This window comes from Armigeres subalbatus, chromosome 3 (genome assembly GCF_024139115.2).
Source record: "Armigeres subalbatus isolate Guangzhou_Male chromosome 3, GZ_Asu_2, whole genome shotgun sequence".
NCBI classification, from domain to species: Eukaryota; Metazoa; Arthropoda; class Insecta; order Diptera; family Culicidae; genus Armigeres; species Armigeres subalbatus.
The window spans coordinates 244,240,568-244,489,094 of NC_085141.1; the positions used below are offsets into that span (position 1 = coordinate 244,240,568).

General features: G+C 39.8%; 5 protein-coding genes and 1 long non-coding RNA gene across 9 annotated transcripts; 3 read left to right on the forward strand and 3 right to left on the reverse strand.

Annotated features, from left to right (window-relative positions):
• Positions 1-10,963: 10,963 nt before the first annotated feature.
• LOC134227582 (probable enoyl-CoA hydratase, mitochondrial) lies at positions 10,964-16,501 on the forward strand. Its single transcript, XM_062709170.1, has 2 exons — positions 10,964-11,232; positions 15,533-16,501. The coding sequence occupies exons 1-2, from the start codon at positions 11,145-11,147 to the stop codon at positions 16,321-16,323; spliced, it is 879 nt and encodes a 292-aa protein (XP_062565154.1). The 5' UTR covers positions 10,964-11,144; the 3' UTR covers positions 16,324-16,501.
• Positions 12,965-14,321, forward strand: LOC134227581 (uncharacterized). Its single transcript, XR_009983702.1, has 3 exons — positions 12,965-13,104; positions 13,179-13,682; positions 13,834-14,321. It is a non-coding gene; the product is annotated as an uncharacterized LOC134227581 (long non-coding RNA).
• An 18,769-nt stretch (positions 16,502-35,270) lies between the features above and the next one.
• Positions 35,271-48,042, forward strand: LOC134221997 (death-associated protein 1). 3 transcript variants are annotated; one of them, XM_062701156.1, is made up of 4 exons: positions 35,271-35,425; positions 35,528-35,597; positions 35,886-35,974; positions 47,406-48,042. In XM_062701156.1, the coding sequence occupies exons 2-4, from the start codon at positions 35,552-35,554 to the stop codon at positions 47,568-47,570; spliced, it is 300 nt and encodes a 99-aa protein (XP_062557140.1). In that variant the 5' UTR covers positions 35,271-35,425; positions 35,528-35,551; the 3' UTR covers positions 47,571-48,042. The 3 variants fall into 3 exon arrangements, with proteins under 3 accessions (XP_062557140.1, XP_062557139.1, XP_062557142.1); XM_062701155.1 differs by having other exon boundaries at positions 35,280-35,473; XM_062701158.1 differs by having other exon boundaries at positions 35,280-35,597.
• A 1,628-nt stretch (positions 48,043-49,670) lies between these two features.
• On the reverse strand, positions 49,671-51,336 carry LOC134227585 (probable phenylalanine--tRNA ligase, mitochondrial). The gene is made up of 3 exons (XM_062709173.1): positions 50,797-51,336; positions 49,972-50,712; positions 49,671-49,912 (listed from the first exon to the last, which is right to left on the reverse strand). The coding sequence occupies exons 1-3, from the start codon at positions 51,220-51,222 to the stop codon at positions 49,745-49,747; spliced, it is 1,335 nt and encodes a 444-aa protein (XP_062565157.1). The 5' UTR covers positions 51,223-51,336; the 3' UTR covers positions 49,671-49,744.
• Positions 51,337-88,775: 37,439 nt separating this feature from the next.
• On the reverse strand, positions 88,776-207,565 carry LOC134222336 (guanine nucleotide-binding protein G(s) subunit alpha). Of its 2 annotated transcripts, none has more exons than XM_062701496.1 (11): positions 207,328-207,565; positions 112,715-113,435; positions 111,938-112,099; positions 111,763-111,859; positions 99,448-99,568; positions 99,237-99,365; positions 98,982-99,161; positions 98,794-98,918; positions 98,658-98,731; positions 98,451-98,597; positions 88,776-92,710 (listed from the first exon to the last, which is right to left on the reverse strand). In XM_062701496.1, exons 2-10 carry the CDS (start codon positions 112,829-112,831, stop codon positions 98,451-98,453), a joined length of 1,152 nt encoding a protein of 383 aa, XP_062557480.1. In that variant the 5' UTR covers positions 112,832-113,435; positions 207,328-207,565; the 3' UTR covers positions 88,776-92,710. The 2 variants fall into 2 exon arrangements, with proteins under 2 accessions (XP_062557480.1, XP_062557481.1); XM_062701497.1 differs by lacking the exon at positions 207,328-207,565 and adding an exon at positions 206,975-207,128.
• A 19,262-nt stretch (positions 207,566-226,827) lies between these two features.
• On the reverse strand, positions 226,828-243,414 carry LOC134222071 (malonate--CoA ligase ACSF3, mitochondrial). The gene is made up of 3 exons (XM_062701224.1): positions 242,558-243,414; positions 228,751-228,843; positions 226,828-228,681 (listed from the first exon to the last, which is right to left on the reverse strand). The coding sequence occupies exons 1-3, from the start codon at positions 242,931-242,933 to the stop codon at positions 227,183-227,185; spliced, it is 1,968 nt and encodes a 655-aa protein (XP_062557208.1). The 5' UTR covers positions 242,934-243,414; the 3' UTR covers positions 226,828-227,182.
• Between the last annotated feature and the right edge of the window lie 5,113 nt (positions 243,415-248,527).

Sequence of the window (248,527 nt, forward strand, 5' to 3'; positions counted from 1 at the left end):
CTACAGCGTCGATACACCTTCATTTTCATTTCATTTATTTAGTTAACATCTAAACAGATAACACTGAATCAACAATTTGACGCCACAATGCACGGTTCGAGGCCGCATCTCTCCATCCTCGGATACGCCCCACGCTCGCCAAGTCGTTCTGCACCTGGTCTGCCCATCTCGCTCGCTGCGCTCCACGCCGTCTCGTACCTGTCGGATCGGAAGCGAACACCAGCTTTGCAGGGTTGCTGTCCGGCATTCTTGCAACATGTCATGCCCATCGTACCCTTCCGGCTTTAGCTACCTTCTGGATACTGGGTTCGCCGTAGAGTTGGGCGAGCTCATGGTTCATTCTTCGCCGCCACACACCGTCTTCTTGCACACCGCCAAAGATGGTCCTAAGCACCCGTCTCTCGAATACTCCGAGTGCTTGCAAGTCCTCCTCGAGCATTGTCCATGTTTCATGTCCGTAGAGGACTACCGGTCTTATTAACGTCTTGTACATGACACATTTGGTGCGGTGGCGAATCTTTTTCGACCGCAGTTTCTTCTGAAGCCCGTAGTAGGCCCGACTTCCACAGATGATGCGCCTTCGTATTTCACGACTAATGTTGTTGTCACCCGTTAGCAAGGATCCGAGGTAGACGAATTCCTCGACCACCTCGAAGGTATCCCCGTCTATCGTAACACTGCTCCCCAGGCGGGCCCTGTCGCGCTCGGTTCCGCCCACAAGCATGTACTTTGTTTTTGACGCATTCACCACCAGTCCAACTTTTGTTGCTTCACGTTTCAGGCGGGTGTACAGTTCTGCCACCTTTGCAAATGTTCGGCCGACAATGTCCATGTCATCCGCGAAGAAATAAATTGACTGGATCTGTTGAAAATCGTACCTCGGCGTACACCCGGCTCTCCGCATGACACCTTCTAGCACAATGTTGAACAACAGGCACGAAAGTCCATCACCGTGTCTTAGTCCCCGGCGCGATTCGAATGAACTGGAGTGTTCGCCCGAAATCTTCACACAGTTTTGCATACCATCCACCGTTGCTTTGATCAGTCTGGTAAGCTTCCCAGGGAAGCTGTTCTCGTCCATAATTTTCCATAGCTCTACGCGGTTTCGGTTTCGGTTTCCCAGATTCTGACTATCAGTTTGTGCAGGCAAGTGGCCAGCTTTTCCGGGCCCATCTTGATGAGCTCAGCTCCGATACCATCCTTACCAGCTGCTTTATTGGTCTTTAGCTGTTGAATGGCATCCTTAACTTCCCTCAAGGTGGGGGCTGGTTGGCTTCCATCGTCCGCTGAACTGACGTAGTCATCTCCTCCGCTGCCTTGACTTTCACTGCCTGTTCTCTCAGCGCCATTCAGATGTTCCTCGTAGTGCTGCTTCCACCTTTCGATCACCACACGTTCGTCCGTCAAGATGCTCCCATCCTTATCCCGGCACATTTCGGCTCGCGGCACGAAGCCTTTGCGGGATGCGTTGAGCTTCTGATAGAACTTGCGTGTATCTTGAGAACGGCACAGCTGTTCCATCTCCTCGCACTCCGCTTCTTCCAGGCGGCGTTTCTTCTCCTGAAAAGGCGGGTCTGCTGTCTCCGCTTCCGTCTATAACGTTCCACGTTCTGCCGGGTACCTTGCTGCAGCACGACCGCCCGCGCTGCGTCCTTCTCCTCCAGAATCTGTCTGCACTCTTCGTCGAACCAATCGTTCCGTCGACTTCGACCCATATACCCGACGTTGTTCTCCGCTGCGTCGTTAATGGCTGCTTTAACTGTACTCCAGCAGTCCTCAAGAGGGGCCCCATCGAGCTCACCCTCTTCCGGCAACGCTGCCTCGAGATGCTGCGCGTATGCAGTGGCGACATCAGGTTGCTTCAGTCGCTCTAGGTCGTACCGCGGCGGTCGTCGGTACCGAACATTGTTGATGACGGATAGTTTTGGGCGCAGTTTAACCATCATTAGATAGTGGTCAGAGTCGATGTTAGCGCCACGATACGTCCTAACGTCGATAATGTCGGAGAAGTGCCGTCCATCAATCAGAACGTGGTCGATTTGTGATTCTGTCTGCAGTGGTGATCTCCAGGTGTACCGATACGGGAGGCTGTGTTGGAAGTAGGTGCTACGAATTGCCATATTCGTGGAGGCGGCGAAATCAATTAGTCGTAGGCCGTTTTCGTTCGTCAGCCGGTGAGCGTTGAACTTTCCAATAGTCGGTCTAAACTCCTCCTCTTGGCCAACCTGTGCGTTCAAATCTCCTATGATGATTTTGACGTCGTGGCTTGGGCAGCTGTCGTACTCACGTCCCAGCTGCGCGTAGAATGCGTCCTTGTCATCATCAGTGCTTCCGGAGTGTGGGCTATGGACGTTGATTATGCTGAAGTTGAAGAACCGGCCTTTGATCCTCAACCTGCACATTCTTTCATTGATCGGCTACCACCCGATCACGCGCCTTTGCATATCACCCATCACTATGAAAGCTGTTCCCAGCTCGTGTGTGTTGCCGCAGCTCTGGTAGATGGTATGATTATCTCTAAACGTTCGCACCATTGATCCCTTCCCACAAACCTCCTGCAGCGCTACGATGCCGAATCCACGGTCCTTGAGCACATCGGCGAGTATGCGTGTGCTCCCGATGAAGTTGAGAGATTTGCAATTCCACGAACCGAGTTTCCAATCGCTAGTCCCTTTTCGTCGCAGTGGTCTTCGCTGATGGTTCCGGTCCGTACTCTCTTGTTGATTGTTCGTTGCTTATGTTTTTTTAAAGGCTGGCTTGCAGGGCCTGACACCAAATCCCCTAAATTTCCGGAGGACCATTCCTCCTTATTTCCGGTGGACCATGGTGCACAGTTTCACTTAGAGTCCCTCGCTGGCACTCGGACGATGATCAGCCGCCCCTAACATGGAGAACAGACGCTGTTGTGAGCCGATCCTGACATGGAGAACAGACGCTCAATAAGATTTGCACCTCCGGAGAGGAGCAAACCCCCCCTTCCCTGTCAGCATGCGACCATAGTTTCCAAGCGGGGTTGGTTACCCGATCTTCCCTAAGGTTGCTCGTATCCCGGCCAGCAACGCGGGGAGGTAGGGATAGGAGTTGCTGGGTAAGAGGCTAAGGACCGCGAGATGGGGTCTATTTTATTCCTTCAGGTACGCGAAGTACCAATGGTACGCTTTACCCAGCATTTGCCGTGTCGATACACCTATGCCTGGCGTATTGTAGAGCTCCATAATCGTCGGTCTTGGGCGATGTTCGTCCAGCTTCCCCGAACGTTCAGGGTCCCCAGGTCCGATTCTACCGCGTGCAGCCAGCGTGTTAGTGGCCTTCCATGAAGTCGCCGGCCCCTATCTGGTTCTCCGTTGAATATTGTTTGCGCTATTCTTTCTTCCAACATTCGCACTGAGTGACCAGCCCACTGAAGTGTGCCGTATTTTATACGATTCACAATATTTTCTTCTTTGTATTCTTGATACGGCTCATGATTCATGCGTCTGCGCCACACACCATTTTTCCTCCGAGTATTGTACGCAGCACTTTTTGCTCGAAGACCCCGAAAGCTCTCAGCTCCGACTCTTTTAATGTCCATGCTTCATGTCCATAAAGGGCCACTGATAGAATCAGAGTTTTGTATAGAGCAAATTTCGTTTCCGTCTGCATGTTGCGGGACCTAAGCTGGTTACGTAATCCGTAAAAGGCTCTATTCACAGCAGCATGGTTAAGCCTATCCTCGCCGTCTCCCTCTTTAGTGTGACAAAAGCCTCCACTACTGCTCTGCGATCGATACCAATAAGGTCGATGTCGTCCGCAAAGTCCAGGAGCATATGCGACCGTGTGATGATAGTGCCGTTCCTCTGAACGCCAGATCTCCTAATAGTGCCTTCGAGTGCAATGTTGAACAATAAATTCTAAAGTGCATCACCCTGCTTCATTCCGTATAAGGTCACAAACGAGGTTGACACTTCGTCTGCAATCCGAATACTTGATTTCGAGTCATCCAGCGTTGCACGTATCAGTATAATCAGTTTCGCCGGAAAACCATGTTCGGACATTATCTGCCACAGATCATTTCTCTTCACTGAATGGTACGCTGCTTTGAAATCAATGAACAGATGGTGAGTCTGCAAGTTGTACTCCCGGAATTTATTAAGGATCATCCGCAGGTTAAACATCTGATCCGTCGTTGATCGGCACTTATGAAAACCTGCCAGGTATTCGCCGAAGAATGACTTCTAGAGCGGTCTCAGTCTGTTAAACAGGATACGCGACAGGATTTTGTACGCCGAGTTCAGAAACGTGATCCCTCAGTAATTGGCTCACTCTAATCTCTGCCCTTTCTTATAGATTGGGCATATGAGGCCATCCTACCAGCCGGCAGGCAGTTCTTCATTCTCCCATATTTTCTGGATAATGTGGTGGATTTATTGATGCAGCTGCTCACTTCCGTGTTTGAGAAGCTCGACCGGGGTCTCGTCCTTCGCAGCAGCTTTACTGTTTTTCAGCTCGTTTAGATCCTTCCTAACCTCGTCCAGCGTTGGTGGTTCCACAGCTTGACCGTCGCCGACTATCTCCATCCTGCTCCTTAATACACCTTCATTCTCACCGTTCGCAAATATTCGAAGTGCTCCTTCCACCTGACTGCCACCATAGTCTTGTCTGTCAGCAATTCAGTCTTATGCCGCGCGCCATTGACAGTTGCGTAAAACCTCCGCATATCGTTTCTATCCATGTTCTCCTGCGCTTCAGCTATCACACTCTCTTCGTGTTGCCTTTTTTCTGCGGTGGATTCGTTTCTCTTCGGCCCTTGCTACACTGTACCGCTCTCTGTTGGAACGGGTACGAGCCACTAGCATTCGACTCCTAGCAACATTTTTCTCGTCCGTCACTCGCTGGCACTCCTCATCAAACCAACCATTTCGTTGGCGTCGCTGTGCAGTGCCTAACACTTCATGCGCTGTTGTAGTCACAGCTTCGTGGATATTTTCCCACAATCTGTTGAGGTCGGCAGATCCGGTGGCATATCCTATCCGCTCGTCCAGTTTCTGGTAGTACTGTTCAGGAACTCCTTAAACCAGTGGCGTAGCCAGAAATTTGGTCTGGGGGAAGGGGGGTGGTGTTCCTGAACATTTTTTTTTCGAAAAAAAAATTTCTTCTATAAATTTTGTCTCTGGCTTGTCCCCGTGGCTACGCCACTGCCTTAAACTGACAAGCGTTGGATATTGAAACGCATCGTTCTGTTTTTCGTGCATTGTTAGCGGATATTCTTACGTGCGAAGTAGGTACTGCTTATTGCCATCCCTCTAGCAGCAGCAAAGGTTACAAGTCGCAGACCATTATCGTTGGTAGCGGAATGAAGGCTTTTCGCACCAATGACAGGACGAAAGAAACTTTCTCTTCCGATCTGCGCATTTGCATCCCCGATGACAATCTTTACATCGTGTGTTGGGCACTCTCCGTAGGCCTTAGCAAGGCTCTCATAGAACTCATCCTTCACGTCATCAGGCTTATCGTTCATTGGGGCATAGATGCTGATCAGGCTATAGTTGAAGAATTTGCCCTTCATTCTCAACACGCAAATGCGGTCGCTTATTGGCTTCCACCAGATAACACGCTTCATCTGCTTCTCGGTCACCATGAAGCCAATTCCTCGTTCTGCTCTGTCACCGCCGCTATAGTAGATGTGGTACTTGAATGAAGTGTTCGCTATGGGATCCACCGCCCGGAATTCACGTTCTCCAGTTCTGGGCCACCGTATTTCCTGGATTGCTGCCACACTCACGCCGACCTTCTGCAGCTCACGAGCCAGGAGCCCAACACGTGCGGGTTCATTCAAAGTTCTCACGTTCCAAGATCCGACTTTCCAATCGTTGTCCTTTATTCGTTGCCGGGTCTGTTGCCGTTGAATCAATCCGTTTGCTCTACTTTTGCCTTTCTTGGTAACTGTAGAATCTTCGGTAGGCTACCTTACCAGGGTTGCGCTACCTACATCGCGTTGAAGGGGCTGCATTCTCGATGCTGACACGATAAAACATGGTGTGCACAGTTTAGTTTAGAGTCCCTCGCTGGCACTCGGACGATGATCAGCCGCCCCTAACATGGAGAACAGACGCTCGATCAGATTTGCACCTCCGGAGAGGAGTAAATCTCTCCTTCCCTGTCAGCATACGACCGTGACCTTGGCTATGGAGAAAACTAAAATTCAAATCAATATCTCAGCCGTTTGTAATCCGATTTCCACTTCTAAACGAAAGCTATAGTATTGACATTGAACTCATAAAAAAAGATGCAATCGGGTTACAGAAAAGATATTTTAGTTACCAGATAAAGATTGTCGCTGTCGTCGCTGTCCGGAACATCTTTTGCTGGCGAGAATAGGGGAGCTAAATGTCAAAGAAGGAAAATCCATACGATTTGACAGCTTGGTACCCAACATGTTTCGGACAGCAGAACAAAGGGAACCGAAGCGACAATCTTTATCTAGTAACTAAAATATCTTTTGGTTACGGAGATATCAATGGATTACGAGCATGCTAAACTTTAACAAATTGTTCCATCATAGTATCATCTTCCTTCCTATTGGCATTACATCCCCACACTGGGACAGAGCCGCCTCGCAGCTTAGTGTTCATTGAGCACTTCCACAGTTATTAACTACGAGGTTTCTAAGCCAGGTTACCATTTTTGCATTCGTATATCATGAGGCTAGCACGATGATACTTTTATGCCCAGGGAAGTCGAGACAATTTCCAATCAGAAAATTGCCTAGACCGGCACCGGGAATCGAACCCAGCCACCCTCATCATGATCTTGCTTTGTAGTCGCGCGTCTTACCGCACGGCTGAGGAGGGTCCTATCATAGTATCATACTGCCCCTATTCGCATAAGCGTTCCATGTCAGTTTTATTCAACTTGAGAAATATGCCGTTGAATTTTTCAAACTTGTTTTACATGGAGAAATTGAAAAAAAATCTAATAAATCGATAAAACCAGCAATCTTTCTGAAAATTTGGCATAATATTCGTTATCTGTATTCATTGTTATGGAACTATTAAATGGACCATAATTATATTTATTTTATGTGCAAAAGTGTATTAAAGTCTGGGATGTGACTGTTATGCGAATAAATAGCAAGATGGGACAACACAAGTGGGTTTTGATTTTCAAATTTCTAGAACAAAGCCTATTATTTTATCAGTTTTTCTTAAAGATTAGGTCATTTTAAGCTTATATCTGGCAGAAAATCAAAATCGTCAAAAATCGACATGGGACTCTTATGCGAATCGCGGCAGCATAGTTGTATCATAATTCATAGTAATTTATTTCTGATCAAGGCTCTCTTGATGGCAAGTCATATCAAAAGACTTTGTGATTATATTTTTATTGGAAATTGACAATTTTCCAGAAATATCCCTTTTTAAGGCTACCTTAAACCTCGCGAAATTTTGACGTAGAATACGTCCTTCGGGAAAACATAGGGTGGTCGTTCTGCAGAATCAAATTTGAGACCGTCACTGAAAAGTGGTCAGGAAGTATGGGCTAATAACTCAGCCATCTTCCAACCGATTTTGATGATTTTTGTATCAATCGATCGACAAACTCTGTAAGATTTTGCTCAACTATTAAAAACAATTGAATAAATTGCGGTCGATACAACCTTCTACTTTTTTCGCCGGATTTAGGTCCCCGTGCATTTTAAATGCTGCCGGAATTTTGATTTGCCCAAATGCCCAAATCCCGAAAACAGCGCCTACCGCCATGAGGGGTGACAATATGGGCCTGTGGGTGAAAACCTATAACTAATTATTCTTGGCATTTTAAAGAAATGCTCACATGAACGAGCAAGACTCAGTCAACAAGGGTTTGCCCGGTTTGCCCACATGCATGAAGCGGTGCACTTTACTCTGTTCATCACAAAACAGTGTCGTGTAGTTGTAATGAAACTCTTGTTTGATATTACATAAAGAATTTCTTTAAATTGTCACCCTTTTACCATGTTTGTTTATAGACATTTCATGATTCGCAATTTCCGCAATCTGAAACATACTATTTATTTAAATAAAAAATAAAAGTTGAACCGGTTTTGGCTTGAATTACCGTTTTGACTCGAATTGCCGGACGCTTCGAAAGCCGGACACTTAAATTGTTATTTGATTGTATTTACCATCCCAACAAGTATTTCTTGGGTTATCAGTGCAGGGAACGATTCTTAGACTTGAAACCATTTTAACAAATGTAAGTAATCCGTGATCAGTGGTAAAAACTTGAAAATTAGAGGTAAAAGTTGAAAGCATGTCATAATCAACGGTGGATTTCATTTTTCTTAGAATGCAGCCTAAGACTCAACATTAAGAAAACTAAGCTCATATTTTCTATATTCTATCATTTGCAAGGGGTATTAGTAATTTATTAACATAGTATGATAGCACTTTTCGTCATGAATTAGAGAAATTGCTTGGGAATTCATAGCTTTATAATTTTTATTACGTTTTCTGTATGTCCGGACTTCGAGGCAAGTTTTAACAATTGCTTCGATTTCCGGACATGCTGAAATGATGTTAAATAACTGTTTATCAGTTCAATTAATTGAAATCAAATGATTCGTAATGAGCAAGCATAGTTACAATTTTCTTAGATTTGAGTTGCTACACCCCAAAAGGAACATTGCTTGCTCTCAGCTTATTGATGTATACTTATACACATATTGTTAATGGTATCACTTTATTAATTGCACACAAGTAGCAAAACTTGCTTTCAGTTTCTAGTGAAAGGTTGTCTTCAAACGTATTTTTTCAACCATTCACATTTTTTGTAGAAAAAAAAACAAGTTCGTAAAACTAGCTTTTTAACAGAACTGTAAAAAACACACGTTGTGAACGACACCCGTCAAATAAAAAAAACTCAACATTTCTCGGACACGCCAGGATTTATCAATCCGCATGAATTCATTATTTCAATCGCTCCATCCAATCCTTGGTTTATAATAGCAAACTGAAACGGATTTCAAAGGCACATAAATACTACTAATGTCTATATTTCGAAGTATATCTTAACAATGATAAGATAATGCATAATTTTAATTCTCCGATGCTCATCCCATCAAAAAATAAAAGGTCTTTGATTTATTTCTTATTTTTGCGATTAGTTCTTCCAGTTCTTCCTATCATATTTATTTCTGGTATTATTGATTAGAAAAGAATTTTGGTCATCTAATGATTCTCATGATCTATTGCAGCTTATCCACGTTGAATTTGAGAGGTAGTTTTGAAAATATGTCATTACTCACAGATACGTCAAATGTCAAAAAAGCGTTCAACCTTGAGAAATGAAAGGGGGGCCCCCCGGTAGATTGTATAAAATTACACCCGATTCTTTTTTTACACGGGGGATGCGTTCCGTGTAAAAAAAAAGTTTTCAGTTCAAAATTTGAAAATCCGTGTAAAAAAAGTTTAATGATTTCTCGACAAATCATGCAAAATGGAGCAACTTTGCAAAAATGGATTTTTTTTTTACACGGCCGTGTATAAAAAATCCGTGTAAAAACAGAATCGGGTGTATTAAATTCCCAATGTTGTTTATTGCAGTTAAATGCTCCCGTTTGATTTCAAATGCTGTTTTTTGGTAGTCCTGGTCTATCTGGGAGTAGAAACTTCGGATGGTACACACAACCGGGGGATGCCACATTTCCATACAAATGTGTATAGAAACCTTACCTTACGGATTTATATTAACCGAGAAATATGGATGTTATATCCTAGTTGTCTTTGAACGGATTAAATTGGCTATTTGAGAATCAATATAGGTCAAACTCGAAGTGTCCGGAAATTCGAAGCAAAATTGTCCGGTATTTGAAGCATCCTTTATACTGTGTCCGGATTTCGAGGCAAGCGATGTTCAATGTTTTCGATTATATTAGCTGTTTCGTGCATACAAAATGTCATTTTCAGTACACTACAGCAAATTTGAAAAGTTAATCTTGACAGGATGTGCTATCATTAAGTTCAAGTACTTAAATCCGTTTAAAATATTGAACTGAAAATTCAGCAGTGCTTAGGTGTCCGGACTTCGAGTCAAAACGGTACACCGTTTTAGTAGCTATTTCAGTCAGATTTCTTCTTATCATCCTCTGCCTCTAACTGCCTCTACCACAAACCGAATGATTGTAGGCGAGCCTCTGCTCTTGCTCACCGTATGTGAATTTATTACCAGCCAGCAACAGCCACCTCCCGGCTGATGTTCGCAGTTTAGAAGATTGTATATGTATGTATATTACTAAATATGCCGGTACCGTGGACACGATTAACCTAGGGCGGATGCGTCAGTAGTTCCATGAACTGTTTTTAATTATTTATTAGTTTGTTATTATTACTTACATTTACTAAAGACCAAATTTTTACATCCTACATATGTATATACCCATGTAGCAAAAGATTGATAATAACCTTGGGCAACTTTTCAAAAACTCTATTAGGATGCAAACATTTGACAATGCACGAAAGACGAAATGAATAGTACTTTGTACGATGTAAGAAAGCCGGTAAAACCTTGTAAAAATGGTACCTAATTTTGACGCAGATGAATCGGCAACAAGTGAACGAGATATTGAAAACGTAGAATATTCTGGAGATTGCCGTTAAATGAGGTAGAATCAAAGATTATTGCCTTGATTATTGCGTCATATTCGGAACAACATGATGTTAACAGCAGCCATGTTAGACATCGCATCGTTTATTTACCTATAACAATGTGTTTTACTGCACCAATGTATTAAAAAAAACACATTAAACTGCCACACATAAATAACAGTTTTATGAAGCGAATGCATTTGTTTAAATTTTAAATCTCGTAATATAAAATAAACAAATTAATTTTCTATTCTAGCACTTTCCAACATAGCATTTATTTATGATGATCAGCTATTCTTTCATTCACCCTACAAGCACCAAGTGTATACTGAAAACACGCATTGAGGCAAAAAACCGTCTCGCGGAAAGAATAATATTAAAAATTTGGAGCTGTGTGTACCCTGAGCCGACATAAAGCTGTCTGCGTTGGCTGATTGGTGGTGCCGGTGCGGTGTCGTTTCCATTTTCAAGTTCAGTTGTACGATTGTCGTGGAGTGTGTTGTTTGAATAAGTCCAAGGAGTTGTACCGGGATCAACATAATGGCCAACATTGGAAAGATTTTTGCCTCTCGCGCCTGCATTTTGGCCAAAGCAGCCAATGCCAACAATGCTCGCTTCTACTGCAGCGGTAAGTCTGATATTCATAACTTAAATCTACCTAATTTGATTTTTCCGAATATGACATGGCAGTATGATGTAAGATGGGCATTCATACGCAATTAGGTTTGAGACTACTGCGCCTGCTCTGAATCCATTTGATAAGAATTTTCATGAAATGGTCAGTTTAGTAAATATGCAACAATATGTGATTATTGACTCTACTTCAATAAAATCATCAATTGATTACATAATCGACAACTGAATATGTTGACCACTACCGTGTGGGATCGAAATCCGTACAGCTGCGAAATTCGTCATAATGATTTATGTTTAAATTTTAAAATATTGAGTGTATTTTTTCAATCAATTATCTAATCACATTCACACGTTTTTGAAATTATTATATACTTTTAAAATGAAAAGTCTTTGAGATTAAAATAGAAATACCAAAACCAAAAATCATTTCGCGAATGAAAGATTTTTTTTTTGCTTATGCTATTGTATTTAATAAGCTAAAAATGTCCACTACCAATTCTACTACTAATAAAAACAAGGGGTTAAAACAAATAAAAGTGTTTTATAAAACTGGCTGAAGGACGCAATTTAGATATCTTCTTCTCTTTTTCCTTATATATAGTGTTATGAAATTGGTTCAACTATCAGGTTTCAACTATGTTCGTACTAGGGGAAACTGGGGTAATATGCACCCCCGGGGCAAAACGACCCTTTGGCATTTTTAAGTACATTTTCGGCAGTTTTTCGAGAGTATTTACCACAGCGCATGTAGTTCGGATCTCGAACTACTAATCCAGTAGTAAACATTCTTGAAAATATTCCTGGAACACTGCTAAAAATACCAAAAGGTCGTTTTGCCCCGGGGGTGCATATTACCCCAGTTTACCCTAATAGCTTTTCTTTTCTCGCTAATTTGAATCACATGTTATTCAGTACGTAGTACGAACATAGTATTACGTATTTAGTTCCTGCAAGTCATAATTTAATTTCGATAGCAGATTTCAGTTCAGTAGGAGCACGTTCCATTTGTATTTCAAACGAACTTTGCATTTCTTTTATTTCGTGAAATTGTCATACTACCTACCCAAAAACAAACCTGTATAAAATAGAACAAAATTCCAAATGTGTTAATTTGATTAGAATTGTGTGGCTGACAGCACTATTAAAATGCTCAGATGTAAGGATTTTCGATGCTTCACGGTATGCCGTTCAGATGTGTTGAATCTCATATTTATTGTTGTGTCGCATCGCCCACAGCAGAAGAATGCGACGTATTGGCGAACAAACGTTGCATGAAGAAGAAGAAGCATAAAGATGATATTCGAAAAATATTGCACGGGGAAGTATACGAAGAAAAATTAAAAATTCTAGAAGCAATTTAATTAAAAACGGTTAGCAGTGCGGGGTCGGAAATTTCTTATAATGTGTATGAAGCGCAATATCAGTAAATAAAATTTTTAATCGAAATGATGTTATTATACAATTTAAGAAATTTCCGACCCCGTACTGCTAACCGTTTTTAATTAAATTGCTTCTAGAATTTTTAAAAAGAGTTTCAAAATTTTCTACACTCAGAAATAGATCAAAACATAGTTCGTATTGAAATAATTAATTTTTAACATTCTTGGAACTTATTTTAGCATAGTTTAAAAAGTTATACTAGCTTCGGTTAATTTTTAAACTATGCTAGAATTGAGTAGAAATATTTTCCAGTGTATTATTTCCAAAGAAAGTTTTTGTCATTCCGCATATTGAACACTGGACGCAGAGCACGCTGAAAGTTTAGAGGCTACTAATTTCTTAGTTGTTTTTGAATAATCTAAAATAAGTAACAAAATTCTATATATTTCGGAGATTTTCTTTTTATTTACCATTGTTTATGTGGGTAAGATTTGAAAGATATGTGCACATAATTCAATAACATAAATTTCTAAAAACTGTCCTAACCTGAAAATCTAGTTGCTGCTGGTTGGTGGTGCCGTCGTCCGATTGCTGTCCTGCTGCTTCCCGCTTGTTGATGTCCTGGTGCTTCCCACTGATTGCTGTCCTGCTGCTTTCCACTGGTTGCTGTCCTGCTGCTTCCCGGTGATTGCCCTACTGTGCCAGCCTGTTGCCACTTCCTGATATCTGTCCTGCAGTTGCCGTCTGTTGACCTGCTGCTTCTCGCCTGTTGCCCGTCTGTTATCCTGCTGTTCCCGATTGCTGTCCTGCTACGCCCGTGCTGCTTCCCGTCAGACTGTGCTGCTGCCGTCTGCTGCTACTCAACCTAGTAAAAACTCGAGGCGAAAATGATGGCACTTCCGTGTGCGCCGTGCTTCTGCTACTTTTTTATGGGTTTCGATTGCGGGCTTTTGCTATCGGATTCGTCGGACCGAGGTTTGCGGTTCTTTGTTTGCTGGAGCGGATGAGTCGTTCTGGGAGTTTGGTATTAATATCATGATTGGTCAGCTTAGAGCGTTGAGGGTAAGCTTTTAGTTAGGAATTGAATCAATTTCTTTGTTTTAATTATTTTGGATTAGATTAAATAGTATAAAAGTTATGTATTTATTATCAACAATGTGATATATATCTGCCTTTTTGTTTTTGTTGGTAAATTATTTTCAATGATTTGCAGATCGGCGGAGTGGAAGCGGCCCAATTGTTTTAATTATTTATTTCTAGACGACTAGATGACCGTTCCCCATAACTTGTGGTGTGATACCCGGCGAACCAAGATAGTATGTTAGGCAGACGGTAATATCAACGCAAATAGGCTGCGGTCAGAGGGTGCGTTGATATTACCAGATTATCAGAGTTTAAGTCCTTTTATATGGCTGGAACAGGAGTATAAGTTACAAAAGAGAGTTCTCATCAAATTTGTATAAACTTAGAAAAATCGACTAAAGGAACTTTCTTTGTAACTTATCTTCTTATTCCTACAGTTTTGACAGCTCAAAAACAACCAAACAATTATAAAACATTTTCGCATTAGAATCAATAAACCTATGCATACATAATCTGAAGCTATACTATGTCTCAAATAACTCAAAGTTATACTAAGACAGTATTGCTTGCACTTAAACGAAGACGGGGTCAACCAGGCGAATAGCCAGTTAGAATGACTTTTAATCTATTTAGTATAGATTTTTTCCAGAGTGTACGTATGCTTCCCCGTGCAATTTTTTTTCGAATATCATCTTTTCTGCTTCTTCTTCTTCATGCAACATTAGACTGCCAATATTCCAGACGTTGGAAGCTTGGACGTGTGGGATATCTGTGTTGATATCTTGTTCATAAATGTTATGTAATAGGGGAAGGTCCATTAATTACGGCACGCCAGAAATTGTCACCTACTATCTCCCTCCACCCTTCTTCCTTGTGTCTGTGCACGAAACATTAAAAGATTCTGTATGGGTCACACTTCACGAAACTTCTTACTATTCCCCTTTAATCATGACGATACATATACAAAAAGGAATATCTTGATGCTATAACAATATTTTTGCCTTTCTCGTAGAACAAAGTTGTACTAGAAGACTGTAATTTCACTCAAAAACACTATTTTTCAGTGGAAAGGTCATGGGAACATCATTTATACACAAAAAAATAAACATAATATCAATCGACTCCGCTCGAAAAACTGTAGTATGTGCACTTTTTAATCTTAAACATGGTTCACACAGGACTGAACCGAACCGAGAGCAACAGGTTTCATTCGACAATGAATTCTTCCTAGTTTAACACTATTATCTACGCATTAAATCATTACTCTGTTAAGCCATGGCGCAAACCATCAACCCATAGCCATCATAGCATTATTTGCTGCAGAGCGTTTGTGAGAGCCGTAAGGTAGGCAATCAATGTTGGGATGTATCATACTGAGGCAAACTAAACATTTGTATAAAGAGGGGCACCATTACCGCTGGAGGATAAATTTGGGTTTATGAACTATTTGTACAATTAAATGGGATATTCGGTAATACTGACTAAATTCAAGTCGAATATATCGAATTTTTTCATACACTTCTGAATTATTCGAAGTTTGTGAAGGAAAATTGATAGCATATATGAATAATATTGATGTTGAGAATCATCACACTATAAACAATCAAATACTTTGTGTAATACACAATGACTTTTATCAAACAACCCACGACATGATACTAGTTATGGACTGTTCACAAATTACATAACCGGAATCTGACACCGGTCCAAACCAGATCCAAACATCGCTAAAATAAAAAAAAAGTTCTCCATAACTCACATAAGAGTATATGGACGGATATACATATTAGGTAACTAATGAAACAAACTACGTTTTCTTATCTTTGTAGCTTCCCCGGCGACATATGAGTTCATCAAAACCGAACTTGTCGGCGAAAAGAAGAATGTCGCACTGATCACACTGAACCGCCCGAAAGCCCTGAATGCACTGTGCAAGGGACTGATGAACGAAGTCAGCCAGGCTCTGGATCAGTACGACAGCGATGACAATGTTGGAGCCATCGTCATCACTGGCAGCGAGAAGGCCTTCGCAGCTGGTGCTGACATCAAGGAGATGCAGAACAACACCTATGCCAAGTGTATCACCGGAAACTTCCTGAACAACTGGACTAGCGTCGCCAAGGCCCAGAAGCCGGTCATTGCTGCCGTCAATGGATACGCTTTGGGCGGTGGATGCGAGTTCGCCATGATGTGCGATATCATCTACGCCGGAGATAAGGCCAAGTTCGGTCAGCCGGAAATCGCCCTCGGAACTATTCCCGGAGCTGGCGGTACCCAGCGCACTGCCCGTGTTATCGGCAAGTCCAAGGCCATGGAGATGTGCTTGACCGGTAACATGATCAACGCTGAGGAAGCTGAACGTTCTGGACTGGTCAGCAAAGTTTTCCCGGCTGACAAGGTGGTCGGTGAGGCCGTCAAGCTTGGAGAGAAGATCTCTTCGTTCTCGCCACTGATTGTGCAGCTGTGCAAGGAAGCCGTCAACACTGCTTATGAAACCACACTGAATGAAGGACTGAAGTTCGAGAGACGTCACTTCCATGCCACCTTCTCCACCAAGGATCGCCAAGAAGGAATGACCGCATTCGTTGAGAAGCGTGCTCCCAAATTCATTAATGAATAAATGTGCCTAAATCAAAAGCCAATTTGTGCAACTCAGGATAAATATGAATAGGCAGTGGCCCTACTCGAGCATTCGATGCATTTATTATTATCTAGGCATTCTGCTTTCATTACCTTAAAGGTAACATGTACCAATTTATTTTTTAGTATATTACATAATCATATAAAAGTTAAAATAAGGCGTTTTGTATCTCTACCCCTTTTTACCGTAGTTACTGTTTCTGACGACATGCTAATGATTTAATTCATCCACGATAATTTTTAAAACTGGGTTGAGAAATTGTACATTTTGAAAAATCTGAAGGTCAAATAGATGACATTTGGTTTTTGTTCGAGGTAAGAAAAGGCATTAGACATCCAGATGTCCACAGTAATCGAATTTAATTTCAGCACTGGCAGAGATGGGGGTTGCAATTTCTCTGAACTTCATAAGCTGAAAGAAAAAAAATCGGATTTTTGTTCTGCTTGGTGCTGGTTAGTTAATTACCCTTCAGAACGCGCTCCAACTTTTGTAGCACGCGCGTTTTGTATTTTGTAACACAATGTCGACTCGGTCCATGGCCGCACATCCACGTAGTCTGCCGAGGGTCTGCAAATCGTCTTCTTGTGCCCGTCGGATGGTTGTCGAGAATCATTTTCGCCGGATTGTTGTTCGACATTCTGGCTGCACGCCCGAACTACGAACTCGAACTATGCACATCACTCGATCAAGGCGGCGATGGAAAGTCATTTTAGCCGGCGGCGGCGTGAATCGGCTTGGTGATTTTTTATTACGTTTCTTTAAGCTTTTTTCTGCTTCTTTCGAATTTTGCCTAAAAAGTCCGATGAACTTCTCCAGAAAATTCTTTAAGTTTTTCCAAAATAATCGTATTTGGAATTACCAACAGAAGCTCTCTGGAATTCCTAAAGAGAATTGTTTAGAATTTCAGCAGGACATTCGTCAGAGTTCAGATGGGAAATTCTTCACAATTTTCACGAGAAATTGTTCCAAATTTCTACAGGAAAATGTTTGGAATATCCATGAAAAGTTCCTGTTCCTGTGAATTTCGGTTGAGTATTTTTTGAAATTCACACAGAAAATTCTTCATGATTGCAGAATAATGCGGCTGGTAGAATGGGTGTTTTAACGTTGGCTTGCTCAGTCTAAAATAATTAGGACGGATAGTTTGGCATGGTCAACGGTAAAACAGAAAGTTCTTCAGAATATTGTTTGACCGTTTGACGTCTAGAATGCATTGCAGTTATCGAACGACATTCGCTAACTGAAACGTAAACATTTTGCAGTTATCTGTGCAACAACTAGTGCATTGTCCATAAGAAATTCTTTGGAAATTCCATTGGCCTAAATCAAAATACGGCCGAACTGGTAATTTGGCCGAAAAAAGTCGTTTTCCCTAACAGATCGTTTGACCGAAAGGGTCTTTTGGCCGAATAGGTCATCAGCTCGAAAATGCCATTTGGCCGAAATGGACGTTTCACAGAATTAAATACTGAACAGATTATATGGTCAAAACTGTCTACCATTTCGGCCAAATGACATTTACGGCGAAATGGCCTTTTTGTCAAACGGTCAATATTATTCATTTATGCCATTGACTGAAATTTCGTATCCTCTCTACTTTTTATGTCGATACTGGCCTTTAAGCCAAAAGCCATCCAACCAAATCTTATTAAGCCGAATTGAAAGTATATCCGAAACTGTTATCAGGTCAAAAATAATTTGTCCGAAAATATAACTCGGCCAAAAGCGACATATAGCCGAAAGGGACATTCGCCCAAGCATTCGCCTGAATTTGGCCGAAAAAATCGTTAGACCCAATCAGTGGCGTAGCCAGAAAATTGGTCTGGGGGGGGTTTTCTGAACATTTTTTTTTCGAAAAAAAAAATTTCTTCCAAAAATTTTGTCTCTGGGGGGGGGTTTGTACCCAAAACCACCCCCGTGGCTACGCCACTGGACCCAATAAATCATTTAACAAAAAATTACGTTTGGTAGCAATGGTCATTTGGCAGAAAGAGCCAATCCTTTTGTACAAACGACATTTTCTGCCAAATGACCTATACTGCCGCTAACCGCAAGTCGAACACATCTCAACCGCTCGACTTGCGGTTAGCGGCAGTATACGGCTAAATGACTTTTTGAAAAAAAAATCAATTCAGCCGAACGACACTTTTCGCAGAAAATGCCATTTGCCAAAATGGTTGGTTTGAAGATAGGACATATTTGGACGCCAGTTGGTCTTCCTGGCCATTATTACCAAATTGCATTTTTGGTCAAACGATCTATTCGGTCAAACGACTTTTTCGGCCGAACGGCATTTTCAGTCAAATGACCATTAAGGCAGGGTTTGCAGAAATCACTCTCAATAAATAACGAACAACGATAAAAGAGAGGCAGAAACTGTTCCGAATCATAACATGCCAAGATAACAACCGTCTAAGGCTCTGTCTCAATTGGAGAATTAAACTGAAATTAAATTTAAAAGTGACATTTCAATAATTATCAAATAACCCTGCTCGCAGAGCAAGTTTACTTTTGACAGATATCGAATCATTTTGCATCGATGTCTTATTGGAATTGCTGGGTAGCACCAGCCATTCTTATGATTGGGTTATTTGCTAATTTTCGAACTGTCACTTTTAAGTTTAATTCTCCAAATGAGACAGACCCTAAGACAGTACAGTCCATTAATTCGTCTTAGACGGTTGAATACATTCCACTAAAAGAGCTATATATATTTTTTCTCAAGATAACAAATTTATCAAACTTGCGAAAAAACAGAATCGGACAGGCAGCCCCCACAGAAAAATGTTGATTCTCGCTTTCAGGGTTGTTACGAACATCCTAAAATATTTTCCGCGCCGACTAAAATCAAATCCGCGCCTTTTTTGCGCGACATGAAATCCATTCCGCGCCAAATCCGTGCGACCTTGAACTAAATTCTAAGCAAATACACGTGAAATATCAATTTTTTATCGCAATTTACTGAATGTCTTCTCTTCATATTCACTTTTTATAATATTCTTATTCTTCTTATTATTCCAACTGGAACTTGGCCTGCTTACATACTAAGTAACCCGCAGATAGTATTACAACCACTCTAGATGGCAATATTCACCATTAGGAATACTGAACCTGAACTGAAAGTGAACAAGAACTAAACAGTCAAAACTTTTTCAATAAGGACCGCTTTTTAAATGAGATGATGGTTTTGTTACGTTATTGTCAGTTGATTTTTTGTTGATCGAACTTTATTAAGTTCGGCACAAGATACATTTATATTCAAAGAATGTTCAGGTCAGATTTAATCATAATTAATCTTCTAATATATAAAAATGAAATGGTCTGTGTTCGTATCCGCATAACTCGAAAACGGCTGGATGGATTTTTTTCATTTCTTCAGCAGAAACATTCGTTATAGTTTCCGACGGGTTTATATGATATTTCCTAATGCGAAAATTACGAGTAAAGTTGAGCAAATCGTGAAAAACTAAAATTGTGATTCCTATGCGCACTTTGCATGGGCAGTTCGGAACGCACATTCTCGCCTACTATGCAGAACAACGTCTGCTGGGTCAACTAGGTAGTTATAGATAAACTTGGCAAATAATAAAAATTCTGCCAAAACTGTAATTTCTTCTGAAGTGCAACTTTGTTGTAATTATTGTTCACAAAACAAACTTGTGTAGAGATTAAGGAATTAGACAATGCAACTCCGGTTTTAAACAAAATTTCCATAAAACAATTCTTTGAATTCGTATCAAGAAACAAATAATACAAAATCTAATATGTTTGCTTAAGCTCCTTTGATTTGCTAGTCAGAATCCTGATTTTCAAGCGTAAATTCCTTTGGAAATTCCAGAGGCATATTTTCAGAAATTTCAGCAGATTTTCTTTTGGGAATTTTACAGAATAACTTAAAATTTAGAAAAAAAAACAGATTGATCCACCTAGCAGTGATTGTGCCTTTCTCGTGCATTATTAAACAACCCAATCAAACAATCAAATGCATTATCGGGAAATTCGTTTGTTATATTGATTTTAAAACCACTAAGGGGTCGTTCAAAAATGATGTCACAGGTTTTAGGGGGGAAAGGGTTTTAAAATTTTGGGAAGGGGGTCTAAGATTTTGTGACAGTACATGTACTAGGTATACAAAAAAGCGTGACAGAGGGGGGGGAGGGGGTCTTTTTTTTTTTTTCTTCCTAAACAATGGAGGGGGAATCTGCTCAACAGACATCCTGGGTTGACCAGGAAGTGCTGGGTTAGGGGCCACCTCCAATGAGGGAGGCAGGACTGCATCCCCGACCAGCTAAACCGTTTCCATTGCCGCCAAGCCCATCGTCCCTTCGGTACAACCAGAAAGTAATGCTTCAAAGGGGGGCCAGTGCATGACGCACCCTCGAGGTTAGCTGCGTGTCCTTGCAGCATCGAACATCGTGACTCGCTTTTTTAGAAGAACACCATGGTATCGTGCCAGCGCATTGCCGGCTTTCCAGGTGGCCTTACCACGCCCTATGTCCTCGGAAGGTGGGCAGGGTCGACTTCGCGCCTGCTTCCCTCTGCACGATTGGTATCAAGAATGATGATGCCGCGTGCACCCCAAATTGACCTTTCTGCGATAGGGCCTATTCGCCAGCCCAGCACACAGAGGGACTTGCCGACGCGGTGCCTACGCCTGCCCCAGCCTTGACGAGGACCCCTTTCCGTCCTCGGGCTCGGAACCCGCCCGGTTGACCGACGCCGCGAAAGCGACGATACCATGTTGTTTTTCACGCGGCCACTTGTTCGATAAAAGGATCGAGTTCGACCACAGGGCACCGGTATGATCCATGAAGCCGACTCTGAACCCTTGGACCACCTCTTATTTGCGCCTGAACTAGCCATTCCTCGAGTCCACGCGCCACCTTCTGTGTAGCTCCGAGACGATTTGGACGATAGCCGATAAAACGACGTTCCAGCCAACTTCATCTTTACACATCCTCTACACACTAGGTTGTCCGGGGTAGTGTCCAGACCACATGTGGCAAGCATGTGGTCGCGCATTGTGCGAAAACGCGGGCACACGAACAACACGTGTTCCGCCGTTTCCTTTAAACCTACGCACACCGGACACTCGGGCGAGGCCGAGTGTCCGAACCGGTGTAGGTACTGTCTGAAACAACCATGGTCTGTAAGGACCTCGGTCAGGTGGAAAGTGATTTCCCCATGACGCCTCTTGACCCACGTACCTATCTCCGGTATCAACCTATGTGTCCATCTACCCTTAGTGGAACTGTCCCACGCACGCTGCCATTTGACCATTGAGGCCAACCTGACAGTCCTACGGATGCCTCTCGTGCCGCGCATTTCGAAGCACTCTATGTCTTCACCGATAACGAAGTCAATAGGCATCATACCGGTGTTGACGCAAAGTGCATCGTGCGACACGGTACGGTACGCGCTCGCAACTCTTAGGCACATGAGCCTATACGTACTTTCTAACTTCGTTCTGTAGCAGTTAATACGTAGCGCCGTGCCCTGCTGGCCCCCATACCTCAGTATGGACAGAGCAACGCTAGCCAGAAGCTTGCGCTTGCTGGCATAAACCGCAGAGCTATTGGACATCATCCGGGACAATGCCGCTATAGCTGTGGAGGCACGCTTGCAGGCGTAATTGACGTGGCTACCAAAGGTGAGCTTATCGTCGATCATTACCCCCAAGAGTTTGATGGAGCGTTCAGAGGTGACCGTGCAGTTGCCTGCCCTTATCACCGCTTGTTGCTCCGACTTCCGGTTGTTAACAACAACCACCTCAGTCTTGTGGTGAGCCAGTTCTAACTTCCTGGAACTCATCCACTCCTCCACAATTGCGATCGAGTGGGCTGCAGTGTACTGCTTGTACCAGCACTTTTCCATGGACTGTAAACGGAGCGACGATGCCCAGCGGATCAAAAACACTCATTACGAGGGCAAGCAGCTCGCGTTTTGTTGGAATCGCAGACATATTGTAAAGATGTTGTAACTCGTTTCGTAGAGTGAGTGTAAAGGTGAAGACATCTTCTTGTGGCAGCCACACCATCCCGAGCACTCGTTCTAAGTTGCTTCCCTTATCCATGGTAAAACTCTTGATAGCCTTCACATTGTGCTCCCCTATTGGCGAAAGCACCTCCGCAGAATTCGACATCCAATGTCGGATTTGGAATCCCGCCCTTTCGTGAATTTCCTTCACATCCAACGCCAACTGAACGGCTTCATCTATCGTATCAACACTATCTAAATAATCGTCCACGTAGTGATTCTCTTTGATTGCCATGGCCGCTTTTGGGAACTCCTTTTCGTGTTCAGTCGCATTCAAATTCTTTACGTATTGTGTAGAGGTTGGGGAACAAGTGGATCCAAACGTAGCGACATCCATTTCGTAGACCTGTATTGGATCGGATGGTTGATTGCGCCATAGGAACCGTTGAGCAGCTCTGTCTTGTGGTCTAATTTCCACCTGATGGAACATTTCCATTATGTCTCCACTGATGGCAACGTTTCTCTGTCGATATCTGCACAACACTGCCAATAATGTTGTTAGTAGGTCCGGCCCTTTCAGCAGAACAGAATTCAAAGAAACGCCCCCAACCGATGCCGCTGCATCCCAAACAACCCTTACTTTATTCGGTTTCTTTGAGTTTAGCACAACACCAAGTGGCAGGAACCATGTTTTCTTTGCGTCCGTTTCCTTTTCTTCCTGCGATGTGACTTTATGCGCGTATCCTTTCGACACGTACTCGTCAATCTGCTTCCTCACGTTCTCGTATAGAACTGGTGATTTAAGAAGGCGCCGTTCTAAACACTGTAGTCTGCGCGTCGCCATTGGTCGATTATTAGGGAACTGTACGCTATCGAATTTCCATAATAATCCTGTTTCGAATCGTCCAGATGCGGTTCTCCTCGTGCTAGCTTTCAGAATCTGCCAAGCTCGTTTTTCATCAACGGAATCAGTATTGTTTGTCACTGCTACTCCCACGCTTTCAATGGAGAAAAATCCTTTGACAAGTTCGTGTAGATCGCTGTCACTAGATTTCCTACATACATGTAGAACACGCTGTGATGCACTCTCCTCTTCTTCTCCACAACGACCGAAGATTACCCATCCTAACCTGGTTTTGGCGGCCACTGGTTCATTTTCTCTTCCCTCACGCAGTTTGAGTGTTGTCTTCAACAGGGTGTTATCCAACCCGATCAAAATACCGGGAATAGCATTATCGAAGCTTTGTATCGGGAGACCTTTCAGGTGTGAACATTTACTCTGTAGCTCTTCGTAGCACAGCGACTGCCGGGGCAATTCCAGACCATTCACAGTTTGTACTTTGCGTAATGTGAACTGCTTGTTTGACACAACGCCCGAAATATTCAGCTGAATTTGTTGCGAATCCTCTTCCGTGTGTTCTACACCGTTCGTCCTCTGCATACACAATGGTGCAATTGGACCTTCTACTCCTAGTTGCTGCGCCAAAGATTTTTCCATCAGCGTTGAATCGGAACCACCGTCCAGGAAAGCAAATGTACTAACTGACCTGCCGTTGAAATGCAGGACAACCGGCAAAATACGGAAAAGAACCCTCTGCTTTTGATGATGAACAGAGATTACTCCTGAAACTGGCGTTGGTCGTTCTTCGTCAACTCGAGGATCGCCTGGATGCAGTAGTCGATGGTGTCGTTCCTGACAGCCACCAACTCCGCAGCAAAGTGCTTTGCATGGCCACTTCCCATGGGGATACAAACAGCGCTTACAGAGATGAACTTCTTGCACAACCTTCCATTTATCCTGCAAAGATTTTAATTTGAAGGATTCGCAATCCTTCGGCTTGTGTCCAAATGTTTGACATACAACACATGGACGCCTGATGCTCGATGATCCGTTTGCTTCTGAACCGTTGTTGTTTTCGCGATGGTTATCCTCCAAAGAAACAGTATTCGAATTGTGTGGCAGCGGGAGGGGGGGGGGGTCTAGAAATCCCAAAAAGTAGTGGACGTCATAATTGAATCGCCCCTAAGGTCTGTCTCATTTGGATAATTAAACTGAAATTAAACTTAAAAGTGACATTTCAATAATTATCGAATAACCCTGCTCACAGAGCAAGATTAATTTTGACAGATATCGAATCATTTTGCATCGATGTCTTATTGGAATTGCTGGGTAACACCAGCTATTCTTATGACCGGGTTATTTGGTAATTTTCGAACTGTCACTTTTAATTTTAATTCTACAAATGAGACAGACCCTAAGCAAAGTAGGGGAACAGACGGCTTTGGCAGGTTTTGTTCTATTATTGGCAGGGGGGTTTTTGTCGACCGAATTTTATGAAATTTGGCCACAATATTCTTTGATATGCAAAGAATGTTTAGGCCAAATTTGAGCAAAATCAGTCATAAAAAACCCCCTGCCAATAATAGAACAAAACCTGCCAAAGCCGTCATTCCCCCTATTATTAGCGTGCTCGTTTTATGCGACTTTTTTATTATACCAAAAAGCTGCAGAAACGTTATATGGCGTTATGCGTCGTAACTTGCATGCAATCAAAGCTTGCGTTGCAATTGTTGTACTAAAGTCGTGTACAAAATCGAATAGAAGAGCTTGCATGGGTTGATACTTCAAGGCGTTTTATGGCATGCTATAATTTAATTACTATGTTTCATAACTATATTAATATTTAGATTTTTTTGGAATGCGCAATCGTTATGAAATTTAATAGTGATCAACTAGGGTTTGTACCCCGTCGAATGCAACTTGTTGCGAGAAAATCGGTTAAGAATTACTATATGAAAAAGTGGCTAATGTTTTTAGGTTTAACTTTTGAGAATCATCTTATTTTGCAACGACTTTCTGCGGAAGCACTTATCAAAATGAAGCATCTGCATAAAATCCTAATGAAAGAACATTTTTATGTTTCTAATTGTTGAATAAACCCATATTCGTTCTAGATGAACGTTATGAAAGCAATACAAAATGTTTCAACACTATGAAAGCATTCTTGACGAAAATACTTTCGAAAAATGTTATCATGGTAATTGCTTCATCGTAAATGAAATAACCAATCAGAAACTGACAAATATAATGTTTTAGAATGGATTAAAAATGGCAACAACCCTCCCTCCCCCATGTGAGATTTTTCCCATACAAATATTTTTTTTATTTATATGGACTGTATGAAAATGATAATCGATGCCAGATTTAGAACACGGGTCCGAAACCTTACTATAATCCAATGTTATGCGCCAACCGATGCTGCCGACCTGCAAGACAAAGAGAACTTCTACAGTCAACTCAATGCCGTCGTAGATAGAATTCCGAAGGGTGATATCAAGATCTGTTTGGGCGACTTCAATGCGAAGATCGGATCAGACAACTCGAACCATGAGTGCATTATGGGACGCCATGGTCTCGGAGAAATGAGCGAAAACGGAGAGCTGTTCGCAGAATTTTGTGGTAATAACGACATGGTGATCGGGGGATCGCTCTTCCTACATCGACCGGTTCACAAGGTCACGTGGGTCTCTCTTGACGGCTTTACAGAAAATCAAATCGACCACATCTGCATCAGCCGAAAATGGAAACGGAGCCTTCTTGATGTACGGAATAAACGTAGTGCCGATATCGCATCTGATCATCACCTCCTCATCGGCGAAATACGCCTGCGCATTGCGCGGATTCGTCGGCAGGAGGAAAGAGTTGGACGACGATTCAACACACGCCGACTGGAAGATGCCACGGTAAAACGGTCCTACGTTGAAGAACTGGAGACGCGTGCTGCAGATATTCCGGAAGGTGGCAGCGTGGAAGACCAATGGACCGCCATCAAGAATGCCTTCATCGCCACCAGCGAGAACAATCTGGGCGAACTACGCACCCAGAGAAAACAATGGATCACCGATGACACCTAGAGAAAGATAGAGGAGCGAAGAGAAGCCAAAGCCGCGATAGAGCGATCGAAAACCAGAGGAGCCAAAGGTTTAGCCCGTCAACGATACGCGGCTCTTGAGAAGGAAGTAAAACGCTCATGTCGACGGGACAAGCGAGCGTGGGCAGACTCTCTGGCCGACGAAGGAGAGAGAGCCGCCGCAACCGGGGACATTCGCCTCCTCTACGATATCTCACGACGCTTAAGCGGGGCGAAGATGAATGCAACGATGCCTGTGAAAGACGCGAATGATCAGTTATTAACCGACCCAACTGACCAGCTGAAACGCTGGTTCGAGCACTTCGAACAACTTTTTCAAGTGCCAGCCAGGCCATCACCACCTCGGCATGATCTGCCTAGGATCCGACGTATAACACGCGTCAATACCGAAGCTCCATCACTGCCAGAGATTCGAACAGCCATCCAAAGCATGAAATCGAATAAAACCCCAGGGGTCGACCGCATATCAGCCGAGATGTTCAAAGCTGACCCCATGACATCAGCTCAACTACTGCATCGTTTATTTCGTAATATCTGGGACACCGCAACTTTGCCGGTCGACTGGATGCAAGGTATCTTAGTGAAGGTGCCCAAAAAGGGTGACCTGACTGTATGCGATAACTGGCGAAGCATTATGTTGCTGTGTACCGTTCTCAAAGTTCTATGCAAAATTATCCTAGCCCGGATTCAGGAGAAGATCGATGCGACTCTCCAACGGCAGCAAGCCGGATTCCGTGCCGGAAGATCCTGTGTGGACCATATTGTCACGCTCCGCATCATTCTGGAGCAGATCAACGAATTCCAAGAGTCCCTTTACTTCGTATTCATTGACTACGAAAAAGCTTTCGACCGTCTCAATCACGAGAACGAAAACGAAAGCACTTTTAATCTTGGATTCCGTCAGGAGTGACCTTAAAGCGATAGCCGGGCAACGCTCAGGATGGAGATCTTTCAAGTCGGCCCTTTGCACCACCGGAGGTGTACAGGATCCATAAGTAAGTAAGTAAGTAAGTATGAAAATGACAAACCCTGCTCCCTGCATAAGTGCCTACGTTATTAGTGTACGACCCCTAAGCGTTTGGACATATACAACAACATTTGCCAATGAAAATAAAGCCTATCAAAAAAGACTAAAAACTAATTTTCAAATAAAAAAAATTGCATTTGTTACCCGTTACGCATAGGGGTGGGGGTAGTTCTGAAAATTGTTACAGATTGTTACGAGGGGGTGGGGGTTCTTAAAAACAACGTTTTTTGCGTTACGTAATATTTGAACAGGCCCTTAGACAGGTAGTCCTCTATGGACACGAGACCTAAACGATGCTCGTGGAGGACCAACACGCACTTGGAGTTTTCGAAAGTGCAGCGTATCATCTATGGAGGGATGCAGATGGCGGACGGTACGTAGAGGCATGAGCCGAATTGCATCAGCTGTTGGGAGAACCATCCATCGTTCACCGGGCCGGGCACGTAGCCAGAATGTCGGATAGTAATCCAGTGAAAATGGCACTCGACAACAATCCGACGAGTAAAAGAAGGCGAGGTGCACTGCGAACAATGTGGATCGATCAGGTTGAGGACTATTTACGGAGCCTTCGTAGACTGCGCGACGTGCAGCCATGGACCGAGCTGAATGGAGAAGAATGATTCTGTCAAAAGTAATCTTGCTCTGCGAGCAGAGTTATTCGATAATTATTGTACTAGCACTTTTAAGTTTACTTCTCCAAATGAGACAGACCCTAAAAGTAAAATCGGTGAAACCAAATATATGAATAAACATAAGTTGTTTGACACGTGGTTCAGACGTTTATATTACTATTTCTTAACCGAAAGATAGCCCTTCGGTACTAGAGAGTCCTTTGTTCTTTTCAAGTCAAGCATTTCAAGTAAATTTTCAAAAATTTCATTAGAACTGGCACATTGGTGGAGAGTTTCCGTGTGGATTGATATGAAAATCTCATAAATCTATTGAAAGATAATGGTGCTATTAACATAATTTTGTGACGGTCCTTAATTTTGGAATTTCTGTTTTACACCCTGTATCCGAGTTTTCCCCTTAGACGTATTATTATTATTTATTCAGATTAAGGCCGAAGTGGCCTGTGCGGTATATAAGAGTCTTCTCCATTCGGCTCGGTCCATGGCTACACGTCGCCAACCACGCAGTCTACGGAGGGTCCGCAAGTCATCTTCCACCTGATCGATCCACCTTGCCCGCTGCGCACCTCGCCTTCTTGTGCCCGTCGGATCGTTGTCGAGAACCATTTTCACCGGGTTACTGTCCGACATTCTGGCTACGTGCCCGGCCCATCGCAGTCGTCCGATTTTCGCGGTGTGAACGATGGATGGTTCTCCCAACAGCTGATGCAATCCGTGGTTCATTCGCCTCCTCCACGTACCGTCCGCCATCTGCACCCCACCATAGATGGTACGCAGCACTTTCCTTTCGAAAACTCAAGTGCGCGTTGGTCCTCCACGAGCATCGTCCAGGTCTCGTGTCCGTAGAGGACTACCGGTCTAATTAGCGTTTTGTAGATTGTCAGTTTGGTACGGCGGCGAACTCTATTCGATCGGAACGTCTTGCGGAGTCCAAAGTACGTACGATTTCCAGCCACTATGCGTCTCCGAATTTCTCTGCTGGTGTCATTTTCGGCAGTCACCAGTGAGCCCAAGTACACAATTTTTTCTACCACCTCGATTTCGTCACCACCGATGCAAACTCGCGGTGGGTGGCTCACATTGTCTTCTCTTGAACCTCTGCCTATCATGTACTTCGTCTTCGACGTGTTGATGACTAGTCCGATCCGCTTAGCTTCCCTCTTCAGTCTGATGTAGGCTTCCTCCATCTTCTCAAAGTTACGTGCCATAATATCTATGTCGTCGGCGAAACCAAATAGCTGGACGGAGTTATTGAAAATTGTACCACTCGTGTTAATCCCTGCTCTTCGTATTACCCCTTCCAAAGCGATGTTGAATAGCAAACACGAAAGACCATCACCTTGCCGTAACCCTCTGCGGGTTTCGAAGGGACTCGAGAATGCCCCTGAAACTCGAACTCCCAAGTAACACTTCAAGTTTTATTCCGCTCTAGAGATGGTTTTCAAGATTAATTTATAAGATCTAACAATAAAACCCAATATTACACGACAACCTTTTGATGACCACTATAAGTGTAAGATATGACGAAGTGGCCCTCTCTAGATAACCACTATAAACCTGTTATAAGAGTATTTAGAAATCCTTTTTAAACCGCCTGCAAAAAAGGGAATTTGGCTGCGGCAGCTGTCAGAAATCTTGCTTTGAAAAAAAAGGGAAACAAAACTTTGCAGAAAAATAATAACAACATAAAATGTTGATGAAAATCATGATGAGGATGACTACTAAAAAATATTATTTTCGGATTGTTTTACAATGTGCTTCCATCATCGAGTCCATCGAACTGATGTGCGCGTTCAATTTCATGGTGAAAACTAGGAAAAAAGTAAGATTGAACACCACGCGCTCTCAAAATAATGTAGTTTTGGTTATTATATTTATAATAATTGTAGCAGCAATATCCCTAATTTCCCTTGAATATATTGATATTTCTCCCCAATATATTTCTAATGAAAATCAATTATCAAAAAAGGGTTTTACGCGGTGAAAACATTACCTAATCATGCATGTCAGTGATAAATTTTACCGAATTGAAAATGCTTCTCCGTTTTCAATATGGCCATCATAAATTTCGATTAGAAAAATGTTGTTCTTAATAAACACCTTTATAAACTCTTTGCAATGCAAATATTCTTATTGGAGTTACTCATTTCACCACATTACGACCAAAAATTTTGGTTTTGATTGAGCTGTGGAAATAGGATTTATCAAGCTCTCCATCACAACTGTAGAGTCGCTCATAAGGTCAATAAGCTTTTGACGTTTGAAGCTTTTTCAGCATATTTATGAGAGGTTTATTGATAGCAATAAGATCGACAATAAAACTGAGCAACTAGCTATGGTGATTGCTATTATAAATCCGCTATAAGAATTAAATAAATCCAAGAAGCATGGAAATTGTTACTTGGGCTACGCACATCACCCGATCCATCGTCGCTTTGATCAACCGTGTCAGTTTATCCGGAAAACCGTGTTCGTGCATTAGCTGCTATAGCTGGTCCCGATCGATTGTATCATATGCGGCTTTGAAGTCGATGAATAGATGATGTGTGGGCACGTTGTATTCGCGGCATTTCTGCAGTACTTGGCGAATGGCGAACACCTGGTCCGTGGTGGAGCGTTCGCCCATAAAACCCGCCTGGTACTGCCCCACGAACTCCCTTGCAATTGGTGCTAGTCGACGGCATAAAATTTGGGAGAGTACCTTGTAGGCGGCGTTCAGCAATGTGATTGCGCGGTAGTTGCTACAATCCAGCTTATCGCCATTTTTGTAGATGGAACACACGACACCTTCCATCCACTCCTGCGGCAAAACTTCCTCCCCCCAAATCTTGGTAATGACCCAGTGCAGCGCTCTAGCCAGTGCCTCGCCACCGTGTTTAAATAGCTCTCCTGGTAGTTGGTCAACCCCAGGGGCTTTGTTGTTCTTCAGCCGGCTAATCTCCTCCTGGATTTCCTGGAGATCCGGAGCCGGTAGAATTATGTCCTGCGCGCGTTCTCCCAGGTCCATCACCATACCGCCATCTTCGTCTGCCACATCGCCATTCAGGTGCTCTTCGTAGTGCTGCCGCCACCTTTGGATCACCTCACGCTCGTTCGTAAGAAGGTTCCCGTTTATGTCCTTACACATATCAGGCTGTGGCACGTGGCCCTTACGTGAACGGTTTAACTTCTCATAGAACTTTCGTGTGTTATTAGCGCGGTACAGTTGCTCCGTTTCTTCACGGTCTCGATCTTCCTGCTGGCGCTTTTCCTCCGGAAAATCGAGTTTTGTCTGTTCCGTGCCTGTTTATATCGTGCCTCGTTCACCCTCGTGCGGTGTTGCAGCAATCTCGCCCATGCTGCATTCTTCTCTTCCACTAACTGCTCACATTCGCCGTCATACCAGTCGTTTCTCTGATCCGGGGACCGTGCCTAGTGCAGCGGTTGCGGTGCTACCAATGGCGGATCGAATATCTCTCCAGCCATCTTCAAGAGACGCTGCGCCTAGCTGCTCTTCCGTTGGAAGTGTCACTTCCAGCTGCTGCGCGTATTCTTGGGCTAGTCTACCGTCTTGTAGCCGCCCAATGTTAAGCCGCGGCGTCCGACTTCGACGCGTGTTGTACACCGTCGAGAGTTTTGAGCGCAGGCATACTGCAACGAGGTAGTGGTCGGATTCAATATTCGCACTGCGGTAAGTGCGGACATTCGTGATGTCGGAGAAGAATTTACCGTCGATTAGAACGTGATCGATTTGGTTTTCCGTTTCTTGGTTAGGTGATCTCCATGTGGCCTTGTGGATATTTTTGCGGGGAAAGAAGGTGCTTCGGACTACCATTCCGCGGGAGGCTGCGAAGTTTATGCATCGTTGGCCGTTGTCATTCGATACGGTGTGCAGACTATCCGGTCCGATGACCGGTCTATACATTTCCTCCTTCCTACCTGTGCGTTCATGTCACCGATGACGATTTTAACGTCCCGCAGTGGGCATCCATCGTATGTCTGCTCCAGCTGTGCGTAGAACGCTTCTTTCTCGTCGTCGGGTCTCCCTTCGTGTGGGCAGTGCACGTTGATGATGCTATAGTTGAAGAAACGGCCTTTAATCCTCAGCTTGCACATCCTTGCGTTGATTTGCTGCCACCCAATCACGCGTTGGCGCATCTTACCCAGCACTATGAAGCCGGTTCCCAGCTCGTTGGTGGTGCCACAGCTTTGGTAGAAGGCAGTCGCTCGATGCCCGCTTTTCCACACTTTCTGTCCTGTCCAGCAAATCTCCTGCAGCGCCACGACGTCGAAGTTGCGGGGATGTAATTCATCGTAGATCATCCTGCCGCAACCTGCGAAACCTAGCGACTTGCAATTCCATGTTCCAAGCTTCCAATCGTGATCCTGTATTCGTCGCCTAGGTCTTTGCCGATTATATCGAGTCGCATTATCTCTTATATTGTTCGTAATGATTGGTTTTCTAGGCGGCTTATTGGGCCTGCGCAAACCTCCTGTCTCGTCGGAGGGCCGTCGTGTCAGGGCTGTTTAGCGTCCCACCTAACACCAGGACTTGGGCTTGTGCGCTTTGAGCGGCACACGGTCGCTTTGGTGGGGCCTACTTGCGGATACATGCAGCTTTTTATAGAGGTTTAACAGGGCCCACTGTCAAACCCCACCACATCCTAGGCAAGCCCCACAACTCGCAGATGGCCTGGGGAGGGATCGTCAAGCCCTTGGACATAGTCCCTGCTGCCCGTAGACGTGCCCCTTAGACGTAGTTTACGTCAAAAATCTTAAACAACCTGCCTGTTACAGTCGAACAAACATGGCTGCTAAAAAACCAAGTCAAAGTAATTTTTCACGCAAGTTTTTGCGTTTATGAGTTAAAGAAGTCCATAAATCTAGCGTAATGTAACTGAAATATGCTCGATGCACTTTCCTAATGCCGCGGTGATAAATATTTCGCTGCAAAACGATGTATGACCGCTGTATTATTGATTTATTTGCGTGATGAGCCAAAATTTTATCCTATGCTAACATTATCTCACGTTACCCTACGGGATTTACAACGTGTTGCATGCAATATTGTATAGCAAGGACAAATGCAGCAAAATTGCATTTTGTACGTGTCATATTCAACATTAGGACTCGTGCGTGGTCCCGTGGTGCTACAGTGGCCTACAGTAGAAGGGGCACAATGTTGTCCGCATTCATTTGTTGATATTTTTTTCGGCTGTGAGTTGGCTTAGTATTTTGATTACCACCAACACAAAGGAGAAACTTCTACGTATTTATGGAAACAACACGTATGCGGTAAGCTTTTCAAAAAGTTTTAGCCAAACTTTTTGAATTATTAGCTATTTGGTTTTATCCTAATTTATACTTTCAATTATTGAACATTAGGGGCCCCAACTATGTAATTGAAAAAAAAAACCCAGATTAATCCACCCTGCGGCGATGATGTCTTTCTCGTGCATCATAAAATGTACTTATTGAAAAAATATCATAAGAAAGGTAAAAAAACACTTCAGAGGAATAGATCGCATTCTTTCTATCATTTTGCATATTTTTGCATTAATTAACACGCATTGCCACTATTACTGTGAAAAAAAAAACCTATTTTAAAATTATTTTCCCAGGGTGAAAAAAACAATTATTTTTCAATAATTCATTCCCCGTCGAATGCAACTTGTTGCGAGTAAATCGGGTAATGTTAAGTTTCAAAAAGTGTGTCTACAAAACTTGTACACATACACAGATACATACACACATACAGACATCAGCTCGGTTCGTCGAACTGAGTCGATCGATATATAACACTATAGGTCTCTGGGCCTTCTATCAAAAGTTGTTTTTTGGAGTAATCTTATAGCCTTTCGGTACAACTTTGTTGTACGAGAAAGGCAAACATTATTACTAAAAATGTTGCTATAGGATCACTCCTAAAACGAACTTTTGATAGAAGACTTGGAGACCCAATATATCAATTAACTTAGCACGGCAAACTGATGTGATGTATGTAGTAGGTGTATGTGTAAAATTGTTGGTAAATTAGGTTTCATTGTTTGCTTTTGAAAGTTGGCTCGATCGAACATTGCGATATAGGATTATTGGAAAATCACTGCAAAAAAATGCACGATATTGAATGAATGCAGAAATATGTGCAAACAATAATCATTAGTTAAGTGCGCAATAACCCGAGCAGGAGAAAACAACTAAGCAATGCCTAATTACATTCTTGATACCTTACACTGTTATAAACTTGGCTTTTATAAGAGGTAAAGTACCAACAAATAATATCAAAAAAGAATATGCTAAACTTAGGCATAGCATGCTTAGGTATTTTAATGACAAACTAAAACTAATTTGTTATTCGTATGGTATGGTAATAATGGAATATGTTATACCCAATGTATTTTGCATATATATATTTTGGTATTATTCTTTTGATATTTTACCTGTTATTCACACCAATTCCATATCTAAGTAGGGTATCAATAATAGAATTCGGTATTTTGAAATTATTTCCTCCTGCTCGGGATAACACAGAGGAGCGACATGCTTTTTTTTTACTATGGATTTTGACAGGTTTTCCTGTTCGTTCTTTTTTGGGGGATAAATTTATCCCCCAGTGTCAAATTACCCCAATACTGATTTATTTTGTAATAGTATGTGCGTGAATTTTGAATGTTTACGTTTTTACAGGAGAATATGATGCAAAACGCCCATACCACTCAGTAATGTAACATGATACAATCATGAGAAAATAGAGAAAAATTTAACGAAGTATCAATTCAAACAATTTTACACTCGATTCCATGCTTCAAACTTAAGAATGTTCAACTTATTTGCTCAATTATGTAGAATGCTAGTTGCTCAAGGTAATGTCTATGCCTTTGTTCGTTTTATATCATTTTCACCCTTGCAATTGTTTATGTTGCATTCGCAGTGAACTCGTATTGGTGATGCAGAAAAGATGTGACAAAAATGGCGTAGCTTGTCATCCCCGTGGGATAACATACTCTGTTATTACAATGCCAAACGCATAACAAATTATTATTCGTTTGGTTTAAAAATACTTAAGTATATTGTATTGTATCTTTTGGTTTGTTAATTAAATGTACATTATTCCAATTCTATAATTAACCCTAGATTGATAACCCTTATTCGCTGTATTACAATTAATTTCGTATTTCTATGCTTATTTAAAAAATATACTGCATTATTATCTCACATTGCGCAATTTAAAAACTGTTTTATGGTATTCTATCCGCATTTTGTCGTAACGTGGCTAAAACATATCTTGCTCTGTAGTGTGCTGCATACATACAATCTAAATTTCGTTTTCGTGTGTTTCCATGAAACGCTGGTCTGATGTCTGATTCCAGTTCATAATAGTAAACACCTCCCAGTGAAGAGTGGTTAATCTGTGTGCAAGGGAAATATATGCATTCGAAAAGCGATAGGCACAGACACCTATCCAGCAGCAGCAATCGTCGTATTTGCCATCGTGGAAGTTTCACTACTCCGCCAAGACCGGAATAGTTAAAAAGGTAAACTAAATCGAAGCGTAGCGTTGTCAAGTTCAAGAAGACATTCCAGTGAGTTGTGGTTCAGTTGTCATAGGTGGGAAGTTAACAATATTTTTTCCGTAGAATTCAAACAGTGCAGTGAGAAAGATGGCTGATGAAGACAAAGGATTAGTTGCTGGACATCCTCCAGCAGGTGAGTAATATCGATTATCTACAGCATGTTTACTGGATTGCCAAGATATGCAGTAACTTTATTATTGTAGTGTTATGAATGATGATTTCATTCGGGTGAAATCATTTTAGATACATCTGCTGTACTAGACATCATTCTCTGCTCTATTTTTTCCTTACTATGTCTTGGTGTTTCAGCTCGGACAAAGTGGTGCACCTGATGCATCAGTGCAATGTGCATCAGAAATTATAATCAACAGTGAATAGTATCCTATGATAATGATCAAACTTTTCCTGAATGTATTTGCAGTGAAGGCTGGCGGTATGCGAATTGTGCAACACAAAGCTCCCAATACAGAGCGACCAGCTAAGGACCCCGTGGAAGTCATCGGCTTATCAGTAAGTATACATGAGGTTTTCTTTTTCTTATGCTGCTGCTAATGCCTAATCAGGGTTGTAGCAATTACAAATTAGAAGGTATACAGATCTTACACGGTATCGTTAGTATTTGTAAATATTGCCCGATATTAATTGATTAGCGATTATTGCCAATTGCGTCTTATTTAAGGCGCTATTCGTTTACGACAACAGTTCTCTAACTTCTTGATGAGTGGTAGGTATTTCTTCAGATTTTGGCATTATTAGTTGTAGGGGAGGAGGGGGTAATCTCGCCAAAGGGGTGAAATGGCCAATGCTTATTTCAAGATGAAAATGCAATCGCGTGTTGAATTTGTATCTCCACCCAGGTGCATGTTCGTACGATGAAGCAATTTAAGCTGTTTTCAAAATTAACTCCAACAATTACATCACAAAAACAAAAGATTAAATTATTAATAATGGAGTAAATATTATAAAAATTATAAAAATTGGACCATCCTAAATAAGGATCTAGTCTATTTTATGTATTATTTTGCTTACTTTTAAAGTTTAGATAACTGTTATGTCTATTCATTATAATGAATTATTGGCAGTGGCTGTTTTTCTACCCTCCGCTTCTACATCCAGGCGCTATCGTATATGCGCAAATAGCCAGCATGAGTTAACCGCCAGAAATTTGTATGGCGAAAGACATGTAACGCAGGTTTTCTCAAAATTAGGGAATTTTCATGAAAAACTATTTGGTACCGGTTATGAAGGATGTTCTTTATGTTCTTTATTGTTTGATTCATCAACAGACAACTTAGGTCCTAATGATGCTTATCCTAATTAATACTAATAAAAGTAATTATAATAAAATCATCGTTAATTATGAAACATGGCAGAATAAGCCCTTGTAAAATTACGACGAATCGTCTGTCTGGATAGATTAAAATCAAAACATGTGGCAACCTCGTTGAATGCCCGCTGTAGACCCACCATCGCTCCACGTTGTCCGTAATTCGTTCTTCGAAAAGGTATCCTCAGCATTCCGTTATTTCGCAGTGGCCTAGGTCGAACGTTCAAGTTTACTGATTCCAGAATTTCAGGGCAGTCGATTCTGCCTTGAAGCGTATCAGCAACGACCATGGCCCGTGCAATGTCCCTCCGCAATTGTAGGCTTTCAAGATTAATCAATTGACAACGGCTGCTATAACTTGGTAACCGGAATGGGTTTCGCCATGGAAGCAACCGAAGAGCAAAACGAATGAAGCGGCGTTGAACAGATTCAATTCTTACTGATCCGTTCTGGTAATTAGGATGCCATACAGCGGAACAATATTCCAGCGTAGATCGAACCAGCGAACAGTACAGTGATTTCAAGCAATAAACATCGGTGAAACCCTTGGCGACGCGAAAGATGAATCCTAATGTTCTAGAAGCCTTCTCGATCACGTAAGAGACATGATGCTTGAATGTTAGCTGCGTATCTAGAATAACACCAAGATCCTTTATACAGTTCACACGTTGCATCACAATTCCATTGAGCTCATAGTTGTAAATTATTGGCTGATGTACACGAGTGAAAGAGATCACGGAACATTTGCTAGGATTGACAACCATCCGGTTCAATGTGCACCAAGCCGCAAATGAATTAATATCTTGTTGTAGGTCCATTGCGTCAGAGATAGACCGAATTAGTGCATAGAGCTTCATATCATCCGCATACGACAGTCGCGGTCCTCGAAGCACATTGTTTACATCGTTGAAATACAAGAGGAATATCAAAGGGCCAAGATGGCTTCCTGAGGAATGCCTGAGGTTGCCAAAAATTCAGTGGACTGAGAATTGCCTACCGTAACAGACAGTCTCCGTCCGGTGAGATATGAATGGAACCAGCGCAAAAGATAACCAGCAATGCCAAATCTTTCCAATTTCGCAACCGTGATAGCGTGGTTAATTTTATCGAAAGCTGCAGATAGGTCCGTATATACAACGTCCGTTTGTGCTTTCTGCACAAAGCTGTCGGTAATGCTCGAAGTTAGGCACAAAAGATTAGTGGTCGTAGATCTGCCTGAGATGAACCCATGTTGATCGGCACTCAGATGTTGCTTACAGTGAGATATGAGTGGTTCTGTTACAACTAGCTCGAATAATTTGGATGCAGCGCACAAGGATGAGATGCCGCGATAATTGTTGACATCTTTTCGATCACCCTTCTTGTACACGGGAAACATTGTAGCGGTTTTCCACACGGACGGAAAAAGTCCACTGGATAGCGATTTGTTGAAAATCAATTGAAAGGGAGCGAGCAGAAGTTCGATGTGCCTTTTCAAGAACGCAGACGGAATGCCATCCGGACCTGGACTCATGGATGATTTTAACTGCGAGTTAGCTCTACGGATCATTTCTACATCTACGAAAAACGTGGCCCAAGTGATCCCGACTGCAGGAACGTTGTTAGTAGCCTCAGCGATTGTGACATCAGAGATGACATCGTTACAATAGGTGCTCACAAACTTGTCGGCAAATAGCTGACAGATGGATTGGGGTGTAGAGGCCACTTCCTCGTCCAGAGTCATTGTTGTAGGGAGCCCAGCTTGTTTCCTTTGTTCATTTATGTACTTCCAGAACGTTTTAGGCCTGGTCCTCAAGTTTTGCTGTATATTTTGCTGATATTGAGAAAACAGAGTCGGCTAACAATCTTGTACGCAGAGTTTAATTTTTTTGTAGTGCTCACGCAACGATAAGGAACCGTGTTTGGAATAGCGCTTGAGAGCAGCGCTTTTAGCAGTTTTCATTCTACGAAGCTGACGGGTCTGCCAAGGACAACTATAAGGAGCGACGATTTTCTTAGGAACATGTCTTTCAATCACGTGCAATAATATGCGATAAAGTCAATGCCGCATTCTCTGCATCACAACCGCCAAGAATGTCAACCCAGTCCAATGTAGCAAAGAACTCAGCAATGCTATGATGATCGGCGTTATGGAAATTGTAGATTATGGGCTCGATCGATGCAACAACATTGGCTCGCGTGTTATTCAGCTTGAGTATCAACGAAGGATGATGGTTAACTACTTTAACTAACGGTGATGGAGCATGCAAAATTAGCGGAGCAGCTTCCTGAGCGCTAACAAAACACAGATCCAAGCTGCGATTATTTTCGTTGGTAACGTGATTGATTTGACGTAACGTGGCTGTGCTGTAGTAATCGAGGAGTTTGGAGGCGTGACTGTGTAATGAAGATCGTTCCATATCTATGTGAAGGAACCCGTTGCAGGAGGAACTCCACGAAATTCCTGGCAGATTGAAATCACCGATAATGATGATTTCGTCCGAAGCATTAGTCATTTCTATCACTGACAAGACTGATTGTGTGTGAGCTTCGATCAGTGTATCATCGCGAACACGATCAGGAGGTATGTATAGTGCACACAGGAACACCGAACGATGGGAAAGCTGGAGGCGCACCCATACTTGCTCGACACATCCCCATAAGTCGTTGTAAATAACTCTTGTTTTCCTTTTTTTATTCACTGCGATTGGGCCGCCCCCTCCAGTTGATTTGCGACTGTTCATGGGGCCACGGTCGCAGCGAAAAACTTCGTATTCAGGCCCAAAGACCTGACTAGATAGGGTACACACAATCACATCGTAGCAATCATCGGACGTGGCAAGAAGATATTGTTCGACATCACAGTTCATCCCACCGGCGTTCTGATAATATATCAGCACTTCGTCAACGCAAACGAGGTTGGAATCCACAAACGGGGCTCTAGAAGTTTGAACGGCATCAGGCGGTGAAGGTTCAGGGATGTAAGAGTACTTGCCTGCAATAGCAGGTTGGGAGCTCCCCGATCTACATCTAAGTTCAGGGCCAGGACGACTTCGAAGAACGTTGGCTGCAACAGGCGCGACTGAACTAGAGCAACCGGGAAATTCTCCCGACATGCTTTTCATGGGGCGTCCTGGAGATCCAATGGAAGCTTGTTGACTTGCGTTGTGGACCAGCAGAGAGGAATGCGAATCTCGATGGAAATCACCACCGGGTGAGGTGCTGGAATTTTGAGCAGCATGAGGCAACGAAGGTGGAGGTCCTGGGTCCTGGGTGGAGGAAAAATCGTCACGCAGAGAAGAAATACAATCAGAAGAATACTTGCCTGTGCAAGCATGGTGGAAGCCCCCTTTTCTACCACCAATCTCAGGACCCAGACGGCTATGATGATCGGAGGCAGCAGAGAGCGGGACTGGATTGGGCCGATCAGGGGCTTCCAACAAGCTTTCTATTGTGCGTCTGGGTGATGCGGAGTCTTCAGGAGAGGTGATTTGGCATCGTACGGAAGGACGTTGGGCGGTTTCGCAGTGGTTTTCAATCAGCATGCCGGATCCTGTCCGGAAGTGGGAGTCAGAAACTGGGAGGCGTTCGGGTCTGGAGATATGACGACAGACGGCGTGTTCACACGGGGCATCCATAGGTTTTTTGAGAGGTCCTCAAACTCTCGGAAAAGTATTCCTGTCGGCCAGGTGTCTGGGCGGAGTGCGACTTCCTTTAGTCTTACGGCCAATCCGATCTTGAACGAAACGAAGCTCATTCTGCTGGTATCGGCACCTTTCTTCACTAGCGGAATAACCTTAACGGGATCTTCGCACTGGACACATTCTTTCACCAGTTTTTCGATGGACTCGCATTGCACACTAGGATGTATTCTTGAGAGATACAACCAGAACTGCTCGACGGATTCAGGGACAGTAAGAACCTCAGCAGAAACAGAGCAAACACTTGCTCTAGTACCGCTAACGAGAGATTTGCTGATGAGCAAGCTATCATGGTATCCACTACTACGCCTACCAAATATTTTTTCGATTAAGGTGCTTAATTTCGAGAAATCGAACATTAGATGCCTTTCGCCATACTGATTTCAGAAAGTTAACTCCTAATGTGCCCCTGTAAGCTCGCTCAAAGCAGGCGATTCATTCATAATTTTGATGTAACACAATGTCAATTTGCACTACTCACTCACTTGTTGGGGTAACATGAGTATCCATTTGAGGGGTGATAACGGCATGTTGAGATGAACCATAACTTCAAATTTGAGTTTATTTACATTTCCAAAATTGAAAAAAAGTGTGTGCTGCTGTAGGTATATTGATTTTTGATAATTGTGCTTATGAAAGCGTGAGGTAGATTAGAAATAGGTTCCTAAAGGGTTTCACCTTAAGTGTAATATGATTAAAGAAATATAGTTTGGTGTTATAATTGTGTAGGTGGTAATCAGAAGCGATGGTTAATCAACAAACCATAAATCGCCTAGGGTAATTAAACAGTTCGGAAAATTTTTGGGTTTTGGAAACATCTAATTCTATGATGTTTTTTTTTATTTCTAGGATGCTAACCCTCGGAGAGTATTTCGAAATTTCGTAAAAAAAATCATAAGTTAAAAGACAAGTTTTGAGAATACATACGATCAAACCATTCAAAATTCTTTGGAATCGTTTGAGCATGAGCACGAACATTATGACCGCACAATTCGTAGTTGCTACTCCGTGATTGACTAGAACTTGCGGAGAGGAAACAATAAATGGGGCTTGGGATTTGCTACCCATTCTCAATGTACACGTTTCGGGAGCTCAAATATTTAAAGTCAATAACGGCGCCGGCCACGTCCTTACGGTCATATAGGAAGGGAAGGGTTGTTAGTCCGATTCGCGTTGCTACTAGAGACCGAGTATACCTCTGCATCTCCACGATTGTCTTGGGATAGGATATCGGATAATTTATATCGATTCACTTCGGTAAGTGATGCAATCTATGGGATGAGAAATAACATTAATTCGCTGTTTCGCCACGAGAAAAATGTTAAACCATGCACGCTCGGTGGCATATGAAAACTGAGGAGAATAGCGTTTTGGACGACCGACTGGACGCGCAACAGTCTGTATACCTACTTGCCCGATAGCTACTGCAAACTATGGACGATCGTACTTGTCTCGACCGGAGCAAAGCGCAATGCAATAGCATGATCCACCAAATATCAAACAGATATTCTTTCTTCCGCTCGCGACGAGTAATATACGCACTGTACTTACTTTCCCGATGGCTAGGGGAAAGAGGGGCAAGATGGTCACCCTAACTGGTAATCTTCTCCTTCGAATTTAGCTAATTTGTCCATGTAAAATCTTAATGATGACCTGTCTTTGACAAGTATCAATAAACACTGATTAAGGACATAGTTGAGAGTACCACGATGGCAGCCAATACCTCCCGCACTCCTCTCCCACCAACATTCGAATGCATCGAACAAAAGTTTAATATTCAAATTACTAACCTGTTCACAGCATATTTATTCACTTCCCGTAATAATGAACATGTTTATCCAAAAAGTTCTATGCATTTCGGCTCGAATTACATCATAAATCAGCAGTTTCGTGCCAATTTAATAGCCGTTTGCGATTTGGTGGGTTTATCACTGCACTTCACTTGTTCTCAAAGGGCATTGGAAAAATACCACTTCTCCGCACATGAGCAGCTCGAAATGTGATAGAATGCAAATTAAACATCACTTTTTGAATTCAGTCACTTTGAACCGAAAACTTTGTATAAACTGCTAGTTTTGCCCGAAAAAAAAAGATGAAAAACTGATCGCGGAGCGAATGTAAACACTGGCACCGGCAGCAGCAAACTAATAATTAGGGTGGTTCAAAAAATGATTTTGCTCCGCCACGCTCAGTTATGATTCATAATTTGGGTGTCATCCGATGGTTTGGGCTGGTTTGAATAAAGGCTTATCGTGCACAGGTCGTTTCAGGTTTGTATGACAGTTGATATGGCGAGGTTGAATTTTACATTATTCTGATTGTGGCACTCCGTCATTGGGCGCTGGCGAGGGGGGAGACCATATGACCGGATGAAATATTCAAGAGCTTTAACTCCATAGACAATGCATATTGAGTGGTCGTTTCAATAGTTGGTAGTCGATTTTAATCGAGGTTGCGAATCTTCCGCATGATAATTAGGCTTCTCAGAAGGCATCAGTGAAACGTATAATTCATCTTCACCTTTATGCCGTTTAAGTATCTTATAAACTGGTTTTAAAAAAGGTGTTCTTATGATGCCTATATTTACCATATTGAGCGACTTGGCCACCCCCTCGGGGGTGTATTGAAAGTATGCTGAAATTATTTAGAACAGGTGACGCATTCCTTGCACTTTTAGGGATCATGCTCAAATGATGTTTAGCTTAAAAATGTTGTATTCCATGTTGATTTGTTGACCTCTGGCTACTACTACAATATCTGAATTTGCCTAAAACTTTTTTTTACGATTCAAACCATATCCGTTGTTTAAATCATCTCTGATTCAGGCAGAAACTAATTTGATGATTTTTGAAATGCATTTAAGGGTTAGGCGACTCTTAATCCTGGAGATGAAATTGTCCCGCCTCAAGTCGACGTATATCCAAATATTTATATCCTATTGATCATAATTACTGTAAATCTCTCAAATTATTATTGTAGATAGGCTATAGTTATATAAAAGCCTTGGTAAATATGAATTTGTGCTATAATTTTGACTTCAAACCTTAAATTATGTAACTACAAAATTATAAGAAGAATTTCAACTAAACCATCTTAAAATCAATATTTCAAGAACAAGTCTCGCTTAACTTTTCAAAAGGCTTTTGATTGCAGTACTCAAATTAATTCATGAAAAAAATGTTACTTAGGTCCTTTTGAAAAGTTAAGTGAGAAGTGAGGTTGTCAAAGTGCGTTTTTCAGTTGTATAGCCCTTTTACATTATTGTTAACCATCCCTCGTAATAAAAATGTGAATATAATGCTCATTTAAGTCATAATCAACGTTGGCTGTATTGCCCCATATGTCGATCTTGTCCCACTTTCCCCTACTCATTTCTCGACGACTAAAACACGCACTGTATTTACTTGCTCGATGGCTACTGCAAACTATTGAGGATCGCGCTTGTTTCGACCGGAGCAAACCGCAATACATGCGCATCTTTTAATATTTTTGCGACGACTCAAACGCGCACTGCACTTACTTGCTCGATGGCTACTGCAAACTCATACAAAATCATTTGGAATCGTTTGAGATACAAACATACGATCAAACCATTCAAAATTATTTTTAATCATTTGGGATACAAATTGAAATTTCCGGAATTAATAAAATATTTATTTGGTGTTCGTTTCTTAGACATTTTGAATTATCATGGTGTTCATAACTCTGATGAAAGTTTCATGTTTTTGATGCATGATAATGTTTGATTTGATAATGTTCGCGTCGAAGTTTCTTTTCTTCATGGCACGATCCATTGACGAATAAGAAGCGTTATCGAAAGCTCCTTCAATGTCCAAGAAAGAACAAAGTGCTATTTCTTTTACCGAAAGCGCTTTTTCCACTTTAGATACCACTGTATGAAGTGCCGTAATTGTTGACTTACCGGACTGGTAAGCAAACTGGAACTTAGACAGTGGATGTTTAATCATGTAATTTGAGTTGATATAATCACTCAACACCTTTTCCATAGTTTTCAACAGAACTGATGAAAGACTAATGGGCCTGAACGATTTAGGATGCGTCTTATCTCGCTTTCCTACTTTTGGTATAAAGATCACTTTTACTTTCCTCCATTAAGATGGAATATAATTGAGTTTTAGACTTGCCTTAAAAATCTCAATTAACGGCGGAATCAGCACTGCTTCGCCGTTTTGAAGCATTGCTGAAATTATTCCGTCCGGTCCTGCAGATTTATAAGGCTCAAAAGATCTCACTGCATTCTCTACCCTGGCTTGTGTAAAGATATCGTCAGCCAAGGCTTGTGTAACATTTTTCGAATCATCAGACATTTTAGTTGGTCTTGCTGAACATCTTTGACTTTCAACCGAACCACTTGTTGTTGGGTCTACACACATAATCGATCCAGGAAAATGGGTTTCCATAATCAACTTTAGGGGAGACTGGGTAGACTTGATCCCCTTTTCTGATTTCCTATGTATCACAGCCAAAAATAAATAAACATACGCAATTTCCACACAGACTCTCTAAGAAATATAGTATTTAACTTTACTGATGTGTGACAGTCCTTAAATTATTGTTGTTATTGATACACAATCGATTTTTTGGAGTGCTGTCAAAAATCGACTTTGAAAATATTCGGGGGAAATTGATCCCTCTCCAAAAACTTGCTTTGATAAAATTAGAAAGGTGCCCTCAGATTTTTTAAATATTTTCCCTTCAAAATACGCGGAATTATCGAATTGCTGTGCGTATACATGAACGATTTTAGTTATTGAATTTGACAGCACATGCTATTTTAAAATTTGGGGAGACTTGATCCCCTTTCTATGAGATCTACGCAATAAATATTTTTTTCTGCCAACCCTTCATCAAATCCGTCAAATCTACAAAAAATTAGAAGCCTAAGAACAAATTTATATTTTTTGGAATTTTTTCGACAAATTTTTGTATGGGTAACTAACAGGGGATCAAGTGTCCCCATATTGAGGCAATAACTTCAAATCCAAATATCCTAAAACTTTGATGGAATGTTGACATTTTCATCAGTACAGATCATTAAGCATATTTATGGCTTTGTGCTGTGAAAAAACGAAAGCATTTGGTCATTGTTATGAAAAGTTGTTCAAATTTTGCGTGGCCAATAAAAAAATCTTTAGGCAGGTCAAAACATACAAACCGCCCTGCAGAATAAATAAGGTTGTCAATCCAAAAAATAGCTCACCACATAAAGGTCATTTGTCTAGAGGATCTATACTAAAAATACGCTAGAACAAAACTACTTTAGTTCTCGATAAAACAGGGGGTGATCAAGTCTCCCCGGGGATCAAGTCTACCCACCTTCCCCTAATGTTTCACCAGAAGTTTGGGTGGAAAATCCATCCACTTTTTTCAGATTCCCTAGTTCATTAGTATGATCTTTTGCAAGTGCCCTCTGAAGTCTCGCGACTTCTGGAGTATTGCTAATATTTTCACACGTTTGAACCCAAAATCTTCTTTTGGATTTTCTTATTTCGTTATTGTACTCAGTAAGTGCACTCCTATACGGAGTCCAATTCGAGGTTCTTTTTGCTTTATTAAAAAGTTTACGAGAAGTCTTCCGCAGTTTTTCCAATTTTGAGTTCCACCACGGAACGTCCCTGTTAGAGGACGACTGTTTAGTAGGACAACTATTGTAGAAAGCATTTAAAATCTTATCATTTACCTTTTGGGAAAAACATTCCAGTTCTTGAACTAAATCAATTTTTCCACTCTTTGTAAATGGGTCTGAATTTAAATGTTGCTTATATTGTTCCCAATTCGTTTTTCTAGCGTTTCTAAATGAAGTTGATGATCGTTTTCCCCAACTCCATTCAAACACAATATGTCTATGATCTGACAATGATGTTTCTTTGGAGACATGCCAGTTTGCAATTCTTTCATAAATCGCACCGTTGCACAGTGTCAGATCTAAGACCTCTTGTCTAATTGCATTAGAAAATGTTGGATCATTTCCCCTATTGCAAATATCAATATTATTGGATGAGAGATATTCTAGTAAGCATTCACCCCTACTGTTTATATCCGTACTACCCCACACGGTATGATGCGCATTAGCATTACAGCCAATGATGAATGACTTGTTATTCTCTCTACAGTATTGGACAAATGATTCGACCTCAGGAGGAGGGGCCTCAGGATCATCACCCGGAAAATAGGCCGAAGCTACAGCAACCTCAGTTTTTCCATTGGTGGTTGGCACCTCAACCATGATTGCAACTATGTCTTGTAATGGGGTAAAAAGCTTGTAATGGGGTAACAATTCAATGTTTTATCGACTAAAATAGCAGTTCTTGGCGAACTTTGTTTTTCATCATAAAACAACTTACAGTTCTGTATGTCTATACCATTTATTTTCCCTTTATTAGACCATGGCTCTTGAACTAGTGGCACGCAGAATTCCTCCTTTTTGAATCTCCTACTCATAACAGCCGAAGCTCCTTTTGCATGATGGAGGTTCACCTGCAAGAACTTCAAAGGTTTTATTTCTACCATACTTGATATTAGTGAAAACAAAAAAAAAATTAAATAAAAATAAACATAAAATAAATAAATAAATAAAAATAAACTATTATTGGATAATTACAATAAAAACAATAACAACAGAATAAAACAATATCAAACTGTTCCCTTGTAACCGCTTCCAGAAGTCCCCGAGAAACCAGAAAAGATGTTAAAACTTCACTCGACAAGTCGAGTCAAGTACAAGACACTGAAGACGGCCTTACTGTTGAGGTCGAAATACGTATCTGTCAAGATACAATTAAGTGGTGGAATTCAATGGGATTGTACAAACTCGTCTTATGACAAGTGAAGACCTTCCACTAAAAAGCTCAAAATAATTTTCTTATCAATAAATTATGTTTAAAGCAATTATCTATTCTTCCTATCTCTACAGAACCCAGCTCCGAACTTGAACACCGGTGAAGTGGTGCAGAGCTCTGCATCCAACAAGCACAACGAGCACTCGGTGGAAGCTAGTCAGGTGGCCCATGCCCAGAAACCTCCGGCGCAAGTTCCTCAGAAGCCAGTGAACAATATCCAGCAGCCTCGGAAGTGTTGAATCCGCAATGTTTAGAGCATGTGCAATAATTGTAGGGTTTGCGTCGCACTTTTTTTTTTCTTCTGATCACACATCGTTACCTTTTAAGGTAGTTGGTATTGCATTTTAAAATTTATATGCATGGGATGTCACACATCCCAAAATGTTTTTTTCCTACATATTTTCTTTTTAACGGGTTTGTTATCAACCCGTGTTCTTGTTCACATCATACTTAAAAAAAAAACTTCAAGCTTCGGTTTTGGGACGAGGTAAAAGATACGTTTGCGTTTGCTTTTTTATGAATCGAAAATAGATATAGAATATTCAACACACCGCCTAATTATTGTTGTATTCTTCCATTGGTTTTATGCATACATATTTCACATGAGTCATATGTAAAGAGTTATGACGTAAAGAACACTTCGTCATTAATTTGTGGTTTTAAAAGTGTAATTGATACAGAGAAAATTGAAATAAATGCTATTAATGATAATTTATTTGTAAATCATTTGATTTGTATATTCATATCACAAACATCATGAATGAACATTTCATACCAAATAAAATCGATTTTGGCAAATCACAACTGAAATTTGTACCTCGTAGATTTCACAAATTATGTAAAAATCGGGTGTGGTCGATGCGAAGGCGGGAGTTGACTTGCTGGTCCTTGAGACTAGACAAGTCGTGCCGTGGATCCTTTGACCTTCCGTAGCTGCGTGGTCCTGGAAGCTGCCCATTGGTTTTCCCAATCCTGGTTGACGATCTGTTTTGATCCAGGATTTAACATCAGCCAGGAGTACAGCGATATTCCCTGGCGCCCCACAGTGCCCTGGGATCCAGGCGAAGGTTGTCGGCTGTTGTTCGCAAGCGAGGATGGTCTGGATCCATGGATGTCTCGGGTGGTCGCTTTGATGTGCTGTGCAGCGATGGCACTGGCGGAATCAGTCAGAACTAGGGCCGAATGTGGCCCCATACCAGGGGTGAAAAGCATGTTGCCGGAAACCAAGTCTTCCATCAGCCTAGAGCTTTTCAATTGGAAAAATATCACCAGATCTCCGGATACTATTAAATCAAAAAGTGAAACATGTCTTCACACAAGATCTCCCCTCGAAGTGCAGCCTGTCGAAATAGTTGGAATTCGTTAGACCAAGTTTGCATATAAATTTTTAGGACTGAAGATTTCACATGGGAAGAAGGGCCACGCCAGCGCCTGACGCTCTAGCAGGTTTGCAAGCGTCTGTTCAACTAGATACGGCTCAAACATCGTCTTTACTGACATCCAACGATTGAATACGTAATGCTCTCCCCCGGAAGCCCCATCACGACGGATAGGCCGTAGGCCAAGAATCCACTGTTCCCGGAACATAACAAACCGATTGATAAAGCAATATATAGAAAGATCCCAAACTGATTCAAGGCTAACGACTTTTGGCATGAAATAAAGCACAGAAATTAACATACGCCGAAATGAAGATCCTTGTGAACGTATTGTTCAATGAAGAACTATGGGAATGAAAGTTAGACCATGCTCGAGGAGGAATTGCAAGCACTCGGGGTATTGCAGAGACGCGACATTTGAGAGGTGGTCTCGAGCCATGTATTGTAAAATAAAATTTATTGATAATTTCGAATAGCTAATAAATAAAAAGAAAAGTAATGGCAGTACTACTTGATCACGCGCCGGGGGGAAAATGAATAAGAGCAAAAGGAAAGGCATTGATTTTAGAGGTTCATGTGTAAGTAGACACTACCTCAACTTTTTTCACGTCACTCAAATTGCTGGTTGTACATTTCTGGTACCCTCAAAAACAGATTACACGGGCGGCTGTTTTTTGTTAGTTAGGAATGCTTACAATGGTACGTGGATAAATTCATAAATTCAACACGGTAAGCGATGCGATATATGCAGCTTTTAATAAATTGCAAATAAATTGTAAGACTTGGGTTTCGGGCATATAGGCCTCTATTATGGATTCCACTGTACGGTGAAAAGAAGCACATGTGAAATAAAAGGGTCGATGCCTTATTACGGATATCACATAAGTGAACAAACTGTTATTCGTAAATACTGGGTGTAATATTTCACTAGGTCAGACATTCGTTGCCGAAACTATGGCGTAGTTCCTAAGGTATTTTTTTATTATATGGTTCAATCATCAGAGAAATAACAAATTAGTCTAACAATGCCTCGTTCATCTAATAACTACGTTAAATTCTCTAATCAACTCTGAACCAATTTTGGCATGGACTACGTTGACTTCAGCTTGTGTAAGCGTTTTCTCCATATGCCGGTAAACGATTCGGAAACAAAGACTAGACTTACCTGTTTTTGGATGGGTAAACTTGTCGATTAGCGTTACCTGAAAATAAACATGGGTTGTGTTATAAGGATGATACTAAGTAAGATTCATCGATGCACCTGTTCCACCATATCGCCTCCGACTGTCCGAACCAAATCGTAGAAATCGTTGACAGAGAACGTATCCAAAGATAGTTCCTGCGGCAACCAGAAGGAAATGTCATTCGTACATTGAGGATGCGCTGAAATCGGTTTGTATTTGACGATTTTGTCGTCCTTGAATTGATTCAAAAATCCACTGTCCGTGCTCCAGAACAACCTAATATCCGGAATGTCGAACAACACCATGGCTAGTCGTTCCAAACCAACACCGAAGGCGAAGGCAATCGAGTTATCCACGCCAGCGCGATCAAGAATTTCGTTCCTGGTGATGCCACAGCCAAGTATTTCCAGCCATTTTCCGTTGAAGAAAATTTCCAACTCCCAGGATGGCTGCGTGAATGGAAATGTCGTTTCAACCCAACGGTACTCGATTTTGTCCCCAAACAGATCCTTCACCATCCCCAAGAGAACACGCTTCATCTCATGTTCGCAGAGTTTCACCGCTTCTAATGTATGGCAGGGTTGCTTTTGTTGATCAATACACTCCGAAATTGTGTCGGTATTTTTGCTTAGATGAGTTTTGAATGAGGTTTCGTAGATTTTCAGTTCAGGAGTTCTTTCGAATAACTTGTCCTGGTGAATAATTCTTACGGCATCTAGCTGGTGGAACACTGGGTAATGGGTGGTATCGATTTCATCCCTTCGGTAGACGTCTCCTATTACCAGGAAATTATCCAGACCGGCCTGGATGAGTTCGACCTGCGTTTAAATATTTTTGTAATACAATATTGATAAAATCATAACGTCCAAAAATATTTTTGCAAACTTTTCTATGAATCTCACCTGATGGGCAGTCGTGTGCGCTCGTAGAAGATAATCCTTATTAACATAATAGCAATCACTTTTTGCTCGACTAGGATGGTCCTTTGGGATCAGCAAATTATCGAAATTTTGCTCAGTGGAAACCACTGGGCTCAGGTTATCGTATACACTAAACAACGGGTTTCCTCTTGGGTTTAGGTAAGCACCATAGAAATATTTTACGATCCTTTTACGAATAATCGACAGTGGATGGTTCTGCTTCAGGTGCAAGTTACGATCCAGGTGCGAAAGAATCTTTGGGGTAATGTTGGTCCAAGAATCGCGCTCGTACTGCTGCCGGTAGAGGTCAATTGTTTTTTCGCTGATATTTGCTTGACTGTTCAGGAACCTCGGAAGTACACCTGTTAGTCTAAGCGCCGGTCGCGCTGATAGTATTTTAATGAACATTGTAATTTACAAAGCTTATCAATATTTCATGAAAATATGGAAAATATATTTTCTCGAGATAAAATTTTGCATAATTCTTACACCCGCGAGACAAAACAATAACAAAACATCACCCGAATGACAAATGAGAATGGAGAGGCTGACTTGGCGCACACAGTGTTAATAGACACTATAATTCCATAGACGAGTGGATTCACCACGCCACATCGAGACGATGAGGGCAGCAGGGGAAGATCCATTAATTACGTAACGCAAAAATTGAACATTTTCAACCCCCCCATCCCTCCTATGTCACACTTTTTGTATGAAGAATCAGAAAATTTTGTATGAATTGTCACACTTCACTCAACGCCCTCCCCCCTCTAAGCCAAATGAAATGTCACGCGCGCGCAGGAGCGCAGTTTTCTTATAATCAATAAAGATGGCTAATTAGTCCCGCCTCTTTGTTGTCCGGTATGGGTGCAAATATTGTGTAATCGTCACACACTCACCAAAGGGGCGTGGCTACAGGTTCAACTTTACTGATTACATTCGTTCGAGATGTCGCGGAAAGCAGACCGTGGTACCACCTTCGGCATTGGCGGAGCTCCTACCGGAAATGTTATTCCCGGCGATGGTGAGGGTCGCGCGGTCGTCGTCATTAACATTAGCAGCGCTCAGTTTTAATTTTCTTGTATGAAGTAGGGGGATTTGTTCTATTATTGTCGGGGGGTTTTTGTTGACCACATTTTGTGAAATTTGGCCACAATATTCTTTGATATGCAAAGAATGTTTAGGCCAAATTTGAGCATAAGTAGTTATAGAAACCCCCTGACAATAATAGAACAAAACCTGCCAAAGCCGTCATTCCCCCTACTAACGATTGGCTACCATCAATGAAAGTAACTCTTAAGTCACAACTTGAGGCGAGATGAATTTTGATCAAAGTAAAACTTAATTGCTTGGTGATGGTAGATTGTTTGCCGTCGGTAGTAGAATCACGATTCAGAGAAAGACTTATAATTTTAGTAGATAGTCATCCATGCGAATACATTTTTGCAGCTTCTCCGTTTCACGCGCGCTCGTGATTCTACGTACATACAGAAAACATACGATGATTCAACTCATCCATGAGTTTTTAGGTGCTGAGTTGGGCTTGATTTGAATCGTCCATGAGTTTTTACCACAACAGACCAAACCACAGGCGTTATCGCTGGAACCACGCTGGTCCGCTCTCCGTGACATCCAGAATGAAAATGACGCGCGCACGCCAAACACGGGGCTTTTCATACACAGAGAAAACGAAGCAGTGGATCAAAAGGCCCGTACCGTACTGCAATCTGAAATCGGTTTGGAAAGAAATAACATTTTCAATAGTTTAACATTGATAATCAATAGGGGAAGGTGTGGAGACTTGATCCCCGTGGAGACTTGATCACCCCCTGTTTTATCGAGACCTAAAGTAATTTTGTAACAGCGTTTTTTACTATAGATCATGTAGACAAATGACCTTTAAGTGGTGAGTTATTTTTTGGATTGACAACCTTATTTGTTCTGCAGGGCAGTTTGTATGTTTTGACCTTCCTAAAGATTTTTTTATCGGCCTCGCAAAATTTGAACAACTTTTCATAACAATGACTAAATGCTTTCGTTTTTTCACAGCACAAAGCCATAAATGTGCTTAATGATTTGTACTGATGAAAATGTCAACATTCCATCAAAGTTTTAGGATATTTGGATTTGAAATTATTGCCTCAATATGGGGACACTTGATCCCCCATTAGTCACCCATACAAAAATTTGGCGAAAAAATTCAAAAAAATATAAAACTGTTCTCAGGCTTCTTATTTTGTGTAGATTTGACAGATTTGACGAAGGGTCGGCAGGAAAAATTATTTATTGCGTAAATATCATAGAAAGGGGATCAAGTCTCCCCAAATTTTAGAATTGCATGTGCTGTCGAATTCAATAACAAAAATCGTTCAAGTATACGTACAGCAATTCGAAAATTGCGCGTATTTTGAAGGAAAAATATTTTAAAAATCTGAGGGCACCTTTCTAATTTTATCAAAGCAAGTTTTTGGAGAGGGATCAATTTCCCCCGAATATTTTAAAAGTCGATTTTTGACAGCACTCCAAAAAATCGATTGTGTATCAATAACAACAATAATTTAAGGACTGTCATACATCAGTAAAGTTAAATACTATATTCCTTAGAGAGTCTGTGTGGGAATCGCGTATGTTTATTTATTTTTGGCTGTGATACATCCGAAATCAGAAAAGGGGATCAAGTCTACCCAGTCTCCCCTAGTATCAATAGAATTGGCAAATTGCTGGAGAGTTTCCGAATCTATTGATAAGCAAACCTCGAAAATCCATCGAAAGATAAAGACGCTATTAGCGTTTGAAATCTATCCTAATTTCGTGACGGTCTCGAATTTGGAAATTTCGGTTTTACACCCTGTATCTGATTCTGGGGCCCCTTAGACGTAGTTTACGTCAAAAAATAGTACTCAGGGCATCTTGGCCAAGATCTGGCGATGGGTTAAACAATAGGATGTCAGCCTGGTGAGGACCAGTGAAGCTCAACGGGAGGAAGACCTGCCATGGAGGGAACCCCAAAAAGACGAGGAGGAGTCGGCAGCAGGCCGCAAAGAGTGTGGCAGGTGGAGCGGTGTGTGCCACTGCTAGGAATGGTAGAGCCCAGGAGAAGACGGGTGCCCCTTTCTGAGAATGAGAAGCTCTATGGTCTAGGAGGGGATGTCAACTGCATCCGTAGGACGCGGAAGGGCGAGATGAATCTCGTCTTGAAGCGGGATGTTGCTCAGAAAAGTTCTGAGTACAAAAAGTTGACGGAGGAGGTCCTGGGTGATGGGGTTCAAGTAAGAGCCCTACACACTTATTTTTTTTTACCGCGATCTCAGCAATTTGTTCAACTTTTACCGAGATTCGCACAGCCGAGCCCCAGTAAACGTGTTTTTTGCCGAGATATCTGTCAAAGTTGCTGAAAATCAGCAAATAGTTTGCCGAAACCCAGCTAACAAGCCTAATTCCTGACGGGATATCAGTTTTTATTTTACTGGGCACACGGCTGTGCGGATTTTGCCGAGCTGCAGAAATAAAAACTGAGTGTGTATGCCTAGTTTCCTTTATTCAACATGATTCTTAGGTCTTCGCTTATTATGATGTTTTCGGTGTTACTTGGGTAGACGCACTGAAGGATCAGTGCAATGTCGGGATCGAGGAATTCACAAAAGCAACGGGGGAATGCAGGTTGCCTCGTTCCAAGTACCTCTGGCCGAGACCAAAGAAGGTAATGGCTAAACTGAAACTGAAAGTGAGTTTGCCGGTATGCCCAAGTAACCATGGAGCTATCCAGCTTTCCATGCTCGGTAATGGCGGCTTGTCGCTGTGTAAAAATCAATCGGTCACTGCACTGTTTGACACTAGCTGGAGGAAAGCTCACTGGCGTTCCTGGATGAGAAGAAGGGAAAAAAGGCCTTTTCGCCAGTGAGTTTTCCTCCAGCTAGTGTCAAAAAGTACAGTGACCGATTGATTTTTACACACCGAAAAGCCGCCATTACCGAGCGTGGAAAGCTGGATATATGCTTGCAAATAATACAGCCATTAAAGTTGACTTAAAGTGCAAAAAGGCCCTTTTACGACCGAAATACAGTATACCCCCGCTTATCCGGACCTCGCTAATCCGACGACTCGTTAGTCCGGATCTCGCTAATTCGGATTTTTCCGGATTAAAAAGTATCAACACCCATTTAAACACCGGGCCGGGCACGTAGCCAGAATGTCGGACAGTAATCCGGTGAAAATGGTTCTCGACAACGATCCGACGGGAACAAGAAGGCGAGGTGCACAGCGGGCAAGGTGGATCGATCAGGTGGAGGACGACTTGCGGACCCTCCGCAGACTGCGTGGTTGGCGAAGTGCAGCCATGGACCAAGCTGAATGGAGAAGTCTTTTATGTGCAGCACAGGCCACTCCGGTCTTAGTCTGATGATAAATACCCATTTAAACACATTAAGCTGTCAGTTTTCAAATTTGTGCTGTGATTTTGTTTTGGCTCATTATGGATTTGACAGACGGATTAACGAGAGAAACCCCGATAGTCCGGCCATACATTTGTCGGATCAGCGGGGGTATACAGCGGGGGAATAAATGCATCTTTACATCGGTAAAACTGATCTAATGCAGTTAGCATTTAATATGATGATCTGTGATTGATTACATGCATGAATTAATGCTTCGTGGTTTCTTGGGTGCTCACTGAGCATAAGCCAACCACTTGAGGTATCTTGGCAACGGTCATACATCTTATGACTGTAAAGGCCCTGATCGCAGCAAGCTATGCCGTAGCTGCGGAGCTGAAGACCTCCAAGCTCGCACCTGTCAGGGCGAACTAAGGTGTCTGATCTGTCCCCCGTGTACATACAATAGACACCTTACCGGTGTTCAGGTCTGTCCGGCCTCTAGAAGGGTCCAGACAAACTGGTAACACAGCTAAACTTAAACTACTGCGAGACGGCTCAACTGCTGCTATCGGTTACCGAGTGTAAAGCTGATGTAGCCTTGCTGTCCGATCCATACCGCATGCCTGCTGGAAACGGCAGCTGAATTGCGGACAAGTCCCAGATGGTGGCAATTTGGACTTGCGGGCGATACCCCATCCAGGAGATAAGATCACCACCTGACGATGAGGGTTTCGTCATAGCAAAGGCTGTGTTCACTTTTGTAGCTGCTACTGTCCTCCCCGGTGGAGTATAGCGCAGTTTACTAGGGTAGTCGATATTCTTGCAGCGATACTAACTGGTTTAAAACCATTAGTTGTAGCAGGTGACTTCAATGCGTGGGCAGTGGACTAGGAATCTCGGTTCAACAACGCTAGAAGTCATACCCTGCTTGAGTCTCTAGCGGTAATGAACGTAGTCCTGCTGAACGAAGGCCAAGAGACCGGTTCAGGTACAGGGTTCAGGTTCAGGGTTCAAGGTTCAGGGGACCGAGCGATGATTCATGTATCGACGTAGTTTACGTCAGAAGGTCGACAGACGCCAGGTGTTCCAGACAGCGAGCAGAGCAGTTACCTGCTTTGAACAGCCGTGCAGGATGACGAACGACAATCCATGGGGAAACTTCAACCCCCCCCCCCCCAAACTTTACATTTGGCCTTAGCTTCACGTACCCAGTTGCAAATCGCAGATGGCGCTTCGAAACATACACAATGGCACTTGTCATATAACGAGTTTGTACAATCCCATTTAATTCCACCATTTAATTGTACCTTGACAGATACGTATTTCGACCTCAACAGTAAGGTTTAAAAACAGGTGCCCAACTAACATTTAATGTCAATGTAAATGTTATTTCAACTCGTTTATACGGCTTCAAGCTGAATATGTGTGCTATACTTATGATCAAGAACATCTATTCAATTCCTTTACCAGCAAATCTGGCGAATCTATTCAGCTGTTTTTGACGTGCCGGCACAACTACTTTACAGCATGTTTCCCCATTTTTTTCAATCTTTACTAAACCATTTAGTATTTAATATAATTCGCTTCAATGGCGCTTATTCAGATTTGTTGAATCTGTTAAATAAGTTTTATACAGCCACTGAATTCAATTTGATTAAATATTATTTGAGAGGAGAGTAAATTTCGGAGTTTATTTAATGTTTTTTTTGTGAGAACTCAAATATCAATTTTGTTGCTACCTAGATTCGAACTCCTGATCTCCTGATTCAATGGCCGCTGCTCTGTCATCACCGTCACTTTGACATATGTAAATAACAAAGAAAATTATGGATGTGCTTTTTCGCATACCCTATAGGTTGTTTTACTAACGCTATTTTGTGCTGTATAAACGTTAGAAAGAGGCCTACATGCTGTTTTTAGCACATAAGCTTAAAAATTAAGCTTTCAGCATTATTTCAACCATTATTTCAACCATTATTCAAACATTTATCAGCATGTTCTGTTGGCTAACTTTTTTGCATCATCAATCGCTGAAATTGTTTTTAGGCAACATTTTCTCGATCTGTATGGATGCTACTCTGCTGCTAATCGTTTAACAGTAGCCGTCAACAGAAATATCGCTTCTAAATGGCTAGTTTTCTTACACTAGCTGCTAGCGTTATTGACAGCGCTTTGTCAGTTCCTATAAGAGCAGGTGAAAACCTTTGTAGCTGCATTACACAGCTCCGGCAACAAAAATCAAATGTAAACATTGCGGTTTTGACGTTCCATACTGATAAGCTATTGAAAGAAGCAGTATAAAGTTATATATAAGGCTTACTTAAACGTTATGTAATCTTCAAAGATACAGAAGTTGCCTAAAAGCTTCGTTAGTTCATTTATAGCGCCATTACGCTATATTGTCAGTGCTATAACAACAGCGAAAACGTTTTCATTGTGAATGCTACTCACCGTAATATGGGAAGTTGCTATCAAGCAACTCAATTACATACATGAGCTCTTAATCGATGAGCTTTGTTGCTAATTCAGACAGAGCTGTTTTATGAATATATGAAAGCTGCATAAACGATAAAAGATGAAATATATTCGGTACAAACTGACTAGCTGATAGATATTTGGGTAATAGTCGAGTTGAAGTTTAATGGATTATTTGCGGAGGCTTTTCTTTTATTCAGCATTGGCTGCTTTTATTCAAATATTATACAGCCAAAGGCTAGAAGTTGAAGCTTTTAGCACCAAAATTGTTAGTTGGGTGGTTTAATCCCCGGAAATAGGCAATTAACTTTGATTGAACTCAAAAACCAATTTCAGCGCTTAAGGACACTCCTCACGGAATCCATGAGCATGAGCATTGTGACCGCACAATTCGTAGTTGCTACTCCTAGTTGCTAGTTTCGCGTTTTGGACCACCGCACGGAAGCGCAGCACTCTGGCTCGATGGCTACAGCAAACTATTGAAGAACGCGCTTTTTTCGGCCGCGCGCGACATGCGCATGAGCCACCGAACACAATGTAGATATTTTATTTCTTTCCCGGCGACTAAAACATGCACTGCACTTACTTGTTCGATGGCTACTCTTACTACCAGCCGCGAAATGCAGAACACAATATTTCGACCGATCGCGCTGTCCGAAACAAGAGAAATCACGCACTGAACTGATTAACTTTATTACCGGCCGCGCAATGCAGAACACAATATTTCGGCAGATCGCAGCATGCGTGAAATTATAAAAATGACAGTTGTGCGTTGCTTCCGTATCGAGTGGTGTGCCTCCGAAAACGCGAGCACTTTGAAACTTGGATTCCATGATGAGGGACCTAAGAGGGAAATAAAATTGTATTAATAAATGGCGAAAAGGCTCAAAAATTTGCTCAGCAGTTCGAGAGTGCCCATAATTTCAGTTTCACTAGTCCAATTCTAGAGTGCTTTGAAAATAGGTCGTACCCTAGCAGCACACATGTTCCACACAGATTACTGCAACTCATATGCGACCAGATTTAGTCACAATCAAGTTGCTGTAACCATGTTTGGCTGGCTTGTGCTGCTCGGGTATGTGCAAAAGAGAGTCTCTCTTTGGATCTATTCTCTTTCGATTATTACGAAACTATACAAAAGTTTACTTTGAATTTCTTGGCAGATATCCAAAGACAATAGCTTTATCTATCATGCTGAAGTGGAAATGTAGCAAAACATGCAAAACTAGCCGATATATTAGCGAAAGAGAGCGTGATCAAAGAGAATCTCTCGTTTGCACATACGACCTATTCTCAAAGCAATCTAGAATTAAGGATCAGGTCACGCGTAAGTTTTCACGCGTAAGACATTCTCAATCAAGAGAATGTTTTTGACCCTTCGTTGGGAACTAATTTGGATGAAGTGAGATCTATTACTAGAAAATTTAAAAATATGAAAGCCCCGGGTGATGATGGTATTTTCTTACAGTCTTCACGAAAACATGAGCGGCGCTGAGGTTGAGTGCAGTTTTTGCAAGTTCATGTTCATCCCGAGCGCGCGTTCTCCTTCAAGCTTGTGTTCACCATCAGCATCGAACATGGGTACGAAAAATGAACGCGGTGCGGCTCAGCTCAGGCTCGAGCTCAAGTTCAAAACTTGGGCTGTGTATTCAGGCTGAGTGTTGAAAATAAGCCAAAACGTGAAGCAAACTAACTTTAACATGAACATTTAGTGTGTTAGCAAAGATGGTACATAACATTATTGTTTCTATCCAGCTTCATTAAAAGAATGAAACTCAATTGGGGAAACAAATGAAATATAAAATCTTCCTAAAAAACAAAAACATAAAAAATGTACAATATACGGATTAGTTAATTGATTGCCACTAGCATGTTTCGGTCCAGTCTAAAGTGTTTTCGTGAGGGAAACATTTTCGACGCCCTGGGCATAGTATATTCATTGTGTTTGCTACATAAGATACACAAAACAGATGTATACCAGAGACGATGGTATTATATAGAGACACGCGGAGAGAATAAAAGCAATTCTGGCTTCACGGCCAGCAGACAAAAAAATTATGTGCGATCGGCAACATAAAAATTTGTGAGAACTTGAAGTGACTCTCCGTGTGAGCAGTTATTTCGTTTGCTCCAACTACATATTTTCACCATTTCCTTATATTCAACAATAAATATGATTAAATACCATTTATAAATTTGCTATGAAAACTCTAAAAACATCTTCATTTACTAAACTTTTCAAACTTTTTTATAATTTCTATCATGTTGATTACAATACCTATCTTGCAATTAGTACCGATTGGTAATGTTTGTTTACTTTGCTCGTTTGGTACCGCGTTTGACGGTTCGTTTGGTACTTTCGGCTTCAGTGTTTGCGGGTCTCTATCTATAAACAACGTCTCTGATGTATACAATGGCAGGCATAGAAAAGCTTCAATTATAACGGTTCCTTTAAATGCTAATAGGGAACACTTAGTTGAAAACAGGTCATGTTGCAGTTGAAATGTAGACCCATTGAAGAAGAAATGTTTCGATATTGTAAACTGTGTGTCAACTTATTTTGTTTTCCACAAACCCTCAACAAATTGTGTTGAACACAATGTTTTTCTTTAGTATGTAGATATATAGTAAAGTACGTGAGTTGAAATTTATGCATTAGCTATTCAATAATTCCGATTTCACATGGAGGCTTATATAATCGTGAATTGAATACTTCTGATTGTTGATTATTGCATTGCCAAAATATGTACATGTACACCCATTTTCATCCCAAGTAGAGAGAAATCCCTCAGTGCCGGACAACTTAGTCACATTACCTAAAATTCTATAAATTTCGGGTTCTGCAACAGGTACCCTGCATACAAAAAATATACGATCCATATTTGATTATAAACATTTGCGCGGGGCTGCACCTTGAAGACTTTTTCTACATACTTATCAAAAAAGACTCCTGAGAGCTCTTTATCCTTTCTGGTTAATTTATTTAACAAATGTATCAATTGGCATACTTCCCAGATAAATGAAAAAACGCCAAAGTTGTTCCAATTTTGAAGCCGGACAAAATCCAGCTGAGGCTTCTAGTTATCGCCCAATCAGTTTGCTTCCTTTATTAAGCAAACTGTTTGAAAAGATTATTTTAAATAGAATGATGGTTCATATTAATGACAGTTTTATTTTTGCTGATGAGCAATTTGGTTTTCGCCATGGGTATTCAACCACTCATCAGATATTAAGAGCTACGAATTTAATTCGACTCAACAAATCTGAAGGATATTCGACTGGAGTTGCTCTTCTTGGTATAGAGAAAGCATTTGACATTCGCTGCAATTCGGCTGGTCGGTCTTCCGTTGGGGCCATCCAGAAACCATGTGGTCATATTTTTGAAGATTTTCAACCCCCCCTCCCCCCATGTGGCTTATCGTGGTCATTTGGCAGACCCAACCCCCCCCCTATGACCACGTGGTTTTTTTTTCAAGTACCAAAATTTAAAAACCTGATGTAAGTAAAACATATGTTTAAACCGATCAATTTTGAAGATGAACAATTTCAACTGATTCAAAATCAAACTAAACCCAGCATGGAAATTATAAATTTTCATGAATTCGAACATTTTGATGATGTTATCATGTTGTAATGTGTATCGGGTATTAGGATATCTAGAACTCGTACACCTTCGATGCATCAGGAGGATACAAAAAAATGTGGACTCGCGAATATTTTATAAAAATTTCGAGAAAAAATTGTAATGGTTTAGAAATTTTCCAAAATATCCCTATATTTTCAATTTCTTTAAAAAAAATTATCAGTGATTTTTGTTTAAATAGTTATAAAGTTCATCACATTCCTAAAAGTATTTGGGACCTTCCGTAGCTCTGGAGGTACTGGAAATTCTTAAGATATATTAACCTCAGCTATTAACCTGAACTCTTACAACAAAAAGTTTATCAGAGAATCACAAAGTTAATATGTAATCTTAGAGATGCAAATAAAACCTCCTACTGTTGTTTCTTTTGAGTAGCATTCCTGTAGAAATTCTAGTTTTGCTTTCAGAATCATCAAATTAGTTTACATTCCAATACTAATAGGTTTTCTAAGGGCATGTAAGTTTTATTCAGAATCTCAAAATTCTCTTCATTATGCCAAGATTCTATGATTCTAATCAGAACCGTAACACAATATCCTTTATATTCCTTTGCCTGAATTAAACAGTTTTGGCTTAAAATGCAAGTTTTCATTTTAAATCTACAGTTCTTAATATCTTTGTGTTCCTTTTGGTATTCTAGAATTTATTATTATATTTTGGTAATTAACCCTTTCAGGACGATGCAAAAAGGATTTAACATACATACTTAGGGTTTTCCACTTGATCTTGCCAAAACTATTATAGGAAGAACTGAAAACTCGTATTTTTTTCGGGTGTCACAGACCAATCTGCTCTGAAGTACATATCCTCGAAAGTATCAAAAATTATGTCAAGAAACAAAATGTCCTAAGCTGAGAATTTATCTACAAATATCTATGTTATCATAAGTCCTGAACGATGTATCCGTGTATCGCTAAGCATCCAAGCGGGTTCATTGAGCCGATGCGATTTCATTTGTTACTTTCACAAGCTATTACTTTCACAAATTAATTTTCCACGGAAAAAATACAAAAATTCCATAAATAAATCAATATTAGAAATAAATATTAACAAAATTTTCCGCGAAATAAAAATTTTGCAATTGTTTATTGCTTATATTGATTTATTCATGAAAATTTTGTATTTTTTCGTTTGATTTCTTTATGGAAAATTCATATTTCATAATTGCAATTTTTGCTTTTACAAATGCTAGATAATTTATTATTGTTTTGTGGAAAATTTTCAACTGTTTATGGAAATTTTGCATTATTTGTTGTAATTCTATATTTATTTAATACTCATACCCTGATTTCTTTATTGGCAATTTCCTATTTTATTATGGAAAATTTCTATTTTTTCTCGATTAAAGAGATTTTCAATCCAGAGCTGGCTCATCTCTCAAAATTTCTAATTCTTCATTGAAATTTTATTTTGATATCGACTCGTGGAAGCCACAATCCATACTAAAAATATTTTCACGGTCACTCAGATGGTTCTTTCGAATAATTTTCCAAGGAACTTCTATTCCACATTTCGAATGTGCTTCGTTCAATGGTCCTTTCAGAAGGGACTCATAGAGGAATGAATGTATTATGGACCAATCATTATTTTGGAGTTTGGATCATTTGATTTATCCAATTAACCAACTTATGAATGATGTATGATATAATATCCCAGTGTTCGGAATGATTCAAGCATTTCAACTTAATTTGCATGCTCTTAGAATCGAAATCTTCCCAAGGTTTCGGATATCTGAGTTTCCAGGGTCAAGCCAATATCTAGATGAACAATTTTACTGAAGAAAATGGTGGCCTAGCTCTCTTTTGTGATTTTATAGACAATCTAAAACGCTGGGAATATATGACCCATCCATCCTGAAAGGGTTAATAATGGAGTTCAATTTCAATCGTTATTATAACACTATTTTTAACCTAGATTGTTTTAGCAACTGGAGTTTTTTTTTGGAACACTGCCACTTTTTTCATACCGCAGGAATCTCCTTAGTTCTAAGACCCTTTAATTGAATTTAAGAAGCATTCTATTTAGAATTTCATGTTGATTTTTTAAAAGCCAGTGTCTCTATGTCATATCTTTTTTCATACGCACTACTAGAATTTTGTGCATTTAGAACATTTAGGTGCATTATTAAATTTTTCGATCAATTATCCTAATTGTTCAATATCATAAAAACCAGGCTTCTTAAGCCTAAATTATTGCCTACATTTATTGCTTGGATTAATTTTAAATTCCAAGATATTCTAAATTTTCAAGAATAATTATTCTGGAGTTGCAAGGGAAATCCTTCGGAATATTGACAAGCCATTTTTTTCCGAAATTCTGTGGAAGATTTCCGAAAAATATTCGGTAGAAATTTTGAAGAACTAGAAGAATCCGTAGAAGGATCCGAAATGCATATTTACGATGAAAATTCCATTAAACATCAAATTCCGAAGAATTTTCAGTATAAACTAGAAAATAAAATCCAGCTTACTCTTTTACGGAATCTCTAAAGATTTTTTTCAAAATCCTGGGCAACTTCAATGAATCTTCAAAGGAAATTCTTCTAAATTACCAATGGATTTTTTTTCGTTTTCCAAAAGAAATTCTTAGACATTTTCAGCAGTTTTTTTTTCCAAAAGAAATTATTCGGAATATGCCAAAATATTTCCGATGGAAATTCCTAAGATTTTCCAGTAGAAAATCGAAAAAAGTTCATCTGAAACACCAACAATGAATTTCCCGAGGAAATTCCGATGTTTTTACAAGTGAAAATAACGAGAAAATTGTAATATTGAAGGAATTCCTTAAAAAATTAAATCAAAATTTTAAAGGTTTTCTGATGTGAAAATTCCTTAAAATTTCTAAATCATTTCCTGTGCATCTTTGCATGGTAAAGATTTAAAGCAATGTTTAGCTGAACCTACAAAGAAATGAAAATGACTTCCCGAAGAAGAATGAATTCCCGATGAAATCTTGAAAGAATTTATGGTACAAATTAAAAAAACAAGAACCTTGAGAATTCTAAAGATTTTTTTTTTGAAAATCCGAAGAATTTTTTGAAGATGATCCATAGACTCTTCCGTGGAAATTCTAAATAATGCCTCGAATGAAAAAATACTTGGAAAATTTTAAAAAATGTGATAGAATTCACAAAAAGCGTAAAAAAGTATTCCGAAAAATTTTCATTTCAAAATTCCAAATTTGAAAAAAAAATCCAAAAACAAAAAAAAAACGGGACTATAAAAGTGTTTCATGTGGCATTGGCTGTTTAATATCTCTTGGAAATTCAGAAGATTTTTTCTTGAAAAATTTAGAAGTCTTCTTCTTCTATGGCTCTATATTCCAACTGGAAGTTGGTCTGCTTTTCAACTTAGTATATTCTATTAGCATTTCCTCAGTTATAAATTGAAAGCTTTTATATGCCATCCATTGCACGATTATATATCTTGTGTAGCAAGTACGATGGATACACTATACCTAGGGTGTCGAGAATGTTTCCCTCCCAAAAACATCTCACCTTTGCTCTCAAGGCTAACTGGAGCCTGAATATTTTGAAGTGCACTCCTTAATGTTCGAAAAACTTCTTTTGGAAATGAGGAAGAATTTCTGGTGAAGGTTCGGAAGAACTTGTCGAAGAAATTCATTAGAATGTAAAAAAAATATGAAAAAAAGAACATTTTTTTCAACCGAAAATTATATGTATTTCCCACGGGACTGTTTTGAATTTTCAGACAGAATTCACATGGAATTTTTTTTCGGAATTTACACTGAAGATGTTTTGTTTTTTTTTTCATTAACAATTTGTAGCAAAATTTCCAAGCAAAATTGTTCAGAGAGAATTGTTCTAAAATCATTCTGAATGCCAGCATTTTATCAGGATTATATAAAGTAATGTCAAAGTTTTTACAGAAAATTTCTTTACTGAATTTGTCCTGGATATCCACAAAAAATTCTTTTGAAGTTTTTTTCTTAAATTACTGTAAAAACATGAATATTTTTAAAATTTGTAGCTGCAGTCCGCTGATGCAAAAGTGTCGGCGGCGTGATGCCAAAAACCATCTGCGGCGGTGGCGCGGCGTGTCGGATTTTTTTTTTATATTTTTCCATTTTTTCTTACCAAATTTTTGTTGTGGAAATTGAGACTGAATCGCAACCTGTTTTTTCGTTTATTTTTTTATGGAAAAAGGATCTAAGGCTAAGATGGTCAAATAGCGCAGATATACATCGGCGCTACGACCGACGCTGCGTTACCGGTTTTTCTCGATGCACACCTGCGTCTTTTTAACGCTGAGTTGAAAAGACGCTACTTGGGCATCGGCCCGAAGATGCGCTTTGCATTCAATGATTAAATAATAAAATTTTAATGATTTGTATCTTTTAGTTGAAGTTGTAAAAACGATACTTGGGCATCGGCCCTAAGATTCGTTTTGCGTTTGATTAAATCATTATATTTTAATGATTTGTATTTTTACACCGCTATTGTTATTCACCAAAAGTTTTTTGTGTAAAAAAAAACCACGTGGTTCGAGAGCAACACCCCCTCCCCATGTGGCTTATCGTGGTCATTTTCCCACCCACCCCCCTCCCCCCCTTTTTGACCACGTGGTTTCTGGACGGCCCCTTGGCTACTGACGTCGGAGTGATGGGAGACTGCTCGGGGAAAACGCGTTTGCTCGCGTCGGTAGTCGTGTTAAGAAAGAGGCAGAATCATGGCATGCTGTGTGCTGGGTGGCGAAACCGTAGAGGCGAATATTGCCTAGCGGTGGGTGGCTTGGTAGGTGGCCATTCCAAGCCACAAACCGATGCAATCTTATCAAAAACATTTCCGACGTTCTTTTAGAACACCTTGTGACTTTCCAAGTCACAAACCGATGCTATCTTGTCCACAACATTTCCAGTTTTCTTCCAGAACACCTTGTAGCAACTTGAGCCACAAACCGATGCCAAACATATTTACGAATTATATTTTTTTTTAAAGTAACCATATAGCTGTTCCGGTGTTCTCTCAGAACACCTTGTGACACACCAAGTCACAAGCCGATGTCATTTTGTCATTCCGGTGTCCTTTCAGGACACTTGTGGCATTCCAAGCCAAAACCGATGCAATCTTATCAAAAAAACATTTCCGATGTTCTTTCAGAAAAACACCATGTGGTAATTAAGGTCACAAACCGATGGCAAGCACATTCTAGATAGAATATGAAATATTATCACGACCATTTATCTTTTCTGGTGTTACATATTTCACGTGGTCTTTCATTCACATTTCAATTCGTTCATTTTTTTTTACCCGTATGACTGCATAGTAATTTCGAGGGTCCTGAACATGCAAATTCTAGAATTTACCTGGTAGGATCGCCAATGTGAGGTTCTGATTCTCGCTGCAATTCGGCTGGTCGGTCTTCCGTTGGCTACTGACGTCGGAGTGATGGGAGACTGTTCGGGGAAAACGCGTGTGCTCGCGCCGGTAGTCGTGTTAAGAAAGAGGCAGAATCATGGCATGCTGTGTGCTGGGTGGCGAAACCGTAGAGGCGAATATTGCCTAGCGGTGGGTGGCTTGGTAGGTGGTCGTTATGCTACTTATGCAATGGCACCACTTACATCTCTATTATTAGGGTATTCATATTCCACAGATATCTATATCACACATTTGGCATGAAGGTTTGATTGTAAAATTGATGAGTTTTAATTCTCCTCTGTACATTATTAAACTGATCCAAAATTATTTATATGCAGATAAACTATCAGAATTCTAAATCTGATTACCTGTAAGGTGGTGTTTGAAAATGATTCTGAAGTTGCCTCCGTGGTATAGTACCAATGAACTTCATAGAATTTCTAATATTGAGCAATTGCAACAAATGTCCAACAAAATTATTTCCAATTTTAGACAAAAATCGTTGCAATCTTCTATTGCAACGATAAGCTCCTTGTACCCTTAGTATAAAATAGGTTAAGTTTAGTTTAAGTTGAAAACATTGTAATTCCTACATGGTACAATTCACCCAGAGGAAAAATCCTAACTGCCAGAGGCAAATGTATTAATAATAACTAAAAATATCACATAGCAAATAAAAAAAAGCAAATAGCAAATAAAAAATAGTTAAAAATTAGTTAATATTAATATTAGTTAGATGATAGTTGATTAGTTAAAAAAGAGAGAATCATAACCAGGACGTTGGGCAAAAAGATTCATGCTTCTATTGTGTGCTGTGCATGGTGACATGATGATAAAATCAAAGCATAGTATAAAATACATCAGACTTTAGTGAGCTGTTCATTCGTGCGAATGCTAATGTCGGAAGAAAGAATAGCGAAACCAGTGTTGATCATAGAATCGATTAGAGGCACTGGCGGAGTTAAGCTGGGGCACGTGACCCACCAAATCGAATATTTCACTGAAAATTAATTATACACCAAAATTCTATTGAGAAAAAAAACTGATTTCCGCCAATTTTCATAGGCCGGCAACTTACAAACATGCTGGCTGAGTTTGGTGGAAACGAACCTCAGGATAGGGATACAGTTTTAATACCATGTACCATGCACTGAAAATCGTAACCTGAAATCTAGGTGTTACTAATATTGATATTCTTCTTAGATGTCGAATATAAATCAAGAACACATTTGCTTTTTTTTTTCATTTTTATTTCCTCATGATTTCATTTACATATAAATAATAAAAATCAATAGTTCTTCATTCTTTTGTTATAAACAACCGAAAATACAGTTTTAATAATAATTTGAATCACTAGTTGTTCAAAGTTCTGTTCTCTTCCCTATGCTTCTTGTGTTTTAGTTTTCTCTGTTAGCAAGACTATTTCGCGACGTTTTCACGCTCACTTTGTTCTCTGTTTCCACCTTTTAATTGATTCTTCTAATCATTGTTGTTTTACTTTGTGTGTGATTTCCATATTGTTATACTTATGGCTTGCTATCCATTGCAGCGATTAGTGATTCCCGTTTCCTCCTGTTGTTTTATTTTTTGTTCTTATAAAGTCAGTTTAGGTATCTCCTATCGATTGATTTCTCAACGCGCTACGGAGTCGGCTTTCTACGTTTTTTTTTCTCTGATTTATATTTTATACCATTCAAGTCATTTGAGTTCTATGGATTTTGCATTGGTTATTTAAACACTACGGATCTTATCTATGGGTTGGGTTTCCTGTATGTACAAACATTTATATCTTTTCCGTTCGTCTCGCTCTCTTGTTTTGCTATGGTTCTGGACTAGTACATTCGATTTATGGAGCTGCTTTTAGGTTGTTCAATTGTTTCGATTACCTAAATACTCAATGTTTGATTCAGTGCTGGTTTTACGGATTCGTTTGCCTTTCTGCTGTTAGTAAAGCAAGGGTCAACCAGGAATTGTAAGTTTTTGTTATACTTCAGACAGATTTGTGTATACTTCCGTACAACTCTAAACAGTTTCTCATTGTCCTTCTCTAAACATTTATAATTGTTTTACCTTTACGTGTTTTTTTTTTCGTTTTCATTAGTTAATATTCTTTATGAGTTTACTTCATGTGTAGACTTATAAGAAATGGTTTTATTTTGTGGTATGAAAAATACATTCTAGCTTTCTCTACCAGTAGGGTTTTGTTCAAAGACAATTGATTCAAACCATTGCATTGATATACTTTTTGTAATGGCTATTTGTCCATACTAACTGGCGAGATGTTTAGAAAAAAAGTTTTTTTTTTCTGGGCAACAGTTTTTATGGACTGGCTCGTTAATGTGAATATACAACAAAGCCACAATTCAGCATTTTGGGTTCTTCTCAAAGAGCACAAACTAAGATAGATTTTGCTGAAACATTGCTACATCATATGGCTAAAGCAGTTGTGATTATTTTTTATTATAATCACAAGATCAGTTGCATATTCACCTTAACAGGAACTAAACATTTTTCAATACGTACACAACGTGAAAGCTTTGAACAGTTAGATGATTTTCATCCCATCTTTCCGTGGTTGGGGGGAAACAGTGTAAATATAGATTTGAGTTCTGTACAGAGTGATCCAGGGACAAGGATTTTAATTAACACCTTGCGTTCACGATTTGATATCTGATTTATGCACATACAATCATTATAAAATATATCAATACCTTCATATTGCACAAAAAATAATCACATTTTATTCATCATCTGCTTCTTTCTAGTACATACGAGTTTTACCATTTTATGCATACGTTCGATACTATACGCCCATTGTCAATTTCTTTAGGTTTAATTATTGCTTGTTCGCAAAAAATGTGTGTTACATTTGTAATGCTGATTCATTGTTTCGATATTTTTTAACGGGTAGACATGGTGTGTGAGTGATCCTTGTATTGCATGTTTTTGGTATTCTGTTCTATATGGTTTGATCATATTGATGGCGATGTGGAACTGATTCAAATCACATTGAGGTGAAAATTTAAAATTGTTTTGTGTTTTGTTTTCCAATATGATAGTGATTTCGACTTTAATTTGCGCTTCTAGGTTCGATCAATAGGTGTTTGTGCTCATTTTGCCTTACCTGTGGAATTTTCAATAATTATCTATTATGCAAGGATATGACAAAAACCATGAGAATAATGTCAATATTATAAATATAACAATACAGAATATGTATGTATTCTTATGACGAGGAACCAAACAGCTCAGTAGTGTTCAATGTTCTTTCAAGTGACCTTTGTGAAGACACAGAGGTGAACACGGTCTTTAGATTGCTGGCGCTGTTATTTTTTTTTTCACTCGCGATTTTTTCGAATGTTCAATCGCGGATTCTTAATGGATAGTTACATAATCATCACTGCGAATCCAGACCCAGCGATGCCCACCCTTTAACAAATGTTCTTTCCTGTGATCTTTGTGAAGACACAGAGGTGAACACGGATAGCAAAGAGCATTGACTAAAATAAAAACTACCCCTAAGGAAATAGAATTTTTTAATAAAAAATAGGGATAATGAAATCAGGGTATAAGCAATAAATAAATATAAAACTTTCATAAATAATACAAAATTTCCATTAACAATAAAGAATTTTCCTCGAAACGAAAATGTATTACCATTGGTGTGCATTGCTGGGTATGTATTCGAAGTGAGAGCTACATATTTATATTAAGAATCCGCAATTGAATATTTGAAATAATTGCGCGCGAATATCATTGAATTACCACATTTTTAGAAACTTGATCTAGTTCACCATTTGTATCAGTCACTCTGGTAGTGAAACAAAGAAAAAAAACAATGTTTATGCATTTTGCGATCTTCCCGATCGTGCAGAGGTGCCAAGTGACAACACGATCAATCGCGCAATTGCTAATCGAAGCAAAATATACATTTATCATTCTGTTTTTCGACTATTTCAAACTCAATTTCGTAAAGGGTTTCGTAATGGCACGTAAATGAGTTATACAGTAATATCCTGATATCACCCCCCTGGTGAATTTTGGGGTGATAAAATAAGAAATGTTACAAAATATGCAATGGGAAGGCAATAATTTCTTAATTTCTTATCAAAAAAGCAAAAAGGATTTTTTGCGTGACAAAATTGGGTCGGAAACGTGATAAAATCGGGACGTGACAAAATCGGGTCGATAACGCGATAAAATCGGCACGGCAAATGCTGGGTAAAGCGTACCATTGGTACTTCGCGTACCTGAAGGAATAAAATAGACCCCATCTCGCGGTCCTTAGCCTCTTACCCAGCAACTCCTATCCCTACCTCCCCGCGGTGCTGGCCGGGATACGAGCAACCTTAGGGAAGATCGGGTAACCAACCCCGGTGGGAACTATGGTCGTATGCTGACAGGGAAGGGGGTTTGCTCCTCCGGAGGTGCAAATCTTATTGAGCGTCTGTTCTCCATGTCAGGATCGGCTCACAACAGCGTCTGTTCTCCATGTTAGGGGCGGCTGATCATCGTCCGAGTGCCAGCGAGGGACTCTAAGTGAAACTGTGCACCATGGTCCACCGGGAATAAGGAGGAATGGTCCTCCGGAAATTTAGGGGGTTTGGTGTCAGGCCCTGCAAGCCAGCCTTTAAAAAATCATAAGCAACGAACAATCAACAAGAGAGTACGGACCGGAACCATCGGCGAAGACCATTGCGACGAAAAGGGACTAGCGATTGGAAACTCGGTTCGTGGAACTGCAAATCTCTCAACTTCATCGGGAGCACACGCATACTCGCCGATGTGCTCAAGGACCGTGGATTCGGCATCGTAGCGCTGCAGGAGGTTTGTTGGAAGGGATCAATGGTGCGAACGTTCAGAGGTAATCATACCATCTACCAGAGCTGCGGCAACACACACGAGCTGGGAACAGCTTTCATAGTGACGGGCGATATGCAAAGGCGCGTGATCGGGTGGTGGCCGATCAATGAAAGAATGTGCAGGTTGAGGATCAAAGGCCGGTTCTTCAACTTCAGCATAATCAACGTCCATAGCCCACACTCCGGAAGCACTGATGATGATAAGGACGCATTCTACGCGCAGCTGGAACGTGAGTACGACAGCTGCCCAAGCCACGACGTCAAAATCATCATAGGAGATTTGAACGCTCAGGTTGGCCAAGAGGAGGAGTTTAGACCGACTATTGGAAAGTTCAGCGCTCACCGGCTGACGAACGAAAACGGCCTACGACTAATTGATTTCGCCGCCTCCAAGAATATGGCCATTCGTAGCACCTACTTCCAACACAGCCTCCCGTATCGGTACACCTGGAGATCACCACTGCAGACAGAATCACAAATCGACCACGTTCTGATTGATGGACGGCACTTCTCGGACATTATCGACGTCAGGACATATCGTGGCGCTAACATCGACTCTGACCACTATCTGGTGATGGTTAAACTGCGCCCAAAACTATTCGTCATCAACAATGTTCGGTACCGACGACCGCCGCGGTACGACCCAGAGCGACTGAAGCAACCTGATGTCGCCACTGCATACGCGCAGCATCTCGAGGCAGCGTTGCCGGAAGAGGGTGAGCTCGATGGGGCCCCTCTTGAGGACTGCTGGAGTACAGTCAAAGCAGCCATTAACGACGCAGCGGAGAACAACGTCGGGTATATGGGTCGAAGTCGACGGAACGATTGGTTCGACGAAGAGTGCAGACAGATTCTGGAGGAGAAGGACGCAGCGCGGGCGGTCGCGCTGCAGCAAGGTACCCGGCAGAACGTGGAACGTTATAGACAGAAGCGGAGACAGCAGACCCGCCTTTTTCAGGAGAAGAAACGCCGCCTGGAAGAAGCGGAGTGCGAGGAGATGGAACAGCTGTGCCGTTCTCAAGATACACGCAAGTTCTATCAGAAGCTCAACGCTTCCCGTAAAGGCTTCGTGCCGCGAGCCGAAATGTGCCGGGATAAGGATGGGAGCATCTTGACGGACGAACGTGTGGTGATCGAAAGGAAGCAGCACTACGAGGAACATCTGAATGGCGCTGAGAGCACAGGCAGTGAAAGTCAAGACAGCGGAGGAGATGACTACGTCAGTTCAGCGGACGATGGAAGCCAACCAGCCCCCACCTTGAGGGAAGTTAAGGATGCCATTCAACAGCTAAAGACCAATAAAGCAGCTGGTAAGGATGGTATCGGAGCTGAGCTCATCAAGATGGGCCCGGAAAAGCTGGCCACTTGCCTGCACAAACTGATAGTCAGAATCTGGGAAACCGAACAGCTACCGGAGGAGTGGAAGGAAGGGGTTATATGCCCCATCTACAAGAAAGGCGACAAACTGGAGTGTGAGAACTTTCGAGCGATCACCATCCTTAATGCCGCCTACAAAGTGATATCCCAGATCATCTTCCGTCGTCTGTCACCATTAGTGAACGAGTTCGTGGGAAGTTATCAAGCCGGCTTCGCTGACGGCCGCTCGACAACGGACCAGATCTTTACTGTACGACAAATCCTTCAAAAATGCCGTGAATACCAGGTCCCAACGCACCATCTGTTCGTTGATTCCAAGGCGGCATACGACAGTATAGACCGCGTAGAGCTATGGAAAATTATGGAAGCTTACCAGACTGATCAAAGCAACGGTGGATGGTGTGCAAAACTGTGTGAAGATTTCGGGCGAACACTCCAGTTCGTTCGAATCGCGCCGGGGACTAAGACAAGGTGATGGACTTTCGTGCCTGTTGTTCAACATTGCGCTAGAAGGTGTCATGCGGAGAGCCGGGTGTAACAGCCGGGGTACGATTTTCAACAGATCCAGTCAATTTATTTGCTTCGCGGATGACATGGACATTGTCGGCCGAACATTTGCAAAGGTGGCAGAACTGTACACCCGCCTGAAACGTGAAGCAACAAAAGTTGGACTGGTGGTGAATGCGTCAAAGACAAAGTACATGCTTGTGGGCGGAACCGAGCGCGACAGGGCCCGCCTGGGAAGCAGTGTTACGATAGACGGGGATACCTTCGAGGTGGTCGAGGAATTCGTCTACCTCGGATCCTTGCTAACGGCTGACAACAACGTAAGTCGTGAAATACGAAGGCGCATCATCTGTGGAAGTCGGGCCTACTACGGGCTCCAGAAGAAACTGCGGTCGAAAAAGATTCGCCACCGCACCAAATGTGTCATGTACAAGACGTTAATAAGACCGGTAGTCCTCTACGGACATGAAACATGGACAATGCTCGAGGAGGACTTGCAAGCACTCGGAGTATTCGAGAGACGGGTGCTTAGGGACCATCTTTGGCGGTGTGCAAGAAGACGGTGTGTGGCGGCGAAGAATGAACCATGAGCTCGCCCAACTCTACGGCGAACCCAGTATCCAGAAGGTAGCTAAAGCCGGAAGGGTACGATGGGCAGGACATGTTGCAAGAATGCCGGACAGCAACCCTGCAAAGATGGTGTTCGCTTCCGATCCGGCAGGTACGAGACGGCGTGGAGCGCAGCGAGCGAGATGGGCAGACCAGGTGCAGAACGACTTGGCGAGCGTGGGGCGTATCCGAGGATGGAGAGATGCGGCCTCGAACCGTGCATTGTGGCGTCAAATTGTTGATTCAGTGTCATCTGTTTAGATGTTAACTAATTAAATGAAATGAAATGAAATGAACGCGATAAAATCGGGAGTAGCATTACCCCATGATCAAATGTATTATGTTCCATTAGCATTAGTAGGGTGGCTCAAAAAACACTTTTTCAATTTTTTGATGGGCCGCCCTCTTATTCGATTCTATTTGATGCCCTGATGCTCTGGACAAAATTTCAGCCAAATCGGTCAACGTTTGGGCAGTGCTAAACTCGTTGGATGTTTATATGGAAAAATGTATGCAGAAATATCCAAAAACAGTGATTTGAAGTTGGACGGCACAATTTACGATCAAGAACCATGATACTCATTCAGTTCTTATAAAATAAAATACAGAATGTTATGTTGAAAACCGCGAGAAGATTAGAGTTTATTACGCAAAGATATTAGCATTTTACTGGAGTGTTGAAGGGGTGAATTTATTTCTTTTCAAAGGTAAAAGAAACGAAATTTGCTCAAACCCCACTTCAGAGAAATGCTAATAACTTAGCCGGGCAAACTCGAATCTTCTCGTGGTTTTCTGCATAACATTCTGTATTAAATTCTCCAAGATCCGAATGAGTATCAAAGTTCTTCATCGTAAGTTGTGTAGTCCAGCTGCAATTTACTGTTTTTGGATGTTTCTGCATACATTTTTTCATATAAACTTGAAACGAGTTTAGCACCGCCCAAACGTTGACCGATTTGGCTGAAATTTTGTCCAGAGCATCAGGGCATCAAATAGAACCGAATAAGAGGGCGGCCCATCAAAAAAAATTAACAAAGTTTTTCCCATACTAATTTGAGCCACCCTAATAGTGAGGTATTCGCGAGTTCTCTACGTATATATTTTTTAGATTGAAACAAACCAATTAGGGCATTAAATTTTAAACAAAATAGTGTTCTGGTTTCATGGGATCAAACCCCACCGAAGGGAGCGGTTACCCTCCAATACCTTTTCCGAACTAAATCTATCACATGTTGTGCATATATGCATAAATCGAGTTTCCGACATTAACAAAATTGTTGGTTAAAGTTTACAAATATATATTCAAAAACAACCAAATTGGAGGTTGAAAAAACGCACAAAATTTGAGTTGAATCAAACTAAACCGCATTTTCTCCGCAGTAGAATATCACTCAAAGATCTGTACTCCTTGACGTGGTAATAGGGTCTAGAATAATAATAGGAAATTGGATTATTCTTCTAGTCGAAATCCTTCGACAATTGATTTAGTTTTAACGGATTCAAGTCAGCTGTGTGGTCATTTGGTAACCCATGCTGACTTTGACTCTGATCACCTTCCTGTGACGTTAGAAATCTCACAAGAAGCCATTTATAATCTAATCAGTTATACTTTTAATTATCATAGAGCTGATTGGCATTTATATAAGACGTATATCGATATGAATTTTGATGTTGATATTTCTCTCGATACCAAAAGTGATATTGATAATGCTCTCGTACCTTTGACAAATGTAATTGTCGAAGCCGGAGGCATTGCATTTCCTAAACAGGGTTGGTTCGCTCGGAGGAGTATTCAAGAGAAGGTGTAAAAACTTCTTTTTTTCGATCTGTTAGCCGAGTGTATCATGCAGAAATACACTTTCTTTATGTATGAAAGAGCGTGCGTCATATCCACTCTTCATCACACAAGCCCACAAGTGTAAAGAGTACAGGAAAATGACAATATGCTGCTTACCAAAATGCATACATTTAGGATGTGTTCCAAATCTTCCATGTAAATGAGCGCCTAAACATAGACCTTTTTGATACACCACAGCAAAACGCACGCGACAGAAAATATTCTCACTCTTTATCGATCATGTTTCTCTCGGCTTTATTCACACGCGCGTGTAAACGCTCTCGAATGCGAGCCGGTGACAAGCGTGGTGTAATCATCATCAATAGACATAGCCCGCTGTCATCAATGAAACGCAGTATGAAAAAATATTATAGCCCGGGACATCCTGGCTACGATCTGGCGATAGGCTAAACAATAGGATGTCAATAGCCTGCTCGAGTGCGAATCAATACACTCATCTTTACTTTTAAAATCTCTACACATTTCAATACAAAGTGTGAGAAATGACCAACCCTGTTCCTAAATGTGAAATTAAATTCAACTCCATTATTATTGACGATGATCTTCAGTTTGTAACGGCCATTCGGTCCGTTACAGTTTTGTAAATATTTAGTATAATTGAATATGAACTTGATTTAAATATAGAAAGTAGTTTAATTAATAGTTTTTGTAAATAGTTTCACAAATTTATTAAAGATTAGCAGTCAAATACACCGCGTTTCAAAAGCTTTCACTTTGAATTACTCTCGCGCTCACAGAACGCTAAGAATGTTCTAGACCAACGTGCAGACCATGTGGCGAGCGCGTGTGACTACGTCACCGATTCGGGTGGCGACCATCTACCTGGGGAAAATCCCAACAATACCCTTTAATGATTTTCGGGAAAGATCGGCAGGCAAAATGGGCTGCAATGCGAATGGTTCAATTGCTTCCTGCACTTCGATCGTTAGGAGGGCGAAATGCGATCTAGGGACTTCGTGAGGTCAAAACCGAAGGCCAAGAATTAAGACAATCTTGCATTTGATCTGATTATTCTTGACTATGACTCGATCACATTGATCTGGATTGTGGAAGAGGCAGGAGTAGTCCATTTTAGTTCGCGTCGTGAGGTGATTTTGAAGGTAGATAATCAGTGACATGGAGGCCTTTTCGAAGTTACTAATTTAAGTTCAAACTCTCTCCTAGTTTCTAGCAAGGATAGTGTCTTTCCCATTAAACGTGCTATCAGTAGAAAGTGTGCGAGTGTGGAGCGAAATACAGGTAAATCACGTGCTTTTTAATGTGCTTTTTGATATGTGGTAAAAGCGTGGAAGACACGTTTTATGCTAGATTCGTGGCAAGTGTGCCGAAAGCCCGACACCAATATCAGTCAGCGACAACTCCTGACCCCACTCTGCAGCTTCAAAGTTCCCGGCGGTCCACTTTGCCGGAAGGGGCCGCGACAAGGGCCTCATACGCCTGTCACTGGCGAACAAAGCTCGTGTACTCTGCATCGAAGCTTAGAACCGGTGTTAGGGCGCAATCGTTAATGCGAACATTTTTATATTCGGTTAGTTACTGCAAATAAATTATTTTTCGAGTCCCTATAATCAAGCAGGTATCTCAAGCATTCCACATCGTTATATTGTTACATGATTAAGTGTTTAATTTTGATAAAATATCGAAAACAAAAGTGTGCATAAAAATTGTCTCGCCATAACAAAAAGGTGGTAAAGAATTAACACTGTTGTTTACAGTTTAGAACCAAATCCAGATGTCGCACATGTTGGGGTAGGGATTCAGTACTCCGCCTTCTCCCCCTGGGCCGCGATCGACATTTTCGCGCCCAGGCAGGGCGAAGGCAAAGCAAGTAGGGCATCTTTAGTAGAGTTATAAATTGTATGGGAGTTAGAAAATGAATTTGAAACTGTAAAAATGCCATCTTGACCAGGCGTTTTAGTTTTAAAAATTGGAATAGTTTCGTAAGAAAATTTATAACTGGAATACTGCTCATTTGTATTTTTGTACGAATTTGCAAAATAATTTACTCGAGTTATATTTTGTTCAAAACAATAGAAGATGACGTCATCAGCTACAAAAAATACTATTTCATCGACATCATAACAGTTTGACATTTGAATTGGCATCGGAAGATTATTTTTTCGTTTTCCAGTATAAAACATGAGCAGCTTAAAACTGCTACTGACGATGCATTTCGTGTTTTATATCTTTGACAGTTATAAAATGTAAAACTCGGGAAATAAATGTAACTATAGCTGTAACATTACTAAAGATGCCCTTTCAGCAGCAACAGCAAACGTTTTCCCGCGCATGAGGACTACCGTAGCGTAGTAGAAGGAGGAACCGTAACAGAGCGCGCACCGCGGGCGCGGTGTAAGAGACGGCATCGTTTAGATGAGCCGTGGGTAAGCGTCACCCTCTCCACCATCCCGTAAGCACATGGCAAGCGTCGCCATCTCAATCCGTGCACGGAAGAAATAAACTACCCAATAGTGAGTTTAATTCACCCAACCTCGAACATCCGTACGGGAAGCCAAAATTGAGTAAGTAGGGTCGAAGTAGTTTGCCTTTACTCCCATGTTAAAAAAGTACCCAACGGAAAATTTATTGACCCAAATTTAATTTTAATTCACTCAATTTCGACCTCAGGTAATAAAACTCAAAATTGGCTTCCCGTATTGAACTGGCGTCGTTGGATTGTTTGGCTCTTTTGTTTTTGACAACAAAAGAAAGAGTGGATGAAAGCGAAGAGAAAAAATAACTCAAAAGTAAGTTTAAAAGTACTAAATTTTGGGTACTTTTTTTCTTCCGTGTGGAGCACGTGCGTAGGCGTTGTCCGCTCATCAGGCCGCCTGCGGCACCGCGCACCGTTCGTCGACCGGTCAACCCCATCGTCCGGCAAGCAACCGATAGCAGCGTCCCCGTCGTGGAGCTACAACGGCAACAATAATACAGATGGCCCGTGAGTAGAACAAACGCCTGCATGCAAATTAAACTGCCCAAGCGCGCTTGGTAAAGAATCTTTTGGATTTGCCTGCTCCCAATTTTGGTTGGTGATGCGTGGCGGTGAGAGGCTATTTTTTTATTAGCCGATCCCTGAAAGTGAATGCCCACACCGCACAAAAAGCACGTGATAGGAGATAATTAGATTACGAAAGAACAGAAGCGAACAGAAGTGAACAGAAGAAGTGAAGAGAGAGAGAGAGTTTTTGAATGGATAGTATGTAGGCCTACGATAGAATAAAGAGCAATGAATTAAACTGCTAATATGTATATTGTTTGGTGGTTGTGAATAAACGCGATAAGGGTACCAATGGTACCATAGACAAACCGACTTGAGTTTTATACGAGAAAAGGTAATGTAGAGGAGGTTTCCATGTCACTCGGTATCGTTTTTCAGTAGTTTCCCTTTGGATTCTTTTACTGGGGAGGTTGGCTGAATCCAACCAACGGACACTCTCCATTTTTTCAGATCTGATCGGGATGAGCTGTTTATAGTCAACCGATGATGATAACGACTGTAAGCGGATATTATGCCTTCAACTAGATTGTTTTTGCTCTTCTTCATGATCGAGCGTGTTTTGAAGGGGGAGTAATTTTCTTAGGAATCCCTATAGCCTGTCGTACTTTGCGCTTTCCTTCCATTATTGGAAAATAATAACCCTTTCCCCTGAAAGGTCTTAGGCCGGGCAACCCTAGAACAGGTGGAAGGTCTCCATTAGGAGTAGCGCTTAAACCATCCGCTAATCCTTCCGGAAGGCGCGGACGGATCGTACGGTTATAAGTTACTGTCTTAAAATGTGAAGCGATGGCAATACGAAAAACTCGCGATCGCGCTTTGAAAACTATTTGTCGAGATTTGTTAAATTAAATTAAAAAACGTTTCGCTATTCTGAAAATTGCCAACTTGGAGAGTAATGTCTTAAAGTTGGGTCCCAGTGCAAAACCCTTTTGGAAATTAACGAAAATTCTTTTAAAAAAACCTCAATAGCCAATTCCAGCGTTTAAAAATAAATTTATATTAACAAATGGCAAAAAGGCTCAAAAACTTACTCAGCAGTTTGAGTCTAGGTTCGAAGACACTCTCAATCAAGAGAATGTTTTTTACCCTTCGTTTGGAACTAGTTTGGATGAAATGAGATCTATTTACCAGAAAATTTAAAAACTTTAAAGGTCCGGGTGACGATTGTATTTTCTACATAAATATAAAAAAACAACTTCCGGAGACCAGTTTCTCTTTTTAGGTTAATTTATTTAACAAATGTTTTCAATTGGCATACTACCTAGATGAATGAAAAAACGCCAAAGTTGTTCCAATTTTGAAGCCGAACAAAAATCCAGCTGAGGCTTCTATTTATCGCCTAATCAGTTTGCTTTCTTTAATAAGCAAACTGTTATTTTAAAGATAATTTTAAATAGAATGATGGTTCATATTAATGAACTCTATTTTGCTGATGAGCAATTTGGTTTTCGCCATGGGCATTCAACCACTCATCAGTTATTAAGAGTTACGAATTTAATTCGAAACTAATCTGAAGGATATTCTACTGGAGTTGCGCTTCTTGATGAGAATGAGCATTATTACCACACAATTCGTAGTTGCTACTCCGTGCTTGACTGAACTTGCGAAATTGTACAGAGAACACAATGAATGGGGCTTGGGATTAGCTACCCATTCTCAATGTACACGTTTCGGGTGCTCAAATATTTAAAGTCAATAACGGCACCGGTCACATCCTTACGGTCATATAGGAATGGAAGGATTGTCAGTCCGACTCTCGATGCTACTAGAGACCGAGTATACTAGTAGAGACCGAGTAGAGATACAATTAGGAAACTGAGAAGATTCACGTTTTGGTAACCGCACGGAAGCGCAGCACTCTGTACTCACTTGCTCGGTGGCTTCAGCAAACTATTGAAGAACGCGCTTTTTCGACCACGTGCCACATGCGCATGAGCCACCGAACACAAGATAGATATTTTATTTCTTTCCCGACGACTAAAACACGCACTGTACTTACTTGTTCGATGGCTTCTCTTATTACCGGCCGCGCAATGCAGAACACAATATTTTGGCAGATCGCGCGATCGTCCTGCTGTCCGAAACAAGAGAAAACACGCACTGCAACTGGATTTGCTCTTCTTGATAGAGAAAGCATTTGACAGTGTTTGGCATGAAAATTTGATTGTAAAATTGATGAATGAACTGATCCAAAATTATTCATAATCGCTCTTTGCAGGTTAACTATCAGAATTCGGAATCTGATAGAGCTGGTGTTCCCCAAGGCAGCATACTGCGGTCCATATTGTATAACTTTTGTATACTTCAGACTTACCTGATTTACCACCAGGGTGTCTAATTTTTTTTTGTCTCTATATCCACTGTCTATATCCAATATATGTCTAAAGTGTCTATATCCACTTATAAACAGAAAATCGAAACTTTGTCTTAAGAACAAACTTTTGATTTTTAGACCAGTCATTTTGTATGCTATGCCAATATCGGCTAGTTGCTGCAATACCAGAAAGAATTGAAGTTCCTTCCCAAACTTTTGGCCGATGCATAGTTATGCACTACATTTTGTATTTTCAAAAATAAAATGAAAATGTTCTGGCGAAAAATCATCAATGCCCCTCAAAGATGATTAAAATTGGGTTCCATTTCACTTTTCATTTCGAAATTTTGTGTTTAGGCTCAATGTTGAGAAAAATCAACATATTTTTACAACATAAATATAAAAAACTGAGTATCTTAATGTAATATTTTAGAACTTAAAAAAATAAAAATTGTTAATTTTAAAATACCTACGGTGCAAGATCTACTCATATTCATCGGATGTAAGACGGCGAAAATACGACCAAAAACTTTTGCCTATATTTTGCGAGGGTGAACCCAAACTTTTGGCCGGGAGTGTAAGTATAACTTTGAATTTGGCTTGGCTAAACTGCCATTATACGCATAATTGTCCCATGTACATAGTAAATCCCAGCAAACATGGGACAAATATGCGTATAACGGCAGTAAAGGCGAGTGATAACAAAAGTGTAAAGTAATTATTACTCTTCCGTTGGGGGTCGTACATATATTACTTAAGGATTTATGGGGGAGGGGGGGGTCTGTCGTTTTCTTACGTACCATATAAATAAAAAATCATTTGTATGAAAAAAAATTACATGGTGGGAGGGGGGTCGAAAATCCCAGAAAAATTGCTTACGTAATAAGTGTACGACCCCTTTGGTGTTTTTGGGTGAAATTAAGCTGCTGCCAGTCGAGCGAGACTGGTCCAGTCCACCACCATCGAGGTGAAGTCACAGGTACTTCACCTGGCCTGCGGTACATCCAGGGAAAAAGTCACTAAGCACTCTAAAAAATCTAAAATTGTATCATCAAATAATTATGGTAGTGTTAAGAAAACACGGAACACTTATAACTATAGTTTAAGAGATGAAGGGAATTAGATTACCTGGTAACTTTCCCTTAAAACCACAAATGCTCATTATTGAAAATTTGTTCGTTTAACGATAAATAAAACTACGGACAAATTAGCTCAAATCCCATTCACAGTTGCGTATGAGAAGCTAGTGGTAGATAGATTAGGGTAACGCCAGAAACTAAACGGGCGACTAGATAATTTGGACCGCTCTGATTACAGCAGAACTCGCCATCTTCTTACTCACACTCTAATTAGTGTCTAGAAAGTCGACTTAGAACCACTCACACACTTACACTGATGTATCGGGACCGATTTGCGATTTGGGCGTTTTGTTTTATGGATTCCAAAGAATGCAAGCGTTTTTCCCTTGTCTGATAGAGGAAAGCCTAATCTGTCGGGTGCATGTCGTGGTTTTATCATGAAATGCTTACTTAACCAGGAATTTGGCTTCCAATTTTTGTTTTCAAATTAAGTTACGCCCAAGTCGCAAATCGGCCCCGGTATGTTCAATCTTCTCTATATATAAAAATGAGTTGACTAATTTTCAAGATTTTCTCACCGATTGATTCGTCTTGGACCGAGTCTCGGACTATGTTGTGTTTATACATACTAAGACTTGATCATTTTGATGGGGAAAGTTGAAAAAATGTTCAAATGCAACGGTTTCATGATTTCTTAAGCATGTCATCGAGCGCAAAAAATCAACTAAATGATTGACAGATCGAAAATAAAACCAGTAGAAGCATAAGTAGCACGCTAGTGGCGCTGTAGTCATTTAAATTATTTTGCCAAATTATGCTTCAACAAGCTTCAATTGGTCATTATTAATGCATCATGATGTAGTGCATGTTTAATTCCATCACCAACATCGGTTTGACACTTGTAGTACCGGTACTTTGGCTGCCAGGTCAAAGTAACCTAGATGCGAACAGGGACGACATTAGCAATCTTATACTTTTGAATCAACTATAAAACCTGAGCGAGATCGGGCAGGTTCGCCTAACTAACCATACAAACAGTTTTAAAATTCAACAGTCTGAGCTACTGATTTTTAGATTTTTGAAATTTGCGGTGGCTGGTTGTTGGAATAATATTTCGGCTTGAAATATATCCACGGAGTTTTAATTAAACAAGAGTTGTGCATAATATCAATCAAACAAATCAAAATAAAAAACACAAGATTCTAAAACACTTACTTTCACGAACATTGAAGCTGCCGCGCCTTTTCTTTAGGGAATATTCCTATGCCAAAGGAGCATGACTTGCGAAAATACTTAATCTGTATTTGCCGATAACACTTGATATTCTATTGAGACATCACTAGTCACAGAACCATACGTGACAGCAGAATAGAACTGCTATCGACAACTCGACCTTGCCTACTCAGATACCTAAATTTGATCGTGCTCGAAAAATGAGTAAGTTTTTAAAACCTATTTTTTTACAGGGTGCGGCAGAAAATAATGCGAAAATTGGTTCTATTTCTTTTAAATCCCATTTGAACTGCTCCAAGCAATATTTTCATCATTTTCGAGTTCAGTTATCATTATAAGGTCCTTTCAAACAAATTTACTGAATGTGTGCTTTATTTTTATTAATAATATCCTCAAGACGACGCCGGAGCTAGAACACGCCTTTCGAACTCCGACATCGACTGCCATGTGCATGTTATGGCTAACGTTGGGGTCTTCACACAAGGGTGCGATGGTTTACAGACTCGTGCTTCAACATACGCCCCAATCGTATAACTCAACGGATTAATATCCGGACTTCTAGAGGGCCACAAATCTTTCGACTAAAATCTCTTCTTGTTCTTCAGCCATTGTTGGGTCGATTGAACTTGTGACATGGCGCTCCATTATGCTGTAGGACAACGTTTTGATCCTCGGAGAATTCGGTCTTTTTCCAAGGAAGCACTTGGTCCTATAAAATATCGATAAACAATTCGATATTGATTTTAACCCCAATATCAATGAAAACAGGCGGCAATTTAAAACTTTTGGACGCCCCAAGCCAAACATCATGACACCAGCCGGATTTTTTTAGAATTTAAACTTCACTTTCTCCAGAACATCCGCTACTTTCTTCGGTGTGATGAACTGGTACGTGCGGCCGTTGGCGTCAGCATCGATGCTGAAAAGCTTTCGCGAAAGAAAGCAATCTTTTTGAACGAGTCACTCGTAGTTCTCATACCCAGTCCGTAATCAAGTGGCGTTTCACTCAAGCTTTGGAAGGTACATGCAAGTCTTCTTTGATGGTTTTCGCATGGATTTCTCAGAAATTTTGACTTCCATGGCAAGTTTTCTGGTGGAATGCACCAGGTTGCGAGCAATCTTTCCACTAGCCGATTTGATCACGTTTGGCACACGTGCAAAGCTCGGACGTCCACTTCCCGGCTTCTGTTGCTTAGATCTATCATGCAGAGACATTTTAAGGCGATAAATTGAGACCAAAAGTCATCCTACCGCCATAATAATCTCATTCGGCGTCCTCTGAGCGAGCAACAAATCAGTAATCACTTCTTTTGGGTACAATTTTACACAAATGCAATACAACAATTACAATCTCTCGGTGCGGCATTTGAAAGTAAACATAAACAAATATACTTTCAACAGAAGTTAGTCACTAGCTACTCGAATTAACCCAATATTCCAGTTTAAACATTTTCACATTATTTTCTGCCGCACCCTGTACTATAACTTTTGAGATTCAATACAACACAGCATCGTCAAATGCAACTTGTTGCAATAAAGGTTAAGGATAAATGCTCGTTAAATGAATACGGTTTTGTCCGCAACTTTTCTTTGTCCAATATGGCCCATTTCTAATAGTAAACAATGACATAGGATTCCTCGTTGTTGTTGTTAGTAAATACGTTAAGAATAAGTGCCTTAAAAATAATTGAATTTTTAAATGGAATCTAGCGCGATGTCCAATCGTTTGCAGTAGCCATAAAGCAGGTGAGTTCATTGCGTGTTTTAGTAAAATGGTTATTTATCTAAATTTGGTGTTGGAAACTGGCTCATGCGCATGTATTGCGCTTTGCTCCGGTCGAAACACCCCCCTGGCGTCCTATACTATCACAAGGGGGTTGACAATAGCCACCATGTCCACGGACGGTAGCTCATTACCGTCCGTTGTTATTGTACGAAAATAAACATCATGTGTTTTGTTTACTATTTGTTTTGGTTAAATCTGAAAATTGTTTTCGAAATAATTTGCAGGATTTACATCTTTGACCATGGGAATTATGTTATTTGATGATAAAATATAATAAACTTACGAATTGGAGTGAATCGACAGGTGTAATCAAACGCTACACGAAATCATATTTCGCAACTTGTTCTCCCGCTCCGAATCAAACAAAAGATATTATTATTGTTTATACTGTGGTGAGCATCACAGTTGAAATGGTCCGGAGATGCAAATTTAACAACATTCATAAGTGAAATTGAAATTAAATAACTGGTGTGCTGAAAGATGTTTTAGGATTATATTTACATGCCCACAATAGCTGGTATTATTTTTTACCAAATTGAAAATGTGTAGCCAACAATATTTTGGTTAAAATCTAGTTGCTTGTAAACGCACGATTCGGAAGAAGTACTTTTCAAAATGTATGCTGGACATATTCATGAAGATGTTCGCTACGCTGAGAAGCATAAGGCTATCTGACGTTTAATCGTCTTTCTCTTGCACGCGCACGGAAAAGATAGGGTTTGTTTTCATACGGAAACGCTTCCGAAGCGTTTCCGTATGAAAACAAATCCTATTCCGTCTGTGCGCGAGCAAGAGAAAGATGATAAACGTCAGATAGCCTCATCTCTTGCCACGGGGTTGGGTCGAAACAAACGCGATCTTCAACAGTTTGCAGTAGACGCAAATGAGTACAGAGTGACAATTGGAGAAAAAAGTACAGAGTCCTGCGCGTCGCTCCGATCGTCCGAAGTGCGATCCTCCACAGTTTGGATATGCCACCGGGCATTTATGCTGTGATTCTCTCGTCGATGGACAGCAAAGGTAACTGATTGATGTTTGGAAGATTGTGTGTTAGTGCTACGCGTCGTTTCGGTCGTCCAAAACGCGATCCTAAATGGTTTGCATATGTCACCGGGCATACATGGTGAGGACTCAAGTACCAAGCATTACATTATTGCACAGCACATATGTCAATCACAGATCTGCATGCTAAATGCATTAGATCAGTTTTAACTATGTGATGTTGCATTTATTTATCAACAAGCGTGGTCATCATTGGAAAAGCAACATGAAATAAATATGTGCCCGGGGCATCCTGGCTACGATCTGGCGATGGGCTAAACAATAGGTGTCATGAAATTATCAATCCTATCGCTAATCACGTTGAAACCTGGAATGGGGGACTAGCGAAATCGGGGTTTTCTCGTAATCCGTGCGTTAAACTTTACTTCGTGGATGATACCTACCTGGATACCGTATGTAGAGCTCCATCAGTCTTGGGTGATGTTCCTTCAGTTTCCCCGAACGTTAGAGGTCACCAAGTCCGATTCCACCGCGTGCAGTCGGCACATTCGTGGCTTTCCTCGAAGTCGCTATCCTCTATCCGGTTTTCTGTTTGTATTCGCTATTCTTTCTTCCGACATTCGCACCAAGTGACCAGCCTACTGTAGCCAACCCTATTTTATACAATTCACAGCATTTTCTTCTTTGTACACTTGGTGGGGGTTCTGCAAAACCGTACCGAGCGCCTTTTTGGCTGACTTGTGATATTTTATTCATATTCAATTCATGCATATATTGGATCTGTTACATAAAAAGCTTAGGGGGGAATCCTGTGATTTTCATGGCGCTTGGTGCGATTTGGCAGAACCCCGGCCACTGCCACTATTCCCATTGGCCACGATTCATACGTCTGCGCTACACACTATTTTCTAGTTTCTCTACGAGTATTGTACGTAATAGTTTTCGCACGAAAATCCCGAAAGCTTCCCGGTCAGCCTCCAATGTCGCCCACAAAGTCTAGGAGCGTTCGCGACCGTGTGATGATAGTGCCGTTCCTCTGCACGCCAATGCCCTCGAGTGCAATGTTGAAAAATAAATTCGAAAGTGTATAGCCCTGCTTCAATCCGAATACTTGATTTCGAGTAATCAAACGTTGCATGTATCAGCCTTATCAGTTACACCGGAAAACCATGTTCAAACATTATCTGCCACAGCACATTTCTTTTCACGGATTCGTACGCTGATTTGAAGTCATTGAACAGATAGCGAGTCTTCAAGTTGCACTCCCTGAATTTATCAAGAATCAAGAATCATAGTTGATCAGCACTCCCGAAAACCGAAAACGACATTTTTTTTTACACTTGCAGACCCTAATATTCATATATAAAATTAAATTTGAAAGTGTTTTTGAAAATAGTAAAATAGGCGAAATTATTAAGTTTTTCAAACTTAACTCGAAACAGTTCCCGTGCTTATGAATTTAACCTCAGTTTTGATAATAGATTCAAGATGTGTAATTATCTCAATATCTCTAAAAAAACAATTTAGTTGCATACATTCAAAGAACCCAGAGAGTCGGGAATGTTTCCTACCAGAAAATAGACCGGACCGAGAATCGATTTCAATATCTCCGGATTGTGAGCAAGGCCCAACTGCCCCAAATGGTAAATTTTATATTCGTCATTATGTATTAATTACTTAATTCATCTAAAACCCATTATGTCATGCTTACCTGTGCATTGTAGGAATTGTATGTACTTGATGTAAACCGCAGTACCTTCGTCCAGGAGGCTGATACCCGTTTTCCAACTCATTCCTTGATGTCCCTTTTTTCTGAGAACAGTCTGTTACTCTTGGACTAATTACACAGACAAACAGACGCGACACTATACACTGCCAAAAATATCTATATAAGATATATGTGTCGCCGTTATAAATTTTTGCAATAGCTCCACCCTAATATAATCGATATAGAACGACACATAAATTAAATAATTGCTCATTCGAGACCACACACCATTTATTTGAATATATATTTTATTAGTAGTTCGCGTGGAGAATGGTTATGTGTGCGCTGATATACATCATAAGTTAAACCTATGGATTTTTGCCAATACATATGTGTGGATTTTTAGTAGTGTAGTAATTACCATCGCCCATGACTTCAAAGATCAATTTGAATTTGATTGCTTACGCGTTTCACGACTAGAGCCGCTAGCATCGTAATCCTTCGAGTTTGATATTACACTCCAGCGCCTTCTGGTGACAATGTCATAAGAAACATTGTTTCGTGTAACATCTGTTTGTCTGTGCTTATTTTATTTGGGACCAGGCAGAGTGACATACAGTTTAAGAAGTTTTTGCTCTGTTAGTTGCAGGATGGTTTTACCACCCAAACTTCCTGATCTATTTGGTTGCACGCCATTTTGAAATGAATTTGGGTGAGAAAAATAAAAATAAGGGAAAAACAAAATCAAAAACCAAAATTATTTTCACAATTCTGTTTGCTTTATTTCCACATTTTTTTAATAGAATTTCCTCTTCTGTTTGTGCGATTTTGTATCTCTCATTTCATCTCTACAGGTATGACTATTTTGTCCTCTTATTTTTGTATCGTTTTCTTTCTTCATATATATTCTATACAACTATATAAAAGACTTATACACGTTTACTTTCCTTCTCTGTGTTTTCTTTGTTTCCACTTGTGTATGATGTGTTTCTCATATTGTTTTTTTTTTACAATGCGAATTTATCATTGTTTTTGGTAGTTTCACCAGAATTTCATAAATTTCATTTCATGAAATTTTGCCTAAACTAATCTGAACGGCACTTGAAATTTACGGCAAATCTACCAAACACTGGAACAAATTCTCACTGTAACTTGATTTGTATTTGTTCGTTTTATTTTGTTTTCATTCCAAGCGCTTTCACTATCTGCTTCTTCTAGTTTAAAAAAAAATACGCATAATAGTTAACAGTAAAATCTAATCTGGACTTCGAAGTGGGTGGTTTTAGTAAGATGCAGAAGAATGGAGTTTTCATGTGATTGGCGTTAGCAGGCAAAAATAAATAACAATCTCTAACGTTTAACACATTCTGCACATTCCTTGACCGGATCTTCAGCACATTCTGCCACTCGTTTTATTGTATTACATAGATCCGTATGCGTATAAGTGTATGTATGCGTGTGGATGGATATTTTGCGAAGCTTTGTGTCTTGATTGTATAGGTGTGAGGCTCAATTTACCAAAGCAAAAAAAAATTCTGCCAGAATGCGAGACTTTCATTGGTGATTACTTTGATAACTAAAACTAGTATAACACAAAAGGTTAAAATAAAATATTGCAACATGGTACTACAGTTTTTTCTCCTATGCATACACTTTACCAATGATTTATATGACACAGTATCAGCGAATTGCGATGATTAAGGTAAAGGTTGGCGGCGTACATTTGTTTACGCATAATGAATTCACCTCACAAAATGTTGGGCACGTTTCTTGTGATCCTTTCAATTATGAGAACTGTAATATAACAGGATATGAGTACGCAAGCCTCGAATTATATGTTCAGCTAGATATATTTGATTGAAACTGCGAGGTGGAGGGCATCCGGCCATTGATGGTACTCTATCAACCTTGTTCTTAACTTGTTTGAACTAAATATGTTTTCATTTCGACATCTTTGAAGTTTCAATGTTGCATGTGATGTAAGCTTCGAGCAGAGTAATAGAATGTTGTTAATATGTGGATTTTATTTTTTCACAACACATATTTGTACGAGAGACAAACAGACATGATTTTTTTTGTTTCTGACAGTAGACAGTATTTTTTTTGTTTTTGGACACCTGTGAAGTTTTATTGATCGCGAATATATATTTTCAATAAAGCATAATAGATCCAGAAGAGATGCAGGTCGTTTTATGTTTAATTTTGATTTAAAATATCTACCTTTAACTCTACGTGGTGTAGGTGGTAGTACATAAGTCCCTTCAACATAAGTTTTTTTTTAACTCTAGTGTCCTTGGATGAAAAGTTATATGCAAACCCAATGATCTTTAAAAACGTGCTTATACAGATTTGAAAGCCCTTCATGGGCTTATACAAAGCAGATCATACAAAAGGCTCAATGAAATCAAAATCCAGATCGGTCTAAGGAATCCTCGTTCATATCCGAGTTCTTTTCAAAACCCCAGCACGTAGCGATGATCAGAAATTGGTCGAGCGAGTGGAATCAGTAGCCGAAAACTGGAAATACACGTCTGTTGTCTCTCGCTGATTATCCCTCTGTTGATGAGTCGATGGAATGATTCAAATCAATGATGTAGTTTGGTAACGACATGATAAGAACAATAAATGCAATGAACGATTTAATTATGAGAAACAGGTTGATGTGTTACGCGTTTGTTTACCCAAGCTGGCCAATGTAACGCACGCAAAGAACCTTTAAAAGACTGACTGTGCCATTGTCGTGATTCGCTTATTATTTCGCAAATGAATGAAAATTATTTCGCTTCAACGTATGTTGGAAAACTATGCATTAAAGATAATGAAATGCGCTTTGCGTCGAAATTGCAGCACACACTGCATTGTATTGTTTTCTTTTAATACAAGTGGTTTCACATGTATTTCAGTATGTATTTGTCTAATCTGCCGGTTCCGAGATTCAGATCCGTGTACTTTTGAAAAGTTTTCTAGGCTACACATAACTCTGTCAGAAACATTCTTTATAGTCAATGCTCTCTACCATTTATTTCTGTTTGCCATTCATCTTAGAACAGCAAAGTGTTGTTGATTGTTTCTGCATGTTTTTTTTCTTCGTTCGTTTCAGAAGCGGCTAATTAAAAAATTAACCTACTTTAGTTTTTTCTGTTTTTTCATATACTTCTTTCATTTGCAATTGTTTGTAATTCCCTTCACTATCGTATGTCACAGGATGAACATAAAACATCTACATTATAAATTATTAAATACGTAAATAAAAAATAAAACACTTCTCATATTTTTCTTTCTCTTTTTCTTTAAAGCGGATTCAACAAGGAAGATAAAATTTTCTAAAACAAAAATATATATAATATATCGTTATTCAATAAAATGTGTATACAGATTACGATAATTAAAAATACTGGAAAATAGTTCTACAACAATAGTGCATAATCATTTTTGGACGAATTTAGAAGCGACATTCTCCTAAACAAAAAAAAAACACTGCTCTAGTAACAATAAATCCTTTCTACTACGATGACCTACCTCACATTTTTTTCTCGTGCTCTGTCGTTTTCTGTACTATTTTATGAAGTGACTCTACGCTAGCTGCATTCACGTTCAATGTGTATGTTTTGTTTATATGTGTGTATGTGTTTGTGTGTCGGAAGTTAACCTCTAATATTCACTACCCTTCCATCAAAAAACTAAAATTATTCAGAAAGAAAAGTAGAAAAAACAGCTCACAGACCACTAAGACTTGGGTTTCTTGATTCGTCACATTCTCTATATCATGACAACGACATTTTCTTTTCTTTGTATTTCACTAGTTATGCTTACACGACACACATAGGTTTCTCTTTTATCTTCATTACTTTGTGTATTCACTGAAAGGACTATAAGCATTTTTTTGTTTGTGTGTGTGTTTCTGCTTTAACAGTTGATTTGTTTAAATTTTATATGGCGGTGAATCATTGCTATCTCTTCCATACACTTTTCACATGTATAAACACTCCGATCATAAATTTCCTCTTGCTATCAAAGTTCGTCCGTCCTTTTAATCTTTCGCTCTTTCATATTTGCTTTGCATTAGTAATTAAATAGTAACGACGACGACTACTGTGTGGTATGTTGTTGCTGTTGTTTCGGTTATCATCAATTTCATCCGCCGAATGTCTCATTCGACGTTATTGGTATCAGGATGTTATCCTATCTGCATTACTAGTGGTAGATGATATCTTAACGTTACTTTTTTGTGTGCATATAGGTTGTGATTTGATTCTTGACTACAGATTTTAATAATCAGTATCGCAACCGAGTGTCCGACGCCATCTTAGATCCGCCGAAGTCAGTTAATCAACGTGATTTGTTTTTTTATCGGTTTGTTGGTGGAAAATACGCGACGCAAAGAGCTACGATACGGCGCGATATTTCATCCATCTTTGATGCGATTGTTTGAACGAGTGTGTATGCGTGATTTTCATACGCAAATCACTTACGGACCGCGTTTTCGTCTTATGCTTGCTTTTTGTTTATTCTGCGGTTATTCATGTTTACTTGTTTAGTCTGTATAGGTTTCTGTTTTTTTTGTTTTTGATTAATAATTAATCAATATTCGTTTTTATTATAAAATTAGTAAAGTTTGGCTAGATTTGATATTTTTACGGTAGACACAACTAAAATGAGACGACCAGGTTGCATCGAAAGGGTTAAGTATATCTGGAATGACAAATAAATTTCAAAATAAGTTGTTGGGTAATCAAAATGCTAAAAATAACATATTTCTTTTTATTAGTAAATCTTTTTCATCCATCCTTCTTCTCTTTGGTAACAGCAGCTTGTCAATAAATACAGAATTCAATTGATTGAATCCGTTATCATTGATTAAATCCGTTATAGCCTGGTTGGCAAATGCTGGCCTTATGCCTTTCTTCGCTCGGGCTCGGCTGATATCAAAGTCTAATGCCCGTGTTTTTCTCTTTCTCAGTTTTTTCTTTGTTCGATTCTGTTTTTCTGTTCCGTGTACCACAAAGCCCTGGCCATCCGGAAGATGCTCCATGCCGAACAAAAATCGAGCACGACGCCACACAAAACCGTTTCCAACGTCAAATGCCCGGATGAGCAGCTAGAATAACCTAAACCCAAATTCCTACCCCGTCCGTCCTGAATTAAGTAATTTATAACCTTGAGTCACCACAAGTATTATGGTCTACGTCCCCCTTCCCTACTAACTGTTAATGATAAGAGGATACTCATTGTAAAAATATCATACTTAAGAATAGCGGCTCTGCAAAGTGTCACACACGACTGAGCCTACCAAATAAACAGGGTTCGTAATGCTCACTCAATCTCAGGAGCACATGATTTTCCCTCACGAAAGTTTTCGGGGAGAAATCGCTTTTCGGGAAAGAAAAACAGCCTGGAGAGTGATAACAATTTTTCGCTCACTTCGATTGCCGCTAAACGTTGGTTTGCTCTTTTTCTTTCATATTCGAGTCTTTTCGTGGCATCATAAACGCAACTGGTAGTAGCTTATGTGGAACAAATAACTTATTATTGTTACTATTCTGGGTTCGAATCCCGGCGCGACCAAACAATTTTGTAATTGTTCTGCGATAATTCTCGCGAAAAGTGAGTGAGAGGTAAAAGTAATGAAACGAAAAAGGATTTTCATCTAATAGGCAAGATTATCGTTTATCTTCCAATGCTAATTCTAGAGAAAAGATTGATAGGTGAAAGATGATCCTCAACATAAACAACGAAACAAGATTTTCCCTTGGCCCGTAAAACGCTTGCTTTGGTCTCATTGAAATAAAAAGTCGAAACCCTGCAAATAAATGAAATGGTTAAAAAAAATGCCAGGCCTTTAAAAAAACATACGCAACGAACAATCAACAAGAGAGTACGGACCGGAACCATCGGCGAAGACCACTGCGACGAAAAGGGACTAGCAATTGGAAACTCGGTTCGTAGAACTGCAAATCTCTCAACTTTATCGGGAGCACACGGACCGTGGATTCGGCATCGTAGCGCTGCAGGAGGTATGTTGGAAGGGATCAATGGTGCGCAAATTTAGAGGCAATCATACCATCTACCAGAGCTGCGGCAATACACACGAACTGGGGAAAGCTTTCATAGTGATGGGCGATATGCAAAGGCGCGTGATCGGGTGGTGGCCGATCAATAAGAGAATGTGCAGGTTGAGAATCAAAGGCCGGTTCTTCAACTTCAGCATAATCAACGTCCATAGCCCAAATTCCGGAAGCACTGATGATGATAAGGACGCATTCTACGTGCAGCTGTAACGTGAGTACGACAGCTGGCCAAGCAACGATGTCAAAATCATCATAGACGATTGAAAGCTCAGGTTGGCCAAAAGGAGGATTTTAAACCGACTATTGGGAAGTTCAGTGCTCACCGACTGACGAACTAAAACGGCCTACGACTAGTGTATTTCACCGCCTCCAAGAATATGGTACACCTGGAGATCGCTACTGCAGACAGAATCACAAATCGACCACGTTCTGATTGATTGACGGCACTTCTACGACATTATCGACGTCAGGAAATATCGTGGCGCTAACATCGACTCTGACCACTATCTGGTGATGGTTAAACTGCGCCCAAAACTACCCGTCATCAACAATGTTCGGTACCGACGATCGCCGCGGTACGACCTAGAGCGACTGAAGCAACCTAATGTCGCCACTGCATACGCGCAGCATCTCGAGGCAGCGTTGCCGGAAGACGGTGAGCTCGATGAGGCCCCTCTTAAGAACTGCTGGAATACAGTCAAAGCAGCCATTAACGACGCAGCGGAGAACAACGTCGGATATGTGAGACGAAGTCGACGGAACGATTGGTTCGACGAAGAGTGCAGACAGATTCTGTAGGAGAAGGACGCAGCGCGGGCGGCCACGCTGCAGAAAGGTACCCGGCAGAACGTGGAACGTTATAGACGAAAGCGGAGACAGCAGACCCGCCTTTTTCAGGAAAAGAAACGCCGTTTGGAAGAGGCGAAGTGCGAGAAAATGGAACAGCTGTACCGTTCTCAAGAAACACGCAAGTTCTATCAGAAGCTCAACGCATTCCGCAAAGGCTTCGTGCCGCGAGCAGAAATGTGCAGGGATAAGGATGGTTGGGTGCATCTTGACCGACGAACCTGTGTGATCGAATGGCGCTGAGAGTACAGGCAGTGAAAGTCAAGGCAGCGGAGACGACTACGTCAGTGCAGCGGACGATAGAAGCCACCATCAGTAAAAGAGTTCGTGGAAAGTTATCAATCCGGCTTCGTTGACGGCCGCTCGATAACGAACCAAATCTTTACCCGAGCAAAGCTTGAGAGCATATCGATAACTTCTTTTGATGTTGTGAAATCGCCGAATATGATTACCTAATTTGATATCTTTTTGGTCGTTTCAACGGTTAAAATAACAAAATGTATAGCAGAAAAATCTTACTGTGACATCAAATCGAAAACTATTCCTGCCATCGATGAGAGCAAATCGAAAACATATTTTGATATTGATGTCGATAACAAAATAAGTACTCAGTTTGATATCTGATCATACAATTTAGAAATCAACAGCAAAATGAGATCAAAATATGTAATCGATCATGATGATTCAAATTTGAAAAAAAAATTATGAACCCAGTAGTCGAAGAATTCGTCTATTTTGGATCCTTGCTAACGGCTGATAGCAATGTTAGTCGTGAAATACGAAGGCGCGTCATCTGTGGAAGTCGGGCGTACTACGAACTCCAGAAAAAACTGCGGTCAAAAAAGATTCACCACCGCACCAAATGTGGCATGTACAAGACGCTGATAAGACCGGTAGTCCTCTACGGATATGAAACATGGACAATGCATGAGAAGGATTTGCCGGACAGCAAACCCTACAACGATGGTGTTTGCTTCCGATTCGGCAGGTACGAGACGACGTGGAGCACAGCGAGCGAGGTCGGCAGACCAGGTGCTAAACGACTTGGCGAGCGTGGGGCGCATTCGAGGATGGAGAGATGCGGCCTCGAACCGTGCATTGTGGCGTCAAATTGTTGTATGTTATCTGTTTAGATGTAAACTAAATAAATGAAACGCTGGTCCGAGACACATTTTTATCGAATTAGGTATTAGGCTGACTAGATCATTTCAGTGAAAAAACGGGACAAACGCACATGCAAAACAGGACATATCAATAAAACATTTGTCAAAATTCAAGAGTTGTGGAAATATAAAAAAGTTGGGTTTAATTTTCATTTTCCGTATAGGTTAGAGAAAGTAAGAGAGTAAATCATTCACCACTAAATACTAAACTACAAATATTTCAATCTTAAAAGGGGCGCGGATAAAAACACGAAGTTTGTGTTTCTTCGCATTACGCATTTTTCAATATTAAAAAAAATAAACATGCATCAAGGATTCTATTAGTCAAAGTACCCTGCCTAAAGCCAGTCTGGGCATTAGAAAGATAATAATACAATGATCTTATGAAAAAAAACAAGAGGACAAAACCCCCCTGCAAAAACCCTTTTCCATGAATACAAGTGTGGGAAAATCTGCGGATAAGAATAATAAGAATCTCAACAAGGAAAAAACATTAATAAAATGTAATTTTAAATATTACCATGACTATGGTTGGCGCATGTGAATAAATGTCAAATCTAATCAATGGACAGCCCTTTTTAATCGAAATTGATCTAAGGTGAAATTGTCCACAATCACCTCGCGTTTTCAGTCATCTGTTTTATTTTTGGCTTTGCTGCGTCGCAGCAAGCGTAAAGGAAACAGATGACAGATGCTCGTTGCTTCAGTATTGATATTGAGTCCTTGAAAACGCGAGGTGAAACAAAATTGGATTCCAAAAAGCTCGTGTGGCTCGTCCTTACATGACGCTAAAAGTAGCCTCACACCCCGGGAATCTTGTCCATTGGTTATGTTACCATCAGAGTGTATGTAATTAATTACATACACTCTGGTTACCATGTGCTTCCAAAAAGGCGGGACTCATGCAATTTCGTCGCGAAAGGTAAAACCTTGTAAAATTTATAGACTCCCGAGCAGGAGAAATTGCCTAAATAATACTTAATTCTGTTATTGATACCATACTCTGTTATGAACTAGCCCTGCATAAGAGGTAACATACCAAAGGAATAACACCAAAAACTAATTTCCACAATACTTAAGCCATAACAAACTCAGTTATTAAAATGAATTTCAATACCAAATGTATAACCGATTGGTATTCGTTTGGTATTGAAATACCTAAGCATGGTATTCCTCAAGTATTCTGCATATAAGTTTTTGGTATTATTTTTTGGTATTTTGCCTCTTATGCAAGGCTAAATCATACCAATTTCTGTTATCGAGGTCGTCGCTCCTGCTCGGGCTGGTTTGCAGCTCGGCGTCTCGGAGATTTCCACCGGATTGTACTGAAATTCGGGCTGAAATTCTAATTTTCTACAACGGAATCCCATAAATCCTGCCCACACAAATTTGTAGACAAGTTTTTGATCTGTGAATAGCCTTAAAGTACGTAAGCACCGAAATTCCCTCGGTTTGATCTTAATCTTGATCTTTAACTCGATTTATAAATAATTTTTAATATCGAAGAATCAAACGATTGTAAAATATGTGGTAAAGCAGATTTGAACCTACTTTGCTACTTAAAAAAAAACATTGAAGATGAACTTAATCTGGAAATTAGAATGTCTGTCCCTGATTTTCAGGATATACTTTCCTACCGAATTTAAGCTGAAAGAAGTTATTGAAAGGAAACTGCATGAACAAATCTCCTGGAGAAACAAACTGTTGTTATTAACTATAAAAAACCTTTAAAAAAGTCGTTCTATGGAAAATACATAACGACATAGATAGAATTGTTTTAAAAGTAACACTAATAACAAAACATCTAACACTTTTTTGATGGATTTCGTCCACTTTCTTTGCATTTGGTTTTAGATTCCTGTCTACAATATTGAATTTGTTTGAATAATATTTAGGAGCTCTTTGGAAGAATCAATCAAAAAACGACAAATTGGACAAATTGAGGATTTTTCAAATTAAGACGGGACAGCACAATAAGGTCTAAAAAACGGGACGGCCCCGTTAAATAGGGTACGTATGGTCAGCCTACAAGTTATCTAATAATAACACACGTTGTTTTAAATAACAACCATTGCTAGAATTGAGTTATAATTTTGTTATGCATTCCTGATCGGGTACTTATGCCTAATATTTATAGAAATTGCAAACAATGGCTGATAGGCAGGCATGCTAATTAATTATATGGCTGAATTATGTTTGATTGTTTTTAGCCATTTTGTTTAATTCACGTAACAACCGTAAACCACATGAGGTTAAAAATATGCAAAAATATGAATCCTGGATACTGTTTAAGTATAATAATGAATATTAACGGCAATATTGATAGATTCATCCCTCGAAGTGAAATTCACTCACCTATAACAGCTCGTATTGCCGCAGATGCATCCGCTGGATGATGTCTCGACAATCGTTGAAAACTCTTTTGATGTTTTCTGTGTCCACCGCACATGTAAAGTGCGGATAGCAGTAATGCTTTCCGTCTCCACTGGCTGTCGATATACGCTGAAGAAGTAAAAAAAGCGTTAGTTGATTTGAATCCATCCTAACTGAATTAATACAAACCAAAAATTCATCTCGAATGAAATATTTTGCCCTAATCACCTCGGGTTCTTCTCCCATCTCACAAACGGCGTCGGCTGAAATCATGAAATAAACAACCTTCAAAGATGCTGGATGGAGAGTTTTTGAGATTACATACCCGGCGTCTGGTAACGATTGAACTCACTAAAGTAGTCGGAAAGTTTGCTCTTGCCAGCTTTGATTTTTTCAGCCAACAAATCTTGCTTGTTCAGAAACAATATAACTGATATTGTTCGTAACCATCTGTTAAAACCCGAATTAATTACAAATCAATTAAAAAATTATACATTCAGACAGTGCAATTACCTATTGTTCCAAATACTTTTGAAAAGTTCCAGCGATTCTCTCAGCCGGTTTTGCGTGGGATCCTCTCGCAGGACCATATTATAACTAGAACACGCCGTCACGAAAATGATTGCAGTGACATCGTTAAAACACTGGATCCACTTACGCCGTTCGTCCCGCTGACCGCCAACGTCGAACATGCTACACAGTCGAGAAGAAAAATCATACGTTAGATACGCGTTCTTTTATCGCATATCTCCAGGAAGCGATACTCACTGAAAATTAACCTTATCAACTTGAAACCTAGTTTCGAATATACCCGACGTTAAGACACGACATCTCAGTATATCCTGCTCGGTTGGAGTATAATTAGGCTGCTTGATTTCACTAACTCGATCCAAAAAGCTGTAAGTATGACGACAAAGAAATGGGGAAATGCATTAAGATCAACCGATTTTGGTGGCAAAAAGGGAACCCAGTTACTCACTATTTAGCACAATCAATTAATTGGTATTCATTCGATCGCTCGTAGGTCTGCTGAACACCGCGATCTTTCCACAGTTCCTCTGTATTCTCGTAGAACTCCGGTGGATAATTGAAGTCAGGACCTGCAGGATTACAAAGCAACACACGCAATTAGGAAGTAGTTAAATACCCGCAGGAATGATAAAAAATATATTGATTGTATTGTAATTCTCGCAGTGTTGGGAAACTTGTACATTAACTCTTTCAGGACGGATAGTCCATTTAAATTGGCTGTTTAAAATCACACTAGAGAGCTATGTATACTGAGTCGCTTTTCACACGATTGGTTTTCGGCCTTTTCTGATCCTTGGACTGATAAACACATTATTGAGTTGATCCCATGAAAAAATACAAAAAAGTCGAAGAAACATCAGATGGTATTTAATTGGTTGGGGCCCTCCTTAGCCTAGCGGTAAGTTGTGCGGCTATAAAGCCGCTGAGTGTGGCTAGGTTCGATTCCCGGTGCCGGCCTAGGCAATTTTCGGTTTGGAAATTGTCTCGACTTCCCTGGGCATGAGAGTATCTTCGTATTAGCCTCATGATATACGAATGCAAAAATAGTAACTTCGCTTAGAAACCTCGCGGTTAATAACTGTTGAAGTGCTGAATGAACACTAAGCAGCGAGGCGTAATATCCCAGTGGGGAAAGTGATACCAATAAGAAGAAAAGGATTTGGCTTAGATTCGGTGCAAATTTGTTCAAAAACAGTTTTTTGTTGTTTTCTCGAAATAGTGTAAAGTGGACTTATGCAGTTTCTCAAACAAATGATTCAATTCTCTTAGAATCCAAAAAAAATAGTTTTCATTAAAGTTTATCTCATTTAAATGAGCAAATAAATGTATTTTTTTAAAGCAAGAAAAACATTTGGTCGATTGTTATAAATTCTTTCACGGTTTTGGAGAATCTGAAATATTTCAAGTAAATACGAAAGGCTATACATTTTGTCACATACATATTTTTAGACTATTTTTTATCTTGGGACATTTTGTTTCTAGACAAATTTGCAGATACATTCGAGGATGCATACTACAGAACAGTTAGAACGGTCTAGGGATCCTGGTACCTACAGGAAAGTGATCAGTACCACTAAAAAAGTGATCATTTCCCGAGGGCACCAGGTTTCCCAGGGAACCTCCGGAAGTAGTCAATGTGCTCAGAAGCTTTGTAAATGTGGTCTATTGTATTTGTCTTGCAAAATCATGAAATTTAATATGTCGCAAGCTAGGTTCCAGAACCATTCAAAAGTGATCACTTCCCTGGGGGCACCTAGTTCCCAGGGAACCTCCGGAAGAAGCCAATGTGCCCAGAAGCTCTGCAAAGATCTTCTATTGTATTTATCTTGCAAAATCATGAACTTTTATATATTGCAAGCTGGGGTTCAGAACCACTCTAAAAAAAAACAGGAAACCTCCGGATGTAGTTAATATTCTCAGCAGGTGGGCAAATGTCTTCTATTGTATTTGTCTTTCAAAATCCTAAAGTTTGATATGTTGTAAGCTGGGGTTCAGTGATCAGTTTCTTGAGGGACCAGGTTCCCAAGGAACCTCCATAAGTGCCCAGAAGCTCTGCAAATCTCTTCTATTGTATTTGTCTTGCAAAATCATGCACTTTGTTATGTCGCAAGCTGGCGTTCAGAACCACTCAAAAAGTGACCACTTCCCTGCGGCCTGAAGTTCCCAGGGAACCTACGGATGTAGCTAATGTGCCCAGAAGCTGTGCAAATGTCTTCTATTGTATTTGTCTTTCAAATTCATAAAGGTTAACATGTTACAAGCTGGGGTTCAGTGATCACTTTCTTGAAGGCACCAGGTTTCCGGGGAACCTCCGGAAGTGGTCCATGTACACAGAAGCTTTGCAAATGTCTTCTATTGTATTTGTCTTGCAAAATCATGCACTTTGATATGTCGCAAGCTGGTATTCAGAACCACTCTAAAAATTACCACTTCCCTGCGGCCACCAAGTTCCCAGGGAACCTACGGATGTAGCTAGTATGCCCAGAAAATGTCTTCTATTTTATTTGACTTGCAAAATTGTAAAGTTTGATACGTCCCAAATTGGGGTTCAGAACCACTCAAAAAGTGACCACCCTGGAGGCACCAAAATTTCTTATATTGTATTTGTCTTGCCTAATCATGAAGTTTGATATGTCGCAAGCTGGGGCTCCCAAGGAACCTGTCAATGTGCCCAGGAGCTCTGCAAATGTCTTCTAATGTATTTGTCTTTCAAAATCATGAAATTTGATACAACCTGGGGTTAACAACCACTCAAAAAGTGACCACTTCCCTGCGGCCTGAAGTTCCCAGGGAACCTACGGATGTGGCTAATGTGCCCAGAAGCTGTGAAAATGCCTTCTATTTTTTTTTTTTTTTCTTTATTTGAGTGATTTTTAAGTAAAGTACAAAGTTCATCACGTAAATGTTTTCTATTGTTTTTGTCTTTCAAATTCATAAAGGTTAACATGTTACAAGCTGGGGTTCAGTGATCACTTTCTTGAGGGCACCAGGTTTCCAGGGAACCTCCGGAAGTGGTCCATGTACACAGAAGCTTTGCAAATGTCTTCTATTGTATTTGTCTTGCAAAATCATGCACTTTGATATGTCGTAAGCTGGTGTTCAGAACCACTCTAAAAGTTACCACTTCCCTGCGGCCACCAAGTTCCCAGGGAACCTACGGATGGAGCTAGTATGCCCAGAAGCTCTACAAATGTCTTCTATTTTATTTGACTTGCAAAATTGGAAAGTTTGATACGTCCCAAATTGGGGTTCAGAACCACTCAAAAAGTGACCGGTTTCCCGAACCACCTGTAATCTGATTTTGAAGGTCCAAACGTTCAGTTTCAATTTCCAGTATTACAAACAGATGAATAAAAACGATTGCATCATTATTATGAGCATTTACTACTAGTTATCTATTATTAGAAGGAAGTTGACCTATTTTGACCGCATTTGGCCCAGGAGACTCAGTTTTTCTGATTTAGAAAACTGAACAAAAATTTGAGTTGAGCGTGCGGCTTTTAAATTTGTTTTGTTATTTTTTTGTTATTTTTTTTTATTAAACTACAAACAAACAAAAAATGAGTCAATACATTCCACAAGAAGGCGTAAAGCACAGTCCAAAATGACAAATGATACAAATGACTTCGCGAGCGAGGATCGAGAGATGTGGCCTCGAACCGTGTACCGTTGGGTGACTGAAATCCGTCAACTTCATGATATATCAATAAATTAAAGGGGGTTGATAAATAATTTATCTAATTCTGTTAATTAACTTGACAGTAAGATTTTTTTGCCATTGAAATGGAAAGTAGGCTTTAAAATTAAAACAACACAATCCGTGGCTGTTGTTCACGAAAAAATACACCGTGAACTTGTTAGTTCACGAATTCATGAACGCTTTTTTTTGCGTGCAGCCTTAGAATATGTAGAAACATATTTATATAGTATCAAACCATGCCTCAAAGTAAAGATTTTTGCTCCCAGAAGCTACTGTAAAATTTTTAGCCAGCGCCGTCATGTCTGAGTAGATTCTCAACTAGCATGAAATTTTATGGGAAAATCGACTGAATGTATGAGAAAATGAATATGAATCCCGTGATTGTTTTCATCTTTTTCTTCAAGATTTAACTTTTGAGTTTTTGGACGAGTCTCTTTGTTTTAATGTAAAGATTGTGAATATCACTAATGAGCGGCATTGAATGACTACAGCGGTTCATCTCAATGTAGACCCATCATCGACCCGACCGGTACTACCATAAAAAACCCAACTTAATTCACCGAGTGGTGATACTGCCTTTCTCGCATTTAGCCAAGACACCAACCTTATATGGCGCTTATACAGTTTGATTCCATTTTCTTAATCTTCTTTTCTTCTTTCTCTTAATAACTTTTAAACGCAATGGTCGATCGTTATCAAATTCAATAGTGATCAACAAGGCTTTGCCCCCTGTCGAATGCAGGTATCAGGTATCAGAACGTCGGCTCAGGAGGCACGTTCCCCTCAATTTGGGAGATTTGTGCCATCGCCGTCACTGGCCTTTCTCATCATTTACCTGACGGAAAAGGAAGTGAAAAGGGGAAAGGAAGAGGAAGTGAAGTTGGAAAGGAGAATGGAACCATTTATAGGAAAGCCAATTATGTAGACGCATTCAGCTAGGGACTAAAGAGAGGTGTCACAAAAACACAGAGGACGTAACAATGGACGAACGTCAAAGACGAAACACAGAGTGCACTGTGAAAAACGCATAATGCGAATCCATATAGGTGACAATCACAAAGTACAAAGTACAAAGTACAAAAATCGCATAATGCGAATCCATATAGGTGGCAATTTGTTGAAAACTAAGTAAAACACATATTCATAACCCCATACTTATTGAACCTCACGTTGAGATTGAACAAGAGTAGCCGAACCCGAACGTCAAGAACGAAACACAGAGTACACTGTGAAAAATGTATAATGCGAATCCATATAGGTAACATACACAAAGTACATTGTAAAAAAAATGCATAATGCGAATCCATATAGGTGACAATTTGTTGAAAACTAAGTAAAACACATATTCATAACCCCACTCTTATTTAACCTCACGTTGAGATTGAACAAGAGTAACCGAAGCCGAACGTCAAGGACGAGACACAGAGTACACTGTGAAAAACGCATAATGCAAATCCATATAGGTGACAATTTGTTGAAAACTAAGTAAAACACATATCCATAACCCCACTCTTATTTAACCTCACGTTGAGATTAAACAAGAGTAGCCGAAGCCGAACGTCAAGGACTAGACACAGAGTACACTGTGAAAAACGCATGCGAATCCATATAGGTAACACACACAAAGTACATTGTAAAAAACGCCTTATGCGAATCCATATAGGTGACAATTTGTTGAAAACTAAGTAAAATACATATCCATAACCCCACTCTCATTTAACCTCACGTTGAGATTGAACAAGAGTAGCCAAAGACGAACGTCAAGGACGAGACACACAGTACACTGTGAAAAACGCATAATGCGAATCCATAAAGGTAACATACACAAAGTACATTGTAAAAAAAAACGCATAATGCGAATCCATATAGGTGACAATTTGTTGAAAAAAACTAAGTAAAAAAAAACCATTTTCATAACCCCACCCTTATTCAACCTCAAGGTGAGATTAAACAAGAGTAGCTGAAGCCAAACATCAAAGACGAAACACAGATTACACTTTGAAAAACGTATAATACGAATCCATATAGGTGACAAACACAAAGTACATTGTAAAAAAACGCATAATGCGAATCCATATAGGTGAAAATTTGTTGAAAACTAAGTAAAACACATATTCATAATCCCACCCTTATTCAAACTCAACTTGAGATTAAACAAGAGTAGCTGAAGCCGAACGTCAAAGACGAAACACAGAGTACACTGTGAAAAAACGCATAATGCGAATCCATATAGGTAACATACATAATGCACATTGTAAAAAACGCATAATGCGAATCCATATAGGTGACAATTTGTTGAAAACTAATTAAAACACATATTCATAACCCTACTCTTATTTAACCTCACGATGAGGTTGAATAAGAGTAGCCGATTATCTCGAAGAAGTAAAGAGTCAACTACGCCATATCTCCGGTTAGCGCAGCGAGGGCTAAAATACTGTGAAGGGGGCCCTGGTGCTACACAGGCTCCGTTTGCGGTTAGGTTCTTATTAGACCCCCCTAACCATTCATTCGTAGGCACGGTAAGCATAAAGCCGCATCACACCGAGAATTAGGGGTCACCTGTATGGTGGACTTTTACCACTGGAACAGGCAATCCGTAATGTTATTCTTAGCCAGATAACCAGCTGCCGACACCACACGGCTATCTAGGCTGTTCGTGGAGAGAAGTTGACATTGACTTTACGTCAACTCTCAATGTGGCCGAACAGCCGAGAAATAGTATCAAACCATGCCTCAAAGTAAAGATTTTTGCTCCCAGAAGCTACTGTAAAATTTTTAGCCAGCGCCGTCATGTCTGAGTAGATTCTCAACTAGCATGAAGTTTTTATGGAAAAATCGACTGAATGTATAAGAAAATGAAACCCATGACAACTTTTTCTTCAAGATATAACTTTTGAGTTTTTAGACGAGCCTCTTGGTTATAATGTAAAGATTGTGAATATCACTAATGAGCGGCATTGAATGACTACAGCGGTTCATCTCAATGTAGACCCATCATCGACCCGACCGGTACTACCATAAAAAACCCAACTTAATTCACCGAGTGGTGATACTGCCTTTCTCGCATTTAGCCAAGACACCAACCTTATATGGCGCTTATACAGTTTGATTCCATTTTCTTAATCTTCTTTTCTTCTTTCTCTTAATAACTTTTAAACGCAATGGTCGATCGTTATCAAATTCAATAGTGATCAACAAGGCTTTGCCCCCTGTCGAATGCAACTTGTTGCGAGAAAATCGGTTAAGAATTACTATATGAAAAATTGGCTAATGTTTTTCGGTTTTCGTGTGCACACACACACACACACACACACACACACATACACACGGACAGACAGACATTTGTTCAGTTCGACGAGCTGAGTCAATTGGTATATAACATCATGGGTCTCCGAGACTTCTATAAAAAGTTTGATTTTGGAGTGAAATGATAGCCTTTCGGTACAACTTTGTTGTACGAGAAAGGCAAAAACAGTTCAATCAAAGTTAATTGCCTATATTCCGGGGATTAAACCACCCGACTTGGACGTTAATTTACAATGGTCGTGGGTTCGAGTCCCATGGAAGGGAAAGTGGTTACCTCGAATACATTTTCAAATCAATATTAATAATCCACCTAGCGGCGATGATGCTTTTCTCGTGCATCATAAAATGTATTGAAAAAATCTATTAGAAAGGTCAATGAAGCACTTTAAGGGAATAGATCTTATTTTTTCTAATGTTCTGCATGTAGTTGCACTAATTATTATGTATTGCCACCTTCATTGAAACAATTTTTTTTTCTAGTCTGAATTTTTTTCTAAGGGAAAAACAATGATCCAAAGATTTCAAAATGCTATGTCCGATTGGGCCAATTTTGTGCAAACAATAGGATCGCATTCCCCGTCGAATGTAAATCGGGTGATGCTTCAGTTCCAAAAAGTATGTCTACAAAATTTGTACACATACACACATACAGACATCACCTCAGTTCATTGGGCTGAGTCGATCGATATATAACACTATGGGTCTCCGGGCCTTCTATCAAAAGTTCTTTTTTGGAGTAATCCTATATCCTTTCGGTACAACTTGTACGAGAAAGGCAAATTTACCACATTTACTATTTTTTCAATTTTTTGCTACTCTGATTTTTGGTAGCTAAATCCAGATCTTTACTTTGAGACACTTAATTTTATATGTTGGGGAATGTGGGGCATCATAGCCACCTTAAGCAATTTGAAAACTATTTGTTTTGCAGCTCAATTTTTACTATATGGGACAAGATGGCTTCCTTTCTGGGATAAGATGGCCATAGGCAATAGATTATAATAAATAAGGTCCTACATGAGGCTTATTCATATTGTTGTCCATTCTCGCTCATCTTGATGAACTCAACGTCTACAAATTTATCCTGGAACAATATTTCCAGTTGTGGATTAGCATTGAACCAATCAAAAGTTATGCTAACATTCGTAGCCCAATCTAAAATGCAAGTTTCAAAGCAAAATTTTGTTTTAAATTAGGTGGCTATCTTGCCCCTCCTATTAGTAGCTTGCCCCATACCATTTTCAATGCATTGGTTTTTTTTTTCGAATTATGAAATGAAAGCATTCAAATGTTATCCATGCGAGTGACAAAAAGTATATGCATTGCTAAAAGTGAAAAGATTGGTATGAGAACATCTATTTTAAAATAAAACATTAAAATAGTTGACCCAAATGTTACAAAAAGTTGCTGTTTTCAACCGAACAAACTTTCAGCGTATGTTTTCATCTGTTGTTTCATTGAACAAACCCAATCCTCCCATGCGCTTGAAAAAGAAAAAAATATTAACCGCCAGCCCTACACTTGAAATGGGTATGAATTGGCAATTTTCTAAAAACAGGGTAGCCGTCTTGCCCATATGTCCCTCTTGCCCCACATTCCCCTAAACAGTGAAGAACATTTAAGAGCCAGTTCGCGAGAAGCGCGACCCCCTCTTGTATCGATATTCTCCGATTTGGATGAAATTTTCAGGGTTTGTTCATATATGTAAGAGAAGACATTTAGCAAATTTTCAGATTTTTTCATTAAGGGGAAGTGGGGTAAAACGGCCCTTCAAAAATTATTGTTCAAAAATCGCCAAAACCAAAAAAATGCAATAACTTTGGCAATGAGTGACCGATTTTGTTTAAATTTTGCACGCTTTTTCTACTCAATTAGTACTTTATACCAAGTGGTTAATATGGTTATAAAATTGTTTACTTCAGGAGAAAATTGATTTTTTCGATAAAAAATGGTCGTTTTTCCAAAGGGAATATTTTTCACCAACAGATCTAGGATAAAAAACTAAACCCGTAAGGCAATTAAGGAACTAAAGAGCTTTCATCTCATATATAATGTAGAAGCGCCAACTCAAGAATTTCTAAGAAAATCGCAATTTTCTGCAACACTGTTCATTCAAAAGAAAGTTCGCTCAAATTTTGACCCTACTTAAGTTGATGTTTTCCGATCTGGGGAAAACTGTCCAAACTTTTTTGTCTAAGTTGAAATTAAAAATCAGAATTTTACATTAGGGGAGTGTAGGGTAAAATAGTCCTTTAAAAATAAATGTCAAAAAATACATCACTTTTTTATGTGAGTTCTAGCAGAAAATACATAAGTTTAAAAAAAAAAGTGTCTCTTCTTCTTTCCAATTCATCTATATTTTTCGTCTCAATAGATACGTATATCCTTTGCTGATCTATATTAGATAGCAAACTATTTGCAGAACAATTTTCAACAGAAGTAAAATAGGATAAAAATAAGTGCCTTAAACATTAGCATGTCTTTCGCAAACTGAAACAAAAATGAACGGATTCGACGAAAGTGCTTGTTGATATTTTTTTTAATCAGCTACAATTACTGTGGGTACCGGTACTGATGTTGCTTTTACATCTATGCGAAAAAACAATTATTCTTAACGGCAAATGAGCAATTTCGTAGCGTTTAAACATAGCTTGGTGGTGGAGCTGCTTCTCAGATAATCTTTTTCTTTTGTACCTACTTGCAACAGGTTACCATAGGCTTGTTTTTGTAGCTTGTAACGATTGTGCGGTATTCATAACTCTCTTTCATCCTCCATCATTACCAAATTCTGCAAGTTTATTGTGCAAAAACGTCAAACCGTGTACCATTCATACATTTTGAATTACTAACCTTCAAACTGGTAGCTAATATTACAGAGATACAATCTAAACAAAATGTTTGACTGAATGGACTATACCAGTTCTAATCGGGTGTATATATTTTCAAGGGTTGGACAATTTTATCTCATAGGTAATGGAATACCCTCGATTCTATGTTTACACAACTGTGTGAAAAACACTCCAAAATTTAACAAAATTGCATTCATTTTGCACAATACGGGAAAAACCTTTTTTTCTCTTGAAATATTTACTAACCTTATATGAACATATTTCCAACCAACCATAAGGTGTGGTTTGCTAAGAAGTAGTACTTGGGTAGTAACAGCTTGCAATACTTTTTAAGAAATCTATCTATTGCTTTTTTCACCGAGGAACAGACTATCGTGTTGAAGTACCAAAACAAATGTTCTCACTTCCGAATGGATGGAAACTAGATAAGCATTGGATTTTGCTTTATGTCGTTCTTGAACCATGCATCGTCCTTGCAATTAAGACATCACCATGGAGGAACTGGTGGGAATATATTTTGGTGGAATAGTATTTTTGAACAGGAGTTTAAGACGGCGCTAAGTTTACAATACCTCCGCCGGAAAATTATAGGAATGACATGACTAGTTGACCAGTTCACGTTATTTTTTGAGATTGAGAGATTGTGAAGGATTTAATTGTTGACAGATTTGTATCTGTTATCATACCATAAAAATACTAAGCTTGGAAGAATTTCGAAGCAAACTAGCAAAATCACCAGATTAGTTGCCAGTTGGGTCGGAATAATCAAATCTAAGAAGTGTGGTTATGATTATCTTGTTTCGTAACATTACTTATATTTGGAGATCTATTTTACCCCTCTCTCCCTATCCCAATATTTCGCCAAATAGTTTCATCTACATATAGAAATAAACCTTGTAAGTTTCAGTCAGATGCTGAAACATCGATAAAATGGAGTTGCGATTCTCACAAACTGGCTTGCAAACAAACAGTGCAATGTGCAGAAACTCATAATTTGATTGATTGTTCTTAAGTCGGCGCACTGAAATAAGTTTCAATAAGTTTGATGTTTATTCTGCTTGAGCTCACATATAAAAATTTATGAATTTTTGACATTTTATTTTTACAAGGCTTTTTTGCCCAATTTACCGAAATTGCTCATTTGTCGTTAAGAATAATTGTTTTTTTTTCGCATAGATGTAAAAGCAACATCACTACCGGTACCCACACTAATTGTAGCTTATTAAAAAAATATCAACAAGCACGTTCGCCGAATTCGTTCATTTTTGTTTCAGTTTGCGAAAGACGTGCTAATGTTTAAGGCACTTATTTTTATCCTATTTTACTTCTGTTGAAAATTGTTCTGCAAATAGTTTGCTATCTAATATAGATCAGCGAAGGATATACGTATCTATTGAGACGAAAAATATAGATGAATTGGAAAGAAGAAGAGACATTTTTTTTTAAACTTATGTATTTTCTGCTAGAACTCACATAAAAAAGTGATGTATTTTTTGACATTTATTTTTAAAGGACTATTTTACCCTACACTCCCCTAATGTAAAATTCTGATTTTTAATTTCAACTTAGACAAAAAAGTTTGGACAGTTTTCCCCAGATCGGAAAACATCAACTTAAGTAGGGTCGAAATTTGTGCGAACTTTCTTTTGAATGAACAGTGTTGCAGAAAATTGCGATTTTCTTAGAAATTCTTGAGTTGGCGCTTCTACATTATATATGAGATGAAAGCTCTTTAGTTCCTTAATTGCCTTACGGGTTTAGTTTTTTATCCTAGATCTGTTGGTGAAAAATATTCCCTTTGGAAAAACGACCATTTTTTATCGAAAAAGTCAATTTTCTCCTGAAGTAAACAATTTTATAACCATATTAACCACTTGGTATAAAGTACTAATTGAGTAGAAAAAGCGTGCAAAATTTAAACAAAATCGGTCACTCATTGCCAAAGTTATTGCATTTTTTTGGTTTTGGCGATTTTTGAACAATAATATTTGAAGGGCCGTTTTACCCCACTTCCCCTCAATGAAAAAATCTGAAAATTTGCAAAATGCCTTCTCTTACATATATGAACAAACCCTGAAAATTTCATCCAAATCGGAGAACATCGTTGCAACCTCCCTTGGAAAGGGGGTCGCGCTTCTCGCGAACTAGGGCTACAACACGAACAGAATATAAGTAATTATGTTCATGTCGTGAAACTGACCTTTGTCAAATTACAAACGGTCTAACTATCACAAGTATAATGATAGAATCCTACTCACATCTCAATATTCGACGCCTCTTGTGCGAGCTAATTCACCTTTGATTCCACAGGATTTGAGTTTTTCGGACAGAATCGCATCGTTTCGCTCTTTCATCGATCCAAAAAACGTCAAAACCCAATCGATGTGTGTTTTTGGTGGTAACCTATAGATTCATTATCCATTGAAGAACACGTACAAATCACGCAATGATGCAAATCGCGAACCGAATCATGAATGATTCACTGGTCCATGAGTCCGAGTTCGGAAGTATTTGACTTGCGTTTGATTTGAATCGTGCAAGCGATTTGTCCAGTATGTAGGACTACTTTTCTAGTTTGTCTAGTTCTAGCTTTGCACAACTGTCTTCGCACTTGATAAATGAAATTAACTTTGACACGAGACGAGCCAGCCTAGGGCTGAAAGTCTCGCTAATGAAGACAAAAAAATGAACTTTTGATCCGTTTCATGTCATATGAATTTTGCTTACTTTATCCTTTTCTCACAAGGTAAATAACAAAAAAGACATTTGGAGCGATGCCCCAAATGTTTTCGAAATAGTATGAATAATATCGATTAACCAGATTTAGAAAACAGCCGTAATTTAGATCAATTTTAGTATTTTAATGATAATTTGAAACATATTCATAAAAAACTTTCTCATTTACCTGAAGCATAATCCTGAATATAGTCTACCCTCGCCTGGTTGTCTGGCTTTTCTAATGGAATAGGAGGTGTTAGTGTGCTCATTGCACCGGTAATTGTCTGCAAAAGAATGGCAAAATAAATCATCTCGATTTTTTTCCAAAAACAATTAAACATACAAAACAAAAGTTCACTTACCAATATGGCATCTCTGATATTCTTTTTGATATCCTCTATTTTCTGTTTCCTCTCTGTGTCGGAAAACCCATTAACATGCAATATTCTCATTTGTTTTACGATTGTTGACTTGCCGGATTCACCGGCGCCCAACAGTAACAGTCTATGGGTGGCTCTGTAAACCTGTCGATGGGATTAATAATGGATCCATCATCAGCACCAGCGGTAGGGGCGACATCGAACGAAGCACGGGAAAAAGAGAAAAACGAATAAATAAGGATATTAGTCAAGTTGCCCGGCGAACAGTTCATTAAGAGTCATCTGCAAATAAAATTGATATACCTACTATCGAACCATCAAGCTAGTTAGCATCAGTAGCTAGACTACACCGGGCGACGAAAAGGCATTTTTTATGCAATTCAATACTACTGTTGGACAATGAAATGTTGAAAAGCATACTATTCTGACTTCAAAAGGATAGGCAAACAGGTTTTTGAGTATTGAACATTCATGAAGTAATTGAGAATTCATTTTAAATCGTGTGCAATTGAATATTTCAGTGCTTTACGTTGAACTGTGTTATTGTCACTAAATAATCTAAGCTGTGAAACGTGAAAATCAATTTATTTATATTATCGCGCCGAACATAATTCTCTCGGTTTATGGTACCATAATTTGATTAGAAACAGAATGTATCCTTGAAACTGGTCTAACTGGGTCAACATTTTTGCCGCACGCTGTAATCATACCCCAATTCGACTTTTATTGACCATATACACCCCTCCAATCGATACCCACCTGTTTATCTTTTTGCAGCTGTCGCGTGATGGCATCGCTTCGTCGTTTCTGGCTTTTTGTGTCCTCGGAACTGTTCGAGTCCGACTGTTTCGATCCGGCCGATCCGAAGCAACCCATCGCTGACCAGGGGGCCCACCAGCAGGTGGCTCCGCCTTCCGGTGACGTATCGGGAGACTCTGCCCCCCGTGCTTCACCGTTCCGAGCCAGTCTAACTGAGGTGCGATTGTTTAACAGAATCCGTCTTTCCTAGTCCAATGACTGGCCACCACCCGTCGACTTCGTCGTCCCGCCCTCACGTAGATGCTCCGTTTTTTTTGGTTCGGATGTTTCTTCCGTGTGAAGTACTTTCCACTTATTGATCACACCACAGTCTATTGGTTGCTATGCATTCACTGTTCGGTAGGAAATACACGATAGTGTATATTGATCAACATGCTAACACTCCCTCGGACACAAAACCGCGCACAAATTCACTACCTCCTCCGCTTGGGTGTTTACCTCGCGTGCACTCTTTCAACCGGCCAGCATCACCCGGATAACCACTAGCGTAGTGAGACGCGTGAGGCGTGTGCTGTGCTCCGCCGCACAGCCAACCATTCACGACGCACACACGCGCACACACGACTCACGGGTCCGTACACCACACACGCACGTTGCGGTTCCTGGCTATCGTGGGGACTGCCGCCTCTGCTGATGCTGCTCTCTCCTCCGTTCGAAATATCTGCATTTTTAAGAAAGGAAACAAGCAAACATTTTTTACATCAATTGAAAGCTCCATTCCGATAATTTGTAGTCTCATTAATCATCATGTGGAAGGTGCGCTCTAGACTGGTCAAGTTTTATGTTCATATGAGTTGTTATGTTAAGGGCACACTCTTCTGATTTATGCCTATAAATAATAAGACTTATACTAATCAAAAAGTTTTAAACCATTTGTTTTTTTTCCACATCTTCACATTTTTTCAAAACATCTGAATATGCCAGCACTAATAGCAATACCTTCAAATAATATTCATCCATAAACATGAGTCAACGGAACACTCCATGGGAAACATCAACATTGGTTTCGACTTTTGGCTTAGTCTAGTGCACTCGTATCTAATCGGTTTAATTGTACATGTTTAACAATTCAATCACACTATACCGCAGAATGCACGTTTCTAGGCTATTTTTAGCTGCACCGTGTTCTATTCGTGTTGTGATGCCTGTAGTAGTGATTAGTATGCATGTGTTAGTCAATTGTTTTCGCTCAGCTGCACACCGTGTATCGACGACCGCCGCTCTGGCTCCGAATGCACCACGCTGCCTATAGCCAGCGCTTCTGAGAAAGGTCCACATGTTTCCGACGCTGATGGACGGTTACAAACAACCGGTATCGTGAGCGGACTCATTAACTTGTTAGCAGCATCCATCAGCTCTGGTGTAACGAAGTGGTTCAATCATTGGATCGTCGATATAAGTACAACAGGTTCTGGATTGATATGTGTTGATTATCACGCAATAGCGACCTCAGATCTGTGGGTTATGCTTTTCGAACGATAAAATATACAACCTTTGAAAATGATGGAGAAGCTATGTACTTTGTAGATATATGCGCGGTAGGCCGCAGCATAAACATCTTCAGGAATCGTAACGATCTAGAGCAGGCAAATATAACAAAATAAAATCATGATTTAAGGTTCCCCCAAACACACGCGACGTGACTGTCGTCCTCGCTTGGCGACTGCAATTCTGTCGCCGTTGGTATGGAAGCGTAAATGGAACATTGCATGAAGCGGCTCAGCGATAGAATCGTGGCGACAGTGTGTTTGGGGGCACCTTTATAACAACGACTGCTCCACATTTCAGATGGGCCAGGTGATTTAATGATTATCGTTTCTACCTCATACAAAATCATTACAATTTCACAGAACATTGTACGATGATTAAATAAACTTTTATATAGTTTTCGGCTGATTCGATTCGATTAATAAATCCAAAAGTACACAGCTCCTAATAAATCAGCCGAAAGCTGAGTAAAAGTTCATTTAATCATCGTACAATGTTCTGTGAAATTGTTCTTTAACATACCAACTGCCTTTTTTGAAATTCTGAACTCAATCGAGCAATCAAAACCAATTTCCAGATCGAATGAGTGACGGAGGTGTATTTTCCTATAAATTTTGGCTGATATCCCCATACAAACTTCAAATCAAATGCACCAGCTTATGCAACAAGCGATTGAGCAGAAATTATGAGAGATTAATTTTCTTACCAAAAGACGCGCCCCGTGGAATTCGACAACATTTTTTTCTCCTCATGCTAAGCTGGGCCAGTCTATTGGTTATCAAAGATTTTTCAGATATGAAGGCCTTTAGATATATAGATACATATGAGTTGTTGAGCGCAAATTGACTTGAAACGCGATTCCTGGTGAAACTTTTGAAATGTGTGCGAGAGGTATCAAATTTATCTTAAAGATAACTCGTCTAGCTCAAACCCTTGTAGGGGTATGTAGCGGGACCATCTTTATCATCATCAACTCGCGTAACCAAAGATCTATTGACATGTTATGTGTCAATTCTTCTTCTTCGATGGCTCTACATTCCAACTGGAATTTGGCTTGCTTTTACTGGTACTACGCGTACCTGAAGGAATAAAATAGACCTCTCTCGCGGTCCTTAGCCTCTTACCCAGCAACTCATATCCCTACCTCCCAGTGGTGCTGGCCGGGATACGAGCAACCTTAGGGAAGATCGGGTAACCAACCCCGGTGGGAACTATGGTCATATGCTGACAGGGAAGGGTGGGGGGTTGCTCCTCTCCAGAGGTGCGAATCTTACTGAGTGTCTGTTCTCCATGTCAGGATCGGCTCACAACAGCGTCTGTTCTCCATGTTAGGGGCGGCTGATCATCGTCCGAGTGCCAGCGAGGGACTCTAAGTGAAATTGTGCACCATGGTCCACCGGGAATAAGGAGGAATGGTCCTCCGGAAATTTAGGGGGTTTGTTGTCAGACTCTGCAAGCCAGCCTTTAAAAAAACATACGCAACGAGCAATCAACAAGAGAGTACGGACCGGAATCATCGGCGAAGACCACCGCGACGAAAAGGGACTGACGATTACAAAACGCGGTTCGTGGAACTGCAAATCTCTCAACTCCATCGGGAGCACGCGCATACTTGCCAATGTGCTCAAGGCCCGTGGATTCGGCATTGTATACAAGTATTAGCGCTGCAGAAGGTATGTTGTAAGAGATCAACGGTGTGAACGTTTAGAGGCAATCATACCATCTACCAGAGCTGTGGCAACACACACAAGCTGGGAACAGCTTTCATAGTGATGGGCGATATGCAAAGGCGCGTGATCGGTTGGTGGTCGATCAATGGAAGAATATGCAGGTTGAGGATCAAAGGCCGGTTCTTCAACTTCAGCATAATCAACATCCATAGCCCACACTCTGGAAGCACTGATGATGATAAGGACGCATTCTACGCGCAGCTGAAACGTGAGTACGACAGCTGCCCAAGCCACGACGTCAAACTCATCATAGGAGATTTGAACGTTCAGGTTGGCCACGAGGAGGAGTTTAGACCGACTATTACGAAGTTCAACGCTCACCGGCTGACGAACGAAAACGGCCTACGACTAATTGATTTCGCCGCCTCCAAGAATATGGCCATTCGCAGCACCTACTTCCAACACAGCCTTCCGTATCGGTACACCTGGAGATCACCACTGTAGACAGAATCACAAATCGACCACGTTCTGATTGATGGACGGCACTTCTCCGACATTATCGACGTCAGGACATATTGTGGCGCTAACGTCTGCTCTAACCACTATCTGGTGATGGTTAAAGTGCGCCCAAAACTATCCATCATCAACAATGTTTGGTATCGACGACCGCCGCGGTACGACCTAGAGCGACTGAAGCAATCTGATGTTGCCACTGCATACGCGCAGCATCTCGAGGGAGCGTTGCCGAGATGGTGAGCTCAAAGGGGCCCCTCTTGAGGACTGCTGGAATACAGTCAAAGCAGCCATTAACGCCGCAGCGGAGAACAACGTCGGGTATGTGGGACGAAGTCGACGGAACGATTGGTTCGCTGAAGAGTGCAGACAGATTCTGGAGGAGAAGGACGCAGCGCGGGCGGTCGCGCTGCAGCAAGGTACCCAGTAGAACGTGGAACGTTATAGACGGAAGCGGAGACAGCAGACCCGCCTTTTTCAGGAGAAAAAACGCCGCCTGAAAGAAGCGGAGTGCGAGGAGATGGAACAGCTGTGCCGTTCTCAAGAAACACGCAAGTTCTATCAGAAGCTCAACGCATTCCGCAAAGGCTTCATGGCGCGAGCCGAAATGTGCAGGGATAAGGATGGGAGCATCTTGACGGACTAACGTGTGGTGATCGAAAGGTGGAAGCATCACTACGAGGAACATTTGAATGGCGCTGAGAGTACAGGCAGTGAAAGTCAAGGGAGCGGAGGAGATGATTACGCCAGTTCAGCGGACGATGGAGGCCAATCAGCCCCCGCCTTGAGGGAAGTTAAGGATGCCATCCAACAGCTAAAGACCAATAAAGCAGCTGGTAAGGATGGTATCGGAGCTGAGCTCATCAAGATGGACCCGGGAAAGCTAGCCACTTGCCTGCACAAACTGATAGTCAGAATCTGGGAAACTGAACAGCTACCGGAGGAGTGGAAGGAAGGGGTTATATGCCCCATCTACAAGAAAGGCGACAAGCTGGAGTGTGAGAACTTTCGAGCGATCACCATCCTTAATGCCGCCTACAAAGTGATATCCCAGATCATCTTCCGTCGTCTGTCACCATTAGTGAATGATTTCGTGGGAAGTTATCAAGCCGGCTTCGTTGACGGCCAGATCTTACCTGTACGGCAAATCCTTAAAAAAAATGCCGTGAATACCAGGTCCCAACGCACCATCTGTTCGTTGATTTTAAGGCGGCATACGACAGTATAGACCGCGTAGAGCTATGGAAAATTATGGACGAGAACAGCTTCCCTGGGAAGCTTACCAGACGAAGATTTCGGGCGAACACTCCAGTTTCCAGTTCCAGGGGCCCTCCTTAGCCGTGCGGTAAGACGCGCGGCTACAAAGCAAGACCATGCTGATGGGGGTTCGGTTCCTGGTGCCGGTCTAGGCAATTTTCGGATTGGAAATTGTCTCGACTTCATTGGGCATAAAAGTATCATCGTGTTAGCCTCATGATATACGAATGCAAAAATGGTAACTTGTCTTCGACAATGCAGGCACGAGTATCTCACAGAAATTTGGTGAAATCCCAAACAAAAATTGCATTCTGATACTCAATAGTTGAATGATAATCAAGCTTAAAAAGGATTATGAGTTGGGCTGAAATGAGTATTTTGAATTGTAGTTAATTTATACCGTGATGATTATTTCACTTCATACACAAAACAAATGCATGTCAATTTTGTAATATTGATGACTTTGATAATGTGCTCGATGTGTAGTTAAAGTGATTTTCCCTATTCTTGACTAGAAGTGTCAAACGAATGCACAATGGGTTTTTTTTCCTGAAAAAAGGCATTAATTTCAATATCTCAGGAATCCACTGGACTACAATCCATGTTTACATATCAAAATAAAGATTTTTCAATAAGCAATCTGATAAACTCTTTATTGTTCACGGGACGGATCTATTTCTGGCAGTTTTGGTCAAAAAACGGTGATTCTCTAAATAGACATTATTTACTTTGTCAAAACACCAAGACAAAGTAAATATTCATAGATTTTTGATCAACAGGTTCCAAACGAAAGCTGTAATGCTCCTTTATTTCCCAGATGTGTTAGGTTTTATTTAAATCTTCTCTTCTTAAGGTACAATGGGGTTATATATTTGGTATTTGTGCACTGAAAGCTTAGAAATCATCTATCTTAGAATTCTGATAAGCTACATCCGATGTTCTTATATCAAAAGAAAGAGTTTTTCATAAGGAACTTGATAAAATCATGCAAGAGAGATCCGAGTGTTTTTCTATTTGTTAAGTGGGTATCGTGGATATTAATTACGATCGAACGTGAAGCGCGAGTGTAGTTTTTATATATACGAATGGTGCATTAGCAAATTTAAAGTGCTGTTCCTGCAGGCTTCGAACTGCAAAGCGGAAGATGAATTTGGTGAGCGTGTTTCATGTTGTTTTCCTTTGTAGGCTCTAATTTAAAAAGGGTGGTGGGATCGACAGGGGTCATGTGCTTGTGCTGTTCCGTTCGGTTCCACTACTTTATTGTGCCTTTGGCGGATGCGTGTTTCGGCCTCGGCGGTGGGGCCGTCTTCGGTGTCTCGTGCTTGACTCGACTTCAAGTAGATACGAGGTCGAGTCGAGTGCGGGACGCGGGGGTGGCCTTGCTGTTGGGGTCGGGGTGCGTGTCTGTCGAGGGTGCAGTGGGGGTGGTGGAGTTAGCTGAGTTGGATGGAGTAGTGCAGGCTCCTCTTGTGACAAGTAAATACATTCCACTAAAATCTTAAAATCAGTTTTCGTATCGAGAGAGGCGTTCATTCTGTTTACTTTTTTTTACTTCTACCACAACTAAAGTCTTTTCTGCTGTATTTATCACACGACACGCCAATAGATCCCATAGCCTTTCAATTCTTCGATTCGTAGGTACAGTTGAGGTAAAGTGCCGAATAGTAGACCCTCCAGCCATTTTTGCATTATTACAGCACAATGTAAACATTTTGCTATGAAATTCCATCGGGGGAACCTACATTACAGTCCTATGATTTGATTACATAGATTAGAAATGCTATGAAAAGTAAAATTAGATGATTTTGGACAATTCTATAAAAAATAAACACGAGAGTGTCCAATATAGGAATATTAGGGGGGAACTTATGGAACAATTAGCAAGATCTGTAACACACACGTCATTGGGAATTGAGATAGTTGTAGTTATTTATACTTTTTGATATCATTCGATGTTTCAAGGTATCAATTTTTGTATTAGCTGTCAATATACTTCAACAAATACACACAATAGAAATACAAAATCGCTATATGTCGCTGAATGAATTTTGTCAATTTTTTACTTAACAATGTCAAACAATTACACATTTATCTTAACCGCTAATAATTATAGACCAAATAGAATACTGGAAGATATTTATAACTTTCGCGATCTCTCTCCGGTTACATTTTTCTCACCGTCCATAGGTTTACTGCTCCCTGAATTAATCTCATGTGCCAATATCAATCACCATCAAAAACAATTAAATGGAGAACTGTTTTCAACGAAATATTGACCTGTTTTTCAACTTATTAGTGTATGCATTGTGGTTCCCACATAAGATACATTTATGCCCAGGGTGTCGAAAATGTTTTCCACCCGAAAACATGCTAGACCGGGATCGACAATCAAACTTGCAATCTACGAAAAGGTTATCCCACGCATTTGTTCGCAAAGCTAAATGGAAACCATTATCTTTCTTTTTTTCTTTTCAATAAAAAAAAATAACACATATTGCGACGAAATTGCTCATTTTACAAATATGTATGACTGATATGGGAACATGTTATTAATAATACTCTACTCTACATGTTTCATATATTATTTCATTTGATGTTTCTTCCTCTCCGCTTTATATTTCTTACGTATTTAGTGTAAGCTGTAATCAAAGTATAATATCTATCATATGTTCTAGCAGTTCTAGAACAAGAAATGAGCTAATACTCGTTTCTATACTAAGTAAAACTGTATCTTAATAATTCTGTCCGTGTTGTAGTAGTGTCTGCATGTTTATTGTTCCTAGTTTCATAGATCACATCACATACCAATGTGAATCCAGACCTATGTTACTTTAATCCTTACCCATCCTTACCAACAACGTCCAACTCCTGTGACATTCGTGGAGATGCAGAGGTGTTCTCGGTCTCTAGTAACAACGAATGTCACACAAATATTCCTTTCCTTCCCCGATGACCATAAGGACGTGGCCGGCGCCGTTATTGACTCTTTGAATAACAGAACTCTCGCATTGTGCACATTGATGATGTGAAAACATTCCCAGTCTCCATCTATTGGTTCCTTGTGCAACTTCGATCGTTCTGGCCAATCACGGAGTAGCAACTATGAATTGTATGGTCATCCTGCTCATGCTCATGCTCATGCTCAGGAACTTGATAAAATCATGCAAGATACTGGGATGCACCTATTTGTGGCAGTTTTTACCAAAAGAACAGCGTTTTACCCTATTTTTGCAGCTTTGTTAGTCATGGTTAGTTAGTTTTATCAATTAGGAATCTTTTTTTTTTTGTTCACGGCATGCAGCAGCATTTCTAGCAGCTTTGGCCTATAAATCGCGTTTCTACCCTATTTTTTCACATTTGATATTATTATTGGGTGTTTTGAAAAAGTTTTTTTTTTAATTTGATCAACAGGTTCCGAACGACAGATGTAAAATTCTTTCATTTTCCACTTGTATTATTTTTAATTTAAATCTTGTGTTCTAAGGTACAATGGATATATATGTATGGTATTAATACAATGAAAAAAAAATCAACTATTTCAGGTATCTTTTGGGATACATATAATGTTCTTATATCGAAAGAAAAAGATTTCCATGAAGAACTTGATAAAATTGTGCGTGTTATTGGCATACGCTTATTTTGGTCAGTTTTAGTAAAAAACAGTTTTTACCCTAATCTAGCATGCCGTTTATTGACCTTTTCTTGTTGGGTTTGCTGGTTAGGAGTCTTCTGGGTTACATTCCACGTTTATATAAAAACAAGCTATATTTCAAGAAATTCCTCCAAAAGTTTCTCAAGGAATTCTTCTGAAAGCTCCTACAGCGATTCCTCTGCAAGTTCCTCCAGGGATTCCTCTGAAAGTTCCTTCAGGAATTTCTCCGAAAGTTCATTCAAGAATTTCTCCGGAAATTTCTTCAGGAATTCCTCAGAAATTTCCTCCTGAAGTTCTTCTGGAAATTCCTCAGAAAGTTCCTCCACGAATTTCTCCGGAAGTTCCTCCAGGAATTCCTTCGAAAGTTTCTCCAGGAACTCCTCCGAAAGTTTCTCCAGGAATTCCTTCGGAAGTTCCTCCAAGAATTGCTTCGGAAGTTCCTACAAGAATTCTTTCGGAAGTTTCTCCAGGGATTCCTTTGGAAGTTCCTCCAGGGATTCCTCCTGGAGGAACTTCCGAAGGAATTCTTGGAGAAACTTTCAAAGGAATTCCTGGAGAAACTTCCGGAGGGATTCCCAAAGGAACTACCGGAGGAATTTCCGAAGAAACTGCAGGAGGAATTTCGGTAAAACTTCCATAATAATTCCCGAAGGAACTCCCGGAGGAATTCCCGAAGCAACTTCCGGAGGAATTCCCGAAGCAACTTCCGGAGGAATTCCCGAAGCAACTTCCGGAGGAATTTCCGAAGCAATTTCCGGAAGAATTCCCGAAACAACTTCCGGAGGAATTCCCGAGGAACTTCCGGATGAATTTCCGAAGGAACTTCCGGAAGAATCCCGAAGAAACTTCCGGAGGAATTCCTGAAGCAACTTCCGGAGGAATTTCTGATGGAACATCTGGAGGAATTCCCGAAGAAACTTCCGGAGGAATTCCCCATCTAACTTCTGGAGAAATTTTTGTGGAACTTCCGGAGGATTTGCTGGAGGATCTTTCGGATGATTTTCTAGAGGAACTTCCGGAGGAATTCCTGGAGGTACTTCCCATGGAATTTTTGACATGAGTGTCGCATGAGCTACTGAAGTTGTCGTTGATGGATTTATAATATTTATAAAAAATCACAAAAATAAAAATTCAAAAAAAGAGAAAGAACTTGCGGAACTTTCGGAGGAATTCTTGAAGTACCCTCTGCATGATTTCCTGAAGGAACTTTTGGAGGAAACCCTGGAGGAACTTCCGAATAAATTCTTGAAGGAAGTTCCGGAGGAATTCCTAGCGGAACTTCCGAAGGACTTCCTGGAGGAACTTTCGAAGGAATTCATATAGGATTTTCCGGAGGAATTCCTGATGAAATCTCCGGAGAAATCCCTGTAGAAACCTCCGGAGGAATTCCTGGAGTAACTTCCGGAGAAATTCCTGGAATTCAGAAGTATTCCAGGAGAAGCTTCCGGAGAAATTCTTGGAGGAACTTCCGGTGATATTCCTAGAGGAACTTCCGAGGGAATTGCCGAATTGAATCGTGAACTAATTGCTGAACGAAAACGAGGATCCTCCGGAGGAATTTTCAGAAAAATTCCAGGGGGAAATTCCTAATGAATTCATGGAGGTGTTCCCAAAGGAATATCTGGGGGAATTTCCAGACGATCTTCCTGAGGAATTGTTTGAGGAACATTCGAAGAAATTTTTGGAGGAACTTCCTAAACAATACCTTGAGGATCTTCCGGAGAATTTCTTGGACAAGCTTCTGGAGAAATTCATGGACAATTTCCGAAGATATTCCAGAAAAAAACTTCCGGAGTTTTTTATTTTTACTGTGTATAAATACCATACATATAACCCCATTGTACCTTAGAACAGAACACAAAATTTAAATTAAAAATAATACCTACAAGTGGAAATGAAAGAATTTTACATCTGTCGTTCGGAACCTGTTGATCAAATTAATAAAAAAATACTTTTTCAAAAAATATCAAATGAGAAAAAATAGGGTAGAAACGCCGCTTATAGGCCAAAGCTGCTAGAAATGCTGCTGCATGCCGTGAACAAAAAAAAAAGATCCCTTATTGATATAGCTAACTAATCATGACTAACAAAGCAGAAAAATAGCAAAAATAGAGTAAAACGCTGTTCTTTTGGTAAAAACTGCCACAAATAGGTACATCCCAGTATCTTGCATGATTTTATCAAGGTCCTTATGAAAAACTCTTTCTTTTAACATCGGATGTAGCTCATCAGAGTTCTAAGATAGATGATTTCTAAGCTTTCAGTGCACAAATACCGCATATATAACCCCATTGTACCTTAAGAAGAGAAGATTTAAATAAAAACTAACACTTTCGGAAAATAAAGGAGCACTACAGCTTTCGTTTGGAACATGTTGATCAAAAATCTATGAATATTTACTTTGTCAAAACACCAAGTAAATAATGTCTATTTAGAGAAAATAGGGTAAAATCACCGTTTTTTGACCAAAACTGCCAGAAATAGATCCGTGCCGTGAACAATAAAGGGTTTATCAGATTGCTTATTGAAAAATCTTTATTTTGATATGTAGGGGAGACTGAGTAGACTTGATCCCCTTTTCTGATTTCTGATGTATCACAACCTAAAATAAATAAACATACGCGATTTCCACACAGACTCTCTAAGAAATATAGTATTTAACTTTACTGATGTATGACAGTCCTTAAATTATTGTTGTTATTGATACACAATCGATTTTTTGGAGTGCTGTCAAAAATCGACTTTGAAAATATTCGGGGGAAATTGATCCCTCTCCAAGAACTTGCTTTGATAAAATTAGAATGGTGCCCTCAGATTTTTTAAATAATTTCCCTTCAAAATACGTGGAATTATCGAATTGCTGTGCGTATACATGAACGATTTTTGTTATTGAATTCGACAGCACATGCAATTTTGAAATTTGGTGAGACTTGATCCCCTTTCTATGAGATCTACGCAATAAATCATTTTTCCTGCCAACCCTTCATCAAATCCGTCAAATCTACAAAAAATGAGAAGCCTAAGAACAGATTTATATTTTTTTGAATTTTTTCGCATACTTTTTGTATGGGTGACTAACGGGGGATTAAGTGTCCCCATATTGAGGCAATAACTTCAAATCCAAATATCCTAAAACTTTGATGGAATGTTGACATTTTCATCAGTACAGATCAATAAGCATATTTATGGCTTGTTGCTGTTAAAAAACGAAAGACTTTGGTCATTGTTATGAAAAGTTGTTCAAATTTTGCGTGGCCAATAAAAAAATCTTTAGGAAGGTCAAAACATACAAACCACCCTGCAGAATAAATAAGATTGTCAATCCAAAAAATAACTCACCACATAAAGGTCATTTGTCTAGAGGATCTATACTAAAAAATACGCTAAAACAAAACTATTTTAGTTCTCGATAAAACAGGGGGTGATCAAGTCTACCCACCTTCCCCTAAACATGGATTGTAGTCCAGTGGATTCCTGAGATATTGAATTTAATAACTTTTTTCAGGAAAAAATCCCATTGCGAATGTGGGTAATGAAACCAAACATGTACTACAACTTCTTTTTCTTCTTCTTATTGGCATTACATCCCCCACTGAGACATGGCCGCCTCACAGCTTAGTGTCAATTAAGCACTTCCACAGTTGTAAATAAGCCGAGTTACCATTTTTGCATTCGTATATCATGAGCAGGGAATCAATTTTTCTGAAATGCGCTTGCGAAACAAGCGACAAAAAAAAACCAACGACAAAGCTTCGTTTTTGTCGGAGATAATAGTGACAAAGATCCGAAATTTTTGCCAGCAACAAAAAAGAAGACAATCTTGTTGCTAACTTTCCATACCGTTATTTTGCATTATTTCTAGAGCAAATTTCGGTTTTATGCTATCATAGTTTCTGCTTTTATGGAAATATTCGACAATCGAACAATGGTTACAAAATTAGCATCGTATTCTCGGAAATATCAGAGCATGCAAGGCAAATGATTCTTGTCATATTGTGTTCGGGTTCTGATAAAGGTTTGTCGCTAGGTGCGTTTGTCAGTAACAAACTCTGTTGACGACAAAGGGTATATTGTTAGGCGTTGCTCGAATATTGATTCCCTGTCATGAGGCTAACACGATGATACATTTATGCCTGCAGGGAAGTCGAGAAAACTTCCAACCTGAAAATTTAGACCGGACCAGACCGGGAATCGAACCCAGCTACCTTAAGCATGGTCTTGCTTTGTAACCGCCGCGCATCTTACCGCACAGCTAAGGAAGGCACTACACCATAATAAACATAAAAGCTCTTAGTCAAATACTAGGATTACAAGTGTTTCCACATATAAGTCATGAAAATTTTAACAACTTTCGACCTGAACAGTGAGGTTGTCTTCAATGTTTCGAACTTGTTGAGGTCGAAATACGTATCTCTAAAGATAACAAAGCGGTGGAATTGAAGAAAATAGTACTAATTTATGACAAATGAAAACATTTCTGAACAAGCTTGAAATAATTTACCTTACACTAAACCATACAAAGAAAAGGTGTTGGGCCATTAGGCCGAAGGCCATTTGGCCGAACGGACATTAGGCCGAACGGTCGTTAGGCCGAACGGTCGTTAGGCCGAATGGCCATTAGGCCGAATTAACAAAAAGAAGCAAGAAGTGAAAATGAGAAGATCTTTCTTCACCTTATCCCTTCTCCCTTCTTGCATCTTCCTTCTTCTTTCTTCCTTCTTCCTTTTTCCTTCTTCTTTCTTCTTTTTTCCTTCTTCCTTCTTTCTTGTTCCTTCTTTCTTCTTCCCTTTTCCTTTACCTTCTTTCTTCTTCCTTCTTCTTTATTCTTTCTTATTTCCTCCTTCTTCCTTCTGCTTTCTTCCTTGTGCCTTCTTCCTTCTTTCTTCTGATTTCTTCCTTCTTCCTTCTTTCTCCTTCCCTCATCCTTCTTCCTTCTTCCTTCTTCTTTCTTCCCTCTTCCTTCTTCATTCTTCCTTCTTCCTTCTTCTTTCTCCCTTCTTTCTTCTTCCGTTTTCCTTCTTCCTTCTTCTTTCTTCCTTCTTCCTTCTTCTTCCTTCTTTCTTTCTTCTTCCTTCTTCCTTCTTCTTATTTCCTTCTTCCTTTTTTCTTCATCCTTCTTCTTTCTTTCTTCTTCCTTTTTCCTTCATCCTTCTTCATTCTTCCTCCTTCGTTCTTCCTTCTTCCTTTTTCCTTCATCCTTCTTCCTTCTTTCTTCTTTCTCTCTTCTTGCATCTTCCTTCTTTCTTCCTTATTCCTTTTTCCTTTTTCCTTCTTCCTTCTTCCTTTTTCCTTCTTCTTTCTGCCTTTTTCCTTCTTCTTTTTTCCATCTTCCTTCTTTCTTCTTCCTTCATCTTTATTCTTTGTTCTTCCTTCTTTCTTTTGCCTTTTTTCTTTCTCCCTCTTTCTTCTTTCTTCTGTTTTTTTTTCTTCTTTCTTCCCTCATCCTTCTTCCTTCTTCCTGCATCCTTCTTCCTTATTCTTTCTTCCCTCTTCCTTCTTCTTTCTTCTTTCTTCCTTCGTCTTTCTCCCTTCTTCCGTCTTCCTTCTTCATTCTTCCTTCTTCCTTCTTTCTTCTTCCTTCTTCCTTCTTTCTTATTCCTTCTTCTTACTTCCTTCTTTCTTCTTCCTTCTTATTTCTTCCTTCTTCCTTCTTCTTTCTTTCTTCTTCCTTCTTCCTTCATCATTCTTCCTTCTTCCTCCTTCGTTCTTCCTTCTTCCTTTTTCCTTCATCCTTCATCCTTCTTCCTTCTTCCTTCATCCTCCTTCCTTCTTCCTCCTTCCTTCTTCCTTCTTCCTTCCTCCTCCTCCTCCTTCCTTCTTCCTTCTTCTTTCTTCTTTCTTCCTTCTTTCTTCTTCATTTTTCATTCTTCCTTCTTCCGTTTTCCTTCTTCCTTCTTCCTTCTTCCTTATTCTGTCTTCCTTCTTCCTTATTTCTTCTTCCTTCTTCTTTCTTCTTCTTCCTTTATCCTTCTCCCTTCTTACTTCTTCCTCCTTTTTCCTTCTTCCTTTTTACTTCTTCCTCATTGTGCACTACTCACTTCTCACTTCTCACTCCCCAGTTTTCATTTGGCCTAATGGCCATTCGGCCTAATGACCATTCGGCCTAATGACCATTCGGCCTAATGACCATTCGGCCTAATGGCCATTCGGCCTAATGACCATTCGGCCTCATTCAGCCTAATGGCCTTCGGCCTAATGACCTTCGACCTAACGGCCTTCAGCCTAATGACCCAGCATCCAAAGAAAACCAAGACAAGAACTAAAAGTTTATAACTAATATCAAATTTTGACTAGGCTAATGATTAAGTGAATCGAATTAATCCAGCAATACACCAGAATTCCAATAAATTTTTGAAACATCCACTTTATCCTCAATTATCGTCAAAGTTGCAATGCAAGAAATGGCTGTATTTAAAGCAATTGAGGCATTCCACGGGGGCATGTCAGTCGATCCTGAGCGACCATTTCGAAAATATTTGAAACTCTGCACAGTTTTTCAATTTCATCTAAATCGTCATTTTTCGATATCAAATCTTCATATTGAGTCACGACTAACTTTTCAAAAGGGTGTATGTGAAAATGGTTCAAAAATATTTAAAAAGCTGCACAGCAAAAACGGAATGTTCGATTGTTATGATTTTTTAAGCAAAGTTAGACAACTAAATGGTGATTCTTAAGAAAATGTGCACAGTAAAAAAAAAAATTTTTTGCCTTTAAAAATATCATTTTTGTCACAAAAACTCAAATATCTCAAAACCCTATCTTTTTTCGAACGTAATTTTTAGGGAAAACGGTCCATTATATTAGCTATCTACCATAAAAATTTGGTGATGGTAAACTAATAAACAAAAAAGTTATGACATTTCAAACATTTCACAATTTTCACATTTAGTAAAAAAAAATTTTTTCTGTGTAAGTTATTTCGAGAATTGCAGTTTGATGCAGATTTTATTGTTAAGGGACGTGATTTAAACAAGTTGTTTTCATGATATTTTGATTTAATTATTCATAGCATCTATAAGAAACTTAGACACGATCCAGTGTTGTGATCAAAAGTATTGATAGTGTCATAATTTTCATTGCACGTGACTGGCGAAAAATTCTTTTAATAGTGTTGAAACCTGTTGATAATAACGTTGATAGAAACATATCAGAAATGTTATTTTTTAAGACAAAAGCTGCAAAATCAAAGATTTATATACACGTGTACGTCTATAGTTTACCTGCAAAAATATACCTCTTAGAGAATAGACTTTATGATCGGGAGGAAACGGGTATCTTCAACAACAACAAATGCATGATAGGTACATACCATGACAATGCTCACGAAAAAGCAAAAAAATTACTACTACTAAGGTTGTTAAAGATCTTATAGTAATTTTTTTCTTCAGTCAAGCAAATGACACCAAACTAGTCAGTAAAAACTTAAAAATGATTTTGTTTATTGAAATATTACGAACAACATGAGTAGCCGCTTTCTCAACTGTTGTAGGCCGTTTGATGGAAAAAAGTGTTCAAAAGAGTTACGAAATCTCACCGAAAGCACCATAGATAAACTGAAAGCGACTGGTTATGCTCCAATGTCCACATTGAATACAAATTTACGCATTTGCACGTCCTGCCGTCTAAACGTTGACAAAAGAGCAATCTGTATATCATCGGTTGAGCAGAGCGCAGGAAGTTCGAAAACGACAGCAACTGAGGAATTGCCATATGTATCGACAACAACTGAGGAATTACCAGAAGTATTAAGTGCTGAGAGCCTTGCCACCGTACCATCAGCGAAATCTGTTTCAACAAATCAATCGGAAGATGAGTGTATCCAAAAGGTCAACATCGAACGCTTTAACGAGGGCATAGCTGGGATAAAAGTGACTCTGATTAAATGGAGTAAGATGGACTACGTTTATTACCCGGAGAAAAAATACCGTGAAATAAACGAAGCTGTACGAAGAAACCTCTTCAAATTAGGACCTGATGATGTGGAAAATACAGACTACGATGAGGTAATTATAAATATGAAGGAAAGGTTCTCGAATGCAGCCACGACAAGGAAAGAAAAATTATTGATTTTGTCGATGCTGCCAAGTTCGTGGTCTATTCAGGATGCCATTGATGAGTTCAAAACCAATAGAAATACAGTAAAAGAGGCAAAACAATTGAAGAATAACTGTCTTTCAACCAAAAATACTAGGTCTAGTACTGCATTAACAGATTAACTTTTTACGCGTTGATAAGCATAAAGAAGTCAAAAAGATATATTTCATGTCTGATGGAGCAGCGTCGCAGTACAAAAATCGTAAGAATTTTTCGAGCCTATGTCAATTTAAATCAATGTACGGAATTGATGCAGAATGGCATTTTTTTGCTACATCACATGGCAAAGGTCCTTGTGATGCTATTGGAGGAACAATAAAGCGCATGGCCACAAGAGCAAGTTTAGCCAAAGAACGTGAGCATCCAATTTAAACTGCGAAAGAACTTTTTGATTGGGCAAATCGTAGAAAAGAAAAGATTTAACCAAATTATCATTTTGTTTTACTACTACTGAAGAGTACGAAATAAAGGCTTCAGAGCTCAGCGAGCAATTTAATAACGCGAAAACGATCCAAGGAACCCAAAAATTTCACTGTTTCATTCCATTGTCGGAAAATAAAATTAAAGCAAAACTATACTCAAACTGTGCTGATAATAATTCAAAAGTGTTCGATATTTTAAAAAATTTGAATAAAAATAAATAAAAAATAAGTATTAATAAACTATTTTCATGATATCATAACCCATACCAAAATTCAAACCCAAAACTCTTAGAGTTTCTATAACAACATTGTGTAACTGCCACATTTAATTTAATACTTAGGATAATATTAATTCATTTTTATTTATTTATACATATAATATTTATACATATAATATACATAATATCGATGAATACATAAATATGAAATATCATACAAACAACTTGTTTAACTCACGCAAGGCCCTTAACAATAAAATCAGCATCAAACTGCGATTCTTGAAAAAAATACACGGAATTTTTTTTGTTCACTATATGTGAAAATTGTGAAATGTTTGAAATGTCATAACTTTTTGTTTATTAGTTTACCATCACCAAATTTTTATGGTAGATAGCTAATATAATGGACCGTTTTCCTTAAAAAATTACGTTCGAAAAAAGATAGGGTTTTGAGATATTCGAGTTTTTGTGACAAAAATGATATTTTAAAGGCAAAAATTTTTTTTTACTGTGCACATTTTCTTAAGAATCACCATTTAGTTGTCTAACTTTGCTGAAAAAATCATAACAATCGAACATTCCGTTTTTGCTGTGCAGCTTTTTAAATATTTTTGAACCATTTTCACATACACCCTTTTGAAAAGTTAGTCGTGACTCAATATGAAGATTTGATATCGAAAAATGACGATTTACCGTGGGGCATCGAAATCCGTACTCTTAAGCACCTTAGTATATTAAAAAGTGACTAGAAAATAGAAATCGAATGCAAATGAAACGTTTGTCATCAATAAGGGGACATGAAGGCTTCTACTTTTGATGTGCTTCACATTTACACATTAAAAACTACGAAAAACATGAGAAAATTATGAATTAAATCAACTACTCCTGAATCGAAATCCGTCCACCGTGGACGGATTTCGAATCAAAGGATCATAATCCGTACAGCTATTTTAAAACTAAACATTTAAATTGAAGCCGACTGATTGAACAAACTACCACTGTAAATAGTTCAATACGTACCTTGAGAAGCGATCCCTTCGATTTGTATTCCGCTTATCTTGTGTAATAATTCGCAAATAGCAATTAAAACACTGTTACTTCTGGTGCAATTGTGCTCTACCCGTGGAAAAATGGCAGCAGAAACTCCGCGTTTGGTGGGTGGTGATTTGTTTTTGATTTTTGTTGTTTTAATTTCAAAGCCTACTTTCTGTTTCAATGCCCTAAAAGCTTACTGTCAAGTATCTGAACAGGATAAGATAAATTGTTTCTAAATTAATTACCTTTAACCCCCTTTAATTTATTGATATCTCATGAGGTGGACGGATTTCGGTGCTGTACGGATTTCGGTCCCACACGGTAGATGAAATTGAAAAACTGTGCAAAGTTTCAACTCAATAGAAAATCATGAATTAAAAATTTTCTTAAATTTTGATGCTGTTGCTTGGAATCGCTCAATTGCGAAATTCAACAACTCACAATTAATTATGCAATGTGTGAAAATGCATCTTTCTTGATAGTCAAAATAAGATTTTTAGCGTGGTTACACCACACGCACATGGCAGTTGAATGATGTTCTCACTCAGCCTCAATCGAGTTGTAACATCAAACGAAGATATCAATTACCGCCCTACGGCTGTAACCATCGGTCTAGAGGCGGCACCATCAGCAGCGAAGTTGCAATTGCAATACACAGCTACGTCGCAAGCTTACGAGCATTGGCATCAACATTCGACAGCGCGGACACGGGCAACGACACAGTGATGATTGGTGTTTATAAATTCGAGCAAGCACTGCCACTGGAAGGAGCACAGCAAACGCTTACGGTGTGCACTGTAGGAGGACAGGGGGCACGGACGATACATGTTTGTATAAATGCTAAATGCATTCGATATCTAACTTCCAGTGAAACCGGCACATCATCGCCTCACCTCACCTCAGTGGTTCGGAAAGTGTAATGGAAGACAGCAAGCAGTAGCAACTGTAGCAGTGCTAATGATGGGAGACGTAAGAAACCTCTATTAAATATGTAATTATCAATTGCATTCTTTCGAACTGCTGATGGAAAGTTCCGGCTGGCTGTAGGGACGGCTCGGTCAGATTTAGCACTAGTTCGCGTGGAGGCAATTTGACGGAATAATCAGTTACGCGCTTGAAAAACTTGATTTTTTATTGCCCTAATCATGGAAGAGAAGTCGTCGACATTTCCCTGCGAACCTCATTTTTCAACCATGTGGTTCAAAGGAGAAGCGCGAAAAAGGTTTGTTATGCTTTTCAACGGAATAGGAAACGGAAATATTATTATCAATAGTTGTGGGATGCGATGAAAATATATATAATAAAAATAATGCATTATGAAAAAAAATATTTCAATTAGTCAGATGATACCATGATTCCTTCTTGCTTTACAACGTTCATGTCTATACACTCCTTATATTTTGCATATTGTATATTTGTACGTCAATCTCCAGTTTTAAGAATACATATTTGGCTTGAGGTGCAGCGGCGAAATAATGTTCGTCCTATGTGACCAGAATCGCTTATTGGCAAACTTTAATTTTAGGGATGTGTATTATTTAAAAAACATAATATTTCACCTAACGGTTGGTGCGCCCTTCTCGCACATTATAAAAATGATAAAAATCACATTACAGGGGTCACCCTATGTAGCAGTAATGATGCCTTTCTTGCGGATTTGAGAAGCTTTTCCAAACAAGTACCAGCCAAATTTAGTCGATCTTTGTAAGGCATAGTAATTAAATAAAAGAGTAATTAAATCGTCTAACCAAAAAATTATCGTTACGCATCCTACGTCAAAACAATGACGTTGTACAAACCGTTTAAGCATGGTCTATCTTGATTGCTTTGGGACAAATCGTATTGAAGAATAGAGCCCTGGTAAAGTCACTCACTCACTAATTATAATATATTTAGTTACAAAATTTTAACTCGACCAGCACGAAATATGTACCTGTTTCAAAACAGTGCCCTAAATACGGTTTACTGTTAAGAGACCCTACGTGCAACATTTTATCTTCAGCATCGCACAAGCAAGAAAACCTTCAGCCAATTATAATGAACAGCTCTCCGGCATGACTCGACTACTTCATCGCCCTGGCCTGAGTTCCGAGTGTCAAGTTACAATTAACATTCGACAGGCGTAGAGCATTTCTTCATCGATTTCATTTCCATCGCATCGCATGCATGTCGGATAGGTACTGTAGAATAAGGCGTATTTGATAGTCTAAAATTTGTGATGTTAACAAGTTTTGTTTTATAATAACAGTTCTCTATTAAGACCCAATGCCTACGAAAACACAAACAAGCCCTCTTATTATCATTTGGCACTTATGTTATGTGATTTAAATATAAATCAGATCAACTTTTCAATACCACCTAATAGCATAACATAATATTTGAATATGAGCAGTTTATTTTAAATTATGCAAAAAGTTGTTAAAAGGACACCTGCTTCACGGTAACCGTTGAGCCCAACTCGCTAAGTACCGAAGTATGTCCGACGCTCGTTAGTTTCAGTTCAAAATCTCACGTCACTTCACCAACCAGCAGAGGCGAACAATAAATGCATCGAAAGTACCTCCATCCACGCGGTGGCAATTTGTCTCGCGTGCTTTCTAATTGAAGAGATACGGACGGTGGCCACGATAGGTAGCTATGTTCGGGCTTCCTACTGCGATCGTGACATCGATCACATAGATTGTCCGAGTCGCGATCATGGTTGATAACTTCGTTCTTCTATGTCTGCCCCCAACCCAAAGAAGCACGCGGACAGTTGTGCTAACGCAACAGCAGTGCCTCTTTGAACGATAATGACATTTCCGTATGCATGTCGTGTGCGGTTTATGTCATTGCCAAAATAAAAATCACACCAAGCATGAACGGAATCGCTCCCAGCCAGCCGACTGGGTTGCATTGGAAGTTGAGGCCTTGTGCATTGTACTTCGCCACGGGTTATATTGGACAGAGTGGTTAGGCAACTGACTTAAGCACTGGCCACAATGGCTAACCAAATCTGGAATAAATGCATGTTCATCGTACCATAAAGAAGTGCTGTTTAAAATTAGGACTTTAACCTTAAAATCATATTCATGTGAATAGCAGGATTACTGAAGCAATTCATTATTTTACTGCTATAAATTTATTACCAGCCTATTCGGAATCCCAGATTGTATCATGGACATAAGTAACAATCCTGGCAAATTAATATCATCTTTTTTTGTCTTTATTAGAGAGATTTTCAGTACGAGGCTGGCTCATCTCTTGTATCGCGAATAATCTATACAAGCCGTAGCGTGAGCTCCCAGCGCCCTTGGCGAAACCTTTTTGGGCGCCCTTCTTTTACTTAGAGGAAATAAATTGTGCAAATTGTATATATGAAGAACAATTTGAATCTCACCAAAATATTTCCATCCACATATTTGGAGCATGCAAATAAATGCAACATTCAGTTGATCTTATTGTTCTTTTAAATCAAAATAAATCATGCTTGTGAAATTTAGTCGAATTTAATTGAATATTGATTTCGTTTCTGGGGATTGGCTGCGTTCGTTGTTACGGCATGTCGTTTGACTTTCAAAACTGTTTGCAGTACTTGGTTGCGGAAAATACTCTTAATATTTCCTGATTTTTTGTGATAGGTTTTGACGCAAATAATGTAATGAACTTTGCAGAGCCGCGTTGAAAGTTCATTAAAATTACTGGTGGCTACTTACGGTCAGGGAGGCTTTAAAATATAAAAATAAAAGTTTTATCAAACAAATAGCGTGACCAAGGGGAGTTCTAAATTACTATTTATTGTGTGATGCACTAAATTAATATTTCCTTTATGGTTTTTGTAATCCTCTATAATCTATGATCGAAAATTATTAAAGCGGTAAGGATTGCTTGTTTTATTAGGAGATTTTAACGGAATAAAAATTACGCGAAAAAAAAACATTTTTTTTAAATACCACTTGGCTTGGGTTGACTTAATTGGGTCAATTAAAACCAAATCTGGAATTGGAATGAAGGAATATTCTACAAACGATTTTCTAGAATTCACCCCTTGAAGAAGACTCGAAATAGAGTCAAAACAACAGGATAATCTACTAAAACATTGGTTTTGTTGGGACAGCTTTGACTGTCCTACCCAGGCAAATTCATGCGTAGGACATGTCCTACTTGTCCTACCCACTCCCGGCTCCACTGATCAAGGTCATCAGAACCGTAGAACAATGAAAATGTTAGTGCCGTCAAAATGTTAGTGCCTCCGGAAGGGTCTAAACTATTGGAAAACAAAACTAAACAGCGTTGAAAATGACTATTATTTCTATTCCTCAAACGATCTTGAATCATTTTTTTTTTTAATGTGTTCAAAATTATTCCAAAGAAGATAGATTACGTTATACAAACAATATTCATACAGAAGTTCAAGGTTCTCCAAATCTTTCCGGAGTTCAGATCAATTAGTCTACCGAGGTCAACTATGCTCTATACCACACTGATTTCAACCCATCAAGCCCATACATGTCAATAGAGGCTAACTTGAAATTCAATAATGCCTAAACCTGGTTTTAAAAGATCCCCAAACTGTTCCGGAGCTCAGACAACTACCAGGTCAACTACGTTATGTGCCACACTGATATACCCCATATTTTAAGGATATTTGTTTTCGGCTGCGCCAATCATCACCAAATGTTTAGTGTAGATTAAGGGGTTGTATTAACCTTAGTAAGATGTTGGGGTCAATATGACCCAAAACGAAACTTCAAAGTAGAATAACTTTCTACCTGATAATCCGATCGTTCTGAAATTTCTTGACTTTTAATATTTTGTGGAAATGAAGCATCTGACATGAAAAAAGTATTTTAAGGTGCAACAGGAACGACCCCACAAAAAAACTTACGAATAAGATGTTGGGGTCATATTGACCCAGAAATGTAAATGCTTATAAATCAGTCAAATTATAACCGAATTACAAAGTTTATATACCGTTCTAAAGATAAACTCATCAATTTTGTGGCTATGTGGTGATATGCTGGTTCTGGAGACAATGGCCATTGGGAAACGACTTCCACGGGGACCTTGTCGATCATATAAGGGGAGCATAAAAATCGCTCCATATATGCCATTCGATCGCTAATTCTTCTTATATTATCTTAAAACGGTAATGTATGGTCCATGAGAGGGCTTCCGACGAAAGTGGCCACTCCTGGTGCATGCAAGGTGCCCCCGGGGAACCCGCAGGAGGGGACATTTCCGTTTTAGCACCAAAATATACCGTGCGGCGGCTCTGTCGTCATGATTTTCCACAAAATAGATAATAATGCGCTTGAAATCGATAAAAGGCCACATTGGCCACTCCTGGTACAACCAAGGTGCCCCCGGGGAACCCGCAGGAGGGGACATATCCGTTTTAGCACCAAAATATGCCGTGCGGCGGCTCTTTTGTCACGATTTTCCACCAATCAGATGGTTATGCGCTTGAAATCGATAAGTGACCACATTGGCCACTCCTGGTACATGCAAGGTGCCCCAGGGAATCCGCAAGAAGGGACATTTCCGTTTTAGCACCAAAATATGCCGTGCGGCGGCTCTTTTGTCATGATTCTCCACCAAACAGATGGTTATGTGCTTGAAATCGATAAATGACCACATTGGCCACTCCTGGTGCATGCAAGGCGCCCCGGGGAACCCACAGGAGGGGACATTTCCGTTTTAGCACCAAAATATGCCGTGCGGTGTCTCTTTTGTCATGATTTTCCACCAATCAGATGGTTATGCGCTTGAAATCGATAAGTGACCACATTGGCCACTCCTGGTACATGCAAGGTGCCCCCGAGGAATCCGCAGGAGAGGACATTTCCGTTGTAGCACCAAAATATGCCGTGCAGCGGCTCTTTTGTCATGATTCTCCACCAAATAGATGATAATGCGCTTGAAATCGCGCCACGCCGCCGCCGCCGGTGGTTTTTCTCGCGCCGCCGCCGCCGGCGATTTTGGGTCGGCGCGCCGCCGATCATAATTTGCCCACGCCGGTGACTAATCGTAAAAAAAATCAACTAACTTAAGTCGAGTCGAGCCAAGCACGAGATTCAGTGTCTCGGCCTAATAATTGAGATCGAAATACGTATCTGTGAAGAAATACAGCGTGGTAAAGTTAATAGGAATGGTACTAAACTAGTTTCACTGGAAGTCAAAATTCAATTTCAAATCTACCTCAAGAGTTTGAATGAGGATTTATCTAGTATAATAATACATAAATTGTTAAACTGATCTTTGGAATGCGTTAAGCCAAGGCCTCATTTAGTCGGGCACCTAAACTTGTAGGTGACTCGCAAAATGGGTTTGTTGTGGAGCCTGGATACATGCCCAAAGCGTCCCCATTCTTGAAGGATCTGGCATTGGTGCAGGAAAATTATTGCAGTTAAGAAATTTAGGTTTCACATTAGTTATTTTGACGTTTTTTTTATTTATTTAATTCAACTTATTTAATCAGTTTTCTTTGTTTTAAGATTTGTGCTATTAGAATAGTTGGCTTATAAGGCAAACTGATTATTATGTTCAAACATAACGAAAATTTAGTTTAATTTTATTGTCTTGAAATTATTTAATACTGTATTATAAAAACCTTATTGTGAAATCCCTAGAATTTCGGAGAATATTCGAAGAAGTATTGTTCAAACATTCATTTATGAATTCCTTCGAAAAATACTCCAGAAATTAGTTCGGAAATAAATCAAGAAATTTATTTGATAATTCCTTCAGATATTCCTCCGAAAAGTTCCTTTTAAAAAGCCTTAGAAGATTATTTTAGGAATTCTTCCTATTTTTTGGGTATTCCTTCGGAGATTCCTTACAAAATTTCTCCGAAAATTCCTCAAGAATTTTCATTACGGATTTCTTCAGAAAATCCTTTACGAATTTCTTTCGGAAATTGCTTAAGGAATGCTTTCGGATTTTTTTTCCACGAATTCCTACAATCTCCTTCGGAGACTCCTTGAGGAATTCCTTTGGATGTTTTCTTAGCAATTCCTGTGAAAATTCCTTAAGGAATTGCTTAAAATATTTCATTCGTTCTTTTAAGAATTTCTTCGGAATTTTGTTGAGAATTTCTTCGAAAATTTTTCCTTTTGAAATTGTTTCGGCATTTATTTCATGAATCGCTGGAAAAAGTTTTTCTAGATATTCATAAGGAATTAATTCAAATTTTGCCTAAGGTTTTTCTTCAGAACTTCTTCCAGCAACTCCTATAAAAAAAATCTTCGGGAATTCTTCCGGTACTTCCTGCAGGAATTTCTTCAAAAATGCCTTCATCTTGCCTGAAGTCTTTTTTTTTTCGAAAATTCAATAAGTAACAACGTTGCAAACAATTTCATTTTCAATAAATTTGATAAAAAAAAAATCTGGAGAAATCTCCGAAGGAAATCTTGGAGGTTTTACGAATAATCTTTTAAAGAAGTCCCTGGAGGAATATCCGAATGAATTCCGGGCGGTTTTTTTTTGTTATTTAAGAAATAAAATTCTGGAGGAATTCACAAATAAGTTTTTGAAGGCGTTTTTAAAGCAATTTGTATTGGGTTTAGTGGAACAATTTCCAAATTAACTTTTGAAAATAATTCCTAAAGGAACTTCTAAAAGATTTTTTGAAGGTAATCCCTAAAGGTAAATTCCCTAAATAATTCCTGAAGGAATTTCCAGAGGAATCGATAAAGGTATTTTTGAAGGATTTTATGATGGAATTTCAGAGAAAATGCCTACTGGTTTTTCTGATGTAATTCCTAGGGTTCTCCAAGAATTCCTTTGGAATTTTTCTCAGTAATTTATTCGCAATTTCCTCCAGAGATTCCTTTGAAGATTCGTCCAGAAATTCCTAAGGAAATTGCCTCAAAAAGTTCTACAAAAACTCCTCCGTAAACGAATTCCAGAAAGTTCTTCGGAAATTCTTTCGGATATTTCTTAAAATTTACTTCGGGATTACGTCAGAATTTCCTCCACGTATTCCTTTGTTTAAGAAAACCTTAGGAAATTCGTTAAGGTTCGTTCTTTTAGAAATTCCTTTGAAAATTTCTTAGGAAATTGCTTTAGGAATTGCTTCATAAAATTTATTAGGAATTTTGTGAATGCCTTTTGGATATACCTTCCGAAAATCATTCGCAAACTCCTTTTGAAATATCGACGGAAAATATTTTAGAATTGGGGCGATTCAAATATGACGTCCACTACTTTTTGAGATTTCTAGACCCCCCTCCCCCCTGTGTCACACTTTTTTGGACACCTAGCCTATGTACCGTCACAAAATCTTAGACCCCCTCCCCCCCTAAAACCTGTGACATCATTTTTGAACAACCCCATTCCTCCAGGAATTCATTTACAGATTCCTTCGGAAATATGTTTAGTCATTGAAAGTTTGCTTAGGAATTTCTTCTGAAATTAATATGGAGAATTATTTTAGGAATTCCTTCGGATTTTTTAGAATAAAAAACGACATGGAAATTTTATAGAAATTCTTCAAGGGGTTCCTTAGCAAGTTCTTTGACAACTTTTCCTGAAATTCCCATAGGAATACTTTCAGAACTACCTTAAACAATTCCTTGGGAATTTCTACGGGTAATCCTTTGAAAATTCTTTGGTAACTTTAGAAAGAAGTTCTTGGACATTTCCCTCAATAATTCCGTCACAACATTCTCCATTTCTTTTGCATTTTTTCGGGAATCACTTCAGAAATTAATTCAAAGAAATTTCTTCGGAAATTGCTTTTGGGAACCATTCGGAAATTCTTCTAAAAATTCCCTAGAACATTTTTTCGAAATTTACTGAAAAGATTCTTTCTGATTTTTCTGCGGGAATTCCTTCGGTTCCCTAATGTAAACTATTTTTGAAATCGGTGCTTCCGGGCAAAATTATAAAAAACCTATACATATAATAAGCAAGGCCTGCGTGCCCAAACCTTTGTTTCTTATTACGAATAAACGAGTCTAGCAAGGTTTTGTATTTTCTTGGTGTGATTTGTGGGAAATTAGTCGTGGGATCAATAGTAAATCTTACACTAAGTTCTTTCAAAAATTGAAATTGCAAGAAATGTCTTTATAAACTCTTTTCGCTATTCTCTCGGAGAGTGCTTTCTGAACCCCTTCGAAGATTTTTTCCAGCAATTTCTTCGGAAATTGTTTTAGGAATTCTTTCGGAAACTATTTATACTCTTTCGGAAACTAATTTTCGAATGAAATCCTGAAATAATATTCTACGGCAGCGGTTCTCAACCTTTTTCTTGAGAGGTGTCCCTTCAAACTTTTGCATTAATTGAGGTACTCCCTCTTGAAAGTAGGCTTCCAAGCCTCTTGAAAGAATAATTCCGAGCCTTTTGAAGGGAGGCTTCCAAGCCTACAAAAAGAAGCTTCTTAATCTTAATCTTGAAAGTAGGCTTCCGCAGCTCTTGATAATAGGCTTCTAAGCCCCTTGTAAAGAGGCTTTCGAGCATCTTGAAGGGTGACTTTTGAGCTACTTAAAAGGAGGCTTCCAATGCATTTTTAAAGGATGCTTTTGAACCTCTTGAAAGTATGCTTCCAACCCACTTGGAAGAAGAGTTCCGAGCCTCTTGAAGGGAGGTATCCGAGGCTCTTGAAAGTAGGCTTCCGGACTGCTTAAAACGAGGCTTCCAGGCCTCTTGAAAGGAGGCTTTCGAGCCTTTTGAAAGAAGGTTTTCGAGCTTCTTGAGAGGAGGCTTCCAAGCCTCTTGAAAGAAGGCTTCCGAGCCTCTTCAATGGAGGCTTCCGAGCCTCTTGAAAAGAGCCTTTTGAAAAGAACCTTCCGAGCCTCTTGAATGAAGGCTTCCAAGTTTTTTGAAAAATGCTTCCGAATCTCTTAAAACGAGGCATCCGGGTCTCTTGGAAGAAGACAAAGGCCTCTTGGAAGGAGGCTTCCGAACCTTTTGAAAGAACCCAGTCAACACAAAATCATATATGATGTAGCATAAGATGCTAGAGTGGAGACGATATACGTACATGTTGTATGGGGAAGTACCTATATCGCCTCCACTTTAGCATTTTATTCGGCATTATATAAAATCTTGTTTGTGACTGGGAAGGCTTTTGAACATCTTAAAAGGAGGCATTCAAGCTGCTCTAAAGAAGGCTTCCGAGAAGCGTAGAAGAATGCTTCTTATTCTCTTGCCACAAAGCAACCAAGCTTTTCTGTAAAAAAAAAGCCTTCATGCCTCTCAAACGGAGGCATCATAACCTTTAGATTCTAGATTTTGGTTCAAAACCATGTTTCTAACATATTTGACAACATTTTGTTTAGATCAGGTAGATTGCAATAAATATTTTTTTAGATTTGCTTTTTGTCCGATTGTTTTTTTCGTTCAGCAACCCGTCATACGCTGTTCTGGTTTACGAGGGCAGGATTCAATTGGCTTTGATTTACTGATCGCCATGCATATTATGTACAAGACAAAGTTTTGAAATAAAATATACACAATTATCAAAACTTTTTCAATAAGCTCCGATTGGAATTGAAATACGTCCGCCATTATGCATTTTTGCCCGAGGTACCCTCTAGGGCCAGTGAAGGTACCCCCAGGGGTACATATACCCCAGGTTCAGTGGCGTAGCCAGAAAATTGGTCTGGGGGGGGTTTTCTGAACATTTTTTTTCCACCAAAAAAAATTTCTTCTGAAAATTTCGTCTCTTGGGGTTTATACCCAACCCCCCGTGGCTACGCCACTGCCCAGGTTGAGAACCGCTGTTCTACGGTTTTACCTGTGGTTTTACTAAAGGAATTTCCCAACGAGAACCTTAATGGTTTTTGAAAAAAATGCCTTCATGGAGTTTCCGCAGAATTTCTTAAAGGGTTTTATTACGGAAGTTCTAATGAAACTTAGAAAAAAATTGTAGTTTCCTCCGGAAATCCCTTCAGGAACTCCACGAAGAACTTTTTCGGCATATTTTACCAACGTTTAAAAAAAATATTCAATTTGGTTGGTTATCGTGCCCAAGTCTTATTCAGCCAGAGCTCATTTTAGTTATGTTGATCATCTATTGAGATTTGTGCATACAAAAACGCGAGGTGGGGAGTAAACTGTCCATTGTGGTTGTCATTAGTGGACTCCATCGTGAATGCCTAAGGATCTAAGGGTCACAGCAGATGAACGAAGTAGCACTGCAAATTCTCTAAATATACTAGATACGCAGCCGCTCAAACATTGCCCAATTTTATATGTAACTCAAAGAATAGTAGTTAGAATTTTTCTGAAATTTAGATATATTGAGAAGTAAATCGATTGGAGTTTATCAAAATCCTGAATTGGGAAAACTTTTGGAAAAAAATAATAACAAATTAGTCCTATGACACCGAAGTCTAATTCTCAATACTGCTCAAGGGATACGAAAAGTGAAGCAGGATTCGTTGTTAAAGTTTGATTCATTGAAATCAGAGAATGATAAAATAATTTTAATTTAAATAACATTTTGAGATCAGGTACTTATTAGTGTCGCTGGTAATTTACTATGGAATGCGCTGTTTGATAATCGACAAACATACATTATTTCAATTTTAATCCACTGAAGCCGGGCGATTCGTACGGTGTGAATCAAAACCACGTGAATTCAAAAATCCGCGTTAAAATTAATTTTTTTTGCCATTGATTTTTTCATCCACGCCGGTTCACGCCGCCGCCGCCGCCGATAAAAGCCAACGACGCGCCGCCGTGACGCCGCCGCCGCCGGGTCAAAAGTGACCACTACGCCGCCGCCGCCGATTATATGACCGGCGCACAGGTCTACTCCTGGTACACCCTTAGAACTTATGAGGTGCCCCGGGAGCCCCTAGAAGAGTACATTTCCATTTTAACACCAAAATATGCCGTGCGGTTGCTCTTTCTTTGTTATTTTCTACCAAACAGATGGTCATGTGCTTGGAGTTGATTAGTGATATTGTCTACTCTTGGAACCTTTGAGATGCCCTGCGAACCCGTAGGAGAGGACATTTTCATGGTTATATCAAATGTACTGTGCCGCTTGCGGCAGCTCTATCTTCGTCTATCTTTGTCTACCCTGGCCACAAGTCTTCAAAAAGTTGGTAATGCGCTTGAAATTGTTCTTCATTTGAAATAGAGTATACTGAGCCAAATTAAAAAATAGTTTCTGGGCTACTGTGATGATTCCTTCGAACAGCTCTGCAAGGATTTTCTATTCCGCATCTCGATATTACCATTAGTCGATGGTCCCTTCAATATCGACTCATAGAAGTTTGAGGTTTTCACCGATCGCCGTGGACAATGATATGAAAACGCAACATTTTGATATAAAAAAATCTCTCTTTCTGTGAGACTCCTGCGGGTACCTTGTAGGTTGTAGATATTAAGTTCAGAATGAATGACCTATTTGATAGAAAAAAAACAAGAATAATCTACCTAGTGGTGATGGTGCCTTTATCGTTCGTTCAAAAGGGTTGAGAAATATATAAGAAAAGTCTAATATAACACTAATAGGTAGATAGCTCGATGGATCGGGTGATGTGCGTAGTTCGAGTTTCAGGGGCATTCTCGAGTCCCTTCGAAACCCGCAGAGGGTTACGGCAAGGTGATGGTCTTTCGTGTTTGCTATTCAACATCGCTTTGTAAGGGGTAATACGAAGAGCAGGGATTAACACGATTGGTACAATTTTCAATAAGTCCGTCCAGCTATTTGGTTTCGCCGACGACATAGATATTATGGCACGTAACTTTGAGAAGATGGAGGAGCCTACATCAGACTGAAGAGGAAGCTAAGCGGATCGGACTAGTCATCAACACGTCGAAGACGAAGTACATGATAGGCAGAGGTTCAAGAGAAGACAATGTGAGCCACCCACCGCGAGTTTGCATCGGTGGTGACGAAATCGAGGTGGTAGAAGAATTTGTGTACTTGGGCTCACTGGTGACTGCCGAAAATGACACCAGCAAAGAAATTCGGAGACGCATAGTGGCTGGAAATCGTACGTACTTTGGACTCCACAAGACGCTCCGATCGAATAGAGTTCGCCGCCGTACCAAACTGACAATCTACAAAACGCTAATTAGACCGGTAGTCCTCTACGGACACGAGACCTGGACGATGCTCGTGGAGGACCAACGCGCACTGGGAGGAAAGTGCTGCGTACCATCTATGGTGGGGTACAGATGGTGGACAGTACGTGGAGGAGGCGAATGAACCACGAGTTGCATCAGCTGTTGGGAGAACCATCCATCGTACGACTACGGTGGGCCGGGCACGTAGCCAGAATGTCGGACAGTAACCCGGTTAAAATGGTTCTCGACAACGATCCGACGGGCACAAGAAGGCGAGGTGCGCAGCGGGGCAAGGTGGATCGATCAGGTGGAAGATGACTTGCGGACCCTCCGTAGACTGCGTGGTTGGCGACGTGTAGCCATGGACCGAGCCGAATGGAGAAGACTCTTATATACCGCACAGGCCACTTCGGCCTTAGTCTGAATAAATAAATAATAAGGTAGATAGCTCCTATTTTTCATATTTGTTTATTTGCATTCTAAAATTTTCTGCTGAACGCAACTTATTGCAAGCCAATCGGATGAGCATAAGTGCCAGAAAAGTGATTTTCCCATGTAGCTGCTGAAATTAGTATTTTGGCCATAACTTCGGAGCCCATAGTCCGATCTGGCCAATTTTCAAAAGGAAACAATAGGGCAGGATTTTCGTCGAATGCTATTTACTGCGAGCAATTCGGTTGAGGAAAAGTTCCTCAAAAGTGAGTTAGATTTTGTGTGCACAGACACTTTCAATGAATTCTTCAAGGCACTCCACAATTACCGAAATTGGGCCTGGGGTTCCTCCGGGTTGATATTAGATTTCAAGAGCATTACCAACTATTTGATGGTAAATTATAGTGAAAGAGCCGCTGCACGGCATGTCTTTAAGGGCCGATATCTACGTAAAGTTTTTCACGCTGCTTGCACGCCGCGTTCACGCAAGGTATCCAGCATCAAATGGAGTAATGCACACGTAAACGTGTGCACGACTACATTTGATGCCGGATACCTTGCGTGGACGCGGCGTGCACGCAGCTTGAAAACACGCTACGTGGGCATCGGCCCTAAGTAAGAGTAAGAGTAAGAATGGAAATGTCCTCTCCTATGAGCTCCACGGCGGTACTTCATAGGTTCCAAAATGGAAAATGTGGTCACTTATTCATTTCGGTATAAAAACGGAAATGTCACCATCTACGGGTTCCCCGTGGGCATCTCATTGATTCCAAGAGTGGCCAATGTGGTCACTTATCGATTTCAAGCGCATAATCATCTATTTTGTGGAAAATCATGACGAAAGAGCCGCCGCACGACATATTTCGGTGTTAAACGGAAATGTCATCTTCTACGTGTTCTCCGAGGGAGCCTCATAGGTTTCAAATGTAGCCAATGTGGTTCAAGAATGGCCAATGTGATCACTTATTGATTTCGAGCGAATAATCATCTCTTTGGTGGGAAAACACACCGAAAGAGTCGCCGCTCGGCATATTTCGGTGTAAAAACGGAAATATCCCATTCTACGGGTTCCCTGGGGGGCCCTGGTAGACTCCAAGAGCGGCCAATGTGGTCAATTATCGATTTCAAGCGCATAATCATCTATTTTGTGGAAAATCATGAAGAAAGAGCTGCCGCACGGCATATTTTGGTGTTAAAACGGAAATGTCCTCTTTTACGGATTCCCCGAGGGCAGCTCATAGGCTCCAAGAGTGGCCAATGTGGTCGCTTATCGATTTCGAGCGCATAATCATCTATTTTGTGGAAAATTATGATGAAAGAGCCGCAGCACCGCACATTTTGGTGCCAGAACGGAAATGTCCTCTCCTACGGGTTCCCCGGGGGCACCTTGCATATACAAGGAGTGGCCAATGTGATCATTTATCGATTTCAAGCGCATGACCATCTGTTTGGTGGAAAATCATGATAAAAGAGCCGCCACACGACATATTTTGGTGTTAAAACGGAAATGTCCCCTTTTACGGGTTTCCCGAGGCACCTCATAGGCTCAAAGACTGGCCAATGTGGCCAATTATCGATTTCGAGCGAATAATCATCTATTTTGTAGAAAATCATGACGAATGAGCCACCGCATGGCATATTTTGGAGTTTAAACGGAAATAGTCCTTTCTACGGGTTCCCCAAGGCCACCTCATAGGTTCCAAGAGTGGCCAATGTGGTCAATTATCGATTTCGAGCACATAATCGTCTATTTTGTGGAAAATCATGACGAAAGAGCCGCCGCACGAAATATTTTGGTGTTAAAACGGAAATGTCCCCTTTTACGGGTTCCACGGGGGCACCTCATAGGCTCCAAGAGTGGCCAAAGTGGTCACTTAGCGATTTCAAGCGCATTATCATATATTTTGTGGAAAATCATGACGACAGTGCCGCCGCACGGTATATTTTGGTGCTAAAACGGAAATGTCCCCTCCTGCGGGTTCCCCGGGGGCACCTTGCATGTACCAGGAGTGGCCAATGTGGTCTTTTATCGATTTCAAGCGCATTATCATCTATTTGGTGGAGAATCATGACAAAAGAGCCGCCGCACGGCATATTTTGGTGCTACAACGGAAATGTCCTCTCCTGCGGATTCCTCGGGGGCACCTTGCATGTACCAGGAGTGGCCAATGTGGTCACTTATCGATTTCAAGCGCATAACCATCTGTTTGGTGGAAAATCATGACGAAAGAGCCGCCGCACGGTATATTTTGGGGCTAAAACGGAAATGTCCCCTCCTGCGGGTTCCCCGGGGGCACCTTGCATGCACCAGGAGTGGCCACTTTCATCGGAAGCCCTCTCCATACCATACATTACCGTTTTAAGAGAATCTATGAAGAATTAGCGATCGAATGGCATATATGGAGCGATTTTTATGTTCCCCTTATATGACCGACAAGGTCCCCGTGGAAGTCGTTTCCCGGTGGCCATTGTCTCCAGAACCAGCATATCACCACATAGCCACAAAATTGATGAGTTTATCTTTCGAACGGTATATAAACTTTGCAATTCGGTTAAAATTTGACTGTTTTATAAGCATTTACATTTCTGGGTCAATATGACCCCAACATCTTATTCGTAAGTTTTTTCTAATATCCGAAGAAGGTTAACAATGTTTGCTGAAGTTCATCCAGTCTACTTTATTTAGATCGTTATAAATCTTTCTTATATATAAAAATGAAATGGTCTGTGTTCGTATCCGCATAACTCGAAAACGGCTGGATAGATTTTTTTCATTTCTTCAGCAGAAACATTCGTTATCGTTTCCGACGGGTTTATATGGTATTTCCTTATGCGAAAATCACGGGTAAGATGGAGTAAATCGTGAAAAACTAAAATTAAGAATCGTATGGAAACTTTGCATGGGCAGTTCACAACGCGCATTTTCGCCTACTATGCAGGACAACGTCTGCCGGGTCAACTAGTATTTAATAATTATTCTGTCCTGCTAGACTCCGAAATGTAAAGGAAGGGGGTGATAATCTATATTTGGGGCTAGGGAAGGTTCTTAAGATGGTTCGAGACCCTTCCCCCTTTGGAAAGGAGGGCTCCCATACAAATGAAACACAAATTTCTTCAAAACTCGAGAATTAATCAAGCAAATGGAACCGAATCTGGCAGAGGAGGTTTTTAAAGGGGAGATATGGTTATTCGATATGGTAGTTCGAAACCCCTCCCCTTCTGGAAAAGGAAGCTACCATACAAATAAAACCGCAATTTCTGGCTAACTCTATAATAAACCGAAGAAAAAAACAATTTTAGGTGAAACAAAGTTCGTCGGGTCTGCTAGTAAAAAATAAATATTAAATTGAAAAACATAAAAAATCTCCTTGGATTTGATTAAGACTGTTTACAAAATTCTCAGCATTTCACGACTTTTTTTTGTTGTCCCCTCAAATTATTATTTTTGGGTAAAAAAAACGAGGGGAGAGAGGAGACATAAGTCAAGTCAAGTCAAGTACGACTCGAGTCAAGTACGAGACACTGAAGACGACCTTACTGTTGAGGTATAATATAAATACGTATCTGTCAAGGTACAATCAAGTGAAGACATTCCACTAAAAAGCTCAAAATAATTTTCTTAACAAAATATCCTCCGATGGCTTATTCTGGGCAAACGCATATTTTTAAATTTCCTTATATTGCCTTATGCCATTGCCTTATTCCGAGCGGATGCCTACTTTTAATGAAGCAATCACATCCACCATCCAGAAGGAAGCACATTAATTATTGCTTTTCACTGGGACAACTATGATTCCGATGAAGAGTAACAATTATCATTAATTTATACCCAGCAAATGCATGCTTTCTATGAAAGGTTTTTTTATCCTGTTCATAATTATCCCAAATACCATTTTATGTAGAATGACCTTAGGCCAAATAGTGTTATGCTAAGAACCCGCTTCATTCAGGGATATGTAATTTTCAGTGAAATGTCATATTCTGGGATATGTGTATCGGGAAGTATCATTTTCGGGAAATATCAGTTTCGTTAAAGTCATTTGTGGGGAAATGTTATTTCCAGGATAATGTTATTGTCGAGGATTTGCTATTTTTGAGGAATTCGGGCAATCGGTTTTCGGAGGATTCTACAATGTCAAAAAACCTCGGATGCACAGAATAATAAGGAATTTAAATCATGTCTAAAGGATTCAGAAGTCGTTTTGTAAACAACACCCAGCCCCAATAACCTCTCGCATTCTAAAAGTCTTTCCCAGCTTTTCAAAAAAAAATGGGAGAGAATACGTGTTTACAAATTTGGTTTGAATTGATCCATACGACAAAAAGGTATACACAGGATTTTGTTTTTACACGATTTTTTTTCGCTCGTATTTTTGATCGTGTGACTTCAATTTGCCACCAAACTTATCGCAACGTGTTTCAAAAAATCCAGAATAAAACAAAGAAAAATCACATGATAATTAATATACATTTAACATTTAGGATGAGTGGAAAATTGAGAAAATGTAAATCGTGTAAAAACAGAATCCAGTGTACTAAACTGTTCGTTTAATAAATACACACTCTCTCTCATTTATCTATGACACTCATACCCAGTCTGATATAGTCTTCCTTAGACAGAGAATATGGGCTTCAAATTTGATGGACATCGGTAAATGGGTTCAGAAGCTATACTGGATTGATCTAACCCTAAACAATACCCCACTCTCACACCCTTCCCTTTTTAAAATGACCTACCCACATCCACTAAAATCGTTCCGTTAGGACAGACAATATTTGATACAAATTTGGTTGAAATCGGCCAAGGGTCCCAGAAGGTACACTGAGTTGATCAATTACTAAGCAATAGACCTCCTTCCACACCCTCCCCCTCTTCCAAAGAGCAACCCTATTGCCTCTATCGTTGTTTCCTTAAGATAAAGAATGTGTGTTCCAAATTTGGTTTAAATCGGCCAAGGGATTCAGAAGTTACACTTAGTTAATCGATAACTTTGCAATACCCCTCCCCCCACACCTTCTCCTTTTCCAAAGAACGTTCCGTCTCCTTAAGATAAAGAATGTGTGTTCCGAATTTGGTTGAAATCGGTCAATGGGTTATGAAGTTATGCTGAAACATACATACAAACATATAAACGTTGAGTTTCATTATATAGTTTTGAGTTCTATATAATGAAAAGAAAGAAGAAGATAGAAGAAGAAGATGTGTTTTAAAATTCTTTTGATGTCTGTTTTCCATTTCATTTATTTGTTTAGCTAACATCTAAACTGATTCAACAATTTGACGTCTTCCATATGAATCAAAATTTCAATTTATCTATTCAATTAAACTTATAATTGACAAAATAAGAAAAAAAAATCTTGATGCTGAAAGGCCGCATTTGTAGTTCACGACCTCAGAAATCTAATGGTGACTGGCGAAAGTCGATTGAGGGTAAAAGACCCAATAGTGGAGGAGCTAAGCAAGCTCCAACACCAATTTCACTATTACACCTAATCTATACTTCATTTCCCTTACCTTGAGAGTGCATCCAAAAGCTCATTATCTCTATTTTATTCAAATCGTGTCATAATTGCATCAAACTCCTTGATTGTTACCTGAAATCAATCCTCCAATTATTGGTACAATGTTCCTATAGTTGTGGTATTTTGTTACTCGTGTTCCTATGGTTGCGAATCGTATAGGTTTTATACGGGATTCACAACTATTGGAACACTACGGCAACTATTGGTGCAAGGGAAAGAAAAAAATAAGGTATTTCAAAGATACTTTACCATTTTAAATTAAATTCCAATGTTATTATTGCTTCTATCGTGTTATGACAGGTCAACTAATTGACCGGTGATGTAGGTTACTGTGTTTATTTTTGAATTCCTTGCAAACCGTACTACCGCAACTATAGGAACACCCACGACTATCGGAACTTTTACCCTGATTGGGAAAATTCCGAAATTATTCAATCATTTCGCGTTGAAGTTACTCTCATACTCATGTCCATAGAACTTAAAAACAGAATTATGCATCAATCTGATATATTTATGTCCCCATGAGTGTTTTTCAAGATTGACTTTGGTTTTCTGGGTGATGATATTAAAAATGGATGTGTAAGGATATTAAAAACGTGCGTGCATTATCATATATTTCCAATCATCCGAGCATATGGAGACGCACGGTACATTTGTGCATTGGTGCATCAATTTCTTATGGCAACTTGTTTCAAGGAAAATCTGAACATAAGTATTTTTCTTGGAAAGTAAACATGACATGATCTCACCTAATTTTATCTAGCTGGTTCGTTATATTTCTATGATTGCATATTTTGTGTTGGATAAATGAAACATACTGCAATGTAAGCGGAATTTACAACTTTAAAAATATGTTATACCATAACTAGGGCTCATGCGTATGATTTATTCTTCAAATTTGTCCAAGGGAGATGCTCTAGGTTCCCTAAGCTGTTCTGTAGCTCAGACTAATTGATCTACCTGGTCAAATACCCCTGGTAACAAACCAAATGACGTGTCCGTCCAAGAAATTCCCCAAATCCCATGTGTATGATTTCCGATTCACATTAGTTCAATGTTGATTACTGATGCTCTAGATTCTCCATTTTTCCTGGAGTTGAGATCAATTAGTCCACTAGGTAAAATACATATTGTAAAAAATCTATAGCAATCTGGCATGTCCAAATTGTTCTGGAGTTCAGATCAATTGGTCTATTAGTTCAACTATCTTCTTTTAATCCAAGTGAAGAACTCGAACAAACTTTGAAAAATCACTTCAATAAGGTAAACAAACAATTCAACTATCTTAGTAATGAACTCTAAAAAGCTTTGAAAAATCACATAAATAAAGTCTTAGCAAGCTACAAAAGCTCTTGCTCTTATATGATTCATGTTAGTTCAATACTGATGTTCTGGGTTCTCTAAGTGGTTCTGGAGTTCAGATTAATTGGTCTACTGGTCAACTACGCCCGGTCACAAACCGAAAGCAACACATGTCCAGACAAATCACTAAAGCCCTTGCGTATGGTTTTCGATCCATATTAGAGAGTGAGTGCTAGTAATGGACCCCTTAACGACGGAAACTTACTTCATCGCTTCGCTAGAGTAAGACTCATGACAAATTGCATTCTGCAGCACTAGATGACAAGCAACAGGTATCAGCATCGCGTTTCGTACATAACACATGGTAAAACATTCATTTTTACTACTAAAATATGTATTTTAAAATTATGTCCAGGTTGCCTATTATGACCACCCCCGGGTCCATAATACGCAACATCGAGTTTGTTTACATACGTATAATGGTCCCCCCCATTCGATTTACATGTTCCATTTCCACATGTTCCTGTTGCCTATTATGGACCCCCCCCCCCTATGTGCTAGTAATGGACCCTCTAGTGCGTTTACATTCATAAATTAGTTAATATAACTAAATTTCAGTCTCCCAGTGCAAAACAATTGTATGAAACTACTACCCTGATAAGTGAAGCAACTTTATCCTATGGAAATTTGCAGGAAATTGTAGATTCAAGCGTAAACTCACGGTTTTTGTTCAGGGGGTCCATTATACGCACGGGGTCCATTACTAGCACTCACTCCCTAGTTCAATGTAGATGTTCTAGGTTCTCCAAATAATTTTGGAGTAAGGGTCAGTCTTCAAGGTGCAGCCCTGCGCAAATGTTTATCCGTGCTGCCGCACACGAATGAACATTCGCTTCGGGCTCGAACGTCCACTTGTAAAAATGAGCATAAACCCGAACGTAGGCTGGATGCTCATGTTTTGCACCGCGCTCACAGCGGCGCTCAAACATTGATGTTTTCAGCGCGGCTGTGAGCGCCGCTTTGAGCACGGTATAAAACATCGGTTACAATCAACAACATTTTTTGTTGGATTGGCTAAGCATTTTGGTGTTGAAACTCTAGTTTTAATATAGGGGGAATGACGGCTTTTGCAGGTTTTGTTCTATTATTGTCAGGGGGGTTTTTTATGACTGATTTTGCTCAAATTTGGCCTAAACATTCTTTGCATATCAAAGAATATTGTGGCCAAATTTCATAAAATTCGGTCGACAAAAACCCCCCTGCCAATAATAGAACAAAACCTGCCAAAGCCGTCTGTTCCCCTAATTGAAGTTCAATGGTTCTATGATATTTTGTCAAGGAATGTAATTGTCGCTGAAAAATGCACAAAACAAGCGACAGAAGAGAATAGCGATAACTCTTTGTCCTCATCTGCAGAGGATAAAGATATTGCAGCTTTCCATTTTATTTGCAACAAACATGGAGAGGTAATTGTTGTGAACTTTTCAAACTGCGATAACTTGTTTATTTCAAAAGTAAAACACAAATCATGTCAACAGATGGTTAAGTTTATGTCTAAGCTATGGTAACTGATACTTATTTAAGTTAAATTTAATTTAATAATTCAACCAAAAACATCCCCGGAAACCGACTACTTCTCAAAATGCGCGGCAGGCGATCATTGTCCTATTCTGTTGCAGTTTGGGACAAACGCTTATTGCGAGTTGAGTTTGTCCCAACATTTACAAGAGAGGACAATGTTGTTGTTTTTTTTTTAATTAAATAGCCTTTAGACTTGTTGAGAAGAGTTTCAAAAATTCTTTCAATTGCTTTCGTGTGCATTTTTGAATATTGTCTTTCCGCTACTTCTTCGACTTTGAAAAGGTGGGAACTTTCAGTTTTATGTAATTTCCTTTAAAAGTCGCACTACTTGCACTAAGTTATCTTTACACAAGTGAAAAATTGTGTTATGAATGTGTATACTGGGGTCGCATTTTAAGCGGATTTCATGAATCACGCGATTTTTTAAGCGGATTTCGACATTCACGCTGTTTCTCTTCGCGAATTTTTTTTTTACAAAGTTTTTTTACGTGGATGTACGTGGAACGTGTTCCCCTCGCAAAGACCGACCTCATTGTATTTGATTCAAGCGAGTAGGAACGCGGTTATATTTTAAAATGCCGCTAAAGTTTACTATATTGGAGGACGGTTTTGTAATCCGTGATTTTTTTTACCTTCAGTCATTATCAAAATATATCATCGAAAAACGTGTTCTGCAACTTGACATGTTTTGAACTAAGTGTTCGCTATTAGCATTTAAAGCAACCGTTATAATTGAGGCTTTTCTATGCCTGTCATTGTATACATGTGTTTTGTGTATCTTATGTAGCAAACACAATGAATATACTATGCCCAGGGCGTCGAAAATGTTTCCCTCACGAAAACACTCTAGACTGGACCCAAACATGCTAGTGGCAATATCCGTTTATTGTACACTTTTTTATGTTTTGTTTTTAGGAAGATTTTTTATTTCATTTGTTTCCCCAATTGAGTTTCATTCTTTTAATGAAGCTGGATTAAAACGATAATGTTATGTATCATATTTGCTAACACACTAAATTTTCATGTTAAAGTTAGTTTGCTTCACGTTTTGGATTATTTTCAACAATAAAACAAAACACGCTTGCTTTTCACATACTAAAGGACCACGCAGAATGGGTAATTTTGCGAACGTTTTAACTGTTTTCCCGTTTTGACGCACGCAAATGCAAATGCTGAAGGCACAACTTGTTTTCATCTACCAACTCCGATTAATTTTTTTTGCTATGCCGCTCAACTATGTTGAATTCGATGAATTCGTTGAATTCGCACCCATGTTCGATGCTGATGGTGAACACGAGCTTGAAGGAGAACGCGCGAACCAAAAGCAACCCAACATATACAGGCAAGTTCCTAAATCCCTAGCGTATGGTTTGCAATTCTTAATAGTTCAATACATATGCTCCAGGTTCTCCTAATTGCTCTGGAGTTGTGGTCCCTTCCTCTACCAGGTCAACTACGCCTTGTACCAAACCGAAATGAGAGCAAGTTGACATTTAGCTTTGCCATTGAGATCATATTGAAAACAAAATTTGATATCAATTATTATTTAATAAAAATTTATATCAAAACATGTTTTCAATATGCATTTCTCAGTTATCATAATGATAGCAGCTTTACATCAAATTATACTCTCGATTATCTAAAGTGAATTATTCCCGACTAGAAGAGCATAACAGAAACTGAACACAATTTTAACATATTGAGATATTTATAACTTATTTTGATACAATTTAGTTCTCAGTAGCCATTACCTTTCAAATGTTGTAACAGGATTAGGAGAAGTGGGGGTAACACGCCCATAGGGGTTAAAACGCGCCACCCCTGAATAAGGTTAAATATCCCCATTGTGATTATTTTCAATAGTCTATACGATAAAGCAATGAAAAATATTGCCATTGGATACATATATTTCATGATTTTTCTCTAGTTATACATGAAAAACTCGAAAAAACGATTTTTGCGTGTTTTGATGCAATTCTAGCTCGGTGGAATTTAGCCTTTCTTTCGCTGTTATACATTGATAAATTAATAATTGAGCCATGAGCCATGCTGCTTACTCGTGTTCTTTATGTTCCACACGAAATCGTCGTCAAAAATGGTTTTAAAGCGATTTTAAGGGCCTTCAAACTTCTGAGGTCGGTGTGGGGCATTACGCCCATGCTCATTTCGTATGACCGAAACAGCTGAAACATTCGGTTAATTGCCTTAATGTAGGCAATTATAATGAAAATCAGTACGATAAGCACATGCGCGTTTTAACCCATCCACTGGCGCATCTCACCCCGCATGGTTTCAAAACCATTTTTTTTCGGGTGCTTTTTAAAAATCAAATTTCTGTGCAATAAAATGGACAATTAGATGTCTGTTATCGGTAGTCAGTCGCAGATGTGCTGTTCTTCAGTATGCGCTGATGAAAACTGGCTGAAATGGTGGTTTTCATTGATAAAAATGGCATTTTCCTTAACGTGGGCGTCCTACCCCCAGTTCCCCTATATCATAATGTGATTTGAAGAAATGCTTAACACCGAATTGCCCAACAGTAGGCAATTAAAATAGATGTAGCAAAGCCTCCCAGCCATAGATATCACAACGCTGGTATAATTTGAGAAGGTTGCCTTAGTTGTAATGTTGTTTCATCTTCTTGAAAAATATTCTTGTTCGAACAAAAACAAAAATTTCTGATTGTTGATCACAATCTGGAGACCTATCACGACCTGTAAAAATTCCAACTGAACAGAAACAATATATTTTGTATCTGATTCTATTATAAATTTCTATCAAAATATGTTATTTTTATGATAAAGTTGTAACAAAATTTGATAGTTTTTTGTTTCCAGTAGTGTAGTTTTTGATAGAAATTTAGATATTTTAACAACATCCTGCACCATGTTTCTATCAAATTTTGTTATAAAAATTTAGTATAACATAATAACATGAGTTGATATAATTTTGATATGACCTTCTAGTCGGGACAAAGATTAAAAGCAACCTGAAAACAAAATATACTGTTTTTGTTATGAATTCTTATAAGAATAATCTATTCTAGTACCTGTCATAAGACGAGTTTAAACAATCCCATTGAATTCCACCACTTAATTGTATCCTGACAGATACGTATTTCGACCTCAACAGTAAGGCCGTCTTCCAGTGTCTTGTACTTGACTCGACTTTAAATAGTCGAGTCAAGTACAAATACTCATTTTGATATCAAATAAAAAAAATCTCATGACTTCAAACTTTCTAATCATGTTGATTTCATTGACATTTGTTTTCAGTACGATTCCACGTTGTCAAAATATGCTCTCATTTCTGCTGTGTTAACCATTAATCCATACAAAACGACATCAACTGGAGTAATCAAATAATTGACATATTGACAGCAAATTTTGATTTCCATTTGATTTCAAACTTTGCTTGGGAAGCGCTCCAAATTGTTCTGGAGTTTAAGGGCCGATGCCCACGTAGCGTTTTTGCAAGCTGCGTGCACGCCGCGTCCACGCAAAGTACCAAACATCAAATGTAGTCATTGCTGGGTACCATTTGATGCTGGGTACCTAACGTGAACGCCGCGTCCACGCAGAGTAAAAAACCGCTACGTGAACATCGGTCCTAAATCAATTGGTCTACCAGATCAACTACGCCTGGTAACAAAATGGAAGCACCCCTGCCTGTAAAGCCTTTGCGTATGGTTTATGGTTATTATAAGTTCAACGCAAATGTTCTACGTTTCTGCCTTGGAATAATTTGAATAATATGTAGTCCCATATTTGGTAAATACAAGAGAATGCTTCTTTTTTTAATGTATGTGAAGTCTGGCCACGCCAAAAAGAACTTCGAAAGCAGCCGTGGGACTCGAAAAGATGGCCTAATTTAGACTGAATTGTCCGCACTTTACGCGCCTTTTGACTATGAATACAGGAAAGCTCTAATGCTACGTTTCGACATGGAAAGTGAATTGAACAACTCAGTTGAATTTAATTGACTTGCCAAAAGATGAACATGTTCAACTTTCTTTTCGTTCAAGTGAATTGAGTTAAGTTAAGGTGTTTACACGTTCGATTCAAGCGACTTGCTCAATTCATTTGCCTTGTCTAAACGTAGCATAAGTTAAAGATTGGTATTATCATTGGAAATCCTTGGATCTCTCGCTAAAATTGTATTTAACCAACTGGCTTCACTCAAATTGGAAGCATTTGCATAAGGAAGATCAATTAATTACGTAACGCAAACCTATTGTTACACTTTTTGTAAGAAGCAACAACAAAATTTATGGATGTTCCCCGAGAAGTTTTTCCAGCCGAATCGCTCAGCACATCATATCATAGAGTCTTCCGTCTTCTGTCCGTGCTGAGCGGCGTCTGTTCAAACTGCTTATTTTTTATAATGCACCGATAGCATTGCTAATTATTTTTTGATATCTGTAATATTTTTAACCGACGTTTCAGTAGTTTGAGCTGAAATTCTGAGTTTCGGTAATATTCATTCTTGATCAACTCGGCTCTAAGAAAACATTGTACATTAAAAAAATAAACCGATAGTAAAAATCAATGTGCTCTGCTGAGCACCTGGTAAAATAATAGAAGTTAGTCCACGCGTGATAGCTGCCGATCGCAGTTCAATTTTTAAATAAGTTGAAATAATTTGTACCAATGGATGGAAGCAAATTTGAACTGGTTTGTAAATTTGATTTTATAATTCATGTTTATGAATTTGCAGGCAAATTACTGAAAAGCCATCATTGTCGTCAGCTTCGTAAGTGACCTTAGATGGGTTGAATCAGAGTGTTGTGCTTTTGAATTTGTTGTTCAACATTGCACTAGCAAACAACGCTTGTAAGCTGTTACCCAATTTCGAAGGCATTTTCAATCGAAGCATTTAACTTAAAATAGTAGTGACAAATCGAAAAGTTTAATTTATTCGATATAGAAAATCTTTTTGCTTTTGAAGTGGAATCAAAGTAGAGGCGTAATGTTAAAATGTATGATTTGGATCAAGTTATAAGTCGTAAAGTGAAAATTTCTGCATTAAAAAATGTGTAAATCATTTCAAGTTTCAAATAATATTTCAATAGTAGTTTGTGTAACTAGTTGCAAAAAGATGATTTTTTCAGCACGAGTTGTACGGCAAGCCTCGTTGGATAAATACTACGAGTGCTGAAAAAATCGAGTTTTGCAACGAGTTGCACACGCTATTTTTTGCAATGACGAAAAATGAGCTTTGTTATGATAAATCTGTACCAAAATAGTAAAGACTGATTTACTTAAATAATGTTGCTGCAGATAACAATCAGATTATATGTTATCATGCCGCATCGCATAGTTCTACAAGCCTTGAAGCGATAGATGAACTCGTCTTTGGAAAATTCTGATGCTATGTCCATCAAACTATTTCATTTATTACGCGACGCAGAGAATACACTATTTGAACCCAAGCTAATTCAGCAAAATGTAGTCATGTAACTACTGTTGAGTTGCATAATGTTCATTAAAGCACCCATTTTGTTGGTATGGAAAAGTAGGCCGTTTTATCACTCAAAGACGAACTGTAAACCAGGTATTATGATCAGGAATTGCAAAAAATATTTTATAACCTTTATAACCTAGTTCAATGTTTCTAAAGTTGAATTATACAGCTCTAGAAATTGTCATTAACATTGTCGTCATCAAAACGTAAAAACGAAATCACACTACTTAAAATCGAAATGAAAAAATATATTTATTGAGTGAGCACAGTGAGCAGCTGGATTCCAAGCAAAACAAACTGCTTTTCCATATTTGATTTTGATGACGATGTTGATGGTGGGTTCTTGAACATTTAGTGTCACATCCTTTTGTCTTTGAAAACAGTATGACTAGGTACCGAGGAATCCATTCTTGAAAAAGCATAACGATCGTAAACTGTCTACAAGTACTGTCCAACAGGTAATTTTTCAAGATGTGACAATGACAAGTCACGGAGTAAAACATTGAATGCGCACATTGATGGTTGTCGACGTGTTCTGCATGCAAAATAAAACCACGATGGGAAAATCGCAATGTTGAACCGCTTTGAAGTGGCCTAATTGCAAAACCCTGTTAACCGGTTCGTAGTAGTTATGATTCGCCTGCATGAAGTTGTGTCGATGCAACAAACCCACTGCTCGCTGGCAACGATGAGTGGGCATTTATTTATCAACAGTTTTTTTTGCATCAATCGAATCTATTTTTAACCCAAGACGTTATCATGACAAAAGTAAAAATGGAACGGAGACCTGAGTAACAATGAGCGGAATCTCTTTCAGTGCTCTCTGTTTCGTTAATTACTCAGTCCGCATAGTCAGTACTCCTAGCGTGTACCAGTTCAGCTCATGTCTGTATCTTCCGCTCTACTTTGATGGAAATTTTGGTATCAGTATTTATATCAAAAGAAGAAGCAACAAAAAAATATTCGGTGTTTCTGGAGAATTGGGTGAGATCTATTCACAATCGAGATTCCATCGGAAAAGCTTTTCACCGTATGATTTTGATGCTTGCGGGGGTGATGGCAGTGCTTTGGTTCCATTGGCTCCTTCATTAAGATTTCAGACGCGAAGGTGCAAAGAGCAAGTGCGAACTGTAATAGCTGTGCACGCTACACTGCGAACACTAGACATGTGTGTAAACGCCAAGTCAATCGAATACAGAGAATGTTTAAATACTACACTTAATAGAATAACTGGAAACTGCTTCATATAACATTATATTCATCTCAACATGAAAGAAAGAAATACATCACCTATCTCGTCGTTTTTTTACTAACATGCGTGGCTCACTGCTGAAATCACAAACATAAGAAAGAAATCAATCCCTTTTTACCCTTCTTACATCCTAAGAAGGGTATAAAGATCCTTGAAAAACCGACTTTTTATCCGAGGCTCAGGAGACCCAAGTCGTATATACCAATCAACTCAGCTCGACAGACTGAGCACATGTATGTATGTGTGTGTGTGTGTGTGTGTGTGTGTGTGTGTGTGTGTGTGTGTGTGTGTGTGTGTGTGTGTGTGTGTGTGTGTGTGTGTGTGTGTGTGTGTGTGTGTGTGTGTGTGTGTGTGTGTGTGTGTGTGTGTGTGTGTGTGTGTGTGTGTGTGTGTGTGTGTGTGTGTGTGTGTGTGTGTGTGTGTGTGTGTGTGTGTGTGTGTGTGTGTGTGTGTGTGTGTGTGTGTGTGTGTGTGTGTGTGTGTGTGTGTGTGTGTGTGTGTGTGTGTGTGTGTGTGTGTGTGTGTGTGTGTGTGTGTGTGTGTGTGTGTGTGTGTGTGTGTGTGTGTGTGTGTGTGTGTGTGTGTGTGTGTGTGTGTGTGTGTGTGTGTGTGTGTGTGTGTGTGTGTGTGTGTGTGTGTGTGTGTGTGTGTGTGTGTGTGTGTGTGTGTGTGTGTGTGTGTGTGTGTGTGTGTGTGTGTGTGTGTGTGTGTGTGTGTGTGTGTGTGTGTGTGTGTGTGTGTGTGTGTGTGTGTGTGTGTGTGTGTGTGTGTGTGTGTGTGTGTGTGTGTGTGTGTGTGTGTGTGTGTGTGTGTGTGTGTGTGTGTGTGTGTGTGTGTGTGTGTGTGTGTGTGTGTGTGTGTGTGTGTGTGTGTGTGTGTGTGTGTGTGTGTGTGTGTGTGTGTGTGTGTGTGTGTGTGTGTGTGTGTGTGTGTGTGTGTGTGTGTGTGTGTGTGTGTGTGTGTGTGTGTGTGTGTGTGTGTGTGTGTGTGTGTGTGTGTGTGTGTGTGTGTGTGTGTGTGTGTGTGTGTGTGTGTGTGTGTGTGTGTGTGTGTGTGTGTGTGTGTGTGTGTGTGTGTGTGTGTGTGTGTGTGTGTGTGTGTGTGTGTGTGTGTGTGTGTGTGTGTGTGTGTGTGTGTGTGTGTGTGTGTGTGTGTGTGTGTGTGTGTGTGTGTGTGTGTGTGTGTGTGTGTGTGTGTGTGTGTGTGTGTGTGTGTGTGTGTGTGTGTGTGTGTGTGTGTGTGTGTGTGTGTGTGTGTGTGTGTGTGTGTGTGTGTGTGTGTGTGTGTGTGTTTTTTTTTTATTGAGTTATGACACTTTCGTCTGCACTTCCTCGCAAAACTGCTTGGAAAAATTCACCATCTCCCCTTGCGGCCTGCTAGGGATTGGGCTCTGGGATCACGCCTGCTAAGTTACCTTCCACAATTAGGTAATCTTGCTTCTATGGAAATTTGCTTCCAACGTGGTGGGAGGAAAACCCTCGACTGAGGGAAAAACCTCCTTACTTGTTTTGTTACCTTGCTTCCCCTCGGACCGCAAGATAACTGTCTACTTCATGGATTCTACCATTCGAATTTTCCATCTTTCCATCCTATTCGTGTCTATGCCTAAACTTCTCCGGTACTACCAATATGCTTTACTACTTATGCTTACTGTGTGTGTGTGTGTGTGTGTGTGTGTGTGTGTGTGTGTGTGTGTGTGTGTGTGTGTGCGTATGTGTGTGCGTTACAAAAATGTCACATCAAGATCTCAGCCGTCCGTGGACCGATTTGCACGATTTTAACACTAAACGAAAGCTATGACTTTGTCATTGTACGAGTTTAATTTTTTGACATTTGGTTCCAGAGATATGTGAGAAATACGAACATGAAGTGTATTTTCAGAAAAGTAACAAAATAATGTCACATGAATATCTCAGCCGGAGACCCAAGTCGTATATACCAATCAACTCAGCTCGACGAGCTGAGCACATGTATGTGTGTGTGTGTGTGTGCGTGTGTGCGTGTGTGCGTATGTGTGTGCGTTACAAAAATCTCACATCAAGATCTCAGACGTCCGTGGACCGATTTGCACGATTTTAACACTAAACGAAAGCTATGTCTTTGTCATTGTACGAGTTCAATTTTTTTTGCAATCGGACATTTGATTCCAGAGATATGTGAGAAATACGAACATGAAGTGCATTTTCAGAAAACTAACAAAATAATGTCACATGAATATCTCAGCCGTCTGTAAACCAATTTGCATGATTTTATCTTTAAACGAAAGCTATGACTTTGCCATTGAACCCATTGTATTTTGTTTTTGCAATTAGACATTGGGTTCCGGAGATATCTCTGAAATACGAACATAAAGCATTAGACGTATCAACTTCACACATTGGTAAAATATGTCCCATCAAGATCTCAGTCGTCCTTGGACCGATTTGTGCGATTTTATCTTTAAACGAAAGCTATGTTTCTGTCATTGGACTCATTAATTTTTTTCTGCAATCGGAAATTCGGTTTCAGAGATATCTGTGAAATACGAATATGAGACATATTTTCAGACTACTAATGAAAAATTGTCACACCAATATCTCAGCCGTCTATGACCCGATTTAAACTCTTTTGGGCTTAAACAGAAGCTGTAATATTGCCATTTAAGGCGGCAAGTCAAATCTGCAGTCTTTTTGTATTTTTTAAAAATTGTTAAATTACCAGAAATATCCCTTTTTACCCTTCTTACACCCTAAGAAGGGTATAAAGATCGCTTGAAAAACCGACTTTTTATCCGAGGCTCGGAGACCCAAGTCGTATATACCAATCAACTCAGCTCGACGAACTGAGCACATGTATGTATGTGTGTGTGTGTGTGCGTGTGTGCGTATGTGTGTGCGTTACAAAAATCTCACATCAAGATCTCAGCCGTCCGTGGACCGATTTGCACGATTTTAACACTAAACGAAAGCTATGACTTTGTCATTGTACGAGTTCAATTTTTTTTGCAATCGGACATTTGGTTCCAGAGATATAGTGCACATGAAGTGCATTTTCAGAAAACTAACAAAATAATGTCACATGAATATCTCAGCCGTCTGTAAACCAATTTGCATGATTTTATCTTTAAACGAAAGCTATGACTTTGCCATTGAACCCATTGTATTTTGTTTTTGCAATTAGACATTGGGTTCCGGAGATATCTCTGAAATACGAACATAAAGCATTAGACGTATCAACTTCACACATTGATAAAATATGTCCCATCAAGATCTCAGTCGTCCTTGGACCGATTTGTGCGATTTTATCTTTAAACGAAAGCTATGTTTTTGTCATTGGACCCATTAATTTTTTTTCTGCAATCGGAAATTCGGTTTCAGAGATATCTGTGAAATACGAATATGAGACATATTTTCAGACTACTAATGAAGAATTGTCACACCAATATCTCAGCCGTCTATAACCCGATTTGAACTCTTTTGGGCTTAAACAGAAGCTGTAATATTGCCATCGGCAGGCGGCAAATCAAATCTGCAGTCTTTTTGTATTTTTTAAAAATTGTTAAATTTCCAGAAATATCCCTTTACCCTTCTTACACCCTAAGAAGGGTATAAAGATCGCTTGAAAAACCGACTTTTATCCGAGGCTCGGAGACCCAAGTCGTATATACCAATCAACTCAGCTCGACGAACTGAGCACATGTATGTATGTGTGTGTGTGTGTGCGTGTGTGCGTGTGTGCGTATGTGTGCGTTACAAAATCTCACATCAAGATCTCAGCCGTCCGTGGACCGATTTGCACGATTTTAACACTAAACGAAAGCTTTGTCATTGTACGAGTTCAATTTTTTTGCAATCGGACATTTGGTTCCAGAGATATGTGAGAAATACGAACATGAAGTGCATTTTCAGAAAACTAACATAATAATGTCACATGAATATCTCAGCCGTCTGTAAATCAATTTGCATGATTTTATCTTTAAACGAAAGCTATGACTTTGCCATTGAACCCATTGTATTTTGTTTTTGCAATTAGACATTGGGTTCCGGAGATATCTCTGAAATACGAACATCAAGCATTAGACGTATCAACTTCACACATTGGTAAAATATGTCCCAAAAAGATCTCAATCGTCCTTGGACCGATTTGTGCGATTTTATCTTTAAACGAAAGCTGTGTTTTTGTCATTGGACTCATTAATTTTTTTCTGCAATCGGAAATTCGGTTTCAGAGATATCTGTGAAATACGAATATGAGACATATTTTCAGACTACTAATGAAAAATTGTCACACCAATATCTCAGCCGTCTATGACCCGATTTGAACTCTTTCGGGCTTAAACAGAAGCTGTAATATTGCCATTTAAGGCGGCAAATCAAATCTGCAGCCTTTTTGTATTTTTTAAAAATTGTTAAATTTTCAGAAATATCCCTTTTTACCCTTCTTACACCCTAAGAAGGGTATAAAGATCGCTTGAAAACCCGACTTTTTATCCGAGGCTCGGAGACCCAAGTCGTATATACCAATCAACTCAGCTCGACGAACTGAGCACATGTATGTATGTGTGTGTGTGTGTGCGTGTGTGCGTGTGTGCGTATGTGTGTGCGTTACAAAAATCTCACATCAAGATCTCAGCCGTCCGTGGACCGATTTGCACGATTTTAACACTAAACGAAAGCTATGACTTTGTCATTGTACGAGTTCAATTTTTTTTGCAATCGGACATTTGGTTCCAGAGATATATGAGAAATACGAACATGAAGTGCATTTTCAGAAAACTAACAAAATAATGTCACATGAATATCTCAGCCGTCTGTAAACCAATTTGCATGATTTTATCTTTAAACGAAAGCTATGACTTTGCCATTGAACCCATTGTATTTTGTTTTTGCAATTAGACATTGGGTTCCGGAGATATCTCTGAAATACGAACATAAAGCATTAGACGTATCAACTTCACACATTGATAAAATATGTCCCATCAAGATCTCAGTCGTCCTTGGACCGATTTGTGCGATTTTATCTTTAAACGAAAGCTATGTTTTTGTCATTGGACCCATTAATTTTTTTCTGCAATCGGAAATTCGGTTTCAGAGATATCTGTGAAATACGAATATGAGACATATTTTCAGACTACTAATGAAGAATTGTCACACCAATATCTCAGCCGTCTATAACCCGATTTGAACTCTTTTGGGCTTAAACAGAAGCTGTAATATTGCCATCGGCAGGCGGCAAATCAAATCTGCAGTCTTTTTGTATTTTTTAAAAATTGTTAAATTTCCAGAAATATCCCTTTTTACCCTTCTTACACCCTAAGAAGGGTATAAAGATCGCTTGAAAAACCGACTTTTTATCCGAGGCTCGGAGACCCAAGTCGTATATACCAATCAACTCAGCTCGACGAACTGAGCACATGTATGTATGTGTGTGTGTGTGTGTGCGTGTGTGCGTGTGTGCGTTACAAAAATCTCACATCAAGATCTCAGCCGTCCGTGGACCGATTTGCACGATTTTAACACTAAACGAAAGCTTTGTCATTGTACGAGTTCATTTTTTTTGCAATCGGACATTTGGTTCCAGAGATATGTGAGAAATACGAACATGAAGTGCATTTTCAGAAAACTAACAGAATAATGTCACATGAATATCTCAGCCGTCTGTAAATCAATTTGCATCATTTTATCTTTAAACGAAAGCTATGACTTTGCCATTGAACCCATTGTATTTTGTTTTTGCAATTAGACATTGGGTTCCGGAGATATCTCTGAAATACGAACATCAAGCATTAGACGTATCAACTTCACACATTGGTAAAATATGTCCCAAAAAGATCTCAATCGTCCTTGGACCGATTTGTGCGATTTTATCTTTAAACGAAAGCTGTGTTTTTGTCATTGGACTCATTAATTTTTTTCTGCAATCGGAAATTCGGTTTCAGAGATATCTGTGAAATACGAATATGAGACATATTTTCAGACTACTAATGAAAATTGTCACACCAATATCTCAGCCGTCTATGACCCGATTTGAACTCTTTCGGGCTTAAACAGAAGCTGTAATATTGCCATTTAAGGCGGCAAATCAAATCTGCAGCCTTTTTGTATTTTTTTAAAATTGTTAAATTTTCAGAAATATCCCTTTTTACCCTTCTTACACCCTAAGAAGGGTATAAAGATCGCTTGAAAACCCGACTTTTTATCCGAGGCTCGGAGACCCAAGTCGTATATACCAATCAACTCAGCTCGACGAACTGAGCACATGTATGTATGTGTGTGTGTGTGTGTGCGCGTGTGTGCGTATGTGTGTGCGTTACAAAAATCTCACATCAAGATCTCAGCCGTCCGTGGACCGATTTGCATGATTTTAACACTAAACGAAAGCTATGACTTTGTCATTGTACGAGTTCATTTTTTTTGCAGTCGGACATTTGGTTCCAGAGATATATGAGAAATACGAACATGAAGTGCATTTTCAGAAAACTAACAAAATAATGTCACATAAATATCTCAGCCGTCTGTAAACCAATTTGCATGATTTTATCTTTAAACGAAAGCTATGACTTTGCCATTGAACCCATTGTATTTTGTTTTTGCAATTAGACATTGGGTTCCGGAGATATCTCTGAAATACGAACATAAAGCATTAGACGTATCAACTTCACACATTGGTAAAATATGTCTCGTCAAGATCTCAGTCGTCCTTGGACCGGTTTTTGTGATTTTATCTTTAAACGAAAGCTATGCTTTTGTCATTGGACCAATTAATTTTTTTTCTGCAATTGGAAATTCGGTTTCAGAGATATCTGTGAAATACGAATATGAGACATATTTTCAGACTACTAATGAAGGATTGTCACACCAATATCTCAGCCGTCTATGACCCGATTTGAACTCTTTTGGGCTTAAACAGAAGCTGTAATATTGCCATTCAAAGCGGCAAATCAAATCTGTAGTCTTTTTGTATTTTTAAAAATTGTTAAATTTCAGAAATATCCCTTTTACCCTTCTTACACCCTAAGAAGGGTATAAAGATCGCTTGAAAAACCGACTTTTTATCCGAGGCTCGGAGACCCAAGTCGTATATACCAATCCACTCAGCTCGACGAACTGAGCACATGTATGTATGTGTGTGTGTGTGTGTGTGTGTGTGCGTGTGTGCGTTACAAAAATCTCACATCAAGATCTCAGCCGTCCGTGGACCGATTTGCACGATTTTAACACTAAACGAAAGCTATGACTTTGTCATTGTACAAGTTCAATTTTTTTTGCAATCGGACATTTGGTTCCAGATATATGTGAGAAATACGAACATGAAGTGTATTTTCAGAAAACTAACAAAATAATGTCACATAAATATCTCAGCCGTCTGTAAACCAATTTGCATGATTTTATCTTTAAACGAAAGCTATGACTTTGCCATTGAACCCATTGTATTTTGTTTTGCAATTAGACATTGGGTTCCGGAGATATCTCTGAAATACGAACATAAAGCATTAGACGTATCAACTTCACACATTGGTAAAATATGTCCCAACAAGATCTCAGTCGTCCTTGGACCGATTTGTGCGATTTTATCTTTAAACGAAAGTTATGTTTTTGTCATTGGACTCATTAATTTTTTTCTGCAATCGAAAATTCGGTTTCAGAGATATCTGTGAAATACGAATATGAGACATATTTTCAGGCTACTCATGAAAAATTGTCACACCAATATCTCAGCCGTCTATGACCCGATTTGAACTCTTTTGGGCTTAAACAGAAGCTGTAATATTGCCATTTAAGGCGGCAAATCAAATCTGCAGTCTTTTTGTATTTTTTAAAAATTGTTAAATTTTCAGAAATATCCCTTGATAATATCAGTTATTTTATATTCAATTGAAGGTCATATGCATAGAAATTGTAATATGCACTGGGCACACACAACCATTCAAAAGTGTAAGAAGGGTTGCGTTCACTGTAGGTGGATTAAGTCGGGTTTTTTATTTTGAAATCGATAAAAGCATGATATTATCAGTTATTTTATATTCAATTGAAGGTCATATGCATAGAAATTGTAATATGCACTGGGCACACACAACCATTCAAAAGTGTAAGAAGAGTTGCGTTCACTGTAGGTGGATTAAGTCGGGTTTATTGCTTTGTTTTTGATAGGATAAACATAGGGGCTATGAGATGAAGTCCAGGAGAAGTAACCCTGCCTATACATATATCATTATATCCATGCATGCTAACAAAAAACCAACTCAAATTAAACCGCATCTGTCCTTTTTGTGAATATGATTAAAATAGGAGCATGTAATTATTGATGGAACAAATCTTTCTACATATATGATTGCATAAACTGTGAAGTTGTTGCCGGCGACAAATCATTTACTTTTCACAATTGAAAAGCTCCAAAACGAAAATTGGCAATCGTTATCATCTGGAAATCATTCTGTACAACACTGATTAGATTTGCATAAAACAATATTTTACATTATTGAAAGCCTGAACACAGTCGAGTTGAGGAACTTCAGAAGAATAAAATTAAGTTAATTGAAAGTTCGACTGTATGTAACTTTTTTTCAGCAAATTTGAAAGCAAAAACCTCAAAATTATGAAAAAAAAATAATTGAACTTGGACAAATCGACGACGCTACATAGCAACACGGCGTCACAGAAAGCACTTTTTCCATTCGGGGTTAACAAAACGATTTTCGGCCAACATGCCAGTTCAGCATGTATAGAAATCACAATTCACGTATGTACGTACATATTTTAACAGTTTGGGATTAGAATAATCGATCGGTTTCCGTTATGGCTTACGGAGAATTCTCTTCTTCCGGACTGGGACCTAATGATTGTTAGCGATAAAATCTAGACACATCATGTTTGCGATGTGTCGCTACACTATAAAAATGAAATTTGTTTAACGTGTCTCAGTTTGTTGTTTGCAAACATGATACAGTATTGACCCGATTTTGTCACTCCCCGATTTTGTCTACTCCTGATTTTGTCTACCCCCGATTTTATCACGTTTTCGACCCGATTTTATCACATTTTCGACCCAATTTCGCCACCCCAAAATTTTTTGAAAATTTTAGTTGTTCTTTTTATTTTTGCAAATAATACAGCAAATAACAATGAGTTTCATGAGATAATTTTCATCGCCTGTGGTTTATTATAAATCATTCCTGAGTACCTGTCAAGAATTTTGTAAGACTTTTCGACAAGAAATTATGGGTTCCGTTCACGTATTTTGCCTTCCCAAGGCATGAACTGATTCATATTTGTGAATCAAATTAAAAAATTGAAAAAAATAATTCCGATTTTGTCACATTTCCTATTTTATCACCTAAAAACTCACCAGGGGGGTGATAAAATCGGGATATTACTGTATTAAACATTTGTTCTTGTTGCGAAGTTAAGCGTCTACTTAGATTGATGAAAGAGAAAGTCAATTCAAACTGAAGCATAATATACTTACCTAAACTTATTATAATGCAAGAGATCAATGATGAGTATTCTTTTTCTTAGAGCAAAACCTTTTCTTCACCAACGACTCGTTGTTTTCATGAAGTACATCGACACGATTGTTGATAGTAAACGTATTTCTTGGAGTTAATCAAGTAATTTTTCAGTTAAACTTTGCCAAATCTTATTTGGAAGACTACAAGTATTCTAATTGCAGTGCAGTGGGATGCTTTCACAAATTACGTAACGCTAAATATTATAATGTTGGACCCCCACCCTTCTTCTCGTAACACTTTTTGTATAGAAGGTTTAATTTTTTTGTAAGGATCGTAACGCTCGGCCTGGCCCCCTCCCTCCCCCTACAACGTTACGTAATTTATAAAAGGACCAAGTGTATGACAATATTATTTGTATCTGTCGTTCAACAACGATCTAAAGTTTAAGTCTGCGAAAAAATACATATCTGCTATTTTCATAACTCGAGAATACCATCAGAGTAGGTTTGCCGTTGGCTTACATAACATCTACAATGTAAATAAATTAATAATCATGTTTTAATCATGGTTTATAAGGCGGCTCAGCATCAAAATGGTGTGATTTTGACAGATTCAACGAGAACTAAGAAAAACTGGGCACGATGAAAAGCTTTTCCAGCATGTGATACTTATCAATGGGCCATTTGTTTCGTATATTCTGATATCATTTGCGGGCCGCACTATCACGGACTATGGTTTGTCCCCCGTCGAATGCAACTTTTTGTGAGAAAAACGGTTAAGAGTTACTACATGAAAAAGAGGCTGTTTTTCGGTTTTTGTGTGCACACACGGACTGACAGACATTTGTTCACGGCGTGTTTGGTAGAACAATATTATCACAAAAAATGAGCATCGCTAAAATTTCAACTACGTGAAAATATAGCTTCTTATCTTTCATTTCCTGGGTATTTAAAAAAAAACTACCAAGGGATCCTGAACAACTTTTTTCTTCTTTTCCTAATGAAACCTGCATTCTAATCTAATACCAGCCGTCAGATACGAGTCACTCCCAAGATGAGTCTCTCATATTTTTTTTAACCATTCTTCATGAATTAAATGTAATAAATAAATAATCTTCTTATTATTTTTTTTTAAACCCAATTTCAAAGGCTCAGATGTGGAGAAGCATAACGGAGCTGAAATTATTAAATTCAACACTTGGCTAGCCAATATTACCATTGCGAAGGGTTAAACCCTGGTATGATTTAACAGCAACCTTTTCCTGATCAATTTACATTAATTTTGTTACACTTTTTGGAATTAAATGTAAATAAGCAAAATTCATAGAGATTCCAGATTAATGAGAATTTACAAATTTATTGTTTGAACTCGAAAAACGATGAAATTTCGACATTCAAGACATGAGGGTTTTCGAAAAGCAGACGATTACATTTTCAGCGGTGAATTATCAAACCATTTTTACCTATCTGTGAGATGAGCATACCAAGACCATGCTGGAGGTGGCTGAGTTGTATCCCCAGTTCGATCTAGGAAATTTTTAGGTTAGATATTTTCTCGGCATTCCTATGTGGGATGATTTTTTTTTATGGTTGATGGTTTTGATAATGGTTATGATGGATGATTGGTTTTGAAAGTAAGGAATACATTTTTTTATTTAGTTTTGACAAATATTAGCGGGGTAAAGCTTTTTCAAATTACGATTCTGATCATTGTTCATCTAGATTCTTTCCTCTAGATAGATGAATGAAAGTTAAGCTCAGCGATCACTTCAATATCTGCTAGTTGTACAAAGAATCATGAAAATAATTGTCGTTTAGAAGAAAATGCATTTGGAGTATGATTTCCGTTTATTGCTGAACTGTTCTGAACTGTGGAACAATTTTGTTTTCATAAGATTCGTCCTTTTAGCACGATTTTTCTGAGTAAAAATCCAAACTTTTGAAAATCCTTCACAAAACTACCCTGGTTCTGATCATCCAGATGTTTTGTTTGCGTTTTCCGTTTGATGGTATTCGGCTTGCCTTCGGGTTTGACCACATATGTAATTAAACGTTATTGAAAGTAATTGCTAATAGCAATAAAGCATGAGCATGAGCATGAGATGATCGTATAATTCGTAGTTGCTCCGTGATTGACCAGAACTAGCGGAATTGCACAGGGAACCAACAGATGGGACTTGGGATTAGCACTCCATCTTCAATGTGCACGTTCCGAAAGCTCAGCTTTTAATGGGTCAATAACGGTGCCGACCACGTCCTTACGATCATCGAGGGAAGGGAAGGAATGTTATTGTAACAACCGTTGTTTTAGAGACCGACGAATCGTCTGCATCTCTACGGTTGTTACGGGAAGGAGTAGTGTAAGTAGGGAGAGGAAGTTTCATTACTTAGATCTGGATTCACCTTGGTAAAAAACAAATTTAGTTATATCTCTTTGTATGTTGGTGTACCAGAAAACCAAGAACTATGTACTGTATTTGAGTTCAAATAGGTTTGTGAAAATTAATGTTATTTATTCATAGTTTAGCGCGACACGTGAAGTTTTGAGCAAATCAATCACTTTCTTGATTTGTTATAAATTATTCAGAATACATCAATTTACGTAATTTATTTAGTCTAGTATAGTCCAGTCTACACACCCAGTTCATGAAAGAATCCTGAAAAGTGATAAATTCGACTATATCTATTTTTTTTTCTTGTCAATATTTATGTTTGAAGCACATTAGAAATGTAGTCCAAACATAAAAACGGGCAGGCCTACTGTGTAGCATTGTTGAAAATACCTGTGAGAATCAATTCTTAACTGTACCAACCATTCCGTTTGCATTGTGTGATAATTGTTGAATCGTTGGGAGTGACTTAGCTAAGAGGATTATTATACACTCCTTGGGTCCCCAACGTCTCAGGAGGGAAGGATCAAACATTTTTCATTAAACTAATCTTCAATGAAAGCAACATGCGAAACAGCAGCAAATAGAATATCCAATACGTAGACGAACCTTGAAACTATAGCCTAATTATTGCTTCTAAGCATTCCTTCTCGGGGGCAGCAGGGACTATGTCCAAGGGCTTGGCGATCCCTCCCCAGGTCATCTGCGAGTTGTGGCGCCTGCTTAGGATGTGGTGGGGTTTGACAGTGGGCCCTGTTAAACCTCTATAAAAAGCTGCATGAATCCGCAAGTAGGCTCCGCCAAAGCGACCGTGTGCCGCTCAAAGTGCACAAGCCCAAGTCCTGGTGTTAGGTGGGACGCTAAACAGCCCTGACACGACGGCCCTCCGACGAGACAGGAGGTTTGCCCAGGCCCAATAAGCCGCCTTTGAAAACAACCATTACAAACGACATATAAGATAATACGACTCGATATAATCGGGAACGACCTAGGCGACGAATAAAGGATCACGATTGCATGCTTGGCACATGGAACTGCAAGTCGCTAGGCTTCGCAGGTTGCGACAGGATAATCTTGATGAATTACATCCCCGCAACTTCGACATCGTAGCGTTGCAGGAAATCTGGTGGACAGGACAGAAAGTGTGGAAAAGCGGGCATCGAGCGGCTACCTTTTACCAAAGCTGTGGCACCACCAACGAGCTGGGAACCGGCTTCATAGTGCTGGGAAAGATGCGCCAACGCGTGATTGGGTGGCAGCCAATCAACGCAAGGATGTGCAAGCTGAGAATAAAAGGCCGTTTCTTCAACTATACCATCATCAACGTGCACTTCCCACACGAATGGAGACCCGACGATGAGAAAGAGGCGTTCTATGCGCAGGTGGAACAGACATACGATGGATGCCCACTGCGGGACATCAAAATCGTTATCGGTGACATTAACGCTCAGGTAGGAAGGGAGGAAATGTATAGACCGGTCATCGGACCGGATGACAACGGCCAACGATGCAGCCTACCGCGGAATGGTAGTCCGAAACACTTTCTTCCCCCGCAAGAATATCCACAAGGCCACATGGAAATCACCTAATCAAGTAAAGGAAAACCAAATCGACCACGTTCTTATCGACGGTAAATTCTTCTCCGACATCACGAACGTCCGCACTTACCGCAGTGCGAATATTGAATCCGACTACTACCTCGTTGCAGTATGTCTACGCTCAAAACTCTCGAGGGAGTACAACACGCGTCGGAGTCGTCCGCCGCGGCTAAACATTGGGCAGCTACAAGACGGTAGACTAGCCCAAGACTACGCGCAGCAGCTGGAAGTGGCACTCCCAACGGAAGAGCAGCTAGGCGCAGCATCTCTTGAAGATGGCTGGAGAGATATTCGATCAGCCATTGGAAGCACCGCAACCGCTGCACTAGGCACGGTGGCTCCGGGTCCGAGAAACGACTGGTTTGACGGCGAATGTGAGCAGTTAGTTGAGAAGAAGAATGCAGCATGATTGAGATTGCTGCAACACCGCACGAGGGCGAACGAGGCACGATATAAACAGGCGCGGAACAGACAAAACTCGATTTTCCGGAGGAAAAAGCGCCAGCAGGAAAATCGAGACCGTGAAGAGACGGAGGAACTGTACCGCGCTAAAAACGCACGAAAGTTCTATGAGAAGTTGAACCGTTCACGTAAGGGCCACGTGCCACAGCCCGCTATGTGTAAGGACATAAACGGGAACCTTCTTACAAACGAGCGTGAGGTGATCCAAAGGTGGCGGCAGCACTACGAAGAGCAATGGCGATATGGCAGACAACGGTGGCGGTATGGTAATGAACCTAGGAGCACGCGCGCAGGACATGCGACTTCCGGCTCCGAATCTCCTGGAGCTGACCAACTACCAGGAGAGCTGTTTAAACACGGTGGAGAGGCAATGACTAGAGCGCTGCACTGGGTGATTACCAAGGTTTGGGAGAATGAGGTTCTGCCGCAGGAGTGGATGGAAGGTGTCGTGTGTCCCATCTACAAAAAGGGCGATAAGCTGGATTGTAGCAACTACCGCGCAATCACATTGCTGAACGCCGCCTACAAGGTACTCTACCAAATTTTAAGCCGCCGACTAACACCAATTGCAAGAGAGTTCGTGGGGCAGTACTAGGCAGGATTTATGGGTGAACGCTCTACCACAGACCAGGTGTTCGCCATACGTCAGGTATTGCATAAATGCCGCGAATACAACGTGCCCACACATCATCTATTTATCGACTTCAAAGCCGCATATGATACAATCGATCGGGAACAGCTATGGCAGCTAATGCACGAAAACGGATTTCCGGATAAACTGATACGGTTGATCAAGGCGACGATGGATCGGGTGATGTGCGTAATTCGAGCTGCAGGGGCAATCTCGAGTCCCTTCGAAACGCGTAGAGGGTTACGGCAAGGTGATGGTCTTTCGTGTCTGCTATTCAACATCGCTTTGGAGGGAGTAATACGAAGGGCAGGGATTGACACGAGTGGTACGATTTTCACGAAGTCCGTCCAGTTATTTGGTTTCGCCGACGACATTGATATCATGGCACGTAACTTTGAGAGGATGGAGGAAGCCTACATCAGACTGAAAAACGAAGTTAAACGGATTGGATTAGTCATCAATACGTCGAAGACGAAGTACATGATAGGAAGAGGAAGAGGCCTCAAGAGAGGTCAATGTAAGCCACCCACCGAAAGTTTCTATCGGTGGTGATGAAATCGAGATGGTAGAAGAATTTGTGTACTTGGGCTCACTGGTGACCGCCGATAACGATACCAGCAGAGAAATTCGGAGACGCATAGTGGCTAGAAATCGTACGTACTTTGGACTCCGCAGGACGCTCCGATCGAATAGAGTTCGCCGCCGTACCAAACTGACTATCTACAAAACGCTTATAAGACCGGTAGTTCTCTACGGACACGAGACCAGGACGGTGCTCGTGGAGGACGCGCACTGGGAGTTTTCGAAAGGAAAGTGCTGCGTACATCTATGGTGGGGTGCAAATGGAGGACGGTACGTGGAGGAGGCGAATGAATCACGAGTTGCATCAGCTGTTGGGAGAACCATCCATCGTTCACACCGCGAAAATCGGACGACTGCGATGGGCCGGGCACGTAGCCAGAATGTCGGACAGTAACCCGGTGAAAATGGTTCTCGACAACGATCCGACGGGCACAAGAAGGCGAGGTGCGCAGCGGGCAAGGTGGATCGATCAGGTGGAAGATGACTTGCATACCCTCCGTAGACTGCGTGGTTGGCGACGTGTAGTCATGGACCGAGCCGAATGGAGAAGACTCTTATATACCGCACAGGCCACTTCGGCCTTAGTCTGAATAAATAATAATGGTAAATTATTGTTTAACATGATCAATTGTTTTAAATAATTTTGTGACACCATTCATTCTCATAACATGTTTCAATTTTGGCATGTGTTGGGTAAGAATTGGATTTATAGGTGTACATAAAATTACGATGCAGTGCCTAATCTCCTTCGTTATGCTCTTTGACGCTTGAGCTCTAATACTCAAGTTATTCAGACTATAACATGGTGATAATCGATTCCTCTTAGTTTTTAAATGAAGATTGGAAAAAAAATCCAAGAATCTCATTTAATAGAGGACGTAAATAATCGATGGTTCTCCAACTTAAAAGTACACGGATAGAAATTTCATTCATTTGATTCAAAAATATTCATGTTTGTTCACAAATTGATAATATGTTTGAATCAAACATATTCATATTAAAAATAAAATTAAATGCCTGTTTGTTTTATGCGTGTACTAGTGGGTAGTCCCTCGCTGGCTCTTGCAAAGATAAACAAAAACTTTAGTTCGGGTTAGGCCCGATTGGAGCCCAGCCCAGTTTTTTCATGCTTCCTAATTGCCGATGAGGATGTTTTTCAGGTACAAAAAGGTAAGTAAATGAAATATGAACGTTAGCAATTGTGGAAACTGGTAGGCAAATGCTATCAGAATATAAATATTGCAATAATTGATAGGAAAATATTTTTGCGGCCGAACCAAAACAATAATATCCATGTTTGATTCAATAATTTCGGTGGTTGAAGCAACTTAAAATGCATATTTGATTTAAAAATAGTTTCCGTTTGCTTCAAATGTAAGATTATGTTTGTTTCAAACGTATTTATGTTTGGTGCTAGAGCAAACTGAACTTTTGTTAGAATTTACCTCAAATATGTTTGTTTGAACCATACTTTTTTCTGCGTGACTGTTTCAGGGAGAAAAAAAAGTTGTTCGGGACCTCTCGGAGCTATATTTTCACGTAGTGAAAGTTTTAGCGATGCTCATTTTTTTGTCATAAAGGTCCCCCATACACACGCCATGTTGTTCAGTTCGACGAGCTGAGTCGATTGGTATATAACATCAGGGGTCTCAGAGAATTCTATAGAAAGTACGATTATGGAGTGAAATGAGCTACCATGCGTCTCCATACTTGTGGATAATGTTTGTATGGCGAATCAACAACTTTTTATGTACACTAAGCTGATCACACTCTAGATCCATACCAGTCGGTTGAGCATACTGGATGACATTGCTAATAAATCGTGTGGCGGAGGTGAACTAGCCTTGGGCTAAAAACCTCTTTAATAAAGATTTTAATAATAATAATAATAATAAATCATAGTGAACTTTGTTTTAGCATGGGGGAATGGTCTTGCTTGACTACCCTATTCAAATATTGAGTATTTTATTAAAACTGCCGAGGATTATTTCTCAAAATAAAGTTATGTATGGACGAAACATCCGCAACACTCGAAGAAAATGAACGAAGCACGTAAAATTATTTTTCTGTTTTTTAAGCAATTTTTTACGCTAAATCTACTAAAACGTCATGGAATAAGCGCTCTAAACATTCTAGTAGGGGAGGAGGTTTGGTTGTGGTCACCCTTTTGAATTTTATCCATAACTTTGGTTCTAGTTGGTATCATGTTTCATACCAATAGAAAGCTAGATTTACAACTTTAGAAATTTGAAATATTTTGTTGTCAATTTCGCAAATTTGGAATTTTTGGACAGTTCAGTTTTGTGGTTCGGTTGTGGGCACCCTTGAAAATCCGGTTAATAATGGAGAATAACAAAATGAAAATTAGTTTTAAATGTCATGAAACAACACAAAACCTAGATTAATCCACCTAGCAGTGATGATGCTTTTCTCATGCATTGAAGAGGGTAACGAAAACAATCACTTAAGAAAGGTCAAAAAAAGCACTTTAGGAGTTGGATTTTACGTACTTTACTTTTACTTCATTAATTTACATATTGCATTCATTTATATACATCGCAGGCATTTTTTTTTAATTTCGCGTTTTTCTTCACAATGAGGAGTCCCTATGAAAAAATATTATAATTTGTCAACAATTTCAGAAAGCAATGTCTAAAAGGTCAAATTTTAAATGGCAAACAATAAGACTGGATTCCCTGTCGAATGCAACTTGGTGCGTGTAAATCGGTCAACGCTTAGCTCCAAAAATCACATTCGCATATATAATGGTTAGATGCGCCTAAAAAACAAATAAATAATAAAACTTATTATTACAATAAATTATGACTGAATAATTCGAAGAAAATGCATGAAAACAGCATAAAAATAAGTTTGTTGATAAACTCAGTGATATTAAACGATTTGTCAATAAAAAGAGGGTGCCCATAACTGAATCAACAACCGAATTTAGCAGCGTTTCAGGAAAGTGATAAAAAAAAATTCGAGGTGAAATTTTGATGGCAATTGCTATTGAACCACAAAATAGACTAAATTTACCGTATGAATACGCATTAGAACTCACTTTTCAATTCAATCACACCATTTAATGACACTTTGGAAAAGGTCAAACAAAATTTTCGTGTTGATTTTTATGTAGATAAAAAATTATTTGTTCATATTTCAAAGTAGAGGTGTCGAGTTCAGTGGGTGTTGCCTCTTGTTTCGGACGGTAGAGCGATCGCGCGATTTGCCGAAATTTTGTATTTTGCATTGCGCGGCCGGTAATAAAGTTAATTAGTTCAGTGCGTGTTGGCTCTTGTTTCGGACGGCATTTTGTGTTTTGTTTTTCCTTAGGACGGTTCGTAAATAAATTGATGAATTTAAAAATATTTTATTATTTTTACAGCATATACTGTTATTGACAAACGCTCTATATTGTCGAATAGAGCTCCCTATTATTCACCTTTCCCACTAAGACAAATTTTCCTTCCCGAGACATCTATGAAGGTAGTATGGGTTCCCTGCATCTTCACTAGTAGATGTTGAACTAACATTCCTTCCCTTCCTTCCGTGATTGTAAGGACATGGCCAGGTATACAACTGCTACTGTATAGGAAAAGGTACTAATCCCAAGTACCAATTTGCGACAATATACAGTAGATTGCTCAATTGAGCATTGTATAGCCACCCACGATTTGTACAATCACATATGCTATGCTATGCTATATTTCAAAGTAGAGGTGTCTATCTAATTCGGTATTCTGCATAATACATCGTGTTTCGATAGCAAATGAATGACAGATGTTAGAATACAGTACCTACTTTCTGTCAAAAGATACGTGGGGGTGCCCACAACCGAACCATTTCCCCTACCATTGACACAGTGGTAGATAATAGTATGGGCCCTCCTTAGCCATGCAGTAAGACGCGCGGCTACAAAGCAAGACCATGCTGAGGGTGGCTGGGTTCGATTCCCGGTGCCGGTCTAGACAATTTTCAGATTGGAAATTGTCTCGACTTCCCTGGGCATGATACTTTTTCAAAATCATATTTGTTGTAGAAAAAAGTTAAGCATTCAATGATGAAAACGATGACGATTTGATGATTGTTAGTGCTTCCCGTGTCACCTTAATGACCACTAAGCTGCGAGACGGCTCTGTCCCAGTGTGGGAATGTAATGCCAATAAGAAGAAGAAGAAGAAGAAGATAATAGTCTAAAGAAGCTATTAATGAATAATGCTTCTATTATGTGGAGTAGAATTTATGCATCCAGACAACATTTCTATGAAAAAGTCTGAAAAATCACAAATCTCGTTTGATGTACCTCTAAATCTCCATAGATTTGGCTGAAAATTGGTCATGAAACTGCATTCAAGAAATAAAAAACACTAAGCTGACCATTTTCAATCTGGTAGATTCTGCACCTTCATCAAACCTAGTTTTGCTTCACGAATTTCAAAATATGACGGTATTTCACCGGACCACTTTCGCTCAACTCCTCATTCCGCACATTGAATAATAATCTGACCAACTGGGATATAACTTTGAGGCACTTATTTTAAATAGCGCCACACAAATTCCCAGAGCTACAAAAAGATAAAAATGTGCAAGACATGTCGTATTCTTAATTTTAAACATACAATAAAATCCAGATGAATAAAAACAAATTATAATTCTAACGATTCAGCTCAAACGGGACTCGTGTCTGCTTTACACGTAGTGTCCATTTCAGGCCCAACTCACCTACATATTGACATTGCATATCTGTTTGTTAGGCCGTCACTTCTTCTGCGTATGCTACCGAATTTATCAGAAGCATTTAAAAACTCTTCTTCCGAGGAGTGCATGCATGCTGCTAAAGCCGAGTCTGTGTGGATCTCTAATAATATGCCATAATATCGCGTGGGCGACATCATTCTGTGCGCCATACCTCTCTCCACCGTTTTGTATTTCGTTGATATTCATTTCGCCTCTCTCGCCTATCACACCGATATTCAGACAATGTAACACTGGTCCGCGGATGCCTGCTTTGGCTTCTGTTTTGCGCAAACGATTGTGCTGCGGCATGTCTCCTTGGCTCATAAATTCACTGTACACATCCGGTATAGGTAGGTCATCCCGCTGCATTTCAACCAATCACTATCCTTTTGATGCAATATTATCTCGCTGACTGTATCACTTTCTAATTTCTATATATTTCCATATATTTGCACTGCCTCTGCAATTTCTGCTCAACATATTGATGGCAGTTTAGAATAAATTTTACTTATAGAAAAGTCTTCTCGTACTGGAGGAGTCCTCAGCCCTTGGCGCAAAACTCTACAATTGTCTGGGTTACAATGACTAATACAAAGTATAAATAAAATACAAATATGGTTACTGCTACTGAACTTTAACTCATAGCTCGTAATGGAAAGGAATTTGACTCGTTCTTATTTTTACATTTTTTTTCAGCAGTAATAATAAGAACGCAAGCGACGAGATTGGTGCTGCACTTCTTTCTTCTATATTCACGCGATTTTTTTTACATTTTTTGCGTCGGTTTTCTGTCGATAATTTTTAATTTGAACGTTTTCCTTGAAATAAAAAATACGCTATTTTTTATGATTTTTTTTCTCATTGGTTTAGGGCACAAACCAGTTTTTTACAGGGATTATGAGATTAACGTAGTTTATGAGAAATATCAATAATAAAAAATAATTTTGTATTGCCAACATCGAACGGTTTTATTGCCAAAAGATTTAAGATTAAAAAAACTCCTAAATAAGGTTAAAAAAGAAATTTTTTTTGCCAATATCGAATGGCTTTGTTGCAATCGAATGGGGTTGTTTATTGAAAAAGAAATTATAATTTTTTTGGTCCATTTATTTAGAAGCTTATTATTTTGAAGTATATTATTTTGATGACGTATTATTTTATTATTATTTTTCCATGATGTATTGATCGCCTGACGAAGAGTTAACTTTATCCCAAAATTTCCCTCCACTGCCTAAAAAAATCTGCTCATTCATTCCCACAATACACAGGATTTTGTTTTTACACGATCTTTTTTTCGCTCGTATTTTAAAACGTGTGACTTCAGTTTGCCACCAAACTCTTCGCAACATGTTTCAAAAAATCCAGAATAAATCAAAGAAAAATCACATGATAATTAATATACGTTTAACATTTAGGATGAGCGGAAAATTGAGAAAATGTAAATCGTGTAAAAACAGAATCCAGTGTAATGTCATTGTTCATTAAGCACGGTAGCAGAAGTAGAAATCTCGCTTAACTTTTCAAATGTCCAATAGGGTGGCTCAAATGAGTATGGGAAAAACGTTTTTCAATTTTTTTGTTGGGCCGCCCGCTTATTAGGTTCTCTTTGATAACCTGATGCTCTGGACTAAATTTCAATCAGATCGTTCAAGGTTTGAGCAGTGCTAACCTCTTTGGAAATTTATATGGAAAAATGTATGCAGAAACATCCAAAAACAGCAAATTGCAGCTGGACTACACAACTTACGATGAAGAACTATGATACTCATTCAGATTTTGGAGAATTTAATACAGAATGTTATGCAGAAAACCGCGAGAAGATTCGAGTTTGCCCGGCTAAGTTATTAGCATTTCTCTGCAGAGGGGTTTGAGCAAATTTCGTTTCTTTTACCTTTGAAAAGCAATAAATTCACCCCTACAACACTCCAGTAAAATGCTAATATCTTTGCGTAATAAACTCTAATCTTCTCGCGGTTTTCAGCATAACATTCTGTATTTTATTTTACAAGAACTGAATGAGTATCATGGTTCTTGATCTTAAATTGTGCCGTCCAACTGCAAATCACTGTTTTTGGATGTTTCCACATACATTTTTCCATATAAACTTCCAACGAGTTTAGCACTGCCCAAACGTTGACCGATTTGGCTGAAATTTTGTCCAGAGCATCAGGGCATCAAATAGAACCGAATAAGAGGGCGGCCCATCAAAAAATTTGAAAAAGTGTTTTTGAGCCACCCTAATGTCCAACGTAACATTTTTTCATAAATAATTTTAAGTACTGCAAACAAAAGCATACAAAGGTTTGTGGATTGCAATATTCATGGAAAAAAATTCTTAGGTCCTTTTGAAAAGTTAAGTGAGAAATCATTGCTTACAATCCGACCCAGATAGGGTTGCACAGAATTGCGTTATTCAACACATGTTGATGTCCCATCTTGTGGAAGATAATACCAATCGCTGTTCGGCTAGCTAACTAGCATAAGAGTGCGCGGAGTGACAATAGAAGACACCCTTGCCTACGGTTCGGATAGGATCTTACAAAACTCCGCTATGCAACTCTGTTTCTGACATTTATTTTATAACTTTTTCTCTTGACCTGTAGTTAACAATTCAAAATATAAAAAGTGAAAAGAATATTGCGAAGATGATCACTTTCACACCACTCTACTAAAAACCTGTAAACTATTTCATCAATCAATCCCGAGCACTTATAAATAACAGTATTATTCTCTTGCAGCCCTAGGGCTGGCTCATCTCTACCCTGAGAATTTCACTAGGCCGAGGGTTTCCGTCGTTGATGTCCAACGACCGAACAGGTCAACTAAATAACAACCACCCAACACATCCAAACGCTTCACTTGTCGCTCAATTTCTCTCACGCTCAATCTCCGCGTTGAACATTTTTCCCTTAATATTCGTTTTCACCACATACTTCCACAACTTCACTTTCTTTCGTTGGAATTGCGGAGTGCTTTCACGTCCCATCACAAGCTTTTCCTTCGAATGGGGATACCAACAGATATACTTCCGTTTTGGTTCACCTCCACGATGATATACTATGGCGCGTGATACATATCGCATGTAGCTACTCTACCCCCGTAGTATACGCGATAAGTGTCACTTTCTATTGAAGTTCGAAGCGACATATGGATATAAGTTATCAGTCACACTCGACGTAATTTGTCTATACTGAAATAAACTTAATAAAGTCGAAACATGAATCAACGGTAATTTGGTGAAATAACGTCCCTGGGTAGAACGCGTTTTGATATTTGCTCATATTTGTCATGACTGAAATAGATGTGGTAAAATTAAGTTTTTTATTACGCATGTTAGGTGGAATGCATATTGTAGGGGAAAAGGCTCCACTAACGCCTTCCGAGGGCAGAACGCCTTTTTTGTATTGCCTCGTATTCATTGTACCTATCTGTGGTGGATGTAATAAAACTTTAATTATGTGGGTAAAGTGAATCAAATGAGTGAAAGTGAATTGAAATAACAGGCAGAAAGACATTCCGTAAACATCTAACAATTTAGCGAGCCAAAAAGTCTTAAGACACCAACCTACGACATACCAAGCGGCTCCATATACCTCCAAATTTCAAACCCATTTTCCGGAAATGTGAATGTTATCAATAAGATTATTGAGCCGGCTGCGGTGCACCGGGCAAGAAGCCAGAATATCGAAGATTAACCAGCAAAAATGGTTCTCAATGGTGATGCGACAGATACAAAATGGTGGGGAACGGAGATAGCACCCTAAGGTGTATTGATCAGGAAGATGATTTGCAGACTGCGTGGTAGAATGTAATAGAATGCTGACAACTATCATATACTGCACCAAAGTCATGCCGGAATAATAGTTTGATAATAAATAAATGCAAGCAGTACAACTCTGACAAAATTCAGAAGCCGTTTATTAGACTCCTAATAGGAGCGTTCTATTGAGTTTCTGAAAGATGGTTATTTTGACGCTTGTTTAAGTAACGACAGATATTTCACCCGTTGCGGGGGATAGAAATATTTTAAATTTGTACTTAACGGTGTAATTATCTTCAGGCTCAGTGTCAGGGAACTCGACAATAAAACGTCCCATATCCCTTAATCCCGGCAACCTGTGCCGAGGGAATACATAGTCTATAGATCCATAGAAATCCATAGAAATAATTTGTCCATAGAAGTCCATAGAAATAATTTGTCTGGTCGTTAATGGAGCCTGTGCCATGGTGGGCTCTGGCAGCTCTTTTTCTGAGAGCCTCGTGGGACAAAATGGCCAAAATAAAATTAGGCGGTCCTAAAACGGAAAGGAGCTGAGCTCATGAAGATGGGCCCGGAAAAACAAGCCACTTGCCTGCACAAATTGATAGTCAGAATCTGGGAAACTGAACAGCTACCGGAGGAGTGGAAGGAAGAGGTTATATGCCCCATCTACAAGAAAGGCGACAAGCTGGGGTGAGAACTTTTGAGCAATCACCATCCTTATGCTGCCTACAAAGTTATATCACAGATCATCTTCGGACGTCTGTCACCATTAGTGAATGAGTTCATGGGAGGTTATCAAGCCGGCTTTGTTAACGGCCGCTCGACAACGGACTAGATTTTTACTGTACGGCAAATCCTTCAAAAATGCCGTGAATACCAGGTCCCAACGCACCATCTGTTCGTTGATTTCAAGGCGGCATACGACAGTATAGACCGCGTAGAGCTATGGAAAATTATGGACGAGAACAGCTTCCATGGGAAGCTTACCAGACTGATCAAAGCAACGGTGGATGGTGTGCAAAACTGTGTGAAGATTTCGAGCGAACACTCCAGTTCATTCGAATCGCGCCGGGGACTAAGACAAGGTGATGGACTTTCGTGCTTGTTGTTCAACATTGCACTAGACGGTGTCATGCGGAGAGCCGGGTGTAACAGCCGGGGTACGATTTTCAACAGATCCAGTCAATTTATTTGTTTCGCGTATGACATGGACATTGTCGGCCGAACATTTGCAAAGGTGGCAGAACTGTGCATGCGCCTGAAACGTGAAGCAACAAAAGTTGGACTGGTGGTGAATGCCTCAAAAACAAAGTACATGCTTGTGGGCAGAACAGAGCGCGACAGGGCCCGCCTGGAAAGCAGTGCTACGATAGACGGGGATACCTTCGAGGTGGTCGAGGAATTCGTCTCCCTCGGATCCTTGCTAACGGCTGACAACAACGTTAGTCGTGAAATACGAAGGCGCATCATCTGTGGAAGTTGGGCCTACTACAGGCTCCAGAAGAAACTGCGGTAAAAAAAGATTCACCACCGCACCAAATGTGTCATGTACAAGACGCTTATAAGACCGGTTGACCTCTGCGGACATGAAACATGGAAATGCTCGAGGAGGACTTGCAAGCACTCGGAGTATTCGAGAGACGGGTGCTTAGGACCATCTTTGGCGGTGTGTGGCGGCGAAGAATGAACCATGAGCTCGCCCAGCTCTACGGCGAACCCAGTATCCAGAAGGTAGCTAAAGCCGGAAGGGTACGATGGGCAGGGCATGTTGCAAGAATGCCGGACAGCAACCCTGCAAAGATGGTGTTCGCTTCCGATCCGGCAGATACGAGACGACGTGGAGCGCAGCGAACGAGATGGGCAGACAAGATGCAGAACGACTTGGTGAGCGTGGGGCGTATTCGAGGATGGAGAGATGTGGCCTCGAACCGTGTATTGGGCGTCAAATTGTTGATTCAGTGTTATCTGTTTAGATGTAGACTAAATAAATAAAATGAATGAATGTAAACAAATTTTATTACTTGTCATAAGACGAGTTTGTACAATTCCATTTAATTCCACTACTTTATTGTACCTTTGACAGATACGTATTTCGACTTAAACAGTAAGGTCGTCTTCAGTGTCTCGTACATGACTCGAGTCTAATAATAATAATAATGGTGCCTCAGAGTTTCTAAGGTTATTGTTGGGCCAACAACGGAACTAGAATCATTTTAAGCATAATCACTACCCTCGTTGCATAATTTAGGTCTACAAAATATGTTGAATAATTTATCATTACAGTAGTTATACTGTCAAATCAAGGATCCCATATTTGCATGAGTTTGTGTCTATAGGGGCCAGATCAGCCATAGGTAGTTTAGGTGATCCAAGGATTTCTTTAAGAACAGTACTACGGATCAACCATGGATAATGATGCACTTTTCATTTGTGTTTTCTAGCGGAGAAGACCCATTTTGGTCCATAGAAACACGCTTGGTGGTTAATCATCATCTTCAAGGCTTGCAGGTCTTCCAAAAACTTCTTGCAGACCTACGAATGGACTTTTCATGTGTGTATTCCATCGAAGTAGCCTCATTCTGGTTCATAGAAACACGCAGGGTGGTTTATTTCATTTAGAAGGTTTGTATGTCATCCAAGAACTCCTTGCAGAATAGAAATACGGATCAACCAGCGTAACGATTTACTTTTTATGTAAGACTTCTAGCAAAGTAGCCCCATTCTAATCAACTAGCGTAATGATGCACTTTTCACTTGTGACTTCTAGCGAAATACCATTATTGTGGTCTACAGAAGCACGCTGGGTGGTTTATAATCATTTTCAAGGTTTGTACGTCATCCAAGAGCTTCTCAAGGAACAGACCTACAGATCAACCAACGTAACGATTGACTTCTCACCTGTAAATTCCTCATTTCGGTTCATGTTCTATGGGTATATTTATTTTAAAGGTTTATAGGTCATCCAAGAAATCCTTGAAGAATAGATCTATGGTTCAACCAGCACCAGCGTTACGATGGACTTTCCATACGTGACTTCGAGCGAAGTAGTCCATTCTGGTCCATACAAACACCCTGAGTGGATTATCATTATTCACCATCCAAGGCCATTCAAGAACTCGTTGAATAATATATCCACGTATTAATCACCGTAACGATGGATTTCTAGTGAAATAACCCCAATATGATGCACAGAAACACGCTGGGAGCTGTGAAATAATCCATCCAATAACTCCTTGAAGAGTAGACCTACAGATCAACCAGCTAAACGATTGACTTCTCATTTGAATTCTATCGGAGTGGCCCCATTTTGATCAAAAGAAACAGCGTTTGAAACTAATAGGGACCGTATTTTATTGTTTACATATGCAGGAATATCCATTGTGCTATGCAAAGAACGTTATTTCACTGTCAACAATAGTTAACAAAACAAATCCTACAATGATTCAACTTATGAATGATGTTCTGAGAGATGGGTTCGGTGTGTTTGAACTCAAGCTTGAGATAGCATAGCATAAGATCAGGACTTCTGTAAAGGATTTGCTTCTAGTGAGTCGGATAGGAACAGTTAGGACTTCGCCCCCTCACACCACCTGAGTTATCTTCTCAGGTGTCTGGTTGCAGATTTCCGTTACCCCTGGCCCCAAAGATGGAACTGGGGAACGATGAAAAAGTACTCTCGAAGGCAGAGGAAAGCTTTGGCAAGAACGATGCGTGGAAGTTACTTGATCAAAACGATCAACAGCATGCGAAAAAGGCAGCAAAATAAAATTTCCATGGAGAATTAGAAATGTTTATAAAAAAAATAGGAAATTGCCAATAAAGAAATCAGAGTATGAGCAATAAATAAATATAAAATTTCCACAAATAATGCAAATTTTCCATAAAAAATTGAGAACTTTCCACAAAACAAACATTAATTATCTCTCCTAAAAGCAAAAATAGCAATTAAAAAAAAAAATTCCACTGAGAAATCAAAATATTCCACGAAAAAAATAAAATTATGGGCATTTTTTTAAATAAAAATCAATATTAGCAATAAACAATTACAAAATCTTCCACAAAATTTTTTTTTTCATAAAAAAATGAAAATTTTCCACAAAATCATCAATAAAGAGCAAAAAAAAGAAAATTTCCATAAAAATATACAAGAAAGTAATTGAATTAATAAAATATTCCATGAACTTTAAACGCTTTAAAAGAAGGGGTAATCTATGGAAAAATGCTCAGTTTTATTGCTTTTGTATATTTCTTTATGGAAATCTTCATATTTTTTATTGCTCTTTATTGATTTTTTTCGTGGAAAGTTTTTCTTTTTTCTTGGAAAAAAATATTTATTTTGTGGAAAATTTTGTAATTGTTTAATACTAATATTGATTTATTTATGAAATTTTTTATTTTTTTCCGTGGAACATTTTAATTTGTTTATGGAAAAATTTTATTTTATAATTCCAATTTTTACTTATATTTTCTTTTGTGGAGAACTTAGAATTGTTCGTGGAAATTTTGCACTATTCGTGATTCTGATTTCTTTATTGGCAATTTCTTATTTTTTTATGGAAAATTTCTAATTTTTTAGGGGGAGTTTTTATTTTAGTTTGCGAAAAAGAGCACCGGTGTCAGTCATGAATCATGATCTATGATATGTAGCTGCGAAAATCTTTTAAACGATCTGCTAGGTTGAAGCAGCTTTTTAAATTGTTGCTTATTAGACAATTCCAGCACAAACAGAATCAGTGATGAGGTTGATAGACAAGCCTCAGTTGAGCCACCCACGCTAGACAAAGTAAGAAAGGCTGTACGTATGGTAAAGAACGGTAAGGAAATTGTTAAGGTTGGATTTCCGGCCGAGCGTCCAAAAGTAGAGTGACTGGCTGAACGAAAAAAAAACTATGTACTACGTTATGCATCTAAGAGGCAGATGTATTGGCTTCAAGTTAGCTAGATAGCTCATATGTCCTATCTACATGAAATAGGCCACATGCTATATTAGGGGCAGCAGGGACTTTGTCCAAGGGCTTGACGACCCCTCCCCATGGCCACTGCGAGTTAGACCGGGACCATCGTCCCTAACCCCTAATCCCAAGGCGTCACGCGACCCGTGCCGAGGGGATGCATGGCCAGGGGGGTGAAATAATAAGCTAGGCCTTTAACGGAGCTTGTGGGGTACCTGGGCACCCTCCACAGTAATTGTCCCTTACCGCGTCATGCTGGGCTCTGGCGTGGTGGACCTCTTTTCCCGAGCAACTCGTGGGACCAAAATGGAAAACCAAGTCAATTCTTCAATTAGTGGTAGTAGTGTAGGCGACAACCCCTTCGCAAGAGGTGGGTTGTTCAGGTCTCCGCCTAGGAGGCCAGAGCAAATAGTCGGCAGCTCAGTGCGCAGCGCCAGCGTGGGTCACTTAACCTTCCTCTCGGCTAAAAAAACGCCGGTAGAGGATATTGACGGCCCATGGCTTGTGGAGGCGATGAACCGCAACGCGATGGGCTTTCGGCCTTCGAGGTGGCGACGGAACAGCTGGACGCCATCATCGACTTTGCGTTATCGAAGCATAATATCAGTAAGGACCTCAAGAGGAGCTTGCAGAAACTTCGAAAGTCGATGCTGGACGCCAAGCTGGAGAGGGCGGTCGGGACGGCCAAGTGTAAACCCGTGAATTCGGTGGAGTCGAGGTCTACCCAGACTGAGGCCCAAGGATTCGCGGACTCGAGCAAGGTCGAATTGACCGAAGGCGTGCCAGCGAAGACGGTGGTACCAAAGTCTACCCAGACTGAGGCTCAAGTATTTGCGGGTACGTCGGGGGTGCACTATAGGATTTCAGGCGGTCATTAATCGAAAATGTCATGTCTCCCAAATCATTTTTAAATATTTTTATAGATTACCAATATTCTGATTAGGAAAAATCCAAAATTTGAAGTCTCTACGTGCTTTAGTTCCAGAGATACAAGGTGCCAAAGTCAAAAATTGGTGAAAAATTAGACAAATTTACTGAAAAATGTTCGCTTTTCAACTATTTTTTAAATTTTTATTTCATATTTTTCCATGATGTTAATACATCGTTACAAAGGTTGTTGTCTAAGCTTTCAAATGGTGTGCAAAAAGTAATGTATACACGCGAAATTTTTTTTTTAAAAATGCAGATACACAAAAATTTCTTTAAAAAAACGCGAATTTCAACTTCGATAGTGAAGAACTTTTTTTTCCTCAATTTTCCCCGGGTCTAATCATGATACACATAAAGAGTAAAGCTTCGACTGCAATATCCCGAAGAAATTTTTCACCAGTATTTGCAATTAGCAGAGATAATTCAATTTTATTTTATTTTTTCAATTTGTTTGGTTCACCGTGTCATATTCATTAAAAATTTACCCTTATTATTATCCCCATTTTTTTAAGGTGAATGAAAATGCAGTTTTAGGCATGATTAACAAGCAAAAATAGTCTATTTTCAAGGTAAATCAATTTGAAAGGAATATCTAAGAAATCTTCAACCCTTTCACTATCGACACATTTGCGGGTACTCTCTTCAAGAAATATCAAAGGTAAGTGTCTTGAGCTGTAGTGAATACCTACCGCTAGTAATTAGGTACCCAAGTAGACTACATAAGCGGCAGTTGAGTGCAGAGTTATATTATTATTGAAATAGAAGTGAAAGACAAGTGCGCCTAATGGATAACAAATCGGTATTCTCAAATTTCGATCCAAAGCTGCAACGCAAGGATAATGTTAAAAATGCTTTTGAATATATTTGTACTAGTTTTCAAATAAAAGAAGAAATGAAGTGTCGTTTGCAAGAGAAACTATACAAATTGGAAAGCAGATTCATTTGTAAATGGAAGGAGGCATCTCGATGTACGCAAAGGTTTGAGTATGTCAACCGAGAATGGTTGCAAACCAAGTTTGATATTGACGAGTTCATCGAAGAAGAAAAAAATGTCGCTACATAATCTACAACGTAATTAAAACGCGGACGACCGGGTAAACCTTTTATAGAATTGAGTGATAGAAGCAAGCATCGTACAACTGACAAGTAATATTTAAATCCCAATGTAGATACAGCGGAAAAGGCATTATTGCTTAACAGGGGAACAGCGTACAAGAGATCGTGATGTAAATATAGTCAAAGTTATCGGTCAACTTTTGAAAGACAAGCGCCACTTTTCAAACATACATTCAACAGATTCATATAAGCTTAAGACGCCAGAAGAAGCATTTGGGTTTTTATCGAAACTGGTTTAAGTAAATATCAGTATGAATCGATTCATTATGACACTCCTTCGCGATATCCGCCTTACGATGTCATTAAAGATGCAAAGAAACTATGCGCTCCTCCTGAAGATTCAATAGAACAAACAGGATCAACAATTAAAGTAAAATTGCAGGATTCAAAAAGTTATTTATCCTCTGCTACTTTAGATGACGTCATGGATGTCGTTGATGAAATTGAAGAAAATTTTGTTGAAGACATAGACCTTGATAGAGAAGAAGAAGAATGATGATGTTGAAAATAATGGAAATAAACCAAAAGTTTTGAGAAAAAATTATGTTGTTTTTTAAATTAGGAAATCTAATATTCGGAACAAATATAAGGAATATAAGCTTATATATTTTTCAAAACTATACACGTAAATGTCATAGAACATTGGCCTTTCGCAACCACGATATGGTTTATGTATGTTTTGTTGTTTTTTCCCTTTTATGAAGCGTTTTGTTACTTTTTCCACAAAAGAAAGACAAAAATATGTATTTAGAGGAAATGACGGCTTTGGCAGGTTTTTTTCTGTTATTGTCAGGGGGGTTTTCTAAACTAATTATACTCAAATTTGGCCTAAACATTCTTTGCATATCAAAGAATATTGTGGCCGAATTTCATAAAATTTTGTCGACAAAAACCCCCCTGACAATAATAGAACAAAACCTGCCAAAGCCGTCATTTCCCCTATATATTTATTATACAAAAGTCTTCAAAAAGGATAGAGGGGAGGGGGCACGCTGGCCCCTTAGTTTGTGGACAACAACCTTTCTTCTCCTTAGAAAAAAAAAAATAAAATAATTCTTCCTTATTTGGTTAATGTGACAATTAATCAATTATCATTAAAAAATATAACGTATTTGATGGATGCTCCCTAAAAGAGAGTAAGGGTACTAGAAATGATATTTTCTAGCTATTTTGATCAAATCCAGCTAAAACTATGTTAAAATTTGCTTTAAAAGCCACATTTTATTTTTGACCGCTCGCTTGTATGGGGATCCCCCATAGTGGGGTGACTGCTCCAACGGAGCAGACACAAAAAAGGGGGAGACAGTCTCCAGGGGATGAGCTCCCTGGGGGCCGCTCCAAAACGCGGAGGGTTACTACCCCGAACAAGGGTAGTGGGGCTGGGAAGCTGAACCCCGGCCAGGTACCTCCAAAACCGGGGGAGGAAGGACCTGGAAAGGTCCGTCCACCCAGGAAAGACGGTGGTAAGGGGTTACGGCAGGCTGAGAGTTCTCAGTCGCACCAGACCAGGGAAATAGAGAGGGATGACGCCTCCTGGACCCTGGTCAAGAACAAGAGGAAACCGAAGACGTCAAGGGCCGAAAAGAAGGCCCAGGCGAATGAGGGTAGCAAGAAGTCTAGGGTAGGCGCCAATCGCTCCAAGGGCGATGCCCTAGTCATCACGGCGGACGAGGCTAAGTACTCGGACGTCTTGAAGGCGATGAGGAGTGACGTCAAGCTCGGTGAACTCGGCGCCGACGTACGTCGAATAAGACGTACCCGGATGCGCGAGATGATCCTCGAGCTGAAGCGGAGCGTCTCGCAAAAGGGCGCCGCCTACAAGAAGTTGGCGGAGGAAGTCCTAGGCGAGACGGTCAAGGTGAGGGCACTCACTACGGAGGTGAATCTAAGAGTTAAAAACCTGGACGAGATCACCGAAGTCGAAGAGCTCGTCACGGCACTGCGGCGACAGTGTGAAGTGGAGACGCCCACCGCAGCCGTTCGGCTACGGAAAGGTCCGGCAGGGACGCAGGTAGCATTGGTTCGGCTATCTGCAGCGGACGCCTCCAAGGTAGTCAAGTTAGGGAGCGTCAAGGTGGGATGGTCGGTGTGCCCTGTGGGCATATACGAGCAACCCGAAGTTTTCTACAAGTGCCTGGAACCGGGGCAAAGCAATGGAACTGCAAAGGCCCTGACAGAAGCAATCTCTGCTGACGCTGCGGATTGGAGGGACATAAGGCACAATGCTGCACGAACCCTCCCAATTGTTTGATTTGTTCCAGCAAAGCTGTGAACAGCAAGCACCCCATGGGGGGTTTGATGTGCCCGGCGTTTAAGCGTGCTGCAAAATCACAGTGCAGGTAACGCAGCTGGCTTGCTCGGCCTCGCCCGAGTGTTTGGTGTGCGCAGGTTTAGAGGAAACGGCGGAACACGTGTTGTTCGTGTGCTCACGTTTTTGCGCAATGCGTGACCACATGCTTGCCACATGTGGTCTGGACACTAGCCCGGACAACCTAGTTCGGAGGATGTGTAAAGATGAAGTTGGCTGGAACGCCGTTTTATCGGCTATCGCCCAAATCGTCTCGGAGCTACACAGAAGGTGGCGCGTGGACTCAAGGATGGCTAGTTCAGGCGCAAATAAGAGGTGGTCGGTTTCATGGGTCATACCGGTGCCCTGTGGTCGAACTCGATCCTTTTATCAAACAAGTGGCAGCGCGAAGAACAACATGGTATCGTCGCTTTCGCGGCGTCGGTTAACCAGGCGGGTTCCGAGCCCGAGGACGGAAAGGGTTCCTCGTCAAGGCTGGGGCAGGCGTAGGCACCGCGTCGGCAAGTCTGTGTGTTGGCGAATAGACCCTGTCGCAGGGAGGTCAATTTGGGGAGCACGCGGCATCATCATTCTTGATACCAGTCGTGCAGAGGGAAGCAGGCGTGAAGTCGACCCTTCCCACCTTCCGAGGACATAGGGGGGTAAGGCCACCTGGAAAGCCGGCAACGTGCTGGCACGATACCATGGTGTTCTTCTAAAAAAGCGAGTTACGATGTTCGGTGCTGCAAGGACACGCAGCTAACCTCGAGGGTGCGTTGTGCACTGGCCCCCCTTTGAAGCATTACTTTCTGGTTGTACCGAAGGGACTATGGGCTTGGCGGCAATTGAAACGGTTTAGCGGGTCGGGGATGTAGTCCTGCCTCCCTCGTTTACTGTTCGAGGTGATCCCTAACCCCACACTTCCTGGACAACCCAGGATGTCTGTTGAGCAGATTCCCCCTCCATTGCTTAGGAAGAAGAAAAAAAAGACATGCTATATTGGGAGTTATAACACTCCTCAACACAGCTTACACAGTACTTTATCAAATCCTATTTATCATACTCCGCCTGTTGGCAGAGACCTATGTCGGTAAACACTAGAGTGCTTTTCGAAAAGAATTATCAACAACGAGCCAGATGTTTACTCTGAAAAAAAATCATCTACCAATTCCGGAAATACAACTTCCGGGATTATTATCTGTTTGTGGACCCTAAGACCTGAGACTATTGTACGCGTTTCTTTCGCATTTTGGCCATAACTTCTCACCCCACCGGCCAATATCCAATGGGACAGGATCCCTGTCGAATGCAATTTGCTGCGAACAAAACGGTTGAGGGTAAGTGCCTGAAAAATGGGTGCGACTTTTTTCGAGACATTCGTTTGACATTCGTCAAACTGAGTCAATTGGCATACAACACTATGGGCTTCCGATGAATGTTTCAGAAAACTTGAAAAATCGATAAATTTATTGAAAATGTCGTCAAATTTTGAAACTGGGTCGATTGGCATACAACACTATGGGTTTCCGATGAATGTTTCAGAAAACTTGAAAAATCGATAAATTCATTGAAAATGTCGTCAAATTTTGAAATACGCATAACGGTTGATAGGGTACCTGGTCCTTTATTAATAACATGCTCCTATATCAACAACATTCGCAAAACAGGCCATTTAGGCTCAATTTGTGTCGTGTTTACTGGCGTGCTCACTGCTGAAAAAAATCATAAAAATGAGAAATAAAACAATTTGCGCACCAATTCTTTGTTTTCGAATGGTATTAAAACGAAAAAATTTGACTTGTGTCAGTATTGCACGAAACCGTCGATATGGCCTTACGACGTGCCGTGAAATCTTAATGTCAATTGAGCTTTTTGACCCGAATGTATACTTAGCCTGAAGCCTCAGTACAAAGCTAATAGCCTATTTTTCGAATATTGGACCATTAATTTAGAATGTTCTGAAAACTCAGATGTGAATATTTACATTGTGTGGAAGATTTTGATTTGAAAAATGCATTGGAGGTAACCACTTTCCTTCGATGGGACTCGAACCCACGATCCTCAGTTCACGTTTACACCCATGTTTTTTTCTACACGGTTTGGTTTTAGTCGTTTATGACCTTCAGAGTCAATGAAACAATGAGTTAACCCCACGAAAAATTTCACAAAAAACATCAAAGAAAATGCAGGGGGTATTTAAAAAGCTGTGAAAGTTCAGGATAACTGAGAAATTAATTAGTTCCAATTGCGTAAAAAAAACAATAGGACGCTGTGCTCTAAATCGGGTTTTGCCCAAGGCTATGAGAAACTACTCCTCGACATGCTTGACAACAGGTTTGACAAAATTTTGAAACAATATGTCATTAAAAATGTTCATTAATTTTAGCTTCATATCTATCAAAAATAAATGCATTTAAGCTTCTTATTCATTATTTTCTTTCACAATTTAACTTGATTTTTTTTTTTTCAATATTTTGCAATGTAATTGCCATAGCATCATTCCATAAACAAGTATGAACAAAATGCAGTGATTACCCGATTTTTAACATGTCTAAATTTTAGCTGCCCTCTGAATTTTGGAAGTCTTCTATAGAATCTTCTAAGAGAATAAAAAATGGAATAATTCTTCTAAGAATTATTCCATTTTTTGGAAATCTATATTACAATCAAAAACAAAAGGCATCATCACCGATAGGTGGATTAATCTGTGGTTTTAAACTGCAACAACGCCAAATAGTAAAATCAAAAGCAGTTCCGATTCCCGATGAACCCATGCGAGAGGCGATGGCGTTATCTATGTAAGTAGCCGCTTCCCATCGGCCTAATTGTAATGAGCCACCTGACACATACAGTCAGGGCACGCGGCACGAATTCACATTTGCTTCTCAAATATAGGTTTGCATCCCGTTCGTAATAGGTGTGGAGTCGGTAGTAAGCCGTGTTTAGCAACAGCAACACCCAAAGCTTGTTGTTGATGAGTAACTTGTACATATTCATTGTTTATCAATTTGATACAAAAAAATTCCCATCGATAAACAAACAACGCGCCCGAGGTCCCAGGAGTGATTAGGATCGCTTCTGCCTTATCTATCGAAATGTGAACCGGAGGACGCCACTAGACGTTTGTTCTACGGCTTTCATTGGCAGCCTTAATTTTCCTTTCATTCAGTTAGATGCGCACTGGATAAGATTTTGAAAAAACTAGCAAAAATAGACAAACATGGATTTTTATTTGAAAATATGTTTAACAAAATCGTTCTCATTTACTATGTTCCAATTATAACGTACACCTTCATGTTTTAAAGGTTTTTTGACCATTTTTCCTCCAAGGTAATCCTTTTTCTTCAATACTAATAGGACCGATTAGTCGTTACTGTTTTCATACTATTCTATAGCGAGCTTCATCTCCCGCGGCTGAATTCACGAGAAAAGCACTTTTGGCGGCAGGTGAATTAAACTCAGTTGGAAATATTGTATTAACACGTCAACGTCAAACTTGCTGTCATTATTACATTCTAGACCACAGTGAAACGTTTGTCCTAGATATTCGCAAAGCAGACGCTTCCATTAGTCAGAGATTTATGGCCTATCAATGATTCGAAGTCCCCAAAATAGCATCAGTTCGATCGCACCCGTTCCGAACTGGTTAGGCGCACACGACATATCAATCAGAGTGGATGGATGGATGGATGAATGGATCGATCGATGAATATTCGCGATAGCGCCATGTAGGGTGTAATTCAGTAATGCATCTCTCTGTCATAATTGAGCCACCGGGTTTGCAATCGCACTAATTTAGAAGCCGCTGATTTGGAAACATGCTTTCTCGAAGAAAATTTGGCGAAAATCGATTGCGATAGGGTTATTGTATCTTGTTCGTTCACGTTCGATATAAAAACATTGTTTTGTATGGGAAAACCCTGCAACACATCAATAGCGAAGCTTCAACTAAAATATCCCAAATGATTTTTTTGCGGGAATTTAATTAACAGAGCTGAGTCGCCTTGATTTTTTTATCTGATTTTTTGCCGTGTTATGTTGATCAAACCTTTTATAATCGACACATTTTTGCATGTACCTAGATAAACTTGGTAAACAGGAAGCTTATGTTTAAAATACTACCAATCGTCAAAAGATGGAAAGTTACAAAATTGTTTGAAGTAGGGGAACGGTTCGGCATTTCATCTCATAGCTCTCATGTTCATCCCATCAAAAACAAAAGTTATGAAAAGCAATTTGATTTGTTTGATTTTTGTGATTTATTCCAGCAGTGAGCACGCATGTAAGCAAAAGGAAGCGACGAGATTGGTGCTGTAGGGGAGAGTGGGCAAAGATGGCCACCCTAAGCAGTAATCTTTGTAAAATAGTCAAACTCCTTCGAATTCTGCTGATTTGTCCATGATACAGTTTTATGATCACCTGCCTTTGACATAAGTATCAATAAACACTAAATAATGACGTATATCAATATCTTATAAACTGGTTTTAAAATAGTAGTTTGTGCAATAAGTTGCAAAAAGATGATTTTTTCAGCACGAATTGTACGTTTATCCAACGAGGCTTGCCGAGGTGGATAAATACTACGAGTGCTGAAAAAATCGAGTTTTGCTACGAGTTGCACACGCTATTTTTTGCAATGACGAAAAATGGACTTTAATTTGATAAGTCTGTTCCAAAATTGTAGTCTTATTTTCTCCACATGATCATTCTTGAGAATAAATTATGTTGCTGCGGAGAAGAATCAGATTCCATGTTACCGTGCCACATTGCAAAGTTCAATGAGCCGTGAAGCGATAGATGTACTTGGCTTTGGAAATTTTGGATGTCATGACCGCCAAACTATCTAATTTATTACGGGGCGCATAGAATACACTAATTGAGCACTTACCCAAGCTAATTTAGCAAAATGTAGTCACGTAACGACTGTTCTGGTGTTGGTTTTTCATTATAGCACCCAAATGAGTGTTATAATGAATATTATGCAACCCATTTGAGTTGCATAATGTTCATTAAAGCATCCATTTCGTTGGTATGGAAAAGTAGGCCGTTTTATCACTCAAAGACGAACTGTAAACCAGATATTATGATCAGGAATTGCAAAAAAGTTGTTTTTATGATGCCTATATTTATCACATTAGTGCAAAATGGCCACCCCTTGAGGGCAAGACAAGCGAGGATCAAAAATCATATTAAAAGTGTGTTGAATTTATTCCTTACACTTCTGGGTGTTATGTTCAAATGATGTTTCGCATGAAAATGTCGTATTCCATGTTGATTTGTTGACCTTCAGCACTATGACAATATCAGAATTTGCCAAGATCTAATTTTTATGATTAAAACCATATCTATTGTTTAAATCATCTCTTATTCAGGCAGAAACTATTTTGATAATTTTTTAAATGCTTTTAAGGAGTTAGGCGACTATTAATCCTGGAGATGACCTTGTTCCTAATCCAGTTGCCAATACCACCCCAAGTCGACGTATATCCAATGATTTATATCCTATCGATCATAATTACTGTGAATCTCCTTAAATTATTAATGTAGGCTATAGTTATATAAAAGCCTTGATAAATATAAATTTGTGCTGAAACATGAATAATTTTGGCTTCAAACCTTTAATTATGTTACTTAAAATTATAAGAAAATTTGAATTTAAACTGATCCATCTTAAAATCAATATGTCAAGAGTTGGAGTTGTCCAAGTGCTTTTTTCAGTTGTACAGCCTTTTACATTATTGTTAACGAGGGGATGATAACGTAAATATAATGCTAACTTAAGTCATAATCAACGTTGGCTGTCTTGCCCCATATGACGATCTTGCCCCACTTTCCACTATTTCTTTGTTTTGTGATGAGATGAATATATGGTCGGGGTTCAGCCAAATCACACCAAGCGCCATCGAAAAATTACCGATTTTTCTGCTCAAACTTTCGTTTAGCAGATTTAATTGATCGCAAATCGCATCGAATATCCCTCAACCCCATAACTGAGGATATCCTACTGCAAATGTATGCTTAAATTGATATGAAACTATTTCCGTTGTCCTTGTACGAACAAAATATCATAAGTCAGTCGAAAAGCCGCTTGGTGCGGTTTGGCTGAACCCCGACCATATGTTCAGTGAGATGGATAGCGCAACAGTTCTCCTACAACATAAATTATTTATGTATTAGAGTGCAAGAACCAATAGTACTGGAAATGTGTGTAGAAAAGTAATCTCTAATCCCAAACTTTTGGACAATAATTGAATTATTTATTGGATATTGATAAGAAATTAATTATGAGATTTCATAATGTTGTGATAGACTCAAATGTCCAGGAACCAATTCCCGACTAGTTTGTTTAATGCAGAATTGCATGCTAAGAGCACAATCAGTAGTGATTCAGTTTCATTCCAAGTTTTCGACCACTATTCTAGTTTGAATCTGGAGGAAAATAGAACAGACTTGCTGGTTTCCCCAGCAGTGTTCCATTCATGTTTTATTTAAATTTTCAGTTCAATCAAAGTTAATTGCCTATTTCCGGGGATTAAACCACCCGACTTGGACGTTAATTTACAATTTTATGAAAACTCATATGTGAATATGTACGTTATGTGGAAGATATTGATTTGGAAAATGTATTGGAGGTAACCACTTTCCCTTCGATGGGACTCGAACCCATGACCCTACAGTACGCTAGACTGGTGCTTTAACCAACTTAGCTACGAAGGACCTCCGTCGGCCTTCGCAACCTAGAGGCTACTGAACGAGTCGTCCAAGTCGGGTGGTTTAATCCCCGGAAATATGCAATTAACTTTGATTGAACTGAACCTGAGTTGCGTGCTCTTGCCTACGCAATGCGGTCGGGTCTGAGTTTGACGACCGACTGGTAAATAGCTTACACAACCTCAGTTGATCAGTACAGTTGCTGATGAAGAATGTGTATAGCCGCCAGACATTCTAAATACTCACGCTCCTCTAATGTGGACGTGTACTATACACATGTGGAAGTATTGGCTTGAGAAATGGATTGCGAGTGATTTGACTATGCGTCCAATTTGGAAATCTCGAGCTCGTTCAGTAGCCTCCAGGTTGCGAAGGCCGACGGAGGTCCTTCGTAGCTTAGTTGGTTAAAGCACCAGTCTAGCGTACTGTAGGATCATGGGTTCGAGTCCCATCGAAGGGAAAGTGGTTACCTCCAATACATTTTCCAAATCAATATCTTCCACATAACGTACATATTCACATATGAGTTTTCATAACATTGTAAATTAAATTTTCAATTAAATCTATAAAGTGGATTGATCCGTGGATGAAATGACGCATAAAGGTTGGCTGGTATAAAAAATGAATCTAGAACAGCTACTGGGAAAATGAATGTTTAAGATTCATATTCAAAATAACATCCCCGAACAATTTGAATCACTGCTGATTTCACTCTACATATCTGTTTATCTTAATATGTGAAAAAACGAATTTATTCAAGTTCTCCTACAAATGTCAAATAGTCATGAATTCAAATGTACAACCCCAACCTCCCTTTTTAAATTCGATATAAAAGAAACCTGCGAAAAAAATAATTTATTTTGAGTTCATTTGCCGTTGCTATGTTCAGGCCAATTTCACCATTTTAGTCATTTTTATTTTTAGTCATTTAGTTATCACCTAGTTTAGTCATTTAGTCAAAACTAATGAGTTCACATCAGCTTTCGTTTATCTTCTTCTTCTTTTTCAATGGCTATACATTCCAACTGGAACTAGGCCTGCTTTACAACTTAGTAGTCTATTAGCAGTTCCTCAGTTATTAAGTGAAAGCATTCTATGCCCACCAGAGAAAGACCTGAAAACATCCTAGACCGGACCGTCCAAGCAACACCACTTGTTTCTCAGTTAGTAACAACAACTGTGGTGTGACTTACTAAAGGTCCTTTGTGACACAAAAAGCGCAAGAGGTGGAGTCTATTTGTAACATCTTGCGGCTACAATGAAAATAAAAACACATAATCCAACCGGGAATCGAAGCATGGACCTTGAGATTTGTAACCTTTTACTATAACCATCACACCATCAATTCTATTAGAGGATTTTGCTACAAGTGCACTACATAAACAATAAAGTCATTTGTAACTTCATTGTACCTTATACGGAACATGCAGGGGACTGTCAAAAATAAAATACTGCTCAGCTGAGCTCAAAGTGTTTTGCAACATATCAGAAACATTGTCGTAACAGCAATGAACCGAAGAGTTATTAATACTGCAACTTATCTGTTTTGTTTCTGATATGAAACACATTGAATTCCAAATCACCCAAGAAGTCAGATGCGTGGCATATTGCAACGCCACTTAAACGGAAATGAAACATTGTGTGTTTCTGAAACTGGAAAGTGGCTTTAATGTGACTCGATGTATTGCCAGTGTCTTCAATGCAATTTATTAGGAACAAACAGCTATTTGAAAGATGTTGCGCGTGCTGCTTGGGCGAGAAACGAACTCGTCATCTCTGGATTGACAATCCTACGCTTTTGCTCGCAAGGCTATTGGAGACCTCTTCTCTTCTTTGGGGCCTCTTCCCCTATCAATATTATGCTGTCAGGCCAAAAGCACCATGTAGGTCCTAATGCATGAAAAGCTTTACTCGGCTGCCGTTCTTATCATTTCCGATTATCAGCAGGGTTTAAAAAAAAGTAGAAGGTTGTATCAGAGACACGACCGCAAAATCAACGTAGAATTACGTATTAGAGTGCAGTGACTCAGAATAGTAATTATAGGTTTTGCATAAACCATTTTTCGAATTTGATTTTTACCATTCATCAATTCACACGCCAGATGACCGAATAGCCGAAATGTAGGCAATTAACTGTGTATAACAAGTTTTCAACAGTGCCTAAAGAAATTCAATTTTTCAATAGTTCAGCACCTTTATTCAATTGTTTTTAATAGTTGTGCAAAATCATAAAGAGTTTGTCGATCGATTGATACAAAAATCATCAAAATCGGTTCGGAAGATGGCTGAGTTATTAGCTCATACTTCCTGACCACTTTTCGTGACGGTCTCAAATTTGATTCTGCAGAATGACTCCCCTATATCTTCCCGTAAGACGTATTCTACGTCAAAAGCCATTTTAATTCACCGAGTAGTAGGGTAAAACGTCATATCGTTGTGGTATGTCCTAATGTTGCGGTAGTGTTAAAATAGTCTATTATAGATATAATACAGTAAAAAAAAAGTGGATCCGCCAAAACTCTTCGAATTATCCACTAGAACACCCTTTGTTTGACAAAATTTGATCTGTCAAAATGGTGCACGTCGGAGCCACACGGGCGCGCATTTTGTAGACATATTTTACAAAACGAAAAATGCTTGACTAATAATATTTCTTTGGAAAAGGTAGAGTACATCCTGCCGAAACGTCGGGTAATTCAGTATATAGTAGAACACAACTCGAAATTGAAATGCTATTTCGCCTAACGTCTACCCAGGAGCGGCTAGACTGATAGGAAAGAAAACTAAAAAAATAACCTTGTCATAAGACGAGTTAATACAATCCCATTGAATTCCACCACTTAATTGTATCTTGACAGATACATATTTCGACCTCAACAGTAAGGTCTCGTACGAGACACTGAAGACGGCCTTACTGTTGAGGTCGAAATATGTATCTGTCAAGATACAATTAAGTGGTGGAATTCAATGGGATTGTATTAACTCGTCTTATGACAAGTGAAGACATTCCACTAAAAAGTTCAAAATAATTTTCTTATTAAAATATAAGAACAATTATTTTGCTATCCGACCTCCAGACTGTCGGTGAGAGCGATGTCCCATTCTCACCATCCAGACACATTGGCAGTAGTTGTGATCGTCCCGTGCATTTTCAGTGCGCTGGTGAGAATCAGCTATTTAGCATGCAAGAACATTTTATTTCATTTTGCAATTATTTTTGAATGTAGTGTCACTGTAGGCTTCTCAAACAAATAAACGTTTTTCTTCATCAGAGGGCTTTTACAACTGCATACAACATTTTGTTTGGCCAAAAATGGACACCTGTAGAAGCTGTAATTTTCTTACGTTTGGGTGAAGCAATTTAGTTACTTTGGGAAAAGCTGTGTTCTCTAACTTACCATTGGAATTCATATCACTGCAAAATATGGTTAGAATATATAGAAGAAAATACATATATAAAAAACTCAGAATAATCCACCTAGCTGTGATGGAGCCTTTCTCGTGTGTTATAAAAATAGTATTTTGGCCATAACTTTTGAGCACATAATCCGATTTGGTTAATCTTCAATATAAAATAATGGAATAATGGATTCTGCGTTGAATGCAATTTGTTGCAAGCAAATTGGTTAAGGATAAGAGCCTATTGTGTCACATTTGCCACATTTTTTTGGGTGGGTGCGCACAGACATACACACACAGACATCACCTCAATTCGTTGAACTGAGTCAAACCGTATATAACACTATGAGTCTCCGGGCCTTCTATAAAAAGTTTGTTTTTGGAGCGATCATATAGCCTTTACGTATATTTATTTAGTATACGAGAAAGGCAAAAAAGTCCCATATAGCATTTGTTTTGTTTGGCTGAATCAAAATTCTTTTTATTTTCAGCAAACGATACGTGTTCTGGAAAACACTTTCATAAGTCTTTACCAATATTTTTCCCAGAGCCAAAAATTACCAATCTACCGCAGATTCCAATCACATCGTTCAACAAATCACTTCCAATTTTTCGTAAGCCCGTCAAGAGATTTATTAGGATTTAAAGTATTTTTTGCCTTTCTCGTACAACTAAGTTGTACCGAAAGGCTATCATTTCACTCCAAATCCGAACTTTTGATAGAAGTCCCGGAGACCCATAGTGTTATATACCATTCGACTCATCTCGATGAGCTGAACAAATGTCTGTCTGTCCGTGTGTGCGTGTGTGTGTGTGTATGTGTGTGCGTGTGTGTGTGCACAAAATGCCATAAAAAACATTAGCCAAATTTTCACATAGAAACTCTTAACCGATTTTCTTGCAACAAGTTGCATCCGACAGAGACTAAAACGCTGTTGATCACTATTGAATTTCATAATAATTGCAAATTGCAAAAAATAGATAATATTAAAATAGTGATGAGACATAGTCACATAGAAAATTAATGTGTTATGAAAAATTCTTTGCATCTATGAATATTTTATCCGTGACTTCCCATTAAGAGTTTCATCGCACTATAAAGATGCTCGTGTTGCACGCATTTAGGCGTAAGTATGCTCTTCGTTCAGTTTCATAGTACTATGAAATTGTCCGAAAGTCAAAATTCGAATATAGGAAATTCGAGAAACTTTTGGCCGCGCCATCTGTCGTCTACTAGTGTAAATTTTCTATCATAACATTAGACGGTGTAACTGTTTTGCCTTTCTTGTACATCATCGAGGTGTAAGCGTAAAGGCTACATTTATTACTTTTTTGCGCGAGAAAGGCGCCATCACCGTTAGGTGGATTAATCTGGGTTTTTATAACTATCCTAACTGTTTTCAGAATACTCGAACATACATAGATTTCTCATATTCTTACAGACGAAAACCACAGAATTTTCAGCAATCATTGAACTTCCATATATTCTCCCTTATTACAAACAATCTAGAATCTTCAAAAACTATCAGAAAATCCCAGGGATTTCCCTCCATTCTTCTAATTTTGGAAATATTTAAATACATTTTTATTGGCATGCTGAACATTTGGAATTTTATTAAAAATTTAATTTTACCTGAATTCTCGGTTATTTTTCGGTTTTTCCCGATTCTAACAAATTCCCGGTTCATATTGCCATAGTTTGAGTTATTTACAAAAATGGCCGATTTTGATATCTTCGGAGGTTCCCTCAAGGCTTCGGAACTGCCTTCAAGGTGCTAATATCCCTAGAATCATATCCGGATGACATAGTCCCACTTGTCTTGCAAAATGCTGATACCCATATGGTTAATAGGGAGCGAAAATATTGAACAGGCCATTTAAGGGCCGATCCCAAAAGGGCCACTTTGGAGAAACCTGTTGTTGGCCATTTCTGAAACCGGTGTTATCATGATTTTTGCTTGTCATAAGACGAGTTTATACAATCCCATTGAATTCCACCACTTAATTGTATCTTGACAGATACGTATTTCGACCTCAACAGTAAGGCCGTCTTCAGTGTCTCGTACTTGACTCGACTTGATTGATTTATGGTTTCGATATCATCTTTATATACAAATCTACCAAAATAGAATGAATAGGGACTTATATCGCCATAAAAGGAAGTTGTGGTCAAATTTACTGCATCTGACCCAGTGACCCACCGGAATTACTACGGATACGAGGACCACACCACAAGTCCTAACATGTATTCTGAATTCTGTGATCCGTATGAGCAGAACAATGATAGAACCAGGCCAAAACGACAAAAAAAATGACGAAATAGCAGCAATTTGCAAAAGCTTCACTCACGTGACGCCGATTCTGAAAAAAAAAGTCCAACCCCGTACAGCTTACCATTTTTAATTAAATTGTTTTCAGAATTTTTTAGAAGAGTTTTAAAAACTTCTCCGTGGAGATTTTTTCGATTACCATCTTTCTGCTTCTTCTTCTTCATGCAACATCAAAGCGCCAATAGTGATCAACTAGAATGTATCTCCCGTCGAATGCAACTTGTTGCCAGAAAATCGGATAAGGATTACTATATGAGAAGTTGGCTAACCTACACACGAACAGAAAGACATTTGCTTAGGCCGTCAAGTTGAGTCGATTGGAATATAACATCATGAATCTCCGAGCTTTTTATAAAAAGTTCGTTTTTTTGGAGTAAAATGATAACCTTTCGGTACAACTTTGTTGTACGAGAAAGGCAAAACACTGAAGAATTAGGACGTAGGAAACGAAATACATATCTGTTAATACAAATAATTGTAGAGGAAGTAAATAGAAGGAGAAATCGTGATCCATTGAAAATTTTAAAATGTTTGATTGTAAAATTCTCCTTAATTATTTTTCGATTATTTGCTTCTTTCTAATTCTAAAAACTTATCCAAAAGTATATTTTGATTAGATCAAAATAGATGGCATATTACCTTATTAACATAACCAATATTTTGTATATCCAACTTTTGCAACTCAAAGAATGTGAGCCATGTCCCACCGTGTGTTATCTGTCTTCAAAAATTTTAAAAAGAAAAAAATCACTGTCATAGCCAATTCAGATTACGCCATTTATCATAACGAATATCGTGTCAAAGTAGAAAAATAAAATTGAAAGTATAGGGATTGACATAAAATTATGATATTTATTATCATAAATGGCCTAATCTGAATAGGCTATTAGGTTGAACGAGAACTCTGCTAAATTACATTGCTTGCTTCTTAACAATTTCAAAATGTCATGGATCCATTATTTAAAACAATCCTTTTTACTTGCTCAATTTATCGAAGGATTATCATCAAATTTCAATATTTTCAAGTTATACGATTAAGCACGGCAAACCTACTATGAATAGTGTAAATGTCGATTTTGTAGTTTGACAAAATAATAAAGGAACTTAATGTCGAAAAATACTTCCAGGCACACACACACCGAAGACAACTGCCTTTCTTACCGTACATGTTGTTTGTTCTGAGACACAATGCAAAACATCAAATACGCAAACGATATGATTAACGAAATTATTTGCTCTTGACTCAATCAAATCGTGACACTTTCTGTGTCAATAATTGACCTATTTGTACTTTAGGATCCAGAACCAGCTTTTCTGATTTCCTCCTCCCTGTGAGAGCATCCTGCCTACGCAACTGCTGCAGTCGAATGTAATATCACACATATCACACTTTTCTCACCACCAGAGTACATTGTGGACTACCCGTGTTTTCCATATGGGGTTCCACAAACGACGAGCGAGCGCAGGCAACCCAACCTTCAGTGTTCTCTTCGCTTATCGGTGTGCTCTGTATGTCTTCGATATTGGAGAACTTCTGCTTCCTGAGCGGCGGCTGTGTGCGTGCAACTTTGTAGCGCTGATATTGAGCGAGCTTAGTCGATATACATTGCCAGCAAACGATGTGTTGGTGCAAACCTTTATCCATAGGTATTCGTATTAATATTTCAATATCTCTATATTATGAATTTTCCATTTTCCCAATTTTCTTCCACATTTTGAGCTCTTTCTTCGATCTTCCAACCAACTGCAATCTTTACACTTGATATTTCCACTGATAACAATACTAATGCTTTTTACGATCCGTCACTTGCTGGAGGTCAAAATGCTTTTCTGTCTAGGTGATTGAAAATAACTTCACTCTGCTTTTTCGTCTTCATCGAACCGAGAAGAGTAGAAAAAACTACATCCAATATTGACAGGAGCATTACCACCAAAGGAGAACACATAGAAGCAAGAAGAAAAAATTACACACCCTCTCGGCTTATTTTCCACTTTTCACTGCTCACATAAGGCTAAAAACAATGTCAAATCTAGATAGATTCGAACCATTTTGAAACTATTTGAGCCAAACCCCAGCAGGAAAATTCTGCACCCGATTTGTACTCCTACGATGGAAGAAAAAAAAATCACTGCTCCCTTGAACCCGATTTTGGAACTACACACAACTTTTCCTTGCACACCCGCACAGGCAAGGGAGCAGCAGTAGCACCACTTAGATTATGGATTTCGACCAGGGAGAGTTCTTCGACTTTTCCGTCTAGAGCCCAACTTCCCCAAAAGCACCCAAATCTGTTGCAGATTCCGGTGGCCACCACTATTCCGTACCTTGTACCGTCGAACGCGACCACGGTTCAGCAAATCGCACTGCACGAACTAGCGGAAAATTCAATTTTTCTTCCGAGACCAGCTACACAACTTGCGCTTCACGAGACTCAGAGCAAGAGCACAGAGGAGACAGAGCAAGAAATTTTTGCAATCAGATGAATGGTATGGTGTTATTTTCTCTTGCGTTCGACGTCCGTGTCAGTAGTCTAGCAGTCCAGCCAACCTGCTAGCAGAGTTCACACTGTCACTGTCTCTCCTGTTCGTGGCTTGGGCCCCAAAGTCGACGGCGCTAGACTGGCTTTCTCGCTCAGACGCACTAATCATCCGATATGGAGCCGCCAGGTGTCTCGACTGATCGGCAAGAAAATTATTTCCAGTGATTAACAAAGCAATACAGCGATCGATCGATGGTTTTCAAGATAGCCAAGCTGTCAGGCTGTCACTGAACATATGTCAAACCAAAATATTGTGACTTAAGAAAAGTCATACCTATAATGCACTCGACGGGTCGGATAATCAATTATCACCCGCTAAAGTATGATGTAATAGCAGGGTCGATTGTTTGCCTCGGATGGAATTATCATTGTGGGATTACATCATCTCTATGGTGGTAATTTTCCAAAACATTTTGTCATAGAAGATAATATGCTGCATTGCTTTGCCTTATCGCAAAACCATGAAATTTATTTGATGTATGCATACAAAAATGTAGCAGAAAAGATTAAGCGCTCCATCTGGTTTTTCGAATCGAAAGTACATGAAATAGGGTTAGAAACCGGCAAACTCGTTTCAGGAAACAATATTGTCTATCCGGAACAAAGTTAGAACGCAACGAACCGAAGTTGGATTTTTCCCCAGACGCAGGCAACTTTCCCAACTGCGGAAGTAGTGCGCTGGATTCGCCTAAGGATGCGCTAAACAACGCATCAATTAGTTTGACAGATAAAACTTCGGAAGAAAGTTCGGTTCGGAAGTTCTAAATTGATGTTACGCCGACAATAATGAAGTTATGGCCAAAATACTATTTTTTATTCGCACGAGAAAGGCACCATCACTGCTAGGTGGATTAATCCGGGTTTTTTCAATTAAATTTCATTTCTCCTTTTACTTGCTTTTGACGTAGAACTACGTCTGTCTTTTCAATATTGGGGTACACTTTACGATTGCACAAAATCGAAAAACGTCACGAAAATATGATAGACTTTGATCGTTAATATCTCAGTCGTTTCTCGATGTATTTTTAATTTTCTTTGACCATTCAATCAAGGAAGAGTCAACGCTTCATACCCGATGTACACTGAAGTCGTTTTTTACACGGTTCTTTTTAAACAAATCGCTTTTTATGCGATTTTTTCGCACGAATTTTGGAAGTTCCGCGGATTATTATGTGATTTAACCAGTTTTTTTACGTTGTTTTAATTCACGCGGCCCATATCCTCCGCGTAAAAACCGATTCCAGTGTGTTACAATATTTATATAGGATAATATTTCAAGACAAAATTTTCAAAACGACTTATCTGCTTTTGTAAACAAAGATTCAAACGACGATTAGACGAATCCGATAGCTCTCCCACGCAAACCAACACCATCAACAGGTAGCGGAAATCTTCACCTACCTATTGGTGGTGTTGGTTTGCGTGGGAGAGCTATCAGATTCGTCTAATCGTCGTTTGAATCTTTGTTTACAAAAGCAGAAAAGTCGTTTTGAAAATTTTGTCTTGATTTACTATTGAAAACTTGCTAACAGTTTAGCAATCGGTTTCGGTGAATTAGTTAATCTTGTAAGTGCAGCGCAAGCTTCTTCTTCCATAGCACTACATTCCAACTGGAACTTTTTAACTTAGTAATCTATTAGAATATCTTTAGTTATTAATTGAAATCTTTCTATACCCACCATTGCATCAGTATGCATCTTGTGTGGCAAATACAATGAATACACTATGCCAAGGGTGTCGAGAATCTTTCTCACCCGAAAACATCCTAGATTGGATCGAGAATCGATCTCGCCATCTCCATATTTTGCGCCTTTGTTCGTAAGGCTAACTGGAGACCTCAAGCCAGCATATTTCTCTCGAAAGCTTGGGGGCGTTTGACGGCAGCTTCCGGCTTACGTCTACTGATACCATAAGAGAGGCTCGTTCTTCGCTGCTGCAGTGGATGCGTTCTGGGAAACTTTCTTCAGCTCGTTTATGCTAATTCCTAGGTTTCTGCCGGAGTAAACGTAAAGTCCGACGCAACTCACATGCAGGAATAATAATTCTTATAATCCCTGGTAATTATTGACGCGTCTACTCTGCCTTCTTCCAAAGGGTGACCATCAAACGCCTTCCACGATGGGCTTTTCTGTAATGAGCCACGGGGTGTTTAGACAGACTTAGTGTCGGGTGCTTAATCTAAGTATCTGCTCCAGTTTGCGTCGGTTATTATTGCAGCGGTACACTATAAGCCTCATACAATAATTATTGGAATGAATCGACTGCTTTGAGCGTGCTTACAGCGGCACACTATGATATAACTTTCTGAAATCAGTATGGCGAAAGGCATCTAAGGTTCGATTTCTCAAAATTAAGCACTTTAATCGAAAAAATATTTGGTAGGCGTAGTAGCGGACACCATCCCTCATAACCGGTACCAAATAGTTTTTCATGAAAAGTTCCTAATTTTGAGAAAACCAGCGTTAGATGTCTTTCGCCATACAAATTTCCGGCGGTTAACTCTTGCTGACTATTTTGTGCATATACTATAGCGCCTGGATGTGGCTGCGGCGAGTAGAAAATCAGCCACTGCCAATAATTCATTATCATTTGATAAATTCTCAGGTGTGAGTAGACGTAGGCGAGTTGTTATCGGTGATAACTTTTCAAATTTTGGAATCGATTCATTTTTATGTAAACTTCACTAACAACAATTTAATGTGAACAAAGAAGTTCAATCGGAATCGGATGATTGGCATTGTGTTTTTGTGTTATGTAGGAAAATAAGTTCAAAAGTAGTATATACCAATGTTTCGAATCGAAGTTTTTATCAATCGGTAATTTGGATATGTGATCCATCCTCGATTATTTGAAAATTTTATTTTTATCATCCTTTTCAAATGTTATTTTAAAAATTATATACATCATCAAGGTTCGTAATGCTCACTCAATCTCAGGAGCACAGGATAAACAACGAAAAAAAGAATCACCCAGGGCTTGAAAAATGCTTGCTTTGGTCTCATCGAACGGAAGAGTCGAAAACCTGTACATTACACATAGCTACGTAGTTCAACGTCACCTTTGCGTATAACCCAATTGGGATGGACCTTGGAGTTTTTATTTCTCCTTTCACTAATCATCCTGCTCTGGTTGTTACGGTCAATTTGGCTACACCGATTGTCTATTAACCGTTGACTGAGTACATTGCTCAGGATTTTTTCGAGCTGATTATGCTGCGTTATGTTAATGCTTTCCGAAATTGACTGGAGTTTTCTCGACTCGACTGTTAATGTCAACGACGCCGTGGAATTTTTTAGCACAGCGGTAGAAGAAGCAATCTTTAATGTCCAGCGACGAGGCCTCCACAAAAATCTCTATGGTCTAATCCAGAGCCTAAAATATTCATCTTCATGAAGCAACTTCAGTCCGAATTTTGACAAACATCGCATGAATATTCAAAACATAGAATTACATAGTCAGACGACTACTCCACCAACTCATTCATTCGACTGTCACTGAGTGTGCTTACTATGGGTCTGTCTCAATTCGATAATTAAACTGAAATTAAACTTAGAAGTGACATTTCCATAATTATCGAATAACCCTGCTCGCAGAGCAAGATTACTTTTGACAGATATCGAATCATTTTCCATCGATGTCCTATTGGAATTGCTGGGTAGCACCAGCCATTCTTATAACGGGGTGATTTTTTAATTTTCGAACTGTCACTTTTAAGTTTAATTCTCCAAATGAGACAGACCCTATGTGCAGAAAAAAACATTATTAGCATTGTTTATGTTGATGTTTACCGTTGAAAGTGCCTCGCGGATGAAAATCGGATTCAGTCCTGTGTGATAAATCACTTTACTCATTTGAAACGTGTTTAGATTTCAGATAATTTATCAATTTGTAAAATGTGCATAAATATTCAATGACTAATATTCAACTGAATATTGACTGTCCAGAGCCGACTGTGAATGTTTCTGGAAGTGAACTTCACCAAAAATTTTCGATATTTTTACACTTCTAATCCCCATTGCACTATAGGATTTCAGGCGGCCATTAATCAAACATGTCATGTCTCCCAAATCATATGGCGAAATGTTCCGATCTCCATCTCACTGTACATATATCCATCTCATCGCTAAACAAAGAAATACAGCACCAAATTCGTCGCTTCTTTTTGTCAACAATGCGTGCTCACTGCTGAAAGAAATCACAAAAATAATAAACAAACCAAATTCCTTTCCATTGCTTTGTTTTTTATGGGATTGAAATAGGAGCTATGAGATGAAGTGGTGAACCGTTCCCCTATTTAATTTTTTTTATAGGTTACCAATATTCTGATTAAGAAAAATCCAAAATTTGAAGTATCTAAGTGCTTTAGTTGGAACTATGGGAACGGTGGGAACTATGGTCGTATGCTGACAGGGAATGGGGGGTTTGCTCCTCTCCGGAGGTGCAAATCTTATTGAGCGTCTGTTCTCCATGTCAGGATCGGCTCACAACAGCGTTTGATCTCCATGTTAGGGGCGGCTGATCATCGTCCGAGTGCCAGCGAGGGACTCTAAGTGAAATTGTGCACCATGGTCCACCGGAAATAAGGAGGAATGGTCCTCCGGAAATTTAGGGGATTTGGTGTCAGGCCCTGCAAGCCAGCAAAAAAAAAACTCACGCAACGAACAATCAACAAGAGAGTACGGACCGGAACCATCGGCGAAGACCTTCTTCTTCTTCTTCTTCTTATTGTCATTACATCCCCACACTGGGACAGAGCCGCCTCGCAGCTTAGTGTTCATTAAGCACTTCCACAGTTATTAACTGCGAGGTTTCTAAGCCAGGTTACCATTTTTGCATTCGTATATCATGAGGCTAGCACGATGATACTTTTATGCCCAGGAAAGTCGAGACAATTTCCAATCCGAAAATTGTCTAGACCGGAACCGGGATTCGAACCCAGTCACTCTCAGCATGGTCTTGCTTTGTAGCCGCGCGTCTTACCGCACGGCTAAGGAGAGCCCCATCGGCGAAGACCACTGCGACGAAAAGGGACTAGCGATTGGAAACTCGGTTCGTGGAACTGCAAATCTCTCAACTTCATCGGGAGCACACGCATACTCGCCGATGTGCTCAAGGACCGTGGATTCGGCATCGTAGCGCTGCAGGAGGTTTGTTGGAAGGGATCAATGGTGCGAACGTTTAGAGGTAATCATACCATCTACCAGAGCTGCGGCAACACACACGAGCTGGGACAGCAGGGACCATGTCCAAAGGCTTGACGACCCCTCCCCAGCTGTCTGCGAGTCAGGGGGTTCTGCCTAGGAGGTGGTGGGGTTAACAGGGGGCTCTGTTAATTCCCTCCCAAAAACCACAAGTATCCGCAAGCAGACCCTATCAAGCGACCGTGTGCCGCTTAAAGCATACAAGCCCCTAACCCCGAATCCCAAGGTGTCAGGCGACCCGTGCCGAGGGGATGAATGACCTGGGGGGTGAAATAATTAGCCAGGTAGTTAACGGAGCCTGTGGAGGTTCCACAGAGTGAGGGCTGCTTCGGCGGCAAGTGGGTGGCAGCGGGTGGTACCCGCACACCCCCAAGTGGTGCAAGTGCAAGGGAGATGAGGGTATTACTTTCAAGGAGAATGGGGGTAATATCCTCACGGAGTGAGTTCTCGAATGTAAGGGTGAGCACACAAGTGAGTCTCACACCGTAAGGACGGTTGATTGAGTGGCTGCTTAGGCAGTAGGGTGGCAGTGGGTGGTACCCACACACCCGCAGTGAGGGTCCCTGCTCAACAGGGCAGTGAGCGGACTGCTTCGGCAGTAGAATGAATAGTATTTTAAACCGACTATTGGAAAGTTCAGCGCTCACCGGCTGATGAACGAAAACGGCCTACGACTAATTGATTTCGCCGCCTCCAAGAATATGGCCATTCGCAGCACCTACTTCCAACACAGCCTCCCGTATCGGTACACCTGGAGATCACCACTGCAGACAGAATCACAAATCGACCACGATCTGATTGATGGACGGCATTATCGACGTCAGGACATATCGTGGTGCTAACATCGACTCTGACCACTATCTGGTGATGGTTAAACTGCGCCCAAAACTATCCGTCATCAACAATGTTCGGTACCGCCGACCACCGCGGTACGACCTAGAGCGACTGAAGCAACCTGATGTCGCCACTGCATACGCGCAGCATCTCGAGGCAGCGTTGCCGGAAGAGGGTGAGCTCGATGGGGCCCCTCTTGAGGACTGCTGGAATACAGTCAAAGCAGCCATTAACGACGCAGCGGAGAACAACGTCGGGTATATGGGTCGAAGTCGACAGAATGATTGGTTCGACGAAGAATGCAGACAGATTCTGGAGGAGAAGGACGCAGCGCGGGCGGTCGCGCTGCAGCAAGGTACCCGGTAGAACGTGGAACGTTATAGATGGAAGCGGAGACAGCAAACCCGCCTTTTTCAGGAGAAGAAACGCCGCCTGGAAGAAGCGGAGTTCGAGGAGATGGAATAGCTGTGCCGTTCTCAAAATACACGTAAGTTCTATCAGAAGCTCAACGCATCCCACAAAGGCCGTTCTCAAAATACACGTAAGTTCTATCAGAAGCTCAACGCATCCCACAAAGGCTTCGTGCCGCGAGCCGAAAAGTGCCGGGATAAGGATGGGAGCATCTTGACGGACGAACGTGTGGTGATCGAAAGGTGGAAGCAGCACTACGAGGAACATCTGAATGGCGCTGAGAGTACAGGCAGTGAAAGTCAAGGCAGCGGAGGAGATGACTACGTCAGTTCAGCGGACGATGGAAGCCAACCAGCCCCCACCTTGAGGGAAGTTAAGAATGCCATTCAACAGCTAAAGACCAATAAAGCAGCTGGTAAGGATGGTATCGGAGCTGAGCTCATCAAGATGACCCCGGAAAAGCTGGCCACTTGCCTGCACAAACTGATAGTCAGAATCTGGGAAACCGAACAGCTACCGGAGGAGTGGAAGGAATGGGTTATATGCCCCATCTACAAGAAAGGCGACAAACTGGAGTGTGAGAACTTTCGAGCGATCACCATCCTTAATGCCGCCCACAAAGTGATATCCCAGATCATCTTCCGTTGACTGTCACCATTAGTGAACGAGTTCGTGGGAAGTTATCAAGCCGGCTTCGTTGACGGCCGCTCGACATCGGACCAGATCTTTACTGTACGGCAAATCCTTCAAAAATGCCGTGAATACCAGGTCCCAACACACGATCTGTTCTTTGATTTCAAGGCGACATATGACAGTATAGACCGCGTAGAGCTATGGAAAATTATGGACGAGAACAGCTTCCCTGGGAAGCTTACCAGACTGATCAAAGCAACGGTGGATGGTGTGCAAAGCTGTGTTTTCGGGCGAACACTCCAGTTCGTTCGAATCGCGCCGGGGACTAAGACAAGGTGATGGACTTTCGTGTCTGTTGTTCAACATTGCGCTAGAAGGTGTCATGCAGAGAGCCGGGTGTAACAGCCGGGGTACGATTTTCAACAGATCCAGTCAATTTATTTGCTTCGCGGATGACATGGACATTGTCGGCCGAACATTTGCAAAGGTGGCAGAACTGTACACCCGCCTGAAACGTGAAGCAAAGACAAAGTACATGCTTGTGGGCGGAACCGAGCGCGACAGTGCCCGCCTGGGAAGCAGTGTTACGATAGACGGGGATACGATCGAGGTGGTCGAGGAATTCGTACAGCTGACAACAACGTTAATCGTGAAATACGAAGGCGCATCATCTGTGGAAGTCGGGCCTACTACGGGCTCCAGAAGAAACTGCGGACCAAATGTTTCATGTACAAGACGCTAATAAGACCGGTTGTCCTCTACGGAAATGAAACATGGACAATGCTCGAAGAGGACTTGCAAGCACTCGGAGTATTCGAGAGACGGGTGCTTAGGACCATCTTTGGCGGTGTACAAGAAGACGGTGTGTGGCGGCGAAGAATGAACCATGAGCTCACCCAGCTCTACGGCGCACCCAGTATCCAAAAGGTAGCTAAAGCCGGAAGGGTACGATGGGCAGGACATGTTGCAAGAATGCCGGACAGCAACCCTGCAAAGATGGTGTTCGCTTCCGATCCGGCAGGTACGAGACGGCGTGGAGCGCAGCGAGCGAGATGGGCAGACCAGGTGCAAAACGACTTGGCGAGCGTGTGGCGTATCCGAGGATGGAGAGATGCGGCCTCGAACCGTGTATTGTGGCGTCAAATTGTTGACTCAGTGTTATCTGTTTAGATGTAAACTAAATAAATGAAATGAGAACGTGCTTTAGTTACAGAGATACAAGGTGTCAAAGTCAAAAATTGGTGGAAAATTATACAAATTTTCAGAAAAAATGGTCGTTTTTCAACTATTTCTTTAAATACTTGTATTCTATTTTTTCCACAATATTAATAAATCCTTACAAAGGTTATTGTATAAGCTTTTGAATGGTGTGCAAAAAATAATGCACAAAGGCGAAAATTTAAAAAAATGCAGATAGGGTCTGTTCAAATGTTACGTAACGCAATAGGGGGTGGGGGCTATTTGATTTTTGTTACGCTTTGTTACGCAAAATATAGGGGGTGGGGGTCGATCGAAACATTGTTACGCGTAACAAGTTGTTTGCATAGAGAAAAAATATTATTTTTTTCAAAATGTATTTATTATCCCCAAAAAAAGCATGAAATATACAATAAATAATTATTTATAGCACTACCCTTCAAATTATACCAAAATTTAGATATTTTTCAAAAAATTGCATTTGTTACACGTTACGCATAGGGGTGGGGTGGTTCTGAAAATTGTTACAAATTGTTACGAGGGGGTAATATTTGAACAGGCCCATACATTAAAATTTCCCGATTGATGACTTGAGAGAAAATTCAGATTTTTTCTTTTTTTTTTTGGAAAAGATGTTTAATTTTGATACACATAGGGTAACCGTACCCTTAGTGGAGGTAGCACCAATAGTGATGAGATTTATCATATTTATAGACTTTACGATGGTTTCAGTTGATGCGTCGTGCTTTAAATATCCTGTTAAATGAAACTTACTTTAAGATTTCGCTTGAAAAACTATTGAAAACAATGATTTTCCCTAACAAAATTGACTCCCTTGCACCTATAGTGGTGCAACTGTACCAATAGTGGCGAGTCTCATTAGAAACCAATGGATAGCACCACTATAGGAACCATAATTATTTTTTACCGCCACTAAAGGAACAGTGTACCCATAGTGGTGCAAGCAATATTTGGTAATTGTTGATGTTAAATGACATCTATCCTATTTTTGTTAGCAAATTTATTAGTTTATCTATTGACTAAGATAATAAAGCAGTAAATTTACCATAATTATCATTTTTTAAAAAATATTTTCTTTTGTGGATCTACTTATACCTCCACTATTGGTACCGTTACCCTAGGGGGAATGACGGCTTTGGCAGGTTTTGTTCTATTATTGTAAGGGGGGTTTTTATGACTGATTATGCTCAAATTTGGCCCAAACATTCTTTGCATATTAAATAATATTGTGGCCAAATTTCATAAAATTCGGTCGACAAAAACCCCCCTGACAATAATAGAACAAAGTCTGCCAAAGCCGTCTGTTCCCCTAGTTAAGTTTGCCATTTTAAGGTGTTTTTATGAGATATTGCTAAAAAAGATTCGGCTGCCGGTGGGACTTGAATCCACAGTATTCCATTAAGTACACGGACGTATTACCAATTATACAACAGCTGCCCTTGCGAGAAGTTGTTCCATAACCAGCTAATAACGATGGGATATCAGTCAATTCCCCGTATCTATCGAATCTGCTTTGGCAACATTTCACACCCTGTTCTCTCTACCCAACTATGTGTATCAGAATTGAACAACAGTCGGTTGCGTTTGAATCACAAACATGTGCTTCTATTTGCCGTATTGAGGCGGGTTTGCTTCTACAACGACTCAGCTCGGTGGCAAGCGAGCATCTATTGTCGGTATCAACCCAATTATGCCCTCCGAGTATTTTTCTTCCACTTGCGTCTCAAATCCAGACATATGAGATTTAGTAAGATCTCCAAATCGTCCTGGAGTTTGAATCAAATGGTCGGCCGAATCAACCAAGGCTTTCATGATGTTCCCAGCCGCGGTATCAACCTAATTATGTCCTCCGAGTATTTTTCTTTTACTTGCATCTCAAATTCAGACATATGAGATGTAGTAAGATCTCCAAATCGTCCTGGAAATCCTCCAATCGTCCATGATGTCCCCAGCGGCGGTAACAACCCAATTATGTCCTCCGAGTATTTGTCGTTCACTCGCGTCTCAAATGTAGGCATATGAGTTGTTCTAAGACGCCCAAATTATCCTGAAGTTTGTATCAAACGGTACATACCTGCACATACCTCCAAATCGAACACGTGACGTTGACTACTTAGATGCCCACTACCATTCCGTCTTCACCATAGTTGAGGGTATGGCAGCGGCGGATGTGCTTCTTGTCACCAGCAACTTTAATCTTTCCGGAGTTTCGTGGAGACCGTCTCACAATGGTTGAAACTCGAAAAGCTCGATTTCAATTGAAAAAATCACATTTGACGTTAATAGGGGCACAAACTAAAAGGAATCGAAATCTTTTTGCGACTCCTTGATTTTTTAAAAATGGTGGCAGCATAGAAAGGAACAAGAGATTGTTCTTGATTCTTGCATTTGGTTTTTGATTCATGTCATGATTATTTCCTTATTTTTATATTCTTTATTCTTTTCTCTATCCTTCTTTCTTCCCACTTCCTTCTATTTTTTCTTTTTCCTTCTTCTTTTTCCTTGTGTCATATTTCTTCTTTTTTTTCCTTTTTCTTTTTCAAATTGTCCTTTTTCTTTCTTTCTTCTTCATTCTACATTCTTTCTTTTTAGTTCTTCCTTTCATCCTCCTTTCTTGTGCTTATTTCCTTCTTCTGCCTTCCTTCTATTTTCTCCTTTTTTTTCTTCATTTTTCTTTGTTCTTCTTCTTCCCTCTTCATTCTTTCCTTTTGCCTTATTATTTCTTCCTTCTTCCTCTTCTTCCTTCTTCACCCTCTTTGTTCATTTTTCTCTAATATATTTTCTTCTATTTTTTCTTTTTTCCTTCTTCCTTATTCCTTCATCTTTATTTCTTCTTCTATTTTATTTTTTTCATTTTCCGTCCTTTTTTCCTTTTCCCTTCTTCTTTCTTCCTTTCCTTTTTGCCTTTCTCGTACAACAAAGTTATACCGAAAGGCTATCATTTCACTACGAAAACGAACTTTTTATAGAAGCCTCGGAGACCCATAGTGTTATATACCAATCGACTCAGCTTGACGATCTGAGCAAATGTCTGTCTCTCCGTGCGTATGTATGAGTGTGTGTTTCTTTTTCTTTCTAAGCAATGGAGGGGGAATCTGCTCAACAGACATCCTGGGTTGTCCAGGAGGTGGGGGGGGAAGGGACCACCTCCAACAGCAAACGAGAGAGGCAGGACTACATCCCCAACCCGCTAAACCGTTCCCATTGCCGCCAAGCCCATAGTCCCTTCGGTACAACCAGAAAGTAATGCTTCAAAGGGGGGCCATTGCACAACGCACCCTCGAGGTAAGCTGCGTGTCCTTGCAGCACCGAACATCGTGACTCACTTTTTTAGAAGAACACCATGGTATCGTGCCAGCGCATTGCCGGCTTTCCAGGTGGTCTTACTACGCCCTATGTCCTCGGAAGGTGGGAAGGGTCGACTTCGCGCCTGCTTCCCTCTGCACGACTGGTATCAAGAATGATGATGCCGCGTGCACCCCAAATTGACCTTTCTGCGACAAGGCCTATTCGCCAACATACAGAGGGACTTGCCGACGGGGTGCCTACGCCTACCCCAGCCTTGACGAGGACCCCTTTCCGTCTTCGGGCTCGGAACCCGCCCGGTTGACCGACGCCGCGAAAGCGACGATACCATGTTGTTCTTCGCGCGGCCACTTGTTCGATAAAAGGATCGAGTTCGACCACCGGTATGACCCATGAAGCCGACTCCGATCCCTTGGACCACCTCTTATTTGCGCCTGAACTAGCCATCCTTGAGTCCACGCGCCACCTTTGTGTAGCTTCGAAACGATTTGAGCGATAGCCGATAAAACGGCGTTCCAGCCAACTTCATCCAGAGTTACATTTTTCTCATGCGTACAAAAATGTGCTACTGAGACTCTTACCAATTCAGCGCATAGAACATTAGAATCAAAGTGTGCTGAGCAGTCAAGGGACGCATAAATAAGAATTTTGAGCGCGCAGAAAATGTGACACCTTAGAAAAATCATGTGCGCGTGCCCCGCGCTCGTCGCCGAGCGCTGTCTGATGCGCTCACTCAATATGAACGAAATGTTTTTGAATGATAATGCTAGTTCGTATCCATGGTTTTTTATGCATTCGCCAACAAAAAGTTAATGATCCTAATTTCAAGTGAGGCTCAAGCTCACAAATCTTAATAACTTGAACGCCAAACAGTTTTTTTTATAAGTTTCGGAAAAATTCAGTTCAATCAAAGTTAATTGCCTATATCTGAAAAATAGTTTTTACGAAGAATCGCATCCAAATGGCTATAACGTGAAATATCAAATCGAAAAATAGAATGAGCTTGACTGGACGCAAGCAAAACAGGAACAAAGCGAATATGTGGTATGATCCATGCATATTCAGGCTCCAGGTGTTGCATGTATTAATCGCAATAATTTCGGAGTCAACCATTTGTATGACAGTAGACGGAATGCGATAAAATAAGGATTATCAGGATTACAATGACCACTTCTAAAGAAAATACTTCTACAATTGAGAGCTGCATCTTTAAATTTTACGGTTGCTTCCGTCAAGAATGATTAACAAATTCCCACAACTCTATCTATAAAACCTTCATAGTAGGGGAAGTGCACCGGTTTTGGCCAACTTAGTGCCTAATTTGGCCAACCCTGAAAAATACATATTTTTCCAAAATAATCAATCAGTTGAAAGCAGCGTTGAATCGTGAGGGATATATCTCTTGTTGGAACTAATAAAACCCTCGCGAATTGCTTTATTTTTGGAGTTATTCACAAAATTGGCCAAATTAGGAACATGGCCAAAACCGGTACAGTTCCCCTATATGTGCACTTATTTCACATGTATATACCTAGTTCGACTATTTCATCAATGAAAATTTTTCGCTCCGGCCAAAACGAATTGATTATTTGTTGACATCCAGCGTCTAGTCTGTCCTCACCAGCTAAAGATATTTCGCCATTAAATCAGATGCAATCAACCTATAATTCATTAGGAGCTTCATCCCATCCCATGCCTGTATGGCTACAGGAGAACTTGATTAAAAAAAAATAAAAGCGCATCAGTGCATTTTTTCTTGCCTCTGTTTATTTTCCCTAGCGCTTCGTCACTAGGGTCACTAGGTAATCAGCTCCTAGGATATCAGCTCATGCGACAAGCGCATGAGATGGATCGCGTGTGCTGCCCATGAGGTACATAGCAACTAGCAGGAGGCGCACGATTTAGAAGGGCATCACCTACTTCGCTCATACGAGACAGCTAAATACGCCTCTCATGCACCACCAACTGAAACACGTGCACAGTAACTCTGCTTCATCTTTACACATCCTCCGAACTAGGTTGTCCGGGGTATTGTCCAGACCACATGTGGCAAGCATGTGGTCACGCATTGCGCGAAAACGTAGGCACACGAACAACACGTGTTCCGCCGTTTCCTCTAAACCTGCGCACACCAAACACTCGGGCGAGGCCGAGCAAGCCAGCTGCGTTACCTGCACGGTGATTTTGCAGCACGCTTAAACGCCGGGCACATCGAACCCCCCATGGGATGCTTGCTGTTCACAACTTTGCTGGAACAAATCAAACAATTGGGAGGGTTCGTGCAGCATTGTGCCTTATGTCCCTCCAATCCGCCTGACTTCAGTGATCTCTCACCTTGACCGTCTCGCCAAGGACTTCCTCCGCCAACTTCTTGTAGGCGGCGCCCTTTTGCGAGATGCCCGCTTCAGCTCGAGGATCATCTCGCCCATCCGGGTACGTATTATTCGACGTACGTCGGAGCCGAGTTCACCGAGCTTGACGTCACTCCTCATTGCCTTCAAGACGTCCGAGTACTTAGCCTCGTCCGTATTGATGAATAGGGCATCGCCCCTGGAGCGATTGGCGCCTACCCTAGACTTCTTGCTAACCTCATTCGCCTGGGTCTTCTTTTTGGCCCTTGACGTCTTCAATTTCCTCTTGTTCTTGACCAGGGTCCAGGAGGCGTCATCCCCCTCTATTTCCCTGGTCTGGTGCGGCTGAGAGCTCTCAGCCTGCCGAAACCCCTTACCACCGTCTTTCCTGGGTGGACGGACCTTTCCTGGTCCTTCCTCCCCCGGTTTTGGAGGTACCTGGCCGGGGTTCAGCTTCTCAGCCCCACTACCCTTGTTCGGGGTAGTAACCCTCCGCGATTTGGAGCGGCCCCCAGAGAGCTCATCCCCTGGAAACTGTCTCCTCCGTTTTTGAGTCTGCTCCGTTGGAGCAATCACCCCCAACGTACCCGCAAATACTTGAGACTCAGTCTGGGTAGACTTTGGTACCACCGTCTTCGCTGGCACGCCCTCGGTCGATTCGACCTTGCCCGAGTCAGCGAATGCTTGGGCCTCAGACTGGGTAGACCTCGACTCCACGGATTTCACGGGTTTACACTTGGCCGTCCCGACCGCCCTCTCCAGCTTGGCGTCCAGCATCGACTTTCGAAGGTCCTGCAAGCTCCTCTTGAGGTCCTTACTGATATTATGCTTCGATGACGCAAAGTCTATGATGGCGTCCAGCTGTTCCGTCGCCACCTCTAAGGCCGAAAGCCCATCGCGTTTGCGGTTCATCGCCTTCACAAGCCATGGGCCGTCTATAACCTCTACCGGCGTAGCCTGGGAGAGGGTTAAGCGACACACGCTGGCGCTGCGCACCGAGCTGCCGACTATTGCTTCTAGCCTCCTAGGCGGAGACCTGAACAACCCACCTCTTGCGAAGGGGTTGTCGCCTACACTACTACCACTAATTGAAGAATTGACTTGGTTTTCCATTTTGGTCCCACAGTTGCTCGGGAAAAGAGGTCCACCACGCCAGAGCCCAGCATGACGCGGTAAGGGACAATTACTGTGGAGGGTGCCCAGGTACCCCACAGGCTCCGTTAAAGGCCTAGCTTATTATTTCCCCCCCCCCCCCCCCGGGCCATGCATTCCCTCGGCACGGGTCGCTTAACGCCTTGGGATTAGGGGTTAGGGACGATGGTGCCCTTGGTCGCACCAACTCACTCTAGCTGATGTCAGAAGGACAACAGTACCCAGGCTGCACTACCAGCTAAGTACAAAACCCTTAGATCAGGGCTGCCCAACGTACGGCCCGCGGGCCGGATGCGGCCCTCGGCTCCATTTTCTGTGGCCCGCGGCGCGTAAGAAAAATAAACTCAGATTAGGCCCGCCAGTTTTTCTAGCTAGCTCGGGAAGCTCTTTTTATTATTAATTATTTAATACGTAAGTTTTTAATCAAAGCTTGAAACGTTTCCAATAAAGATTGGTAAGAGTAGTTTACGTTCACGTTGAAAAAAGGAAGACCGGTCTTCTCAATTTGATCAGAAAGTTTTGCTATATTGAAAGAATAAAATCTGAATCCAAGCATTCTATGAAATATGATATTTGAGGTACGAAACAAAAGTTGGTAGAACTTCAAAGGTAGGGCGCTCAATCAATTTAAATTTACATTCATGGATTTAAATTATTGGTACAATGGATTATAGAAACAACAACTCTCTTTACTCAAGAACATACGAGGTCAGAAAATGCAGTACGGGTCAATTTTGCTGTAGGATTTTGGCAAAACGGATGAAATTTTTCCAGGACGGAGAGCTTGTTTAGGAAAGCATTTAGGTTGTTGTTTACAACATCGTAAGTCTCAAGGAAATAGCCTCCTTCAGAAGCATTAGAGGTGAACCAGCCCAGGGCTGCAAGCTTCTCTAATAAAGATAAAAAGAAACGTTGCAAAATTGGCTGTGTTCATAAGAGGAATTGATGGTCATTTTCGAATGACAGAGAAATTGGCAGCTTCGAACCCTATACAGGGAACAACTAACGGGAAACCCTGAGGGCTGATAAGACCTGTGCGAAGGAACTATTTTCCCCTTGGAAAACTTAAGTGACCTTACGATTGATGCAGCACCAGCAATCAATGACAGGAAATAACAATGGCGTTGTGACAATTCTAAGCATGGAAAAGCAATCACAAAGATATGGTGATATTCCCTGCCATACTGCATATTCACCAATAGAATCGATATTCGAAAACGATCAATATTCCTCAAGTATTGACGTTTGTTATTAAGACAATCAACTTTATCAACGTTAGGGGTCTCAACCACCACCAACTATAAATGATGTTGACGGAAATGACGAATATGAAGACTTCCTGTATTGTTGCGAAGTTCATTAACTACGCCTTGGTACCATGCTTGAGAGGAAAATGGAACTATTTTTACAAGATAAAGGAAAACCACTACTCGAACTGAATGATCCTGAATAGATGAGTGCCTTGGCTTTTCTAGCAGATATCGCCAAACATCTCAATGACTTGAACATGAAGCACTTTGGCACAGTGTGTTGTTGAAATCTGGTGCATTTCCTTCATACCGTTGAAAACAGTTCATGCAAGTATGCTGGTAAAGTAACGAAATTCTCATTTTATTCAACACCGTTTACCGATTTGAATAATTTTCCTCAAATGTTTCAAATGGATTCCTCATGCAACGATCGAGTTTAGTTTTTTTAGATAATGAAAAAAAAACACTGATAATTTTGAAAATTTTACAAAAGTTATGTACCGAATATTTTCTGGCCCGCCAGCAAGTGTGAATTCTAAAAATTGGCCCGTGGCGTGAAAAGGTTGGGCAGGCCTGCCTTAGATGGCGGTCGATTGTCATCAGAAGATAATAATAAATAAATAATCAGAAGACCCGTGAAAGCGTGATATTGGAACTTGTGAGGACCAGTGCTGTGTAGGTCGCTCCTTGCCAGATGTCAACTCACCATTTCGCAGCCCTTGTGTGTATGTGTGTGTATGTGTTTGCACAAAAGCTAAGAAAAACATTAGACAACTTTTTATATAGTAATCATCAACCGATCTGCTCGCAACAAGTTTCATTCGACAGAGAGCCTCGTTGATCACTATTGAATTTGATAACAATCGGCCGTTGCGTTTAAAACTTATTAGGAAATTGGTACATCGAACCATATAAGCACCATATAATGTTGGTGTCTTTGGCTAAATGTGAGAAAAGCAGTATCACTACTCGGTGAATTAAATTGGGTTTTTCCTTCACTCTTGTTCCTTCTTTTTTCTTCCTTCTTCATTCTTCCATTTTTCTCTTTCCTCCTTGTCTTCCTTCTTTCTTCATCATTATTCTTTTTTTTACTTTTTATTTCTTCCTTCTTTTATGTTCTTTCTTCAATCTTTCATCTTTTCCTTTATCCTTCTTCTTTCTTCCTGTTTCTTACTTTTTTCTTCTTCCTTTTCCCTACTTCTTTCTTCTTCCTTTTTCTATTTTCCTTTTTCCTACTTCTGTCTTCTTCCTTTTTCTTCTTCTTCCTTCTTCTCTGTGCATTCTGTTTTCTTTATTCTGCATTCTTCACGCTTTATTCCTTATTCTTGATTCTTTATTATTTATTCTTGTTTTTTATTCTTTATTCTTTGTTCTTTACTCTTTATTCTTTATTATTTTTTATATTCTTTATCCTTTACTCTTTATTAATTATTCACTATTCAACCACTCAACATGGTTGGATCAACAACTCGTATGGTTGGGATTCATTTCATCTAATCAATTTAAGCCTTTCGTGCATCGAGGCTCGTGCATTCATGCATTTCACGCTTTCGAGATTTCAGCCTTTTGAGTTCAGCCTTATGATTATTTAGTCTATTTCAGCCTTTCGAAGGACACCCGCTGCCCGGGTAGAGGTGAATAACAAACAAATAACATAATAATAACAAATTTGGCTGTGATACCAGATTTTGTTATTCCTATGTTATTCATGAATAACATAAAATAGCATCCTAATAGCAAATTTTGTTATAATAATAAAATTTGTTATTATTATGTTATTGTATGGAAGAACAGAACAACAAATGAAGAACACATTTTGCAATTATAACAAAGTTTGTTATTCATTTATCATGTGCATTTTCAACATCCCGGGTAGAACAAAACAGCAAAATAATATCAAATTTTACTATTAATATATGAATAACTGAATAGCAAAATATGATATTAGTTTGTTTGATGTAGTTGCTAAAATAGCAAATAACTCATAAATAACTCATTTTGCTATTATAATAACAAACCAATAGCAAAATATTTGAAGGAAAGAAAATATCAAAATCAGTTATTATTAATATGTTGAAAATGGGAATGATAAATGAATAGCAAACTTTGCTATGATTGCAAAATGTGTTCTTCATTTGTTGTTCTACTCTTTCTTACAATAACATATAAATTGCAAATTTTACTATTATAACAAAACTTGCTGTTGGGATGCTATTTTATGTTATTTATGAATAACATAAGAATAACTAAATCTGATATAACAGCATAATTTGTTATTATTATGTTATTTGTTTGTTATTCACTTCTACCCGGGAGTGAATTCAAAGAATTATTCACATCGCAATAGACAGCTGTTTAGTGTCCATTGTTTGTGTAAACTTTTTAAAAAGTTTTCTGCCGATATGTATGCTTATTAGGGTGGCTCAAATTAGTGTGGAAAAAACTTTTTTACATTTTTTTTTTGAAGGGCCAGCCTTTTATTCGGTTCTATTTGATGCCCTGATGCTCTGGACACAATTTCAGCAAAATTGGTCAACTTTTGGGCGGTTTTAGCACCGCCCAAAAGTTGACCAATTCTGCTGAAATTTTTATATAGAAAAAAAATTATGCAGAAATATCGAAAAACAGCGATTTGCGGTTAGACGGCACAATTTACGATGAAAAACTGTTATACTGATCCAGATCTTGAAGAATTTAATACAGAATGTTATGCTGAAAACCGTGAGAAGATTAGTATTTACCCGCCGAGAAAATCTAAATCTAACATGAAATCTGTATTTCTGGTAGCCCTAACACATGAATAAAGCTTAAAAAAAATTCTGGTGGCCTAATTTGTTAATTGGATAGAATATATAAGTATGGCTTTCGAATATATGTTTTAGATAAAATGAAGCCACTAAGACACATTTTCATCAGTACTTCAACAACGTTGTCAGTGAATATTTCGAATTGTATTTATCGTAGCTTTTCGGCTAACATTAAATAGAGTAAGCTACAAAAAAATGCTTACAACGATTGTTAGATAGAATGTTTTTAGATATTAGCATGTGCTTCTCGTAAATATTTATGCAAGTTTGACCCTGCTATTGATAAGTCTTTAATCATGACACATAGCTAATCTAGTTCATTCGCGTGACACAGTCTAACATCGATGACTAGCTGTTACTTATCCCATGATCTTATAATATACCATTTCTCGCCTGTTACGGTGAGCAATGTTGTGATATTACACAGAACTAAGTATTAATAGAACAAAAAAAAACATAAACATGATACGTCCCAACTTACTTCACGACTTTCTCCTGATTTTGCTGTTCGTCGGCATTTAATGTTTGGATCAGTTCCTTCTTATTGATCTTACCCATGGCGTTCCTGGGAACCTCGGAAATCAGCTTCACTTCCTTGGGAATCGCCTGTTTCGGCAGCTTCTGTTCGAGCCATACTAACAATCGAGGAATGCTGAACGTTTCGGGATCTTTGACACTGATTACGGCGACCACTTTGGATCCCCAGGTCTCATCTGGAAGTCCAATCACAGCGACGTCTGTTGTTTGTGGATGTTCGTGGATAGCGGTTTCGATTTCCAATGCAGATAGTTTGAAACCGCCAGATTTGATAATATCGACAGATGTTCGTCCGAGGATCTTGATGGTTCCTTCACTGTATTCTGCGGTATCGCCAGTTTTGAACCATCCATTTTCAAATTCAGCTTTTGTTTCTTCTGGTTTTTGCCAGTATTCACTAAATACAGAACGGCCTTTTACGTAGATATTTCCAGCAATACTTTGATGTTCGATGGAGCCTACCACGTTCGCATCTGTAGCCGTGTTCCAATACCCCTCATTTGCCTTTCCTTCAAGGAGCAGCTCCTTGTTGTGTTCTTTATCGACGATTTTAACGCTTACGCCTGGCAAAGGCATTCCAACGCATCCTTGTTTGCGTACCCGCGTATTGTCTTGGATAAGTGGATTCGAAACAGCCATACCAATTTCTGTCATTCCATAGCGTTCCAGCAAGTTATGACCACTGATTTCATACCATCTGTTGAAAATTGTGCCAGGTAAAGGGGCCGAACCGGAAATCATCAATTTGATCTTGTTTTTACAATGAGTCTTCACGTAGTCAACCATTCGAGCATTCTTCTCGAATACGTTGTCGTATTCTTTGATAAGTAACCCATACATCGTTGGAACACCCATAATCATGTTGACCCGTTCCTTGCTCGTCATGTTGACATTCAGTATGTAGCTCCATACACTACTGCTATCGAACTTGGGCAGCATGACACATTTAGCTCCAACGGACAAAGGCAAATTCAATGCAACGACGGTTCCATGGACGTGGTTCAGAGGAAGCGCATGAAGTACGGAGTCGTTTCCCTTCACTTGCCAAGCATGTGATAATGAATTAAATTGTGCATCTATGTTGGCATAACTGAGTACGACACCTTTTGGTTTGCCAGTCGTTCCAGAGGTGTACAATATCATGGCGTTGCCATCTCGATAAAATTCTCCATTCAGGCAGCCTTCAACCACCAGACTGTCGTTGAGTTGCAGCAAATTTTCTCGTTTAGGATCCAGATAAGATGTGTCTTCTTCTCCAGGTTGCTTGGCTTCGCTCTTCAGCAAATCATGATGTACCAGAAGCAATTTCCTGTCCAACTTAGTTGCCAGAGGCTGGGCAATGTTCTGGAATTCGGGTGTCGAAATAAGTAATGAAGCGTCGGAATCTTTAATATAATACTCGAGTAAGTCTTGTGGATATTTTGGATTCAGTGGGACAGCTGTAAAAGGGTAGCAAAGGTACGTTATTGAAACATGTGATAATCATTGTGCTAACAATCGTGGCTTACCAATTTGTCCGGAAAACCAACATGCCCATTGGCTGATTACGTATGTTGCATTGTTGGGACAGATAAATGCTACTCGTGATTGTGATGCGCTTCCTATAAATAAAAAAATCAATTAATAAATACAAATCTGTTGGGAGAAAAAATATTTGAAGCTTTTTTAGTGGAATGTATTCAATCGTCTAAGACGAGTTAAGTACTCCATTCAATTCCACCTATTATTTCGATAATTTTGCAGATACGTATTTCGACCACAACTGTGTGGTCGTCTTCAGTGTCTCGTACTTGACTCGACTTCGAAGTCGAAGTCAAAGCCGAGTCAAGTACGAGACACTGAAGACGACCACACAGTTGTGGTCGAAATACGTATCTGCGAAGTTATCGAAATAATTGGTGGAATTTAATGGAGTCACTTAACTTGTCTTAGACGATTGAATAATCTGTTATTCCAAATAGCTCTTAATTCTGACTAAAATAAGAACGAAACATGAAAAATTAAAAAAAATAAAAATTGGGTTGAAAATATATATTGATTTTTTTTCTAAATTTTATGAGAAATGAGACACATGAGCTTCCCATTTTGAAATCTTTCTGATTTTGTCGACCAGTGTAATCATTGAAAGAGGTCAAATTCTGTTGCAAGCAAATCTTATCTGCAAAATGTTTTGTTATTATCAATTTATGACTCCGATTTATTCTTTCGTTGTGCGTCTGCCACTTCAACACAAAGAAAGACTAGGCACATAAAATTGTAAAAACGGCAAAAATGATTGAAAATACACTTGGGCTCTTCAATTATTAACTTTTAACACACTACCACCACAACTGAAACACGAGTCACGGTAATAGCTAATAGACAGTATTACAAAAATGAAACTGAGAGATCGCCCAAATTCTGGGCGAAAGCGGGCTTCAAAAGAATAAATCACGTACTATTGCAACTTGTCAATTCCGGTAAAATGCTTTTTTTAGAAGAAGGAATTCCTCCGTATACTCCTATAGGAATTCATCCGCAAATTCCTTTAGGAAGTCTTCCGAATATTCCTACAGGAATACCTCCAGGTATTCGTCCAGAAGTGCCTTCGTAGATTCATCCAGATAATTCTACGGTTATTCCTCCAGAAGTTCTTCCGGATATTCCTTCAGGAATTCGTCCGGATAGTCCTCGAGGAGTGCCTCCGCATAATTTTCCAGATATTTCTACTCCAGGAATTCTTACGCATATTCCTCCAGAAATTCGTCGGGATATTGCTCCAGGGCTTTCAACGAATATTCCTCCAAATATTCATTCGGATATTCTTCCAGAATTTTCCGAATATTTGTCCTAGAATTCCTTCAGAAATTCTTTCCGTAGTTCCTCTTGATATTCTCCCAGGATTTTTTTTGGATGTTTCTCCAGGAATTCTTCAGGATATTCCTACGGAAGTCTTCTGGAGTAATTCCTAGAGGAATATCCGGGGGAATCCCTGTAGAAATATCCGGTGATATTTCTGATAAAATGCCGAAAATATTTCTGGAGGAATATCCAGAGAAATTTATGGAGGAATATCCAAAGGAATTCCTGGGAAAACATCAGGAGAAATTACTAGAGAAATATTCGTACAAGTTCCTGGAGAAATATCTGGACAAATTCCTGGTGGAATATACGGAGGAAATACTGGAGAAACATCCAAAATTCTGAGACGAATATCCGGATGAATTCCTGGAGGAATTTTTGAAATAAGGAATATTCGGAAGAATGTCTGGAGGAATATCCGAAGAAATTGTGTTTTGCAAAATTCGGTTCCGTTATGCGATCATTATTGGAGAGAGGTACGGAGAAGCAAAAATTTCAATTGTACAATTTAGAGATTAATTCAAATTTGGAAAAAAAAAGTAGGTCCACGAAGTTTTCTAGCAGCATTCCTCGATAAATTTCAATAGGAGATTGTCAGCTGGGATAAGCGAAATTCCTTTCCCGAGTTATAGCCATTTTAGTACGAAAACAGCGTTCTACCGCGAGAAAGCTTTCCTCAGACCTTAAGAAGACAACTTTAAGGGGTGGTGGTATGATCTTTGGATCTACTATGTTTTCCGGAATGCACAATCGTTACAAAATTTAATAGTGATCAACTACACTTTATTCTCTGTCGAATGCAACTTTTTGCGAAAGAATCGGTTACGAATCGCTCAACATAAGACGGAGGTGGTTATAATATCGTTAACAACCGCAAATCGGTTCAACAAGCAGTGATTAACGTGGGTAAAGTCGCGATCGCATCAAAGCGGAGTTCGAAGCTCCTTGGGGTCGTAATAGACGACAAACTGAGCTTCGCCAGCCATGTCAACTATGCATGCAAGAGGGCTTCGATTATTGTTGCGGTATTATCGAAGATGATGTCCATCAATTCCAAGGTGTGTGCCAGTAGACGTATCTATTCTCAGGTACGTCGGCCCGTCCTGGGTGAGAGCTCTGGGGGTAACCAGTTACCTGCGGAAGCTGAAGAGCACGTACCGCTTGATGTGTCTCAGAGTGATATCTGCCTACCGCACGATATCACACGACGCAGCCTGCGTAATTGCGAGCATGATGCCAGTTCGGCTGGTCATCCGGGAAGACAAGGAGCATTTTGAGCTACGTGGCATCAGAGGCGCCCGCGAACGCATCCAGATGACTTCGGTTGCCTGATGGCAGCACGACTGGGATAATTCTTCTAAAGGTAGCTCACTGGCTGATACCTGACATATCGCGCTGGGTGGGGAGACTCCATGGGGAAGTTCATTTCCATCTGACACAATTCCTGTCAGGCCATGGCTGGTTCCGGCAGTACCTCCACATGTTTGAGCACACGGAGAGTCCCGTCTGCCCTAACTGCCCAGGTGTTGATGAAACTGTTCGTATGTCCTAGTTTCGACGTCGAAAGAAGAGCTACTGGGGTTAGACAAAAAGGTTGAGATAGGCAAAATTTTGTCGAAGTTCAAATCAGCATAACTTTGCGTAGAATAGTCCGATTTTGATGAAACCGGGACCATCGGACGCGGAAACTCTTCTAGTATACTGTCCTTATGCAAAACTTTAGATTGGCCATGGGCCACCGGAGATGTTCCGGGTTTTTCGAGGGTATGTCAAAAATGCTTGTTGCTGCTTGTCATTTTATGCGACGTTTACTCGCATCATGTTTTATGCTTTCCCAAGAAACTAGAACTAAAATGCTGATCAAAATCCGAAAATCCGTTAGGTATAAGCAGAGTTATGGCTTTTTTCGTGAAAACGGTAGCGGATGGGTCATACTATATTCATTGTCTTTGAAAAACATGAATTTTGACACCCATATATGCATGGTTCCAGATGGTGCCAAAAGCGGCACCTCCTGGAAGGCTTTTGCAACCTGCTATAAGGGTGGCAGTGGACTCTATATTTCTTTAATCATTGTCTCGCAAAGCCATGAAGTTAGATACTCATATTTGTATTATTCCGATCTGTTATCATTTCATCATGTTACCGGAGCCGTTTTTACGGAAATAGCCATATCTCTGTGTAGTTTTGATGAATTCTTGATCTACAGACACCATTGGTTGGCATATTAATTCTAGTTTTTGGAGAGAGCATAAAACATTATAAAAGTAAACGTCACATTAAATGACAATCAGTGGAAAAAATGCATTTTGAACATACCCTCGGAAAACCCGGAACATCTCCGGTGGCCAAGGACCAATAGCAGGTTTTGTGAGGGGACAGTATACTAGAAGAGTTTCTGCTTCTGATGGTCCTGGTTTTATCAAAATCGGATTGTTCTACGCGAAGTTATGTTGATTTGAATTTTGACATAATTTTACCTATTTCAACCTTTTTGTCTAACCCCTGTATGCTAGACGTTTGCGGTCGGGACACAACCCCGGATACCCGGAAGTAAGAACCTAAGTAAGTCCCAAATGGTGTGTCAGAGTGTGTGTGCTAGAGAGAGCACCCAAATAAGTCTCAGATTGATGTACTAGAGCGTGAATCAGGTGGTAGGGTGAGCATCCAAGTAAGACTCATATGGTGCGTCAGAAAGAGTGTTAGGGTGTGTCAGAGGGGCCCATGACGTTAGGCATAAGTACATTTTGCATAATGACGTTAGGCATAATTGACGTTTGGCATAATTCTGCCTTCTTTATGTCGGAGGCTGTTCTTTGGGTCATTTTATGCCTAATGTCCATTATGCCTAACGTACATTATGCCTAACGCCCGTTATGTCTAACGTCCATTATGCCTAAAGTACTTATGCCAAACGTCTTTATGTCTAACGGGCTATACCCGTATCAGAGGGTATGTTAGAGAGAACACCCAAGTAAGTATTCATTCGTGATGAGTGCCTGTGTGAGCGTAAATGAGTGAATACATTAAGTACTGCCTATCCCCTAGAAGTAATGCTGGCAGGCAGTTCCTGGGGGAACCAGAGTATTAGTAGAAAGGGTAACTCAAGTAACCTTCCGTTACTTGGGTGGGTTTAGTAGGTCCGGCGTTCCGTCAACCTCACTCCCTGAGCGATAATTTCAGGTGTCTGTTTGCAGATTTGCCTTCATCCCTCTAAAAAAAGACCTTTGCTCAGTTCGTCACGCTCAGTCGATTGGTTTATCACACTATTGGTCTCTGAGCCTCTGAGTTAGGTTTTGGAGTGGAATGATAGCTTTTCGGTACGAGAAAAGCAAAAAAATAGGTTTTTTAGCCTGTTTGAGGGTGGCGTTTTATGACCACCTCAGATTGGCTTTTTCCACATCAAACTTCAATAAGACTAAAAATCAGTTTGAGATAACAATAAAATAAATAAATAAACTCAGTGTAACTCTTGAACCCCTTGACCAAATTCAACCAAATTTGAAACAAATATTATTTAGACCGGGTGAGAGTGTCACAGAGGAATCAAATATAGGGTTAGGCGGGGCAAGATGGGTCACGGGGTAAGATGGGTCAGGGCCGTTTTTTAGCATCGTGTACATTTTAATGTGGAGATTATGACTTTGTAGGAGGAATAATTTGGTTCTACTTTATTATCACTTGATTTGATGATAAAATTTTATTTTGGTCGAGTATGGCAAGGTAAAGTATTTTTTAGCATTGTTTCTTATGCAAAACACACTTTCTATAAAACGTGTAATCGAGCAATGTGAAATTTAAACATTTTTTAGTAACATAGTGAACGTATTATAAGTAATGTAGGTGATGTTATACTAACTGCGTTGAAATAAATAAATTTGATCGAAAATTAGACATTCTAACATGAACTTACAAATGGGGCAAGATGGGTCAGCACATACTGAAGTGCATATTTCGTATTCAAAACATATTTTCCATTGCTGGTTTAATCATTTTAAGGTTACTTTTGACATAATGATGTTAATTTGTTTATTAAAAATGTCTATTTTTTGTTTCTTAGAAAGCTATACTTAGACGGCTTGTTTTCATAAGAATTTTCAGACATTTTTAAATGTAGAGCCATTTCTTCATCCAAGGCTTAAAAATTATTTTTTATTCAATTAAATCATTGGCAATAAAGCTATCTATCTGTGTTTAAATCAATATTGGGAATAAAAACAATATTAATTGCAGTATTTAAAGGTGACCCATCTTGCCCCGCCGTTTGACCTGTCTTACCCCGCCATTTGTTGCTTGACAGGAAAATGGACTTCTACTTTAATGACTCGAAGTGGAATAATAAGTGGAGTTTTTGTTATTTCATACCCCTGGCTTACAGATTATGAGCTATTTTTATAGATCCATGTTGAAAAGTTGTATTAAAATGTTTCTGTTTTGAGATATTCAGGGTTCGCCTTAGGCGACCCATCTTGCCCCATCATACCCTACTCTATTATAATGTGACCAGACCAGACGCATTTTTCAAGCCAAAATCTATGCGAAAGGCACTTTTGGAGGATTCATTTTCGAGCCAGGGACGCAATCCAGATAGGCGTCCCGCGTTTCGCAGGTCGCTTGTTGGTTACATTGCTCTATTAGCAATATAGTCCACTCTGGCTGATTTCGAAAGCAAACACAAAAGGAAGTGTAGTGAAAGAAAACTTTCGAGGGGTGTTCAAACGTATGATGCAATAGGACATCTCTAAATTATGTGCTAGAAATTAGCATATGGTTCCATTTTGATATCTGAGTTTGAAAATAACATTTTGAAAAATGTAATTCAAACAGTTAAAAATTGTTATATTATTGTTAATTTTTCAATAATTACACCTCTTGACTACCCTGACTATAATAACAGTTTCGTCAAGCGTCAGAATTGGAACAGAATCGTCTGTCAGTTACATACATATACAAATGCACGTTTCAAACGTGGCACATGACGTTACTCTTCTTATAGGACTCTACTCTTGACTAACGTATTTCGACGTTAGTTGCCTTTTGTTACGCAAGATGGTGTGGTGGTGCTGTCCGTTGCCTAATAAATGGAGATTCTCAAAGTTGATTATATTGTTAATCTACTAAATTTGGAGGAATGAGAGGGAGGGCATATTTATAAAACGAACAGTTTTGTACATATATGTTTTGCCTTTCTCGTATACAAAGTATACGTAAAGGCTATATGTTCGCTCCGAAAATGAACTTTTTATAGGAGAACCACGAGGCTAACACGATGATACTTTTATGCCCAGGGAAGTCGAGACAATTTCCAATCCGAAAATTGTCTAGACTAGAACCGAGAATCGAACCCAGCCACCCTCAGCATGGTCTTGCTTTGTAGCCGCGCATCTTACCGCACGGATGATGATAATGATATCGTTTGTAAGTATCATAAAGAGCCCCGGCTCTGTTAAGTGTTATACACGCAACCAAATTGATTGCATAAAATCCTTTATAACACTCATTAGAACTGTAGTCACATGACTATATTTTGCTGAATAAGCTTGGGTGAGAGTTGGAATAATGTATTCTCTGCGTCGCGTGTTAAATTAAAAAGTTTAATTGACATGACATCGAAATTCTCCAAAAGCAGCTCCATCTATCGCTTTATGGTTCCCGAGCTATGAAATGTGACACCATAATATGAAAGCTGATTGTTCTCTGCTGCAGCATGATATTGGCAAGAATGATCATGTTAAGTAGATGTACCATTTTAGTGCAACTTTATCATACAGTGCCCTCGCAGTTATGAGACGCACACAGATATGGAACACTTTTGTATTTCAAGCTGAATGACTAACCGAAAAGAAATTGTTTGTCTCTAAATACATTTTTGTAGGAATATTTCATCATTATTCTATCATCTATTGAGGTCAGTTTAGTTCTTAGCGGAAAACAAATGCTATTTTTGTGCACCGCAAAAACTAAAAACCTTCATAATGCTACGAGGTAAAGAACTGAATATTAAGTTGAATGTAATCAAAAGCTACGTCATATGCGTCATACCGTACAGTTCAACCTAAAGCACAGACGAAATGCAACTGTCCGCGATTGCAACTTGTTGCGGAAAAAACAGTTGGGAATTGCTATATACGAATTATGAGTTAATGTGTTTCTTAACTTTTGTGCTCACACATCTTTACTGTCTGTAACAGCCTAGTTAGCCCAGTTTTTTTGGGTTTCCTATTCATATGGGACAGTTATGCGATTACAGACAGTTTACAAGTCGAGCCTCCTATGAAAAGTTCGCTTTCTGAGTGGGACGATAACCTATCGGTAGACCTTTGTTGTACACGAAAGGCAAAATCTGCAAGTGTGGATTTCAAATGTGAGTTCCATTCTCAACATTAGCGCGAAGCTTTAAAAACATTATTCCAACCAGTACCAAATCCGCGTATGTAGTCGCAGCAACCCTGAATATACACTTGGGCTTGGCAAACTGTGGATTCGGAACTCGGAAGAAGTAATCATTAATTATTCATTCTCGAATTATGCCAACTACCCTTAGTTTAAGGGAAAAGCCCTTTTAAATAGAACTATGCATGGAAACTTTCTATAAAAGACGTTAAACCTCTTCACCAGGCTAGCTGTGCTAATGTATTGCATTACTGTGAGAAGATGATAGAAGCGAAGATGAACTCAATGGGTGGTCTTATGTTTCGTACAATTCGTACCAGTAGCTCTCCGCAACGATTAGTTTTGTAGCAAACGAACCAGAACGAAAAACCAATTCATAACGTCGCTTGAACGTGCGATAAATTCGTTCTCATACTTCCGAAATAAAGTTGCAAATATTTTACTCACGACTGATAGAACGTTAATCAAGGCCATTTTTGAAAGTATCCTCTGTGATATGTCTACACCGTTTACACCAACACCGTTATTGCCTTTAATTTATGACTCTGTTGCTTATATACAAAGTTTTTATCCCTAGCTTTGGTGTGTTTTTCAAGTTGACGTAATGCGATATTTTCGTCTGATATTTGTTGTTGTTGTGGGATAAGGTATTTCCTCTGCGGTCTTATTCGACATTTAAATGACCTTAACAGTGGTGTTATATTTTGCATTTTAGCTCGAATATCATAAACCAATTTGTTTTGAGACTGATACAATCATTATCAAGTAGAACGCACACTCAAATGAAAAATGCAACGAGACAGAAGAGCTGTTAATCTTCAGAAAAACAAAACAACATAGTGATATGATTACTAGAAACGTTTTGGAATTATTAACTTGAATAGGAAGAAAAATTCTATAAAACTACATGATCATCTGATAAAATGTTATTCATCAAGGTCTTTTAAACTGAAGTTTCATAAAACTCAAGCATAATCTCAATCTCATATAAGGGGTCAACATAAACTGCGACAGATAGTATGATGCTTGTAAACATGTCGTTTTGCGATAAACAAACCGCACTATTTTTAGCAAACGTATTTTCACCGACAACGTCAGACACATCGTTGGCCCCTCGTGAGAAAGTGGAAAACAAGCAAAACAAATATACGCATCCATTATTGGTCCCGGCGCCGGGTACTCTTAACGGCAACGATGCGATGGTGGCCCGTGGAAAATACAAAATAATCAAGCAGTCATTCGTCATTCGGCAACGTCATCGCGGTTCAGTGCTGGTTTTACGCCGCACCCGCAGCCACGTCTTTTGCAAACATTGCTAGATATATTTGGCAAAAATAGAATTCTTGAGGCGCCTCTTTTTATTTAATGAAGAGCTATTTCCTGAAATTGAGTAAATACGCAGTTAGCCCGACAACTGTACGACCTTGAACTTTTTTTTCACTTTTTAGCGGAGGTGCACATGAATTGCATCATCCTCATTGAGTATTACTGAAAATCTGTGGAATGGAAACCATAGGCAGCGCTAGGTTATCAGATATGTTGTGCATTTTTTTTGTTGAAGAGTTTGAACTACTACACTCAGCGAACTGTACTATCGAAATTCATAACTGGCGCCTTATGAATATTCGACTGATAATTCCACCATCAGTGCTTCTTATACGCAGTTACCTCTTTGAATACCCAAGCGTCGATGGGCGTGTGGTCTACATACCGGCCTCCCGACCCCGACGTCCATGGTTCGAATCCAGTCTGCCGCACTTCACTTTTTTTAAAATGAAAATCATCATTCATAAGGCAACATATTGAAATTCATACCGATTCCTTGTGGCAAATTTCCATAAGGCGTTTTATTGAAAATCGTATGTCCATTTTCCTCAGTGTACGTCCATTAATTAAAATTATTTTGGTATATCCCACAACCTAATATATCAGCGGTTCTTAACCTGGGGAAGAGGCTCGGAAGCATCCTATCAAAAGGCTCGGAAGCATTATTTCAAGAGGCTCGGAAGCATTCTTTCAAGAGACTTGTAAACCTCCTTTCAAGGGGCTCGGATGCCTCCTTTCAAGAGGCTCGGAAGCCTCATTTCGATAGACTATTGAGCCTCCACACAAAAGGCCTTACTACAAAGGCTCAGGAGCCTCCTTTCAAGAGGCTCTGGAACCTCCTTTCAAGAGGCTCGGAAGCCTCCTTTCAAGACACTCGGGAGCCTCCGTTCAAAATGCTCGAGAGCCTCCTTTCAAGAGGTTCGGGAGCCTTATTTCAATAGGCTCAGAAGCCTCGTTCCAAAAGGCTCGGAACCTCTTTTCATGAGCCTTCATTTAGGACGCTCGGGAGCTCCTCTCAAGAGACTCAGCAGTCTCCTTACAAGAGATTCGGAAGCCTCCTTCTAAGAAGCTCGGAAGCTTCCTTCCAAGAGGTTCGGAAACTTCCTTCCAAAAGGCTCGGAAGCCTCCTTCCAAGATGCTCGAAAGTCTTCTTTCAAGAAGCACAGAAGCCTCCTTCTATTCAGCTCAGACTTTCCAAACGGTTCAAAGGCATCCTTTCAAGAGGCTCGGAAGCCTTTAAAAATTTCAAAGTCTTGTAAGAAGCTTGATGTATGAATTTAATTTGAATTGAAAACTTTCACGGGAAAGGGGTACCTACCAAGAAAAAAGTTTGAGAATCGCTGTAATATATGATCAGTCATTTGCCACGGTCTACAATTGCAAAGCAGATGTTCCGATGTTTCGCTTTCAATATTACAAAAGCGAACTTGACCAGTGTTTTACAAATGATATCTGCAGCAAATGATATTTCCAGCTTTTAAGTTCCATTTTAATTGCACTGTTTTACATATACACCACAAAATGGTTCAGGGCCAACAAGCTGCAAATTGGAACTCTGCTTTGTTAGACAGTCTACTATTTTATTCCCTTCAATGGACCCCAGTGTCCATGAATCCAATACAAACATACAGAGTTTAGTTGACACAGGAGCCGCAAGGAGAGAATACATTCCCAAGCAATTCTTGATGTGCATTAAGGCTCAAGACTCCATCACAATGTTTTGAAAATGAATGACTGTTTCGCTTGTTTGTAATAGTGAGGCAATTGGTACGGAAAAGTGCAGCAGCGATAAATAAATTTTGTTTACAACTAGGTTGGGTGGAAATGGGGTGTTAAAATTATGCCAGCTGATGCATAATGTTGCCAGACTTGACAAAATGTTTATTTTATATCATAACACATGTTCACGGTGTATAAAATATATGGGTTTTTACCGGTTAAAATTGTTTATACACCACTTGGAATGTAACAATAGCTTACATAACATGTTTAAATATTTATTTTTGGTTTATTTGTTCAATCCGACAAACAGCAATGATTTTTTCCAATAAATAAATCTGGCAACGGTGAAGAGATGATTATTTTCTTGTGTATGCACACCTTTGTTTGCTTGTTGGCGTGTACGTGGCTGGCGTATACGTTGTATTGTTCGGATTCAATGAAGTTGCATCGCGTAGATTTTGTTCTCGCCATTTCACTTATTGCGCTAGTGAATTTGAGTCTTCCGCATTTTATTGCATTTACAATACGGTCGTCAAATTTGTCTCTCACTTCGATTTTTAGAAAGCAGTTTTCGACAGTTTTTGGACGTGAAGTGAATTAATCGGTAGTTAAGATTGAATAAAAAGGTGAAACTCAGTTAGTGAATATGTTTTAGGAGTGATTAAATCAAGGAAACAGTGGGAAAAGATCAAGTGAAAAATCAAGTGCGTGTGTATGTGTTTGCTCCGAACGTTCGGAGTTAGTATGCGTTCGATAAAAATGCGAATGTCGGTCTAGGAAAAAAGCAGTTTTCAGCGTTTTTCCAGCAATTCCTCAGTAATTGTTAGTTTGGATAAGTGAAAAATTAATATGAAAATGTAATGAATATGCAATGATTGAGGTAAGTCGGCAAATAGCCCCAAAATATTGAATTTAGTTCAAAACTTTATTAGTATTAGTGCGGATTCGAATAAAATCATCGTCATCATCGGATTGATTACGGTTTATAGAGCCTTAAAGAAACTCAATGCTTTTAGTGCAGCTTGGAAGTCAGAAAAAAAGCAAATATTTGCATGTCGATATTTTCATCCCAATATCTGCTTAAAATACAGTTGGCCAATGACCCATCCCATGGCTCCTGAAATGGATATTCCAGGCTCCTGCACTAGTTTATGTATCGATGTATCGTCAGTGAAGAATACAAATGAACCTTGACGAACTTTAGGACCACCGTTATCCCAATCCGTACGCGTCGTTTCGTGCATCATATAGGGAATGTCGTAGTTGTCTTCCGCGTTCAGTGGAATTTATCCAATCTCCGATCATGTTCAACACTGGCCCTCTTTTATAGTGTTGTAGAATGCTCTTATAAACATTTTGTTATTTTTCATACAACATTCAGTTCTCATTTTCGATGTGACTTTTAACTCGACCACAGAATAACCAAAATTTTATATTAGAAATAAAAATATCAAAAAGAGTTTTCAGTTTTTTGTGTTCAGGTTGTGTTATGGTTGTCATTATCCTCTGTCGACTACTACGATTTTACTCACAAATCTAATCGGAGACCCTAGAGGCACAGACAAACAGACATAACACTCGTCAAATTTCCATCGTTCACTGATTTACTGGTCCATTCAAATAATCATTAGTTGGCCAATTGGTCACTAGTGGCGCGCGCATAGGATTTGCTCGAGTTTGACATTTGCTCACTACCGCCATCTGGTTCGTGATTTGCCCAACTAACTGAAATCAACAGATGTCGTTAGTGTTTAAATTACGATGAATTTGATGACTGAATGTTCAATGTGTTATGTCTGTTTGTCTGTGCTAGAGGCTTATCTGGATCTACTCAATCCGATTCCCCTATTTCAAATTTCTTTATAATTCAACATCAAGGACGAAAATCTTCGTTTTATTATCAGTTGCATCGATGCTCAGTAGGCAGCTTCGTCATTGATTCGTGTTTGTTTTGATCAGACGCTCGGCAATGCAGGCACGAACATCTCGCAGCATGCTGTCAAACTTCCATACCAAATTTACTACCTGATCCTCAATAGCCGATTGATAATCGAGCGTAAAAAATGAATATCTAAAGGGGCTGAAATGAATATTTTGAATTACGGTTGATTTGCACCGATAAATAATGATTATTTTACTGTATATACTAAACAGATGCATATATTTTAGGAATCTAACTTCAAAATGTTGAATCCATGCACCGCAGTATGAAATGATATTCATATTTTGAGATTTCAAATTGAATATCAATGTGCCTAGCTGAAGATTCATTTTGACACCGCACACAACAACGCTGACGCCGAAAATCGACGCTTGCTGCTGTTCGTGCACATGCCGTCCTATTCATTCGCACATTCAAATTCGGGAAGGACTAGCAACTTGATTGTGTGTTGGATGTCAGCTGTTTGAGTGTATTTGAAATGACTTTTTCTGTCCCTGTTCAACATATTTCGACCAAGCCTTTCAGGACTGAATTTGATCCACGGGAGGACCTCAGCACTGATAAAGGATTAAACATCGACGACTTCAAATATTGGCGCATTTTAAAAATCACCAATTAGAGCAATCTAAATCAAGATTGTTGCAGATTAATATAGGGTAACAATAAATAATCGAGGTAAGAGTCCCATTGCTGGTAAAGGTTCACAACGTAAAGTTAGAAATATACCAAACCAGGAAACTACCGCGTCTTGTAATTGTGATTGCTTTTGTCTTTATCACATTTAATAGGCTTTGTTGGTACAACCATTATATGTATTTGTAACTGTCATATTATTTGGAACGATATAATCAGTTAGTTTCGATTTACTATTGTGTCAAGGAAGCCAAGGATGCAGTTTTAGACTGTGTGTCACACCTGTCTTATATGGATAAAAAAATAATCAGAAATTTAAACCCCTTTACGATATCGTGCGTATGCCTCTGGTAATCAAGTTGAATCGCCCTGAGACGTAGTACCTATATAGGTATTTATTTTCAACATCCTTCCACAGTTCCTTTCATACGAGGTAGGTACTAACTCTAAGAACTCACCGCAGCAGTTGGAAATCTGCAAGGCCAATCGCTTCACAGCCTCGTAGATCTGTATGAAGCTGTAATCTCCGGTGTGATCCCGGACGGCGGATTTCTCCCCATAGAGCAGCGCCCGCTTGAACGGTGGCACAATGAGATTGCGATTTGTTTCCTCCTCGAACAGACTGGTCAATCGTTGGTGCAAATCAGCATGAACCGCTTCCGGATCTGCCGGCTGCTGGTCCACTCCACCCGTCGTCTGGTGGACCTTTCCAGCTTGCGTCGACAGCGACCGACAGTATTGTGTAACCAGAGACGCTCCGCCGGTGTTACCACCGAAGGCTCCTCCTATTGCTTCAATGCATTTTCTGGCGAGCACTAATCTTGACATCTTCATCCGGATTAACTTCCTAAGCACATTCACCGAAATTTTCACTGGAACTCGGAACGCAGTTCAACACTTCCACAAGCACCTTACTCAAGTGTCACAAATTTTATTTACTTTTCAGCTCTTTTCAGTGAGCTGACGCAACGATGCAACGGGAATGGAAATCGTAGCTAGCCTGGCTAGCGGTGAGTATTTTTTCTCTTTTTCCACGTTTTTCAAAAAAGGCACTTCCCTTACACAAGAAGACAATGATTTTGTTTAGACTGGCTTTCCTACACACCTTTTGCTTTGCTGTTCAGCACCCCACTCTTTATCACTTCTACGCGGATCGCTTTTCCAAGATTCTATTTTTTGGCCTGCATAAGCACCGACATTTGGATTGTTTTTGCCGTTTTTTGCACTCGAACACGAACTCAGCTCGTACAACCAGGACCGATCGGACTTTGTTACGCACGAGGGCAGTGATTTTCGGAAACTGATGTCACCGATGTCACAAAACGCACACAATCGTCACATTCACATGTACGAATGTCAGCAATGAGAAGATAGAAGGTGAGGAAGAAGACCAAATGCAAGTGTATACACTATATATAGACGAATCAAGTAAAAATAAGAAGAAGACACACGACGGTGTAACTTTGACAGATCCTACAGCTCAGCATAGGAGATCTTTTTAAAATGCTTATAATAAATTCTAGACAAAATGTAATTAAAATCTGATTGATGTATGATACGGAAAAAGTTCCGAACTGTATGATAGATACATTTTTGGAAAAAAATCAAAAAATTGAGATAAGCTTCCAGATATGTAATTCGGAACTTTTTCCGTACCGTACATCAATCAGATTTTAATTACAATTTGTCTAGAATTTATTATAAGCATTTTAAAATAATCTCCCTATGCTGAGCTGTAGGATCTGTCAAAGTTAACACCGTCGTGTGTCTTCTTCTTATTTTTACTTGGATTCGTCTATATACAGTATCTCCCCGCTGATCCGACAAATGTATGGCCGGACTATCGAGGTTTCTCTCTTTAATCCGACTGTCAAATCCATACAAATGGACCAAAACAAAATCACAGCACAAATTTGAAAACTGACAGCATAATGTGTTCAAATGGGTGTTGATACTTTTTAATCCGGAAAATTCCGAATTAGCGAGATTCGGACTAACGAGTCGTCGGATTAGCGAGGTCCGGATAAGCGGGGGGATACTGTACATCTAGATGATGGAAAATGTAAACATCAGCAAATGGTGACGTACACTGAAAACCAAAACTACCCAAAAGTGGGTTGTTTGCACTCAAAACCGTAGTTTGGGCCAATAACCCAAATTTGTGTAAAACGACTTTTCTGGCACTAAGGTAGTCTGCCTTTAATCCCATGTAAACAATTTACCCAAAGCTGAGTTTAATTTATCCAAAGCGGACCTTAATCAACCCAAAATGGAGAATATTGAATTTACTCAAATTTGGGTTATTGGGCTGACCAGCTTCGGTGAGGTGTTTGCATCTTGCTCTAGTTTTGATAGCAATCATGGGAAAGAACGGAAAACTACCCAAATTTGGGTAAATTTTTTCTGCGATATTCTCATCAGTGCGTATATTGAACTCAAAGTTTGGGTTGATTTATCTGTCCGTATACATATTTGCACAGCACGTTTGAATGTAGTAGTGAAAGCTTTTTCGCCACCAGAGATGCCAGATTTGAAGACATGTCTTCAATTTGAAGACATTTGAATCTCTGTGAAGACATTTATTTCGTGAAGACATTTTGAAGACTTTTCAAAATATTTGAAGACTTATCTACTTATTGGAAGACACTTGAAACAATTAATAAGCCAGCGCAGTGTTGGGAAATGTACATTAAAACACTTTGATTATGCGAATGTTTATCTTTTTTTCAGTCAAATTTCTTGCGCCAAACAAGCCGAAACAGTTTGCCAAAAAAAAATGTACGCGACATCGTGACATTTATTTTTCCGATGAAGCAAACTGTTTGCTAATTGCTGCTACGTTAGAGTCGTGCCGGCGCGCGGTCAACATTTGCGTGAGATTTTTTGTTTCGGCTCGTGCGCAGCGCAAACAGCACAGAATCGAGTTCAATTACCTGAGGCGCAAAGCCTAAAAGGAGTGCTATCCGTAGGTACTGATTTATTCGTTCTTGTCTCTTAATCAAGCAAGTAGTAATAAAATGAATATTTCCCACCAAAAACGGTTATACGCTGTGAAATTATTGTACGAAAACATTAATTGTGGGGAGAGAAAATGGTAAAAGCATGTGCTGACTGTCGTCTGCTTGGCGTGGCTGCTGCTGTGGCTGCCGTGGTTTTGTTTTTATTTTTTTGCATAGAAGAAGGAATGGTAAAAAGAAATGTCAACCATTCCCGTCCCTGAGCCAGCGAATAGAAAATACAATTTCATTACTTACTTATAAGCTTATAAAATCTGCGACCTCTATGTAAACTATGTATATGAATATTACAATAGTTATAATAGTCTTGGTCTCGAGCTTAGAATCTCAAACATAAAATACATTCACACTAGCTGGTTGATAACTGCAACGCATTTAAGACCTCATACACACTTAGCTTTGAGCTGTGCGCTGGTGAATGAAATCCAAGGTGAAAGAATTTCTTTTCTAAAGTTAAGAGAATTGAAATTGAAAATTTAGTTAAAATTATCGTGGAAATTTAAAATAATTTCCGTTAAAAAGAAATAAAGGAAATACTCCAAATATTAAACGGGAAATTATTCTTAATTTACACAAGTTTTACTGAGCTCCCACAAAAAAATCCCTTTTGATTTACACAAGAAATTTGAATTATTTTTCTCATAGAAAATTCTTACGAATGTCGACAAGAAATTGAAATTGTTTTGGTGTTAAATAGATATTTCTCAGATCTTCCATGGTAAATTACTACAGGAAAATGTTCGTAAAAGAAATCCGGAGGAAACTTATTACACACCTTCGCTAAATTCTTCCTTGAATTCCTTTGGTAATTCTTCAAGAAATATCTTTGGACATTCTTCAAGTATTTTATCTGAGAATTCCTTTATAAATTTCTCCAAAAAATCGTTCTAGTGTTGTTTCTGAAATTCCTCCCAAATTTTCTACACGAATTTGTCCGAAAGATTCAGGAATTTCTCCGAAAAATCCTCCAGGAATACCTTTGGAATTTCTTCTAGGAGCTCCTCCGTAAGGTCGTCCGAGAATTCCAGAGAAAGAACATCCAAGAATTCCTCCGGAAGATCCTCCTTAACTACTCCGGTAGTTCCTCCACGAATTCCTTTAGCAGTTCTTTCAGGAATTCCTCCGGAAGTTCTTCCAGAAATTCTTCCGAAAGTTCTTCCAGAATTTTCAAAAATTCCCGCTCAAGCTCCTCCACTGATCCCTCCGGAAGTTTCCCCAGATATTCCTTTGGAAGTTTCTCCAGGAATTCGTCTGGAAGATTCTCCAAGAGTGATACCGAAAGATTCTCCAGAAGTATACTACGGAATTTCTCTGGTATTCCCTCCAGGGTTTCTTTCGGAAGTTTCTGCAGCTATTTCTCAAGAAGCTCCTCCAAGAATTCATCCATAACTACTTCCAAGAATTCCTCCGGATGTTTCTCTAGAAATTTCTTCAGGAATTCCATCGGATATTCTTTCAGTAATTCCTCAGGAATATCGTTCAGAAATTTCTCCAAAAACTCCCTCCGGAATTCATCCCGAAGTTCCTAAAGGAATTCCTTCTTAAGATTCTCCAAGAATTCCTTTTGAAAATCCTCCAGCAATTCCTCCGGAAGTTCTTTCAAAAATTTCTCTAGAAGTTTCTTCAGTAAATCTTCTGGGTGTTCCAACAGGAATTCTTCGGGAAATTTCGTCTGGATGTTTTTCAAGTATTTCACGGTAAATTTTGAAACCTTACAGGGTATTCTTTAAAAATAAATTTGGAAGAATTCCACATGGAAGTTCAGTTAAATTTTAAAATAAACATTATTCCACATCTTTAAAACAAGGACATGATTGAATTTACAAACCTATTTTATTTTAAAATTTCTCGCTAATAATCAAAATTTTTATATTGAAGACATTTGAAGACATATTTAAACGACTGTGAAGACATTTGAAAATATTCACTGGCATCCCTGTTCGCCACACACGAAAGGCACGCACACAAAATATGGATTTCCATACCTTAGTATCTATTTCATTGGGATGTCAGGGCAGGTTCAATGGTCCAGTACAAGGTAATGGAACAAACCCGAAAGTAGTATTGTCAGATTTTCTGGGTATGATACACTGCGCGGCTTTTGTAATGTTCCCAAATGGGTACTTGCACAAAACTTCACGCGGCGAATGACTGTCGAAAGGTACGGCCGCGCCAAACGATACACTGCAATGCTATTCACCCATAAGAATCAAGTAAACGGGGTGCAGAAAGCGCGGCGGTACCTTTCATGAAGGGTTCGCCGCGTGCAATTTTGAGAAATTAATCAGGCAATATTTTGTTCAAAGATTGATTGCAGTAGGGTAGAGAACCATTTGGGCAGCACCCCCTATTCCCGTCAGCAACGTTCATTACTCGAGCGCATTACAATCGAATTGCTTGTTTTTTAGTACATGGTTAGTTTCTGTCGATGTCTATAGTGATGTACGAAAAATCTAGCCATTTGGTTGGAACGCGGTCAAGTTATTAACGTTGCGGACGGGAATAGGGGGTGCTGCCCAAATGGTCCCGCTCCCTATTCAAATAAATTCATGAAAAAAATATTACTTAGGTCCTTTTGAAAATTTAAGCGAGCATTCATTGAGTTTCTGGATTCAGAGTGAAATGAATGAATCGCCTGCTTTGAGCGTGCGGCACACTAGCGGCACACTACACTGCCAAAAATATCTATATAAGATATATGTGTCGCCGTTATAAATTTTTGCAATAGCTCCAACCAATCGATATAGAACCCCACGTAAATTAAATAATTGCTAATTCGAGACCACACATAAAGTTTATTTGGATATATATTTTATTAGCAGTTCGCATGGAGAATGATTATATGTGCGCAATTAAAATCTGATTGATGTAGGATACGGAAAAAGTTCTGAATTACATATTCGGAAGCTTATCTCAATGTTTTGAATATTTTCCAAACATGTATCTATCATACAGTTCGGAACTTTTTCCGTACCATACTTCAATCAGCTTTTAATTACATTTTGTCTAGAATTTATTATAAGCATTTTAAAATGATCTTCCTATGCTGTGCTGTTAACACCGTCGTGTGTCTTCTTCTTATTTTTACTTGGATTCGTCTTCTAGAGTTTAATATTGTTATTTAATAAATGTTTCAAAAATAAGCACCTTAATCGAAAAAAATATTTGGTAGGCGTTGTATATATTGTATATAGCAGTATATAGCATATATTGTATATAGCAGTATCTGCTATAGCAGACACCTTCCTACATATTGTCTATCCGGAACAAAATTAGAACGCTTTTTATACCGAAGTTGGATTTTTCTCCAGATACAGGCAACTTTCTCAACTTCGGAAGTAGTGCGCTGAATTCGCCTAAAGATGCGCTAAACAACGCGTCAATGAATTATTGACAGTGGCTGATTTTCTA

What these genes read in the sequence shown, in the direction of transcription:
- LOC134222336 (XM_062701496.1), bottom strand. Translation starts at nt 112,831, where the DNA reads ATGGGTTGCTTCGGATCGGCCGGATCGAAACAGTCGGACTCGAACAGT. An exon ending in ATATCAGAGATGCCATATTG is followed by an intron (nt 111,860 to 111,937) that starts GTAAGTGAACTT and finishes ATTCTTTTGCAG; the next exon opens with ACAATTACCGGTGCAATGAG. An exon ending in TCATTCGAGATGAATTTTTG is followed by an intron (nt 98,598 to 98,657) that starts GTTTGTATTAAT and finishes TTACTTCTTCAG; the next exon opens with CGTATATCGACAGCCAGTGG.
- LOC134222071 (XM_062701224.1), bottom strand. Translation starts at nt 242,933, where the DNA reads ATGAAGATGTCAAGATTAGTGCTCGCCAGAAAATGCATTGAAGCAATA. An exon ending in GCAGATTTCCAACTGCTGCG is followed by an intron (nt 228,844 to 242,557) that starts GTGAGTTCTTAG and finishes TTTTATTTATAG; the next exon opens with GAAGCGCATCACAATCACGA. An exon ending in TTGGTTTTCCGGACAAATTG is followed by an intron (nt 228,682 to 228,750) that starts GTAAGCCACGAT and finishes ACCCTTTTACAG; the next exon opens with CTGTCCCACTGAATCCAAAA.
- LOC134221997 (XM_062701156.1), top strand. Translation starts at nt 35,552, where the DNA reads ATGGCTGATGAAGACAAAGGATTAGTTGCTGGACATCCTCCAGCAG. An exon ending in TGCTGGACATCCTCCAGCAG is followed by an intron (nt 35,598 to 35,885) that starts GTGAGTAATATC and finishes ATGTATTTGCAG; the next exon opens with TGAAGGCTGGCGGTATGCGA. An exon ending in TGGAAGTCATCGGCTTATCA is followed by an intron (nt 35,975 to 47,405) that starts GTAAGTATACAT and finishes CTATCTCTACAG; the next exon opens with AACCCAGCTCCGAACTTGAA.
- LOC134227585 (XM_062709173.1), bottom strand. Translation starts at nt 51,222, where the DNA reads ATGTTCATTAAAATACTATCAGCGCGACCGGCGCTTAGACTAACAGGT. An exon ending in CGCACACGACTGCCCATCAG is followed by an intron (nt 50,713 to 50,796) that starts GTGAGATTCATA and finishes ATTTAAACGCAG; the next exon opens with GTCGAACTCATCCAGGCCGG. An exon ending in GAGGCGATATGGTGGAACAG is followed by an intron (nt 49,913 to 49,971) that starts GTGCATCGATGA and finishes GTTTATTTTCAG; the next exon opens with GTAACGCTAATCGACAAGTT.
- LOC134227582 (XM_062709170.1), top strand. Translation starts at nt 11,145, where the DNA reads ATGGCCAACATTGGAAAGATTTTTGCCTCTCGCGCCTGCATTTTGGCC. An exon ending in TGCTCGCTTCTACTGCAGCG is followed by an intron (nt 11,233 to 15,532) that starts GTAAGTCTGATA and finishes TTATCTTTGTAG; the next exon opens with CTTCCCCGGCGACATATGAG.